The following is a 268,828-nucleotide window of genomic DNA, read 5'->3' as shown; positions in this document are numbered from 1 at the left end:
CAACAACGCCACAGATGGGTGTCATGTCAATGTGACGTTTTCAACGATGACCATGTGAGATACCCCGAAGGAAATAATAAAATAAATATATATAAAATAATAGAAGCAAACAGAAAAGAATATATTATGCATTTGGGAGCTACATTTAAAATATGAAGTTAATCCGTTAGCTAGCTTAGCACACAATAACAACTGTGTGCTAAGAAGTTAGACTTAACTTTGACGCTATTAAATTAATTGAAAGCGATTCACGGTCATTTATATTAGCACTTAAAAGAACATTTTAACAGGATATTAGCAAAACAGGTAACGTTAGTGTGACTTTGGTATGTTTCAGCTTTAAGGTCGGTTATCTAAGTTGTTAGCTAACGTCAGTGTCTCAAAGGTGTTACCCTCTCTAATCTAAACACTGAGGACATCTGCTTCCTATAAATTCCTACTACGCTTCCAGTGCTAAAACAAACTGTGGCCTCAGAAAGAGCATCTTATTGTAAATCCAAATCATCCGTGTGATGTGATTTTATGACACTGTACATGTAAAAGCCCAACTAGGGACAAAAGTTGGAAATTAGCTATAAACTGTGCATCACATTAGTTTCATGTATTAAAACTTTGGTCCAACAAATAAAATAAATAGTAGAAGTGCTGAAAAGAGAAAACTAAAAGTTTGCTTACTGCTAATCAGCACATTTTAATAAACTAAGATGGTGAACAGGGTAAACATTGTCATTGTGGCTGACCAGTGCAGAGCTAGCTAACCTGCTAGCATGGCTAAAGATCAAAAGACAGGGACGCAGGAGTCTGATTTCCAGAACTTTCTACCCTTTGAACTTCTTCCTTTTATCACATTAAGTTTGAACCCACCTGAAGTCACCTGCACCTTTGCGAAGAAGCTTTCTTCAGCTTCAGTCTGACGCCCAGCTGCTGCCTTGCTCAGTGGTTCAGGGCAGAGTTACTCACCCTGAAGTAAACATGAGAGTCAGTGCAGCAACATGATTTATTCAGATGAATTATTTACATCTCATTAGAATGATTAATTAGAAAAACACAAACTAAAAGAACCATTTAACAGGAGCTGGTGAGTCGACTGACAATTTTTTTTTGGGGGGGGCGGTGTGTTCAGGCACCAACAGATAAAACCGTCCATCAGGTTTCAGGTGTTTTTTTATGAGCAGAGACTGAATGGTTTTTTTAACTGGAGGATTGTCGAGGGGAACCCACAGCAGCAGCTCCTGACTCGTCACTCACATCACAAATGTCTCCACCACAAAAATGCACAAACGAGATTAAACACTCCAGGGCCTGACAACGATCAGTTTACCACTACACACACCAGTTGTCACAGATACAAGCTGTTCACCAAACACAACATTCATGAGAGGAATACGGAGGATCATTTTAGCCAGGAAAAAAAAAATCTAATGTTAAAATAATAAAATAAAATAAAAAATAAGGCATTTTAAAATAATAATTTGACCATAATTAGATATGGAAAAGGAAAAGAAAACAAAAAAAATAAATTAAATATTTAAATAAATGGTTGCTGTAAAAAAAAAAAGGAAGTGAAATTTAAGAAAAAAAATTTAGATTTTTTAATTTGAGCATTTTCAAGCGTTTGTGTTTTACTTTCTTTCCTTTTAAAATTTTAACATTGTGCCAGATGGTAAATTTATATTTTATTGTATACAATTATCATTCACAAACTAGAAAAAATAATTCACTGTTTTTTTTTTTTTTTTAAATTCTCCAGTAACCATTTAACCATTTCATCATGTAATCATGCTCTGATTTAACTCAGCAGTGCAAAAAAAAAAAAAATTGTTTTGGATTATTTACTTCTGGTTAAAATTGTCCTCCAAACAAAAACAGACACGTGATGAAAAATCAGATTTGAACACGTGAACCTGTCACCCGTCAGTCACATGACCACCATCACATTCAGGCGTGTTTGAGAAGTTTACTAAAAGTCAAATAACATTTTCAGTTTTTCGTCCCGTTTGATCGAGGCTATTTTAACGAACTGTGCTTGTTGTTGTTTTGAGTGTGACGTCACGGTGACATCACATCGTCAGCTGGTACATGATGACATCACTGAGTCGCTCCACCGTGTTCATCATGATGATTCATGTTTTTAAAAAATATCCCTTCAATACTTACTTCAATACTAAGCAACCACACAAACGTCAACTGAGTCTGAAAGTCCTGGAAAAAAAAACCTTGAAAGGTTTGAAACAATGTTGTTTAATGTTTCAATTCAAGGCCTGAAATGGTTTGGAATCAGCTTACGGTTTAGTTTGGAGCTCATATTAAAATCCACAGTTGGAGATGCTGAATAAATGAAGACAGAGCATCATGTTATCGCAACAAACAAGCGTCCTACAGTCGCATCACACCGCCTAACATCAGACGCCCTCTGTCAAATATGCACTTCTGTTTATGTCACCATGTAAACAAAGCACACAGCATCCGGCGGTGCACTCGAGATCACTCCAGTAAAAAAACGGGTGAGTACTTCCTCTCTTCCCACATTTGTACTTTTTAAAACACACTTTTTATATTGTCACATTTAGACCTTTCTTTACCAACAGCAGTAGGCTGTTATGATGGATGTCGGCTCTCTGTCACCTCCCTCCAGCCAGCTGCCTCCTAATGCAGGCTTTAGTGGTGAAAGGAGGAGCCATCGTTCAGATAACTCCTCATTTCAACGTCACGCGTCAGCTCCTCCTCGTCCATAACGGCACTTTTCAAAGCAACAGAAGTAAAAATTCAGCTCAAAACTGCGCACTGCGTGACAGTCGAGTAGAAAACAAGGCAGACAAGCTGATGTTGTCGCTGTTAGGACACGGTGTGATGCTTAAATTCAAGGCCTGAAATGGTTTTGAATCAGTGTGTCTAACTTTGGAGCTCACATTAAAATCCACAGTTGATGAATAAGTAGATACATAAGGAATAATCAGTCATACTGACTCGCCCATCAAACCCTACTTTCATTATAGGAATTGAAGATATTTAAGTATTTTTCCTCCCTTCACTTAACTTTAGTAACATTTAGTTGTATTTGTGTTCCTAGTCTCCACTGACACTCATTTAAAGGACCAGTGTTTTAGGATTTAGAGGCACCTTTCCCAACTGTGTAGGACAATGAGTCACACTTTCTTGCGCTACATAATAATTTGTCACAACACAAAATGGTTTCCCTCCCCTCTCTCTCTTTCATTGTCTTCCAACTTTGTGCCATTTGTGTCACCAAATTCAAGCTGCCAGCACAGAAAGCCCTTGTTTGTCTGTTCTGTGCTCCTGTAGAAACATGGCAGACTCCATGAAAGAGGACCTGCTCCCCATGAGGGTTTAAAGGGCTCGTAAAAACAAAGTCTTGGTTTCAGGTGATTATAAACTACTTAAAATATAATTAGTTGTATTCCATTTCTCCTAATAATAGATCCCCTTAAATCCGACACACTGCACCTTTAATGTCCAGTGGAGTTTACTCATTTAAACATACAATTAATGGCTTTGACAACTTTATTTTTACACTGTAAAATGTTCCACTCTGTACATCCCGCTCACATATTTGATCAACAACCAAATTTAAGGGCTTGTTATCGAACAAGTTAATTTGTTCATGTTAAAAGACAAATATCCAGAATTGGATTTAGTTTCTGATGCTCATTTTAGAAAATGACAGAGCTCACACAGATGTATTACACTTTCAAACCAAATGTTTTTTCAGTGTTCTGGTAAGTTTCTCGTATCGAATTCTCCAAATCATGAACATATGTGTACAAATCTAAAGTTTTATATGTTCTAGCAGCTTTTCTACTCATCAGACTCAGTTACAGCTTGTGTCTGCAGTCACCCCAGGGGGGCGCCAAACCCACCAAAAACACAAACCTTTCCAACCATTTAAAACAAACCTGGACGGGTCCATGTTTCACAATCAAGAGAAATGCACACACACACGCACACACACACACACACACACAGTGTTTGTGTAGACGGAGGCGGGGCCTGAGAGGACAGGTGTGCCGTCTGTCGTCAGGTGATACATTTGGCACAAAGTGAACCCAGCAGAAGCAGCCCGGTCCAGTTCAGTCCCAGTGTCTCTCATCGTGTCCACGTCCCTCCTGTGGAGTTCTGGGAGGTTTAAATCCAGGCCGGCAGGTTCGGTCCAGTCTGAATTTTAAAGGAAGAAATAAATAAAACCAGACCTGAGAGTCTGGCACAGGTTTGGAACGGGTTCTTTGAATAAAAGAAATCCAGACCAGGTTCCACATCTAAACCACTAAAATTCAAAATGCGGCTCGTCAAACTCTGGATGGTACACAAAATAAAGGTTCTGGTCCTGTGCAAACTGGTCTGGTCTGGTCCTGGTCAGACGTGGAGGCGAGAGTATCGGAGTTTCCACCTCCTGGATCGGACTTTGAAGAAGAAGAAGAGGAGCATGAGGAAGAGGCAGGAGCAGACGTACAGGACCACACACAGACTCATGTCCACGCTGTTAAAGCCCAGACCCAGAATCCAGACACCTCCTCCTGCTGTTCCTCCTTCTTGTCCTCCTCTTCTTCCACCACCTTCTGCCCCCAGGCCTCGAGTCTCCACCCTGTCCTCCCCCCTCAGAGTCTGATGTCCGGGTCGAGACTTCGGCTGCTCCTCAGCCTTCTTCTCCGGCTCCTTCCTCTCTCCTCCTCCTCCTCCTCCTCCTCCTCTGTGCTCCTCTTGAGGGCGGCTGGTCTGTACAGGTTCAGGGTCAGAAGGGGGAGCAGGGAGTCGTGGGGGAGTCAGGGAGTATTTGGGGGACAGGTTGGAGGCTCCGTAGTGTTGTCGGAGGAAGAGGAGGACATTTTGGTGATTCCAGACGTGGACGCCATTTTTCTCCTCGTGGCAGGAGGAGCAGAGGGAGGGGCTCGGCCATGGAGCTTTAGGGAAGAGGGGGTCATCACTCAGAGAGCCTGGAGGAGGAGGAGGAGGAGGAGGAGGAGAGGGATAAATATAAGAATCAAGCTGATGATACATTCTATTATTCAGTCTTACTTCTGTTTGGGGATAATCATGCTTGTAACTACAGTTCCCATAACGCTTTGGGGCATGTAAACAGGAAGTATAATGTCACTGTGCAGTCAGTGTGTTGCTCCCAATTTGCTCCCTGTTATTTTTTAGCCTATATTTGTTTGCATGTTGTTAAATTGGCTCCATTAAAAGTATTATTATAAGTTAGCTATTAGTAGTTCCTGTTTATGTGGACAGACAAAATCAAATCAGACCCTTACGATAAAACACAATTAGAGAATAAAATATACTATAATAGAGATAAGAACAGTATCAGTAGCAATAAAACCCGAAACACATGTTTGGGGGGCAGCATTAATAAAAGGCTTTTTAAAAAGATGAGTTTGAGAAGAGATTTAAAAGATGTCACAGATTCTGCAAGCCTCAGATCCTCGGGCAGGTGAGGAGAGCAGCCTGAGGATCTTAGTAATTCAACAATGTAGCTGGGGGCTGAGCCATGCAGTGCCTTAAAATGATCAGTAAAATCTGACAATCAATTCTAACACTGAACACCAGTGAAGAGAGGAAAACAGGATTAATGTGATCTTGTCTATACAGATATGGAGAGATCTCTCATTTATGATGCCTGATTCCTCTCAGAGATTTATTTTGGTGAAATTGTGTGATACCATTAAAAGATGCTTCCTGTTTTTGCATTCATGTTTTGTGATAATTATGTTCTACTCTGTTGTTCTGTAACTTAGTGTTAATATGTCCCCCATATGTATCCCCCAAGAGGTGGAGCCTCTGTCATCAGGGTGCACACAGGGGTTCTTCATGCTGCCAATGATGTGTGTGATGGCATTGGTTATTTCTACCTGCCTGTCTGTTGCTGTTTGGTTTGCTGAGTCTGGCTAATCCCCACAGGAAGCGTTTATGTCACTCGTCAGTCACGTGTCTCATAGAAACACTTCTATTTTATGAAATGAATCAATCCACACGGATTTTTTTTATTACAATCAAACAAATTTCACGCTGTTTATGTGCTTTGAACGTATTAACTGTGTCTGTGAGCTCGTATGTTTCGTCAACTATACCAGCAGATCCTTCCTAAAAGACCGCAACGCACTTTGAAGTATTTCTATCATAATAGACAAATGTTTATGTGTGTGTGTGTGTGTGTGTTTGTACCAGCCAGTCTGTAGTTGACCCTGTTGTGTTGGTTCCACAGCCAGAGGATCTGTTCCTCTCTGTTCTGGACTTTCTCCATGCTGGCGGCTGCTGCCTGTTCAAAGTGTCGACCACACTGCTCGCAGCCGAAGAACGTCCTGATGTACCGACGCATCACCTGCAGCACCGGAGCCGCCTCGCCCTCCAGACCTGCATGAGACACACAACACAGGATAGATGGTTTCAGTGGGCGTTCAGACAGAAAACAGCCGTGCTCGTAGGCGTTTCGTTTCAGGTGCAGTTTGAGAAAATGAAGTCTTATCTGTGAAGTCCAGTGAGAGTTACAGCAACATTTTCACATCCAGACTGAGGAGCTCGACGTTCGTGCTCATTTAAACAACGTTTTGCATGCTGAGATGTTGTTGATGTTGTGTGGGTGTACCTGTGTTCTCTAGTGCGTTGGGCATGGCGTCGTGTTGGACGGTCAGGACGTGGAACAGAGTCCAGAGGGCACATGGGTAACCTCGAAGCCCCGCTCTGCTGCCCTGGCAACCAACCCAGCGAAGCTCCGCCCCCAGGAACACACCTGAGATCTGAACAGGAAACAGGAAGTCAGCTGCTGCTCTGTGTATGTGTGTGTTCAGTGTGTGTGTGTGTATGTGTGTGCGTGTCTCACCCTCATCTTGTTGTCCACCAGGTCCAGGACAGCCTGGTAGGGAATTCGCTGCAGCGGCAAACTGAGCAGCCAATCAGAGAGAGTCTCCATCAGCTTCACCACCGAACCTCCATCTGGATACAACTGCACAGGTAGACGGACAGACAGAAACAAGGAGGGACAGAAGGGGTAACTTGTAGTGAGCTGCCTCCTCGCTTCTCTCTTATCTTAGCTCGGCACTCTCTGATGTTTCCACGGTTACAGCATCATGTGTTTCAGATTTGTTTTAAGCGAAATTTTTCTTCTGATGAGTTTGATGATTGAACAACAGCTCCTGCTTTGATTTTTTTGACAAAATAAGTGTTGTCATTCATGTCAATCATACATTTTGGATATTTAACATATTTAACTTTTTAGGGATATTTTACAAACATGTTTATGTAGATTTTTTAGACCTCTTTGGGTCGTTTGGACTGAACTTGTCTGCAGTTTGACTGAAAACGCTTCATAAGAACAGAGAAAGATCCCATTATGTGTAAAACTGGTGGAGCTGCCCTTTAAATCTCCCTTCTAACCTTAGCGACCAAAGTGACAAAGTCCTTAAAGATCTTCAGCTCCTCCCCCTCCAGGGTATTATGGGTAGCCAGCTCGACTCTCAGCAGGTAGTGGAGGGCTGACTCCAGATCAGCTGTGTACACCTTCGACCTGCAGACACACAGAAACAGATTAACTGACGATCCACTGACGCCACACACTGAGCCGAGCCGAGCCGAGCCGAGCCAAGCCAAGCCAAGCCGGTCTGACCGAGTGTCTGACCTGTCAAAGTCTCTCCAGGGCTCGGTGCTCTGCTTGTCTGGCAGCGCCACCATCTGACCTCCACTGGAAGTGCTGCTGCTGATCGGCTTGAACCTGCGCTGAACTCCTGGTAACGTCCTCAACAAGGAGGAGAAGAAGAAACGCAGCCGCTTCTGACTGAAGAAGAAGAAGAAGAAGAAGAAGAAGAAGAGGGGGAGGAGAAGAGGGGGAGGAGAAGAGGGGGAGGAGAGATGAACCTAGTTGGTGCAGACTGTTCAAAACTTAATTCTTTATTTACACAATTAAAATGCTTCTTTATGTGACTCATGTTAACTGACCTATGCTGCTGTTGGTCTATTGATCTATTTTGGTGAAATCTGTTTGAAATTTGTGAGATTTGCTGGTTAAATAAAGGCTGAATATAAAAAACTCACCCTAATAAAATTAAACCATGTTTGCGTGTGTGTGTGTGTGTGTGTGTGTGTGTGTGTGTGTGCTCTTCTTGTACATCTATCTTTGTGAGGACCAAGAGTTTTAAACCTGGAAACTGAGGACATTTTGTCTGGTTTTTGGATCAAAACATTAAGGTTTCAGATTTGGTTTAATGTTTCAGGTGGACATCACATTTGAGGGTTTAATTCTATATTATATATAGTGATTTAATTTAAAATTTAAGATATAGCTTGCAAACTACACTGATCTAACTTAAAACTTAGTTGGGGTTCTCAAAATTGAGCTAAAATTTCTTGAAGTTGTAAACAAATATTCTACTTTTTCTTAACTACAGCTACAAACAGTAAAAACTGCTTTGAACTAGAACCTAGTTATGATTCTGGGTTAGGGGGTAAATTGTTATATTGGGACGCCCTCATACAGAATCTATCTTTGTATGTCTTTATTCTTTATCTTACTTTTCTTTGGGGGATAATCTATGCTCTAAGGTTTGGAACAGCAGCTCCCATGATGCTTTGGAGGATGCAAACTCTATGTATATTATAACGTAGCCATGGAATCAGTTAGTAAATAAATACAGTTGGTCTGTATTTGGTTACATAATCCAATAAAGTGTGCCGAATTAGCTATTAGCAGTTGCTATTAGCAGTGTACCCACAGATGTACAGACAGCTATCACTGGATTACTTTGACACTGAAGAGAACTTCAAAACATGATAATTCTCAGGCAGGTTCAGCAGATATAAACTTGTTCTTTTTTCTATTAATTTCTAAATGTTTGTTCTTGACAGACAGTGAATGGATAATAGGTAATGATATCCTCGGATAGTGTGAGTCACACTGAATCCAAAACTGTGTGTATCGTGTCTATGTGTTAAGATCTGAGGTGTTTTTTCAACTGGACTCATGTACAATATCATATCCTCATTCAAGTCTGTGCAACACTGTTTTTCTGACTGGTGCAATAATTCATCACTTCATCCATTCTACTACAGTGCAATCTCTTTGTTATATTTGTATATACTGCACAGCTTTTTTATTCTAATTATATTATATTCTACTTATATAGGCACCTGTTGTTTAACTTATCTTTGCACTGTTGTTCTTTCCCCAATGTGGGATGAATAAAAGTTTATCTAATCTTATCTTAATGTACCTCAATCGGCTCCACCTGCTGACAAACTGCACTACAAGCTGCCTGCACCTGTTCCTTTCACCTCATACAGTATCTTCTCTCTAAAACACCTGGGTTACATCAAAAAAAGGTCCTCACAAGTATAGAACTACTTTAACACCTGTGTGTGTGTGTGTGTGTGTGTGTGTGTGTGTGTGTGTGTGTGTGTGTGTGTGTGTGTGTGTGTGTGTGTGTTCACTCACACATGCAGGTGTGCATGTGTTGCATTTGGGTGCAGCAGGTAGATGGAGGGGAAGGTAGAGATCTTCAGAGCGTCCAGCAGGGGGAGATCAGAGCTCAGAGCTCTCTTTACCTCCACACCTGAGTACTGCAGCAGGTCCAGGATCACCTGACAGACAGACAGACAGACAGACAGACAGACAGACAGACAGACAGACGGTCAGTTAGAGAGTCTGCTCTCAGGTTCATGTTGGACTGAATCATCCTTTATTATCGTCCTACCTCTCGTCCCACGTAGGAGTCTGGTTCCTCTACGATGATGGCAGTGTAGTGGTCTGACCTTTGACCTAACAGAGGGAGCAGCTCCACTGAGCTACAGACAGACAGACAGACAGACAGACAGACAGTTACTCAGAGCTGATGATTCTCTGTCAGTACATGTTATATATAACTGATCTGACAATATACTAATATTTTCTCAGTTACTGTTTGCTCTAAAAATGAGTCATTACCAATTATCAAAATAGTTGTTAATGTTTTAATAATTTTGTGTTTCTGTTAAAAAATCATCTGTCAGGACGTTTGAAGTGTCTTTTTCTGACGCTGGAGTGTGTGTGATGATTCTCCCCGTTCATACTGGAGCTCTTCCTGAAAAGACGACACTCTCAAGTTTATGTCAGTCTGGTTTAGTCTGGTTTAGTCTGGTTTAGTCTGGTTTAGTCTGTTTAGTCGGTTTAGTCTGGTTTAGTCTGGTTTAGTCTGGTTTAGTCGGTTTAGTCTGGTTTAGTCGGTTTAGTCGGTTTAGTCGGTTTAGTCTGGTTTAGTCGGTTTAGTCTGGTTTAGTCTGGTTTAGTCTGTTTAGTCTGGTTTAGTCTGGTTTAGTCTGGTTTAGTCTGGTTTAGTCGGTTTAGTCTGGTTTAGTCTGGTTTAGTCTGTTTAGTCGGTTTAGTCTGGTTTAGTCTGGTTTAGTCGGTTTAGTCTGGTTTAGTCTGGTTTAGTCGGTTTAGTCTGGTTTAGTCGGTTTAGTCTGGTTTAGTCTGGTTTAGTCGGTTTAGTCGGTTTAGTCTGGTTTAGTCTGGTTTAGTCGGTTTAGTCTGGTTTAGTCGGTTTAGTCGGTTTAGTCTGGTTTAGTCTGGTTTAGTCGGTTTAGTCTGGTTTAGTCGGTTTAGTCTGGTTTAGTCGGTTTAGTCGGTTTAGTCTGGTTTAGTCGGTTTAGTCTGGTTTAGTCGGTTTAGTCTGGTTTAGTCTGGTTTAGTCGGTTTAGTCTGGTTTAGTCTGGTTTAGTCTGGTTTAGTCGGTTTAGTCTGGTTTAGTCTGGTTTAGTCTGGTTTAGTCTGGTTTAGTCTGGTTCTGTACCTGTATGGTTCCAGTGGAGGACAGTGATCAGGCCAGTCCAGCTTAGTGTGGTTCTGCAGGATGTTCACCATCAACTGTCTCACTGACTGGATTTCTCTGTCTGCACCTGGAGACAGACAGACAGACAGTTACAGAGAGACAGTTACAGACAGACGGACAATTACAGACAAACAGTTGCAGACAGTTACAGACAGAAGGAAGACAGACAGGAACTGTGAAACAGGACGTGTGAGACAGGAAGACAGGTAGTGTGAGACAGGAGGTGGGTCTCACCTCTGTAGGTCGTCCCTCTCTCTGTCGCTGGACTGTGGGCCCGAAAATACTGCAGACAAAGAGATGATTGATGGTATTACACATGTTATGGAGTATTAGTACACACAGTCAGACTCAGTAAACAGTACTAGTACTGCTGTGGTCCTAGTACTTGGTGCTGTCACATACTTTGAATGTTGGGTAGAACTTGATGCTGTACTCCTTACAGACGTCAAAGTTCTCCTCCTGAGCGCAGTCCAACACCGCCACACTGATGGCCTGCTGCCAGTCTGAGAGACAGACAGGCAGGGAGAGAGAGACAGGCAGGGAGAGAGAGAGAAAGTTTATTTAATATTTATTTAAATTCGTTCTTCTTTATTAGTGTGAAAGAATTCGAGGAAAAACTTTTCCGGGTTCTTAAAAATAAAAATGTTAAAACGTTCTTTATTTTACTGAATGTTTTTCACTGCAACAGGAAGTAAATCTGTCTCCGTCTACTCAGTGGTCACTTTATTAGGGACACCTGTGCACCTGCTCATTAACACAAAAGATTAATCAGCCAATCATGTGACGGCAGCTCACTTCATTAACCCTGGAGAACCCACGGGGTCAAATTTGGCTGCTGTTAATTGCTGCTACCCAAAATGAACAAACATAAAAAAAATTGTCAAATTTAACTTCAAAAACCCAGAGTGCCACTTCTGACCCCTGCATAGAGACACTTAGTGGATGAATATTGAACTGACATGAGCCAGAGTGGTAGTGACAAGATGACTGACCACATGCTGTTTCGTTGAGCTGGAAACCTACCCAAACAAAATCGTCTTCTCAGCAAACCAGTGGTTGGTAAAATTGTGTATTTTTTGTTAATCTATTTAGTATTAGCTTGCAGAATGCCTAGAAGTATGTTTTATATTCTTTTTGGATAAATTAGCAACTCTGAGCTAGTTCAAAAAACGATGGGCCAAAAATGACCCTCTGGTTCTTTGAGTGACTTTGTAGATGGAGAATGGTGACAGTCCTGTATTTGGCTAAAGCCTTGAAATAAATTCATTTGCATAATATATTTTACTAAGTTACCTCGGTAGTACAGGGCCAGAGACTAATACTTATAATAACTATAATAATATAATAACTTATTACTGATTTTATATATAAATATATATAATAAGTAAATTGCCGTCGATGTGCTGTGTGCAAGGACCTCAAAACTGAAATACACTGTGAAAAATGTGCAGTTCCTCTCTGCATCAACAAAAAAAGAAATTGTTTCAAAGACTACCACAATGTCTAGTGTGAGTTCCTCTCTCTAGCAGAACAGATTTTTTGATAAGCAAAGACCCATGCTGTTAGTTTTTTGGCCTTGTGTTCTTGTTTCCATTGGCCAAAGTGTGTTTGTACATTTGAAATCCAGTTCTAACATGCAACAAATAAAGCAAAAAAACATTGTTAAATGTAGCTGTGTGGTTAACTGATTATTTTCCTAAGTTTAAAATAGTTTGCATTGACAGTGTTTGTTATTGTGATTCTTTGAAATGATACGCCTAAAGCCCAATGGGTCAAATTTGGCCCTAATCCTAAATTAGGGAATAAAGGGTTAAAATTGAAAAAGTGGATATGTTGGTGTTCAGTGAACTTATTAATGCATAGTTCATAATTTTCCAAAGAAGAAAAGGGTTCTTGGGTTCTCCAGGGTTAAGTCACGACGAGGAGGTTCAGCTGCGGCTCAGATCGAACTACTGAGTGTGAAATGAGCTGAAATAAACAGGTGTTACGACAGAGGAGCGTCTCTGTTGTATTACAGCAGAAGAAGAAGAGGAACGCTAACAGGAAACTAATCACCTGGTCTGAATCTGTTCCTGTTATTTAGTCCACCCTCTCTGGTCTAAATCTGTATAACACGACCTGCATCCAAACAGTCTCAGCACAAACCAACAGTGATGGAAGACAAACTCAGATGTGTAAAACTACTCTGTTACTAGTAAACGTTCAAAAAACATTTTTACATCAAAATATACTTAAACACCAAAAGTACTCTTTAAGCAGTAAGGACCGTTACAGATGAACGTATATTAAAGTATTAGATTCTGATTATTTGAGCATTAATAACTGTGGAGCTCATTTTAATGACACACTGCTGCCTAGTTTAAGTAATACGGGATAATTTACAGCGAGCTGGTCGCTACTGCAAAATAAACCCCCAGAAGATGATGACGGACCCGTCATGAAGCAGGATAATGTACTGATAAAGAAATTAACACGTCATAATTAGCCAATCAGAGCCTAGTCATGTGTGTGTGTGTGTGTGTGTGTGTGTGTGTGTGTGTGTTTTGTCTCCCAGCTTGCCGTCTCTCAGGGTTCGGGGGTGCAACAGTCTTTGCCTCTCAGTTGACCTTTCACCCCGACAGCAGGTCCACATAAAGAGAGAGTGTGTGTGAGTGTGTGTGTGTGTGTGAGTGTGAGTGTGTGTGTGTGTGTGAGTGTTAAAGTGGCAGCTGGTCCCCAGTTGAATTATTCCCCAGAGAGATGTAGGCAGATGGAGTCTGAGGACATCAGACTGATTCCCACAGGTTGTTCTATGAGTGAGTGTGTGTGTGTGTGTGTGTTGGAAATACAAACAAATGGTGTAAAGTTTTCAAGGAACAAAACTCAAGGTTTTTAAAAACTACGTCAGCTGTATTCAGCGTAGTCCCAACTTTATCTTGTTTCAGATTAAATTTTGATGACTTTGTCAGAGAAAAGTTACCTTGAAGTGAATCATTCAGTTAAACAGAGAAAAACAGAAAACCCTCATGTCTGACAAACTAAAACCATCTAATGATTCACATTGTTGCTTTAAAAAATGATATTAGCTATTAACTGATGATCAAAACACTTGTTGATCAGCTAATAGTAGAGAAAATCTTAGTCATTAACGTGTTTCTCTTTTGTATGAGCGCTGACATGAATAAAGTTTTTATTATTTCTTCAGAGCTTCTTGGTTGTTTCTGACAGTTTTCTCACATTTTATGCAGATGAATGAAGATGAATGAAGAAAACAAACACGATTCATAATAATTGTATTTTTCTTGAAGTGCAGAATCATTATGGGCTCATATGAATGTGTACATGTATAAATATATATAAGTAAACTTTGTTGTTTATTTAAGACATGGGTCACAACCTTATTATTTATTAGTGTGCATTTTGTGTTCAGTTAGTGCGGATGTATCACTTTTGCTTATGTGTGTATTAATCAATCAATCAATCATCAGTTGCATTAATCTAAGTGTCTTTTTCACATTTTGCTGTGCTGAAAGATCTGATAACTGTGTGACCTCTTGCACAAAGTGGTTAAACTTCCTGTTATAGTCATTTCCTTTCTTCTAAAACTTCTTCTAAATCATCTCAATAACTGACATCTCACCTGGCAACAGGACTTCAAAGTGAAGTTAATACTACACAAGCTTCCAGTGATCACACGTCTGACCTTTTCACTTCAAATCTTTCAAAATCAGCTGACACTTAAACTGCTTTTATGTCTTTAACCTGCCAAATAAACCCCAACAAACCTTAACCAGCATTAGTTTTTGTTGATATCGTTCCCAAATTGTTTCAAATAAGTTGAGGCTCATCATTATTGGAGCAGCACAGCAGATCTGGTTCAAACTGTGACTGAAATCAATACAAACTGAGATGAAAAATCGATTTTGATTCAAGCTCTTTGCCTGATTCTCCTGTTAGCTAACTAACCTAACAGCTGATACACGTCCACAGTGTCCCCATCAAACCTTTTATCTGACGATGAGCTATTGTGGCCACTCGTGGTTCAGGTTTTACTTCCTGGAACAGCTCTTTGTTGCTCGGAGACCCGAAGTGTCATCTGTCTGTTGCCTGGAAACATGAGCTCATCTCTGAGCTAGCACAACTACCTGTTAGCTTAACAAAGCTAATTAGCGCTAATCTGAGCTGCTCGGAGTGATGATGTTGGATCATATCAACCTAAAATGTTTCTTTAGTTCCAACAGTTTGAGTCGTGAGTTGTGAGTTGTTTGTTAATAACTTTGAGCATATAGCTATTTTTAGCCAAAAAGGTGATTAATTAGTAATACTGCAATATCAAGTGTTTATTCAAATGGATTTTAGGTGAGCCATCTCTACAATAAGGCACTGTTACGTAGTTTAAATCACAGTGCCCACGGAATGGCTCCATCGTTCAGAACCTCATTCAAAAATCTGCTACTTTTCAGATGCTTTACACAACTCATTAATGGCAGCAACCGTGTGAGCCACGCGACGTGCGGTTGAGACTTCTCTGTAATAAATTGTTGTTTTTTTGTTATATTAATGCCGAGTTAAAGAGGAGATGTGATATAATCAGAAAACAAATCGAGTGATATGTTAAGACGGTCGTCTTTTTACCGATAAGGCTGGAATAAACTAGATGGCTGTATTTTGAATGGAGTCTGGTGCTGCTTTCTACAAAGGAGAGTGACACGGACTGTGGTGGACGGATGTGTTTACTGTGGTACCTTTGACGTCCTGGGCCAGGGCCTTCCATGTGCTGGAGTACTGGATGCAGTGTCCACACCAGGAGGAGAAGAACTGGACCAGCCAGGCCGAGGACGAGTTACTCACGGTGGGCTTAAGGCTGCTGCTGCTCAGGATCACCAGCGGATCCTCCTCGGTGTACAAGCGGGCTGCGGTTCCCACGCACCCGGGGACCAGCCACAGGGCGACCGCCGCTGTGAACCAGAACTGGAGCATCCCTGCCGTCCGGGGAGAGACGCGCCGAGAGCAGCTGGTCATAGAGCTGGAGAGTTTGTGCCGAAAACAAGAAGAGGGACCCGGGGAGACATGAGAGCAGCTGCTCCGCTAAGAGCTACGTGTGTTTACAGCAGAGAGCAAGAGGCAGACAGACATCTCACTCTGAGCGAGAACCAGAAGAGGCTGAACACATCAGTTTAAAAAGAGAGTAAATACATTTTTAAAATCAAAAACTTTATCCTTAACACTTTGTAAGACATAAACAGCCAATTGAAACATTATTGATTAGGATCATAGCTGTATCTGATTGGGAGGAGTTGCTAAGGTGTGTGTCACTGCTAAGGGAAGGTTTGTGTTTTTTCTGTGCAGTGTGTGAATCATAATAAATAGACGATCTCATCTCAACCCGAGACTGACGCATGGACATGACGAAATAACGCGCTGCATTCAAAGTAACTCGAATGTTTTATTTCCTGGTAAAACTGGCTTTACTGTTAACTTAGTGAAGGAAGTTGATGTGTCATTTGAAGTTTAAGAGCTGAGAGCAGGTGAAATGTTTATATCCTGGGGACATGGAAAGTAGCTGCTGAAATGAAAGAGGCTACAAGAAAGAGGTCAAAGCAACTGAACAACTCAGTTGAAGTTGTAGTTTGATATGAAAGCAGGTAAAGCAGTTAAAATGTCAGGTCATGTTGATTAAAGAGTAAAATGATAAAAGAGTCAGCTCTTGTGTTCTTGTAAAATTGATTAATTAGAAACAAACAATTTCACATATATAAAGGACAAAGTTTCCAATACTATGTATTATATATGCATATACGTTAATGTTTTGTTTATTGTGTTTTTTTTATTACAACATATTGAACCTTTTTGTCCCACAAGTACTGGAGAGTGTTTTTGGGTTTTTTCTAACAACTTCTTCTTTTCACTCAGTCATCATTTCTATTTTTTTCCAAGCGTCCCTGAATGCCGCATCACTCTCTGCTGCCTCCTGCAGGTCGATGGTTCAGGTGACCACGAGGCTTTTCCTGTAAAAACTGATAACTTTATTATAACAATAAGAACAAGATCTTCGATCACACGGAGGAAAATGGAGGTTTCACCCTGTTGGACTTTAAATCTGAAACTTCCTGCCGTTTGTTTTTTTTCTGCTGCATTTTAAGTTTTAGGTTTAGCGTCCTGTTTCCATAGCAACGGAGCAGCCCGACACCTGAGGACACAGAAAACGCAGGTGATTATCTTTAAATAATAAAAAAAAAGACTAGATAACGTGTTTATGAGCAGTAATCTAACTAAACACTGGAAGTATCAGATGTAGTTTATATAGAGTTTTTGTTTATATAGATAGAAACAGTGTAGAAATGTCGTGTTAATGTGTTGCTAGAAACCAGAGGAACATTTCAATGGTTCAAGTCAATTTTTAACTGCATTTGATACAAACATGCACTTAGTTTGAAGCCGTTTTTACAGCCAGAAATACCAGAAATTGCTCAAAATCAGCCTTAAAACATGAACATAACTAAACAATTTGTATAATATGTATTTAATTCCACAACTTTACAGATTCATGACAACAAAACTCACCACACAACTAAACACATCTTTGACAAAACAATCCCAACTCAAGCTCCATTTACCAGCGTTATTCCCTGAGTATTCAACTGTATTGCCTGGTCTTCATCAGAGGATGAGCTGGATCTGATAACGGACTTTCACTCACGGTGGCTTAAATCTCCATGACTTAGACTTAGACTTTTCTTTATTTGATCCCCCATAGGGGGAAATTCTCATGTTACAGCAGCAACAATTTAACAGGGAGAGTGAAAAGAAGCAATAGTAAAAGAAAAACTAGCAATAGCAAAATAAATATAAATATAAATATATGGCTGTGATGAAATAAATATTTACACTATGGGATATTTGAAATAAATATTTACACTATGGGATATTTGAAATAAATATTTACACTATGGGATATTTACAGAGCAAATTAAGACGATACGACTGAAAGCCCCAGAAATTTTTAATGAACTTCTCTGGTCAGAAAATTATTTTATTTCCCATGATCCTCCATGTTTAACCACCATTTTCACCATAGCGCACAGTGATGGAGTTGAAATGTGAATACTTGTTCCACCTCAGTAATAATCTTTGCTGTCACTGTCTGATACAGAAAACCTTGTCAGGAGTCTTCGGTCTGTTCTTCATCGTCCGTCCGTCTTCATCATCAGTCACAGAGGAAACATGTCTTCACCTAGGGTGGGCGTGGTCAGAGACTCCATGCTGACCAATCCGCTGCTCATCAAGGTAAACTAGATCACTGCATGAAGATTCAGTATCACTTTATAGTCGCTGTCATATATAAAAAAAAACATGTTAAATGGTGAAACAAGTGAATTAATGTAAAAATATAGTGTAGACATGGAACAATTACTGTTGAGGGTTTGCTGGAGGGCTTTTATTGTGAAGGATCTGGAGGGCTTTTACTGTGAAGGAGGAGGAGAAGTATATTTAATTAAAAGAAAAGCATTATTCCATTATAATGATGTTAAACTACAAATAGCTTTCATTTTGTCATTTCACTTCCTGTGTCGGCTGTGAATGATGACATCATAAAGTTTTTGTGACATCACAATGAGCCTCTTGATCGGTTTGAGTGTTGATGAATTAACTGTTGGTGTCCTGCTGGGTGTAAAACCTCCTGATGAACACCGGATGGCAGCACAGACTCTGATTAAGTCATCAGAGGAGGCTTACATTCACTTGCTAGAAGGCCCCGGGGCAAGTAATGAGCTGCTGGGGCCCCTGGGACCCCTGGGACCCCCCATCACACCCCCCACCCTCAGTCTCTATGGTACAAGTAAATACAAGTGAATAGACATGTGAGCTCGTTATGATGGAAAGCTGAAAGGGTCACAATTTGTCACAGTTTCCATGAATTCATAGTACATCAACTGAAATAATAAGATTTTATTTATACGTTTTTATATAAAGGCACCGCGTAAAACTGTGAAAACAGTCTCATGTGATTCTGAAAGTGTCTGAAAGTTTACTGTTATAGAAATGAAGTGAAACCAGGACAGTGAGACGCTGTCTACATGTGATGATGATGATGATGATGATGATGATGTCCTCCTTCCTCTGTGACCAGGCACCGCTGGGTCAAACCAGGTCTAGAGGGCTGCTGGGTCCTGGTCCAGATTTCACTTTTGGAACCAGCAGCTCGGTCAGAGACGGAGGCGTGGCCGAAGGTAAGCAAAGCCTGCCACCATACTGTATTAGCATGTAGCATTAGCATGTAGCATTAGCATGTAACATCAGTATGTAACATCAGTATGTAACATCAGTATGTTCCACTAGCTTGTGACATTAGGATTTAAATGCTATCATATAATATTACCATGTAAAGCTAGCATTTAACATTAGCATGTAGCCTTACATAACACTAGCATCTATCACTATTAATGTACCATTAGCATGTGATGCCATCAGCAGCTTGGCATGGCCGAGGGTAAGCACTGTAACATTAGCATGTTACATTAGCTTGTTACACTAGCATGTAACATTAGCATGTTACATTAGCATGTTACATTAGCATGTTACACTAGCATGTTACACTAGCATGTTACATTAGCATGTTACATTAGCGTGGTGATGTTTGTTTGTTTGATGCTTTTATTACCTCACTGTGCTAGTGTTTGTTAGCATTAGCTGCAGACTGACAACATTAGCATATTGTTTAATTGCATTGTGTTTAAGTGAAGTTTCCAAAACGTCACCCTCAGGATGATGTTTGAATCCAACAAGCTGATTATTGATACCGATTAATAGGTTCAGTTCAATCTGTGTGTGTGTGTGTGTGTGTGAATTTTTCTCTTTATTGGGGACCAGTAGTTCTCATGGGGACCAAAGTCTGGTCTGAGGTCCTGGTTTGGGTCAAAGTGAAGGTGTGCGTGTCCACAATGGATGGCAATCAGTGTGTGTGTGTGTGTGTGTGTGTGTGTGTGAGTGAGTATGAGTGAGTATGAGTGAGGTTTAACAGCGGTCAGCTGTCACAGTGTGTTTGCATGTAGGAAACATGCCTTCAGGCAACAATCACTGCTGTCACTCAGTCACACACTCACTCACACACACACACTCTCACACACACACACACACACACACACACACACACACACACACACACACACACACACACAGTTTATTTATATCTCTCCCTGCATTATAAAATGTATTTAAATTCTCTGATATTTGCTAAACAGTTTTAAGACAGAAATACTCATTTATTAATGTATTTATTAGCAATTTCACATTTAGTTTTAAAGTGAACAACCTTTATGTTTTCAGTTTCTCTTCTCTTAACTGTGTTTATTCACATTATCTATATTCATTTATCTAAAATGGCTCTTACAGAGATACAGTCAGTTGATTTTGAGCTTAAGTAAAAATAGAAAATCCATATAATGTGTTTGTTATCTCAGTTTATTTCTTAGTTTAACTGATCGTAACCCCACTGGCCAGGAAAAACATTTACAGAAAATCCCTCATCCTCTCTGCAATAGCTGCCCTCAATAGCACAGGATAGACTGCACTGTGTTTTTAGTCTATTTTACGTGTTTTACTTGTTTTACCTGTTGTGCTGTTTTTTTTTTGTTTTGTTTTTTATGTGTGGGGGTTTTTAAACCTCGTTTTTATAGCCCTGACAGAAGAAAAATGTCTGTTTTTACCTGAATAGACAATAAAGTTGAATTGAATTGAATTGAATTGCACCATAAATGCAAAAAATGTTTATAGAGTAGTGCAGTGAGGCCTGCTGGGATTTGTAGTTTTTGAACGCTGTGCCGTGTCGTGTCAGCCGTGTCCAGCTGGAGGGTTCAGCCCAGACGTGGAGACTCTGCTCCTCATTGGCCGCTCGCTCCGGACTTCGTGTCTCTGAACCGGGACGCGGTGAAGTCCGGCCTGGTGACCTCCAAAGAGCTGAGCCAGTACCGGGCTCAGGTGGCCGGGGCCCGGAGCCGGAACCCCGGCCCCAAACAGCAGGAGGGCAGGGCCTCACGGCGCCCGGTGGTGCCTGACATCACATTTGGAGTCACAACAAGGTGAGAGCCCCTCCCACGGAGCTGATTATTGATCACTGACTGATCCACTACTGATCGGCTTCTCCATCAGGGCGCCGTCTCCTCTGTCAGACCTCCTCTCTCATCAGTACGCTCGTGACTGGCTGACCGAACAGCTGAGCAGGAATCAAACCAGCAACCTGAAACAGCTGCACAGGGTGAGTGTGTGTGTGTGTGTTAATACACTGAATCTTAAAGGTCCCGTATTCTGCTCTTTCAGGTTTACATGGTTTAATGTTCCTCGTAGCTGCTGCCATGATCTTCCTGAACGCTCTGTTGTGACATCACAAAGGGAGCCAAATCTAAACGCAGTGTTTTTGACACAAAATTTACTGAAAGATGGAGCGGCAGGAAAAGAGAGAGGACGGTCTGTTCTCATGGTTTGAGGGTTTGTAGACAAACCAGGACACGTATTTATGTTGGAAAGACATTTAAAAGTTTACGTAATATGGGATCTTTAAGACTTCGATTAATCAGTTAGTCAATTAGTTGATTTACAGAAAATGTATTGGTTTTGATCATATATGAGTGTCTGCTTTTCCTTTTAATTATTTTAACAATTTTAATGTATTTCTAATAATGTTGAGGTTTGGTTGGATCGATCAAGCTTTGTGAAGGAAACAATCAACCAACCAAACAATCAATAAATAGAGAAAATAATCAGCAGATTGATCCAGAATGAAAATAACCATCAGCTGCAGTCTGATAATAAATAGTTTGAAATGAGCTCCACCTCAACCAGCTCCAACAGTAAAATCCTGCTTTTACATGAATGATGAGGATCAATAATCTAATGATAGAATATATATAATAGTACAACAGTCACAGTTTACTGTTAATGCTTTAAGTACTCACACTTTTACTAGTATTTTTACACCGTGGTATTAGCACTTCTACCTCAATAGAGGATCTGAATACTTTCCTCCACCATTAAACTAATGTAAGTGAATGAAATGTCCTTATGTAAGTGGCATAAACACATTTCTGTGTGTGTGTGTGTGTAGATAAAACCAGGCTGTATTCCCGACACCAGGACCAGCCTGTTGAGGAGGAGCAGACCTCTGCCCGTCACACAGACCCCATTCAAACTGCCCCGCTTCACGCAGGTACCGACAACGTCTTGACTTTGTGTGACGCCTCCAGCTCGCTGAGAAACGTCTCCGTCGCTGCAGCTCTGCTGAGCTTTTTAGCTTCTTTTAGTTGTTTAGTTCTGCTTTGCGACACATCTCCTGTTTCAGAGAAGAAGCTTCAAAAGCCGCAGTGGAAAAGCAGGTTAGAAAGCAGCTGGTGAACAGAGCGGAGCGTTTAGCAGCTAAAGAGCAGCTAAAGATTTCCCTCAGGAGGTGGTGGAGACCAAAACCAGAGCTAAAAGAGAGAGAAAACCGAGCTTAGATTAATCAGTTGGACACAAACATGACTCCAAATAAATGATGAATGAAGTATAAACTGACAGCAGAACAAATGTTGCGTTTACAGACTGAAAACAAGTGCAGCTTGAGTGACGCTCAGAGCCGACAGCTGCTCCCTTCTTCCCCCTGCTGGTGATAATGATGCAGATCAGCTCTCTCCTCTTCATCACCTCCTCTCGCTCCCATGTGACAGCTGATACTGACGCTGAGCGTTACCTCATGAAACATTTAACGGCTCGTTATCATCTGTCAGGGAGACGTTCACCACCTCCTCCAGATCCTCCTCCTTTATCTCCATCCTCCACATTATCTCCCCTTCTTCTTCTTCCTCCTCCTCCTCCTCAGGTTCCTGCTGCTCTGGACACCTTCAGGGACCAGGAGGCTCGTCTCCGGGCGTTCAGGGCTCGTCAGTCAGACTCTGTGTCCAGGAGAGGAGTTCAGGGTCTGGGAACGTACGGCCTGGACTGAGGAAACGGACTCTCAGAACATCTCAACGTTAATACAAATAAATATGAAAAATTATCTCTTCTCCAAATGCTTTTCTTCCATCAACATCTGAAAACTGTGCTTGGATGGATTCTTCGGAGGGAGGAGTCCCCCAGGGCTCTGTACTAGGACCTCTACTCTTACTAAAATATGTAAATAACAACCTTTGTGACAACTTATCAAATATATTGTACCATTTCATACTGTTATTGGTTGTTCTTCCTCATCTACAGCACAATTTTGATGTTTTTTTTTCTCAAATTCTTCTTATTATTCATTAGAATTTATTGTTTAATTCACACATCGTGTCAAAGCTCGCGTTAAAACTATCTAAACACATCCTGCTCCTGAGAAACTGTGAACTAATCTGCCTAATGAACTAATCTACTGGACAGAACGGTTGTGATGCCTTTAATGCCTCTCTCTATACCTGCCATTCACCATGTAGGGTATAATTACTAAACAATGTAAATGCTGCACTCAAATATTGAACAAACGTCACAAAATACAAAGAGAAAATGCAACATCTACAATCATAATGTGTCCTTTCATTAATTTTGCTGTCTGTCTGTCATGTATTGGTATTTTAAAATGAACAAATTGATAAATCATTGTATATATTCAAATGTGTTTTGATTTAAAAGGCAAATGTAAACCAGTGGTTTAAAGTGGCTGTTAGTTATTCTGCAGAGTCAGAGAAAGATTTTAATCTGAGCATAACTTTTATAACATTTACCTGGAAAATATAAAGAAAAGAGAGGAGGAGGAGACCGAGGAGTGATTCACTCACACACACACACACACACACACACACACACACACACACACACACACACACACACACAGAGTTGGAGGAGGAGCTGTTTAATACATCTTTACATCCTTTTTTCTTCATGTCAACAGACAACACCTCTCTCTCTCTCTCTCTCTCTCTCTCTCAGTGGTGCTGAAATCAGCCGCTGATCGATTGATTCAGTTATTGATCCACATACACCTGGATAACAATACTCACTCAGCAGTTTCCGCATTTATTTTGCACTTAAAACTAAACTGATCTTAAAACGAGGGAAATGACTTAAAATCAAACCACCACCTTTAGTTTTTTTTGTCATATTTTCTTCTACTGGATCTCTAATGTTTCTACTGTGATGTTTCTACTCATCACCTGGCCGAAGAAACTCACCTGAGTCCGGACGGAGATGGAGGTTTCCGCCTCCGGCTGCTCCAGGTTCCGCATCGACTCCCTGCTCTCCCTCAGGCCGCCCGGCGCGCATCTCTCTCGGGCAGACCCTCCGGAGCTCAGCCCGGGCAGCAGCAGCGGCTATTCGGAACCTCCTTCACCGCGGAGGGAGCCTGTTCCCCGGCTGGAGTCAGCTCTGCTGCCCGGTCACCTGCAGCAGCTCCAGCCCCGCACCGTCAGCTCCTCGTTTCTGATCCGGGATATCTTAGCGGACTGTCGGCCCTACTCTGACCCGGGACAGGTTTACTCTGACCCGGGACAGGTCTACTCTGATCCGGCCGAGGCCGAACCGTCCCAGTCTGGACCGGAAGAAGAATATCAGGATAAAAACCACAGCAGCTCCTCATCGGACAGCGAGTTCAGAGGTAAGAGCAGAAAACAGAGATAATAATAATAATAATAATAATAATAATAATAATAATAATAACAATTTAGAAAACTGCAATTACAACAAACTACAATCTCATTTTCTCAGAAGCGATTTCATCATTTTTATGAGTAAAGTAACTTTTTAAAAAAAGTTTCTGATTAAAAAAAGAAACTGAAGCCTCATTTAATCGTTTTCTGTGGTTTAATTCGAAATTAACTCAGTTTTTACAGCATTTACTTTTTAAGCAGAACAAAATAAAGATAAAGAGTTTTAATCAGTATCTGTGCAGAATTAAACAAAAACAATTTAAATTCATATGATAACAGCACATTTATATAAAAACATATTTATATATTAACAGGCTTAAACAGCACACACTTAATACGAGGCTGTTATAATTAATATTAATGTTGTTTGGCAGGTTGAAAGAATAAAACAGACACGTGACGAATATTTCCAGGTTTTTATTTGAAAATAAAAATACAAGATTTATGAAAAAACTCTGAAGATTCAATTAATTCTATTTTATTTCATTAGTTTATTTCGTCTTCATGTAGGCTGTTAACAATAATAATAATCAGTAATATATTTAGTTATTTACAGTCATGTCTATATCCTTTAGGCCAGAATTATACATTTCTTATTATTCACACATTCAGAGTTAAGATGGAAAAAAGTTTTATTTTTAATTTCACGTTCGCCTTTTTTGTTTTTTCTACATAAATCTCTGCTCTGCATCGGATTAACTGGATTCATTTTATACATAAATAAAAATAAATCTTGCCTATTTTTATCTATTCCGCCGCTGCCTTTGATGGTCTTAATAAGGAGGCCAGCGAGGACAAAAATGTCGGAGCTGCTCATTAATTATTAATCAGAAAACGTCATTATGGAAAGAAGCTGTTTTCTCTGCATTAGATTTAAATTCACTTTATTGTCAGATTCCTCTAAAATCACTCACACCAGGCAAAACACAAAAACATTGAGCCTGAAAGTAAATAAAGATTTAGAATCATTAAAACACTCAGCACACCAGTATCCTCAATTGTTTTTTAACATATAAATAAATAGATAAATAAAAACAGTAACACAAATGTAATTATTTGGTTTATCGTGTGATAACTGAAGCATTAACTGATCTGATGATGATGATGAATCTGAATCCGTCAGTGTGACCTCTGACCTCAGGGTCAAATTTTCCTGTTTTTAACATCGAACTGAAACGACCTCTTATGTCTTTAAGGTCTTCAGAGCCAAAACTGCATTCAGTACAATACAAACAATAATACATATTAAACTAGTGGACAGTGATCTATGTAATATGTGGTTTAGACCTGAGACCAGGACTTGGTTGAGGTCTGACATTTACGTCTTTTGACTGTGAGTCTCATTTATTTGACATTTTCACGTTTAAGGATCCTGCAGACGCTCAGAGATCAGTAATATTAAACCCTCTGAAGACTCACTTGATTGATCACCTGACGGGTCTGATGTCATGTCGTTTCTACCTGTCGTACCTCTCAGTGCAGGACGGGGCCTCTGACCCTGCCGCGGGCCGCCTGAAGAAGCCTCGGAAAGCCCGGACGGCGTTCAGCGACCAGCAGCTGTCCAGGCTGGAGAGGAGCTTCCAGAAGCAGAAGTACCTGAGTGTCCAGGACCGCATGGAGCTGGCCGCCTCTCTGCAGCTCAGCGACACCCAGGTGAAGACGTGGTACCAGAACAGGAGGTAGGACGTCACACAGGGATGGACGGTCAGCATGTCTGTTTGAGTCTGACTGTGGTAGCTGTGGGCCTCTTTGCTGCTCTGTGTCTCTTTGTGGTGGTTTTTTATCTCTTTGTGTTTGTTTTGTGTCTCTTTGTGGTCACTGTGTGTCTCTGTGGTTGTTTTCTTGTTTCCTTACAGTTTTTTGTGTCTCTTTGTGGTGGTGTTGAGTCTCTTGCATTTCCTTATAGTTTTTAGTGTCTTGCGATTGTTTTTTTTTCTTTGGGGTCATCGTGTGTCTCTTTGTAGTTGTTTTTTTTGTCTCTTTGTAGTTGTATTGTGACTCTTTGTAGTTGTATTGTGACTCTTTGTAGTTGTTTTTTGTGTCTTTGCAGCTGTATTGCATCTTCTCATTGTTGTTTTCTATCTCTGGTCACTGTGCGGCTCTGTGGGTTTTGTTGGGGTAGTGGTGAGTTTGTCGTCATATTGAGTCTCTTTGTGGTTGTTTTTTGTGTCTTTGCAGTTGTATTGTGTCTCTTAATAGTTGCTAAGTGTCTCTGTGGTTGTTTTGTGTTTCCTCATAGTGTTTTGTGTCTTTTTGTGGTAATTGTGCATCTCTTGTTGTTGTTTTGTTTCTTTGTGGTTGTTTTTTTTATCTCTTTGTGGTCATACAAATATCACAGAAACACAATTAATAAAACAATCTCACTTCAAAGTCCATTGAATAGCTGTTTTGAAGCAGGCAAAATAACTGTATAGCATCTGTTATAATATGTTTTTAAAGCATCAATTTAGCAACAGAACAAAATAAAACAAACATGCTGTTTTCCTGCTTTAACAACTATTTTAGTTGTCTGTCTGTCTCTGTTCAGTATCACTGTGGACAGACATGTGAGACATTTCCCGATTAATAATGAACACTGCGATCAATAATTCAGCAGAGTGTACTGTAATTAATGATTAATAATTAATGCAGAAACAAATCTGGAGCTTTTAGTGCTGAATCACAGAGAGCACAGATAGCAGGAGTGGCGTACGGCGCTGATTTTTTATTTATTGATATTATTTTTATTGTTCCACGCCCATCAGAGAACGCCGTGCTGTGATTGGCTAAACTAAAACTAAACTAAACTAGTCACCAATAAACTTTATTTTATTTGGACCTTTTTGGTTCTTTAAAGAAAGAAAAGTTTTTATTTGGTATTTTTGATTACAAGAAAGATGAAAGCAAACATTATTTTCTTATTTATATTATTTATAAAATTTCTTTATTTATTTGGATCCTCATTAGCTGCCACTAAGGTAGCCGCTACACTGCTAAAAGAAGACATATAATGTATTAACACAAATAATGTAAATGTAAATAAACTGTTAATAATCTTATATTAGTCTGCACATGTTATTACTATTTAAGTGTGAACTAAATCTAAAGACTGGTCTGTGTTTCCTCCGTCAGAACGAAGTGGAAGCGTCAGTCGGCTGTCGGTTTGGAGCTGCTGGCTGAAGCCGGCAGGATGTTCCTGCCCACGCACTACCTGTACCCTCCGGCCCCGCCCACTCTGGACCTCTACCTGTACCGAAGCCACGCCCCCCCCCACCACCCAGCCCCGCCCCTGCTGCCCCGCATCCTGACCCATGTTGAACCGCACCCCCGCTGACGCTCAGCACGCTGGGAGGACTGGTTCCTGCAGGACTCATTAATGTTTGGAGATAAAAAAACTAATTCTTTACTTTTGTTTAAGTTATGAAGACTTTTATTGGCTAATTTCCACTGCAGGAACTTCATGAAACATGTTTCCTTTGTTTGTTCTACGCCCACTTTGGGAACAAGTTCCTGGAACCACATCTGGGCTTTCGGGGGTCGGAGGCAATGATGTCGGTCGTGACGTTGCATCACAACAAAGCCGACAATAGCAAACGCAACGACAATACGGAGCAGGACGTCCGCTCCTTTAAAAAAAGACGACATGTTCGGGGCTTCATTTGCGGTGGAGCTGCAGTCTGAGTTTAGCAGTGACGACTCAGATTAAACAAACTGACCACTGAGAATTTTCCTCATACTGAAACGGACTCCGTAAACCACGTACATGAGTGGGATCAGCGCCCCCTGTTGGACAGGTGGGGACCACACTGAAGCAAGCAGATAACTTCAGTTACCTTATGTACGTGAGCAAGTGAATGTTGTGAAATGGTTGCAGTTTGGTTACGTTTAGGTTTAGCAAAACTACTTAGTTAGGCTAAGGAAAAGATTGTTTGGGTTAAAATAAGCACGTAAATAAGTTACATTATGTTATTTACATGCCGTAAGTTACGTTAAAAGTTCTGTTACGTACGTGATGTAAGTTACCAAAGTTTAAATGACTCAACATTGACTTTTGCTTTGTGGAACTCATCCTGAGTTTGGTTCAGTTTAGGCACCAAAACTTCGTGGTTGAGTTCAAGAAAAGACGGTTCAGGTTGAAATAAGTACGTCAGCTATGGAAATGAAGTGACAAACAGAGTTAACGGAAGTTAAAAACTGGTTTCACACAGGACACCATGATCTTCTCCCTACGTGGACTTTGTTGCTCTTAATTCTCCGTCACCAGACTTCCTCCTTTGCTCATAATTATTACGTTCTAGAGGTCGCCGACGTAAACACTGATTGTTTTAACCCCCTTGATAAAAACAACCTGAAGATGGGCTGGAATTTTGGGTGTTTTATGTCTGTAGGTGTTTAATTTCAGTTTTTAAAAATTTCCAATAAATATGCAAATAATTCTTAATGTTTTGGCTCCTTCGTTATTTGTTGTGTATTTTAAAAGGTAAACGATCACTTAAAGTAAGTTTATGATAAAACAAAGCGTGAAAATACTGGTGGGTGTCTAGAGATGGTTTTATGGACTCATGTTGACCATGTGGGAGTTTGAATTAACTTATCCTGTACCTGTTTCTGTTTGACGAGGGTTTTGACTCTGACGTGGACTCATTGATGTTTTGACCTGGACTTATATCAAGTTTTGAGTTTTGAGTATTGAGCCAAACTGCATCATGTTTTTTTTTTTTTTACTTATTCTTTATGTGGCGTTTGACTCATTTTGTCCACTTATGTGCAGATACTTTTCATTACAGATGTTTTTTTTGTGTTTGTTTGTTCTAAAAATATGTCGACAAAACCTTCCAAAATACCACCATTCAAATGAAACATAAATAACTCAACGACACATCAAATACAAGAAAAGAACATCCTCAGTGTCGTGAGCTTGACGTAAACAAACCGATAGTTTGCCGTCATGGACAAAAAAAACAAGGGGAATGAATCGAATTGAAAACTCTCCGTTTTACATGTTCACAAGGATCCACAGAACCAGAGTTTTAAAAAATCTTCATTTTAGTGGCTGTTTTTAAAAGATCTCTTACAGTAAAATGCTGTTTGTGAATTGACAAGAAAAAAGCAGAGGAAAATGCTTGTAATGCAAAATATCTGTACACGTGTGGACAAGCCTCGATCTTATGGGGGTTCAGACTTCTCTCATACAGTTTCTTTTCTACTTCGACGTCGTCTCTTTGACTCGTATTTGTCTCAAACTAGTCTCTTTCTCTTTCAGAGATTTTTTGTGTGTATTTTATGCTTTGATAGTCGACAGTAGAGAGAGACAGGACAGAGGAAGACATGAAGAAAAGTGCCTGGATGGATTCAAACCCCCACAGTCCTGTTTTGTCTCTATTGACTTGTTTGGACTTGTGGGATTTTAACACAGACTCGTCACCGTCTCTGGTCTTGACTCACATTAAAAAGTATTTTTGTTTTATACGTCTGAGGGAACAGAAACTGAACCGAACAGTCGATATCAGTTCAGTGATACAGATATTCAGGTTACAATAATTAAAACTGACAAACAATTCATTGATTATCAGAATTGCTGGCGCTTAATTTTCTGTAGAAGCGACTGATTGTTTCAGCCGTCTGACTGTCCATCCGTCCAATCAGACGGCTGAACATTTAATTTCAGAATCAGACATTTAAAGAGCGATTAGCCGATGAAATATTAAGCAGAGGGTTAAATATTAATGCTGTTAAAAGGCAGCGATTACACATCAGAGTGACCACAACACTCTGAATATTTCCGTAAGTGCTGCAGAGTGTTTGCAGACAGCAGCTGGTTTAATAGAGACACAGAAAACAGGCTTTTATTTCTCAACTAACTGAACGAAACCTCAACTTTTAAAAGTTCCCCATCAGTTTTATATTTTTATACTCACGTTTATTTATTTATTTGTCTGACCAGCGTTTATTTTTATATTTTAGACTTTTTTTGGCTGCATCAGTCTTTGAAAGGGAAACGTGAGAGTAAAGTCCAGTAAAACCAAAAAAGGTTATTTTGAAGTCACATTAAAGTGGAAGGAGGCAACTTTTCAACTTTTCAACTCGACACACGTCGATGCTGCAGAAGTACCCTGATAAGTCGAGTGAAGACGGCGTCAGTTTGTGAGAATAAAAATAACATTTTATTTTCCCACAAAGAAAAATAAATCTTTTCACTGCTTCAAAAACATCCAGCTGTAGAAATACACGTTACTCATATTCAAATATCATTCAAACAAACATCCTGAACACATTATTCTGAATTTGTGAGAAATTAAACAATAAAAATGTTTTTTACAAACATCAGAGAAACACATTCGCTCCTCTGTTTGAACCGCAGACCGTTTAAACGAAGTAACCGTAGCTGTTTGTGGACCGCCATCATGAAGCCTCGAGTTTGGCATTTTGGCCGTCGCCATCTTAGTTTTGGAGCCAGAAGTGGCATGAAAACTCTGCCTCTGATTGGTTAGTCTCAACATAGCCCTGCTCTAAAGCCTCCCCTGATTTATTTTCCTCTAAATGGGACCAAAATTTACTAAATGAACGTCCTGCTGTGTTGAAGAAGACTGTAAACTAATAACTGAGACCATAAACTCACCAGGAAAATGTTCACTGAGCTGATAAATCAAGTGAGAATTTGACTCATTCTTTCATAGACTTCCATCCAATCAGACCTCTGTTTGCAGCCAGTAGAGTCGCCCCCTGTAGGACATTAAAAAGAATGTTTGTTGACTTTCTGTCTTAATGTAAATGTAAATTTCATGTGTTTGTCGTCTGAACACCTGAACGCCTCACTGCTGCCACCTGCAAACACCTGAGAACGATGATGTCATCATGTACGAGTGATGTGATTGGCTGATCTCTGGTTCAGATTTACTGTCTAATGGTCTCCGAATGGGAACAAAAATATCTGTCGTGTCTCTCTTACAGTGAGGCGGCATCAGTCGGCTGTTTGCTCATGGGCACGACAGGTGCTGCACCTCCTCATCACTCCTCCTCCTCCTCTCCTGACTGATCAAACTTCTTCTTCTTCTTCTTCTTCTTCTTGGCGTCTCCTCCCTCCAACCCGCTGGCGAACTCCGAGCGAAACAGGCTGAGCTCCCTCTGACCAGCACCAAACCTGAGGGGAGAAAACAATCAGAAAATAGAAGAGTAGAAAATATCTGGTTCTTTGATAAAAACTCAGAGCGACAAGAAGCTTGTGGACAGAAAAACTGAAAGAGAGAAGTTAACTACGACTCCCAGGGTGCATTTCACCAACAAACGGCCAATCATAGAGCGTGTGTGTGTGTGTGTGTGTGAGACCGCAGCAGGAGGCCTTGTACTACCAGCCAGACTGATCAATAACACACACACACACACAGTTTTGTCTCTTTCTCCCTTGTGAATGCTCTCTCTGCCTCACAGTTCCTCCTGCTGGACACTGGACACCTGCACACTGACACAATCTGAAAATAAGACTTAAAAAGTTTCCTGGAAATATTTAATGTTAGTGTTAGTGTTCAACTGGTAAAACTTCTAATTCATCAGTCACAGCGGGTCGGTACCACACGTCCTGCCCAAATACTCACTAGAGCATCACATGTGGATCAGTCCGCCGCTGAAAATAGTCCCTAACAAATTCAGTTTTCTCCTGTTTGTTGGATAAACACTGAAACTGCAGCGGTTTTAGAATTACTGATACCGCACATGACATTTGTTAAAAAGAAAACACCAGATTTAAACTTTAAAATACACTCTCCAAAAACCCTTTACATATAGAAATATAGATATGTACCTGCTTGCTAGTACTTACAGATTTATTTATATATAGTAGGAATTAAACTGTATATTTGTGAGGTGTTTTTAAAGATTTAAGTCTTCAGTAGGAACCAATCAGAGCTACAGACAGGAAGTCGGACAGTATTGAGAGACGGACCAACAAGAATGAGAATAAAGAATTACAGCAGACTGACGTCCTAAAGGAAGAATTATCTCTGAATAAATGGTCAAGTCGTCTGACAGTGTATACCATCAGATTAACGGAGTGTGTGAGGATCACCTGAATGCACCTGACCAGCACCCAAAGGATTGTGGGATACTGAGGAGGGACACAGACACACACCTATAATTATGTCTCTACTGACCTCTGACAGTGTACGTGTGTTTGTTTATGTGTGTGTCGTCAGACCGTGTTCAGACAAGCCTGCTGTGAAGAGCAGCTGCTAACAACAAGTCACACACACACACACACACACACACACACACACACACACACACACACACACACACACACACACACACACACACACACACACACACACACACACACACACACACACACACACACGATCTGTGACTGAGGGGAGCAGCAGCTTTAATTATGTATAGGAGTGTGTGTTTAATGTGTGTGTGTGGGTGTGTTACTGTCAGTCATCTCAGCAGGGGTGTGTGTTAATGAGCGGAGACAGCCAGACGTATTGCACGCACACACACACACGCACACACACACACACACACACACACACACACACACACACACACACACACACACACACACACACACACACACACACACACACACACTTTGTGTGTGTGCTGAACGTAAAACAAATGAACACAAATGTTTTATTTAACACATTTTCCCATTTTCAGGAAATGTCTGTAGGAAGTAAACTGTAGGTTATTTTTTTGTGTTGTTCCCCTTTAAGGAGCTGAACTCTTCTTAGTTCTTACTGCAGCAGGAAAACACTGTTTTTAAACCGCGGATCAGTTTTAAATATCAACGGCACAAACAGAAGCAGCCACAGTGAGCTGGTTAACAGAAAAAACGTCTTACCTTTTTTCTCCACGTTTGCCCTGTGCTGCAGTCTGGCTGCTGGGCGCCTTGTTCTGGTTCTTGACTGGACTCCTGACCTGGTTCTGGTTCTTCTTCTGGTTCTTCTTCTGTGTCTTGGCCCCGGCGGTGTTCAGGCCCTGCGGAGCGTCTCTGAGGCCGAAGCTCTTGGCGGTGTGTCCCAGGTGGAGGGAGCGGATGTGGAAGATGTGTTTGAGGTGAGCGGGGTAGGTGGTGTACGCCCGCAGGAAGGACTGCAGCGCTGATGACATCACAGTGACATCACAAGGAACCCAAGTCAGCCAACAAAAGAAATAATAAACAAACAAACGAATACACATTAAATGTAACGTACCTTTCTTGGCGGTCTGCACCGACTGAGCGTCCACGTGAACAAAGTTCTCGAACTCTGTCTGCAGGACCGTCGCTCTCTCTCTGGTCTCCTGCTCCAGAGCTTTGGACGAACTCTGACAGACAGACAGACAGACAGACAGACAGACAGACAGACAGACAGACAGATAGACGACTCATTTAGATCAATGGTTAAATCCTAAAACAGTAAATAGAGAACACTCATCATTCAGTAACCTAGAATCAGTAACACCTGCAGAGCTGAATCTGACCAAACCTCCATTATCAAAAGCACAATTTCTCCTAAAAACCAGCGACAGCCTCAAAGTCCCGCCCATCAGGAGCCCGACGGCTTGGTGATTATTGTGAGCCAGTAAATAAACGTAGAATTAATAAAATATAATTTATCACAAACACACCTCGACCTTCTCTGCATGATTTTAGGGTAAACTAATAAATCTATATTTAAATAAAGTTTGGTTTACAGTACAACATTAGCCATCACTAACCATCATGTCTCTGTCAAAAACACTGAATTATATATTTTGAAAAGAAAAGGGTGCATGTCGTGTTTATCCTTCCTGACTGAATTTCTCCCTAAATCACAACAGAAAATGTGCAAATATCATTCCATGTTTTTGAGAGGTTGTAAAACCTCCCAGTTTCACTGTGGCACCCGCCCTACTTCTGAAATCGACTTAACTAATTTACTGGAGTTCAGTATAAAGAAAAGGAAATGTATAAAGCTTGTTCACTCAAATCCATTTTCAGTATTTAACTATATTCAAAATGTATTGATGTATTGTATTTGGCGCATTTGATTTTGTGTTATTTCGAGGACTCATAGAATCGTAGAATAAAATGCAGCTTTCAGATCTAAATGTGAGATTAAATCTGCTTTTCATGAAAGTATCTGATCAGTGTGTGAAGAAGTTGGATACTGTCACCGCTGCAATCTGTGTGCTGTCGCTGAGAGGCCGTCTGCAGACTTTAGCACTGGTTGGCTTTCATATAAAAACCTCTCGTTGGGCTTGTTCCTCCTTATCTGTCACATACATGTGGAAAATGTTGGTCCCCAGAGTGACATGCTGCCTCTTTTCCCAGATTTAAAGCACAGAAAGGACTGAAACTGTCAGAGCTGATCGCTGTGGGGGAATTCAAGTCACTTTTAAAAGATCAGGTAAATAATTCTCATGATAAAATACTCCTGTTCTATGTGACTGTGACCAAACATCATTGGTTTCGTACCTGATGTTTTGCATATTAACAGAATATCGTGTTCACTCATTTGTAGTGTTTGACAGTTGTATTTGTCCGTTTATATTGTTTGTGTTGTAATGTTTAATGCTGCCTTCTTAGCCGGCTCTACATTATGTCGCAAAATTGATCCACAGTCCTACGATAAGAAGAGATGATTGGAGAAAATACTCAAACATCCACAGTGTCTGGTGGATCAGACGGAGGTTGCTGAGTTTGAAACTGTGAGTATGTTAATGGAGACAGCCTTGATATGTTCAACAGATGGACTGTAAATTTTAAACAAAGGTTAATATAAATCAGTGTGACGGTGTCAGAGTGTCGGCAGCTTAAATCTCTTCTGACAGTCTGAGAGTCTGAGTGCGAAGAGGCACAAGCGTCAGATCGTCACTGAGGTCGAATGCGTTTGAAGCAGAAACATCAGAAACTAAGACGTGAACCTGGAGATGTTTCCGGTTTCAACCTGCTGCAGGACTCACATCAGGTTTCTGTAAGAGCTGCTTCAATGAAACTGTCTGAACTGATCCCTCACAGACGCGTCCCCCTGCTGGTTTCACTGTCACTACAAGTCTTTTTATTCAGAATCTTTGTTGGAGCGCCTCCGTCTGACACCGTCATGTTTGGGTCTTTAAAAAGAAAAAAGGAAACAAGTGTTTAAAAAATTATTCTTATCACCGTCAGAGAAACAGCAGGTGGTTTCACCGTCTGAGGCTCCTCTCAGCTGCCTGTTGGTTCACACTAGATTGGTGATGACTCTCCAGACTGAGCAGAACTCACTGGAGTCCTCTAAAAACCATGGACCCCTAAGAGCCCCCAAGAACCCCAACTCCACTCCACAACCACTGGGAACCCCTAACAGAGCCCTGACATCTCCTACCAACCAGTAACACCCTGAAAACAGCAGCACAGCTCTCTTAAAAGACCCCTGGAAGCCTTTCAAAGAGCTCTGATACTAGAGGTGCGTATAGAACTACGATACATCCACTCAATAACCCCTCACTTCAGTATCAGCCAGCCAACAAGCATGCAGCATGCTTGTACTGAGACCTGATAATGCCGGTGACTCGCTGCCACCACGTTACACCTCGAAGAAACATTTAGGAGAAACACACGTTTTTCATTTTGTCGCTGCTCCCCCCACCCCCCAGGTTAGCTCTTTTAGCACCGTTAGCATGGGTGAACAGTTATAGTTGAAAGTGGGGTTGCATGATTAGTGATGGGCAAGGGGAGGTATGGCAGGAAATTTTTCCATTTAATCAACACCTAAAAATGCCATTTGCTACAATAGAGTCTTTAATAATGACTAATAAAGCTGCTCTTTCAGTATAAAGCTCAATTTATACTGTACACTTAAATATTAGTTTTTCCATTGTCTTCTGTTCTAGTTTCAGCTGTGAGTGTCTCTGACTGACGTAATGCCGATATGTCAAATTGCAAAGCTACTGTTGTGCTTTAACAAGTGGTAATGTTCAATTTGGCTATCAGAAATAATTAATAATTATCAAAGATAATTAATAATTATTAAAATAAATGAACTTTGATTAAAGTCCACCTCGATTGGGGCACCACCTCGAAAAACGAGGAAAAGACAGCCGTTTTAATTGATTTAGTCTCATAAAAATACTAAACTATCAATTTGGAATTATGTTTTATAATTAATTTAATAATTTCTACCAAAATTACCACATTGATAGCTAGCTGAAGGATTTTGGAGTTCTTGACAGTGTAGAGGTTGGCAGTGTCCACAGTTGTACAACATTAACGGAGACAGCAGGTATTAAAACATTTATTAAAACAGAGCAAAATTCAGGGACATCATTTGTTATGCATTAAGGACTTGTACTTTGGTTGTAAGTACAGCTGAAGCAGAGTAGGTATTAAAGACATCTGCTGTTGCAGAAACAAAATCAATCAAACAATCTAACTAAATCTCTATGACTAAACTAACAATAATATGAGTGTAAGAGTGTGTGTGTGTGTGTGTGTGTGTGTGTGTGTATGTGTGTGTGTGATAAGGCTGAGGAATGTGAGATGGGTCCCACAAAGGTGGGGGAGAGAGACCAAATGGTGATGGCCAGACCCCCTGGGGTGTGGGTCAGAGGCAGACAAAGGAAAGCTAAGTGCTGTTAGCTTAGCTTTGTCCCTCAGTGGCCTGTTGCAGAACTGTGTGTGTGAGAGAGATAAAGGTGCAGGTTAAGACAGGATGGTTAGTTTGTAGGCTAACATCAACTAAACTTAATGGATGCACAGTAATCTACAACACATCACAATAATCAAACTCAATGAACATTAAAGCAAGTCAATACATTAACAAGGGTAAACCATGTATGCAGTACTGCTATGCTAATTATGCCCAGTTAGAGTTTGTTACCAGTCCTTAAAAGGGGAGACGAAGTGTCCTTGAGGGTGCTGCTTTCTCAGCTTGTTGCTGGAGGAAAGGTGTGGTTCGTGTCCGTGCTGTGGTTGCAGGCTGGAGGAATCCGGTCGCTCCTTTGTTCCTGTTAGTTAGCAGCTCTGTGCTAACTTGCTGGTGTGCTCCTGTTGTTGGTTCTGGTTATCAGCTGGCAGACTCTGGGTCGTGCCTGCTGGCGCTGATCTGCTTACTTCAGGCAGGACCTTGTGTCGCTACCATGAAGGAGGTGGTTGCTCTGGACAGACCACACTGAGGCAGAGCTTAGCTGAGTTGAGCTGGTCTCTCCTCTTCAGGAAAGATCAGGAGAGCTGGTCTCTCCTCTGCAGGAGGAGAGGGAGCAGGAAAGACCTGGTCTCTCCACTTCAGGAGAGACGATGAGAAAAAAAGAGCTGGTCTCTCCACTTCAGGAGAGACGATGAGAAAGAGCTGGTCTCTCCACTTCAGGAGAGACGATGAGAAAGAGAGAGTTCAGTGGGGGTGAACTGGTTTTGTGGGCCTGCGGTCGTAAAATCATGTGTCCCCTCCGGCCAATGGTGACAGTGGAGCTGGGCGCGGGGGTGATTTCACACCTATCTGTGAAACTGGGGGCATTGGGGAAAGGAGCCCAATAGTTTTACAGACAAAGAAACATGCGGTTTCACTATGTGTCATTCACTGTATAGTGAAGCCCAACATCCCCCCTGCCATCAGGATGTCACCTGATGTGGGATGCTGATGGGATAATTGTGCATGTTTCGGCCATTGTTCATTTTTGTCAGTCCAGGTGAAACAAGTTGGTAACTACTGGGCAGTTTGTTATCCAACTGGGCATATGCTGAATCTATCTTGGCTAAGCTAGAACAGACATACATTACAAAACAGTTCTTCATACACAACAATGACATACTGCATCCTAATAACCTGTGTTTCTCAGTTGTTAGTGAGGGTTAGTGGGAACAGGAAATGTCAGTGTTATGTAGCAGAGATAGAGGCACCTAAAATGACAAAGTCATAACAGTGTGTCCTACGTGTGTTTTGTATGATTTTACTGACAAAATATGAAGTTGGTCCAAGTGTACTTGGAAGTTGAGCAGTGGTGTTGAATCCAATCAGAATTTAGGCTTTCAGTAATGTTTGTTTATTACTGAGTGCTCAAATGAGTTTGCTGCTGTTGCTAACAAATTCAAATTTGCCTAAATAACTGTAGTGAAGGTGAGGTAGATTGGGTGTCTGTCATCTGGTCAGTGCTGCCATGACCAAAAGGAGTGAGCTCTAGAGCTCTTATTCTTTCTTGGCCCAGGGCTGTAACGCTCCTGGTAGCCAGAGGGAGAGAGACATTCAGAGTCACTGTCAGTGTCTGGAAGATTATTACCATGTTCTGAGCTGCGGTCAGAGATGCTGTAGTCATCATCTGACCCGTACACTACCTGGTCACTGTTCCTTGCCTGGATTTCTGCGTATGGCAGTCTCCTGCTCCTGTGCTCGGAGTGTCTATCCCTGGGCAGTGGATGGACCTGGCGGTTACGCTCAGTGTCCCTATGTGGTCTTTTGTCACCCCCCTTTCGTTGGTTGTGAGGGTGAACTTTTGGGGCAGCTGACCTATGTGACACCTTGGTGTGTGAGCTGGGTGGCTCACTTGTCCCCCCCCTTGCTTTGGAAGAGACAATAGTTTCCCAGACTACCTGTGTCATCTTCCGGATCTCCTGCAATGAGGGGTCACCTTCCTGTGTCCTGAGTACAACGTGAGTACGCACACATGGGTGGAGGTTTCTCAAGAATAAAGCCTTGAAGGTGGAGCTTTCTTCTAAGCCTGGTGCATTCTTTCCCTGGAAATATGCGTGTCTCAAACGTTTGTAGTACTCCTTTGGATGCTCACGACGGGCATGCTTAATTTGTAGGGCTGCAACTATTGCTGTGGTGTCGTCAGTAGCACAGGAAAATTCCTCTGTCAGTGCTTGACGTAGCAATTTATACTCATTTCTGACACTGGGAGGTCGTGACTGTATAAACTTGTGGACCGCTTTAGAGCTGGTTTTCCACACAAGTCTAACTTTCTCCCTTTCAGTTGCATGGGGTAAGTCAATTAAGTTGTAGTCTAGCTCCCTGAAATAGTCCTCAACTTGGTGATCACAGTTATCTGGATCAAACCTGTCAATGCTTCTAGCTAGAAGCTCAAGCTCTTCAAGGCGGGGACTCTGTGAAGGCGAGACTAAGCTAGTGTCATTGATATGTAAATCATGCCCTACACTTCTCTGTGGTGGAAGAACAGGGGCTGAACAGCGGCCACTCTGACGGTGATGCAGAGAGGAGGCTGAGCAGTCCTGGACTGTTCTAGTCCCATCTTTGGAGGGACAAGCATGGAGAAATGTGTCGTGCAATGATGTGAATGAGGGACTTGGGACGGAATATCTTCTAGAAGATATGCTAGACAACTCCTCTATGTCTGCTTCAGAGGAATGGGAAGTCAGGTGGCTTTGAGCTCGGTCTCTCAGCGGAGGCTGAGGAGCTGACTTCATTCCCAAGAACTTGTGTTCAGGTGGGAATAGTTCATGTCCTCTGTTTGGAGAAAAACTGAACCTGTCACTGGTAGAAGAGTGTGAATCGGAGTAACCGGAATCACACTGGCTGATCGACTCTGGTCGGGCCAAATGTTCTGACTTCAGTCTATACATTTCTTCTTTTTGCGAACAGAGATCTAACTCTGCTGTGTGCAGGTCTTCTAAGTAGCGCAGGGCTTTCTTATTAGCCATCTGAACCTCATGGAAGAGGCTAGCATTTTGCGCTCTCAGGACTTCTACCTCCTTCTCCATGGCTGCTCTACTCTGAAGGGCGAGGCTGGTTTGCCTGTGAAAAGTCAAGAGCAAGCATTTTAACAAGGAGCCCTTGGATGCAGTCTGTGCATCACACCTGTCGTTGAGTAGGGAGTCTATCTCTTCTGTACACTCACTGAAATTCAATTTGTTAATGAATTCGGGGTAGCCAGGCTTTAGGCTCTGTGCTAGGGAAGAAATAAACTGCTCTACACAGGGGTTCTCCATTGTTGCCTAAAAGGGGTGAGGTAAAACAAGTTAAAATATAAATTTTTAAGTGGTTGGCTGTGGTGTTGCGGTGGCAGACACCTTGAAGTGTAGCTTGGGGAATACACTAGCCTAACACTGTGGTGGCCTACACTAGAAGGTAGCTGTACACTATCTAGTGGAACTGGTGGGGATAGCAAACTACGGCCAATTAAGGTAAATGCAGATTTACACAAAATAAGTTTACTCACCAAAATTTTGACTCTCTAACTGAAATGCACGGCAGTAACAGTCAGGAATGTCTCTTTAAGTTACTCAAGCTGGAACACGTGGCAGTTGCAGCTAGGTATTAACTTCACAGGGCTGATAGCACACTGTGGCTCTCTCTCAGGCTCTATTTCTTAATCAGGCTGAAATGCATGGCAGTAACAGCCAGGTTCAAGCTCTAAGTTCACAGGGCCGGTGGCACGCTGTGTCTTAACAAACAGGAAGCACTTTAGTTAACAGCGAATGGACAGATTGCATTGAATGTGTGACATTCAGATGCCGAACCAAATTCTTCCTACAGGGTTGGTTTACCTGAAAGGTTAGCAGCAGTAGCAAGCTCTAAATGTAACACTATGGGGCTTTCAATGTTTGCTTTCAAACATAGGCACCAGTATTAGCATTAGCTTTAGCCTTAATTCACAGTAACACTAACTCTTCAAATTGTTTTTAGCTTAATTTAGTTAGATTGATTTTCACCACAATGCACTTGAAAGTACAGCTGGAAGTACTTCTGTGACTGACTGGTGGTTAAAAATGATAATTTTGCTCGTTTTAAAGTTTTTTCAAAAATTTTGGTTTTGACCAAAATTATTCTGAAAATTAATATTGTACAAATATGAACAATTGCCAACAGTACTCTGCCTCACACGGGGCACCATTTGTTGTGCTTTAACAAGTGGTAATGTTCAATTTGGCTATCAGAAATAATTAATAATTATCAAAGATAATTAATAATTATTAAAATAAATGAACTTTGATTAAAGTCCACCTCGATTGGGGCACCACCTCGAAAAACGAGGAAAAGACAGCCGTTTTAATTGATTTAGTCTCATAAAAATACTAAACTATCAATTTGGAATTATGTTTTATAATTAATTTAATAATTTCTACCAAAATTACCACATTGATAGCTAGCTGAAGGATTTTGGAGTTCTTGACAGTGTAGAGGTTGGCAGTGTCCACAGTTGTACAACATTAACGGAGACAGCAGGTATTAAAACATTTATTAAAACAGAGCAAAATTCAGGGACATCATTTGTTATGCATTAAGGACTTGTACTTTGGTTGTAAGTACAGCTGAAGCAGAGTAGGTATTAAAGACATCTGCTGTTGCAGAAACAAAATCAATCAAACAATCTAACTAAATCTCTATGACTAAACTAACAATAATATGAGTGTAAGAGTGTGTGTGTGTGTGTGTGTGTGTGTGTGTGTATGTGTGTGTGTGATAAGGCTGAGGAATGTGAGATGGGTCCCACAAAGGTGGGGGAGAGAGACCAAATGGTGATGGCCAGACCCCCTGGGGTGTGGGTCAGAGGCAGACAAAGGAAAGCTAAGTGCTGTTAGCTTAGCTTTGTCCCTCAGTGGCCTGTTGCAGAACTGTGTGTGTGAGAGAGATAAAGGTGCAGGTTAAGACAGGATGGTTAGTTTGTAGGCTAACATCAACTAAACTTAATGGATGCACAGTAATCTACAACACATCACAATAATCAAACTCAATGAACATTAAAGCAAGTCAATACATTAACAAGGGTAAACCATGTATGCAGTACTGCTATGCTAATTATGCCCAGTTAGAGTTTGTTACCAGTCCTTAAAAGGGGAGACGAAGTGTCCTTGAGGGTGCTGCTTTCTCAGCTTGTTGCTGGAGGAAAGGTGTGGTTCGTGTCCGTGCTGTGGTTGCAGGCTGGAGGAATCCGGTCGCTCCTTTGTTCCTGTTAGTTAGCAGCTCTGTGCTAACTTGCTGGTGTGCTCCTGTTGTTGGTTCTGGTTATCAGCTGGCAGACTCTGGGTCGTGCCTGCTGGCGCTGATCTGCTTACTTCAGGCAGGACCTTGTGTCGCTACCATGAAGGAGGTGGTTGCTCTGGACAGACCACACTGAGGCAGAGCTTAGCTGAGTTGAGCTGGTCTCTCCTCTTCAGGAAAGATCAGGAGAGCTGGTCTCTCCTCTGCAGGAGGAGAGGGAGCAGGAAAGACCTGGTCTCTCCACTTCAGGAGAGACGATGAGAAAAAAAGAGCTGGTCTCTCCACTTCAGGAGAGACGATGAGAAAGAGCTGGTCTCTCCACTTCAGGAGAGACGATGAGAAAGAGAGAGTTCAGTGGGGGTGAACTGGTTTTGTGGGCCTGCGGTCGTAAAATCATGTGTCCCCTCCGGCCAATGGTGACAGTGGAGCTGGGCGCGGGGGTGATTTCACACCTATCTGTGAAACTGGGGGCATTGGGGAAAGGAGCCCAATAGTTTTACAGACAAAGAAACATGCGGTTTCACTATGTGTCATTCACTGTATAGTGAAGCCCAACACTACTTAACTCATCTGGACGTATTTTGATTGAAAAAAACCTCATACACATGGTGTGTGTGTGTGTGTGTGTGTGTGTGTGTGTGTGTGTGTGTGTGCGTGCAAAACTAAAAACTAATCTGCTTTTGACCCGTTTACACACTTTGCTTGGACCGTGCAGGAAATCGTTCAGGAACCAGTATCAAAGTCACGGTATCGTTAACAGTAAAAGTGTCTAATATTTTTGAATGATTCCCAGTTCTACCTGATACCCTCTAAAAAAAGATCCCTGTGATTCAAACAGAAATCCTAGAAAAGCCTTAAAGTTTCCTCTGCATCCTTGAGGAGCTCAGTCTGAGAGGCCCAGGTGTGAGGATGGAGGTGTCTTACCTTGCTGTGGTATTTGCCCCGCCCCTTGTAGGTGTCATCCATCATCAGACTGGACAGGATGTCCAGCAGCTTCATCTCTGATAGGCTGAAACACAACAGGACACGCCTCCACAGTCACAACCAGGAAGTGGCCCAACAGAAAAACTGTACTACGTTCTATATGTATTGTCATGTTGCCAGTGACGTGATTGGCTGAGATGGCTGTCAGTCAAGAGACCTGATGTTGTGATTGGCCAGCTCGGTGATGAAGGCAGTCTCAGCGGGAGTGAGGAAGAGGAGACTGCTTCCTTTACCTCCAATACGGGCCGTGCGTCCGACGCGGTGAACATACTCTGCTGCTGCTGTCGGAGGAGTGTACTGCAGACAGACACACTGATGTTATTAAGCAGTAACTGTGGTGGTGTTGTGTGGTGCTTTCAAACCCGGAGGGTGTTCATTCAGGCATAGACGGATGACTCAATGGTCCTATTGGGCCACTTTTTGTTTGAACAGCACGTCTACTCTGCTGTGAATTTAGACATTGATCCATATTAAGGGCTCACAGGCCAAGAAATTTGGGATCACAGCTCTAGTTAATAATTACCTGAATGATCCAGGTGACCTGAGGAAGGTCCAGACCTCTGGCTGCTACATCCTGAAACATTAATATAACACAAATACTGTAACATACGTTGCACTTTCCACAGAGGTCAGTACATCCCTAGTTGGGAGAAGTTGGATAGTTTCCAGGTACAGATGTTAAGGAATGTACTGATGGGGATGGGGGCAGAGGAAAAACCTATTTTAGCCATCTAAAAGCCATCAGACAGCCTTTTCGGTCGGGGAACTGAAGCCTCTTTCTGTTCACTCACTTCAAAGCCACCAGAACTGATTGACAAAAACAGTAATTTTACCTTGAACACAGGAACACAGGAGTTGCTAGCATAGTTGCTGAGATCTTCATACTTCAACAAGTAAGTATGGATCCCAACTAACTCTTGACACAATAACACAAACTAGCTGATTGAGACAGCTGTAGAGCAACAACTCCCGTGTTCTGTGAGGTAAAATTACTGTTTTTGTCAATGGAGTCTGGCAAAGATGCAGAGAGATCAAAGATGGATGTAATGGCTTCAGTTCCCCGTCCAAAAGGGCTGTTTTTCTGCTTCTCCCGTCCACAGCGGTTCATTGCTTACTGTAGGTACTACACAGTCTATGGATAAGTACTTTAAAAGAAAACATAGACAGCAGTGTGAAATACTGACCGTACAGAGCAGGACTCCAGACTGAGACACTGAAAACTGCTGGAAGACCTCCGAGCGCTCCTGGTGGAGAAAACAAACACACCCACACTGACTGCCAGCTCAGCACACAAACACTCAAGACGCTGAGCGCTGAAGAGCTGAGAAACATCCGGCCTTTCTCAGACAGCAGATGACGGTGGTCTTACCTCCTGCTTCATGTTGCCATGGAGACGCAGGAAGCTGATCCGTGGCTTGTGATTGGTCGAGGGCCCAGAGAGGACGGAGGCGAAGAGAGAGTGGAGGAACTCGACGGCCTCGCAGCTCGAGACGAAGACGATGAGTTTGTTGTTCTGAGAGAACTGAATAACAACTGATAATTGATCATCAATTATCAATTAAGTCATTTTCAAACAAGAACATCCAAACATTTCCTTGTTCCGGCTTTTTAACTGTAAGAATTTGAAGCTTTTCTGAGTTTCAGGCGATAATAAAATGAATCTGAATCAAATGAACCATGTTTGACCTTTGAGGATGGCGCTAGAAGAAAGACAGAGTCATTTAAGTCTAATGGGTTCATCCTCTGGAGAGCAGGAAGGAGATTTACTGGAAATGTGGTCAGTATTTGTCCAGTTAAATACTGTATGCTCATGACACGAATATAACTTTATGGTTTACCTTGCATTTGTCCAGTATGAAAGCAGCTAGGCAGACCAGTCTGATCTTACTGGGAACCACCACCACAAACTGCTTCAGAGCCTCTGGTACAGCAAAGCTCTCTGATTGGCTGGCTGCGCCGGGGTCAGAGGTCACGGTAGAGCTGGTGGCGGTGAGGTCAGAGGAGGCGTGGCCAGACACGTGGATGCTGACTGGGTCGTTGAGACAAACATCTGCTAACCGAGTCACACCTGAAACATGGGAGGAGTGAATACTGTGTGAGGTGAAAGGGACAGGTGCACTTTCATCAAAATCACACTCATAACATCATATGTTTTTAGATTCAGAGTGACTTCCAGGGGATACATTATACCTGAGGGTGGGTGTAGTTGTCTTAACTTTGTCTGGGGAGGTGCCAACAGTGTCAGTCATAAAGTATACATGTATATTAAATATTATTTATATTCATATAGTTTTTGTAATTACAGTTGCATAGCATATTTATATCATAGTTTAATTTTATCCAAACCTCTAAAATCCCCTGATGATCTAAATACTTATCAACTGTCTTCATATCTATTTAAATGCTTCATTGTCTATTTTATTCTGTTAATTCTACTCTGTTCACCATGATTACATATGATTGTGCACGTTTAATGCCGGCAGTCACACCATGCCATAATGCAGCCTTTTTTTTTCTGTTCTTTTGTTTTGCATTTGTACTTTTTTTCCTGTTTGCTTTTATGTTTGTTACTGTGTTGTATTTTTTTCGTGTTAGCACCTGGGTCTGTGAGGAAGGACAGTTCCTTGACGTTAAAATAAAGTGACCCCCAAGGAGAGTCTTAATAAAGTAAAATGAAATAAAACCCTAGATTAAAGATGCACCACTCTGTGTACGGCAGGAAGGAGAGGAGAAATAAAAACACATTTAAACACAGAGTGTTGTTACCATTTGTCAGTGTAGCAGACAGCAGAACGTTCTGTCTGCTCGGTCCTGTCGAGTTCAGAGAGTTTAATATGACGGTCAGATCCTTCTCAAAGCCCAGGTCCAACGTCCTGAACACACACACACACACACACACACACACACACACACACACACACACACACACACACACACACACACACACACACACACACACACACACTAATGTATCATATCATGTCATATTGAGTCGACATAATGGCCACAATGAAGGTCTAAAGATTGCAAACAAAACATTGTAAATAAAATGAGTATAAATCCTCAACAATGTTTCAGAAATCTTTGTCAAAATTGTGACCAGAAGTTCAAAACTAAAGCTTTGAATGTTCTGTTTCATCATATCATGTCAAGCACTGGATCGGATACCAACTGCTCCTAAAACCACAATGTCCCCTTTAACATTTCTATTTTCACATCTGTTTAATAAACAAATAAATAAATGTATTTTGAGTTGCTGGACAGTGGATTCTTTCTCCCTTTTTCTGACAGAGAAGCAAAGGATCTGACAGAGATGAACTGACATGGAGTTTCTCAAGGCTCGATGTTTGGTCTTCTTCTGTTTAGTCAAAACATGCTTCCACCACATCAAATCATGAAAAACAACAAAATCTCTCTCCACTATGACACAGAACACTTACACTGACATATCTGTATGACTGAAGCTGTAATTGGGCATATTAAAGTCCTGTGTCGTCCTTTTTAAAACTGTTTGTATAGTGACACTGAAATATTGAAAACATTCTTAACAGGGCCATGAAGATAGTTTGAAATATGTGAAGTACCGGTCAGCCTCGTCCAGGATCAGCCAGCGAACTGCACTGAAGGCGATGCTCAGCGTGTTTTTGATATGATCCACCAGGCGTCCAGGGGTTGAAACCAGGATGTTGATACCTTTACGTAGCCTGAAGAGAGAGGTCAGTCAGTTAGTCCATCAGTTACAGCACCAACTCATCTTAAAACGTTCAGGATCTACTTCCTGCTCTCCAGAGGAACAACCCTTTAGCTTTTAATGACTCTAATAATCTTCCCTCTAGAACCACCAAACAGAGACGGAGAAGGAGCAGGACTGGAGGAAAAGGAGGAGGTGACGATGATGGGCAGACAAACACAGGGCTTAGATGTACCTGGCCTTCTCTGCTTTCCTCTTCTCTCCTCCCATTAGCACACCTGGGACGATCCAGGTAAACGGCTACAGAGAAACAAAACACCAGAGTCAGCTGTTGTTAGTGACACTTCCTGCAGCTGCGTCACAGTAAACTCACTTCCTGAGTTGTTACAGGTTTTTCCTTATCTTTAAGTAAAATATCGTGTAAATATCAGATAAATACGACAGATTGAGCTCTAATATTATATTTGTGTTACCTTCACAAGCTTCTGGAAGGTCTGAAACGTCTGCTGGGCGAGCTGATGGACGGACAGACAGACAGGAGGAAGAGGCGGAGGAGGAGGAGAGTTAATGAATCATGTTTAAACAGGTGAACAGTAAAGTGCTTTACACCTTCAGTCTTATTCCACTTTAAAGGAAGAATTCAAAGAAATTCTGAAGATGTCCAGGTGGATCTCCATCGGTGGTCTCACGGCTGTGTGATCAGTTCAGAGGTGGGGTCAGGACGTGCTTAGCTTAGCTTAGCATAAAGACTGGAAACGGAGGGAAACAGCTAGCGTGGTTCTACAGATCACTGACAAACATGTTAGATCTAGTTTGTTTAACCTGAACACAACCTACAATGTTAATTTAAATGGTTTTAAGGGGAGTTATGTGATATCAGGTTAATTTAGTAAACACTAGAGCTGATCAACAATCAGTAGATCAACAATAAATTGAAAATAAATCACCAACAAAGTGGTAGAGATATTGGTATAGAAAAGGTGCTCGCTCTTCAAGAATGACATGAAAATACCAAAAATATGAAACTACGATTGTCCAACACATCAGCATCAGGGTATGAGAGTCATCAACATTTAAATAATAAAGGATTTTTAATATTCTTTGATTACCGTTCTACATCACAGACTTTCTCCTTTACAATGTTGGACAGTCGTAGTTTGTTTTGTTTTTTTAATCTTTTGGGTTTTTGGACTGTTGGTTGGACGCAGCAAATCATTGACAAGACATTTTATAAAGGAAAAAATTAATTCAAAATCAAATCAAACCAGAAAGGATGCTTTGCAGTAGCTCTCTTCTTTAACATGAAGGCGACAGAAAACACAGTGCAGTGATCCTTTAACAGAAGATATAACAGGTATTAAAGTCAGACTGAACCTCTCTGGTGGGGACGATGACGACAGCCAGCGGACCGTCGGACCTGCTGATCTTCGGCTGAACCGCCTGAAGACTCTGAACCACGGGGACGGCGTAGGACAGAGTCTTACCTGCAGAGACACAGTAGACCTTCACTGACTGGTTTTCTTTCCGACATATTAATCATTGTACACACAAATTAAACCATTTATTTAGAGCGTCATGTTTTGGTCTCAACGCTGCAGCTCAAGACCATGTTACCATCCGATGTCATTAAGTTGATGTTTATTATTACAACCTCTGTACATCTGTGAATCCTATGTAGTTTAATAAAGTATCTAAAATGTGTGCGCATGTCTCACCTGAGCCCGTCTGAGATCGAACAACAGCGTCTCGTCCTGACAGAAGAGCTGGAATCGTCTGTTTCTGAACACTGAACACACACACACACACACACACACACACACACACACACACACACACACGAGAAGGCTGTTGGTTTGCATCCCAAACAAGTGTGTGTGAACGCATCTTACTCATGCTGTGGGGGCTGATCTACACTTTTGGCATCTCCACTATGTAAAGTAAACATCAAAAACACTGGAGCCCACAGTCCCACTGCATAACTACTTGAAACGGATTTCAAATCAGATCCAATTGTGACTGCTTTCCTCTAGTTTACTAATGTGTGTGTGTGTGTGTGTGTGTGTGTGTGTGTGAACTAACCTGGTCACGGTGGAAACATTCAGGACTTTGTTCAGTGTCGCGACCTGTGGTGGACAGAAACCAGCCAATCAGAGGACAGAACACGAAGCCTGCACTGAAGATTTACTATAATTTTATTTTCCAGTTCAGGAGGAAAATATAAATAATAATAACAAATGAATCCAATGATCAAACAAATAAACAAAAACAACAAACAAACAAAACAAACTCAAGTTGAATACATAAATCTAACCTGTCTGGTGATGAAGGTGAGTCTATAATGTGTTTTATGGGTCTGACATGACTAAATATGAGTGTGTGTGCTCGTATACTTCCATAATGTGAGGACCAATTTGAGTTTTAGACACTAAGTGAGGACGAATATAAGTGAGTGTGTGTGTGTGTGTGTGTGTGTGTGTGTGTGTGTGTGTGTGTGTGTGTGTGTGTGTGTGTGTGTGTGTGTTACCAAGTGTGGGTGCAGGTCCAGGTCTGAAAATGAGTCACTGGTGAAAATCTCCTCCTTTAACTGAGAGATGACGGGTCTGAAAGACGAAAGGAAGGAAGAAAAGAAAGAAGGGGTGAAGGAAAAGCAAGGAGGAGACAAGGGAAGGGAAGGAGGGAATATGGATCAAGTAAAAGAAAAGCAAAAATAGTGGAAGGGTGAGAAAGAAAAGAATAGATCAAGTGAGGAGAGATGGAAATGAAGAAAAAGAATTAAGGAAATAAAGGAAGGAAAGAAGGGAGGGTGGGCAAAGGGGGATAAAAGAATTAAGGAAGGAAAGGAGGGGAAGAGGTAAGAAAAGGGGATGGAAGGGGTGACGGAAGGATGGAGGAGAGAAAGGGAGGAAGAAAAGAAAAAGGGGAAGAAGTTTGTTATCAACTAATCAAATGTCCGATTGATAAACGTCAAACTAAAATCAGATCTGCTCAGCCAATCAGAGGCGGAGGAGCGTACCTGTGGATCTCTGGGATCTCTGGGTTGTGTTTGAACAAAGAAGAAGTCTTGATGCTGCTCTTTCCTGTTTCCTTCACTCCTTCCTTCTCTTTCTTCTTCTTCTTCTGTGGTGTGTTCCTGTCTGTTTGCTCAGTGGGAAAACTCTGAGGACGATACAGAGGTAAATATTATTGTTATAGATCACTTGAATACTCGAATACTTGAGTCTGATTGGTCAATTGGGGCATCAATCTATGATCAGTTATTTCTGTATAGCTGAATGTTAGTATGGACGCCGTTCTGATAGTCGAAGCCATAAAATCATTTTTTAAATAAATAAAATTGTTTTTAAGTCATTATTTTATGTCAAATTGTTGAAGCTGTGTAATAAGTGTAATAATGTCATTAATGTCTGGTCATAATTACAAAACGAACCTTTTCAGGTCGATTCAAGTCCTGCATCACAAAAACAACAGCAAAATAAACAATACTAATAATAATAATGATAATAATAACACACCATCATTTATCTTCATCAGGGACATTCTACCCTCCATCCTCACCTGAGGAATTGAGAAGAAACCTGACTGGTGCAACAGGTGTGAGTTTACCTGAGTGTCTGCAGGAGGAGGAGGAGCTTCAGCCTGCAACTCCTCTTCCTCCTCCTCCTTCTCCTCCTCCTCCCTCCCTGCTGTGTCACTGAGCTGAAGTCTCCTCTGTTTGTAGGAGCCTCTCTTCTTCTTCTCCTCCTCCGAAGAGCTGAACCTCCTCTTCTCTGCTTTCTGCTTCTTCTGGATGTCGAACAGAGAAACAAAATGAATTCTTGGAAACGGCTGAAAATAACTTCTGAAAAGTTCTGTTGCCAGTAAACAGGAGGAAATCAAACTTAAACAATGTGGTTAGCAGGATACAAAAGTCAAATCCTGTACTGGACAAACATGATTCATATTTATGGTTTGATCTGCAAGATGTTCATTACATGTCAAGTTCATCTTAGACTCGAGGACCTGCACGATTAGTACGAAGCAAAGGGACGACAGTCTACAGGAAGGAAAGGAGGGAAGAAAGGGAAGGAGAGAGGAATGAAGGAAGGAAGAATGGGTGAATGTGGGAGGAGAAGGATGTAGGGAATGAGGAAAGCAGGTAGGAAGTAAGGAAACAAATTAAGGGAGGAAGAAAGGAAAGTGGGGAAAAGAAAAAGAGTGAATAAAGGAACAAAAAACAAAAATAAAGAAACAGAGGACTGATTAAAACTGACTGATTAAATATTTGATTTCCATGTGGATTTAAAGAGGACGAAAGAGTTAAAGAGTCTTAGAAAACAATGAGTTTGTGTGTTTAGACGGGCGTCATGTGGTCTGCAATCTGCAAAAAGTTGCAGTCTAGTAAAGCTCTTTCTGTTTATTTATAATATGATGAGAAAATCATCATAATGAGATAAAATCAAACTATTGCAACCACAGCTGTTGTTGTCAGATCTGTAGTGTTGTATTAGTCTTTTTTTTTGTTTTTTGTAACTGCATCCCTAAACATTCTTCAGGGATCAGAGTGAACAAAGTCAGAGCGATAAATTACACAGCTCTGATTACAGTAATACTGTAACTAACTTCCCTGCAGTTGTGTCCAGAACGCCTTTTATAATAGAATAATAATAACACATCTCTCTGACAGATGATACTCACTAAGGCCCATCTCTGCTGAGCAGTCAGATGTTTCCTCCTGGACGATGAAGACGAGGAGGACGTGGTGATGTTCAGACACAGCTGGTCGTCTGCTGATGACATCATCAACACACCTGATCCGCAGACAAACAGGTTAGAGTTTGTGTCTGTACACAAACACAGTCAGAGCGGCCCTTTAAATCTGATTAAGAGGATTTAATGATTGACTGAATGATGAATGAATTCAGACTCATGCCAAACTTCATTTACAAACCATGCAAAGTCTGCTATGACCATTAATTTGACAGAATTAACAGAACAAATGTATATTTAACACATATGACATACATATGATCCACCAAACAGCTCTTCATTTTCAATACTTTTACTGTCACAGTACAGATTATTTAGATATTTCAATGCAAAGGAAAGTAGCAAAGTAATGTATCTGTAACTTTACTTTAACAACATGAGATAAGTAATTAAAGTAAGTAGATACCATTACAGTGTGCAGCAGTCTGAATCAGCACTACCTGGACCATGTGGATTAACTGTATTAAGCATCAAGATGCATTTTAAGGGGCTATCATTTCAATATCTTAGTGGACCATAACGATAATTGGAAACCTACAACTTTATAAAAACCACAGGCCTTTAATTAATTTGACTTGAGCCGAACTAAAAAGGAACTCTTGCAGATGTGTAATAGGTTTAATAACATGTTTCATTACCTGTCAGTCAGTGTCTGACAGCTAATGAAACGTTAAAACGACACATTTCTTAATGGAGCCCGGTGTGACGTACAGAAGGATCACTATCTGCAACATCTAGCCAGTTTAGCAGCTTTAGCTCTGAATTTAAACACAGTGCCAACCACAGACGAGTAAACTGTGCCGTCGGAAAATGGATGAATTTGAAGACAAACATTATAGCAACATCAACTACACATACACAGACAGAAACACGTGTGTGTGTGTGTGTGTGTGTGTAGCTCAGGCTCAGTTGTAGCGCAGCAGCTAAACCAGCTAGCCTCATGCTAACAGCGCAGCTTCAGTTTGAACACGTGAAGAAAAACAGAAAAAACACAGAAAATTAGAAAAACAAAAACTGCACAATCTCACCATGAAACTCACAGAGACCTCCAACACGCGTGGAAACTCTTCCTGTTGCGTCACCGAAGCCCCGCCTCCTCCACAGCTGATTTTGTGGACATGCGCAGTAGCTTCACTTCTTTGAATTATTTTGTTCACAAAGTGACAGGAGATACTTTTGTCTTTACTATGCAAATATAAATTCAATATTAATACAAACATTTTAGTTATTACTTAAATAATAATTTATTTTCAATCATTATTCTTGAACAGAAAAAAAGCCAATGGAGTAGAAGTAAACAAATAAAAAGGAAACTATGATTCAGTCTGTATGATTTTAACAGATTCAGTTCATTCCTCCATTTGTTCAGCTGGAGTTTTTAATCAGTCCGTGTTTGCATGAACCAGTGAAATTAAATTATCATTAATTAAATGAAAAGATGTGACATTATGAGTGCTGTTCAGTATACTGACTGAGGTGGATTTATTTATTGATCTGTGTTATTAATCCTGAAGGTTTAATAGACTTCAGTCCAGCATCAGGACCTCTACTAACAGAATAAGACCCAGCAGCCTTTCATCAAAGGCCAAATCAGGTTAATGCACAGAGAGGACCCATGAAGCCTCGACCTGACCCGAGGACAGTCAGACCTGGTCCAAAGTTAGACTGAGGATAATTAGGCTTTATCCACTGGGGTATTAGACATACTGACACACATGGCTGAGACCTGCAGCAATATAACAGGACTCTACCAGACCTGATTAGACTGGATAGACAGACTTCTTGGAACCACAGGCTGTATAAAAGAAGTGGACGTGGCTTCTAGGTCTGAAAAGTGAAGCAGAGCCATTAACCTGCATTCTCTCTAATGTCCAGCAGGGGGGAACTCCACTGACTCCAAACAGAAGTCAGATTGGATGGAAGTCAATGAGAAAATGAGCCGATTTCTCACTTGATTTATTAGCTCAGTGAACATTTTCCGGATGAGTTTATGGTCTCAGCCGCTAGTTTACAGTCTTCTTCAACACAGCAGAACGTTCATTTAGTAAACTATGGTCCCATTTAAAGGAAAATAGACCAAGAAGCAGGGGAGGCTTTAGGGAGGTACTATGTTGAGCCTGACCAATCAGAGGTGGTGTTAATGTTAATGGAAAGAACGTCACATCTGGCTCCAAAAAAAGCAAGATGGCGACGCTCATAAAGCCAAACTCGAGGCTTCAAAACAAGTGGGTGATGTAATGGTGGATACATCCACTTCTTACATACAGTCTACGATTGGAACCACGTGGACCTGTGAAGACAAAAACCTAAGACAAGTCAAATCAGTGGCAATGAGACCCGGACCAGAACAGAACCAATGATAACAATATAACTCCATCTACAACCACGCAGTCTGAAACCAAAACTGAGGATAACTATACCTGATCCAACAATGGACCCAGAAATCAAACTTGATCTGAACAGACCCAAGAATAATTAGACCCAGGCTGAATAGTCCTGGAGATAATTAGACCTGATCCAGAAGGGACCCGAGTGTAGTCAGAGTCAGAGCTGGTCCAAAAATAGACCTGAGAATCAAAAGGCCCATCTCAAAAGGAACCCGCACCAGATCCTAATGGACCTGAGGGCAGCCAGGGAGAGACAGTCACCTCGGACATGCAGTCCTGCTCAGCAAGGGTTTGGGGTTTGGTGCCTTGCTCAGAGGCTTCCTGGCAGCATGGATAGTCTTTTCCTCTGATACAAGAGAAGAGGACAAAACGTCCATCATCACATCAGCAGCCGTCACGTCCCATTTCCCTCCTGCTCCACTTCCTGTTGTCGACAGGAAGACTTAAAAATAGAGCTGTCAATCAAACACTGAGCCCGGCGCCGCTGGGACTCAGGAGGACGCTCAGGAGGATTAATTATAGTCATTTACCAAAATCATCACTTTGAAACGTCGGCCGAGCGTCTGTGTGATTGAGCGAGTTGTGAAAATGAGTTTTCAATCATCTGCGGCTCGTCTGCGCCGCAGGACGAAGAGTTTTGAAGTAAACGGAGATATTTTAACATGAAGGTCTGAAGTAAACGTCCTAAACTGTGATAACTGCTTTTAGATCAGAGGAGCCACTGAGCTGAAACATCAGCTGCTGTCACTCACACACCACTCATTAATAATAATATCTATAAAATACTAGAAAGACTGTCTGACTGTCTGACTGTCTGACTGTCTGTCTGACTGACTGACTGACTGACTTTCTGTCTGACTGCCAGATCCTCAGCTTCGGCCTCTCAGTTAAAGGATAAATCCAGTTTTTAACAGCTTGAATTTAATTTTGCTAATTTGTCAATCAATTCTATCAGTGCCAATAACCTGTGGAGGAAGTATTTAGACAGTTACCTTAGATACAAGTACTAATACCACTATAAAAATACTCAAATGAAAGTCCTATATTTCACTGTTACTGTGGTAAAACTATGTCGGTATGATCAGCAAAATGTACCAAACGTATTAAAAGTAAAAGTACATGGAGCAGTAAAATGTCCCCTTTGACTGTTGTACTATTATATATTCTATCAATTCAATTCAATTAGTATTCGTCATCATTCATATAAAACAGGATTTTTCTGCTGGAGTTGATTGAGGTGGAGCTCATTTTGAACTATTTAGTATCATACTGCAACTGATGATTATATTCATTATTGATTAATCTGAAAACAAGTTATATTAGTTATAATAGTTTATTTTTCATGCCTGTATGTCAAACAGGACAGGACATACCACAGTATCTTATCTTTGTCTGAAAATACTGCACATTTAAAAATAATAAATGTGACATCGTGTTTATATCACTTATGAAACTGACGTCTGTCAGAAATGTTTCTGAATTCATTTTAAAAATGATTTTCTGTGTTTCTTTCCACACGTGTGAAAAGGCTGAAAACAGCTGAACTCTGAGACGTGAACAGTTTCTAAAGATGCTGTTTGCCTGAGGCGATGTTCCTCCTGTCTTATTATACACACTCCTCACAGTCACTACACACACACAGACACAGTCATCCCCTAGGTGTGTGTGTGTGTGTGTTAGTGTGTGAGGGTCAGCAGTTCACTACCAGACTGTTGCTGCAGGTTTCTATCTTCCTTGGATCTGAAACACTGGATATAAGAGAGTTGAGATCTTTTGTAAAAAAAAAAAAAAAAACAGGTGAACTTATCTGAAAAGTTAAAGTATTCAGAAAACATTTTATTTGTTAAAAACAAACCAAGAACATTTTGGAAAAAATTGGAGAAAAGATTTCGAGGTTACTCCACTTCCTGTCTCCCCAACCTGTGTCCAGGTGTGTCCTCCTGTCAGTCAGCTGTCAGTCTGCTCTCCAGAGCCTCAAACACAGTGTGAGGATCCTGATCAGCATCGAGGTGAACTGCATCTGGATACAGAGTCTGTAAACACACACACAGATGTAGAATAGTACAAATACATAAATATAGAATAGATTTACACTTTAAAACTTCACTCGTCTCCTGAGCCACAGTCTGTACAGGAGTACAAATGTGTGTGTGTGTTTGTGTGTGTGTACCTGCAGGACTGCACTGTGTGTCCTGTACTGACTCAGACTGTGTGTCACAGTGTGTGTGCTGTCCTCAGGTCGGGTCTTCAGTCTGTTCTGGACCTCAGAGCTCGGAGCCGGTCGAGTCACAGCGTGGTAGCTGCAGGAGGAAGTGACGTCACCAGAGGACATATATGTTGTACATTTTTTCACATTAATTCCTTCACAGCATATTTAGAGGAGTGTGTGTTCATGTAAACTACCATACATCCTAGTTTGTTAGTTGTACCAGTTTTGAGGGACGTGCGGAGTAGAAGTAGAAAGCAAAATTAAAACATTTAATTAGATTTTTTTTAAAAGTGCAAGTACATCACAGAGGGAAATATTGTACTACTGTTTGTATTGCTGAAATCTGTTTTTTTTTTAATTTATTTATTTAAACACATGTGACAAAATGATGACATGAGAAGAAAATAGATATGTACATTAAAAAAAACTGAATAAATTAGTGTAAATGAGTATTGATAGGATCCCTTCAGTTATTAGAGTGACAGAACCAATATAATTAGACAGTGAAATATGCATATGACAGGTAGAGCGTATTTATCTAAAGCTCTATCAAATCCAACTCTTCACAAGAACAATGTCTTTATATTGTGTTGTGCTACTTTGAGATGGTGTTGTTTAAATGATTTAAGTTATAAAGCAAACAACTGTCAAAAAAAATTTCCAACGTTATACAATAATGTCAGAGACCGTATCGTGTAAATTGTGTATCATTGTGTAGTCGCAGCTTTTCACTGATGCTTTGTGATATTTGTATTCAAACCACAGTCTGTGTTTTTATGTCTACTGCATCATTTTGGACACAGACTTCAGACTTCAGATCCTCATTTAAAAACCATGCGTGTGTAAAGATGTGGTCAGTTTACTGGTTAAACTGGTTGTACTGACCTCTCTCCACTGACTGGGTCTGTAGCTCTGAGAGTGATTCTCTCCAGAGAAACATCATCGGTCAACTCCAGGAAGAAAACTCTGAGAGGAGACAGCACAGGTCGTTCAGAGGTCATCAGTCAGTCAGTAAATAACGTCATAATTAACACGTTCGTGGTCTTGGTTTTTGTGTTCGGACACCCGAATGCTCTTGGCTTGCTGCAGCAGATGTTGTGGTAGTAGTAGAAGTAGTAGAGGCAGTAGTGGTAGTAGCAGTAGTAGTAGTAGTAGTGTGTAGAGTGTGTAGTACCTGTTGGGCTGGTGTAGGGACTCCTGCAGGCTCTTGGCTTGCTGCAGGTCACGGGGGAATCCGTGAAGGATCCATCCTCTGCAGCTGCAGTCCACTCGGCTCAGACGTTCCTCCAGAACCTGCATCACCAGGGAGTCTGGAACTACACCAACAGGTTCATCAATAGTCGGTCATAAGCTGCTCCTGTCAGATCAGTTAATATCTGCAAGTGCAAACAAGCAGGAACTATTCCTCTGTGAACACACATGTAAACATCTGTTTGAACCATGGATTGGATAGTAGTTGATATGCACACCTCCCAAATGTACTGAACATGTCATGTCAACCTGCACATCGAGCAGTCTGACTGGTTGATCCAATCAGTTTGATAGACTGAACCCACTTCTCAAATTCCTGTTGGGAGGTGGGTTTGAAAAAAAACATGTAAATGATATTATCTGTATGATATAATATGTCTGACACAAGACTCAGTGACACGGCCGGCCATCCAACCATCTCTCCACATAAAGGACACACTAGTTCTTGCATTGGCATAGATTTTCTGGCGCTGGTCATTAAATTGTGACCTGACAAACTGTCCAGAAGGAACATTGGAAGTGCAGCTTTGAACGTGTCTGCGGTGTGAACACAGACGCCGTCTGCTCTGTTCTGTCAGCTGCTGATTATTAAACACAGCTGCTGTGATCCAGCTGTGATCAAACCTGAAAGCTCTCATCTTCGAACACACACTCTCACACACAGAAAGAGATGGGGGAGGAGCGTGTGTGTTTGTGTGAGCGTGTAATGTACGAGGAGTTAAAAACCCCAGGGGCTGCTGGGATACAGATAGTAATCAAACACTTTTATTTCCACTTAAGATAACCAATCAATCTGTCTGCTGCTGCTGTGGATCTATACATAATAGTAGTGTGTGTGTGTGTGTGTGTGTGTGTGTGTGTGTGTGTGTGTGTGTGTGTGGTTACCTGGCCTCCCATTATCCAGATATGGTTGGATCTCTTCTCCCACAGCTGAACCATCAGCTGCAACAGACCTTAACATCTGACCACAACACACTGCAAGACAGACAGACAGACAGACAGACAGACATATGAGGAAAAAAATCATTTAACCCTTTGAGGTTTACAAGTCAGGTGCCACTGTAATGATGGCGACTTGTTTACTTTCACTTTCAACTTGTATTTTTCTATAAAAATGGGCAGAAGAGAGTAAGCCAGAGTTTGTGTGTGTGTGTGTGTAAATACCATCCACCATCTTGTATTTCTGTGACAGCATTCTGGCCTGATAACTCTTCCCTGATCCCGGTGGACCAATCAGGAGGATTCTGGGAGTTCTGGAGCGATGACGAGTCCGAACAAAAGCCAGCACTGAGAGACACACACAGCACATAGTATAGTGCACCTATCCGACTAGATGACTATCAGCATAATACAAAAAACAAAAATCTTGTTTGAAACAATTCGACAGACTTTGAAACCTTTGTTTGACTAAGCGAGAGACTCTTCAACAGAATGAATCCTTCTGATTTTACATTATTATTAGAGGGAAGTAAAGATGTGAATATAAATTAGTGAATCGTCTGCATATTGGAAGACATCTCCAAAAATCTGACTACAATCAGGAAGCCTAAATAAATAACCACACAAGACCTGAAGCTGAACCCAGAAGGACACCAAAATATCAAAGCAGTAGTAATGCAGAATCGCATGACTAAAATAATTTTATAATAGTGTCATAGTATTGGATATGGCTAGGCATACTAAATAATTATATAACAACCAGTGCTCTAACAATGGCCAGGTCTGTTTAAACAAATAAAAGCTTGTTCTTCAGTGTGTCTATACCTTGTTGGTAGACATCAGTGTGTGGTTGGTCACCATTGACGATCTTCAGGACATGTTGATAGGCTGAGCTCAGACCTGTGACCTCACAGCGGTAACGTTGCAGCTTAGCCAGTCGCTGCTTCTCTGACTGACTTTTTCCCTCCTCTAGACGCTGAGCGACAGTGTCGTCAGCTGGCCAGATGAAGGTCTGATGGTACACATCTACAGACAGAAAGTGATGTCATGAATAATAATAGTAGAGTCAAAGCTTCTCACAAACTTGTCGGGGCTGGCCCGTAAAGTCCACGGAGACATAATGTGTGAAATCAGGTGGCACAAACAAACATAACATGGTTCTGTTTAAGGTGTAACAGTCATCTGAAGAACGCAGAACACAAAACTCAGCTTCCCATGTTGCACCTGTAAGTCCATTAGAAGACAGTATAAGTGTTAAGTGCTTTTATGTTTGCTGCTCTGGGCTGGACTCACCTCCTGTCAGCGGGTCAATCAGTTTCCCCTGGCTCCTCTCCAACAGCACATCATCAGGAGCCTCCAACATCACTACACACACACACACACCACAGCACAGTTTTTTTGGGTGATAGGATGCATGTGTGCATTATTCATATACACATATGTATATATATATATATATTTAGATGACCTCTGAGATTATATTTTGTTCTCACCGACATGTTCAGGGATGATTCCGGCCTGCTGGAGACTCAGAGCCTGCAGACGAGTCTGAGGGATTCCCTCCAACACCCAGCCCTGCAACACACACACACACATGCACACACAGACACGCACACGCACACACTCATATTTACTTAAGTAACTTTTATATATTTATGTAGACTTACATTCATTTCCTAGAGGCTGACCTTTACCATAATCACAACTACAAGCCTAATCCTGATTATTAGAATGATGATTAAATTATTACTCTTATTTTAACCTTAACATAGCCCTAATATTATAATAATAATAAATAACCCTAAATGTGGCAATCTGAAAAGATTTTCAGTTAAATAAATGTCTGTTAAGTCACTATCTTGGAACTTGCACTTGTATGTTTGCATTTTATCCTATATGTGAAGCTATTAATAATGCTATACAAATACAGTATTATTACTAAATGACCATCTGAACTTCATAATGGACACCCACAACACCCTAAAGGCCCGGTGTAACTTCTCGAGGCCCAAAGTGAGTCTAATTTAAGAATGGGAGAGTAGATGTACTGTGACTGCTCTGGTCAGATAAAATATTTGTGTCCTGGTAGTAAACGTTACATGGACTAGTACCAGGTCACCACCTCCACCTAAAACCTCTTCAAGGCCTCATTAAAGCCCCTCAGGACCCAGGACCCCCTCCTCGAAGACTGCCAGTGGATCAAACTGCAAGTGTTTAAAAACTGCTATGGTGTGAGACATCAGATTAGTGTGACCTGAACTTAAAGCAGCTAATTAAAATCCATCATCTGTGTAAACTCATTATAACGTCTGTCTCTGTGTTGAAGTGATGTGGGTGACACAGTGAGGCTGACAGCAGCTGAATCCTCTGCTCACCGCTGTCTGACAGTCACATGATATCTAAATTAAACCAGTCTTTTTAATGCAGAGAGTGGCGTCAGTCTCACTCAGAATATTCTTGAGTGTTAATCCCTCAGTGCTGCCTGCCAGGCTGAATAAAGACGACTGACAGCAGCACTGACACACACACACACACACTCATACACACATATATGTATGACAGGCTGTGTGTGTGCTGGTTGAACTGCTGTCTGACTTAGTTTTCACTGGCTGATAACAGCCTATCAGTCTGGATGATCGACTATTGTTTTACAGATATTGATAATCCTGTCAGCAGTTTAACAGACATCCCTTTTATGATTGAGGTCTATCAGGAAAATGATTTTTGGGGCTACCGCAAGTGATCACTGGGACAAACTAATAGCAAGTATCAGTATCAGAGACTGAATGAGACTCAGCTGTAAGTCAAATACAAGTACAAGACAGACAAACAAAGGGGGCTGATCACTCAGTGGTCAGCTGCGTGGAGGTGAGATCTGAACTTCCAGTGTGGACATTAGGACCGCTTTTGATTTAAGACTTGGTTGGACAACATGTCGCACTAGTTCACACGACCCGATCCTCAGCTCATGTGATTACAACTCAGTCATCTGAAGAAAACCCTGGGATGTGGCTGAAAGCTTCACAGACACAAGGTAAGTGGACCTTGTGTTGAGAAATGTTTTGTGTGGTGCCTATAAACACAATGACAGACAGACAGACAGACAGACAGACAGACAGACAGACAGACAGACAGACAGACAGACAGGTAGACAGGCAGGCAGGCAGACAGGCAGGCAGGTAAGGTGTTTAATGTGACAGAAGGAGGCGGAGTCCTGATGGGAGCTATCAATCATCCTCTACTCTTCCATTCACACTGACAGACAGAAGATAAAGACATTACTTACACACACACACACACACACACACGCACACATACACAGAGTCCCTAGTGTGTGTGTGATGAGCTTAGCCTGCGGCCAAAAACAACCATTAGCAGATGAAAGTAGCTGCTGATCACACACACACACACATATATACTAAACACTGATGCTAAATGCTAAACGCTGCAGGCTGGAGGCTGAAAGAAGCAGCTGTTTGTAGAGTTTAGAGGAAAAGACGAAAGCTGAACGCTGGTTTACTGCAGATCACTGAGAGCCTGCTTCACACACACTGAACACAATGAACACACAATAATACACTGAACACATACTGTAACACACCTCACACACAATAACACACTGCACACACACTATAACACAATGAACACACACTAAAAAAACTCTGACTGAAGATAAGGAAACGTAGCAGACAAAGAGACAACATCTTCTTGTTGTAACCGACTAAACTTTCAGTACAAACCTCACAGGAGTATAATACCTAATAGAATACCTAAACTGGTCAATCACAGTGCAGAGGAGGCAACACACTGAACCGAACAGAGACTCTGGCTCGATGTGAGCATGGTGGTCTGATGATAACACGTTGAACTGATGTGCAGTCTCCTTCATAAGTAGCTCTTCACCACCACATGCTCCTGGAGGGCCACTAGAACCACCCTAATTACAACTAGAACGTCAACACAAGAAGCACCCATAAGGACCACTTAGACTTCCTACAGGACCACTAGAACCATCTGAAAACTCCAGAAACTCCTCAGTGAGCATTAAAACATCCCACAGGACCTCCAGACCCTCTTTAATGACCGCTAAAGGAACATTAAATCCACCTAAATTAACTCTAGACAAGGACTACTAAATGAATTAGATGGATGTTATTAGACTCCCCATTACAAAGGAAACGTGCATATTAAAGGCTTAACAGAATAAATTTGAGAATATATTCGGAAATTGCAGTTTCTGAGCTTGCAGAATTTTTATTTTTCCTCTAAATCAGAATCAGGTGTTTTCACATTACAAGGAATTTGCCTTGGTGTAATGGTGCGTAATCAAGGACATAAATATAAAGATATAAAATAGAATAGAGATATTTACAATACAGACTTGTTATATTTTACATTTATTGCTTGTTTTTTTTAGGTTGTGTTATATATTATATGAATGCAAAAGGCTGTATTTCATGGTAGATCCTCCCCACTGACCACTAAGTTGTCCTAAAGGACCACTAAAGGACGTTCTTTAGATTTTCATGTTGCAACACTCATTTTTTATGGTTTTCCCTTTAATTGTCACCCGTCTGTATGCGTTTTTACTGTCTAACAGCAGAGCAGTTAGTGTGAAGATATTTGAACAGAGGGCAGACGTTCAATCAGACAGATAAGTGCAGTTGTGAGCTTCGGTTTGTGTTGTTGTTGTTGTTGTTGTGTGAGTGTTGGTGACAGCAGCTTCACTTTCTTTAATTCTCTTAAACTGATCAGAAAGCAGCTCTCAGTGTCCTGATGAACGCTGACAGGAAACAGGACGTGATGCTAATGAGGAGCAGCAGAGAGGACGAGCCCGAGTGAAAATAACACGCGTGATGTGACAGCGCCACGTCTGTTTGATCAGCCGATCCCTGGGGAGACACGCCAACACGCTGCTCGGCCTGCTGGGAATTGTAGTACGACACAGCAGCAACCAGAGCGCTAATTATTATCATCACAGCATCACATCAGAGAGGGAGACAGTCAGGGAGGGAGACAAAGAGAGGCAGAGAGACAGACAGTCAGCTGATCAGCTAATTTTACTGGGTGTTTAAACTGTGAGCAGCCCAGTCGGAGACTCATGAGTTTCACATAGGTTTATAATTCTGTGGGACAGGATTGAAAAGTTATCACAGAGACGTCATCACATCCTAGTTAACAACAGGAATGTGCGCTTTCACATATTTGATTGGCTATTGCTTTTGCTTACCACCTTGGATGACGTTAGAATCGTGTTGCAGAAAAAATTTGGTTAAAAAAATCAGTTTTTACTTGTTTTGGGTGGTCGGAGAGATTTTGAGGCTTTATTAGATTGTGATAGTAAGGAGGTGGAGGGGTCGCCATCCGAGTCAGACTGACAGAGCCAACACAGCGGTCTGATAGAAGGATGGGGTGTGTGATACGGGGCTGAAGGTGGTCTGAACACAGCCTTACCCTGTTGAAGCAGTCGACCTCGTTCAGTCTCTTTTTCATCAGTCTGACCAGCAGCTCAACGGGAAGCTCCTGAACATACACACAAACACACGCACACACAAGATCAGAGGTCACCTGATGTCCCTGGGCCAAAATAGCTGTAGAGCAGGAATGTGTTCCTGAGCATCATTTCATGAAGACCAACATCAGTTCAGTTTGGTTTATTGTTGTGAGGCTCTGTAGGCCCACCCACAGTTTCATTGGAAGGAATTAGGCTCCTTCTTGGCTAGCCTCCAAAACAAATCCCTCTTGAGTTGCTTTATTAGCTGCATCACCAGAAACTAACTGGCTGCATTAATGATGAGCTAGTTATCAAATCGACTAAAAACAAAGCATATTATAAAAACATAATGTGCATAATGGGGGAGTGTGTGTGTGTGTGTGTGTGTGTACCTGTTCTGTGGTTATATACTGTTGTGCCTGTATGCTGAGCTCTGATTGGTCCTGCAGTAAAATGTCTGTAGTCACATGAACAGCTCTCAGATCAGCACTCAGCTTTTGGGCCTGAAGGATGACAACAACACAACAGTGCAGTGCAGATATGAGGTATTTGTGAGGTACTTTTTAAAACTACTTTACTCTCTACACTAGCAGGAAAAATTACATTGTCACAAAACTGGACAGTGACGCTCCAAACATATGATGATATTAAAGACCTTGATGCATTGCTGTAGACTGAACCACCCAACATTGAATAAAGTAGTTAAAATAAGTATATGATAGCAAAAGGCTGACAGGGACCATTTTACACCAGAATTAATACTTTTACTTTTGATACTTCAAGTAAGTTTAGCCTTTGATACTTTTATACTTTGAATGCAAGATTTAAATGCAGGTCTGTTACTTGTATGGAGTTATGTTCCTCCTCCACCAGTGAGCAGCAAACTTTAACCAAACTATTACTCATGCAAAGATTTGGGTGGACAATGAGGAGAGGTGATGAAGCTCTGTTAAACTCTCTCATGCCTGATTCTCACTGGGTGATTTTGTTGTCCCAAACCAAACAAACAAGCAAACATCATTTGCTCTCAACTTGGTTTGGATTTTTCCTTATTGGTGCCATTCACACTCAGGAAATCAATGTTAAATACACACATCGTCCCAGCATCCCAGCAGAGAAAACTGACAAGAGCTAAGCTGTAAGTGAAGCGGAATACTCCTTTAACTGATAACACTCACCACTGTGTGTTTCCCAACAGAAGGAGGACCGAGCAGCATGACCCTGGGAACTGACAGACAGCATGGTTCAAATTTAAGACAAATTTAAAATCAAATATTATTTAACTTAAATCTCATAAGTGGGAATAATCCTACATATATAAATATATAAAAAGTATATGTACTTTTGTACTTTAATGGGCCCATAGAGAAGAAGAATATGTTGGGTTTTGTTTTTTTAGACTTTTGAAACTGTAATTTTGGTGCTGAAGAGAATCAGAAATTCCTGATAGAAAAAATAATAACACAACATCTAAAATATAAGTGTGTAAGAGTGTTGATTTTAAGCCCTCTTATCTTTATTAAGTTGACTTCAGGAGCAGACAGGCTGCAGAGTCACAGCTCCATCTAGTGGCTGCACACGTGTCACTGCTCCGTGCTGCGTTCAGGTGTGGTGACTTACTGTTCACGCTGCTCCTCTGCAGTAGACTGATCAGGTAACAGATTGGATCTTCAGGCTGATCAATCACCAGACTGGACAACATGCTCTGAAACACACACACACAGCCTCAGTGTAGTCCACCTGATCTGCAGCTGTGGGTTTAAACAGCCAAAACCTGCAGAGTGGTCCTTTATTACCTGCACCAGGTGGAAGATGTTGTGTTTGTCAGCGTAGACGGACATGTGAGGAGGAATCCTCAGAGGTTTCATTGTCTCATCCATCGGCAAGAGTAGGAGGACCAGGAGAGAGAAGGCGGTCTGAGGGGTCTGACGGCAGAGAGAACATGAACATATCACATTTAGAAACAACGGCACTTTAACAAAAGAACACCAGACTGAAGCTGTTTGAGGGTTGAACTTTGCCCACATTAAGATCCTGATCTGGGTTTTCGATGTTGGCTGAGCCCAGCAGGTTTTAATGTAGACCTGGATTTATATGGTCTGCGAAGAACCACATTTATCCATATTTTGTGCTAGCAGCCTGAGATCATGCAAAATTTACAGTGAGATGCTGGACTTTTACTTGTAACAGAATATTTCTTCACTGTTGCATCATTACTTTTACTTAAGGAACGTCACAGGATCTGAGCACAGTACTTCTGTTACTGCTGAGAAACATGCTGAAACTCAAAAACAGGGAAATACAACTTAAACTTTAGCTCTTTCTATACAAACTGAAACCACCAGTTGTTCAACAAGTGTAAGACAGACAGAATGATACATAGAGCTAGAGATAAATAGACAGACAGGACTGGCTAGCGTCATTAACGTTAGCTTCTTACCTAACAACTCTTATAACTAATGTAACCTGTGATCATGGAAACGAGGAAACGGAAACAAACAAATATCTAAACAAATATGTAAATATTAAAAATATGACTTAATAAAAACGACCTGTGGGTAAAGATTAAGCTGGTGTAAAACAAAAAACCTCCTTATCTGCTGTTTAACGAGCCGGTTGCCAAGAAGCGTTTGCTCGTTGTTAGGCAAAAACGTCATCAGCACGCATGCGCAGTGGGACAGCGTGCGTCTCCTAGCAACGCGGCGGAGAGGGTCAGTGATAAAGTGTTAAAATGATAACGGTGGGAAGCAGAAACATCTGTTGTTGTATCGGCAGCACCACGATTCACATCCAGAAATATTATCTCTGAAAATATGAAAAAGTTTGCTTTGTGATAGCAGTTAAAATGTATGCGAATACATGTTAAAATGCCATGAAAGTAAGACTTCCGGTCCTTCGCAATCTTCAAAATAAAAGTCATCTGACTGCAGATGCGGATTTGCAGACTTACTATTATCAATACATGATGCTGATAATACTTTTTTTTTTTTTTAAATACTTATAATAGAGTATTTATACATGGTTGTGTCCGTACTTCCACCAACACAGCAACGTTTAAGATCTGAGAACTTCCTCCACAAATGTCAGACGGACATCCACAGATTTTAGAAGTCTTTATTTCTAGTGTTCACAGTTTAACATTCGTCTCTTCAGGCTTGTGATACATGAGGCAACACAACTGCTGGCTGCCACAGCTTGACATGTTTCCTGACAGCAGATCCCTGAAGCAAACAGAGCAACATTGCTGAAGGGAAGTTGCCATGTTGAGTTGCTGCCCAAATATGAGAAAGAAAAATAAAACACCCAGATGAGAACTCATTAGAAAATAAGTCACTGAGGTTTAATCAGCTGGGTTCAGTCCTACAGAGCACAAGAGGAAGTCTTTGGTGTATCGGTTATCACTGTAAACTGTAGTTTACACCCTGAACTGAAATTGATCCTCCTCAGTTTTTGGCTTAAAAGGTACAGTTTGATGTTTTTGGAAAGAGTCTTATTCTCTTTACCTCCGAGAGTGAGGTGTTCAGATAAATATCACTTTCATATCTCTGCAGGTACAGAGTTTGAGTCAGAAAGTAGTTAGCCTAGCTTAGCATAATGACTAGAAGCAGCAGTTTAACAGTATTTCCCAAAGTGTTGAACTATTCTGCTAAGCTAGGCTAAACTTGTCCTGTAGGTGACAGAAATAAAACTGGTTTCTATTTTTCTGATCTAACTCTGGGATCCTGAGTTGTGAACCTGAGGAGAAATTTTCCCCAAAATCAAGGAACATTTAGGTCAGTTTACATCATTCAATCATACCAAAATTAAGGCTAATTACTGCAGCTGTCACCCTGATGTGCCACCACAGACTGATTCTGGTTCACAGGCTGGTAGTTTAGCCACTGAATGAGTCTGTTAGCTTCCTGATCTGTTTGAAAATACACCAAAACTGTTGTAGCATGTTTTACTGACTGATTTTCCCACCATTAAGGCTTTTATATGATAACAACAAGCTTGACCAATCAAAGTGTATAAGGAAAGAGGAAGGAGCTGCACGTAGGATTTAAGCTCCAAGAATTTCTGAGCAGAGGAGGCCTGGTGGTTGATGAAGAAATTAGTTAGCATATTAGCAAGTAAACTGCAAATACAAAGGACCGAGACCAGACCCCTGAGGAACCCCACAACCACTCAGTGACAGTTATTGGGATGATCATCTTGCTCTTTGTTGACTGGACACATTTACTTTATCAGATAGTGTTGTTTTACAGCCTGTTCTGCTGCTCCTAGTGGACAAAAAGCTTAACTGGGAATAATCAAAACAGTGGGGTTCACTCTCACGAGTTGCTTAAGTTCCCTAAAGAAGGTGTATTACATAAGTCAGATATCATTTAGTGTTTGATGGTCCTGTGGCACCGTGTGATGTGTGTGACAGATGAGTGACAGACTAACTGCAGAGGAAAAAAACACACTTTAGGCAGCAATAAGGCAGTTTCATGTTGCAATTAACATTGAATGATTAGCATAGATGCTATTTGCTTCTTTGTCAATTAATCCACGCTAAAAAAAACTGAATTCCCTCTATTTTTCTTCCCTTATTTTTGGCTTTAAGAAATTGCTTCCTTTCGGCAACTTAGGTCCCTTCAGACATACACAATCAAGCTCATTGTGCAATTTCAGGACCTTCAGTCGCAGTTCATAATTCATTTTCTTTACAGCACGGCAGAGCTAATACATCATGAGAAAGAATAAAAAGTTATTATGTTAATTCATAAGACATTTATTCATCTGCAAACTGTGGTAATCTGTTGAAGTCCCTCAAATGCCTCTTGCTAAGATAATGTTAGCAATGCTAATGTTATAGCTTTAATGTAGCCATTAAATATCAACAGAGACATTTAAGGGCAAATTGCGGCTTATTTATGAAGTAAATTTAATGTATCAATGAAGTTTTATATGAATGGATTTGTCATATTTAAAAGCGCCGATGTGGATTTTTTTTCTGGTTTAGTGAGGTCATTTAGTTTTCGAAGGACTTATTGTTTAATATGCTGTAAATTTGAATTTCTTTCTTGAATTTGATTGAATGTATTTTGCATTTTCATTATCATATCATATCAAACCAGATAAAATCAAATGTTAGCTAACACAGAGCAATAAAGTTAATTCTTGACCTTTTAACTCAAAGCCACTAAGTAGCTTTTTTCTGTCACTAGTAATATTATCCAAGAAATGTCTGGTATTCGTTTTGTTAACATTAATTGATTTCTTTTTTTTTTTTTTTGGTAAGGTGCAGCTGTATATTAATATAGTTTATTATTTTTCTCATTAAGGGCGACTGAAGGTCCTGATGTGATCAGATTGTGATTGTGGACTGTCAGTGCAGCTAGCAAATTAGCGGTAGCTTGCTAACACCTGGGCTGCAGCAGCTCTTATCTCCACCTCCATCTCTCTCTGTCCCTCCCTCCATCTCTCCAGCCCTCCCTCAGTACTCTGGCAGTGTCTCGTCGTAGTCCATGATGCTCAGTTCGTGCCTCCTCTGTCGGACAGCGAGGGTCAGGTCCGCAGTGGAGCCTGGAGGTCCATAGGCAGGAGGGCTGTGAGCTGAAAACTGGCTCGGGGGCTCCATCTGAGGACTCCCTGCGAGGAGGGTGGCCTCCTCTGCCTCCTGACCCAGAGGAGGGCTTTCCGGCTGGGCCTCCTCATCTTCCTCCTCCTCCTCCTCTTCGTCCTCCTCCTCCTTCGCCTCGCCCTCCTGCTGCTCCTCCTCCTGGCTTTGATTGGTCGGTCTGAAGAGCTGCCGTGCATGCTGCTCCAGGAAGGAGCCGACGGCCAAGGGGGATTCGATGGGGGAGAGGGAGAGGGGGGAGGAGGAGCAGGAGGGGAGGTGCAGAGGGGAGGTAGAGAAGGACTCCACACCTCCATTTATTATACCAACAGAGGAAGAAGAGGAAGGGTAGAGCTTGTGGCTGCCCTGAGGGGCTGGTAAGGCGACGCTGCTGCCATTTGACCTGAGGGTGAAAGAGATGACATTACAAGATCACCATCAACTGTGTCTTCTGTTCTGATTGGTTAAGACACCTGTGACGTCACTGAAAGTGCTTTACCTGCTGCAGACGTCCTGAGGCTGGCTGTATGTGTGTGTGTCGGCGTGTGTGTCCAGGTGGATCTGGCTGTACAGGTGAAGCATCTCAGTCTGTAGATTCTGGGTGACTCTCCTCAGGGCGACACAGCGACTCTCACAGGCCGACAGCTCCGCTCTGACGCACAAACAACACGACCAGCAGTCAGTGACTGTGTTTACACACACATCCTGGTTTCAATCCTATTTGGGATCTGATGTTTACATGGAACATTAGAAACCAGATTATCTCCCTGTTTACATGATCATAACAGCATCATCTGATCGGCTGCAGATCTTTATTCTGAACATTTCAGTCACTTGTTTCTCTACGAACAGTGTTCAGAAATATAGATCAGATGTTTACATGTAAAAGTTTCACCTCTAAGGCTCAAAGAAACAGCCAAAGATTTGTGGTGATGACGCCTCACAAAGCACATCAGAGAGAATAAACTGACTCTGACCTGCTTTGGGCCTTTGTGTCCTCCAGAAGTTTCTTCTGATCCAGGATCAGCTGATCTTTCTTGGCCAGCTGGTTCTCCAGCTCTGCTATCCTGTGATTGGCTGCTTCCAGCTTCTGTCTCTGCTGGACATCACTGTCCTTCAGCCGCTGGTACTCCTTACCCACACTGCACTGCAGCATGGACGCCTCCTGACAAACACACATGGAGACAAAGAGCATGAAGCATGTCCTAAAATTCACTCAAATAAGGTCAACCATCAAACTGCCCTTTATAACACTGCACAACAAACGGCTTCAAATTCTCTACCTGCACGATTTTCTTTTAGTTTAGCTGTTTCATCAAGCAACTATAGCAAATATCTCACCATCACCATCATCATTCATATTCTAAGAAGCTAGTAATTATGTCCAGCTACAAAAAAAGGCTGAAAACCCTTCAGTTATAGCAAATAGACAACATAGAGTTGTTTCTATGGAGACAACACAGCGTTTCGTCTCATGTTATTGGTGTAAACTGACAAAAAGTTTGTAGCATTGTGAGTAAATCCAAGTTTTTAACTAATCTCGCCAAGAATCTTTCAACTTGAATGATCCATGTGACCCCAAAGGTTGCTTAAATGACACCTGTCCTCAAACTGTATAAGTTTCAGTTAATGGACGTTCTTTCTATTCTGTTGATGGTGGCATTTTCCTTCTAAACCATTTAGAAACACTGGTGTCCTCACAAAAGGGTAGTTTTTACTGAACATCCCCAAAGTATGCCTCAGCGAGTGTGTGTGTGTGTGTGTGTGTGTGTGTGTGTGTGTGTGTGTGTCCTCACAGTGCAGCCTTGTGTCTCTCCTCCCTCCAGCTGTTCTGTCAGACCTCTGTTAGTTTCTCTCAGCAGGACGAGTTGCTGGTTCAACAGGAAGATCTGCTGCTGCAGCTGCTCACTGCTGCACAGCTGGAGACACACACAGTAAAGTCCTAAACACCGATTTAATACATTAAAACACTAAAATATTACAACACAGATGTTTCTGTAATTACGGGGTTAGATTGTGGACCAAAACCATTTTTAATATCAATCTGATCTCATTGAAATAATCACATTAAATACATAACAATAATAAATAACTTTTTAATAAAACATGTTTTATAATCACAACAACTTTCTTTTCAAAGACAAATTTCCACCCTGGTAGACAATAAAGATATTCTATTCTAAGTCATATGCATTAGAAACGAATTGAATAATGTCATCAGCCAATAGGAGTTCTCCTCACCTTGAGTGACAGCTGGGTCAGCTGGTGCTCTGCATTGTAAGCCTTGTTATTGGCTTTCTGAAGCTCCGCCTCCAGATCCCTCAACCTGCTCTGGCACTCCTGAAGCTCGCTCTGAAACAGCCAATCACGACACAGGTTGTTTTTTTTTTTTACACGACTCTTTATACTGATGATGTGCTGTTGTGTGCTGTGTTGAAGCAGCTCATTAGAAGTCCATTGTCCAATCCATTAGCTAACTTGTGTGTATGTTTATCATCTTGGTTACACAAATACACATTGTTGGATACGTGTGTGTGCATACTGTGTGTCTTAGTGTGTACATCTATCTGCATTATCTCTGCTGTGTGCGAATGAATGTGTGCTTCAGTGTGTACTATCTATTCCTTCAGTCTCTGGTTGTCTCTCTGCTGTGTGTGTGTGTGTGTGTGTGTGTGTGTGTGTGTGTGTGTGTGTAACTGTACCTTTAGTCTCTGGTTGTCTCTCTGCTCTTCTTGTTGTTGCAGCAGCAGTTGTTGGATGTGTGTGTGCAGCTGCTTGGTTTGTGTGTGTGTGTCCTGTTGCAGTTGTGTGTACCGTCGCTGCTCTTCCTCTAAACTCATCTTCAGAGATCGAATCTCTTCGTCCTGAACGCTCAGCTGGCCCTTCTGCAGAAGATTTGAAGGAAACAAAAAAATTAAATCAACACTTGGGTTGTGGGACGTTAACATGCATGTGTTTACTTGTGTGTGTTACCATGGCGACGCTGTGCTCCTCCAGCGCCGTGGCACTGATGACTCTCCGCAGCAGACGGCGGTTTCTGATGGCGTGTTGCTGACGTTTGAAACGCTCGTACTGCAGCTGACTGTGGACCAGCAACAACTGACTCCTCAGAGACTGAAGCTCCTCCCCCTGGGCGGGACCTGACACACACATCAACACGCACACACAGAGCGGGTATAAGTTCATTTACGCTGTGCGTTCAAATCCCCGCAGGAAGTCTGGAGTGTTGCAGATTTATTATTGCTGCTGAGATCAGATATAAAACTGATTTTAAACCGTTTTTACCCCATTTCTGCTTATTTCCTTTAATCTGTATAAGAGGAAACCATAGACTGTATAAAAGAGATGAACGTAGCTTCCATGTCTTATAGACAGTCTATGGAGGAAACTAGGAGGTGAAAGCTCCTGTTCTGTCCTCTAAGAAAGACCTCTGGGTGGCGCTAAAATAAATGACAGTGTATCCACGGGGCACCAAATTTCATAACAGCCTATTTACTAGTTGTCGAGGTGTTTTAGTCTGGCAGAGCTACTTTTTAGCGGCTAGCTGAGACACCAACAACAACAACAACACAGTGGAAGAATGAGCAAGTCAGATTAGTCTAGTTAGTCTGGTTAGTAGTGGTCTACCAGTTAGGTCAGTCTCACTACCGTTCATGTACATACTGATTCAACAGCTTTACAGCTCAATCAAATCAATCAATATTTTAGAAAATCTAATTAGAGTGTGTGTCAGTGTCCAAACTCTAAAAAGGGTTCATCTGTGTGGTGGCCATTTTAGGACCTCCTAACATCTTCTGTTACATTTTAACAACGATCCACAAACTCTGAGCAGTTTGACTCCACTGAAACTGTAAAATGTGTTTGACAGTTTTGATACAACAAACCATAACCTTCCAATTCATGCTCATGCTGATTTAATGCATAAATCAGGCAGTTCAGTCAAATCAAGCCATGGTTCAAAAACACAAGAGATAATTCAGTCACAGATTAAAGTCGTGTAGCTGCAAAGAGTGGAATAATAAAAAAGGGAAACTAAATTTTAACAATCAATTTAAAACCAATTGAAGAAAAACACAAACAGAATCCACAAAATTGATCCAACAAATCCAATTTTTTTTATGTTTTTCTTATTTTCTCTATGTTTATTATTATGCATCGAAATACCAAGACTACTTCCTTCCATGTGTAAAATCTTACGTGGTAATTATTCAAAATCCATAAATATAAATTAATTATGTTAATCAGGTGAGTCTATGTGTTTTATCAGTGTTAGTTTCTGGTACCTTTGGTTTTCATGCTCTGCTGTTTACCTCCAAAATGACTCCGATCCACCGACTTACTCACTGCTGACAACCTGCCACACACACACATACACACACACACACACACACACACACACACACACACACACACACACAATTAAGTGGATGAGAGGAAAGGAAACATCAGAGACAAATGACCGAGTCGGGGCACCACAGGGATCCATTTTGGGTCCACGGTCGTTTAGTGTCTGTGTTAATGATCTCCATGGTAACAGTCTCACCTCCTGCTGAGGTATTCGTGGGCGTCGTGTCCGTGGACGATCAGCTGATCCAAAACCTCCAGAGGAGAAAAGGAGGTTTGATCCTCCTCCCTCTCCTCCCCCTCTCCTTTTCCTCCTCCCTCCTCCTGCTCCACCACTGCTCTCTCCTGCACCTCCTACAGGACACAACATCTTAAAGCTTAAACTAACAGTTATTTTTACTTTACAGTAATCTATCAACTATTTTATTGATTACATGGTCAGTTAAAAGGATAGTTTTTGTAGTGGGGTGGTATGAGGTGCTTATCCATAGTCAGTGTATGACATACAGGAGGTGGTGGTTGGCAGCAGAAATAAAAACAGTTTAGCCACCAAAAAAATTCAACATCAATTTAAGTGCACACTATATTTAAAATATATTCACTGCTTTACATTAATTGTGAAAATGTTCTAAATATAACGTATACACTTAAGCTGATGTTAACATTCTTAGGTGAGCCTTTTTTTAGGTAACTGAAATACATTTTTCTGCTGCCCCCGTCCACAGTAGTACATTGCATAGGGTCTCCTGCCTGCTCCTCCAAACTGTGGGCATGCTGACCACCATCTACTGTAGGTAATACACTGACTATGTATACGTACATCATACAACCCCACTTCTAAATATCCAAACTATCACTTTAAGTCCCTATGAGACTCTATAAGTTGTCAAAAATACTGACAAAGATCCCTCACAAGTTAGAGAAAAGTAATTGCTTCAGTTCAGTTTAGTCTGCTTTAGTTTACCTGCGTCTTCTTCCTGATGAAGAGCGTGGCGACTCGGGGGAGAGCGAGCTCAAACAGGGGCTCATACGGAGGGGTGGGGCTGTGCTCGCCGTGGGCGTGGCCAAAGAGGGTGGACACTCCCACCTCTGCTGAGGGGTGAGGAGGGGTGAAGCAGAGTGAGATTGAGCAGGGAGAGGGTGGGAGCGTTGAGCCTGATGAGAGCTCGTTACAGCCTGGGGTGGAGGTGAGGAGGACGGGCTGAGAGGGGGAGGAGGAGGAGGAGGAGGACGAAGAGGAGGAAGAGGGAGGCTGCTGCGATCTGACGTCTGGAGAGAGACAGACAGACAGACAGACAGACAGACAGGAACATGAAGAACTCATCATCAGTCTGGACCTTCAACAACAGTCAGACAGTCGAGGATCGAAGGATAAAAAATTTACATTCACACACACCTGTACAGGTGATAAATCAGATCAACTAACCTTCACTGTTGTTGTTGATGACGTCACTCTGGCCTCTTCCTTCCTTCTCTGTGATTGGCTGAATGGACGAGCCCTCCCGCTCTGTGACCAGTTTCACCTGTGAGGGAGAGAGAGAGAGCGAGACTCTTTCACAATAAAAGCTCTCCAGTGACGAGAACAGAGCTAAACGTCTACCTGCAGTGATCTCACCTGGTTGTTGTTGTCTGGAGTCAGACCGCCGTATTGGTTCTCCTCAGTCAGCGGTGTCATGGGGATGGTGGCTGATGAGGGACATTTCACACCTGCTAACACAAGAGAGAGGTGATTTATCGATTAATCAATCCGGATGATCATGTGTCACCTGAGTCTCACCTGAGAGGGAGGTGGTCCTGCTGAGTGGGTGGGCGGAGCCTGTAGCAGCAGTTTCAGGAGGGGGCGTCGACAAACCACACTGTGAGGAGGGGCTCCATGTGACATCATCAGCCTGAAAACACATATATGTGAGGAGGTAAGGAAGTGAGGAAGGGAGGAAGGGAGGGAGGGAAGACAGCATTGAGTATCACCTGTACTGAGTGTTACCTGCACTGAGTGTTACCTGTATGTAGGAGTTGTTGAGTGTCAGCTGAGGCAGAGTCCGACATCCAGGCAGCGAAGGACAAACTGAATTTCCTGTCAGCCGAACAGAATGAGAGTCAAACATTAAGACCTTAAACAGGAACTACAGCTGGTAGGACAGATTTTTACCACTGACAGGCTCAAATTGTGATTCTAAGTGTGTGACAGTATTATGTAAAGGATCCCTACAGAGACAGACCTGGAAGATCCTTTTGGTTTAATCAGAAAAGGCTGTTAAAACGCTCTCTTCAAAGCCACAAGACTCCATTGACAAAAACAGTAATTTTACCTTGCAGAACACAGGGGTTGCTGGTGCACTGCTGCCTCGATTGGTTAGTTTGTTTATGTTATTGTGTGGGTTTGGGTCCAACACAATATTTGTGTGACACACAGTAACACTTAGAAACTAATCAGTCAATGCAGCGGCACACTAGCCATCCTCAAGCTCTGCAAATAAAAAGACTGCTTTTTTCAATGGAGTCTGGTGCCATCGGAAGAGAGCGATATAAAGGCAGTTTTTGGTGAAACAAAACACGACAACTTTTAGAGGACGCATTTTGATGATTTTAATTGCCCCACAGGATCACATTACAGCCACTGTAGCCAGTTTGCAGCCTGTTCAAGCTGCCAACTAAGGGACCCGTCCATCTACTGGACCAATTCCAAAACCTTTAGTACCTGACCCACTATTTTAAACCCATTATATGTAAAAAAATATATATATATATATGTGTATATATATATGTGTGTGTGTGTGTGTGTGTGTGTGTGTGACACTGACCTGAGCTGCTCACAGTCTCTGGGGTGAGGTTCAGGGCAGGGAGGGGGGAGGAGAGTGACTGGGGTCTGGGTGAGGAGGGGGGAGGGTCTCTCATGGAGGAGTAAATTTCCTCCTCACAGGAAGACTCCAGAGGATCCAGGGACACTCTGGAGCACTCGATCACAATGTCATGGACTTCATAACACCTCCACCTGAGACGGACAGGAAGTCACAGAAGACTCACATCGTTTTTGTTTTGTTTTCAGGGCAGAAAATGTGATGTCACGTATTTCTGCACCAATCAGGATTCAACTGTATATGAATCACAGTCTGGTGTCAGTTATTAGTTATTGTTAGTGTGTATGTGTATATGTATTTTATTTTGAAAATTCAGGCTGCAGATTTCAGTAGGATCAAGATCAGGATCAGGATCAGGATCAGGTTCTGGGTCAGTGTTCAAACTGGACTGTGTGTGTTAACTGTTCACTCACCTGGACGGGTCCAGTTCATAGTCCTGAGTCCCTGTGACCAACTCTGGGTGAACCCGGACATGTTCCAACATCGGCTGAGAGAGGGAGGGAGGGAGGGAGAGAGAGGGAGAGGGAGATAGAGAGAGAGAGGGAGAGGGAGAGAGAGAGGGAGTGAGAGATAGAGAGAGGGAAGGAGAAAGAGAGAGAGGGAGTGAGAGATTGAAAGAGAGAGAGAAAGAGAAAGAGAGAGAGAGGGAGATAGAGAGAGAGAGGGAGTGAGAGATAGAGAGAGGGAGTGGGAGGGAGAGAAATTGGACCATTTTCATCACGTTTATTTATTTGGATCCCATTCGCTGTCTCTGTGGTCGCAGCTTCTCTTCCGTCTCAAATTCTTTAGTTTAAAACAAACTGAAGAACTGGAAGGAACGAGGTCAACTACATCTCCCAGGGTGCATTTCACTAAAAGGCAGCCAATAACGGAGCTTCACATTATCAGTGAGTTGAAGTTAAACATTAAACTGCTGAGAAGACTGAAATAAAACAGCAGTTAAAACAGCAGTTTACTGTCACACTTTTCCATCGCAGCAGCAGCTGAGGATCATGGGTGTTGTAGTATTTAGAGACAGAACATAAACCTGTATAATGGTTATATCATCTAGGAGACATACATTTCTACGTTTGGTGACATTCAAAGATCCGTTAAAGTCTGATCGTCTCTCCAGCAGCTCCTGAATCTCTCTGCTGGTGTTTATTTCAGCTTCAGCTCATGTTATCTGAGAAATGGAGCAGCTGGTATTTACAGCAGCTATTTCTGTGTAACTGTGTGTCACACTGACTGTCTGGCAGCAGCACTGGAAACCAGTAGGGCAGCTGTTATCGGACTGACACGTGAACTGGTCTGATATGGCTGACTGCTCATTTAATTTGTGATCAATTAGTCTTCATTTACATTAATGAAATTAAATCTAGATATTAAAAACAAGACATCTTATAGAAAAATACCCCAAACCCTCTGATTATTATCACTTTGGAAATACAGTTCCCATAATGCTTTGGGGGATGTAAACAGGAAGTCTAATGCTATGATGGATTCAGTGAATTTTCAGCCAATATATGTTTACATTTGCAAATATGATGATTCTCGGACTGGTCCCTGCTGGTCTGTACTGGTCTCTCCTAGTCTGTACTGGTCCCTGCTGGTCTGTACTGGTCTCTCCTAGTCTGTACTGGTCTCTCCTAGTCTGTACTGGTCTCTCCTGGTCTGTACTGGTCTCTCCTGGTCTCTGTTGGCCTCTCATGGTCTCTGTTGGCCTCTCCTGGTCTGTACTGGTCTCCCCTGGTCTGTACTGGTCTATTCTGTTCTGTACTGGTCTGTACTGGTCACTTCTGGTCTGTTCTGTTCTGTACTGGTCTGTACAGGTCTCTCCTGGTCTGTTCTGTTCTGTACTGGTCTGTTCTGTTCTGTACTGTTCTGTACTGGTCTCTTCTGGTCTCCTCTGGTCTCTCCTGGTATGTTCTGTTCTGTACTGGTCTGTTCTGTTCTATACTGGTCTGTACTGGTCTCTTCTGGTCTCCTCTGGTCTGTACTGGTCTCTTCTGGTCTCCTCTGGTCTGTACTAGTCTGTACAGGTCTGTACAGGTCTCTCCTGTTCTGTACTGGTCTGTACAGGTCTCTCCTGTTCTGTTCTGGTCTGTACTGGTCTGTACAGGTCTCTCCTGTTCTGTTCTGGTCTGTACTGGTCTGTTCTGGTCTGTACTGGTCTGTACTGGTCTCTTCTGGTCTCCTCTGGTCTGTACTGGTCTCCTCTGGTCTGTACTGGTCTGTTCTGTTCTATACTGGTCTGTACTGGTCTCTTCTGGTCTCCTCTGGTCTGTACTGGTCTCTTCTGGTCTCCTCTGGTCTGTACTAGTCTGTACAGGTCTGTACAGGTCTCTCCTGTTCTGTACTGGTCTGTACAGGTCTCTCCTGTTCTGTTCTGGTCTGTACTGTTCTGTACAGGTCTCTCCTGTTCTGTACTGGTCTGTACTGGTCTGTACTGTTCTGTACTGGTCTGTACTGACCTTGACGACCTCCTGGAAGGTGTCCAGGTTCTCCTTCATGCTGTAGTGCAGTCTCAGGTAGGAGATGAAGTTACAGGGGAACATCCCATACAGCCGGTGGAACAGAGAGTACACACCTGCATGGAGGTGGACCAGGTGGACCCCGGGCACATGACCTGCAGGAGGCAACAAACAGCCAATCAGAACAGCCCAATGATTTAATTACTGTGTTCTAGTTATTAAAGGCAACCTAACGTAATGACTGGTAGGCACCAAAGGTTCAGGGGCTGCAACATAATCCTCCGAGGCAACAATGGCAGTCAAAGTACATCCTCTAAAAGTTCTTGTTTTTACCACCAACAGGCTCAGATTATTATTCTGACAATATTCAGAATGATAAGTGTCTGACAACGTTACGGAAACAGAGATAGACCATCTTTCTCTTTAAAACCACCAGACTCCATTGACGAAAACAGTGATTTTACCTTGCAGAACACAGAAGTTGTTGGTCTTCAGCTGCCTCAATTGATTAGTTTGCTTGTGTTGTTCTGTGACTTTGGTGCTTTAATTCCGGTGCTGTTAATTCGGATCCCATATAATATTTATTATATATATTAATAACCCAAACAAAATAACTGATTCAGGCAGCGGTAGACCAGCAACTCCAGTGTTTTGCAAGATAAAATGTCAGTTTGTCAATGGAGTCTGGTATCTTTCTAAAGCATGAACATGAACTACTGGATCAAATCAAACCTGCTTATACCTACCAGTCATTTCAACAACAAAATATGTAAAAATGGGGCCTAGAAATACTAAAAGTTATCTTTTGAAGGTTTTACCTATTGTTGCATGTAGTATCCTAAGTCGTTTTAGTATACATTATACTGCATATATGTATATATCTGACATTCTTTAAGTATTTATTCAGGTATTTATGCTTTTATTTGATAGAGACAGTGTCCGGGTCAGAAGTTGTTGATGCTCTTACAACTTTTAAAGAAATAAGAAAGTACACAACGTTGAATTTTAATTACTTTTAAGTAATATAGAAGAAAACGTGAAGATTTATAAAGAAATCTGTCAATTATTAGTGAAATTTATTCATTCATTATTTGGTCTACAGAAGGTCAGAAAATGTATCTCACGTCTCAGGTGGACAACATGTTTGTTTACTGTCATAAAAGCAGCTGTTCATACTTGTGACAACATGTTGTGTGTGTGTGTTACCAGGGTTTTTGTAACTCCAGGAGGCGAGGCGTCCAAACACGTCGAAGAAGTCGTAGATGTGTTGTTTCCCCGCCTGAGGGATCATGGGTAACAGAGTGATGAGGACCAGGACTCCGGTGATCAGGACCACCACGTCAGTGTCCGTCTGAGGAAACATAAAACAACTGTGACTGTGAGCGACAACAAACAGCTTGTTTACTGCAAGAAAATGAAGAGGGGTCACATTACACACACAAAAGTCAAAGAAATAAATCATTGTATATTGCATTGCACATAAATGCACAATTTCGATATTATCTTCATGATTGAAACCCTGATTTTTTTTTCGTTTGTAGCTAATGGACCCAGGTAAGACGGCTGCCATATGGTTGCATCAGAGGTGGCAAGTCATTATGACATCACAGCTTACGTTTTATATCTATGATTTAAATTATAACCACATTCAGTCGCAGCTGTTCAAACAGATATTAAAGGTCCCATATTAAGCAAAATTCACTTTTTAATGTATCTTCACCATAAATATGTGTCCTTGATGTGTCAAGAGACCACCAAACTATGAGAGCAGCAAACTATGATCCATCTGTCAGTAAATGTGTAAATATGTGAAAATGTTTAGATTTGGCTCTCCTTATGACATCATAAGGGGGATGTGTTGGTCATGTGACCTCCTCCAGCCCTTCGGCAACCCACTGAAAACCTCCTGACACATTAGCTCCCGCTAATCTCCTCGTGTCTGCTGTGACATTGTAAAGGAATATTTTATCTTATTCTAAACCAAATACAAGTAGGAACTTAAAAAGAGCAGAATATGGGACCTTTAACTTGGGTCAGTGTTATTGCACCTGATAGAAATGATGGACACAGCGACCACATAAATGAGTATGTGAAGGATGACGAACACCTGATGTGAGGAGGCTGAATCATCCTGAAGGGGTTAGTTTTGTAATTACACAGCATCATATTGAAGAAATTTGACACAAAATACTAACTTTAAAAGAATTGTATTGATTTAAATAAGTTAAACTGATTTATTTGCCTCTGCTATCAGATCTGTGTCCATAGCAACGGTCTGTTACACAGAAATAACAGACTGCAGATAATTGATTAGAATCTAGTATTCAACAAAGAGAGAGCAGTGACTCCCTGCTGAGTATTGATATCAGTATTAGTATGAGTACTGGGTACCTTGAGGCAGCGCAGCAGGGAGGGCAGCAGAGGCGAGCGGCTGATGTGATGAACCCAGGGAGGCTGTTTCCTGATCAGGTGACCCAGCAAGGTGAGACCAGCCAGTCTGGTTCCAGGTCGGCTCAGAGACTCATTCAGCCTCTCCAGCAGCAGCTGACGGGTGGGGTACAACAGGTTTATAATGATAAACACACTGTCTCATGTATTGGTGTGATCCAACAGGGTCCGAGGGTCAGCTGACCTTGTGATGAGGCTCTCTGATGGAGGACAGGAGAAGCACCACCTGAGAGGAGGACGAGTCCAGGTAATACTCCACCAGAGAGGAGAGAACAGCACCTCCTCTGTCTGACAGGAGAAACCACATGGTCACACTGAGCGTCTGGACTGAGGTCTGTCTCTGCAGACTACCCACAATTCAGTGCAGCACAGACAGTTGAAGACAGATGTAGAGATATGTGGAGACAGGTGGAGAGACAGGTGGACTCACCTGTGCTCAGTTGCTGGTTCACTGCTGCTCTCACTTGCTCCGCCTCCTGCAGCTCTGAACTGTCCAATGAGAGCAGGAGCTCAGCGATACTCACCTGCTCCTTGGACATCATGAACACCTGAGGTGAAGTATTAAAGTAGAATATTAGAGTAAACGTACTTTATTAGATTAGTTTCTGTCCACCACTGCTGACAGGTCACAACATTCAAACGCTGTTGACATGTTAACACACTAACATTGATCTGATGGCGAATCAGCTATGATGTCACCGATCCACCTTAAAGGACCAGTATGTAGAGTTCACACCAACTTTTCCCAGTGTGTAAGAGAGCCTACGGTGGCCCACAAGGATTCACCCTCCCTTTGCTTTTTCTTGGGCTAAATAAAAAGTCTGATCCTCGTTTGTCACAACACTAAATGGCATCCCTCCTCTTTTTTGTTCTTTTTCTTCCAACCAGTGCATTTATGCCCCCAAATTCAAGCTGCCACCATGTAAAAATCCCTAGTTTGTCCGTTCTGGGCTACTGTAGACACATCTGACATAAAGGTCTCATTCTAAGGTAACGATAACGTAATTCTGAATATTATATTGCATTTCTGCCAATAGATTTGTCAGTGTTTTTTTTAAATTTAGTACTTGTGCTAGCCTGACATCGCCAGACTGGAACCTTAAAGGGCGTTATCAACGGGCGGAGGCTAAAATACCTCTGGACACAACTGGATGGACCAACAAACACATCTTTCTTATCAACAAAAGCTTTTAGTGCAGCCGTTTGTTCGTCCTTCAGAGGAAATACACCACCCATATGTGGCAGCACATTTAACATGTGGTCACATTTCAAAGTGGCAGCCATCTTGGTCGTTATGAAAACCCCTTACCGGCGCTCTTCTGTCAGCCATCAATCAAACCTGCACCATATTATCAGATAATCGGTTGTGATTGGCTCGGCCAAACAGGGGGATCGGACCTGCCAGAGCAAATAAACTGTGAGCTAGCAGGTTTGTCTGGTTTGTCCGCACTTTGGTCTCCTCATCATCCCTGACCTGAGAGGTTCACAGTGAGCAGCACCTGTACTGTGCAGGTGAGGCATCGGAGTCACCTGGAGAGGAAGAGTTGGCACCTCTTTTTATAATCCAAACACAGTATGATACACACACTGATATAACAAACAGGGTCAGTACTTCAGGACACTTCAGGTTACGTATAATACTTCAGTACTTTCACTCAGGTTTGACTGCAGTACTTGTACTTGTACTGGAGTATTTTTATGCAGTGGTATCACTTAATGTACTCCAGTAGTGACAAGTACTGCTGACTGCTGCAGTACTTTGTGTGTGTTTTGTGTTTGTACTGTCTGTTGCATAACCCCCCCACCTCTGATGTCACTGCGTTATGTAATAGGATTATGTGACGTCACAAATACAGATAATTTATCAGCCATGAAGTGATATCGCCGTTTGAAGATAACAGTCAGCATAATCGCCCCAGACTTGCTTAACAGCAGCTCACAACTAGCTGCAGGATGCTAGGCTAGCATGCTAAGTGCAGGATGCTAGGCTAATGCTAACAGCTGAGCTGTCAGTCGGCTGTGTGTTTTGGAGTTTAGCAGGTTAGCTAACAGAGCAGCTGACAGCGTCATCTCCCCGCCTGCAGCTGCTCAGTAACTTCCGGTGCTCGGAAACAAACAGACTCGGTTTAAAGCACGTAACAACAAAGTTTTTAAATAAAGTTTAACTTCAGAGAAACTCGGTTACCTTCAGACCTGTTGGACCGAGCAGGGCGCAGCCATATTGAGCAACACGAAGCCCCGCCCACCGCTGTAACCGGACACCCTGCAGCTGTCAATCAGCGTCAGGAGGCGTTCAGGGCCAGAGGAAAGGATGGGGAAAATGACAACTTCAACTGAGAAAGTGTTTTTTATTTTATTTTATTAGTTTACTGGTAAAGTGAACGTGAGGTGTTATCATTTGTGTGTGTGTATTTTTACGCTGTACTTTTTACACTGTATATATTACATATCTTTGTATACTGTGTCACACTATTCTACTAATGTATTCTGTCATCTTTGTTATCTATAGAAACACCTGTTATCAAACACCTACAAGCAATTTAGAGTCACCAATTAATCTCACCTGCATGTCTTTGGACTGTGGGGGCAGGCTGGACTACCCTGCCAAAACACTATGACTGCAAAGTGCTTTTTGCCAGCCAGTGGATTCAAACCTGGGACCTTCTTGCTGTGAGGCAACAGTGCACCACCATGTTGCCCCCTGCTAATCTTGTTTTACCAACAACAGTGTCCAGTCGAGTCAACAAATTACCAACAAACTCCAAAAAAATAAAGATAATTAAAATGTCCACTTAAACCAGTTGTTCTACATTAATAACAGATGTTCCTGAATGCAACAGTACTGCCACAGGCCCCGCCCCTCTAGAAAACACTACAGTTTATTTACTTGTAAACCTTATTTCCTTATTTTCTCTGATTATAATCTTGGCCTGTGGTGTTTTATGTGTTAAGTCTTGTTGTTCTGACGCAATGTGTTATGTTTAGTGTGTGTGTGTGTGTGTGTGTGAGAGAGAGCAGCAGCTGTGCCCGTTCTCACTCTGATGACTAAAACTCTACTTCTAACACTACTTCACTGATCTGGATTTATGTTGTGCTAATATTTGCACAATTTACTTACATACAGTGGGGCAAAAAAGTATTTAGTCAGCCACCAATTGTGCAAGTTCTCCCACTTAAAAAGATGAGAGAGGCCTGTAATTTTCATCATAGGTACACTTCAACTATGAGAGACAGAATGGGGGGAAAGAATCCAGGAAATCACATTGTAGGATTTTTAAAATTAATTGGTAAATTCCTCAGTAAAATAAGTATTTGGTCACCTACAAACAAGCAAGATTTCTGGCTCTCACAGATCTGTAACTTCTTCTTTAAGAGGCTCCTCTGTCCTCCAGTCGTTACCTGTATTAATGGCACTTGTTTGAACTGGTTATCAGTATAAAAGACACCTGTCCACAACCTCAAACAGTTACACTCCAAACTCCACTATGGCCAAGACCAAAGAGCTGTCAAAGGACACCAGAAACAAAATTGTAGACCTGCACCAGGCTGGAAGACTGAATCTGCAATAGGTAAGCAGCTTGGTGTGAAGAAATCAACTGTGGGAGCAATTATTAGAAAATGGAAGACATACAAGATCACTGATAATCTCCCTCGATCTGGGGCTCCACGCAAGATCTCACCCCGTGGGGTCAAAATGATCACAAGAACGGTGAGCAAAAATCCCAGAACCACACGGGGGGACCTAGTGAATGACCTGCAGAGAGCTGGGACCAAAGTAACAAAGGCTACCATCAGTAACACACTACGCCGCCAGGGACTCAAATCCTGCAGTGCCAGACGTGTCCCCCTGCTTAAGCCAGTACATGTCCAGGCCCGTCTGAAGTTTGCTAGAGAGCATTTGGATGATCCAGAAAAGGATTGGGAGAATGTCATATGGTCAGATGAAACCAAAATAGAACTTTTTGGTAAAAACTCAACTTGTCGTGTTTGGAGGAGAAAGAATGCTGAGTTGCATCCAAAGAACACCATACCTACTGTGAAGCATGGGGGTGGAAACATCATGCTTTGGGGCTGTTTTTCTGCAAAGGGACCAGGACGACTGATCCGTGTAAAGGAAAGAATGAATGGGGCCATGTATCGTGAGATTTTGAGTGAAAACCTCCTTCCATCAGCAAGGGCATTGAAGATGAAACGTGGCTGGGTCTTTCAGCATGACAATGATCCCAAACACACCGCCCGGGCAACGAAGGAGTGGCTTCGTAAGAAGCATTTCAAGGTCCTGGAGTGGCCGAGCCAGTCTCCAGATCTCAACCCCGTAGAAAATCTTTGGAGGGAGTAGAAAGTCTGTGTTGCCCAGCGACAGCCCCAAAACAACTGCTCTAGAGGAGATCTGCATGGAGGAATGGGCCAAAATACCAGCAACAGTGTGTGAAAACCTTGTGAAGACTTACAGAAAACGTTTGACCTCTGTCATTGCCAACAAAGGGTATATAACAAAGTATTGAGATGAACTTTTGTTATTGACCAAATACTTATTTTCCACCATAATTTGCAAATAAATTCTTTAAAAATTAGACAAAGTGATTTCCTGGATTCTTTCCCCCCATTCTGTCTCTCATAGTTGAAGTGTACCTATGATGAAAATTACAGGCCTCTCATCTTTTTAAGTGGGAGAACTTGCACAATTGGTGGCTGACTAAATACTTTTTTGCCCCACTGTACTTTAAGGTATTTTAATCTATATAATTCATTCTAATTCAGACTGAAAATGTTGGACTGTTCCTTTCAAGCTGCAGACCTGCTGGAGATAAGAGGTTCGCGTCAGTCAACAGAGTATAAGTAGCCGCAGGAATCAGTGAGGTGGAGTGACTGCAGCCGGACAGGTGAACAGACAAGTGAACAGACAGACAGGTAGACAGACAGGTGAACAGACAGACAGGTGAGGATGATGCTGTTGGTGGTTCTGTTCGGCGTCTGGCTGAACTCAGCCTCAGCGGCAAAGGTAAGTGTGACTTCATTACAGCTTTATCCTTAAATTATCCAACTATAAACGTGTGTTATGCTACATTTTTCTTACAGTCCATGAATCTCAAATCAACAATGTGTTTGTCCGTCTTTAAAAAATTCCTGACTGTAGCCTGTTGGTTCCTACAGAAGAAAAAGAAAAGTTTATAAACACCTCACAAATAAAACAGCTGCTCACAGAAGATTTTATCTAGACAGGAAGATATAGTGTATTTGTTGGGGACTATTTTCAGCTGCGGATTAATCCACGTTGGGTGCTGTACATAATAGTTGGGGCAGCGGTACAGTGTGTAACACATAAAACAACATAAAACATCTAGAAAGAGACAAAATAACTACAAACCGACATAAAACTAATACAAAAAGGCATAAAACAACTACGAAGAGACTGAAAATATATAGAAAGAGTCATAAAAGAACTACAAAGTGACAAAAAACAACTAAAGAGAGACACAAAACATCTACAAAAAGACATTAAAGAACTACACAGACTCCAAAAAACCATCTACAGAGCAACATAAAACTACAAAACACCATAAGCATCTACAAAGAGACGTACGACAACTACAAAGAGACAAAACATCTGCATAAAGACATAAAACAAAATACAAATGGACACAAAAGAACCTAAAACAAAATACAAATGGACACAAAAGAACCTAAAACAAAATACAAATGGATTGCGAGTTGTTTTTGTGTCTCTGAGTCTGCGAGCTCTGGTTAACGTGGTCTTTTTACACGTCTGTGTGGAGGATCATTGTCTCATTATCTCTATATTAGAGGAAGTATGCCGATCTTTTACTTCAGTCAAAATAGTAAAACCACACTAAATAAAACCAGCAGAGGAGGAAGTGATGTTCTTCTGGAGCCAGTAAAAACCCCTTCAGTCACACAAAGTGATCATCACACAAGGATCAATAATCAGAGGCCTGTGTGTTTCTGTGTGTGTGTGTGTGTGTGTAGCTTGGTGTGGTGCAGACGGAGGGGGGGCAGGTGGAGGGGAAGAGTCACAAGATGGGGCTGTTCAGGTCCGTAGATGTCTTTAAAGGAATCCCCTTCGCTGACGTCCCCGGAATGTGGGAGAAACCAAAACCTCACCCTGGATGGAGCGGTAACTCATGTCACACTTTTCCTGCACTGAAGTCAGTCAGTCCCACTAATAGAAATCAATAATAAAGATCAATGTGCCCTTCTGTGAGTCTTATCTTTGCTGTGGAAAATAAGGGTGAAGTTAGTAAAACTAGCTGGATAAATTCAGATTTGAATTTTGAATCTGTAGATTAAGAAAGCTTGTGGTTTGTGATTTCAGAGTGACCCAAAAAGACATGGTTAGCCTAGCTTAGCATAAAGACTGGAAGCGGGGGAAACTGTTAGCCTGGCTCATAAATCCACCTACAAACGTCTCTGAGGCTCGATATGATGCTCAGACACAATCTGAAGGCCTCACTCAGATCGAAAACAGTCTTTGTTTGCAGGACAACATGAGAAGAGATGAAAAACTTTAAGTTTAGGAAAATATCATAGTTTGGGCTGAAATAATGAGTCAAAAACAAACTTAAAAGGCAGGATAGGCTAAACACAAAATATAACCTTTCCAACACACACCTGTGTGTCAAAAGCCACATGGTCTATTTACACCTTGGGTATAAATAGCATCTTTTTGTCTCCAGGAATCCTGAAGGCGACTAAATATCGGGAACGCTGCCTGCAGGTGACGCTGCTGCAGACGACAACCCAGGGCAGCGAAGACTGTCTCTACCTGAACATCTTCGTTCCACAGGGACGAAAATGTAGGCACCACACACACACACACACACACACACACACACATGCACTACACATTAATTGTAATAGAAGTTTAAGCAACAGACAAAAAGTAAAATTTAACACTTTCTCTTTCACCTTCAGTTTATTTTAATGTTTTACACCTTCTTCTACTTCCTGTGTGCATTGCATTGTGGGAGAATAGTGTCCATCAACAGCACACTCAAATATTCACCATATTTATTCTGAATGGAAAAACATATATAAGATATAGTGGGGATATTACATTAGTGATAAACTAGACAATATTTAAAACACATTTGAATAAAATCATGACTCGACAGCAGAAGTTTTAAGTATTTATTTTACATTGTTAGCTGACAACTGGCATAAAAGGTACATGTTCACTCACAGCTATTGTGAAATGAAATTTTAACACTTTGCTCACTGTGAAATTATCATAGAATAAATAAATGTGTGTATATATATATATGTACTGAAAGGTCATTATGTTGCAGCTCATCTTCAGATAATTCTTTTGCTTGATATCACACGTTAATCTATATGACGTAATGACTCTTAACTGTGGTTTAAATACTGATGCTCTCCACCTCCGTCTTTCTTTGTATTTATGGAGAGAAGTTGGAGTTTTTCTCATTCACTTCAATGCAGTTTGATCACAGCAGCACCTGGAGGACTTCAGAGGACTTTAGAGAGCAGCTCTGCTTCAGTCAGCTGATCAAACTAACAACTAAAACCCTGTCAGTGATGTTGAGCTCCTCGTCTCTCTGTCAGTGTCGACCAGCCTCCCGGTGATGGTGTATCTGTTCGGAGGAGCCTTCCTGTTGGGGGCCTCCAACGATGTGGCGATCCTCGGAGACTCTCTGTACGACGGGAAGGAGATGGCCGACAGGGGTGGCGTCATCGTCGTCACAGTGAACTACAGAGTCGGTACGATGGGTTTCCTCAGCAGTGGAGACGCCCGCCTGCCAGGTGTGACCAAAGCACCAACACTGTTACTACAATTATTCATCCTCCATTGATTATCTATCAGTTAACTGATTAGAGTAGGACTGACAAATACCACAACAAGAAGACTCACTGATCACTGAAACAGTTAGTTTACTCAAGAACTGTGTTCAAGTACAAATTTGAGGTGGTTGTACTCTGAGTATTTTCTTTCTACATCTACATCTTTTCCTGATTATACTTTTACATGAATTACATTTTCAATGCAGGACCTTTACTAGTAAATACTATTAGTATATTTTCAGTGTGATATTCTTTACTTACTTTTACTTAAGTAACACATCTGAATAATTCCTCCACCTCTGCTTAATTATCTAAATTAGTGACACATTTCCCCACCGATTCTCTGAGTTTGAGTCTAAAAGTTTTACCGGTCTCAGTATTTTGGGTTCAAACTGGGACTGACCGTGTCAGGGCGCCTGCTGCTGATTTCCCAGCATGCCTGTGATCAGAGCCGCGGTGTGTTTGTTGTCCTCTCTGCGTGTCAGCAGATAAACTGTGGCTGTTAGCTCAGCTGCTCCTCGCGTGACACAAGCTGAATTATTTCACAGTTTGAACTTGAGGATTTCACACGTTTGTTTTTGCACTGTAGTGTACTTTATACGCTTTGTAATCTTAGTGGTATCTTGCTACCACATTTGCTGTTTACTTTTATCCTCCAGTGAGGATCACATTGAGTCTGGAGGTTTATTAAACATCACTGTGCTGAAGACCTTTCAGATCAGCAGAGTCTCTGATGTGTTTAATGAAAAGAGGACTGATTTATTCACTAAGATGTCTTCAATCCACCAAACAAACTACCTGAAAAGACTCAATAAAAGATTTGGATACGTTAAACAGATTTGGATCTGAATTCAGATTTGATGAAAAATGTATTCCTGCCCCTAAATGATTCCCTAAACGTGTACATATAGAAAAAATAACAATAATAAAAGGAGAGGGGAGTAAGACTCAGAGAAATTCAGAGATTAAAGTGGTAAATTCATGTGAAAAAACATAAATATTCTCTGAGAATATAAAGTCATATATTTGTGAGAAAAAAACTCAGAAAGTCTTTGATATTAAAATCATAAATTTGCAATCTGGAAAATTAGTGTGTCTGGGCTAAAATCTAAATTTCTGCATTATTGCTGAACCTGATTATAAAGTATAATTTGATTATGTCATCCACAGTTTAACGATGCTGTGGCTGATTAACTCTGATCGAACATCAACACTTTTATGTAAAACTCCTCTCCAGCTGTCCAGCTGAGTCACAGACAGGAAACAGTCAACAGATGATTTACCTCTTTTCCTCCTACCTGTCAGGAAACTACGGTCTGTGGGATCAGCACGCCGCCATCTCCTGGGTCCGCAGGAACATCGAGGCGTTCGGAGGACACCCCGACAACATCACCATCTTTGGCCAATCAGCCGGAGCCGCCAGCGTCAGCTTCCAGGTCAGAGGTTAAACAGAGAGCTGGAAGACTTTAGATCCTGTTTCTGTCTCAACCTGATCCGGAGCTTTAGATGTGATGACATGTAACCTCGTAATACTGCGTAATGATTTTGATTTAATATCTGCATTTCTTATTAATCTTAACTTTTCATCAGTTGTTTTCTTTTCTTCTAGTGGAGCCGGACTTCAGGTATTAAATGAGGAACAATAGGGTAATGATAAATGCCATCATGTTGATGTTTGTCCACCTGTCTGTCTGTTTGTCTGTCTGTCCGTCCCCTCAGATGCTGTCTCCCTACAGTAAAGGGTTATTCCGCAGAGCGATCACACAGTGTGGCGTGGCCCTCAGTCCCTGGGCTCTGCAGACGAACCCCATGGCTCTCACCAAAAAGGTCTGTAAAACACTCTGGTCTCCCCTCTAATATAGACGATAAACACTTTTAATTTTTTTCAGCTACTTTTTACTATTAAAGGTAAAGATTGTTTTTTATTACCACAGATCGCTAGGAAAGTTGGCTGTTGGAGAAGCAATGAAGATGAGATGTTATTGTGTCTGAAGATGAGCGATCCAGTCGGTCTCACCATGGCCGGAAAAATTGACGTGATGCTTATTTTGGGAAAAGGTCAGAACATCTGGGATGGACAAAAACACATCAATACCAGCTGAGACGTGACTCTTAGCTGCTTTTTGCTCTTATTGTGACAGAGGCTGCAGTAAACAGTTTTTGACCAGTCTAAGGGCCATGGCTCAAATGCTGTATGAGGAATGAGCATCAGAACATCAATGAAATCACATATTACCTGGACATATTTACCTTGTTTGATCATTAACAATAAAAATAACATGATCATGCATTTATTCAATAACTAGACTAGAATATGTACATGCTGCCTTGTAGATAGCAGCTCTTTTTTGTATGTTTGTATGTTTATAACAGGATAAACCCTTTGAATATAATGAACTGTGGCTTTATCCTCAAGAAAGTTTGCAAAATTGAAAAGATAAGGAAAAGTGTAAGGACCCTAAAAAGAGCTAGAGACCTGAACCCTTGTGAACTTATAAGAAATAAGCTGGTGGACAACTCTATCTCTGTCTTCCTCTCCCCCCTGCAGGTGTGGTCATGGATCTCCTTGAACTCGCTCCAGTGATTGATGGTGATTTTATCCCAGATGAGCCAAGTCAGCTGTTTCACAATGCAGCTCAGTTTGATTACCTGGCCGGGATCAACAGCATGGACGGTCACTTTTTTGCTGGAGTCGATGTTCCTTCTATCAACATAAAAAATGCCACCAGTGTGTGAGTACTGAAATGCCACATACCTTTGAGTAATTTATTCATTAATCATTAACACATATTTAACATCAAGCAATGCAGAAAAATAGAGAAGGTGACATTTTTAGTCTGTAATTCTACTACCAGCCTATACATCTTATTTGGAGTTCCACAAGGCTCAATTCTGGGCCCACTGCTTGTCATTCTTCACGTTATCACATAACAAAGTTATCATACAAAAACACAATATAACGTTTCATCATTATGCAGACAACATCAAACTCTATATAATGCTGTCGATCCTGATGTTTTCAGACCCTTTACTGCTAAAAAACGACAGAGAGATGCTCTGGTTGTGTAAACTTGTCTTGTCTTGTCATGTTTCTCCCTGTGTGTGATCCTCAGGGAGCAGGTTAGGGGTTTGCTTGCTGGTCTGACTAAAGAGAAGGGGGCCGCCGCCATTAGCTCAGCCTACAGCATTTACTCTTCTAATTGGGGTTCAGCTCCGGACCCGGCAGTGGTGAAGAAGACGGTCGCGGACATCGAGACTGACTTCCTGTTCTTGGTTCCCACTCAGATTGCCCTCCAGCTCCACGCCAACAACACCAGGTCAGCTCTGATTGGTCCAAACAACCATATTTATAGTTTCTGTTGCAGTTGGTGGAAGTTTGGTGAAAATATCACCTTTATCACCAAAAGACATTTTTTGTCTGTATGTACTGTACGTAAAACTTGTAAATCATTTTTTGACATGTTTTCAATGGATACTGAGAGATAACAACACTTGGACATGGGATTTAAACTTGAAAATGAAAAAGTTTTTCTCTGTGTCTTAAAATCATGTAGCTGAATATGGCATCAGGATTATTACACTAATTTATGGCTGTTGAACTGAACTACACATGACACCAGTAAGGAGGCTAAAGATGGACTGGTGGCTGTTTTTACCTTATTACAGACTCTGAGGCTGCAGTAGTTGAGTTTATCTTATGTCCTGTTGTTTGTCCCTCAGTGGAGCCCGTACTTATTCCTACCTGTTCAACATGAAGACTCGTATCCCAGGATTCCCTCGCTGGGTGGAGGCTGAGCACGCTGAGGACCTGCAGTACCTGTTTGGTAAACCCTTCTCCACTCCACTGGTCTACTTCCCCCGACATCGAACCCTGTCCGAGTACATGATTGCATACTGGACCAACTTCGCCAGGACCGGGTAAACTCCCAGCATGCACTGCAAATGCACAGGTTAACATTCACAGGTCAACACAAATGAGCACAACAGGTCTGCCTCTGACTGGTTTCTCACAGACCAGACCAGTAAATACTGGTATTTACTAGTTTCTACTGATCAGTTGATCTAAACTGGTCTACTGGTCGGTTTGGTCATAAAAGTATGGTTTGAAGTAGTCTGAACTGGTTTGAAGTAGTCTGAACTGGTTTGAAGTAGTCTGAAGTAATCTGGCCTGAACTCCTCAAACTGGTGTAAACTCTTCTTCGTCTCCTGTCCAGTGATCCCAGTAAAGGCAACAGTAAAGTCCCAGTTCCCTGGCCCGCCTTCACCAAAAACCACCAACCCTACCTGAACATCAACAACAAGATCACCAAGTCCTCCATCAGGTACTACACTCTACCCTACAGTATTACACTATCTACTGTCTTCTACTGAGTTTTTACTGTGATGCATTCACTCTCTTCTGCATCACACTCTACTTGACTATTCTACTGTCCTCGTCTGTACTCTATTGTGCTCTGCCCTGTCATTGAATTACATTGTAATTTACTGTACGCTGTAATGCTGATCTCTGATCTGTTCCCCCACCATCACCTGACAAAGATCCTGACAGTAGAGTTTTATGGCTCCAAGCTAGTGTGGTATCAAATATTGAGATATCACATAATGTAAATATAATGCATTGCTGATCAAGATGTAGTATGAATTGATCAAGATATGTAACACAAGATATGTAACAATGGTTTAGTATAACAGGAGGGTTGATCAAACAACAAATCAAATCATCAAAAAAATATAAAATGTTTTAAAAAATGTAGCAAGAGGAAACCAGAATGGTGTCAACAGGAAGTGCTGTAGGATACATAAGAATAAGAACTGCTCAGTGGAAATTCCCCGGGTATGTCAAAGTGATCAGGTCAAATTAAGGCCAGAGGGTGTGATTTAATCTAATTGGCTGGGTGCCGACGCTGGGGGGCAGGCAGATGAGATCATTCTGCTGATTTTGGGCTATAAAAGAAGGGACCCTTGCATCGTGTGTTCAGGATTTGCTCTCGTTCAGGTCTCGGTCTTTGTTGTCTGTTGTCGACTCTGAACTCCCCCTGCTGCCTATTTGGAAGATAGACTCTTTGGTTTTTGACACTTAGTTGGGAGTTTCCCTCCCACAACACTACATGCTAACGCTATATGCTATATTGCCTCTGTGTGAAACTCGTCACCCTTGTTTCTTGACCCTTCTTTGCTTCTCATAGGGACACACCCCATAGCATCTGTAATAGTAACACCTGTAGCCTGATGTTAACAGGGTATATTGTGAGGGCAGGACGGTAGCAGCGAGCCTGTGTGCTCCCATTGACTGTGTAGCATGAAGGTAGCTAATAATTGTATAGAAATCCATAACCTCCTACATTAAAGGATTGGCTGTAGTGGGTTCTTTGTAGGCTAATAACAGTTAGCGGTTAGATTTCAGGCTACACTGTAATGTTGCATTAGCTGGATTGGTTGTCAGAGCACAGTGCTGTTGCTAACCAGCAAATGATATGTGCAAAATATTTCACTGGTAATTTGCTAACCTGGCTCAATAAAGTAAAAAGAGATCTCCAGAGTCTGTTGTCACAGATCGGGGTTTTATTTACACACTTTTTAACACCAGCTTGACTCTGGAGAACGAAGGGACGTGACTGAAGGTGGATCAAATTCATACATCATTTTGATGTTCCCTGCATGTTGTAGTTCAGGCAGAGTGGATGTATTTTTACACACAAAGACTTTGGATGAAAATCTAGAATGAATAAAGAAACAAGAGACGAGAGAAAATTAGTCTCTGAGTGTTTTAATGCAGCTCAGGCTTCGTACAAAGGGTCGAAACCATATAGTCAACCGCTGCAGAGGGAATCGGCGAAGAGTTCATGTCCACCAGAACTTTATACACTTGAGGAGGAAATCTTAAAAATCAGTTGGATACACAGCATTGGATTATTACAATGAAGCTAAACAATATGTGTATAAAGTTAATCACGAGGTCGTAGAACACGAGGTGCTTTATGGAGTTTTATGGTTCAGTTATTAATACATGTCCACTTAAACAATACCTGTAGTTGACAAATCAGACGAGGCTCTGCATGGTAAAATCAAGTCAAATATGATAGTGTAGGAGAGTCTTTATATTTAATATAGATTTTTCCCCTACACTTCCTCTCTTTTGATCATACATGATCACTTTAGATGATAGAAATAGGTGTCACAACGTCGGATTACGTTAATTAGTAACTTATTATATGTTGTAACTAGTATTAGTAAGTTAGTGAGTCAGCTGTAATGACAATCAGAGTAACATACACTACTCACTAAAAGTTAGGGATATTCAGCTTTCAGGTGAAATTTCAGGATGAACCTAAAATGCATTCTAACCTTTCCAGGTGAACTTAATGTGACCTTCTCTAAACCTTTGAATGCACATGTCCAACTGTTCAGTGTTTCAGTACTTTCTGCACCAGCTGCTGTTCTCTAACAAGAAGCTTAACAGCAACATTCACAACAGGTTTGATCCATGAATCCACCAATACATTTCCTGCTTCAGTTAGAATTGGTATTTAAACAGTCCTCCTCATCCTGCTGTTCACATTCTGACATCATGAGACCAAGACGACACCTAACAGTTGATCAGCAGCACCTCAACACTGGAGGCTTCAAACAGGAAGTCCTCAGACGGAGGTGTTCACTGAGCTTAGAGGGTCACAGAGTGTCATCAGGAGGTTGGAACAGTGATACAGAGACTGGAAGAGTCACAGAAAGGAGAGGAGTGGACGTCCTTTGGCCACATCCCAATTTATTGAGGCACTGAAAATGTTTTGTTGTGGTATACCTACCACTGTTGTTAGATTTTCTTCAAATACATTATTTAAAATGAAGAAACTACCATTTCATGCTGATACTTAAATGCCCTACTTTCATGATATAATATCACTGTCACATTCACTTTTTACATTTTCCATATATTTCACCTGAAAGTCAAATATCCCTAACTTTTTGTGAGTAGTGTGTGTTGTAAAAGGGAATACTTATATGTTTCACAGGCAATCTATCATCAGTGATATCAAGTCGTTCAGATTAGATAGATAGACAAAACAGACGAGGCTTTGCTGACAGCACTTCTTGTTCTCCTGAGTTCAAGCAGAGTTTCACATATATCAGTGATGCATACTTCAGTACACATTATTTAATTAGATAATTAGGTCGAGCAGATGTTGGAGGTCATGTACAGTTTAACTTGTGTCTTACATGTGTTCAACATAAGTGGCTCATTCATTCATTCATGGAACAGGTTATTGACAGTAGCGTGGTAAAATCCAGTCAAATATGATAGTGTAGGAGAGTCATTATGTTTAAACAAGACATAATGTGTCTTTGGGTAATTTCCAAACTAATTTAATTGGTGATTCTCTACTGGCTTTGTTTTGTACAGTTATTTTAAAGTCTCCTGCTTTACTTCACTGTTACATCCTGTCTTTGACTTTGCTATACTCTCTTTTACTCTGTTCTATATTTTATTCTCTTCTTAGTTTTGCTCTATTCTTTGCTCTAATTTTATATTATTATCGTACTACACTTTATTCTACCCCACGAGCTGACTAGATTCCCCTGTGGTCCGTTTTCTATTCTATTCTACTGTATTTTAACAAAACCTTTGAGAGGTGAAGACAGATGATGCTTCACTGGACAAAAAGATTAGATTTATATTGTAATTCGTCCGTGTCGTCTCTTCAGCTACAACCTGAGATCTTACTACGTCAACTACTGGACCACAACCTACAGCAGCCTGCCGTCGGTCAGGAGGGAAGAAGACGAAGATGATGGCGGGATGAAGGGAGAAGAGAAGGAAAACTGAATGCTGGAGTGTTTTTTATTATTACTTTTCCCCTCTCAGTGGTAATTTTGAACACTGATACTGATTACTAACATCTTATAAATGTTTGATGGATTATTGACAATAGAAAGAGAATGATGAGTGCAGTAAAGAAAGATTATCATGGACAGAATAATTAACACACTACGATTCATCTGAGGAAAAACAAACCCTACAGTTTGACCTACATGAGGCAAACTCTTCTTCTCTTCTCTAATAAATGAGCTGAATTCTGCTCTCTGGACCTTTTTTATGAGCCATGTCATCATCTTCAGGCCAGAATCAATCACTAAGTAACTCAGTATATTCACCCCCAGTGCTGTACTTCAGCATAATCTTTAGTTACTTATACTTCCATTTTCTTTCACTTCTATTCCACAACAGTTAAGAGGGAAATATTGTACATTTCACCCCACTACATTAAAATAAAATGCCATAATTGGCCAGTCAGAATCAAGTATTTAACAAAGCCGTGTAATAAATCGTGTAACAATCAACCTGTCAGTGCTCTCTGGTCGATTCTATGTTTAAATGACCTTGAACACATCTTTGAGATCTACCTAGAGATGTCAGTGAGGGCAAATATGTGGGTATGAATGTACAGTATATGTACATGCCAAAGAAATACATTGATAGTATATGATGAGATGGTATTTTTTGTCTTACTTTTATTTAGGAATAATCACGCGATACATATTGGGCCTACAGTTCCCATGATACTTTGGGGGTTATAAACCGGAAATTCACATATTAAGTCATATATTTAATTACACATATTTGAATGGAGGACTTTTATGTGCAATTAAGTATTTTCACAAAGTGGTGTTACTACTTTTACTGAAGTAAAGCAATAAATGGTGGTTCTTTGGGGTAGCTGAGGTGCTATATAACACATGTTAAACCCCTACATAGTTCTTTAAAGGTTCTCTACTGGTTCTTCAGCTTAGATCAGTTTAGTTGGGGAAAGATTTTCATTTGACAAAGGTGCTATGAAGCACATTTAAAGTGATTCTCTCTAACTACAAGCCAAAGAACCACTTTTTGTTCAGTGTGCACCCACAATACAGCTTAATGTGGTATATACTTAAGAGTCAGATTTTCATCAGAAACCGATTGATGAACACAAAATCAGCCAAGAACCTCCAACATCACCACCGGAGGGGGCATGACACCAAAATAAAAACACAAGGAAAAGTAACTACGGAGCAGAAAAGGCAAATTAATTTGCATAAGACTCATAGGACGTAAGATGTGGAGGAAGGAAGGAACTATACTGAAACCTCTTTCAGGTTCACATTCACACGGCCGGTTAGTTCTGCATTACACATTGCAACAGAGTGGCGAAGGCAGGAAACTGAGATGACACTATGTTTCTCTGCATCACACTCACACCACAGAAAGAGAAGGAGGGAGAGGAGGTGAACTACTGCAGAGAAGAAAGCGTGAAACGGTCCGAGCTGAAGAGAGTCCGTTGAGTAAACGAGGATAAAATAAGGGAAAGAAGTAGATAAAAACGAAAGGAAGTGAAAGGAGAACAGAGGAGGAGCAAACAGAGAAGCTCTTTAGGGAAAGAAGAGCAAAAGAAAGAGCCAAAAACTACGTAAAGGAAAAAGAAAGGAGGTAAAGAGGAGTGAAAGCCAAAGCCAGCAGCGAGGAGAGGAGTGAGAACAAAGAAGAGGAGCTAAAAGAGGAGGCGAGAGGAGCCAGAAGAAGCAGAAAGCCAGAAAAGGAGGGCGAGTGGGGAGAAGTGAGGGAGGCAAGGAGGAGTAAACCTACAAGGAGACAAGACAAGGGAGGAAAGGAGGAGACACCAAAGGAGCAGGAAGAGGAAGAAGAGGAGCAAGATATCAAGAAAATTGGAGCACAAGGAGCAGAGGAGAGGAGAGAGCAGAGGTGAGATCGGAGGAGGGGTGAGGAGAACCCGCGGTGTCGTCATGGAGGAGGACATCAGGAAACAGGGGATGCTCTACCTGCAGCAGCAGAGGTTTGGAAAGGTACAAACACCGACGGCAACACTAACATTCACCATAACAGCAGTAATGGTGGCGCCAACAGCGGCCTCACCAGGGGTTAGTGAGCGGGGGGCTACAGCCAGTGTGACCCCCGAGCCGTAACAGCAGTAACATGAACAATAACATCAGCAGTAACAGTTCAGTTTCTCTGTATCTGTGTGTGTGTGTGTGTGTATCTGTGTGTGTGTGTGTGTGTGTGTGTGTGTGTGTGTGTGTGTGTGTGTAGAAGTGGAAGCGTGTGTGGTGCGTCCTGTACAGAGAAAGTCCCTGTTCGATTTCCAGACTGGAGTTTTTTGAGTGTAAAGATGGAGGGAGTGTGGAGAAGAACGACAAACATCTACGCAAACATCAAGAACAGAAGAAGGTAGAATTCACTCTGCTGGACTCTACTGTGTTCTACTTTGTCCAGTCCAACTTTACTGGACTCTATTTGCTGTACTGTATTCTACTGTATGCTGGCCTGTCCACTGAACTGAACTTTACTGTGTTCTGTATTCCAGTATTCTAGTTTGCCTTGCTCTACTGTACTCAATCTATTGTATTCTACTATCCATTCTACTACTTGACTTTACTGTGATCCACTCTCCTGTATTCTACTCTACTATATTACACTCTATTCTGTTCTACTCTGTTGTAATTCACTGTAGTATCGTACACTATTGTACTCTCATCTGCTCTACTATACTCTACGTAACCCTTTCTGGTTCTAGTCTACTCAACCCTGTTCTCTTGTACTTGACTGTGCTCTACTCTACTCTATTCTATTCTACTCTACTCTGCTGTACTTTAGTCTCATACAATATTCTAAGTTTGGTTTTCTGTGACGATGCAGTGATTCCTTGTGTTCAGCTCTGCTCTGTTGTCGCCGCGGTAACACACCCTGCTGCCCAGGTGATGAGAGCCTGTGTGTGTCTCCTAGGTGATCCGTCTGGCGGACTGTATCCGGGTGTCGGAGGTGGAGATGGACGGCTGTCCCAGAGACACGGGACCCTTCCTGATCGAGACCACAGAGAAGATCTACGTGTTCGCTGCAGACAGACAACAGCTGGACGACTGGACACACAGACTGTGTGAGATCGCCTTCCCTGTAGGTACACACACACACACACACACACACACACACACACACACACACACACACACACACACACACACACACACACACACACACACACACACACACACATTATTTTCAGAGGGCACCGTGAACACAGCACAGATGGACAATACTGAAGGACTCAGACAGTAACCAATGAGAGAGCAGGGACATAATTAGTATCAGACTGATGTCACGTTTTTTACTTTTATTCTAAGAATGATTATGATGATGATGTTTATTTTTTATTAGCTGAGTTATTTTAGTGGACTCTTTCTCTCTAGATAAAAACTGTGGTGTTCTCACTTAACATCTGATTTTAATGATATTAGTATATTGCTGAACAACTTATAAAAAACAAAACAACGATGTTGTTGTAAGCGTTGTAAGAGTAAATGTTGTGTTATAATATATATATATTGATGCTTCATCATTTCAAATTAACTTTTCTTTTTGTTGCCAACAAAAACAAAAGCACAACCTTTTAGAGGAACCATATACTTCTGGCATCACGTCCCACAATGCACCATTTTACTGACCAGACGGTGACATCACAGGTTATTCACTGTCCGCTGACTGAAGAGGAAACTGAGCGGGCTGTGTTGTAATTTTTACTTCTTTTTGTGTCGTCTCCCCTGTGCTGTGGTTAAATAAAGTTGGTTGTTGTGGAAACACTGATCCTGCTGTTGGTGTCCACGGTTACAGATAAGAGTCAGGTAACTTTGGTTAATTATCACGTTGGAGCTTTAAAAAGTGCTTTAGACAGAATCTGCACAAAATATTTGCACATTTAAGTTGTTGCATGTAAACTGAAACTGATAAACTACGATAAAAACATAAAGCAAATATAAAAAAGGAAAAATTCTGAGACAAACAGATTCTGTTTCTGGCTGCTTTTTATGTTAAATGTTGCTTGTATGGTTAAAAACAGCAGGATGATGACAGACAACTGACAGTCATGAATCATAACTTCCTCCTTCTCTGTGTGTCTGACAGGAAATACATTCTTTACACTCAAAATGCCAATCAGATGGCAGCTTCTGTCTGCCACATCAGATAGATAAAGTCTGACTGATCCACAATGTCTGCAAACATCAAATACAAAAGTTTACATAAAGGAAACAGATTGGAGATGGACCTTTATTTTGAAAACCAGAGAACCATGTAAACTCTCTAACTGTACGAGCTCCTGTTAATGTTCTCTATCAGACTAGGTTTAAAGGTTTAGTTTGGATCGTCACAATATTTGTGTAGCACGCAATAATACAAACAAATTAACCGATTGAGGTAGCAGGAGATGAGCAACTTCTATGAGGTAAAATTACTGTTTTTGTCAATGGAGTCTGGTGGGTTTGAAACGGGCGATATAACAGCTGTTTCTGGGTAAACAAAAATGATCTTCCAGGTCTCTCTCTGCAGGGATCCTTTCCATAATGTTGTCAGACACTTAGAATAACAATCTGAGGCCGTCAGTGGCAAAAACAAGAACTTTTAGTGGGCCTGCTGTGACGGTCATAGTTGTATCAAAGGATTATGCTACAGCCACTGTAGCCTGTTTGTGGCTACCAGCACAACAACTCCAAAATGCTTTGCACCTACCAGTCATTTTAAAACCAAAATATGTAAAGTTATGGCCCAGATTTAAAAACAGTTATTGTCGTTTAAGGAGGAATTTAAGGTGGAACCAGAGAGATTATGAAGTTAAAATGAACGTGAACGACATCAGACCTTTTTCTTCAGTGTCAAACTGTAGAAGAATGTGATTAAACTGATGTTATTGTTAAATAATCTGTGTTTGAATACAGATGAGTTGGATGGAGCCCAGTGTGAAGAGAGGGAGCCTGCAGAGGGGAAACAGGGTGGATGAAGATGAAGGAATGGAGGACAACTCACTGTACAGCGGCAGAGAGACAGGTACACCTGTGTGTTCACCTGTCTGCCTTCCTTCCTTCTTTCTTTCTTTCTTTACAAAGCAGTTTGATACTTTTCCAAACAGAAATGTCACACTGACAGAATAAAGAGACATGAAAGAAGCTGTGAGGGCATCTCCCTCTTACCTTAACCAAGTCAATGATGTGCCTGAATCAAACAGCAGACAGTCACACAGTATTTATTATATTTTTTTTATGCTTATGATCAGAGATGATGATGATTTTCTAGATCAGAGTTCTAATTAATTACAAATAGAAAATGAAAAATACGTGTTTGCATCCAACTTTAACAGGTTACACAGAAACCATAACTGCTGCAACAAGTGGTTAGTTAGCACAGTTAGTCAGAGGGCTTTTAGTTGACTGTAGAACTAATACTCCTGTATCTGTAGTATAAGTACAGTTGTACCTGTTGTTGTGATTAGTAAAGTCTTATTCAAACCTTTAATAATACTTATTATTGTTGATTATACTTTCTATTATTAGTGTCAATCTGTAAAGTAACTAAAGTTATAAAACAAATGCAGTGAGACTAAAGTAGCAGGAAAATACTCGTGTGAAGTACCTCGGCAAGCACGGCACTGCCACTGCTGCTGTTTTAGAGGGAAATACAGACATACAGAGAGTTCGATCATGTGGTCTGAAGGATTTGTTGACTATTTTACTCCAGTTCTTAGAAATGTGTCATCTTTAACTGATCAGCTGCAGAACATCTGGAAACAGTCCTTGAAGAAACAGTTCAGTGACATTAAAAACTCTCTCGACAAGCAGCCAGAGATGCTTCGGTAATATTGTTCACCTGACATTGGTGCCAATAAAGCAAATTAAACTGAACTGAGCGCTTGTGACAGAAACTGTTGTTGTGAAAATGTCTTAAGTTCTCTTCAACCATGACTTCCTGACACACCTTCAGTCAAACCTCACTTCCTCTCTCTGTTGCTCTTTTCCAATCGCTGCTAAATTTAGCAGCCTGCGGCTAAAATGATGCATCTGTCTGCTGCAGCACACACACACACACACACACACACACACACACTCAGAGTTTAGATCTTTCTGACTAAAAGCTACAGCACTTGGCCAAAAGTCAGTGGTCAGCTGAACATATGTGACAGTGTAACCTGTGACTGCGACCACGAGACACAGCTGAGGTCGTTGTGATGGAGTTTTTTCACTGTTTTCTAGACCAAACGTTTAATGGATTAATCGATAAAAATGACTGATCATTAACAAAAGTAATGGTTAGATGCAGCCTCAGATATAAGTGGCTGCACATTGAGACACAAGAGAGAAGTTAATCTGCCTCAGATGAACTAGTTCATACATCATGTGACTGAGCCTCTGGCTGAAAACCCTGCTTTTCACCACCAACTTTTTGGCTTCAGTTTCACATCAGACACATGATTTTATTTCCCCGTGTTCACGATCATTTCATCTGATCTTTTATGGTGAAACAGAGTCACTGATTTTAATAACGATGACTGTGGTGAAATAAAGATACGGCCAGCTGATGCTACAGATTCCTTCGTCTTGGTCCTTTACTTTAAAACAGAACCAGGAGAACTCGCAGCTTTATAAATGATAAACCCACACTACCCACTTTATTCATCTGACTCTAACATCACTGCCTTAGTCCACGGTTTAAATGAATGTTAGGTTTTTCCTCTGACGTTTGTCTGAATACCAGCTGAGCTTTCAGGAGCAGGAACACGTGGTGTCGCTTACAGAGAGGGAGGAAACCCGTTTGATGTCGCTGCCGTGGGTTTCATTAGGTTTCAGGTGTTTGATGGTCGGTAGAATCATGAAGCTGCAAAAATCAAAATGTCCCACTGCGTCAAATATGTCAGTCCTGGATCCTGGATTTTCCAAGAGACTTTGAGTGCTTTTACGGTCTGTTGTGCGTCTCTGAAGAGTTTTAAAGTCAGAGTGAAAGCCTTTTTTAACACACACACACACACACAACGCAACAGAAAGTTCCACTACATACAGACTGACAACTGGACCAGGAAGTGTGTGTGTGTGTGTGTGTGTGTGTGTGTGTGTGGTGCAGGGTGCTGCAGCACTGCAGTGACCGTCTCAGCTTTTATCTTCACAGGACAAACTTCCTGTTTCTCAACAGGAAGCTGCTCTAAATAGCAGCATACGACGACGTTCTCAGATCTTCAACTTCAGTAAAAATTGTCGTACGTTTGAGGCATTTGATGCTTTCAGACGTCAGTTGAGTCTCTCGCTCTGTGTTTCTGTTCGTCCTCTACTGGTTTCTACCTGAGCTGCAGCTCTGATTGGGAGTTTATATTTAGTCGGTGGTTTGGTGACTGTGAGGTAATCATGTCAACCATTATATGTTCTTTAAAAAACTCAACACGAACTGACAGAAATATGGATCAGTGGTTAGCCAAAATACCATCAGCACCTGCAGAATGACCTATATAACACAGACTGACTGTTTATTACAGTGTGATGATACAGTGTCCCAAACACAACAAATATTAGTTACTATTGTTTGAATTTGAGGATATTTGTCAAAATGTTTGTTTCTGCTCTGTGTTTATGTGACACCAGTAACATAATATCTTTGTCTGACTCAACAACACAAACACAGAGACGGAACAAACACAATAATTCCTGTCTGGTGCAATAGATTGTTCTACATAATTATATCGCCTGTGAAGTAATCAATAAAGAACCACACATTCTGTGATTACAACACTCTGCAACAAGATCACTCAGATTGTCTGAACAATTGCTTTTATCAGCCCCTCGGTCTGATTAACCATCTTCCGTGTTAAATTGCTGTTTTTCTCAATGGAGTCTGGTGAGTTTGAAGAGAGCAACATTAACAGCTGTTAACAAAAAGGATCTTACAGGTCTGTTTCTGCAGGGATCCTTCCCATAAAGGGGATTTGACACTTAGAATAACAATCTGAGGCCGTCATTGGCAAAATCAAACACTTTTAGTGGACGTGGTTTTGATAATTTAAAAACCTTTTAACCTAAATTCACAGTCTGATTTTAAAATCTTTCATTTTATTTCATCCAGGTAAAAACAGATGAAGGGAAAACAATTAATTTGGAAAACGTCATTATTTGTGGTGTTATTTTTCCTTTATTATTATTATTTTCCTCTAAAACACTGATGACATTCAAATTGCTTTACATTAGTAAAGACATGTAGAAAAGGTTAAGAAGAATTAAGAGATAAAAACCAGGCAAAAGGACAAAAATAAAATGAAGTAACCAAGTGGTAGCACACTGTCATGAATAAATAAAGACAGATATAAGTAGTACTACAGTGTTGTAACATTTTATGTATAATTCAGGTTATTATGTGCAGCTCCTGAAGCTGCTACTGTTTCCCCACATCCTCAAACACCTGCAGCACTCACACCTGTCTGTGTGTGTGTGTGTGTGTGTGTGTGTGTGGTTTCCTCTATGCAGCTCAGTGTCACACATTTGAAAGCATGTTAAGTGTCATAGATAAAGAAGACGGAGTGCGGGAGGCGTCATGGCGGAAAAAGGCCCTGATTTGTGCTCTCCGAACAGTCTGACATTCACATAAGATCTGATCTCAGACAATCTGTTATCTCAACGACAAAACAGCAATGTGTAAAACGGCAACCAAAAAAAACGGAAGTACATTCATTTATCTCGGCGTGAGCAGAATGTGAACGGTGCAAGAAAGGACAAATGGCCATGAAGTCAAATTAAGAGCACAAATCGAGGAAGTGCTTTTTCATTACGGATGTATAAAGAGACGTGGATGCAGCGTTGGAGGCTGTCTGTTCCTACCAAAGTTGCTCAGTGGTGCATGTAGTAGTTAGAAAAGTAGTTTGACTTTTTCACCAGATGTAAAAGTACCCATGTCTTCCATATTGTTGAGCCCATGAAACACGGTGCACTAGCGTCTCGGGCCTGTCGAGCTTCCTCTTAGCCTTGTGCTGACCTGAATGGGGATAAGATTATTTAATTGTATTGTAATTATCTATAGACTTTCCAAATGTTGTAGGACTGAATGGATCAAATTCTGATGGAGAAATGAGTCATGCTTGCAGGTTGTGACTAAAAAAAATCTTTCTCTTTCTTTCTCTCAATGTGAGTCAATGGAAAGAAGTATTTTTGGGCCCACACATGACAGTCGCCATTGTTGTAACCATTGGTGTGACCACTTCCTGGGGGTTTGTTTTTTATTTTGTTGCACTGAGACTCTTTCGCTGACTGTGTGTAAAGACAGATGTGTTTCTGCTTCCTCCAACTCTACAAAAATGAAGTATCGCACAAAACGCTGCCGCAGTCTTGAGTTAAATTCAGTTTATTACTTAGCAGAGAAAAGCAGTAAATTCTTATATTGAAGAAGTTGAAAAAAATAAATGTTTGCTGTTTTAATTGTTAATTGTTTTAATATCTAATCAATTAATTATCATTTTTCAGCTCTAGATGACATCATTTTAACATGGTGATCGATGTGTTATAGACAAACAGACTCTGATGTGTGTTTTCTGTGTCAGTGCGTGACTTTAGGGTGTGTGTTCGGAGGACGGAGGCATCTGATCGCTGCAGACTGAAAGGAGATGGCATCCTGCGATCGGACTCAGACGCTCTTCACCTGCTGGATAAAGGCGGGGATGTGGTGTACACGTGGCCGTACAGATACCTGCGGCGCTTCGGACGGGACAAGGTGACACACACACACAGTTTAATCTTAGTGTCAGCATTGTTTTGAAAATGTTTATAAGCAAGTGAAGTTTTTACTGTTTTTGTCGTACATTTTTATGTTTTTTAATCATTCAGAACCTGAACAGAAAGTATCAATAAACTTTAGCCTCCATCACCAACAGCTACATTTAAATAAAATACAATAATAAAACTGATATGTACGTACATGCACTATTTTATTGTACATTATTTCAATTGTTAACCAACAGCTACAAACACATTACACAACAAAAGTGGCTAATTTAGGCTGTTTAAATGATGATCAATGCATCTCTAAATCAAAACATGCTGCACCTCAAAAACTACGTCTTACGTAGAGATTTGAAGTTGTTAGAGTTTAAATAATAATACCTACCAACTACCTGCCAGGTGTAAAGTTAGCTAGGTTAACTGACAGAGCTAACGTTAGCATGTTACTGTCTGATCCACACTGACAGGAGGTGATTTCAAATATTGTTCTTGATCGAAATGCTAACAGTGTAACGGGAAGATTTAAATATATTTAACAAGAATACCACAATATACCTCAATTTACATTAAATGCTATTAACGTTAGCTAGACTAAATGGCTAAATAGCATCAATTAAGTTAGCTTCATATATTTCCTGCTCATTTTAAAGCATTATCTTCTGAAACGCAGATTTCTACCTGTATGCATATATGATGAAAACATATACAAAACACATATGTATACATATGACGTGTGTATAAAACAGACATGTTCTGGAGGTTCTCCTGTTCTTCTCACGCTAACTATTCATGAATGCAGCGTTAGCTTCAGAGCAGCAGCTAAAATGATGAATAACATTAACGCGCTGATGTTCCCTTACATCTAATCTGTGGTTTAATAAACTAAAATATAAATATGAGGCCGTATATTAGTTTGTTTCTGTTGTTGTGAATCTGTTTTTTCCTTTCAAGAACCACTGCTGTTAGCTAATGGTAGCTAACGTTTGCTAACATTACTGATATACCAGATGCAGCTTGAGAGCGCAACAACTTCAACAACTAGATTAACTTCTGAAGAACAGATAGTTTTAGATGTTGATGCTGTAATTAGGAGCTACGTTGTGTGATTTCACATCATTGAATAAAACAGTATTTAGTTCATTTGTTCATTTGTCTGTCTTTCACATTTTATTTAGTTTTGATCTTGTTTTTGTTGTGAAAAAAGTCTTTACTGAATATTTTCATCTTAATTTTCATTGACAAAACTCAAAAACCCTTTGAGGACGTGCAGAAGCTCCGTAGACAGAATAAAATCAGGACTTTAAAAATAGAGTCTGGTTTAATCCTCATGCTAATGTTTGTCTTCTCCGTCAGTCCACCTTCTCCTTCGAGGCCGGGCGGAGGTGTGAGTCCGGCGAGGGAGGTTTTGAGTTCGACACCAAACAGGGGAACGTCCTGTTTCAGACCGTGGAAGCCGCCATCAACCTGCAACGGATCTCCCGCCCCCTCAGACAGGTATCCGGGGGGGGCCACGTGACCCTAGAGACCCCCCAGGACCTGAGCCTGCCACCCCTACCTCAGCCCCGCCATATTACACAACCGCCCGCCGCTCAGGTCAGCTCACAATACAGGTCATCTCTACGTGGTTTCAAAATAAAGTCAGGAAGACTAGAATAGAGACACCATTAAAGTCAGAATTTTCAAAATAAATTTAGGATTTAAAACAGCATGTTAGTAGTAAATCATGATCAGAATAAAGTCAGGATCTTTGGGATAAAGCTGAGATTTTTCAGAACAAAGTTGGGATTTCCAGATTAAAGGCAAGAATTGCGAATTTAAGTCAGATTGTCAGAATAAAGTCAGAAATTTGAAAATAAAGTCGGGACTTTAAGAAGAAAGTTGGATTTCGAAGTCAGGATTTTCTAAATAAAATTCAGGTTTTCAGAGTAAAATCAGGATCAGAAGCCAAAATCATGCATCCTTAAATTAAATAAAAAGTCTAAGTCTTAAGTCTCTTAAACAAAGAGTCTGAATCTGAAACTAATTTCACATATTTTCTGAGTTTGTTTCTCTGTTAATTATTCCCCCTTTCAGCTGTACAACAGAGTGCACAAACCAAAAATGTGCTCTTCTGTGTTGTAATATATTATTAAAAAAAAAAAAAACAGATGAAAATGAGATAATAAGTTATAAATTTAGACTTTTACAGGAGCTGATTGAGATTTCCGTCCAGATTAAAAACTGTCTGGATGTTTTCTGTCTGCAGGCAGTTGACGGCGTGTACAGCATGGTGAACGAAACACCGAATCTTCAGTCGATTCATCACAAAGACAAAGAGAGCTGCACTCCTTCACAACAGCAACAGCATCGCCTCCTGCTGGTAGGAAGTATAAACTGAGCAACACTGAGCTGCCAGTCACACAAAATACTCATCATTTATTGATATTGATCTTAAAGAACGACCATCTGTGTGATGTTTAAAGTATATTATGTCATTTATTCTGCCCTTATTGATATAAATGAGGTGGATAAAAAAAATGTTTCCTACTGAGGATGTAAATCTTTAAAAACACCCCACTAATACACAGTTTCAGCTGCTCACTGTAGCTTTTAAACAAAGAATCAGGAGGAAATAATGCATTTGTTGGGGACTATTTTCAGTGGCGGATTAATCCACATTTGAGTATTTGAGGCAGCAGGACGGTGTGTCAGAATAAACTACAAGTGTGTGTGTTAATGGTGAAGAAGGAACCCAATGCAACAGTGAGTTTCTAAGAGTTTTTGGGCAACAGTGGAGCTCTACGGCTCAGAGGAAGAATATAACATCAGGCTGTGACACACACACAGTACTAGTTAGTAGATACACTCAGTGTTGGCTTGAGGCTGCTTAAGATTTGACGATGAGAGGAGAAATAAAGGACATGGAGTGTGTTAGAGTTAAACAGCTTCATCTACTGGACAGCTTCAGCCATTACAGTTACATTACATTACAGTGATAAATGAGCACCGATTGATTACGACTCTGCCTGCTCTGTTCTCAGTCTCGTCTGGAGCCTCCGGTCGACAAAACCCTCACCGGGGTGAAAAGTTTGACTCTGGACACTCGCGGCCTCCCTGTCCCCCGTAAGAACCAGGTCAAGATGATCCCCAGTTGCCCTCTGCTTTACGCCGGCCCCGAGCACACCCCTAACCCGGCCCCAGGCTCCAGCTCCAGCCCCCACCTCAGCCCCACACTGAGCTCCAGCCTGGACAAGATGTACTCGCAGATCACCCTGCCAGCCGCCACAGAGCGCAGCACCAAGAGGGAGAAGAGAGGCGGTGGCGGCGTGGCCACCCCTTGCCCCTCGTCTCTCGTCCCCCAGGAGCCGGAGTACTCCCTCCCCTTCGACACCATCGCCATGAATGTCATGGAGGACATCCTGATCTCCCATCAGGCTCATGGAGGTTCTGGCGCCGACCCGCTGTACGACAGCATCGACGAGATGAAGATCAGAAACATCTTCCCTGCCAACACCACCAACACAAAGGTAGAACACATCTACGACGAGCCTGAAGGCTGCGCCGCTGCCGCCGCCGCACAGAAACCTCCCAACACCGTTTACGACGAACCCGAGGAGATGAAACGAGACGCCTGGAGGATCATGGGCACAGCTGCTGACCCTAAAGGTTACGAGTACCCGTACAACGCACGGGTGGACGACTACGCCGTGCCCAAGCGACCACACAGGGCGTTGCATGTTACTCAGAGCACCAACGAAGAAGAGGAGGAAGGGGAGGAGCCGCAGGAGGAGGAGGAGGAGGAGGAAGAGGAGGTGGAGGAGCTGAGGAAGGAGCAGCAGGATTCACCGTACAACAACGTGATGGTGAAGATGGCGTAGAGGAGACAGGAAGCACACACACACACACACACACACACACACGGCTGTGAGCATTAATGTGATTCAGATCAATGATTCAGGTTTTATATTTAAACAATAATCAATGATGGCAGCTTGCAGACGTCCTCCTGACACTCTGAATCGTTTATTGATCCGCCATCTTTAGTGTCTTTGCCTGTCCGCTTCTCTGGAGGGCGATAAATGTCTGTGCCTCTGCTGTGCACAGATAAAGTTCATAATTCACAGTTTAATGATCAGCTCAGCTCGCTCTTTAGTTTATCGGTTTTCCTGCTAACGAATAAAACCAGAGGTGCCACTATCAATTATTCTTATTATCAATTAATCATTTAGTCAATGAGATGTAAGAAAAATGTTCTTTCTCACAGCGTCCATGTTTGTTTATGGTGTGATTTTCTGACAACAGCTCATCAGTGATATACTCAATAACTGTCATCTAAATGTCCTCAGATGTCCGAGTATCTTTAAACGCACCACCGTGGACAGTGTTGAAAAGGATCTCTGCTCATAAAAAGCATCATTATGTATTCACATGTTTATAAGGTACAATAAAGTTTGATAGAAATAATAATAGAAATACTTTTTTCATTATTTCATGACTGTGTTTCAAGCGTCAGTCAGATGTTTTTCCTCCAGCAGAGGGCAGCAGAGCTCTCAACATCTGTTTATCAATAACTGTTTATTCAAATCAGGCATTCAGGACAGCCTAAATGTATCATCTGAATATTATTGTATGTGCCAGAAACGTGACTAATCTGTGAACATCATCATCACGCTCCTTTCTTCTTTTCTTTTCTTTTGTTTATTTGCAATTTTGAGGGTCAAACTCTCAAATATCTAAACTAAACTAAAGGTTCGGTAAATCAAACTTTAAACACGTCTCTTCAGTGACTGTGTGACGTATTCAGGATGAGTGTTGAGTTCGTGTACAGATGTTTTCTGAAGAAACAGCTGTGTTGAGCCTGTATGAATGAAATAAACCCAGATTTATGATTAATTATCGACCTGCTTGTTGTTTCATTCAAACTTTAATTCATCTAATTTTCATTTCAATCCAAACTGACCAATCATTTGCACAGACTTACATAACTTCCAGAAAGACACAGCTGCAGCCTGAAAATAGTAAAGAATAAGAAAAGTAATACAGTTAAATCTGTAGTACTGTGTGTGCTAACTTTTCCCTTTGGGTGTTCAATGTTGCTATTATATGATTTTAGCACCACAAACATTAACTCTTAGAAGATGCATCCTTTTTAAAAAACCTAGCAACCTCGCAGATGGTTCAGTGTAACAAACAATCTGGCAGATCAGGTTTGGGCTTCATCCCTCATCTGCATGAATCTGAATCCAGCACAGGAATGGCGGACTTCGCCACCAACAATGAAAACTACTGTACGCTGAGAACATTACAGAATTGAGAGGCTATTGCAGGAGAAAAACGTTGACCGTGAACAGAATCCAAAACAGTTTTATAGGATAATAACTTTAAATGAAATATGTATGAGGCAGGAACATGTGGATTTTACAGTATGACGTTCAGTGCGAACAGTATGTTGCCATAAATAAGATCACAACTACAGATCTGACAGTAAGAGGTCGACAATATGTTTATTTTATGACCATCTGACTCAACTGTAAGTACTCTGACTGTATGTGTGTGTGTGTGTGTGTGTGTGTGTGTGTGTGTGTTAATGGCTTACCCGAGGCCTCCTGTTTAACACAGACACTTAACATAATTAAACAGACGCGCACACACACACACACACACACACTGGGTCATAATTAACCAGACGTGTGGGTCATAGTTTAGCGATAGTACTTTGTTCATTATAGATACAGAGAACATCAAGAACCAACCAATCAGGGTCCACCACTACAGCACATTCAGCCAATCAGACATGGTCTGACCTCAGTCATCTAGAAACATAAAAACATATCAGAATAAATGTATAGTATAGATAAATAATAAATAATAATAATATAGACACCTGACTGTTATTTTTGACGTGAGCTAATGTGAACCTGCCCTTTAAGCTGCTAACGTTAGCATGTCTGGCTAACTATCTTATGACCATAGATGTATAAAGAGAACTAGGGTCCCAGTCAGTCCTGCGAAAGTTGTTCAGTGTCGCAAGAAGCCAAAGAAGTTCGACTTCCCGGCCATAAAAGTACCCAGATCTTCTGCATTGTTGAATGTACTAGCGTCTCACCAACTTCCTGTTAGCCGTTTGCTAACTTGAATGGGGATAAAATGATTTAATTCTGCAGCTCTTCTAGACTTTCCAAATGTTATTGGACTGAATGGATCCACTTCTGATGATGAAACGAGTCATTTCGCAGTCTGAGACTCTCAAAAAATTGATTTACAGTCGTCTCTTTCACAATGTGAGGCTATAGAAAAAAGTATTTTTGGGCCCAGTGGCATCATGAGACATCATGTGCAAACGTTAGTGGCTCAGTCCTGATCTTGGTTGGTATGTTTGCCTAACACATCTGTTAGTCCTCAATCTAAAGGATTATCTGGGGTTATTGTGGAAAAACTTTGAATTTCCAGAACTGTACGATAACAAACTGACCTGAGGCCAGATAGAAAGGTATTGATCACTTGATCAAATATCAGCAAACAGATGAAGCTTCCAGGTTTGTTGTAAAAACACAGATTCGGTCCCTGTAATGTGTTGATCCTACGTTAGCAACATTAGCATTGCAGCTGATAAATACTGCGTGTGTACATTTTAAAGTTGTGAACAGACGAACTCAAGCTCTGCTCGTTGCTGATTTGGACGGGACGACTGACGGGACCAAGTTGGACCAGGTCTGGTAAAAATGGTATTTTGTTGGTGTCACAATTACTAAATAAAAATGGACTTTTTTGGGATATTTTTTATATTTCTCAAGAAATGTAGAATTTAATTTACTATTAAAGAATTTGCAGTTGTCTTAGAAGCAATTCCTTCAGGTTTTATAAACTTAATGCAAAGAAATAATGTAAAGAATTTAAATGTAGCCTTTTATGAGAAACAATAATTAAGTAACACATAGTGAGAATTATATTTTTTCACTGTGAACTAGTAAACTGTACTCTCCACTTTAAAACTCTTCACAGCAACATTTGACTGTGTGGTTGCTCTGGTAGCTCCAGGCTCCTTTATGACTGTGATACTGTCCGACACTTCTGACTGTGCAACCAGCACACACACACACACACACACACACACACACACACACACACACACACACACTCATATACACACACACACACACTCAGACATACACACGCAACTCCCCCTGGGACACAGCACGCTACAAAGCATGCAACTCTCTGCTGCCTTGCAACACACTCAGTTGGACACAAAAAGAGCATCATTAAGTGTGTGTGTGTGTGTGTGTGTGTGTGTGTGTGTGTGTTGACTCACTGGCCTGGAAGCTGAAGGAAACCCTCTCCTCATGATACTGAACACCAGAGAAATAATAACTCTGAGGTCATACGTGTCCTACTTTATGTTCACAGCTGAGATCAGACAGCAGGGACGAGACAGTGATTTTAGCAAGTGGCTTCCACTGGGAAATAAGCTAACAGACAGAAGCTAACAGACAAAAGCTAACGGTCAGCAGCTAACAGAGAGAAGCTAACTGACAAAAGCTAATGATCAGAAGCTAATGATAGAAGCTAATGGACAGAAGCTAACAGACAAAAGCTAACGGTCAGCAGCTAACAGACAGAAGCTAATGGTCAGCAGCTAACAGATAGAAGCTAATGGTCAGAAGCTAATGGATAGAAGCTAACAGATAGAGAAATAATAACTCTGAGGTCATTTGTCACTTTAATTTGCACCAAAACGGGTGAAATTGATTCACCATCGCTCATGCTTCCTAACTGAACAGATTGATATCTCTGAAGCTTAACTTTCTTGGTGTTATGCTGTGATGATTAAGAGTTTGACCAGTGTAGTACAACAGTCACAGAGGACCTTTTTCTGCACGGAGTACTTCTACTGTTAATACTTTAAGTAGCCTAAATTTTCTATACTTATGTACATTAGTAACACTGAGCATTTTTACATTGTGGTATTAAGTTTAGTCTTATTTGTCTTTTATTTGACTACATTTACAGTCAAGCAGTCAACAAAAATGTAAATATCATATCTCAGCTGCCCTCCAACAATCCTGACGCAATGTTTGTATGGAGGAGAAACACTCAAGTGAAACTAAAAATGTTCTGAATACTTCCTCCACTGCTGCTTTCATTTGTCACTGAACCAGACTTGAGTTCTGGTTTAATCTTTTCCTCCTTAGTTTGGTTTGTGGAAAAACTACAGTTACGAACCTCAGAGGCTGTTGCTATGGAGACGGCATCAGAGCTGTATCATCGATTCAAAATCCAAACTTGAATTGATTCAAATTTGATCGACGAGCACCACAAAGATTAACCTTTAACTTCACCTGCCATCGGCTGCACGGCAACAGAGTCTGAAGCTCTCTGATTGGAGGATTTTTTGGAGACCAGATTCAAGCAGGTTACCTGAGTGTGTCTGGAGAAGTGTGGCGAGTAAAACCTGATGATACACGTGTTCAGTCTGTAAACACACTTCAGGTATGACATCACTCTGTGTGTGTGTAGATGTGTATTACTCACATAAATGTGTTTACAGACGCATTGTGGTGACTCACTTTCCTTTTGGAGACATGACGCAGGCCCCCGTAATGCAAATCATTACATTTTAGGTTGAAGACTTGATTTAAGGTTTGAGTTAGAGTTAAGGGTTAGTCTCCAGGACATGAATGCAAGTCAATGTTATGTCCTCTATAGTGACAGAAACACAACTGTGTATGTGTATGTTAAACATTAGTTACATCTGGTGAGTAGAGGTGGTGGTGAGAAGGAGGGTCGGAGATGCTTGTTTCCGTGGCAACCGCAATGAGGTTCCAGAGCTGCATCCCTGTCCCCGTGGCAACCGTGCATGCTGGCTGTGGACGGGGTGATGAATGTGACTCAAACAACCAAATCAGAAGAAGAAGAAGAGACAATAATTACTTTAGTTTTGAATGCAGTACTTGTGGTAATTGTTTTTAACTAAAAATAGAAAAAAAACAGTAGCTCTGAGTTCAGAAGTCACTTTTATGTGACTGACAATAAATAAAATTACATAACAAACAGACATACAAATACAGTACAGTAATTTTGGACATTTGGATTCTTATTTATGACATCAAAACTATGAAGAAGCACTACATATGGAATCATGTAGTAACCAAAAAAGTGTTAAACAAACCAGAATATGTTTTATAATTAAGATTATTTAAAGTAGCTTTGATTACAGTTTTGTACACTTTCCGTATTCTCTCAATCAGCTTCATGAGGTCGTCAACCTGAATGGTTTCCTATTAACACATGAGCCTTGTCAAGAGTTAATTTGTGGAATTTCTTGCCCTCTAAATGTGTTTGAGACCATCAGTTGAGTTATGCAGATGTAGGGTTGGTAGACAGATCTATACAATGATCAGCCTTGTTTGACTGCTGATCTAATCCATATTATGGCAAGAACCACTCAAAGAAGTAAAGAGAAACAACAGTCCATCGTTACTTTAAGACATGAGGGTCAGTCAATCTGGAAAATTTCAAGAACTTGAATGTGTTGCGAAAAAACCATCAAACGCTCTGATGAAACTGGCAAAGAGTTATAATAGGATGGGGTGTGATGACACCCACCTCTCCCCCAGGGGACATGTACTAAAGGGGGAGACAAGAAGGGAGCAAAGGGGATTCATAACAGGAACCACAGAAGAAGAAATAAAATGGTAAATGGTCTGTATTTGTATAGTGCCTTTCTACTTCTTCGACTTCTCAAAGCACTTTTACATTACATTATTCATACAGGAGGAATCGATTCTTTCACACACTGAAGCTGTGGATCTCTAAGATCGAACCACCATCACCTTCTGATTGAGGGACGACCCACTCTGCCTCTGAGCCACAGCCGCCCCCCATTAGAGAAGGAGGGGCTCTGAAAATCAACATGTACTGCAGAGTATGTATAGAGATGTATATATATATATATATATATATATATATATATATATGTGTGTGTGTGTGTGTGTGTGTGTGTGTGTGTGTGTGTGTGTATATATATATATACACACAATGTAATATGTAGCATGTAATATATTGTGTGCACGGTGTACTTAATAAATAAAATAGAAAAATATAATAATAAAATAAAAGAATAATAGCATGCATGTAGACTGGTATAATTCCTGTCATTGTAAATACATATGAATAAAGTTATTATTGGTACATTCAACGTCTGAAGGTGTTTTCGTGAACGCGCGGGGACGAGCACGTGAGGGTCCATTAATTCACAAAACTTCAGAGGGAAGCTCGTGTCCGCGCCCCCTCAGCGGCCGCGCGCATCCTCTCCTCTCCTCTCCTCCGTCTGTGAGCGAGCGTCAGGATCCAAGGACGGAGCGCGCGGGCTCGCGAGCCTCAGGTCATCTGGAGACAGGGAGCATCAAACCCAGCGGGTACCGGGTACCGGGATTAGAACAGAATAAGGAATAATGAATTAAACAAAGGAGGGAAAATAACAATCAGGGGGTTCAGATGGTTCTTTATTTGACGAGGCGACGTGATGAAGACGCGGTGAATCAACAGGACGAGGCGGCATCAACAATGTCAGCGGGGTTTGTCGTTTAAACTGTGAATGAAAACCAACATTTAATCGATCAGAAAAGCGGCAGGAATCAGGATCTGATCCCCCGGTGAGACACGCTGAGGGCAGCCAACAAAAACAAAACGTCACCGCAGCTTTTCACCGGTTCAACATCTGATTTATTAAAAAAAAAATTTGATTCTTCAAAATTTGAAGAATTAAAATAAAAAAGAATTAAACACCTTTAACCTGATGAGAGGCAGAGGAGGCTGACGGTACCGGGGGCTCTGGGAAGGATCACCGTGATTTAAATAAATCACAGACGGTGAAATCAACAGGAGACCGACTGGACGACGCAGTTTTCTGACCCGAGAGGCGGAAAAAAATATCGGTTTTATTTTGAAAATCTGCTGGAGAATCAGAACCAGAACCGGCTGCAGACAGTAAGTCACACTTTAATACATTTATGTGATTTGTTCCTCTGTTTACTAAGTCTACTTCTTAATTCAGGATGATCAACTCGGGAAATTGATTAAATATTCAGTCCCACGTCTTCACCAGCCCTCCCTGACAAATGACGTCCTCCTTCACCGTTTTGTTTGAAATAAATAATTAGTAAAAAATGCAAAAATAAATCAGCACAGATTCTAAAACACCATTTTCTGCATCAGTTTCTTCAGAATTTGGATATTTTCTGTCATTTCACCCTCTTCCTCTTTTTAACCTCAACCTTCTAATGCCCTTTCTACTCTTTGTGGATTCATTTTTATAATAATAATAATAATATAACATTAAAATCTTGGTCATTTTATATTCATCTCTCACATTAACCCATTAAAGAATCATAGAAACAGAACTGTCTGGGTTCTGACATCAATTTTAACAGGTGAGACATGAAAAATTGAAAAAATCAAATCTATGAGAGTAACATAATGTCTAAATTAATTAAAAATGAATTAGAATAAAAGAAGGTATCATATAATAATGAGATAAAGCAGGATTATTTACAGATTAAGGGAATAAAGTTCTTGAACCAATCAGTGATCCACATGTAATTGTGAAGCCACGCCCACCAGACACCCAAGTCTCTGATTGGTCGCTGCTGCTGTCAGTCCCAAAATGATTGACAGGTGTGTTAATAACCTGTGAAATTTCACTTCATGCTCATTTCGATGTTTAATATCAATAATTATCTGTACGGTGAATAATCAACAGCCAGGAGCCGGTTAGCGTAGCTTAGCATAGTGACTGGAAACAGGGGGAAACTGCTAGCATCCTAAAGTAACAAACCCCACCTCCCAGCACCTCTAAAGTGGTTTGTTTAATCTGAGCAAAGTTTAAAAACAACAGTTGGCCGTTAAATGTGGGGTTATGTATCAGACTATTTTGAGGCAAATAAATCAGCATCACCCCGCAAAGACTCCAGGAAGTTACGGCTGCTGGCTAGCTTTTTCCAGTCCCTATGCTAAGCGAGGCTAAACTGCTAGCTGTAGCTTCATATTCCCTGTGCACACATGACAGTGGCTGTCGCTGTGACTTCTGTCTATCTAGCGCCATCATCAGGTCACATTTCAGACAGGAAATGGGAAGGTCAGGTGACGGTTGCGACTATGCAGCCCATTTAGCTTCCAAGGCTAACGAGTAAGATATTTTAAAGTGCCAAAACTTTGGTTTATGATCAAACACCTGTAAAAGTGAGGACATTCCCATCAGCCTTTGCTGCACTTTGTGTTTAGTAAATATTATACATGCTAAACGTCTGTTAGCCTGTTAGCATTGTTATTGTGAGCTTGTTAGCATTTATCTCAACCTGAGCCTCACAGAGCTGCTACCGCACTTTGTTTTAACCTTCCTCTCCTCCTCCTCTTCCTCAGTGGAGCTCCGGGGCATGCTGCTCCTCACCGTGCTGCAGTTCTGCTCGGTCGCTCGCGGCGGCTGCGAGCCTCGGCTGGTGAACATCGGCGCCGTGCTGAGCCAGAAACGCTACGAGCAGGTGTTCAAGGAGGCGGTGAGCCAGGCCAACACTCTGTACGGCAAAGACAAGTTCAAGATGAACGCCATCTCTGTCACACACAAACCCAACGCCATCCAGATGGCTCTGTCCGTCTGCGAGGACCTCATCTCCAACCAGGTGAGGGCGCTCCGCCATCCTGTCACATGACTCACATGATTTACATCAGAGTTGGACGGAATTTGATGGAAAAATATCTTGTTTTTCAGTCAGTTCGGGAAACATTTCACTCAACAGCTGAAATTGTTGATGTCACTTAAAGGAACAGTTCTACATTTAAAGAAGTTTTTTTTACCACTCTCATTTCTGTATGCAGAATAATAAGCTGCAGTTGGTTAGCTTAGCTTAGCATAAAGACCGAAAACAGAGGGACTATTTTTCTATTAAAGCAAACAAACATTGGACTGTTCCTCTAAATACACACAGGTTGTGGACAAACATAATATTTAAGAGAGAAACAGGTCAAAGGTTAAATCTGTTGCTGTCTGTCTTTTGACGTGACATTGAACATTGAACATTCAAATTAAAGCTACAAATAAAGACACTCAAGTTGAGAGACTGAAATAAGTATTTTGATCACCATCATCATCATCGCCCACTGCAGAAGAAGCTGAATGAATGAGGGTTGTTTTAAGAACAGAAAGTAGATTATGTGATGCGGGAGAAGGAAGAAATAAATGAACGAAGGATGAAGAAAGTGAGACGTGAGAAGTAATAAAGTATTTTAAGGAAGGAGAGGTTGAGGGACAGACTGGAAGAAGGAGGGATGGATGACAGAGAGATGAGATGTGTTGGAGGACAAAAGAGACACCACAGGAGGATTGTGGGTATTGTAGTTCAACCTGCTCTGTTGCTAAATGTCCTCTGTGAAGCTGAAGGTGAAACCTCTGTTCTCTCTCTCTCCCTCCCTCCTTCTCCCTGTCGCTCTCTCTGTCCCTTAAACTCAAATCTCTTTATTGACACGATCATAATTATGTAAAGTATTAAATATTGTTCATGATGAAGATTCAGGATGTGAGATTAAAAAGAGCAGCTTTTGTTCTCCATGTTTTAGTTTTGTTACCACAGAGATTCGCCATGTTGTTTATAGATATTTGTTCCTCTATTTAGTAAACAATTAGCAGGTTAATCAATTAGTCAATTAAAATGAATCAATAACACATTTGATAATCAATCACTAGTTCCATTTAAGAGCCTCTACATGTCATGATTTTCTTTTTCAGTATAACCAGGACTGTTTGAAAATGAGACTAAATATAGGACTGAAGTCAGAGTAGAAACATTTTTACAAAATTAATTTCATCGGAACCAGTTTAAATTGATAAAGTAAAACATCAAAGATTTACTTCCAACCAAACCAGGTCGCTAATCCATCCGACTAATCAATCACAGGCAGCTGCTCATTAAACTCCTTACAATCCTTCCCACCTTCAAGTAGAACCAGACAAACCAAACTTTGATGCCTGAATGTCGACTGGATCAATAACACACAGAGAAAACACGCACTCATTAGGACCTGAGCGATTGATATGATGATCATTTATAGTGAGAAAGACCACGATGGTGTTTCGCTCGGACTGATGGAGTTAAAGTAACTCCTTTTAAGCAGAAAGACGCCACAAAAGTATTGATTTCAGCTTCTCAAATTGATTATCTGAGAGATTTTCTTTGTGTTTCTTTTGACAGTAATCTGAATATCTTTGGTGGTACGACGTTACCGTTATCGTTCACTGCTTTCTGATGTTAATAGGCCCTAAAAGATTTATAGATTAATTCAGAAAATAATCAGCAGCATATAAAAATGGTCATTAGTTGCAGCCCTAATCAATTATAATCAGTTCTACTTTGCAGCTGTTTTCGCTGTCCTGCTGCGGTTAATATATCTCAACACTGCAGATGTTTCAGATTAAAAGCATGCCCACAATAACAGGCATTATGCCCTTTGAGCCACTGGAGGGCTTTTAATGTGAAAACCGCACTTGATTTTCTGAAGTAGACAAAATGCAATTAAGTGCAATACATTAGTAAACTAATCTTCCTCATTTCAATCAATCACCAGTTTAATACGTTTTGATTTTTAATGTAATACAGATGTTCACATTGTTGTGCCAGCGACTGAAGATTGTTTTCATTATCAGTTCATGTTTTTATTAGTTTTACATGAAGTCAATCACAAAGCAGAAAATGATGAGTCAGACTGATTCGATGAAGCTTCAGAACAACAACAAAGTTTCATCCAGAAGTTTCCAGGATTAAACCTCAGAGCTTCTTATCTTGAACATTAAAGTGTTGGCAGCAGCCTGTTTGTGACCTTCGGCTCTGAAACTGTGATTAAAGGCAAATAAAAATAAATGGACTGATGGAGCTGCTGCTGCTGCTGCTGCAGGAAAATCAGACTGAGATGAAACACATCACTTGTCTCATTTAGTTTGTCGCAGTTCAGCTCAGTTAGTGTGAGACATGTCATCTGTCTTCATCGGCACCGAGCCGCGACTGGGTGCAATTAAGTCAAAAACTGCACAGCTCAGTCATTTGGGAAAACACACAGACATGTGACTTACATTTCATGAGGAAATCATTATCTCTCATGTCCATCGCAAATGAACGACCATGAATCCACTCAGAAATCATAGGAAAAAAAGATGCTCCCTACAACTGCAGAACTTGCCTGAGAATCTTCATGTTTTTAAGTTTTCTTCAGTGTCAGAGTAACATAGTGACAGTTGTCTGTACATTAATGGGCACACTGCAAACAGGAACTACTAATAAGTCATTCAGGACACTTTTTATTGAGCCACTTTGACTGAATGTAAACAAATGTAGGCTAAGAAACTGGTCTCAATCTGTATCCCTCCAAAAAGAAGTGATGAAATCCACTGAGCTTTTTTTTGCACTGGCAGTGGATTTCTTTGACGACTAAAGGCTAAAACCTACTGGAAGAGTATGTGTTACTTTACAGCTGTGACGCGGCCGCTGGAGCCGATCGCACCCTATTAAGTTTCAAATCCCACTAGAAGCACTGTGGCGCATTTCAAAGCGTCACAGAAGCGGCTCGGAGCCCCTGGTGTGTTTTTGACGGAAGCTGCGGTCACGTGAAGCAACACAGAGCAGATGAGGCGAACAGGAAGTCAGACAAACAAATGGCAAAGAGAATTCGAGAGTTTCGATCGTATATTCCACCACCACATCAATATTATTCTATAATCGGTGGCACCAGGCCAGACGTTAACCGATCAGAGTGTTTTCAACACCATGACAAGAGGTTCCTCTTGGATGTGGAGGAACACTTTCACTGCAAATAAACACAAACAACAAAAACATTTAAACCAGAATAAGAAACTCAGCCTCAGGAAATCGACTAAATCAACAAAATCTGAGCAATTCAACTAATCAGCCAGGCAGAAGCAGCCCTAAAGTATGGGAACAGCAAGGTCAAGTTTTTTATTTCCGCCATGCACTGATGAATATAAAACAAGAGGTCAGAATGTCAGCTTTTATTTCCTGGTATTTACATGCATGTATGTATTATAAATTTAGGCCAAGGCACCATTGTATCACCCCCATTTTCAGGTGAGAAAACAGGTGGAACATGTGAACATGTGTTACTCAGGTGATTCCTGGTGTGTTAATTGTTAACAGCAGAATGACATTTTTAGTAGCAATTTTAAAGACTGACTTTGTCGGATCTACTCATGGACAGTGTAAAATTTCCAGCAAAATTAGATTAGCATATATATATGTATATTTTTAAAAAATAATCATGTCCAATCGGATCTTTTGGACCAGTGAAGACCTGTTAGTGGAAGTACCTGTAGTATGACACATTTAGACTTTTCACATTAAAAGACTACCAGAAATGAAATGATTTATGCCTCTTGAGCCACTGGAAGGCTTTTATTTTGTAAGCATTTGTAGTTTTTGTAGGTTAGATTTGTTAAATTTCTTTTCAATTCAATTAAATTAAATTCAATTTATTTTGTATAGCCCAATATCACAACAGAGTTGTCTCACAGTGCTTTACAAAGTTCACTGAGTTCACCGTTCTTTGACGGTATCTTAAAAAAACAACAAAGTATAACCTGTTGGAATTAATTATCGAGGTAAACAAGTCACTTTACATGCAAAATATGAAAAACTCTCAAGTTATCAGATCAATAAATGTCCTCATGTGAATGTAGCAACAGTTTGTTTCCTAGTAGGTTTTAATCAGTGAGAGGAATTTAAAGACAAACTGAAGCAGCAGAAATATTCACAGTTTCTGTGCAAACCAACACAGAAACAGAAAGACGAGCAGAGAAAAGTCATTTTCACTTTCAACATCCTTCAGTAACGTGTTTCCATTGTAGAAGAAATGAGGCCAACATGGCGTCGACGTGTTGGACGAAGGCTTTGTTGTTGAGAGAGAGAGACAATCAGAGACACTCGTACGGAGAGAGAGAGAGAGAGAGAGAGAGAGAGAGAGAGAGAGAGAGAGATGGACGTCAGATTAACATCCTCTCTCTCTCTCTGCAGAAACAGAGATGTAATCCGTCCATCCTCCCAAAGGAGAGATGGAGGGATTATAGAGACAGCAGCGTAGACACACACACACACACACACACACACACACACTCACACACACTCACACACACACACACACACACACACACACTCTCTCACACACACACACACACACACTCACACACACATGTACAGTCACATAAAGGCTGTATAACAGTGTGGTTGCTGCAGGCTGGTTCTCTCTGTACTACATGCGTGATGTAGAATTTATCTCAGTGTTTCCACCATCTCAAACAGCCAGAGGTGGAGGAAGTATTCAGATGCTTCACTGAAGTGAAAGTACAAATACCACATGTGAAAAATACTGTGTGTGAGTATAATCTAAATCTAAATAATAGTAAAAGTACTAAAACTGTCCCCTGTGACTGTTGTACTGTTATATGTTCTGTCATTAGATGATTATTCCTCATCATTCGTGTAAAAGCAGGACGTACTGCCGGAGCTCATTGTGAACTATTTAGTATCAGACTGCAGCTGATGGGAGAAATGTCGTCACGATGACCCAGAGCCCAAAGTGACTCCTTCACACTGTTCGTTCTGTCCAACCAACAGTCCAAACCTCAACCCTCATTAAAAAATACATTAAATTATTAAAATAAAAGCAGCAAATATTCACATATGAGAGACTGGAACCATGAAATGTTTTTTACATGAAAATTTACTTAAATTATCAGCAAAATAATTTTAAAAGCTTTCCATTAGCTTCTTTTTGTTTATCTAGTCTGCTGAAAATATTCATATTGGATCCATGAAATGTACATGAAAGAAGATTCTCTTGATCAACCAATTGATTAATTGACCAATCAATTAATCAGCTGTACTTGTATGAACTGTTGGGTAGTTTAAGCCTAACTTATGATAAAACATTTTATAGACTCTTGATGTATTTTCTGTGCAAACATGTTAATATGTTAGTAACTAAAGCGTCACATAAATGGAGTAAGTGGAGTTTCACTAAGTTGTGCTTCAGTACAGTACTTGAGTAAATGTACTTAGTTACTTTCCACCTCAGGTCTACATACAGCACTACCTTACTTTCAGTAGGCCAAGTTAATACAGTGTTAGATCTAGAATTCATATTTGAATTAAATTTGATGCAGTTCCACCTTATTTAAATTGATTAAATCTAGTTTCACATGACCAGACAGGTTAGAAACAAACCCTCAGTTTAGCTTGGATTAAAATAATGTCTTCTTCTTCTTCAGGTCTATGCGATCCTGGTCAGTCACCCTCCTCAGTCCAACGACCACCTGACTCCAACACCTGTCTCCTACACGGCCGGTTTCTACCGAATCCCTGTGGTCGGCCTGACGACACGCATGTCGATCTACTCCGACAAGGTAACCTGAAGCACCGCCAACACTGTTATTACACCTGCAGCAGCTCCCTGAGCCCCACGGGACGATGCTGATGTTTTAAAAAGTGTTTCTGTTAGCTCCATTAGCTGTTAGCTCCTTTTGCTCCGTTAGGTGTTAGCGCTGTTAGCTTTATTAGCTCCATTGGCTGTAAGCTTTATTGGCTCCATTAGCTGTTAGCTCAGTTAGCTCCGTTTGCTCCGTTAGGTGTTAGCACTGTTAGCTTTATTAACTCCATTGGCTGTTAGTTCTGTTAGCTCCGTTTGCTCCGTTAGGTGTTAGCACTGTTAGCTTTATTAACTCTGCTAGGTGTTAGCATTGCTAGCTTTATTTGCTCCATTAGCTGTTAGCTCTGTTAGCTCCGTTAGCTTTATTAGCTCTACTATGTGTTAGCGCTGCTAGCTTTATTAGCTCCATGGCTCTAGGCTCTGTTAGCTCCATTAGTTGTTAGCTTTGTGAGGCCACCAACCCTTCCCCACTCATTCCCTGTCAGATAGTTGAAGTTTCAGTGTTGCTTGTGTCTTTACTTTTGAGCCACCTGTACCTGCACACCTGTCAGCCCACCTGTACCTGCCTGTAAGCTCATATGTGTCCTCACTGGGTCATTAAATCATTGAACTGTCCCTGACGCAGGGCAACAATAAGCTGCCTGGTGTCCAGTTTGCTCTTTGAAGGAAGGAAAATAATTGGAAGTAGTAAAAAATAGTCTCCGGTGTTTGAGAAATGTAATAATACTACTGATGCTGATATATTAAAATATTAAACTATATATTTGAGACATTCACGTCCTCAGCAGGATTGAATGGGCTTCATAGGAAGAAAGTCTGAAAGTACTGAGTATTTTATTGTTGTGCTTTATTGTTATCGGTATTCTGTTCTTGGTTCTGCTTCTCACTCTTCAATAGCATTTTCCTGATCGTGTTTATTTTATTGTTGGACATATTTATTAAATCCGTTAAGAGGAGTCTGACCTGGGTGGTTTTCCAGGTGTTCGTGCAGTCTGACGGAGAATTCAGAGGTCATACATGTTGAGACTGTCCTGTGTCGTCTTTAGGCTCCATTAAGTGCAGGTTAGAGAATATTTAGTCCAGTTTGTCCCAGTTTAGAGACACTTTTAGAACTGGAAACCACTCAGAGCCTCTCTCAGGTTTACAATATTGATGAAATAATTCAAAGTGTTATCAGTCCCAGAATACCCCAGCACTCCCAGTGAGCAACGCTCCAGTTACTCTCCAGTTTATTGGACAGGATTTAAGATAGTGATGAAATATTCACGTGTTTATCAGTCGGTGTTTCAGGTGGAGTAGGTGTATGTTTGATTTTCACACCAGCAGCAGCCCTTCGCTCAGATTCTGTCACTTTCACTGAGATTTCATGAAGATATAAAACAGTTAAAGGGTCAGTTCACCCAAATTGCAAACAGAATAAAATAAATCAAGTTGCATTTGTCAAGTCAGTTCTATTTATGCAGCCCAAAATAAAAAAATGACACGTTTCCCTTAAAGGGTTTTCAGTCTTTTGTCAAAAGAATTCATGCTCTTCTTCCTCAGAGCATCCATCTGTCGTTCCTGAGGACGGTGCCTCCGTACTCACACCAGGCTCACGTCTGGTTCGACCTGATGAGAGAGTTCAGATGGAACCACATCATTTTGATCGTCAGCGATGACCACGAAGGCCGAGCTGCTCAGAAGAGACTGGAGACGCTGCTGGAGGAGAGAGAGACCAAGGTCAGATATATACACACACACACACACACACACACACACACACACACACACACACCACACACGCACGCACGCACGCACACACACACACACACACACACACACACACACACACACACAGTCAGTGTGAGGACACGCGTGAGCTGCACATCATGTGTGTATATGTAACAATGTGTGTGATTCTCTAATCAAGGTGTGTGTGTGTTTGTCACTGCATGAAAAATAATGAGCTACAGTGTGTGTGTGTGTGTGTGTGTGTGTGTTTGTATTATCTCATCAGTCCACCTCTTCATCCGTCAGACTGCAGTTTTACTTCTATAAACTGTTAAATCGTTAAAACCAGGCTTCATAACACAGAGCTGCACACAGCAACCCTGCAGCGGTGAAAGCTAGCAGAGCAGAAACTAATGATGAATAAAAGAAGGCGACTTTTTGAGGCTGATATTGAAATGTTGGAGTTTTAAAAACCTGATATACCTGAAAAACCTGAAATCTTGACTAATACTAATATTAATTATTATTAATATTTCTAGACACAACCCGAAACATTAAATAAACAAAATAAATGTGGACTTTTAACAATTGTGGCCCCAGGAAAAAGGTGGAAGATGTTTACAATGTACAGATAAACTTGTCTCTACCAGTCGGTGAATTTAAATTTAACATCGTATATACATATAAATGTGCTATGAGCTGCTACTGGCCAATTTTGTGGGTCAGACTCTGTTAGCTATCGCTTACTTAGCCTATTTAGCATATACTTACATTAAGCTAGTCGGCCTGCCTGCTTATGTAAAGCTTTAATTTTCTGCTACCTCACTTGAATCTGACGGGATGTGATTTCAAGCGTGACTAAAATATGGAGCCTGTATTGTAGTTCTGCCGTCTGCAAATGTGTTTGTGAAACTGCACCATAATACTCTGTGTGTGTACTCATTTTGTGAATGTGGGTAAGAATCTCGAAATGCGCATTCAAAGGATTTGAAAACGTGTCCTCAAAACACTGATGATTTAAATTTTGACAGAAAAGACTTCCTCCTCCGTCTCCGTCTGCTGTTCTTTGGCTTTGAGGTTTGTTAGATTGTCTGTGCAGCTGAACAACTGTTAGTAGAAATGAAACTGCTCTCTGTACATCCTCCATCATCCCTCCATCAAGCCTCCATCATCCCTCCATCATGGGTCCATCATCCTCCTGGCTTTTATATTCTTTCTGCCAGAGGCTTCAAAGCAGCTTCTCTTTCGTCTCTTTCTTTTCTTCTTTTCTGTTTTTCTTCAATCTCCACCAAGAGTGTTTTGTTTGTTGTTCGTCCTGTTGGCCTGCGTGCCTCCTCTGTCATCGTCAACAGGGTTAAACAGCGCACGCTCGTCATAGCGGCCGTCAGTCACTGTTTACCATTAGTTTCCGATGTAGAGGAAAACACTGAAGGTGTTGGCATCACGCAGGGAGAATCACACCACCAGTAGCTTTAGGAGCATTGTTATTCACGTCAGAGATCAGAAAAGAAAGCCAGAAGATGAGTCGGCATCGTTTAATTGTCCCTTACCTGTGAGGCAATGATAAGATGTACGGTAGATGTACAGTGTTCAGGTTTTTGGGGAGTCCAGGTTGAAGTTACCTGGTTATGGTGGCTGGATCCAGAACCTGGATCGGTCTGCTGTGTGCTTCCTTAGACCAAGTTACATCAGTAGTCAGTAAAATAAGCAATATTCTGAAAAAACAATATATTTATGTTGAAATAAATTGCTCCTGTCTTCTGTTACTGCTAATCAGATGGTGAAGAAATGAATCGTCACCTTATCAGGCAGTGGTGGAAGAAGTATTCAGATCCTTTACTTAAGTAAAAATATTAGTGCCTCACTGTGTAAATACTCCACTACTACTAAAAATCCTGCATTCAAAACATTACGGGTAAAAGTATTTATTTTCAAAATGTTCCCTGTCAGTGTTTTCCTGTTATATTTGATGTTTCTGGATTAATATCACTGCTGCATTAATCTGTATGATGCAGTTTACTGCTGTAGATGTTAAAGGTTGAACTAATTTTAACTACGTCATATCCTGTCAGGTAGTTTTATCACCACGGTCTATAAGATCGTCACATGTCTGTAGCACAGCTGTCCCGTGAGAACCACGGATCTCTAAAAAGTCAACTTTTCATCAGAAAAGCAGCTTGTTTTCAGCTTTGTGGGAAAGCATCTTCCAGCTGATCCAAGAGGGTTTTCAATGATTTATTTAGAATAAGAAGTAGGAGAGTTTTCACGGTTTTCATTGGACAGGGGCCGGATGAAAATTTGTATTCTAAGTAGTAAAAAGAGGAGTTAAAAAGTACAATATTTGCTCTTGTGTAGTTCAAGTACCTCGAATTTGAAACTTTCCTAAAGTACTTCAGTAAACAAATCCAGAAATCACAGACACACCTGGATCTGTCTGAAATATCTGAACACCAACGCTGCTCTGATTACAGTCAACACGTGACAACTTACCTGAACCTCCTCTAATGTCTCTTCTGTTCATGGAAACATCCTGAAAATGATCCAAACCAGAAGAAAAGGGACACTAGTGTCCAAATGTAGTTAAATATGATGGGAAGTTCACCAGTGGTGACTTCTCTCTGTCTGAGAGCACTTTTTTTTTTTTCTTTTTGTGGACTTCAGCTCTTACTTCTGTCATGTGTCCCTCAATTGTTTTTTCTATCATTGTATTTTGCAAATTGTTAAATTTCAAAACATTTTCTGTTATTAAAGTCATTTGTGTGCAGTCTTGGTGGAGGTTAGTTTATTTTCTTCTCTTTTTTATTATGTTTTTCACACTTTAGTCTTTTTCTTTCCTCTACTTAAAAAAACATTAATTTTACTTGGTTTGGCGTTTTCTCTCTCTCTCTCTCCGTCTGTCTCTCTATGCGCCTCTCTGTCCGTCTCTCTGTCCATCCCTCTGTCCGTCCCTCTGTCTGTCTCTCTGTCCGACCATGTCATCTTTCAGTTCTTCACATCCGTCTGTTGTCTGGTTTCTCATCACTTCGACACTGAAGGAGCTCGGAGTCGGAGGCATGCAAATACATCTCAGCTGCTTCTGTCACGGACAAATGGACGGACAGACAGACGGAGAGTCCGATCTGTTGTTATTCCCTCTGTCAGAGTGTAGAGGTGCTTCAGCAGCAGGACCTGAGAAATACATTAGGCTGCTGACTGCAGATTTAAGAGAAGACAACCAGAAGTGATCAATGACACGTCAGTTAATCAATAAATTCATCAACAGACAATGTGTGTATACCAGTGAAAAAGCATTAGCCTGAAAATATATTTAATATGTGCAAAGTAAAAGTCCTCATTATGCAGAATAGCTCATTTCAGAATAAGACGTATGATATCATTGGATTATAACTATTGATTACTTAATGTATCGTTTTTATGAGTCCCTCCCCCAGGGATCAATAAAACCTCACTGATATATGATTCATTTGTTGATTATGTTTTGTATAACTAATCTTAATCTGAAAAAATAGCTAACTTTATCATATATATTCAGTGATGTATAATATTTCAGTGTGAAACGTAGAGGAGTTCTTTTCCACCACTGATTACAGTAATTTAACTAAGTAACGCGAGTAAGTGGAACGATAATCCATTATCACAAATTACTCAATTTGAGTGCAAATGACTAATACAGATTAACAGAGATTAACCCTGTCAGTCCCAACAGATCGCCTGTGTCCCAAATCTCTGTTTACGTGAGGTTTGCACACAAACTGATCAATAGCCCTCATTGTTATGATGCTTTAGTGAATTATTCACATTCTACGAGTCGATCGCAGTGCAGTCAGAAAGATTTGTTTTCTAAAACCTTCTCGGAATAAATGACAGCTTAACATAAAAAAATGATCAAAATAAGCATAACTCAGTGAGAGAAGCTCAAAATGAGCATGTAAGATTTACAAATAGGCATTTGATGTGTGAGCGTCTCGGAAGAAATGAAAGTTTATTTTCTGCAGCAGCGTTAAACAGCATGATACAAAGTGCTTTACATAAAGACATTAAGACATTAAGAGACACTAGGCAAAGATAAAGATAAAAGATTTTAAAAAAGCTACAATAGAATAAAACAGGAGAATAAAAACGACAAGTGCAAAATTGGAATTTGTCCCAAAGCAGAAATATATTTGTTGATATTGAACAGAGATACATGTGTGGATATGTTGCACAACATTTTTATATCTTTTAACCTCTCAAACTTGTTAAAATGTAAACAGACCATTTAACTATATATTCTGTTCATTTATAAGCACGATTTATTAACCAGATTTATTAATCCCTGTGCACTAATTACTTCTAATTCTCAGTGACACCTATTGGGCTGTTCCATGCCCTGAGGGCAATCTTATAATAGAAGCTGAATTAAAGACTTCAGAGGTGTTTAAAATCTGTAGAGAGGAAGAGTCCAAATGCCTGTTTCCACTGCGACTTTTATAAGAAACTCAGTGAAGCACAATGGAAGTAAAAATAAAATCTCCTCTGTGAGTCCAGCTGAGACGAGTTAAAGTTTATGAAAGTTAAAATGTGACTTCCTGCCTCTCAGAGGAGCCTCAGTGAAAGTCATGAATGTTAGAGGAGAGGCATGAATATTACAGCACATTAGTTAAAGTAGGTGAACAGAACTGCAGTGCGCGTGTTGTTTCTGAATTAAACATCGATCTGCTGTGGTTCTTAATGAAATAAGGATGAATATCACAGCGGGATGCTGTACAGTTACACTGAAACATGCTGTGGGATAAAATTACACAGCTGCACTGTGTTTCTGCAAAGATCACAAATACCACAAAATAAAAGCCTGTAGTAAAGTTAATGTCAACATAAATAAATAAAGGTAACAAAGGTATTTCCACACCCCTAATTACTAATAACTTCTCCAGTAATATAATAAGCTCACATATATATTTTTTCACTTCCTGCACAGATGTTTCACATTAAAAGCATAATTTGAAACAGGATGTACTGTCATTAATTGTGACTGAAAATTCACATCACTGCTCATTTTTTTTCTGATTTACTCTTGTTTTAATGTGTTAAATAAATGATAAATTCAGTATGATGTCCAAAACACTATTTGTAACAGCTATAGTGTTTTCACTCACTGATTAATTCTAAATCACTTCCACTTTGTCGTTTTCTCCAATCACCTCATGTGGCTTAAAGAAAACAATGCTCCTTTTCTAGTTGGCTTTTATTTTGAAACACATACAGAAAGTGTTGAGTGTCATCGACATAATAATGTAGAAGTGACTCGAGTTAATAAATGAACAGATAAACAATTAAACTAAATAAACAGTTGTTAAGCAGAGAAAGTGAGTATGACATGACTGTTAATTATTGCTGTGGAAACGGACTCAGTACTGAATACTGTAGCTGGTTAGCTAACAGCTATCATGCTAGCCAGCCAAGCTACTGCTAGTCAGTCAAAACGGCTCTCTGAACTTCCCTCTATTCTCCGTGTATACAGCTGTTTACTGACATTTTTTCTCACTATTGTAAATCATTTTGTTAAAAAAAAGGTTAAATAAAGTTTTACATTAGCATATGTTAGCTTAGCTTGGTCTCTAACAGGACGATAAAGCTTCAGAGTTTAATAAAAGCTATATTAGTATGTTTCTGTATGCAAACCATGTTTCTGTTGTGGAGCAGTTTGTACTCTGACAGAGGATTAGCTGGACTGTATCATACTACGATAAAAAGCTACGATAGCTTCCTCAATTTTAGATTATCTGGATCTCAATCAGCTCTGTCAGGACATTTTGTTATTAGTAAATGGCTTAAATTCCTGGTTCAGTATGCTAACGTTGACCTTTGATTACAAAAAATAAAGGAAAAGAAAAATGTGTGTGGATCCACTCGTCGCATTGATTCCAGCTGGAGTTTCACCGTTTTAGATCCTGGTGTCACTGACGACTGTTTACTTCAGGCTTTTTCACAGTAGAGATGTGGTAAAACAAAAGTGTTATTCTATTCTGTCCTATCCTGTCTGTGCTACACAGACTTTACAACCTTTACATATTAACAGGTTCATCCTGAAACACACAGACAGGAAATGTAGTGTGTGTCTTTTAAAAACCAGTGTGTGTGTGTGTGTGTGTGTGTGTGTGTGTTGTTCAGGGACTTGGCGTCAGGATGTAAATTTAATGAGATTAACATTTGGAGCGGATTGAGTGGAGGACTAATGGGACGCTCCGCCGCCACACCGGCTTAACATCAGAGAAGTTTCCTGAGAGGAAAGTTCACAGCTCAGTTCAGGTCGCGCCGATTGAATCCAACTTTACTGAAAGTGAGGCAGGTTTATCTCACCGCTCTGATAATTAACTGAGGCTTATTTTATATTGAATGACACTCTACTGACTCACATCTAAGCACGTTAGCTTCTACCGTAGCTTGTCTTTTTGTTCAGTAGGGATGTTTCAGGACATCAGGTTCATTAGACAACTTTCTTTGTTTCCATTCACTCTGTAACCTAAATATTATTATTAATATATATTGGCCTGATACACTCTACAGTTAATGTTCAATGTGTGCTACGACGTAGACCCAAAGTGTTTATAGTCTTTGAAGATGTTGGATAGATGTATAGCAAACCAGAGAGACCAGAAAGATTTAAAGATTGAATATTGTTATTTAAATCTATTGTATCAAGCATTACGGTTTTCAAAGTAACGGCGCCACTGAGCAAAGATTGATGAGACAAAAACTGGACCAAAAACCAAATGGTGGATTTCATGTGCACTTACATCCTTATCTGAATCAATTTACCGTCATTTTTGATTTACACATTTTCTGCAGTAATTCAATACTCTGATTTTATAATTGGATTAAGACATCTGACCCTTTGATAATCCCTGCCCCCATTAGTTTCTACCTAGGTATACATTCTGAAACACATTTTGAAACAATGGTACTTTCAGAAAAAAAGTAGAAGCAACCTTTTCATTTTAAGTCAGCCACCATTGATTTAGCTGAAAAAACAGACATCGCTAACAGATTTTATGCTGTAGCTGTAGCTAGCATTAGCTAGCATTAGCGAGCTAACATTAAGTCTGTGAGTTGGTTAAAAAACGTTTAACTAAAAGAAACTGAAACTTTTGTAATTTTTAACAAAGCTGAACAACAACTGTTTTGTGAGTTGAGAAAAAACTGAAGAGCAGTAGCGTAGCATTGTAGCATTGTATCCTGCTGTCATTACAGGCGTGAGCTAACCACACACACTGGAGTCGCTCATGGATTCACCTCATCTGTCGACTCAATCTGATGTTTAGACCTCAAATGTTGTTAAAGGTCACTGGAAAAAATACATTTTGGATGAACAATGGCATCAGGTTGTTCTTCATAAAACTACCATCCAGCCATCTAAACGTGCAGTGAGCCACACGACCTACTGTCTCTGTTCCCAGGCTGGATCTTTAGTCATCAGCGTAGTTACAGATGTGTACAGTGTGATTTTAAATCAAGTCTTCTTACTTCTGAAACACTACCTGGAAGTTCAGCTTTCACTTCGGCTCTCTGTGGTGCCCTTTTGACTGTAGAGCTGTCAGTGATGATGCAAAGTCACAATGATTAGTAAGTTTTCTGAGATCTGAATTCACAGCTCACTGGTGAGCGTCTGTCATAGACGGAGTCTCTCTGATTTACAAGCTGTAGATCTAAAATAGATCTTGTTCTTCAGATGTTTGTAAGAATAAGGCTCAGAATTCGACAGGTTCCTTTTTCAAACAGATCATTTGTATTTTTAGAGCAGACGGTGGCTCTAAAAATAAAACACAGCTCTGTTCACAGCAGGTTTGAGGAACTAAATATAGCTGGAAATAACCTGTAAGTTCACGGTGTTACTCTGTGTTATTCTGTAAGCTGCCGTTGACATTGGATTGTTTGAAATCCCTAAACAAGCGCATTTGGTTTTTGTAAACTTTGGTTAGTGAGTTGCAGGTGAATATGCGTTTAGTTTCACAACTTAACACAGTTCTTAATGTGTATTTATTATATTTTTGTCTTTTGTCTTATCACAAAATCTGGAACGATAAGATGCTTAAAAATCCCCAAAATGTCGCCGACACCGAGGGCAGAGGAAATTGTGAGAATTGGTGTCACTATTACAGGATCTGTGAATATTTATCATGTTTGTTTTGAAGAATAACGAGTGAGCTAAAACAACAGTTTAAAAAAATAACAATCTTGTCTCCTGTTTTCAGGAAAAATATCAAAAGTTATCTAAACTCCTGACTTTAGCGTCAAAACCTAACTTTCTGTGATGACGTCACAAAGTGCAGACAGACAGGTGTACAGTCTGTGATGTGTTTGCGCGCTCCGGCCTCCCGTCAGCCTCCCGACTTGCAGAAAACAAAACAATCATTTGTTGGATGCTTTACTGCCCCCCATTTTTTCTGACTGTCTATAATCTTCTTCTGTGTCTGCATATTTTCTCTGTGCACATTACCCATCAGACTAAAAACAGGAACTATGAAAACCTCGACCAACAGAACTTTGACTTCAGGAGAACACCCAAGGTATAAACTTGCATGGTCAAATGATGCACGCCGCCCAACCAATCTCTGAGCTCGCCCAGTAGTAGCCAAACACCAGTCAGCCCCGCCCACCCAAAATCCAACCCGGCTCCAGAGATAGACTCTTATCCTGGTGGCACGTCTTTTCTCCACCATCTCTTTTCTTTCTTTTGATTTTTCATGATTCCTGCACACCGGGAATGGTTTACACTCGCAGGAGAGACGCCCTTCCTCTTCCTCCCGCTCCCTCTCCTCCTCCTTCTCCTCCTCTTCCTCCCCCACCCCCACCCCCCACCTGAGTTTCCTCCATGTGAAGGGTTGCATGCGGCCAGGCTGAGGCTTGGCTCTGTCTGCAGGTCTGAGGAACGCCACCCACCAGGATCCTCTCACTCCTCTGCAACATCAAACCTCCGTTTCTTTTTGCTTTTGGGAAATGAACCACTTTCTCCTCCCTCTCCTGCTCCTGTACTCCCCACCTACCTCTCTTCCCCTCTTCCTTCTCTCCACTCGAATCTTTTTTTGATTTGCGGTTGCATCAGCGCTCTCTAACATGCACGTCCCCGATTGGTTGGTTGGTTGGTTGGAGTCTTGAAAGCGCCTCAGTTTGCATGTGACACCACACCACGCACAACTTTTTGCCCCTCCTCTTTTGTATTCCAGCTTCGACTTTGAGTTTTCTTTCAGTTCAGCAGATCTTGAACACTTTTTGTCTCCATTTTTCGGCCCCGCCCCCCTCCTCCCGTGGTAGCGTGGGTGAGAGGGAGCATGGTCGAGGCTGGGGTCATGAGGGCAGGGTGGGAGCGGGAGGGGATTGTGATGGTCCAGAGCTAATAATGCGTGTCCTATGATGTGTTCTGTGGTGTTTTGTTCTGCCGTGTTTCTCAATGTCCTACGATGCGACCCTGTCGATCTGCGCTGTCACCTGTCGCCCTGCGCGGTGGTCGTCCAGGCGGAGAAGGTGCTGCTGTTCAGCCCGGATACCAACCTGACAGCTCTGCTACTGGAGGCCAAAGACCTGGAGGCCCGAGTCATCATCCTCTCTGCCAGGTTTGTAAAGCAATAACGGTATTTTAGGTGTTTGCCAGAACATAACTAGGTTGTTACCAGGTATCTGGGTGGTAGCTGTCATGCTGTCAGGAGTCTATCTAGTGGCAAGATGGTTGCATGAATATATGGGTGTCTGCAGCGTTACAGCAGTGTGATTTGGTGTTTTTGTGCAGCTGCTAGAAGAGAGGAATACGCCGGTCTGCTGTATTGGTCTATACTGACCCAATTAAGATAACAGCCAGGTGAAAGTTGATCTAAACCAGTTCCTCACAGAGAGGTTTACAGATTTTAAATTTGGGAAAAGGGTACTAGTATTGGATTGGCACTCTTTATCAGTGATGTTAGGTTTGTTAGTGGAGTTTAGGTATTGGTAGGATGTACTGCGTTCACACATACAAGGTTTGACCTCACTTATCGGTAGCTCTTACGGTGCGTTTCCACCAAACACGAAGCAAATATTCACCTTGTATTACTTGCCCGAGTTTGATCGCCAAAATAATTTTTGTTTATAGCCGTTACTCAAATAAACACAATGATGCTGCTGCTTGCGCTAATTGCGACCTGTGCTTATGCTAACTTGCTTCACAGAAAAGTAAAACTGAAAGCTTGAATTAAGTAACAGACACATTTTCAGGATTTGACAGGAGCTCTGTCCGGCCTCTGTAGTGTGTCGAGTCGTATCGCAGAGCTCCGGCTCAGCTGCTCCATGTTTTATTCACAGTCAAACGGACGTCAGGACAGCTTCTCAGCTCTGAAATTACCCTCGAGGATACATTAATTGAAGCCGTCTCATTCGCGCCGCGTCCTTGCCGTTCCCTGCCGTCTATTCGTGTCTTTGAATTGACTTTGTCTGTAATTTGCCTGCAGGAACAGCTTGCTTTGCGTTCGCTGGAAACACACCTTTAGAGCAGCAGGTGGTAGGACTGAAAAGAAGGCAGTAGGCAATAGAAGTCTGCAGAGCTGTTTGATTTTATTTGTTCTGGTCGGGAATGTTTCTAAATTTTTATTTTGTGTTTTCAAGGACACGTTTTGGTGATTGCAAGGGTTCTTGAATGGTTTGTAAAGGCATTGCTAAGTGAATTCTACGGCCTCTTGAGTTGTTATTAAGCGGTTTCTTTGGGGCGGTTGTTGAGGATGATCTGGGTGGTAAACTAGCATGTTGTGAAATTTTTGGAATAATGTTGTTATGCAGCTACTACGGTGTGTTTGGGGGTCGTTAGGGTGTTTGCTAACTCTGTGAGATTATTCTGGTGTGCGTAAACTAGGGGGCACTGATTCCCAAAACAGTGCACTGTTGTACTTTGAATGGAAAACCACAGACGTGCACAGAAGCCACGTAGCTCTTTACCCTTTGTGTGTTTGCAGTGAGGATGAAGCTGCAGCAGTGTATAAAGCAGCCCGTCAGCTCAACATGACCGGCTCTGGTTACGTCTGGCTGGTCGGAGAGAGAGAGATGACCGGCAAAGCCCTGAGTGAAGCTCCAGATGGTACGTCAGCCTCTGCCGCCTCTTCCTCACTCCTCTTCTTCACTCTTCTTCCTTTCTCCTCCTCTGGAAAGTTCTCTCTCTCTCTGTCTTTCAGCTCTGCTTCCGTCCAATTGTCAAGATCATTGTCCGCTAAATAATAGCAGGCGTTTTCTATAAACGATGATGGAGTGAATAAAACATGTAGCTTCATTTTATTTTGGACATCGCACATCAAATCACAAGAAGCAGATCAAAGTCATCAGGAGCTGTCAAGACTTTTATTGGCGATATTTCTATTTTTAGTTTTAAGGTTTTGAAACCTGAGTTCAGACAAATCGGGATGTCACGTCGCTGTGAATTAAAAAATTGGGAAGTAAAGTGAAAAATGGAATATTGATGAGACATTAGAGTTTTATTCAAATTGTATTGTATTCTTGGGTATGTTCATGATAAACAGAAATAATTGGCTGTAATATCTATATGGTACAATATAGAATACAAATTCAGATTTAACAGTTTGGAAATAAGTTAAATGTTCATCATCAGAATTTATTCAACAGATTTGTTTGCAGTGGTTTTATTGTGTGGTTACTTGGACATTACCAGGTATTTGTTTTTAGTGTTTGGGTGAGTGCTGCTGCCCCACCAGGTTGTTTTCTACGGTGTTACTTTCTAGGGTTGATACGATGTTGTAGGGGGTTGCTGGGTTGTTCATACATAGGTGGTCATTAGGTGGGTATTTGAAATGGTTCACTGAATGCTTGCTAGAATATATTTGTCATAATACTATGAGCATGTGTGGTATTGTTTCTGAGAGAAAGTAAGAAGAGTTATTATTTTTGACTTTATTTGTAAGGGTCACAGATTAATGGTTGATTAATCAATCTAAATGATCTAAAGATAAACAGAAATCAATCTAAAGACTAAGTAGCACAGTAATATTTTGTTAGATAGACATTATGAGACATTTTGAAAACACAAATAGAGTTTTTGAATGAACATAAGTTATATTTTTATGATGTACTGTATATATAATAATGTCCAATCTCAAATGGTTTTAGAGAGCGATGGAGTACTAAAGCTTTAGGATAGTTTTTAAAGCATTTTTATGTGGTCGCTATGGCATCAGCAGCTGGTTGCTACACTGCTCTGGTGGTTTCCAGGGTGATTTTGGGTAGTTACTGAGCTGTTGCTAGGTGGTTTATTGTTTCGTTACACATTTAAGAGCATCAGCTACCCACCCAAACAACAACCTCATACGATTTAGCCATTCTTGATATTCGTCAGGACTAAGTCATTGGATGGAAACATGGCTGCTCTCTCGCTCTCTCTCCTCTCTCTCCGGTAGTGCTGTAGGTCTCTGATGTAGGAAGCTAATCCTCATCACAGTCAGTTAGCTTCTCAGCGTCCTGGTGTGTTTCTCTCTCTGGTTTCTTCTGATTGCTGGTTGAACGTTTAAACATCAAGAAAAAAAAAAAAAAAAAGAGACTCAACATGTTTAAAGGTTCCTAACCGCTTTTTCTTTTCTGGCTCATTGTAACTGTGTGGCTTTAAATGTGTCTAACATCTTTTTGTTTGTTTCATCTTCTATAGTGTGTGTCGTCCGCCCGCCCGTCTGCCCGTTCTCACAGTAGACAAGCCAATAACATGTGCTGCTATAACTGAGGGGAGGGGGTTGAGCGTTATTGAGGTTCAGTGGGCTGGGGATGGGAGTGGATGTGGGCGGGGTTAATAAACGGCTAGTGTCGCTGCGGTTACCGTGACGTGTGTCTGAACAAACACTGGTAAGATGCCGCCGCTGCTTCCTGTTTCCTGCTTGATGCTTTGCCCTTTTGCTATTGGTCCATGGAGGCCCCGCCCACTGCAACATGGAGCCCGCCCTGCCAGGGAGGGGGCGGGGTTTATTGAGTCAGCAGATTACTCAGCCAGCCAGATGACCACGTGATGTAAACACAGCTACACTGTGTGGACACCCTCTAGTTTTGGTCAGGGTCTGTTTCTCCTGGTTTGGTCGAGCTTGTCAGCTCCAAAGAAGGATCATTTGTGATGATAATGCCCCCCTGCATGTTTTTGCAAGCACATAAATTACATTTTGTGGTGAAATTACTGTTAGGCAAAGAACAATGAAATGTAAGCAAAGAAAAATTGATTCTGTGGTCACTGAATCTAGGTTACATTTCTGTTTCTTATATTTATAGTAATTGCTCTTAGGTGGATAGTTGCAAACACATAAATGCATTTATTGAGCACAGAGATTTTTTGTTTGCTTAAATTACATGATTCCTTGTGTAATAATAATTTCCCTACAAAATATTATTTATGAGCATTGAAAAAACGTTTATCTGTGATCAAAACGCCCCGTAGCGAACTCAGAATCGACACAAATTCAATGACATGGAGGATTGTCTAAACTATAAAAGTAACAGTAAGGTCCCTGCAGACTTCCTGTTAACTGATACCAGATTTTACTTTTCTAACGTGAAACTAACCCTCATCCTGTACATGTCGAACATTTTGTCTGTCTCACTGGCTGCTGGGTAATCGGCTCCCCGCTCTGTTGCTGTGGCTTTTTTATTTTCAGAAAACATCCTCACCAACCAGCCGCTGCACTTCTAAAATGATGTGTCATTTTTCTACACATCCCTGTCTCTCCCGATCTCCAGATGTGTCAAAAAATAATCCATCATGTTCTTAAAAGTGTAGCAAGAACGCACTCTGAAAATAATCCTCAGCTGTTTTGTCTCTGCTGGAGAAATTTGAGGTTTCTTTTTAGGGAAACCGTTTCAGATTAAAATCTTTTTTATTTTCTCGTTAACCCACCTGGTTTGAGTCTGAACATTCACATTTCTATTTCATCTCTTCGTTAGCGAGAGGAGATCATGTTTCACGGCTGCAGCGCCCTAAAAATAGTTATAAAATGGGAATTTATCTTTGATTTTTGCTTGATCTCCTTCCTGCTCTCTGTCAGAAAAACTTTTTAGACGCTAAAGACCCCATGATCTTCCCTCTGATTTATTGTTTCTGTGCCGCATTGGGGATAATAGTGACATCTTTTATCTTCTGTTATATTTCCACCAGATGAGATGCTTCAGTGGGCGTAACTACTTTGTGAAGCTCAAAAAAATTACTTTCTGATTAACTGCACGTTTTTCTCGGATCACTTTATTTAGCGACAATGTAAAGATTTAAAATGGGTTCTCCAATCACAGTGATTTTAGTCGGGCTGAAGAAATACTGTCCATGTAACAGCAGCCACTCTTACCTTATTTCCACACCAAACTTGAGTTTACATGGAAGATATTAATAAGAAGAAAACAGTTAAGTCCTTGTTTCTGTTGCTTCTCACACCAAGAATTTTGTCTGATGGAACAAATATCTTCTAGGAATGAGCATTTGGCATTTGGCCATCAAACCTCTGCAACGCTATTCTCATTTCAGGGCAGCGATTCAAAGATTGCAATGTATTATAATTTCATTATTATCAGGCTAACTGAGGCCACTGTTAAAACACAAAGTAGCTGTCAGATGAAGGTCAGGAACAGGAACAAGGCATCTTTTCACACATAAGCAACAATGCAAACTCAAATTATTGTCATTTTCTTGGTCTGCGTAGAGTCCATGACAGAGTATATGTACAGACACACGTATGCATGTACGTATATGTGAGGAAATATCCAGTAATGCAGACGAAGAATGCTGCATAAATAGAACAGAGTGCACATCCAGCCAGTTTAGGAGTACGACTGGGCCTTAATAAACAAAAGAAAACATCATGAGCCTTCCTCACACACACCGACAGTCGCTCAAACTCCATCCTCTCATTAATAGCAAACTACCAACACTGCTACAGTTTGGAGACTCTGTTCCCCAACACTTGAGATTTGATTTCTCACCGACAACAATATAAAGTAAAGTATTATTATCTTCATGGTTAGTTGCTGCTCTTAAAAACAAAATGTATTTATTAATTTTATTGGGATGTGGCTCCAGAAGACTTAAGGTATTAAGGCGAGAATGGTTGGACTACAACAGACTTTTATATTTTAGATATACATACAGGGGATTAAGGGAATAGCGTGAACACCTGTAGCTGAAGTATACTACAACCCAGTACAACAACATCTCTGCAGCCTCGCAAATTCAGCGCCAACCGCGTCAACAAAACCTGAAATCTTCTTTTTGGTAGTTTGCGCTGCAGGGCTGTTGTGTTGGATTGTGTTAAACCGTACAGGTGTTCCTGTTATTGTGTCCACCCCCTGTATCTGTACAGCTGGACGGGACTGTGAAGAGGTTGTTTCCGAAACGATTCCCTAAAAAGAAAACTATGAAGCAGGACTGTGACATTATGGATTTTGATGTTGTTTTTTCATCCCCAGACACTTGTCACATTATGAGGAAAAGGTTTCTGCATTTGGTGCTTCAGCCGAACAACAGTCTGCAAACACTGTTAGCATTCCTCTTCGGAAATAATAAGCTCAATTTATAATAACCTGCTTTGCCCAGTAGTTTCAATTAAATTAGCTGATTTTGCCCCTGTGTTTTTGTGATTAAAGGAGTGGGACATGTCAGTTAATTTCAGTCAGGATGCTATATTAGTAGTTAAGGTCTGTCACAGTAGTTTTAAGGAGGAAAGTGTGACTCGTTAGCTTGTTGTGATTAGTTCATGTAAAAACCCTGTAATCATATGACTTTAGATTATTAAGTTTTGGTTTAATGATGAAAATGTTTAGGTTTGATTTTGGCGCTTAGCATAGAGAATCACCTATTCCCACCAGAACTTCATAAAAACCCTTCAGTTAGAAACGTTAGCTAGCTGTCGTCTATTTTATGGATAAATATTGTCTAAGTCTGCTCAGTATGAGTCCAGAAAAGAAAGTTAGCTAGATGAACCTGCTAGTTTTCAGGGCTAACTATGGTGCTAACAGCGCTAGCAACTAGTTTTCCAGGAGCAATGTTTATTAGCTGTTCAGGCAACACTGTTCCTTTCAAAATATTAATTATCTTTACCCAGAGGTTTTACTGGAAATATTTAGCAATCCTAAGGAGCTGTTTCCAAAGGTTTGGAAAGGAAATGTTGCAGCATTAGCTAGTTGTTCTGTAGCTCTAACTTAGGCTACGCTAAATGTTTTAAGCACAAAATTTGTCGGGAAATGTTAACTTTGTTAGCTTCTCCCAGTGATTTCATCGCAGTCTTTATAGTTTACATTCTTTACAAAAGTCTCAAAAGAACATGTTTGCTAGCTGTTCCTTTCCCGGTAGTTTGAGGGAGGGAAGTTATAGGTGGCTAATACTTCAGGAGGAAATGTTTGCTTGCTGCACCCATTGGTACTGATAAGAAACTTTAGCTAGTTGTTCTGTTCGCTGTGGTTTTCACAGCTTTAGCTAAATGTTCATAGCAGTTTCATTGAGTGTCTCGGTGGGGAATGCTAACAGCGCTAGCTAGCTGTTCTCTGTGTTTACAGTGGTAGATGTTAGCCCGTAGTTTCTTAGGAGAATGCTAACAGTGTTAGCCAGCTGTTGTCAGTCAGCTGGAGGACAGATGTAGACACTTTTCGTCGCAGTGTGACAAGTTTTTGCTGAAGGAAAACACCAGACAGAGTTCATAACGTCTCAGTGAGGCTTTTTTCTGCCCTGAGAGACAAACGGCTGTGATTCTCAGAGTGAAATCCCAGCATGCAGTTTGGTGCTACTAAACACTGACCTGAAGCCTGAAGCCCTGAGTGTGTGTGTGTGTGTGTGTAGGTGTGTGTGTTTGAATTACACTGAAGCACTCTTTTAGTTACATCTGTGAAATTAATTAAAAATGTATGTGTGTGTGAGAGTTTTTAATTAACATGTCTGTATGAATGAGGGCAGTTTTCAGTCTGTAGCCTATTTAGTTTCCTGCTATGTGTGTAACTTCTCTCTGCTGTGTGTGTATGTGCATGTGAATGTGTGTGTGTGTGTGTGCTGTGTGTGTGTGTGTGTGTGTACTACGTGTGGTGCAGGCCTGCTGGGCCTCCAGCTGATTAACGGTAAAAACGAGTCGGCTCACATCGCGGACGCCGTGGCGGTGGTGGCTCAGTCTCTGCAGGAGCTGTTTGAAAAGGAGAACATCACTGAGCCTCCGCGGGGCTGCGTGGGAAACACCAACATCTGGAGGACCGGACCGCTCTTCAAACGGTCAGTGCCTTCACCGACTGAGCCCACAGGTCAAAGGTTTTTTTTGAATATTCTTTTTATTTAGAAATGTTGCCAGACATAAGAGTACAATGAGTATGTACCATCACTGACATTTCTATTTTTTTTATACATATACACACACACACAAAATGAGCTTAACATAACACCCACTAGAGTACGAGACACCTGACACTTACAGATCCAACAAACATAGAATTCATGAAGGTGACAATATAAGTACAGAATAATAAGGGAAAAATTAATAAATAATGTTATACCCAGTGTTATTATTGAGTGGACATACTGTAGCTTGCTCGAAGAAGTAAGAGAAGGAAAAAAATAAAAATAACAATAACAATACTGGGGATTTTATTACAGAACAGATTTAAACTCGGTCAGTATCCTCATCTGTTGTTTTCCGTCTGAATTGTATCTGAATGGCATCATCAGAGTGAATGTGCTCCTGAAAACAGGAGTAAAAGCATCTTGAGCTTCTGTTGCGTGACATATTTCTGTGTTGACTGGAAAATATGTGCAGTGTGTATTCTCTGAAGGGATTTGTTTTGTTTGTTTGAAGGTGTTTGTGGCTCAGACAGGCATTTGTTCTGTTCAGGCTTTGTTTTTTAAGTATTTTTAGAGCAGCTTTTGCCTTGATTCAGTAGAGACAGTAGAGAGGTGACTCTTTTAAAGCCCCAAGTTCACTTTATGGCAGTTAGTTTGTGGCTTAAATATGTGGAGATTTTCACTGTTTGTTTTGTGTGGTGAAAATTTAACAGTAAAAAAAAAAAGAACAAACTTTGCAGCCCCCACTTTGTCGAACCACTGATGTGATATTTCAGCAGAGGAATCCCAAATAAAAGTGTGGGTTGGGGGTTAATGAGGGCCAGCAGCTCAGGTTAATCTGGCCATATCTCATGAAGTCGCTCCGCCAGCCACTATGACCCACAAGCTAATGAGGTTAAGTGCAGTTTTATACGATGGGTGGGGGGTGGGAGGGTTAAATGGTTGGGCCAAATCCCATTGAACACATTCGCATGTAACCCAAGAGAGCAGAATGATTGAGCGACGAGAAGGATTCTGATATTTAAGGTTTAAGGTTCATCTATATTGTCAGTGCACCACACAGGAATGCTCTATTAGCTGTAATGAGATGCATCCCCCCTACTTCCCCACAGAAAATGTATAAACACACATTAAAACATTTAAGTTAGAATAGAATAAAACAACAAAACAGAACAATAAGTATGTACAAATAGCACTAAGTTAAGAGATAAAAAGGACAACTATATTACTACATTTACAAGGAAGATGATATGTACAATACGTGCAATATCAGGGTAATATGCAAGTTATAGTAACAAAACCTTATGTGGTATTTGGAGTGAGGTTATATAAATAGTCACATAATTTATTTGACATATTCGACAGATACTAGATAAGATATGGACACATAATTAAAACACTGAACATATATTTTACTGGATCTTTAAAACCAGTTCCTCTGACAGCCACAATGTATTTCTCAGCCATAATTAGCTTAGCGTGCTAGCATTTGATGTGGGTTTATTTATTTTAAATAGGTGAATTCAGAGTAGAGAAGCCCTGCTCTGAAGTCAGTGTTAGTGTTGGACTAACATCAGTTAACACCCTCAGGCTCTGTTTTAACAGGACTGAGTTTGTAGGACTGAAAAGACTCTCAGCGCTGTCCTTTGAAATCAGGATGGAGTCGTTTCCTCCACCTTCAGCTGCAGTCAGAGACGCTTCACTGATCTCATCTGGATTCATCTTCGAGTTAGTGTGACACAACTGGGATAATAAACCTCCCTGTCACTCGCCCTCCCTGTGTGACCTATATAGACCATCAAGTCCAGTTAAATCAGATTTATTCATGTGTCCCAGTATCACATTCAGTCTCACAGCAGCAGCACCATGTGACCTGCTCTAACTTTAAAGCAACATTATGCAACTATTTTACCTTAAAATCACAGCTTCAAAGTCACTGACTTTACACTGACTTCTAATAGGGAGAACGCAGCCTCTTTCATTCCCACTCCGCGCCCTCAATGCCTGTTTTTACACTACCTAACTCGTGTTGGCAGGGTGGCTGCAGGTCCTTAAATTGTCTTAAAATGTGTTAAATCCACATTAACTGATTAAAAAGGCCTTAAGAAGTATTAGATGGTCTTAAATTCTGTTCGGGACAGTCTTAATTATTTATTTATCGAATGTTATATTCCTGCTTTAAAATTCAGTTCAAGAACAAAATGCCTGAAGTTTTAATCTTTAATGAAATCAGTTCAGCCTCTTTTAACCTGTTATGGTTTGACCGTATTGAACGTGTAACGTTTGCGGTCCAGCAGAGCGTCTGTCTGGATGTTGTGGAGGAGCTCCAGCTGGTTAGCTAACCTGCAGACTCTTTACTTTCTCTTGGTTTTTCTTCCTCCATAACTTCAACCCTTTTCTCTCCAGTCCTTCATTCAGCTGCAGTATTTTAAAGCAAGTCGTGTTCATGTCACTGTACCCGTCAGCTTGAACTGATGGTTTGCATCCCACAATCCCCTGCACATTCAAATTATGAATACGAGCAAAACTAAATAATGTGTAGGAAGCATCTGCAGTAAATAATCATCAAACTCCACCGATATTTGGACAAAAGACGAGCTACATGAGGAAGATGACTGAATTCCTTCTTTCTTTCCTCTTTTTTTATTGCAAAATTGGCCTTAAATCTAATTAAAAAGTGGTATTAAAAACTCTTACAAAGCCTTAAATTTAACTTGCTGATACATGTAGACAACCTGGGTTGAGCTCCCGCTAGAAGTGTGTAACGCTTTGCTTCATCACACACCAACTCCTATGGGTTTATGGGTCAAACTGCTGTGGATGCAGATGTTTTTGGTTTTCCTTTTCTCTCCTGTCGGTCTTGTTTCGAAGCCTGTCGCTCAGATATCAACAGAATTAAATCTGCCAGTGTCCTGCTTTAAGCCACTTAACCTCGTCTTTAAATCCGAAATAAAAACCAACTAAAACTCAGCTGACTGGCTCTCTGATTGGCTCCCCAGGGTGCTGATGTCATCCAAGTACCCTGACGGTCTGACGGGACGGATTGAGTTTAACGACGACGGCGACCGACGCTTCGCCACCTACAGCATCCTGAACTACCAACAGAAGCCAGGTCGCCTCGTCCAGGTCGGAGTATTCAACGGATCACAGGTACATCTGGATCACTGAACATCTGGATCACTGAACACCTGATCATACACCTGTTTATGCATCTGCTCACATCTGGTCACACCTGGCTATGAATCTGGTCACAGCTGTTCACACCTGGTTTGAAGGGTCCTGGTCCTGGTTAGTCCTAATTAGTTGGTGAAAACAGTAGTAAAACAATAAAATGTGGCTTTTCACCAGGCAGGGAGGTGCTAATGAAATACACTATCCAGCTGCATCATGGGAAATGTAGGATCCAGTGTTTTTGGACAAAATGTCAGGATATTTCCACCTCTGCTGTCCAGATTTGGTCCATTCTGTTTTTAATTCGCCTCTTGCAAGAGCAACTGTTGTATGAAGAGACTGACTGAAGCACTGGAGGACTGCATGTGTGTTTGTGAGTGTGTTAGTCTTCCGTCTCTTTAACTATTGATGCACAGATGCAGTATTGATGCTGTCATTTAGTCATCTTGTCACAGTGAGACCTGCCCGGAACAACATTACAACCTGTGTGTGTTTCAGGTTGTGATGAACCCTCAGAGGAAGATCATCTGGCCTGGAGGAGAGACGGAGAAACCAGTTGGATACCAGATGTCGACTAAACTCAAGGTACTGCTGCTGTTACGGTTCTGTAAATACTGAAACAGCTACTGTCACCACTGCTGCTCCTGTAAAATTAGGCAGCACAACTGCACTCAGTTTCAATGGTTAGATGTGAGTGGAAGCAAATATATGGAAATCTGCTGAAACATTTTAACGTTTATCTGGGTTTTATGACTGCAGTTCACTCAGTGGAAGTAGTAATGGTATTTACATATCGGCTACACAAGAAGAGCGTCAGAATAAACAAATACAGACTGAGGATGAATAAAACACCATAAAATAGAAAAACAGAGTAGGTAGAAAATGACACAAAGGCAAGTCCAAACACATGAGGAGCTTTTTTAAAGGTGTCTACAGATCTGAAGTCCAAAGTTCAGTTTCACAACCTTTAAATTCTGCTTTAGTTTTAAGTCTGAATCAATTAACAACCAACAAACCTGATCAGAGTCCTGTCAGTAGATCTATAATGTCGCCAGCTGTCTGATCAATCACAAGAATCCTGAAATGGGATCAGATTCAGCAAACAGCAAACAGTCCAGACTTCAGATAATCCATGTATGACCCATGTAAATATGATGTAGACATAATGACCCATGCATAATTGATCACGCATTCATGAGAATTGTAATATAACATAATTAACGCCACTGAAGTTGTCGGATGAATCTACCTGTTTGGCTCTGTGTGGACAAGTTTAATTCACAAAAATGTTAGGAGTAAGAAGAAGAATTTTACACTGCAGAGCTTCACGTTCTGCTGAATCAGCAGACGCAAAGATAACAGATGTAGCAGTGTCAGCAGTCATATTACAGGACTGGAAACAACTAAAATATTGATGACACCTCTGTCAGTGACGTGCCATCAGAGCAGCACTCGCTGTACTGTGACACAAATAGCGAGTGAGTTGACATGACGATAGATGGTAAAAATGTCTTTCTAAAGCAAAGTGGTCCACAAGAGATCATTAAAGCAGGTGATGTTACACTGTCAGGAAGAAAACAGGATGATCATGGACAGAAGGTTAAGTAAAGACCCTGAGGCAGCTGTCCACATTTCTAACATCCACTCAAACTGAAAGCTGCCGAGCTGAAATATTCCACTTTAATCATAATATCTAAACAAAACCTAATAATAACTAATGCAGTTTAGTTATACATTTTATCGTACTTAATGACATGTTTAGATGAAGGGTATTGTGATTTCAGGTGAAGCAGTGTTTTACCCTGCGGAGAGAGGCAGACTATCTGTACAGGGCTCATACGACATGTGTGGACCACACGTTATATATTCGCTGATAAAATGATAATGATTTTTATCATGAAAATGATAAGAATTGGTAAATGCCACAAGTTCTGTTAAATCACTAATGGTGGTGCTTGGTGGGGCCCAATATTCTTGAGTTTAGTTTCTCAAGTGGAAGAGACAGGATCTAATCAAACAGTTGGCATGTTGGTCCAGAATCTGGTCTACGGTGCCGCCTGGACTTCATAAGGAGGATTTAACAGGAAAGAAAAAGGAACCAGGACCTTCCATTACTTTAGAAACAAGACTGGGTTGAGCAGAAATAAGAGCGCTGAGCTGTAGGACATTATCTGTCATTCATTTTTTATGGCTATTGAAAACCACAATTTTAGGCTTAAATGTATTGTTGAATGTCATCTGCATAGAAGTGATAGAAGACTTAAATAAAAAGTCCTGTCCAAGGGGAAGCATACACCAAACCAGTCAGACTCTTAGCACACCTTTATAGTTACTGCTGCTGTCACAGGTGCATGTGTAATGTGTGTCTGTGTGGGTGCACACGTGTGTAATGTGTGTGTGTTTGTGTGTTTTCAGATCGTGACGATTCATCAGGAGCCGTTTGTTTACGTGAAGCCAACAAAGACTGACGGGACGTGTAAAGAGGAGTATACCGTCAATGGAGTCTTAATCAAGAAAGTCATCTGTACGGGACCTAACGGGACCATCCCAGGTACACACACACACACACACACACACATACACACACACACACACACACACACACACCCATAGTACACGGCCTAGACCTTATCTCAGTTTGAACCCTGACCCTAAACTGAACCTAAACCTGATTATAGCCTCTGAAAACTTAAATCTGAAGTATTTCTTTATGACGTTATATATTAATGAAATTTAACATGTAGAAACTCATCAGGCTTGTGTGTATGTGGCCAAACCATCTGACTTCAGCAGAAACATCGTGTTTGTGTCTTTAACTAACAAGATGAAGCTGAGCGGCAAAATAAGTTTTCAAGACCTTTAATGTGTGGAAGGTCCTCACAAAAATAGAAGTACAAGAGCACACTGATATATGCACACGAACGTACACACCACCTATTTACAATTACACTCTTTTTGTGTGTGTGTGTGTGTGTGTGTGTGTGTGTGTGTGTGTCCAGGTCAGCCCATCGTCCCTCAATGTTGCTATGGTTTCTGCATTGACCTGCTCATCAAGCTGGCAATGAGCATGAACTTCACGTACGAAGTTCACCTGGTGGCTGATGGGAAATTTGGCACGCAAGAGCGAGTAAGTATTTCTGTGTGTGTGTGTGTGTGTGTGTGTGTGTGTGTGTGTGTGTGTGTGTGTGTGGAGTTCAGGCTAATTAAAAAAATCGCAAAAAGACCTAATTTTTCACGCTGGGTTTCACCTTTCTGGCTCACACAGGTCGTTGATGAGAGGAAGGCCTGCTGCTCCTCTTCATATTGAGCAGGACATTAACCATAAAGTTTCTATGGTTCTAGTTACACTTAATATTCTCTTAAAAACACAGAAACAGAGAATTGAACATCAGTTGGAAATGAGGCCGTAAAGCACAGAGCTCAGAGCCAAATGAACTCAGCTTCTCATATCAGGAAAATCTGGTTAATATTTGCATTAAATTTGAATGGAAGCTCGGTGAGCGATGACGTCCCCGTGACTCTCTCTCTTCTCTCTGACCTGTTTACGGATTCACCACCAGCACATCACTGGGGCTTGTTGCCATGGCGACCGCCTCTCCGTCCCTGACTCTGACCTTGTAGTGGCTGAGAGACATTTAGTCATTATTCTCTCTCTCTTTGCTGCTCTCTTAGTGACGCTCCCAGTGACATGATCTCTCCTCTCACCTCCTTCATCACCTCCTCTCCTCTGTTTTCACTCCCTCCAGTCTAATAATCCCACCTCCTCCTCCTCCTCCTCCTCACATCTTTGCTTTCTTCTTCTCTCTTTAGAGATTTATTTAGCGTTGAAATCTGCTGCACTTTCCCATAAAGATAAAAGATCAGTTTAACAGATTCAACCCACAACAGAACTTTCTTCTTTCTTCTCTGTGGTTTATTACAGTAAGAAGATATAAATTCATCAACTGTCAGAGATTTTCTTCTACAGTTTATTCCAAGGAATTTAATGTTCATCAGCTGCCAGCAGTTTCCAATAAAGACACTAATTTTTAAACAGTTTCTGTTGTGAAAAGGTTCAATTTCAACTTTGCTCAAAGTTACTCAACTCGACAAGAAAGGCCTTTTTGTATTTTATATTTTTACTACGATGATCAGTACCTGCTTTTCTTTTCACTGTCAGAAGTCTTAAGAAGTCTTCCTCACCTGAATCCTGATCATCCTCACCGGCATCAGCACTTTGCTTTAGTTGTTGTCTCTTTCATAAATGCGAGTTTATGAGCCAATGTTGCAAAACTAATGATGATGACTGAGTTACAGTGGTGAAATGTGTGAAGTAAGTAAGTAAATTCATAGACCATGATGTGTTGCTGTAGAATAATTTACCCAACAGTATATAAAGTAGTTAAAATGAGCTCAAGCTTAAACATCAACAGCAGAAAAATGGAACATAAACATTAATGCAGCGGTAACATTAATCCATAAACACCAGATATAACATATATACATTGACACATAAAGTATAATAATATATAATACATGCACCAAGATAAAAGATTATGTCCTCTATTCATTGTCTTCCAATCATCACATTCTTTACACTGAAGTCAGGATTTTAGGATTAGTGAGCTCACATTAAAGTGATTCCAGACGTCTCTGATCCCTCCTCCCTCCTCCTGCAGGTGAACAACAGTAATAAGAAGGAGTGGAACGGGATGATGGGGGAGCTGCTGGGAGGTCTGGCCGACATGATCGTCGCTCCCCTCACCATCAACAACGAGCGTGCCCAGTACATCGAGTTCTCCAAACCCTTCAAATACCAGGGGCTCACCATCCTCGTCAAGAAGGTGAGCCGACACTCATCTGCTGTCTCTGCTTTAGTTTCCACTGCTCTCGTCTCCTCTGGGGACGACGTCCTGCAGCTACATTTGCCTTTGCAGACACGAAGGGAATTTAAGTTTGCCCTGGTGTCAATCACTGGAAGAGCTGGTAGATTTGTTGCATTTTCCCTTTAGCTTTGTTTCTTTTCATAAAGGAAAATAAACAATCCTTTCACCAAGAATAAGAGGTGATATATTTTGGACAAACCAACATGTTAAGAGAGGAGGACACCACACAACCAAATAGCAGGAAACACAGTAATAGAAAACTAGAGAAGATAAATCAGATGGTTGAACTGAATTGTGTTTGTAAAAATGGCCGCAGATGGTTTTCCTTGTTGCTCCCACAGGAGGAGGCTGTTAGCTTAGTCCTGTTAGAACTGATCTAGAATAAAAACTAGAGGAGCCGGAGGGTTCGTTCTTTTTGCAGCTGACAGCTTCGTGTCATGACGTTATACGCTTGTGTCGCAAGTTGATGACATCATCATGTAACGGTACGTCACGTGTGATGGACAAATTTGATGAAAAAACATTTTTATTTATTTTATTTTATTTAAGACACAATTTCAATACTTTTATTAATTATTGTGGTTTATTAAGATGCTGTTTTAGCTCATGTAAAGATTTTAGGGATATGAAGCATTTTAAGATGCTCCAATGAATGACGTCACACTAAGTAAGAATACCAAACTGTAATGCAGAGTTAAAAGGGTTAATAAGACGGAGAACAGACGGCTCATTTCAGTGTAATATTGGTGTGACTGCTGTTATCACACAGACAGAGGAGACAGACTGTGGATGTGTTAACAGAATGTGTCCACACTCTGCCTGCTGTCATGGTCATACAATGGGACGAGGAATGATCAGAGAAGAAGAAGAGAAGACTTTAGTGACTGGAGTGATTGACTCAGAGGAACCAGGTTACAGGTTGTTAACGTCCTGCAGTGGAAAATGGAGAAAGTGTCCAAACAGACGTGATGTGACCGTCTGAACCTCCTCACAGCTTCACAGTGTGTGTTCAGCCGTCACGCTGCTCTGAAGGATATTTTGGGATATTTTAGGTCTGACTGACCCAGTTCACAGCCAGCGATCGGCTCCACTGCAGCAGGAAGCAGGTCGATAGTTTCCATCGACCCTCCGGCGGCGCCACACCGCCTCATGTTTAGTGATGGGTATCAGTAGGACTTTATTGATGCTGACATCGATACTGGTACTGCTTATCGACACTGATTCAACAGTCATTTTATTGTTTATTACTTTGTTTCCTGAGTTTTCTGTACATGAGGAAGGAGTAATTGCTTCAAATGTCTGATCAACAAATGTCTGGTGGTGATTTGTTGTTGTTCCTGCATCATTTCCGTCGTCTAGCGATGTAGGATCAGTCGGACCCGGTGTCTGACTCCTCGTAACCACTGACGAAGCGTGACGAGTGTCGTTGTCTATGGGTTTACTAAGGAACATAAATCAGAAGTGCTTAAAGGTCCCATATTGTGCTCATTTTGGAGTTCATACTGGTACTTTGAGGTCCTACCAGAGCAGGTTTACATGGTTTAGCTTCGCTCTTACCTTCAACATCTTCGTGTTACTGTGAGCTGTTGCTAGTGGGGAAATAACAGTGACGGACAGCGAGGTGACACTGGGCCTGCTAGAGGGTTGGAGGAGGTCACATGATCAACAGACCCTCTTGTGACATCATAAGCGGAGCCGAATCTAAACAGAGTTTTTTCACACACGTTAACTGTGGTCTTTTCTCATAGTTAGAGGGTCTCTAGACACAAATTTATGTTTAGGCTTATACTTAGACTTATTTTAATGACGATACCCCGACTTGGCCAAAACAGCCGCTCTGCTAAAGCAGTCAAAACGAGCTGCTTTGCTTTAATATTGAATTTGTTCGTGTTTCACCAACTTAGTTTTAAGGTTCAGTCACAGCTGATGAATCTTGATCCACGCAGCATGTTTTTAACTGGACTTGATGATGATTGTGTTAAAACTGTGTGTGTTTGTCTGTGTGTTTAGGAAATCCCTCGCAGCACTCTGGATTCATTCATGCAGCCGTTCCAGAGCACACTGTGGCTGTTAGTCGGTCTGTCGGTCCACGTGGTGGCAGTGATGCTTTACCTATTAGACCGGTTCAGGTAATCAGTGATGTAGTTTAATTCAGAACGGTACGATACGACATACGATACGGTACTGTACGATACAATATGATACAGCACAGGGATGTTTTACCAACACCAGACAAGTTCATACAGTATAATGATAATTAGATATGAAAATAAAAATATCATAATGTAATCATTCCTCCTGTTCATATGGGCCAATAAGAGATTAATTACTGAAGCACTTTCAATGTTAACGATCAAATCGAGAAGGAATTCTCCAAAGTGAAAGTGTTTAAAGTGTTTATTTAGTTATTTATTTTCCAATAGTTTTGTTTAGAAAGAGTTTTTTAAGCTGATGGACAATAACACAAAGAAAGAATCTGGTAACGTTTGAACATAACTGATTCATTTCTATAAATTGTTTTCACCTCAGCGTAACTTTAAGATGCATTTTTACTCAGAACGAGGACTTTTTGAGCACCGTCACTTACATTGAAATAGCTTTAAAGGTACAATACGTAACATTTATACATTACAATGTCTAAAAGCGACTGGACATTTTTTATATATACGGTTTAGTTCTGTATTTACATCATCCCTCACTAAATGTAAGGTGAATAAAGCTTTAATACATTACCTTGTCTGTGAACGTATATCTGCATAAGTCAGGAAGGTTTTCACTAGCAATGATGGAGAAAACAACAACTCCCATGATCCAACACTACTTCAACATGTCATCAAAACACATCTTCTCTTTTTGTTTTGATTGAGGGACCCCTATAACGGCAGAAATTACATACTGTGGGTAAAAGTAGGCGTCCCTGTGAGGCCTGTATATGCAGGGGGGACAATTACTGTTTTAAAGATTTAAAATGTGAACCTTTCCTCAGTTCAGTTTAGTTCAACACAGTAAATAACAATGAAAAACAACAATACAATACCACATAATGCTTCAGCGTCCTGTGTGCCTCTGCAGCCCGTTCGGAAGGTTTAAAGTGAACAGTGAAGAAGAAGAAGAAGACGCCCTCACCCTGTCCTCTGCCATGTGGTTCTCATGGGGAGTACTGCTGAACTCTGGGATAGGAGAAGGTTGGTGTTCCTCTAAGCTGGTACGTCCTTTCCTATTATAGTCCAACCTACTGCATCGTAAAAACATCCGTCTGCGTGTGTTTGTAGGAGCTCCCAGAAGTTTCTCAGCAAGGATTCTGGGTATGGTGTGGGCAGGTTTTGCTATGATCATTGTAGCTTCATATACTGCCAACCTGGCAGCCTTCCTTGTGTTGGACCGGCCTGAGGAGCGCATCACTGGCATCAATGACCCCAGGGTGAGACATTATACTGGTACTGTTGACAAAGTGTTGACTGATTATATCTCTCTTTCATCTTCTCCAACTTTCAGGCCTCCACTGTTACCAAATTAGTCCAGTAAAATCTATTTAGAGCAATTTTTAACCTGCAATGAAATGATTAAAACACAGATAAATAGATATATAGCTGTAGCTAATGAAATTCAAACAGATATATATAGATTTGTTGATAGTTGAAGGGACTCAAAGGCAGTTGTATGAAGGTGGATCTTTAGCTGAGATTTAAACGGAAGATAAACTGTTCCACAAATCCTGTCACCTTTGGGTTTTGACCAGGAATGTCAATTGAGGAGGAGGAGGAGGGGTTCCTGCTTTAAAAGCTTAAAAAACAAATAAGAAACCCTTAAAATCAATTCAAATCGTAGGCTCTGCAGGTGGGCTGAGGTGCAAGTGGGCAGAGGAGTGAATAATATGTTTGTCATAATCCTAAGTGAGGCATATTGAAGAAAAACATTAGTGATAATGTTGAGAAATTGTAAAAACAACAAATATCTACAGATAAAAAAAGCACCAAAATCGGGTGGAGCTGGGTGAAATGCTTCCTGAACTCTCTTTGTTTGTTTGATCAAAGTTTACTTCTGATCCTGTGCTCTGTGCTCTACTGTTGTTTTTAGCTGCGTAACCCATCAGATAAGTTCATCTACGCCACAGTGAAGCAGAGTTCGGTGGATATCTACTTCAGACGGCAGGTGGAGCTAAGCACCATGTACCGGCACATGGAGAAACACAACTACGAGAGCGCTGCAGAGGCCATTCAGGCCGTCAGAGACAAGTAGGCTCTTTATACAGTTAGCAACCCAAAAATATATTCCTGAAATAAGAAACTGTACCTCAGAGAAGAAATGTGATGATATCAGTGGACGGTCACGGTCCAGCGGCCTGTATTGATCCCCATCTCTCACATACCGAATGTTTCCTCCCCCTGTAGTAAGCTTCATGCCTTCATCTGGGACAGTGCTGTGTTGGAGTTCGAGGCGTCACAGAAGTGCGATTTGGTGACGACAGGAGAGCTTTTCTTCCGTTCTGGATTCGGGATTGGAATGAGGAAAGACAGTCCGTGGAAACAAAACGTTTCTCTGGCTATTCTCAGGTAAAGAAACATCCTAATGTTGATGTGCAGATACCCCACTGGAACCGTACTGGTACCCTGCTGATACTCTGTGATACCCCTCTGAGGCAATTCTGGTACCTTTCTGATACCCTGCTGCTATTCTGATGTCTTTCTAATGCCATACTATTACCCCAACTGATACCCATCTGACACACTTAAATACCCACTGATACCCTTTTAATACCCTACTTGTACCTCCCCAAATTTTTTTTATACCCTACTTATACCCCACTCGGCTGATACCTAACCAATAGCTTTGTATACACTGATACCCTAATTATACCTGTCTGATTCCCTTCTGACACATTTTAATTACCCCACTGATACCCTTGCGATACCCTACTCATACCACCCTGATAACCCTCTTATACCCTACTCATACCTGACTTGTCTGATACTGGACTGATACCTTTGTATACACTGATACCCTAATAATACTCTAATGACATCCATTTGATACCCCTCTAACACATTTTACTACCCCACTGATACCCTCTTATACCCTACTCATACCTGACTCATCTGATACTGGACTGATACCTTTTGATATACCAATGCCACAAGGATACCCATCTAATTCCTATCTGACACATTTTTAATACCCCACTGATACCCTCGAATACTCATCTGATACCCCACAGAGCCTCTTTGATACCCCATTAGGGGGTATCTGATACCTTGCTCTTAGATGACTCGTACTATAATCTGACTGCTGCATACTGCTGGTGTAGATTTGGTCGTGGTCTCAGTGTGTCTCGTCGTCTCTGCTCAGTTCTCATGAGAACGGCTTTATGGAAGACCTGGACAAGACGTGGGTTCGATACCAGGAGTGCGACTCCAGGAGCAATGCGCCTGCTACCCTCACCTTCGAGAACATGGCAGGTAGGAAACAGACCTCCAGGCTGGCGGGAGACTAAAACCTGCTCTTCTCTGTGAATGTTTAAGCATGAATTACTTATTATCTATTATTGAAATGTCTTCAAACTTGAAATGATTAGTTTATTTTATGAGTTGTATTTTTTGTGATTTAGCTGATAGCAGCGTGGTCGTGGTTCCTTTGGGTGGTTTCTAATCCTGAATGTTTTAAACCACAGTCCTGGCTTAAGTGATTCTTGAGGTTGAGGAGATAAACTTTCCTTGCTGAGGCCTTAAAAGGCATCAAGGTTTGATGATGTCAAAAGGTGTGCAGATCCCCTGTCACACCACCTGACATCACCCAGTGACATCACCTGACGACGCCACCTGTCCTCCTCAGGTGTGTTCATGTTGGTGGCTGGTGGCATCGTCGCCGGGATCTTCCTAATCTTCATCGAGATCGCTTACAAACGACACAAAGACGCTCGACGGAAACAGATGCAGCTCGCCTTCGCTGCCGTGAACGTCTGGAGGAAGAACCTTCAGGTACCACACTCTACTCTACTGTGCTCTACTCTACTCTACTCTACTCTACTCTACTCTACTGTACTCTACTCTACTGTACTCTACTCTACTCTACTCTACTCTACTCTACTCTACTCTACTCTATTCAACTCTACTCTATTCTACTGTACTCTACTCTATTCTACTGTACTCTACTCTATTCTACTGTACCTTACTGTACTGTATTCTACTCTATTCTACAGTACTCTACTCTATTCTACTGTACTGTACTGTACTCTACTCTACTCTACTGTACTCTACTCTATTCTACTGTACTCTACTCTGCTCTGCTCTACTCTAACTATGCTTTACTGTACTGTACTGTACTCTGCTCTACTCCAACTGTGGTCTACTCTACTCTACTGTACTATAATTGTACTCTACTTCACGCTACACAACTGTAGTCTACTGTACTGTACTTTACTGTAACCGTACTTTATTGTACTCTAATTATTCTCTACTGCACTCCACTCTACTATGGGCTAACTGTGCTCTATTCTACTGCACAGCTGTACTCCACTTCACGCTACACGACTGTACTCTACTGTACTGCACTCTCCCCTGCTCTACTCTAACTGTGCTCTACTCTATTCTGCTGTACTACAGCTGTACTCTACTTTATGCTACATGACTGTATTCCACTCTACTCTACTCTACTACACAACTGTATTCTACTCTAACATACTCCACCGTAACATAACTCTAACTGTACTCTATTGTACTATGCTGTTCTCTAATTTTACTCTACTGTACTCTGACTGTACTGTGTTGTACTCCACACTACTCTACTGTGCTCTACTCTACTGAAACTGTCCTCCACACTACTTTACACTACACTACATGACTCTAACACTAATCTGCTGTACTCTACTGTGTTCTAGCTGTGCTCCTACTCTGCTATACTCCAACTGCGCTCTACTTTACTGTGCTCTACTGTACTCTACTGTGCTGTAACCGTGTGTGTGCAGGGATTCTTACCTGCTATTTTCTGCTCTTATTCTCTCCTCTGCTGCTGTTCACGGTATTTTATTGTTCTGATAAGATTTTTGAATTTGATAATATTCTCTAGATTGTATTTATCGATGGAGGAAGGTCCTTCTGTATCTGAATGTTATAACGATCTGTGTGTCATCAATAGTTTACATTTCAGGGTGTTTATTACCATTAACGTGTCGTTTCTACTCATATTTAACATGCAGGCAGCTGAAAGGGCCGAGCTAAAGGTCAAAGGTTAAAGGCAAAGTAAGGCGACACTGAGACAGTTCAAGTTTATATTGTTTAGATTTAGCTTGATCAGTGAAGGGATGAGATCTTTAGTCTCGTAAAGGTCGTTGTTGTTGACTGACCGACTAGAGAAAGACTACAAGTCTTTGAATGTGCAGCACACAGAAGAAAACAACTGAAAATAAGATAAAGGAGCAATAAAACACACCAACTCGTGGTCTGTTGATCTGTCTGGAGTCTGTTGGGACGGACATGAGCAGCTCTCATGGCTGCATGACTACAAATTATAAACACTAAATAATGATAAATACATAAAACTGTCTCCTGTCTTAACAATCAAATGAACTCTTTCTCAGCAAAGAAAACAAATGAATAAGTATCCTTTTGAATCCTTAAAGGCGTTTTGTTGTTAAAGCTGAGTTATCGTGGCTTTAGACCTCACAGTATTTTATCTCTCCTAGTCGGTAGTGAGGCAGTGTCAGAGGTCAAAGGAGTGAGAGAGAGCTGGAGGTTCAGGTCATCTTATGCTGTTTGAGTCAGTGGAGAAGAAAAAAGAAAAGCGAACACGGCTTGTGCATGAAATCACTGTTCGTTCATTAAGTTCACATCGTAATGATGGCAGACGTTCGGCCGTGTGGATCTTTAGTTCATTAGTTCATCCGGTTGCCTTTTCACGATCTGTTAATTAGTCCATTTGTTCACTTTTGTACAGCATTGATTATGGTTACAGACTCTCCTCCTCCCTGCACTCATAATTAATTTGCCAAAAAAGAGACAAAATGCACAGTAAACAAAGCAAAGATCAATTTGACTTGTAACATTATTCAGATACGATAATCATGTGATGAAAACATGACGACAGCTCCAGCTGAACTGTTGGAAACAGTTAAAACGTTTGCACCCTAAACTGTGTCCTGTCTTATAAAACCAGCTTTACTCTCCATTCAGAGCCTCTGGCAGAAATAATCCCTCCAGAAACCGGCAGACAAACAACATCCGTGCTTTTATTCAGATTCAGGGCAGTTAGAGCGATCCAGTCAGGCCGCAGCACGGAGCGGTTCACTGAAGCATGATGGGAAAAACCAACATGAGGCCTTTTTCCAGACCACTTGTCGTGTCCACGGGGAGTTATCTGCCTGCCGTGTCCTCCACAAACCTCCTGTTCGCTTAGTTCAGTCGGCTGCTTCAGTTTCGTCACAACGCCGTCTCAAATAAAGATGCTTCTGTCCTGCAGACTGTTCTGATAAGAGGCTGCAAACACAACAAAGCTATTTTCATTATTAATGTGTGTAACTATTAACTTATGTATCCAGGAAAGATAAAAATTAGGATTTTAATTAATTAATTTTTTATTAATTTGAGCTGGCAGGAGAAGTTGTTTCTTCAGGACACAAAAACTGAAAGAAAATCGGGCAAATAAAACATAAAACAAAAACATACGCTCACTATTTTGTGCTTTTAGAAGCAGTTTTATTAATGTTTGCTATATTAGTGATAATATTACATGTTGTTGTAGTATTTCCTGACACAGGCTCCAGGTGTCTGTCAGATGGTCTGAATGGGATATTATTACCACATCAGCAGAGCGCCGAGCAGTAAAATATCATTTACATAAAGCCCACTGAGCTTTCATCACAATGTGACTGAACTCTGGTCTCAGGTGTCTGGAGAAAACCGGGTCTCTGCTGAACTCCAGCTGCTGCTTCAGAGCACATCTGGTTATCGGCTCATACGTCATTTAACTGGTTTCATGCTCGTGGGCGAAACCTGTAACATTAACTCATTGGACACATAAAGACAGACTGCGCTTATCTGTTTACAACCACAGACGACTAAAATCCTGACTTTTTATGAAACAATATGACTTTATTCTCATTAAATTATGACTTTATTCTCATATTATGAATTCATGTTTGACTCTACATTTAAAAAAAATCACTTTTCATGTTCTTTCATGACGTTCAACCAGAGGTTTAAGGTTGAATTAAAATCAGAGCCCACAAGATTAAATGAAATAAAAAAAAAATAGCATGTAAGCACTGAAAAACTAAGCTAGTTTTGATTTGATGTAAGGTTTTTACATTTATAATTGGAGGTTTGAACAGTTTCCAGCTGTATGTGTGTTCTGTTCAGTTCAGTGAATCATAAATAGTCATTAGTGTAATGTTAGTATAAATAAGCATTACATATGTGTCTCATCTATATGTATGTGAGTCACAGCAGTGAACTGAACAACACGACGGACAGGAATCAACTCAGAAATTCATTTCTGTGTTTCACATCAAAGTTTAATGTTTTTCCTGTTGTTGGCTGGTCTGAGATCAGCTCAGAGGAAAATACCCAAAGGACAAACACAGATACACACAGAGGATACAGCACAGTACTACACTGTACTACGCAGTACTACACAGTACTACACTGTACTACATTGTACTACACTGTACTACACAGTACTGTACAGTAAAACAAAGTACTACACAGTACCACATTGTACTACACAGTATTACACAGTGCTTTATAGTAGAACACAGTATTACATTGTACTACACTGTACTACACAGTACTGTACAGTAAAACAAAGTACTGCACAGTACTGTACAGTAGAACACAACTACACTGTACTGCATAGTACTGCACAGTACAACACAGGGCTGCACAAACCATACAAAACTATAGCTATATATATATATATATATATATATATATAGCTATATATAGCTATATGAGCTATATCATACTATGTACTACTATTATGTAGTACTGCACAGTATAACACAGTACTACACAATACTGTACAGCACAACACTGTACTACAACTGTACTGTATAGTACTACACATTACTACACTGTACAACACAGTACTACACATTACTACGCAGTACTACACAGTACTACACTGTACTACATCGTACTACACTGTACTACACTGTACTGTACAGCACAACACTGTACTACGCAGTACTACACATTACTAGGCAGTACTACACTGTACTACACAGTGCACCACAACAGAGAACAACACTCCTCTGCTCTGTGTCTGTTTTCTTCACAGCAGACTGAGGCCACAGGAACGTTTCAGTAGTAAAGACACTGAAGAAGATTTAACCTGAATCTGAATTTAACCTGAATCTAAATATCTAGACATAGTCTGAAAGCGTAGTATTCACCACAGTGTGTGATTCAGTATGATATCTGTGTAAAAGCTTCAGATAACCAGACAGTCGCTCTGCGTCTCCAGATTGAAACTAAATACTGAAGTTTCACCTGCACGGCGTCGCTGAAAGAGACTCAGAGTGTCGTCTGTGCGCAGGGAGACATCGTCTGATCGCACACAGACACAGACGACTCTGCCAGCAGATACTGTAACCTCGAGTCTCCTTGAAAAATAACTGCATGTCATTAAAGAGACTGCTGCAGCTTTAGAGCTCGTAAAGGATCAAATCAATCTTTATTGTTCTCTGCAGGGGGACAAACGGCGTCACAGCAGCAGATACTGAACAACTGAGCAGAGAAAACATAAAAACACTATCAATGTGTAAACAACGTGAAATGAATGCAGTGTTGACTCCATGTAGAAGATTAATGCTGCAGTCATCAAATAATATTATAAGACACATAAAGCTGTTAATAAGAGACTGAACTATGAGATAATGTGACCATCATAATGTTGTAGCACTATAACAATAAAAACTATCCACAAAGATGGTAGAAAAGATCAAACTGATGCAGTTGACTGCAGTAGTTTCCTGTTTAATATTAATGAGCAGACTCGTCTTCACTGTCTGATCTGATGACCTCACACAGCAGACGGACCAATAAAAACACAGACGGCTCCGCATGAAGGAGACGAATCATTAAGAGGCTCTAAAGCTCAACGAACAACGAACGAAAACATGAGAACCTGATCTGAGTTAGTTCAAATAAAGTTAATGTGTCGAAGTAAAAAGGTGAAAAAGATGTATTTGTACACTTTAAGTAACTGAGATACAGATCTCATCATTATCCTGCTTCAGATGAAACGATCAGCATAAAAATATCTTCTCTATTGATCTAAATAGGGAGAATTAGATGCATCAAAAGAGAAGAAAACATGGAAACGGTGAACAGAGCAGCTCTCACAGGAAACTGTTTATTAATGATTCACAGATTCTGTGTTATCTGAAAACTGATTTCCCAAAAGCTTCTTGAGAGAAACAACAGAAACCAGCGTTGAGACATGCAGAAGAAGAAACCTGCTCTGGTATTTTCTGGTTTTGAAGTCTTTGTTCCAGATGTTGTGCGGCCTCGTCAGCAGCTGGACTGAAACACATTAATAATCATCACTTCTCTGCCCGGATTAGCACTTCAAACGCTAGCCGCTAAAGGCTAACAGCTAGCAGAGGATGATTAGCACTTCAAACAGCTGTGTCTTAAAGCGCGGAGTTAGCAGAGCGGGATTAGCACATAAAACACAGCAGCTCTCAGGGAACTGAGAGAGGAAATGCTGATGAGCTGAAGATTTAAGCCTTTTTTTTTTTTTTTTAAGACCCAGTCTCACGTCCAGACAGATCAACAGATTCATGATGAAGTGAGACCTTCACCTTCCTCTGGCCTCAGTCCTCCGTGTGCAAAGACAGAAGGACAAGAGCTTTGTTATTATGTTATTAAACGACTAGCAACAGGACGCAGTAAAAGTAATATTATAAACATGTTATTATGCCGTTATATTTTCATAATGTGCAGATTGTATTCTGGTTTTAAGCCATTCAGGGTGAACCAAACCTCCACTCTGCTCTTTGGTTGTTAGATAACTAAATAATTAAGTAGTTCAGGTTGGCATTTTACCCCGGTGAAATGATAAGATCTGGTCTATTAAAAAGATGTGACAGTTGAAGGGGAAGCAAAGATGCAGCTTGAGGTGAATTTGAGTCAGAATCATTCAGAGTGAAAAACACTTCCAGAGGATATAATGGTCTCTGGTGTCCATCCAGAATGCATTTCCATAAATCACATTAGAAATCATAGGAAACCACAGAATCCTTGAAAAATCTTCAGAACTTGCCTGATAATCTTCATGTTTTTAAACTTCCTTCAGTGTCACATTAATCCTGTGATAGTTGTCTGCACATTCATGTGAACACTGCAAACAGGAAGCGCTAATAGCTAATTCGGCATACTGTTAATGGGGCCAAATGTAAATGCTAACAAATACAGGCTAAAAAACTGAAAAACTACAACTACAAATGTAACCGAACTCATAGCTTTGGAAGTAACACTAGGCTACTACTGTGGGCAGTAAGCTAGTTAGCAGGACATGCTAACGTTAGCAGCTTTGAGCAGATAAACACACAATTGATTCCTTAAACCTTTTCTGTTGTGTTCGTGAACAGAATTTCTCTCTGACTGCTGCTTAGTACAAAAAAGCTAAGATATGGCTGGACAGTCATTGTTGTTATGAGTTCAGGAAAGGTCAGTTTAACAGCTTTGAAGCAACAGAATATAAAATCTGTTAGCTACTGTTAGCATAACTCACCACTTGTGTGGATGATTGGGATTTTCAATTATTTTATTTCAATGTCCATTTATTTCCATTGGATTATTCTGGATTGAAATGAACTCTGTGTTAAACAAAAGTTTATGGTTCTTACACATTTTGTTCAGCAAGATAATCTTCATAAATGAACACCACCTTTTTTTTTTTTTTTTAGCTCAAATGCAACAAAAAATCTAACAGACTATAAATGAACTTCACCATGGTCACATGACTTTAATGCCACCACCACCAAGCTGCACTACAGTCTGAAAAAATACTATAAACTGATAAATCCACAAGTTGGAAAAGTTAGATTTTCAACAGATTGTAAGAGAGAGAGTATAAACACAGCTGGAGACATCATGAAGTTTTTCATGTTACAGAACAAAACTTAGAAATCTTTAAACCTGTGTTAACCACAGACTGTATTTCAGGCATCGAACCAAAAACCCATTTTAAAAAAACCCTGCTGACAACCAGAGGAGGAGACGGAAACTCATTTGCTGGTTTTAGGACTCATTCCTGCAGCACTCGACAGCTATCACACTCGTTGACTCGTGATCTAGTTTTCACTGAAATCAGTGTGAGTTTCAGTGCAGTAGACTGCAGTAGACTTCACGGGTCATTAGGTGTAGCTGAGGGAGTTTGAGGGGTTAAACTGAAGGGTAGCAGGTGGTGTTTACTGTAGCCTGCAGCTCCACGGTCTCACACAGACCTCCAGCTCCACATCTGAATAACTGGGGACACGTTTAATGATTTTTGGCGCCAGTTGACAGTTCAAAGTGAGGAACGGGATCAGTGTTTCTCTACTGCAGGGCAGCGTTCATGGTGTTATTTTGACTTCTCCTCTGTTACTGACTGATGCTCTGATCAAAGTCTTCCACTGCTCTGTCGCTGCTCACAGACTTTAATGTTTAATCAATATAGAAATGCATCCAGAAATATGTTTGTGGGCACTTTTATCTCTCTGCGAACACAGTCTGTCAGCCTGTACCAGCCTGATGCCCAGTTGGGATCTCGGCATGAAACTATGCTTTTAATTCATGATCGATATGTTTTATTGATTTTGTTTTCCATTTCAAACTGAATGTATTGACAGTTTTCCAGAATCCAAACCAGGGCTGGGTATTATTAGAAGTTTAAATTACTGTTTTAGTTCCTTACTTTGCTGTGTATAAATGTGTTTTTCTACTTTTTCTCTGGTGATATTCTGTGTTTTTTCTTCTCGTCATCAGATCTCATGTGCAGAATCAAACCAACAATGAATATAAATAGTGCTGGGAGAAGTACTCAGTACTACAGTTGTAAATTTTCAGATCAGCAGTTTAGACAATGGATGGATGGAAGTAAAGGTACTGCATTCAAAATTGTACTTAAGCACAGAACTTGAGTAAATGTACTTTTAGAGTTAAGAGTCCACAACTGAACAGATTCCAATATTAACAAGTATCGTGTGTGTGTTTGTTGTGTCTGTGCAATAAACACTCCATTTTTAGTCTAATGTGAAGGAAAGAGACGAATTCACTGACAGATATTTGAAAAAAAAAAAAACAGGCTGCTTGAGGAGTTACTCCATGTGAAATGATTCCAAGTGCACATCATAACTGCAGGGGAGACATGACAGCTTTAATCTCAATCAGCACATGTGTCTCCACCAGCCGCTCAACACCTCATGATTCACTCTTTACACGCAGAGCTGCAACCTGCAGTGTATTTTTACACGTTTTTTTTTACAAATCTGTTTACTTCTAACGTGTATGTGTACTTGCAGTGACCGTGCGTGTGAATTGACGGTGGATTATTGTTAGCCTAAATTAGCATTTTCTCATCTCTGCAGAAACAAATGTGCTAGTATATGTCAATTTTTACACCCAGGAAGTCCAGCTTTTTTGGCCTCATAGGAATGAACGGAGCCTCCAAGGCTTCATCCAGGTATCTTTATACGTCCATGAGCGATCATATCAACGAGCAAATGCGAACAAGAAAAAAAGTCCTTAAAGGTGTGTAGTTCTCAAGGAGTCTCCTCCAAGACTGGGGGTCCAAAAACACCAATCGTGACTGATTCTTGTTAGCATGTTAGCATGTTAGCTCTCCAGCCAACCAACTAGCCCTCTGACTCTAAAACCAAACATTTTGAAAACTTAAACATTGTTGGTTTTGGTCTTTTGTGGGATTTGCAGACGATAAGGAAAGTGTTGACTACCACCAGACTTATTTTACTGTAGTAAAAGTACTGCGTGTGGCCAGAGCCTCAGGTTTGATACCCAGCCCTAATCTGAACTGCTCACTGTGATGGGTCAAAGGTCAAACTGATGATGTCTTTACATGTATGATGTTAGAGGTGAAACATGCTGACCATCCTCCATGTTTTATGTGCAGCACACACACACACACACACACACACACACGATGGCATGATGGCATTATAGCAGCAGAGTGTTGGTATAATGATCTGATGTGTTCAGGATCATCACTGCTTCATTCAGGCCTCATCCACCATATTTGTTCCCTTCCTTCGCCCCTCCCCCTCCCTTTCACTCCCCCCCCCCCACACACACACACACCTCCCACCACCCCCCCACCCCACAGGATATATTTCCTTTGCTTTACGTGATTTTGTTCCTGTTGTGTTCCCGTGTTTGAGCCTCATGTTGTTCGCTGCTGTGTGTTTGTGGCTGTGGGCAGTAAAACGGAGTGAAGCTCTTGTGTTTTACTGAAACATCACTTCATCTGAAAAAGGAACAAATCTGCAGGACAGGACACACACACACACACACACACACACACACACACACACACACACACACACACACACACACACACACACACACACACACACACACACACACACACACACACACACACACACACACACACACACACGCACACGCACGCACGCACACACACAGATCAGCTCACACATGAACACACACAGGGCATACTGTAGGCAGGTAGTCATGTATGTGTTCACTGGAGCAGACAGACTGTGTGCAGGCACAGTGTTATATAATCTGCTGTTGCACTCAGCAGATGGTCAACAGAGTGTCAACAGTCTGATGAAATCATTTCACCAACACACACACACACACACACACACACAGTACGCACAGTACAAAGTCAATATTAATACATTAAATAAATCTACTTTATTCAGATTAATATTACTGTTCTAACCACTATTACACTGTGCACTGGTGTTTTACTGTAATATTTCATACTACAGTTTCTAAATACTATTCTAAATTAAAATGTTGATACCACACTTACTTTATACCATGATATACTACTCTATATACTGTTACACACTGTGCTGCACTGAGCTATGCAATATTAAATATTAATATTAAAATTAGAATACTATAGTGTACTACTCCTCACTATATACTATAATCTACTGTATTATAACATGCTGTCATTACTCTACTTATACTGTGGGAAACCATACAGACTATATATTGTTGCTACTCTATACATGTTATTAAACTACACTGTATACTGTTACTGTTCATACCATATTCCACTACACTGTATACATTATACTATGTTACTCTATGACATTATACTTTACTATACAATACTAATGTATATTACACTATATGCTTTTAATACACAATACTGTGATACTCTGTATTGTATTATGATATATATGATTACACATTATTATACAATACTATATCATACCATGTTATATACTATATAACATACCTATATTACACATTATGTTATGTTTTGTTGTGCTATACTATATTATACTGTTACTATTTTATAATGCACTATACTACACTACACTATACACTATTACTAAAATACTCTGTATTATATTATATTAGATTATGCTGCACTAAATACTACTAAACTATCCTGTACTATTTTATTACTCTGTTTCTATATGTGGTAACTATGCTAACATACATATACTTACATACATATACTGTGTTACACTGCTACACATTATTACATTATACGACACTGTACTGTATATACTATAGTGCACTATACTATACACTTACTAAACCTTACTATGCTACATCTTATCATACTACACTATACACTGTATACTGTTACTAATCTATACTATATGCTGTTACAATATAAAACTATGTTACATACTATTTAAATGTAACATAAATGTGCTGTTATACTATTTTATGCTAACTACTACATTTATATACTAATACTATAGGATACAATGCTATGATATAATATATACCGTTATATATTAGCTATACTAGTGTTATACTGCACAATGTTATGATAAATTAAACTACAGTATATTGTATGTGTGTAATAGCTGAGTTCTACTGTATGATACTCACAGAACACACACACACACACACACACACACACACTACATTACACACACACACACACACTGTGGTGTGCAGTCGTATAGCAGCGATCAGTGAGTGTAGCTGACGTGTCTCTGCTGCGTGTGTTAATGTGTGTGTGCACCTATCGTATCATTTATTTTAGGATAGGAAAAGTGGTAGAGCAGAGCCAGAGCCCAAAACCTCTTTTAGGTCCATCACTTCGACCTCCGACCTCAAACGCCGTAGGGCCTCCGGGGACGCCACGGTAAGGAGATGAAGACCACCACCTCCTCCTCCTGTCCTCCTCTTCCATCTGCTGTCCTCCTCTCCATCCTCCACCTCTCTTTAGTTTCTTATTTGTGTCTTTGCACCTCATCTGTTTGTCTCCTCTCCTCCTCTCAATCAGCCTCTTCTATCTTTGTCACATATTTCATCTTTCATCAATACCCATTATTTATTTATTTTTTTTGGTCATTTGTCTTTTCTTCCTGTCATCTCCACCCCTCTCCTCTCCTGTCATCTCATCTCCAGCTCCATCATCATCTCCTTGCTGACTCATCATGGCCGCCCGTCTGTCAGTCAGCCATCTTCGCCTTCCCGCCTCCATCAGCTCCTCTGTCGCGCAGACAGACAGACAGAGACGAGAGGAAACAGATTGAAGACAGAAAGCGTCCGGTTCGATGCGTCCAGTCAGGTCAGGGCTCGTGTTGTTGCCCGGTTTTATCTCTCACACCGAGTCGTCCTCTTGCAAAGGAGAAGTGAAGAGGGTCAGACTGTGTGGTCTCTTTTCTCCTGTGGACCCTTTGTCCTGTCACCCCCCCTCCCTCCTGTCGTTTGTCGTCGTCCTGTCTGTCTCCTCGTCCTCCCGGTTCTGTTTGTTTTTTGTCCTCTCCTTCCTCTCCTGTCATCTCTCTGTCCCTTCATCGCGCCACCACTGTTGATGCTCTCGAAACATCTCTCAAACCTTTTCAGTGGCGCTTTATTGCTCCTCCACTAACAGCCAGCTCTCGTCCTCACAGGTCGGCCAGAGGAGACTCATTTTTCCTCCTCTGTCTCGTCTCATTTTCAGCGGCGCCATCAAGGCGACACTTTTAGGAGCTGGTGAAATAAAGCTGTCAGAGATGATGATCTTTCTGGGCGTAAAAGTTCTCCCTCAGCTAATAAATGACTCTTGTTACAGCGCTGCTCGTCCCACAGGAGTCTCCGCCGGAGTTGAACTGACTTCATTATAACTCTGTAACACCTGATCGTTTCTGTCATCAGCGTTGATGGTTTTTCACCTGTCTGTGGATGCCGCCTGCAGCACTCTTTCACTTTCAGGCTCACTTCAGGGGGAATACTTCCTTTTTAGGCCAAAATTTGCAGGAGTTTAGTGTCTTTTCACCTCATTTAGTAAAAAAAAGTCTTTCATGCACTCTTAAAAAAAGGTTTTTCCACCTCTGTGGAGTATTATATTGTATTAAGCTTGTGAAATCTTTTTTAAGAGTGCAGACTTCTCAGACATCTGAAATGTGCCAAATCTCCTGTGATGGACCTTTTGTGTTTCTTTAAATCCACAGCAGTCGGCCATTTTGCATCCCTTCTCCCACCAGATATCCAGATTATTTTACACGAAGGGAGTCAAAATGGAGCAGGAAGCACAGAGTGAACTTTTCTCAGGGATCAAACTCTCTCACACTGTCTGTTATTGATCATGTTGCAGCTCATTGGTGTGTTTTGTGATCAGTAACAGACAGTCTGTAGTGATCACACAGCAGTGACTGACAGGGTGAAGGGGGAGGTGGGGGGAGAAGCTGATGGGAGTCGGACTCTTAACTCATTTCTCTTTGTGATCATCTCTCTTTATTTTCTATATGAGTGTTTTTTCTCTCTCAGTGGATTTGAATGGTGTCCAGACTACATGCTGTACTACACACACACTGCCTCTGTCCTCCTCTGCAAGCACGACTGACCTGTAGACTGAAAACACAACAACACTCAGGACTCACCGCCTCCAGTCATCAGTCCTCCAGAACAGATCAGGAGCTTGATGTCACTGTCCATGACACATAATATCTACCAGGGCTAATGACTGTTTATCAGTTCATCAATTTATGTCAGAAATTAGAGAAAAAAGTTCAAGGTGACGGATAGAGGATGAGGATGAGTAGTTTTCCTCAGACAATTAATCGATTATCAGAATAATTGTTGACTGGTTTTAAAATCGCCTTGATTCCAACGGGCACGGCTGCGTCACGGGTTTGTTCCGTCCTCTGCATGGCTTCATGCCCCACCGGGAGCGTCTCAGGAACAACGTTTTGCATTTCCAATTTTGCCAACTTGCTTAGATTTTATTGATTTGGTCATTTTTCCTCGATTTTGGTGCTTCCTCCACAGGTAAGTAGGCTGTGGTGGTTTCTTTTTTGCCACCGTTTAGGACATAATGTTGATGTAGCCATGTGATGAGTTCAGATGTTTTATTTTGAAAAACTGCTCAGCTCGAGCTGCTCCGTATTTCCTCAAATAAATCTCGATCAATGGCCTGGGGTGTGGTCAACACATACACGGGATATAATGTGCATGTCAGTTAAGTAAAATGTACATTTATATCACTTTAATTTACAAAGGTCAACAATATAAACATGCTATTTTCAATGCTTCGTTCTTGATTACTCACTTCAGTCACCGTCGATGTCTGTGTGTTCATATTCGTGCCAAGTTGTGTTTTGTAGTAACAACAACGTGATGCAGTAACAAAACTCTGACAGGGAAAATGGGACCAGATCAGGAAACAAAGAGCCTTCAAACTGAAATATGACCAAATAGATAAATAATAAAGCCCTGTCTCTGATACAGGCCTGCTTTAATTAAAGGCTGCAGGTCTGCATTTGGGTTAAAAAAAAGAAGAACTTGGTCACTATTTGAGGAAATACGGTAGACACGTATTTTTAGCAGAGCAGACATGAGAGCCACTTGTGTCTCACTTCTGAAACTCATTCTGGTGGAATCACGGTTATTATATAGAGTGGCCAGGATTAGCTCCGTCGGCCCGGTCATGACGCAGCCGTGGACGGAGGAATGAAGGCGTTTCCAAGTCTTAAAATAAAAGAATGAAAACAGAACTGAGACTAAAACTGAGCAGCCAACAAGCAAAACTGAATCTGCCAAATAACAACATGGTCACCAGCCACATGTCTCCAAATCTGGCAGCCTACAAGGCGACACATCCTGGTGACATCCTGGTGTTATCACTGCACTGCTGAATATTTCATATTAGTTTCACATTGTTTTATTACTGTTTGAACCACTAAAAGGCAAATATCTCACCTAATTGCTAAAAACTGACAGCTACGATGCTGCTGTTGCTGCTTGGCAGTAAGGATGGATAAAAAGATGTAAAGGCAACAGAAAAAAGCACATGAAACAGTCTGAGCAAACAAAAGTAATAAAGTGGTAAATATTAGCAGCGCTGACCACCGTCACATATAAAACTGCAGCACAGGTTTTTTTAACATGCGTGGTTTCCGCAGGCTGCTCTTTAAAAACAATGCACAGCCACATCACTACCACATCTGTTTCCATGGTAACCACCAGGCAGGCAGATGGTGGAGAGGGAGGACTCGCAAAACGTTCCAAAGCCAAAAGAACCTCAATAAAAATTCAACAAAAAGCGTCTGGAAACAAATCGCAGACAGTCGTATTCGGATGAAGTGCTCGGTTTAACATCGCTGAGGACGATCACTCAGGCAGAGCGCTGCCGGGAGTTGAACCGACGACCCCGTCAGATCTGCCGCTGTTCAGAGAAATGAAAGTTTAATGCTCCCTGTGGCAGAGCTGTGGTTAGATTACATGATAGAAGATGATATTTAATTCAGCAGCAGCCGACTGAAACCTGCACAGACAGAAGAAGAAACATCACCCATTCTACTTTACTCTAATTTCACTTCTGATCAAGTTTAACATGATATTCACGTGTTTTTGTATTTATGATTCTGTTCATATACACATTTAAAGGCTAACTCCAGTATTTTTAGAACTGGGTCAGTTCAAAATGACTGTTAGGAACAAAACTTTTTGGAAGTAGTGCAGGACCTCCTGTGTTCTGTGTGGTAAAATGACTGTTTTCGTCAATGGAGTCTGGTGGCTTTGAAGAGATATAACGGCTGTTTGTGGGTAAACCAAAAGGATCTTCCAGGTCTCTCTCTGTCGGGATCACTTCAATAATGTTGTCAGACACTTAGAATAACAATCTGAGCCTGTCAGTGGCAAAGACAAGAACTTTTAGAGGACCTACTTTGATGATTTGAGTTGCCCCAAAGGATTACATTACTCTATAGGTCTTTCAGAGATGCTGGTATGTAGCGATCTACAGTTTCCAAACTTTTTGTACATATCAGTCATTTCGAACCCAAAATATGTCAAAATAAGGTTGAAAAAATACTGAAGTTTCCCTTTAAGTGACATTTAAATCAAATTAGAACGAGTTATTTCTAAAAAAAAATTCGTGCGTTCTCTGTGGTATTTGCCTTGACTTGTGCACTTAAGAGGAAGCGTTACTTTTTATTATTGTCTTTATTTTCCTGCAGTGACAGCGACATGACACATGACTGACTAGAGCTAGCATGTTTCCAGCTGGCTCTTATGTTAGCCGTTAGCTCTTTAGTTTCAGTTCCTCACCGACTCGCTTCGTCACAGACTTCAGAACCAATGATGCCCGGACGATCTTTTGCTGCGTCACTTTCTGGTCTGACCAGAGCTCAACAAATAGATTTGAGCGTAACGCTGAAACAGTTGTCGGCTTTGCGTAGCACCGTTGTGACCTCATCCATTCAGTCCGATAATTTACGTATTATGTTATTTTATATTTATACAGTTCAACTTTGTGTTTTGGTAGTTTTATTTTAACATCTAAGGATGCTGATGATATAATCATGTTTCATGTGTTCACAAGAGGCAAAAAAGAGTAAATTAATAATTCAGAGCAGCAACAACATGTAAATATAAAATCAGGCAGAACAGACGTCCACCATCTTGGCTTTGAAGTCGCCTGTGTGTGTGTGTGTGTGTGTGTGTGAATACATGACGTGTGTGTTGAATTAATGTGTGTGTTTCCTTGGTCTCTCTCTCTTTCTCTCTCTCTCTTTTTTTGTCCGTCTCTCTGTAGCCGTACCCGACTGACATCACTGGCCAGCTCAACCTATCAGATCCCTCCGTCAGCACCGTGGTCTGAGAGAGAGAGTGATGGAGCTTCACTGCTGCTGCTGAGCCACACACACACACACACACACACACACACACACACACACACATAGACCCTCTGGACACACACGTGTAACACACACACACATCATATGAACACACAGATGGACAGACTGAGCGTCCACTGAGACAGGAAGGAGAATACGATGGCATCAGGACTTTTGGACGGCATCACACTGTGCCAACACACGCGCACACACACACACACACACGTACACACATTATACACAAACACACACACTGTATTATACACAAGTACACACAAACACACACAAACTGTATTATTCACAAGTACACACACATTATGCATTACACACATTATACATGCACATATATTATACAAACATACACACATATAGAAACACAAATATACAAAGGCACTCTCACACACACACACACACACACACACACACCATCTGTACCTTCAAATCCCAAACACACACACACACACACACACACACACACACTCTCGCCTTGCTCCGCTTGTAGCCGTCAGCCTCCTCCAACCAGAGGGTCTTTTATTTTGAAAGAACTGTTTCAAAGTGGTTTTATTTTGGTTGATGTCTTCGATGTTGTACAGCTGATTCTGTTTCCTGTTTGTCGCACTGATTGATCGCACTGACTCATCGATCCTCCCGATCAGTTTTTGAACTGCTTCGTCTTCGCCGGAAACTCAAGCTCCCAGAATCCAACACACACCAACGCTTTCCCGAACAGAAACACAGACACCTGTCGATTGATCAGGGACCTGACGATCGATCAGGCACCTGATCCCTGATCAGCATGTGGTTGGTGGGCCGAGCTTCTGGGGCAGGAAGTTTGTTTAACACAGAACCACAGAGGAATCCTGGACTACTGAACTGGACCGTAGGAGTCTGTCATGGCTCTTCACCCCCAGAGGCTCATGGGAACTGTAGTCTCAGAGCCATTCCACCAAACTGAGGGGAAAAATGTGATTTGTCACGATGGAGCCCGACAGTTTGGTTCAGTGATTCAGGAAACTCTTGTTGTTCCGTGTTCAGGTGAAAACCTGGAAAAACTTTATTTTAAAAAACAAAGTCCCTTATTTAGCACTTATTAGGTGTAAATCAAAATAATTAATTGGTGGTTTATAACACGATCATTTAGATTTAAGAGGATATGAGGGCATTTTTATTGGTAATTATATGTATTTATTAATAAAATGTTTATTAATGAATTTATTTATGAAGGCCATGACGTGCAGCTGAAAGCTCCGTCAGAACTCTCAAAGAGAAGTTGTCAAATACATAATTGAGCAAAGTCCTTTTATCTATTGCGTTTTAATATTAAGACTCTTACTGCTTATAAAAATGCTGAATAGAGGAGTTAAAGTGTAATAAACATCAAATAATTCCAGCATTACATCAACCATCTGTTTACATAGTCGTTTTATATTTTTGCTTTCTTCGGTATTTAAAGGTAAGTTTTAAGATGTTTGCAAAGTTGATGTAATCTGCGAAAAATCTACATTTATTTTTAAATAATTTTACGGAGACCTGCAAGTCTTTAAAGATGTTTCTAGACCGTGTGCTCAAAATAATAACTTATGTTTGTAATTTATGTCTTTATGTGCGATAAAACTTAATAACTATCAAAATGATTGATATTATATATTACTAATAGTTCAGGACTTCACAGTGTTTATATGTTATCACTGATAAGAGTTAAATAGAAGCTTTAAAATTATCTGTTTTACATGAAACCACCACATTTTATATTAAACTGCTCTGAAAATCAGAACCAGACTTTGCAGACAAACCCAGACAGATTTAATGTCGTCACAGATGTAGAAAATCTGTTGTTGACATTCAATATTATTTAAAAATGTGATTTTATTTACACCTTAAGTTGAATTTAAGTCTTAAAAACTCATCACAGTAATTTATATATCAACTAACTTATCTTATTTTGACAGGAACAGGTAATGTTTAGCAATACTGATGTGATGAGTCCAAATTTTCCAGCACAAACAAAAATCTCCACCAAATTTTAGATTTTTCATAATATACTTATTTATTAACTCCTTACATGAGGGTTTAAATGCTGCTTAATTAGTCTTCACAGTGCCTGAAATATTAAATTTTAACTGAATTGTTTTGTATAATAGATTAATATTGAAGAGTGATCTTAAAAAATGAATAATATCGTGATAAATAAAGAGTATTTAGTGTTAGGAAATACTTCCTGGACCAGAGGCTCTGCCCACTGTCCTCCGACAGTCCCAGGGCATGATGGGACATGTAGTCACCGCTCCACCTCCACTGTGTCTCTGCTGATGATGTCAGTCTCTGTCTACCTCCACAACGCTGTAACTCCGACCTGCCAATAACAGAAACTGATGTCCTGTGAAAACCTCCCAACTCCTCACAGGCCTGCACACACAGGCCCGCTGGAGTTAGGAGGTTTTCATGCTGCAGAAGCAATGTAGCTGCCGTCTCTGAAGTTTGACCTGTCGACACAAATGAGGTCGTCGTGTAGAAAAAAACAACACGTGCATGAAAAAGACAGCAAAGCTGAGCCGAGAGCCTCACTGAGAACAAGGAGTCGTTCTTAGGGATTTGTCATTTTAAAGAAGTGTTACAATATTAATTTTACATCACATTTTCTGCTCGGTTTTCCATCTTTTATATGAAAGTCAGCCTGCAGAGACTTGAAACCTCACACAGTCTGTGTTTATTAACGATTAGATTTTAGTAAAAATCATGCGATGATACAGTTAAGAGGGAAATATTTTAACTCTGACTGACAGTTTTATTTATAAGGGAAAGAAAAACACTAAATAACTTCAATAAACATCCCAAATAAATGTTTTTTATTTGAAGAAAGACCAGCTGACCAGCCAGAGTGGCTAATGCTCAGCTAAAACTAACAAGCTAGCTATTGACTAATGCTAACATGATAGCTGGATCTCTAAATGAAAACAGTAATTTGATTGCTGAATAGGACAACGCAGCTAATGCTAGTACTATTGTCCTTTTCCTTTAGCTAAACCACAGAGATACCAGGATGTCAGCTAATGCTAATGCTTTGGTAAAGGCTAACCGTGGTTGTCCTTTTCCTAATGCTATTGCTAATGCTAAAGAACTACATAAGTCCAACAGGCTAGTGTCTGTCAAAACTAGAGTAGTAACAACATTTCTCAACATAAAACTAGTAAATCTAATGCTAACCTGCCACTGAAGGCTAACTGTTGTTCTCATTTTCCTAAATTTATGCTAATGCTAAAGTGCTAGATATGTCGAACAGGCTAATAACTGACAAAGCAACAGCGAGTATATCTAATTCTAATGCTTGGTGAGGGCTAACTGTAGTTGTCCTTTTGCTAATGCTATTGCTAGTACTAAAATACTAGATAAGTCTAACAGGCTAGTGTCTGCGAAAACTACAGCAATACCAGCATTTCTAAACATTAGACTAAAACATTTAATGCTAAAGTACCAATGTAGGCTAACCGTAGTTGTTTTTTTCCTAACTAAACTACAGTGATTACAGGCTAATGCTAATCCTGTGCACCAGATAAGTCTTAACAAGCGTGTGTGTAAAATTGCAATGATAATAGTGTTTTTGGACATTTATAAGATAAGTTAATGCTATTGCTAATGCTAAAGTACTAGTCTAAGTACTAGTCCTGTCTAAGAAGCTAGTGTTTGTAAAAACTATAGTGATTTAGCATTTTTAACCACAAGATCAACATATATAAAGCTGTTGCTAATTCTAAAGTACCACATAAGGTTTGTTTTCATCACTAAAACATAGTAATAGGAGAACATTTGTTAAAAAAATCTGTTTCCTGTACCTGCAAACTGCATTTATAAAAGGGTTTCTGACCAACAGGGCTAATGCTAATGCTAATGCTCCAGACACGGCTAACCACAGTAACCATAGTCCTGTCCAGATCACTTTATCATTCTTGAATCTGCAGACCATTTTCTTAATGAATTAATCCAGAGACCCAGAGGTTATGGTCTTGACGTATCATGATTGTCCGATTAACAATCCAAAAACCCACAGTTATTGATTTAAATTAAAAAAAAAAGAAAAAGTCCATAAATATTCACACTGAGAAGCTGGAAATGTTTCTGGTATTTGTGCTCAAATAAGAATTTAAAAGATTAATCAATTAATAGAAAAGTTTCCCAGTTAGATTTCTGTCATTTGACAAATCATTTATTGTTTCTGCCTTAATCTGGATGAGATACACTTAATAAGGATCAATAAACATGTCTCTTGATATTTTAATCTCACTTTTAAAGATGTGAATCAAGTCAATTTGTTGAATTTAATCAACTTAATATATATTTTGTTTTTTCAATGTCTACTAATCAAGTCTTATAATGATGAAGAAATTTATGATGACGACCCTTTTGATATTTACAGTTTATATTCTTTTACTTCCTGTGAACTTCACATTAAGAGCATAGAGAACGTTTTCTTTGGTGGGTCTTTTGTTCCATTGATAAATTATATTATAAATACAACATGCCGTAATAATTAGACACCAATGTGACCGAATGAACCAAACTCCTGAGGACTTTTATGGGACTTTTAACTGTTTTTCAGTTTGAGGTGACAGTTTCTCTGAATTGACCCGAGCTGGATTAGGTTTGGGACACTTTGGATCTTCTTCCAGCTACAGTGAAACTCTCCAGAGATCAGCTGAATTTAGTGTCTGCGGGGATGAAACGTTTATTTGTTCCTTTAGTTTATTGGAGTGTTTTCATCATCGCGGTCGCCGTCACGCCTCTGCAGGCTGATTCTCCAGAGACTCATTTTCATTTCCAGCTTGTCTCCTCAGAGGAAACAACTTTAGACTTTGCTGAGTGTCTCTGACCGGACGTTAACTCTGCAGGTTAAGGTCTGACAGAGCCGATCGATGTTTACTGAAAAACAAATATTGATTTTGGTTTGAGAGCAACTGACTGTGGTCTGTGGTTATTACGGTGGCACCAGTTTAAAGACCTGCAGTCAGAATTAGTTCCCTTTTGTGCTGAATTCAGCTTTTCTGCTGCTGGAGAGAAAAGTTCGGTTGTTCTCAGTGACGTTCGGCTCGTTTCACCACACACGTGTTAGCACTGATGCTGTATGTATTAAAGGTGAGCTGCACCAGCCAGGATTCACTTTAAACCTGAATTACACGAGTTAAAAACACAAATCAAGCTCCTTACATTACGTGTGCTGATATGAGTGCAGCACAGGATGGGATCCAGTCACTGTTTTAGTTCAATAGAAAACAGCTCACTTCTACCCAGGAACACGAGCTATAAAGCTGCAGGCTGTTTACATTAAGCTTCATTGTCATACTGAACTGTTCCTGATTTAAAACGCCTCTGTGTGTATTTTACAACATTTAGTCATTTTTAAATATACAGTACAGCTTACAGACAGTATAACATTATTCACCCTGTCACTCTGAAGTGCAGCTGTAGGAGATGTGCACATACATTTAAGAGAAACACTTGTTTTAAAGTTCATCTTCAGTGTCATGATACAACACACACAGAACCTCTATGAGCAGATCTTCACATATTTCACACTAGAATACAACAAAACATGGAAACAGACTGTAACATAGAACAAAAAGTATAAAAGCAGCACTAAAGGAGGTGCTAGATTATGTTTACACACACATGTACACAGTAACGTATGTGCAGTATGAGTGTAATATGCAGGTTGTACTGCATAAACGTGACGTATGTAAGAAGACCAGCGAGACCGAGTGGTTTAATAGTTTAATGTAAATTTCCCAGATGTGTGTTGATGTAAAGTTTGTTAGAAGAGTCGTTTATGTACAGAGGATGAGGTGGATATAAATAGGATTTAAAAATATATATAATATCTATATAGATAATTAACTTTTACTCTTTAGTTGCTCTGTGATCCTGCTGGAAGTCGACCATCTGTTATGATGTCACGCTGAGTTAACGTTGAGTTTTAAAGCCTCTTAATTATCTGTGCTGACACGCTGCATAATGATAAATATTAATGAAGCTATCGCAGAGTAATCGTTAACTAATAACTGACACACACACACACACACACACACACTGAAGCTTTATAGTCTTTGACACTTAAACTTGTACACGTAGCAGACGTAGACACACATTAATATATATATTTGTACACAGTACTGATGCTTCATGTCGAAATGTTTTTCACACATTTAGAACAATGTTGAACTTTAAATGAAAAGTGAATCCGTGTTCGTGCAGCTCGCCCCGATGGTTACACTATGATGTCATAATGTGATGTCATGCTATGATGTCATGACGTTTTATTTCTTATTTTTGGTTTTGTTTGATTTCTATGGTTTGTTTTTGATGTAAAGCACTGATTCAACTTCCTGTTTGGAGTGTTTTTTCTGTGTTTTTTTTTTTTTTTTTTTTTTTTTCTTCGTGCTGTTGTTCTGATGATGATGATGATGTTTGTATTATCTCTATACTCGCGAACAAACTGATCCGAGGTCAGTTTTTATTGAAGCGCTATGGTTGCATTAAACTAGAGGAAGTTATGTTTCTGTACAGACGTGATATTTTTATTTTTTGACCTTTCTGTCTCGTAAACACTGAAACTGTAGAAGAAGAAGAAGAAGAAGTTTCCCTCCTTCGTCCCTCCTCTGTGCAGCACTTTGTCCAGGAATGTGAAAAGTCGACCTTTGACCTCTTCAGGGGTCGACCTGAACTGTTTTAGTGCAATATTGTCCTTCAGTTTGGTTTCTGTTTGGTCGTCTGAAGGTTTATTTTTCGACACATCATGTAGCCGGTCGACTGTTTCTCAGAAAGAGTTTAACTCTGATTTTGTTTTTTTGTTTTTTTTAGTTTTTACCAGAAAAACCAGTAACATCAAATCTTACTGGTCCTGTCGTGTCCGAAAAACATCCTGGACAGGAAAATGAAAATTAAAGTGTAATTTGGTACAAATCATTCTGGAAATAGAATTAGAAACATTAAATAAATGTTTAATGTGACTTGACTGAATCTTCAGAAATGTAAGATTTGTGTACAGCGTATAATGAAAATCAACATATATTGAGACGTAAGTTTCCAGTAATAAATGATCGTTTACTTGAGTTTAAATGGATTTCTGTGTTTCCTTTTTTTATTTTACTTGTAGTTTTCCACAACGTTTAATATTAATGTTAAAATTAATGAGTCAGTGTCCAGTGATAACAATGAATCTCCAAGAAAAATGAATCGTTCCTTTATAGATTCAGAAAATTATCTAAAAACACGTCTGCTGATCGTAGGAGGCAAATTATCACAAATTCTGTGAAAAACACTAAAAACATTTTTGTTCAAATAAACAACAAATAAAACACACACACACATCATATACCGACGCTCCAATCAATCAAACTTAAACACTTTTCATGCAAATGGAAAGGAAAGTAGCTAATAAGAGCAAAAACAACAGAATGGTCCTTTAAGTTTAACTGTATCATTCTGAAGGTTTTTTATTATTTTTCCCCCAAAGTTTTATTTTTGTCACAACTTATTTTAACAGAAACAGAAGCTGCAACATTCAGAATAAATATGTTAATTTAATCCTCCTCATCAAACACACAAGTCACAACTTATTGTTATCGTTATGTTGGAAAAAGTGAATTCTAATGAATCTGGTTGTTTTTAACTGTAACATTCAGTTAAATATTTCTATTATTGTTCAATATTTGACTCCTTTTACACTGATAAAAGTAAAAATACTAAAAGTTATTGTTCTGCATTCAGAGCGTCATGGTGGAAAACAACAATAAAAGCTTTAGTTGGCAAAATAATCTCAGTTAAACGTCCTTTTAGTAGCTGTTCTGGAGCTTTCAATCACATTTCATGATCCTGATAATAATAATAATAATAATAATAGAAACAGTGGTGGAAATACTCAGTACTTATATTTAAGTAAAAGCAAATCACCATCATGAGGTTTAAATTATAATAAAAAAACAACATGTTACTGCAGGTTTGAGTAAAACTGGTAGAAAATATAAATAAAGATTTTCAGACTTTATTTGTCAGTTTCTGTTTGTGTTCAGCAGGAGGAGTTTTTACCGTCTGTTGTTGACTCTCAGTCTGAAGGTCGCAGCAGCTGCAGCTCCGCCCCCCCAACACCTGACTGAGGACCTGATAGAGGACAGGACGCCTCCTGTCATCCCTCTCTGCTGCTGCTGCTCACCAGTTCACCACTTCACCACTTCACCACTTCACCTTCAGCTGTCAGTGACCGCCTGCATCTGACCAACAGGACTGATGGTAATCAATCAGCACTGAGGAGCTCCTGATGATTGATTGATTAGTGATCAGTCATTTTGTCTCCTTTGAATGGATTACACTACCTCTGATCAGCTGATTGATTGATTGATTGATTGATTGATTGACTGAAGAAGAGGAAAGACAGAAGAAACCAACGAGGAAGAGCGCTGAGAAGTGAGTCAAATCACCCAAATCACTATGTTTGTAGTACACACAGTGTGTAGTACACAGAGTACACACTTTATGTACAAACTATGCACATAGTATTTAGTGTACATTGTATTGTAATGGTATATAGTACACACAGTATGTTATACACACTGTATATAGTACACACTGTGTGTAGTACACACAGTATATAGTACACACTATGTAGTACTGCACTACACACAGTACTTAGTACACACTGTGTAGTATCAGTCTGTAGTACTACATGTGTATCACACACACTGTACAGTGACACACACTGACTGTAGCTACAGACTGTTTCCTGCTGTCTCTCCTGTCGGTGGTCGTCACAGTAACACTGAAGCCCCTCAGTCTGTTTCCGTGGTAACCACCGGTATTTTTAGAGCTGATAATGAAGATGTCTGAGGAGGAGAGCATCCAGTCTGTGTCTTAAGACAACCTCCTCCTCCTCCTCCTCCTCCTCCTCCTCCTCCTCCTCCTCCTCCTCCTCCTCCTCCTCCACCTCCACCTCCTCCTCCTCCTCCTCCTCCACCTCCTCCTCCACCTCCTCCTCCTCCTCCTCCTCCTCCTCCTCCTCCACCTCCTCCTCCTCCTCCTCCTCATGTGTGTATTTACGTGTTTCCGTGTCTCTGCTGACCTTCATCCTGCTGTAGCTCAGAGTTCAGACTGTTTGAGGTTCAGCTGTCTGATGGTTTGTTTGAAGCTTCAGTCGTTTAATCAGAAACACGACGCAGAGACTTCATCTGTCTGTCTGTCTGACTGTCTGTCTCTGTCTGTCTCTGTCTCTGTCTGTCTGTCTGTCTCTGTCTCTGTCTCTCACTCTGTCTCTGTCTGTCTGTCTCTCTCTCTGTCTGTCTCTCTGTCTGTCTGTCTGTCTCTCTCTGTCTCTCTCTGTCTCTCACTCTGTCTGTCTGTCTCTCTCTCTGTCTCTCTGTCTGTCTGTCTCTCTCTCTGTCTGTCTGTCTGTTTGGCCTCTGACTGGATGCATTATTTTCTATTTCTTTATCTAATTTTGTATTTTAGTTTTTATTTGTTCTGTGGAATAAGGTATAGGCAGTGTGAGGAGAGGAACCGAGGAGAAGAAACAAGGAAAGGAAACGAAGAGAGGAACCAAGGAAAGGAAACGAAGAGAGGAAACGAGGAGAGGAAACTAGGGGAGGAGGAGAAACTGAACTCAGGTTGCAGTTTGTCGTTTTTTTCCGTCTCGTGTGAAAATTTGTTAATTTTGAACTTTTTCTTTTTTCACACAAACTGTTTCCTGTTGTCTCTCCTGTCGGTGGTCGTCACGGTAACACTGAAGCCCCCCTGTCTGTTTCCGTGGTAACCAGCCGGTATTTTTAGAGCTGATAATGAAGCGGAGCAGAGAGGAGGAGAGCATCCAGTCTGTTACAGCTTCCTCTTCCTCCTCCTTCCTTCCTTCCTCCTACTCTTCCTCAACCTTCTCCACCACATCCCCCTCGTCCTCCTCCTTTTCTTCAGCCTCTTCCTTCTCCTCTTTTGCATTCTCCTCTTTTCTTTTGTCCTCCTCTTCCTGATTCTCTTGCTCCTTTTCCTCCTTCTCATTCTCTTCTTCCTCCACTTCCTCTACGTCCTCTCCTCCTCTTCCTACAACTCATCCTCGTCTTCATTCACTCTTCTCTTCCTCATCCTTCTCTCATCCCCTTCCTCAACATTCTTCTCCTCTTCCTCCTCCTCATCTGTATACATGTTCTTGTGTATTTATTTATATGTTTACATGTCTTCATCCTGTCCATCTCTTCCTCCCCTCACACCCTCAGGACCCCCAGGACCTCCAGGACCCCCAGGACCTCCAGGACCACCAGGACCACCAGGACCACCAGGACCACCAGGACCCCCAGGACCACCAGGACCACCAGGACCACCAGGACCTCCAGGACCTCCAGGACTTCTCTACATCCTCGTTGTTTCTCCAGTCATGTCTTCATCTCAGAACAGATCTGATCTCAAACATTCTGGACTCAAACGTCTCTGTTTGTGGCTCCACCGTCGCTGCTCCTCCCCTCCTCTTCCTCCCCTTCCTCCTCCCCCTCCTCTCCCTCTCCCCGTCAGCTGTGGCGTCCCCCCCTCTCGCCCTGCATCCCGTCGCCTCCCCCTGCTGGTCGTCGTGCTGCTCTGCTGCAGTCTGCTGCTGATGCTGCTGCTGCTGCTGTGGAACTACCACTGTCTGTTCATCTCCCACATCTGCTCCCCGCCGGGTGAGGAGGGGGAGGCGGGGGAGGAGATGGTCATGACCCCGGGGAGCCGGCGGTGACAGAAACCCCACTCACACCTCCTGAAACCAGTCTGACCTGGTTCAGTCCTGCAAAAACCACAGAGAGATCAGATTTAGAATATTTTGCTTCATAACCTACAAACATTTTATTCCAGCTGCACTGAGCACAAAAAGAAGTTTTTTATATTCGTCAGTTTTTCCACTCCACAACATGTTTCTTCTCAAGGCCGCTCCGCAGATTTCAGTATTTCACGTCCATAAAGTAGATGGATTCATGAGAGACGGATTAAAACCAGACTGAGCAGCAGAGGTGTAGTTATCCTGGCTTCAGTCAGGATCCTACATTACCCATGATGCAGCTGTCCCTCATCACAGAAAACTCAACACCTCCAGTTTGTGGCACAGACTGAGGGACATGTGGGGTTTAAAAGAAAATGGTGGAATGCTCCTTTAAAAGTGTGAGAATTTACCAAAATAAAAGCTCCCTGATTACGTCACCTGTCTGCTGGACTTTTGTCTTATATTTATTTTCAGAATAAAAGTTAAATTCAGGCTTGAGTCTGACACTCGAGTAAATACTCATTTATTGTTGTAAACTTTAATATTTATTATTATCTTACTGTATTATTGAGAGGTTAGTTTCATACAATAAGAATTAACAAATTAACTCCGGTTACTTTAGTCATTAAATAGAATCAATTAATCTGAAGTGTCTCTATTCACCATATAATTAGTTCCTGATTACACAGTTTATACTGGAAAGTTTTAGGAAGTTACAAACTGAAGTTTACTGAACATGTTAAAGTAAACTACACAGATTAAATACAAAAACAATATTCACAAGCTTTCTGAAAACAAATCCATGATGAAGTAATAATACACAGAATAAGAATAAAAGATGCATTATCATCAATGATTTATCAGCTCTACCCTTGTTATTGATACAAACACACAGGCTCAAAGTGAAAACAGTTCAGTCCGTAAACGTCCTGAAGCTCAGTGCAGCTTAAGTTAACTACATGTTTGGTGTCCTCTGCAGGCTGTAATATACAGTATGTTCAGATGGAGGTAAATAACAGGTTCACCCCTCAGCCGGTTCAGACTCGTTTTAATACACAAGAGCAGAGAAATAACTCAACAACAATAACCGTGTTGAAGCACGTCTGACGGCAGGCGTGTTGTTACACCCGTCAGCAACGAGCACTAAATAACTCAGGGAGCAGACTGAAGTATAACACCAGCAGCCACAAACCCTCCATTACGGCTCTATTTCTGTCTCTGTGTATTTTCAGCGTTTCACTCTGAAGTGGTGAAGCCATAAAAGTGACGAACAGGCAGATTTACAGAAAAACAAACTTGTATCAGTTTGTGTTTATAGTTCAGAGTCTGAGGTGACGAACTCACTTTAAGGAGTTTACGAGGAAACGAGAGGAGAGAGAGATTTTCACTGCTTTAAAACATGTAGACTACAGAACTACAACATTACCCAGGAAGAACCACAGGCTGTGTAAAGAAGTTACACTTACAGGTCTGCATTCTTTCTAATGTCCAACAGGGGTTCAAACAGAAGTCTAATGGATAAAGCAGGGCAGGATCTAGGACAGGACTTTGTTGTGACTAACCAATCAGAGGCAGGTCTTGCCTAAACCTAACCAATCAGACTCATATATCTTGACAATATCATTGTGGCTCCAAACGTCAACGCCAAAACCCACTGATTTGTCGGCCGCTGTCTTGAAACCTTGAGTTGATCAACATCTTGGTTTATCAGCTGGCGCCATCTTGATTTTGGAGCCAGAAATGACACATTTGATTTTTTTTATCGCTGCCTCTGATTGGTTAGCCACAATGTAGCCCCACCCCAAATCCTCCCCTGCATTATCGTCTATTTTTCCTCTAAATGGGATCATAATGTACTAAATGAACACCATGCTGTGTTGAAGAAGACTGTAAACTAGCGACTGAGACCATAAACTCATCAGGAAAATAAATCAGGAGAGAAGTCGGCTCATTTTCTTATAGTCTTCCATCTAATCAGACTTCTGTTTAGAGCCAGTGGAGTCGCCCCCTGCTGGACATTAGAAAGAATGCAGGTTTAAAGAACTTCCACATTGGCTTCACTTTTCAGACCCCAAGGCCAGTGACAAGCCCTCTGAAGGAATCCTTGAACCCCTTGAAGGATCTCTGGGATCTCTTCAGTAAACACAAGAAATGTCAAAAACCTTAGAGACCCTTCAGAAATGCCTTTTGAAGGTCCTCACAGAACCCCTGAACTCTAAAAAGCCTTTAAAGGAACTTGTTGGCCTCCTCGCCCTCCCACAGACATGCCCTTAGATACCTGGAAGCTCCTCAAAACACTCCCAGCCAAGAATTCCTTGAGGATTCCTTGGACCCATTAAAAATCCTGAACCCTTTCCAATCCTCTGAGTAGTTTTATCATCCATCCCTCAGAACACCGCCTCAAACATCTCAGGGCTCTTATAACCTTCATGGGGAACTCAGGGGACTCCCTGTGGGATGGCCGGGACCTCCTGGAGGACCTTGGGAGCCTCTCCAGACCCTCACACCCTCTCCCGGCCTGATAATGACTTTAACAGCTGCCAGGTCTGGTGGGGGGGCGCGAGCCCCACAGCTGCTGCTGCTGCTCGTGCTGAAAGAAGCACATCAAACGTGCAGCCGTCTGACTGTCAGGTAACACGGAACAAGACCGGAAACATAACACCACGCTTTCAAAATAAAAGATGTAATATAAAGGTAGGTTAAACACAAAATATACTCTTTATGCATACACCTGGGTGCAAATAGCAATTGCTAATGACTGATTTAATTTTACCAAAAAGACTGTAACTTTGGCAGAAACCCACTTGACGTGTTGTATGTATGTATGTAATGTATCTGCTTATTTCCAGGCGTTTTTCTTCACAATGTAAGTCAATGGGAAAAAAAGTCTTTCTGGGCCAAATGGCATCACATGACCAATGCCACTGTTGTAATTACACGGTTTTGCCACTCTGCAAAATTGGCTTCAAAACCTGGCACCTTCCCTGAGGGCTTTTTCCTACCCATGGACTGTATTTAAGAAGTGGACGTAGCCACCGTGACGTTTGAGGACCGCTTTACGGGTGTCGCCATCTTGGGTTTTTGAAACCAGAAGTGATGCTCCTTCCACAAAGACCGCCTCTGATCGGTTAGTCAGATTGTAGTCCTAAATTCTCCCCTGATTTATCGTCTATTTTTCCTCTATATGGGACCATAATTTACTAAATGAACATCCTGCTGTGTTGAAGAAGACTGAGACCATGAACTCATCAGGAAAGTGTTCACTGAGCTAATAAATCAACTGAGAAATTTTCTCATAGACTTCTTCCGGCTGGTCATTAGAAAGAATGGAGATTTATGGCTCCTAATCGTAATCTAGGACAGTATAAAAATTGTAAAATAGTTTGAAACTAACCTTTTAATAACAAAAAACAAGCTATTTAAAATTAACTAGTTGTGTCAGAGGTGTTAATCAGGCTGGCCACCCAAACACACTTTTGTCAGGTGTTTTATTTTGAAGGAGATGACCGGATGTGTGGAGTTTTATTGTGGCAGACTTGACTGCGGGGGTCTCGTGCCTGTCTCTGTGCGGTGGAGCAGCGCGAGCGGCTCAGCTGTTTAAACCTCAGAATAAAAAGTTTTAACTTCAGAATAAAAAAACTGTTTTCTCAGTTTTTTCACAAATGTCGCAGCGCAGAAACGGAAGTTGTGTTTTTCTGTAACTTTTCCGGAGTTTTTTTCCCCTCAATGTTTGTCCGGAGAGGCTCGTGAGTGTCGGCTGTTATCCGGCTCCTCTTCTGGGTCGTTCTGTGGCGTCGAGGCGGAGAAAGAACCGGGCCGAGCCGGCATCACCCGTCCGGTCCCGGCGACGGTGCTCAGAGCCAAACGGAGCCCACAGACCGGGTTAAGATGTCGGGTCCGGGAGGAGTGGTCCTCCTGAGCGTCTGTCTGAGCCTCCACACTTGCCGGGCCTTCCCCAACCAGCTGCCCGTCCTCAGCACCGAGCCGCCCGGACAGCTCTCCCTCCCCGACCCGCTGCTGGATTACGACCGGCTGGATGAGGAGCTGGGGGGCGGCGGAGGGCGGAGCGGGAACCAGACCGGCGTGGCGGGGGGCTGCGGGCCGTGTGAGCCGGAGCTGTGTCCGGAGATCAGGGGCTGCCGGGCCGGCGTGGCGCTGGACCCCTGCGGCTGCTGCATGGAGTGCGCCAACCTGGAGGGTCAAGCCTGCGACCCCGGTGACCGCAGCGTCTTCTACGGGCTCTGCGGGACAGGGATGCGGTGTCAGGCGGACCCCCGGCCCGCTGGAGGAGGAGGAGGAGGAGGAGGAGAGGATGAAGAGGAGGAGGAGGTGTGTGTGTGTGAAGAGCAGGAGGTGGTGTGTGGCAGTGATGGAGTGACCTACATGAGCACGTGTCAGTTCAGAGAGGCCGCTTTCTCCAAACCACAGCTCAAGACCAAAGGAAAGGGGCCCTGCAAGACCGGTAGGTCACCTGTCTGTCTGTGCCTGTACCTGTCTGTCCACCTGTATACCTGTACCTGTCTGCCTACCTGTACCTGTCTATCTGCCTGTCTACCAGTACCAGTCTGTCTATGTGTCTACCTGTACCTGTCTGTCCACCTGTATACCTGTACCTGTCTGCATGTGCCTGTACCTGTCTATCTGCCTGTCTACATCTGCCTGTCTACCTGTACCTGTCTGTCTATGTGTCTACCTGTACCTGTCTATCTGCCTGTCTACGTCTGCCTGTCTACCTGTACCTGTCTGTCTACTTGAAACCTTGTCTTGGTGCTTTTCTTCACAAAGGTCTTTTATATTTTAATGTTTCTATGATACACGTGTGGAATCAGAGATACAAGGGGATTTTTATTCAATATTGATCAATAAATAGGTTTACCTGGGGTTGTCATGGGTGGGCCGTGACCTTTCACCTTGACTGAGAGCCTTTTTTTTTCTACTATAATAGAGGTTTATTTACTGATATCACCTTTAGTGGGAAAACTGATCAGACGAGTGACAGAAAATTGATCACAACAGCTGTTTTGTGTGAGTGAATTGCTGTGTTCTTCAGTTATTGATCAAAAGCCTCCCCCATCCTCAGAGCCACTTCTTACACTCTGACCTTTATGAAGAAAAGAGAGCAGAAACAAAAGACAGATGGCAGATTTACAGCGAAGAACCAGTTTCATGTGTTTCTGCGCTGCTTTTCCCTCCAGCTGCGACAAACATGTACATTCTCCACCGCTGCCAAGGAAATGCCTCTTTTCTCTGAGCACACATTCGCTTCACTGTCTCTTCTCGGCTCCGAGCTCCGTCCACAGGATGTGAAACAGCTTCTTCTGTGATCATCACGTGTTTGTCCAGTAACCACGTTAAAATCAGCTTTCTCCAGTATTCTGGTTTCTTAAACGAAGCCCCAACACTTTAGTTTTGAGGTGTGTAGTTCAGGGAGCCTGGGAGAGTTGAGCTTTCCCAGTAAAATACACAGAGACTCAGGTAACAGAGCAGTGACAGACCCTGGATCAGTCATGGTCATTAACTCCAGCTGTGACCCTCCTGTTCAGCCTGAGAGCTCCACCCGTCTCTGTGCTCTGTTCTAACAAACAGCCACTGTCTGAGGAGAAACACTCCAACACTGTTCACCTCCTCCTCCACTTCTCCTCCTCCACTCCGTCTCCTCCTTCACCTACTGAGATTGTAAATGCATTGTAAATGTGGATTGTAAATTGAGAGACACATTTTCGATACCAGTAAGTACGTTTCCAAACAACTGCGACCTAAGAACACCACCGCATTATGTTTTTCGATCTGTTCAACCACCTCATATTTTACATCTGACTGATTTTTGCTGGTTTTCTCCTCAACACAAGAGAGGAAACTAAAGTCTTGTGGAGAATGCGGGCGTCGATCCCGCTGCCTCTCGCATGCTAAGCGAGCGCTCTACCATTTGAGCTAATTCCCCCTTGCAGGCTTCTTACACATTTCAATAGAACTCAAGTTCCCAAAAACCTGAGGTCATTCAAACACATAGCTGAATCCACATCTAGGTGGACAGCATGAAGAGAAGTGCCCTTGCCTGCACACTGCCTCTTCCTCGGTAGCCAGACTGCTGTCTTGTTGGTGAGGCAAACTTTTTCAGACTTGGGGATGAAGGCGGGGAGACTAAATTGTTGCGGAGAAAGAGGGCAGCAAACCTGCCACCTCTCGCAGCCCACGCTGGGGGGTCACTATCACTGGCACTCACCAACGATGAGGTGGCCGAGTGGTTAAGGCGATGGACTGCTAATCCATTGTGCTCTGCACGCGTGGGTTCGAATCCCATCCTCGTCGTACGCAGGTTGGCTTTAACCTGCCGGCTAGGAAAGGTGGCCACGCTCACAAGATGGTTCCTCATCCTGCAGCACACTGAAGCTGATTTTGAACAATAGAACAACAATGAGGGACGCTTCCCTGCAATTGGTGGACGTGAATCAGACCACTCTGGAGCAGTGGCGCAACCACTGGATGAAGAGGCCAGATGACAGGGAAACAACTTACGGAGGAAGTTTTATGGTCAGCGCTGACACTGTTGATTGGAAATGGAAAGACACATTTTCAAAGCCGTAAAACAGAGAGCATTGTAAGCACCTTTCCCAATCACTGGCTTGCATTGAAGCCACAGTACCACCTCAGAAGGACACAGCAATGTGTGTTCGTCTGTTCAACCACCTCATGTTTTACATCTCACTGATTTTTGCTGGTTTTCTCCTCAACACAAGAGAGGAAAGTAAAGTCTTGTGGAGAATGCGGGCGTCGATCCCGCTGCCTCTCGCATGCTAAGCGAGCGCTCTACCATTTGAGCTAATTCCCCCTCGCAGGCTTCTTACACATTTCAATAGAACGGAAGTTTCCAAAAACCTGAGGTCACTCAAAAGCATAGCTGAATCCACATCTAGGTGGACAGCATGAAGAGAAGTGCCCTTGCCTGCACACTGCCGCTTCCTCGGTAGCCAGACTGCTGTCTTGTGGCTGAGGCAAACTTTTTCAGACTTGGGGATGAAGGCGGGGAGACTAAATTGTTGCGGAGAAAGAGGGCAGCAAACCTGCCACCTCTCGCAGCCCACGCTGGGGGGTCACTATCACTGGCACTCACCAACGACGAGGTGGCCGAGTGGTTAAGGCGATGGACTGCTAATCCATTGTGCTCTGCACGCGTGGGTTCGAATCCCATCCTCGTCGTACGCAGGTTGGCTTTAACCTGCTGGTTAGGAACGGTGGCCATGCTCACAAGATGGTTCCTCATCCTGCAGGATACTGAAGCTGCTTTTGAACAATGAGGGACGCTTCCCTGCAATTGGTGGAGGTGAATCAGACCACTCTGGAGCAGTGGCGCAACCACTGGATGAAGAGGCCAGATGACAGGGAAACAACTTACGGAGGAAGTTTTATGGTCAGCGCTGACACTGTTGATTGGAAAGGAAGAGACACATTTTCAAAGCCGTAAAACAGAGAATATTGTAAGCACCTTTCCCAATCACTGGCTTGCATTGAAGCCACAGTACCACCTCAGAAGGACACCACAATGTGTGTTCAACCACCTCATGTTTTACACCTCACTGATTTTTGCTGGTTTTCTCCTTCACACCAGAGAGGAAACTAAAGTCTTGTGGAGAATGCGGGCGTCGATCCCGCTGCCTCTCGCATGCAAAGCGAGCGCTCTACCATTTGAGCTAATTCCCCCTTCCAAGCTTCTTACACATTTCAATAGAACTCAAGTTCCCAAATCCCCAAGGTCATTCAAACACATAGCTGAATCCACACCTGAGGTGGAAAGCATGAAGAGAAGTGCCCTTGCCTGCACTCTGCCTCTTCCTCGTCCACCAAGCTGATTTTGAACAATAGAACAACAATGAGGGACGCTTCCCTGCAATTGGTGGACGTCACTCAAAAACACAGCTGAATCCACACAGTACCACCTCAGAAGGACACCACAATGTGTGTTTAACCACCTCATGTTTTACATCTCACTGATTTTCTCCTCAACACAAGTAAAGTCTTGTGGAGAATGCGGGCGTCGATCCCGCTGCCTCTCGCATGCTAAGCGAGCGCTCTACCATTTGAGCTAATTCCCCCTCGCAGGCTTCTTACACATTTCAATAGAACGGAAGTCTCCAAAAACCTGAAGTCACTCAAAAGCATAGCTGAATCCACATCTAGGTGGACAGCATGAAGAGAAGTGCCCTTGCCTGCACACTGCCTCTTCCTCGGTAGCCAGACTGCTGTCTTGTGGCTGAGGCAAACTTTTTCAGACTTGGGGATGAAGGCGGGGAGACTAAATTGTTGCGGAGAAAGAGGGCAGCAAACCTGCCACCTATCGCAGCCCACGCTGGGGGGTCACTATCACTGGCACTCACCAACGACGAGGTGGCCGAGTGGTTAAGGCGATGGACTGCTAATCCATTGTGCTCTGCACGCGTGGGTTCGAATCCCATCCTCGTCGTACGCAGGTTGGCTTTAACCTGCCGGCTAGGAAAGGTGGCCACGCTCACAAGATGGTTCCTCATCCTGCAGCACACTGAAGCTGATTTTGAACAATAGAACAACAATGAGGGACGCTTCCCTGCAATTGGTGGACGTGAATCAGACCACTCTGGAGCAGTGGCGCAACCACTGGATGAAGAGGCCAGATGACAGGGAAACAACTTACGGAGGTTTTATGGTCAGCGCTGACACTGTTTATTGGAAATGGAAAGACACATTTTCAAAGCCGTAAAACAGAGAGCATTGTAAGCACCTTTCCCAATCACTGACTTGCATTGAAGCCACAGTACCTCCTCAGAAGGACACAGCAATGTGTGTTCGTCTGTTCAACCACCTCATGTTTTACATCTCACTGATTTTTGCTGGTTTTCTCCTCAACACAAGAGAGGAAAGTAAAGTCTTGTGGAGAATGCGGGCGTCGATCCCGCTGCCTCTCGCATGCTAAGCGAGCGCTCTACCATTTGAGCTAATTCCCCCTTGCAGGGTATTTATACATTTCAATAGAACGGAAGTTCCCAAAAACCTGAAGTCACTCAAAAACACAGCTGAATCCACACAGTACCACCTCAGAAGGACACCACAATGTGTGTTTAACCACCTCATGTTTTACATCTCACTGATTTTCTCCTCAACACAAGAGAGGAAAGTAAAGTCTTGTGGAGAATGCGGGCGTCGATCCCGCTGCCTCTCGCATGCTAAGCGAGCGCTCTACCATTTGAGCTAATTCCCCCTTGCAGGCTTTTTACACATTTCAATAGAACTCAAGTTCCCAAAAACCTGAGGTCACTCAAAAGCATAGCTGAATCCACATCTAGGTGGACAGCATGAAGAGAAGTGCCCTTGCCTGCACACTGCCTCTTCCTCGGTAGCCAGACTGCTGTCTTGTGGCTGAGGCAAACTTTGTCAGACTTGGGGGTCGAGGCAGGGAGACTTGCTGAGAAAGAGGGCAGCAAACCTGCCACCTCTCGCAGCCCATGCTGGGGGGTCACTGTCACTGGCACACACCAAAGACGAGGTGGCCGAGTGGTTAAGGCGATGGACTGCTAATCCATTGTGCTCTGCACGCGTGGGTTCGAATCCCATCCTCGTCGTATGCAGGTTGGCTTTAACCTGCTGGTTAGGAAAGGTGGCCACGCTCACAAGATGGTTCCTCATCCTGCAGGATACTGAAGCTGCTTTTGAACAATGAGGGACGCTTCCCTGCAATTGGTGGACGTGAATCAGACCACTCTGGAGCAGTGGCGCAACCACTGGATGAAGAGGCCAGATGACAGGGAAACAACTTACGGAGGAAGTTTTATGGTCAGCGCTGACACTGTTGATTGGAAAGGAAGAGACACATTTTCAAAGCCGTAAAACAGAGAATATTGTAAGCACCTTTCCCAATCACTGGCTTGCATTGAAGCCACAGTACCACCTCAGAAGGACACCACAATGTGTGTTCAACCACCTCATGTTTTACACCTCACTGATTTTTGCTGGTTTTCTCCTCAACACAAGAGAGGAAACTAAAGTCTTGTGGAGAATGCGGGCGTCGATCCCGCTGCCTCTCGCATGCAAAGCGAGCGCTCTACCATTTGAGCTAATTCCCCCTTCCAAGCTTCTTACACATTTCAATAGAACTCAAGTTCCCAAATCCCCAAGGTCATTCAAACACATAGCTGAATCCACACCTGAGGTGGACAGCATGAAGAGAAGTGCCCTTGCCTGCACTCTGCCTCTTCCTCGGTAGCCAGACTGCTGTCTTGTTGGTGAGGCAAACTTTTTCAGACTTGGGGGTTGAGGCGGGGAGACTAAATTGTGGGGAGAAAGAGGGCAGCAAACCTGCCACCTCTCGCAGCCCACGCTGGGGGGGTCACTGTCACTGGCGCACACCAACGACGAGGTGGCCGAGTGGTTAAGGCGATGGACTGCTAATCCATTGTGCTCTGCACGTGTGGGTTCGAATCCCATCCTCGTCGTACGCAGGTTGGCTTTAACCTGCCGGCTAGGAAAGTGGTTCCTGATCCTGCAGGATACCGAAGCTGATTTTGAACAATGAGGGACGCTTCCCTGCAATTGGTGGAGGTGAATCAGACCACTCTGGAGCAGTGGCGCAACCACTGGATGAAGAGGCCAGATGACTGGGAAACAACTTACGGAGGAAGATTTATGGTCACCGGTGACACTGTTGATTGGAAATGGAGAGACACATTTTCAAAGCCGTAAAACAGAAAGCATTGTAAGCACCTTTCCCAATCACTGGCTTGCATTGAAGCCACAGTACCATGTCAGAAGGACACAGCAATGTGTGTTCGTCTGTTCAACCACCTCATGTTTTACATCTGACTGATTTTTGCTCGATTTCTCCTCAACACAAGAGAGGAAACTAAAGTCTTGTGGAGAATGCAGGTGTCGATCCCGCTGCCTCTCGCATGCTAAGCGAGCGCCCTACCATTTGAGCTAATTCCCCCTTGCAGGCTTCTGACACATTTCAATAGAACGGAAGTTTCCAAATCCCTGAGGTCATTCAAAAGCATAGCTGAATCCACACCTGAGGTGGACAGCATGAAGAGAAGTGCCCTTGCCTGCACACTGCCTCTTCCTCGGTAGCCAGACTGCTGTCTTGTTGGTGAGGCAAACTTTGTCAGACTTGGGGGTCGAGGCAGGGAGACTTGCTGAGAAAGAGGGCAGCAAACCTGCCACCTCTCGCAGCCCATGCTGGGGGGTCACTGTCACTGGCACACACCAAAGACGAGGTGGCCGAGTGGTTAAGGCGATGGACTGCTAATCCATTGTGCTCTGCACGCGTGGGTTCGAATCCCATCCTCGTCGTATGCAGGTTGGCTTTAACCTGCTGGTTAGGAAAGGTGGCCATGCTCACAAGATGGTTCCTCATCCTGCAGGATACTGAAGCTGCTTTTGAACAATGAGGGACGCTTCCCTGCAATTGGTGGACGTGAATAAGACCACTCTGGAGCAGTGGCGCAACCACTGGATGAAGAGGCCAGATGACAGGGAAACAACTTACGGAGCAAGTTTTATGGTCAGCGCTGACACTGTTGATTGGAAAGGAAGAGACACATTTTCAAAGCCGTAAAACAGAGAATATTGTAAGCACCTTTCCCAATCACTGGCTTGCATTGAAGCCACAGTACCACCTCAGAAGGACACCACAATGTGTGTTCAACCACCTCATGTTTTACACCTCACTGATTTTTGCTGGTTTTCTCCTCAACACAAGAGAGGAAACTAAAGTCTTGTGGAGAATGCGGGCGTCGAGCCCGCTGCCTCTCGCATGCTAAGCGAGCGCTCTACCATTTGAGCTAATTCCCCCTCACAGGCTTCTTATACATTTCAATAGAACGGAAGTTTCCAAAAACCTGAGGTCACTCAAAAGCATAGCTGAATCCACATCTAGGTGGACAGCATGAAGAGAAGTGCCCTTGCCTGCACACTGCCTCTTCCTCGGTAGCCAGACTGCTGTCTTGTGGCTGAGGCAAACTTTTTCAGACTTGGGGATGAAGGCGGGGAGACTAAATTGTTGCGGAGAAAGAGGGCAGCAAACCTGCCACCTCTCGCAGCCCACGCTGGGGGGTCACTATCACTGGCACTCACCAACGACGAGGTGGCCGAGTGGTTAAGGCGATGGACTGCTAATCCATTGTGCTCTGCACGCGTGGGTTCGAATCCCATCCTCGTCGTACGCAGGTTGGCTTTAACCTGCTGGCTAGGAAAGGTGGCCACGCTCACAAGATGGTTCCTCATCCTGCAGCATACCGAAGCTGATTTTGAACAATAGAACAACAATGAGGGACGCTTCCCTGCAATTGGTGGACGCGAATCAGACCACTCTGGAGCAGTGGCGCAACCACTGGATGAAGAGGCCAGATGACAGGGAAACAACTTATGGAGGAAGTTTTATGGTCAGCGCTGACACTGTTTATTGGAAATGGAAAGACACATTTTCAAAGCCGTAAAACAGAGAGCATTGTAAGCACCTTTCCCAATCACTGGTTTGCATTGAAGCCACAGTACCTCCTCAGAAGGACACAGCAATGTGTGTTCGTCTGTTCAACCACCTCATGTTTTACATCTCACTGATTTTTGCTGGTTTTCTCCTCAACACAAGAGAGGAAAGTAAAGTCTTGTGGAGAATGCGGGCGTCGATCCCGCTGCCTCTCGCATGCTAAGCGAGCGCTCTACCATTTGAGCTAATTCCCCCTTGCAGGGTATTTATACATTTCAATAGAACGGAAGTTCCCAAAAACCTGAAGTCACTCAAAAACACAGCTGAATCCACACAGTACCACCTCAGAAGGACACCACAATGTGTGTTTAACCACCTCATGTTTTACGTCTCACTGATTTTCTCCTCAACACAAGAGAGGAAACTTAAGTCTTGTGGAGAATGCGGGCGTCGATCCCGCTGCCTCTCGCATGCTAAGCGAGCGCTCTACCATTTGAGCTAATTCCCCCTTGCAGGCTTTTTACACATTTCAATAGAACTCAAGTTCCCAAAAACCTGAGGTCACTCAAAAGCATAGCTGAATCCACATCTAGGTGGACAGCATGAAGAGAAGTGCCCTTGCCTGCACACTGCCTCTTCCTCGGTAGCCAGACTGCTGTCTTGTGGCTGAGGCAAACTTTGTCAGACTTGGGGGTCGAGGCAGGGAGACTTGCTGAGAAAGAGGGCAGCAAACCTGCCACCTCTCGCAGCCCATGCTGGGGGGTCACTGTCACTGGCACACACCAAAGACGAGGTGGCCGAGTGGTTAAGGCGATGGACTGCTAATCCATTGTGCTCTGCACGCGTGGGTTCGAATCCCATCCTCGTCGTATGCAGGTTGGCTTTAACCTGCTGGTTAGGAAAGGTGGCCATGCTCACAAGATGGTTCCTCATCCTGCAGGATACTGAAGCTGCTTTTGAACAATGAGGGACGCTTCCCTGCAATTGGTGGACGTGAATCAGACCACTCTGGAGCAGTGGCGCAACCACTGGATGAAGAGGCCAGATGACAGGGAAACAACTTACGGAGGAAGTTTTATGGTCAGCGCTGACACTGTTGATTGGAAAGGAAGAGACACATTTTCAAAGCCGTAAAACAGAGAATATTGTAAGCACCTTTCCCAATCACTGGCTTGCATTGAAGCCACAGTACCACCTCAGAAGGACACCACAATGTGTGTTCAACCACCTCATGTTTTACACCTCACTGATTTTTGCTGGTTTTCTCCTCAACACAAGAGAGGAAACTAAAGTCTTGTGGAGAATGCGGGCGTCGATCCCGCTGCCTCTCGCATGCAAAGCGAGCGCTCTACCATTTGAGCTAATTCCCCCTTCCAAGCTTCTTACACATTTCAATAGAACTCAAGTTCCCAAATCCCCAAGGTCATTCAAACACATAGCTGAATCCACACCTGAGGTGGACAGCATGAAGAGAAGTGCCCTTGCCTGCACTCTGCCTCTTCCTCGGTAGCCAGACTGCTGTCTTGTTGGTGAGGCAAACTTTGTCAGACTTGGGGGTTGAGGCGGGGAGACTAAATTGTGGGGAGAAAGAGGGCAGCAAACCTGCCACCTCTCGCAGCCCACGCTGGGGGGGTCACTGTCACTGGCGCACACCAACGACGAGGTGGCCGAGTGGTTAAGGCGATGGACTGCTAATCCATTGTGCTCTGCACGCGTGGGTTCGAATCCCATCCTCGTCGTACGCAGGTTGGCTTTAACCTGCCGGCTAGGAAAGTGGTTCCTGATCCTGCAGGATACCGAAGCTGATTTTGAACAATGAGGGACGCTTCCCTGCAATTGGTGGAGGTGAATCAGACCACTCTGGAGCAGTGGCGCAACCACTGGATGAAGAGGCCAGATGACTGGGAAACAACTTACGGAGGAAGATTTATGGTCAGCGGTGACACTGTTGATTGGAAATGGAGAGACACATTTTCAAAGCCGTAAAACAGAAAGCATTGTAAGCACCTTTCCCAATCACTGGCTTGCATTGAAGCCACAGTACCATGTCAGAAGGACACCACAATGTGTGTTCAACCACCTCATGTTTTACATCTGACTGATTTTTGCTCGATTTCTCCTCAACACAAGAGAGGAAACTAAAGTCTTGTGGAGAATGCAGGTGTCGATCCCGCTGCCTCTCGCATGCTAAGCGAGCGCCCTACCATTTGAGCTAATTCCCCCTTGCAGGCTTCTGACACATTTCAATAGAACGGAAGTTTCCAAATCCCTGAGGTCATTCAAAAGCATAGCTGAATCCACACCTGAGGTGGACAGCATGAAGAGAAGTGCCCTTGCCTGCACACTGCCTCTTCCTCGGTAGCCAGACTGCTGTCTTGTTGGTGAGGCAAACTTTGTCAGACTTGGGGGTCGAGGCGGGGAGACTAAATTGTGGGGAGAAAGAGGGCAGCAAACCTGCCACCTCTCGCAGCCCACGCTGGGGGGTCACTGTCACTGGCACACACCAAAGACGAGGTGGCCGAGTGGTTAAGGCGATGGACTGCTAATCCATTGTGCTCTGCACGCGTGGGTTCGAATCCCATCCTCGTCGTATGCAGGTTGGCTTTAACCTGCTGGTTAGGAAAGATGGCCACGCTCACAAGATGGTTCCTCATCCTGCAGGATACTGGGGCAGATTTTGAACAATGTAACAACAATGAGGGACGCTTCCCTGCAATTGGTGGAGGTGAATCAGACCACTCTGGAGCAGTGGCGCAACCACTGGATGAAGAGGCCAGATGACAGGGAAACAACTTACGGAGGAAGTTTTATGGTCAGCGGTGACACTGTTGATTGGAAATGGAGAGACACATTTTCAAAGCCGTAAAACAGAGAGCATTGTAAGCACCTTTCCCAATCACTGGCTTGCATTGAAGCCACAATACCTCCTCAGAAGTACACAGCAATGTGTGTTCGTCTGTTCAACCACCTCATGTTTTACATCTCACTGATTTTTGCTGGTTTTCTCCTCAACACAAGAGAGGAAAGTAAAGTCTTGTGGAGAATGCGGGCGTCGATCCCGCTGCCTCTCGCATGCTAAGCGAGCGCTCTACCATTTGAGCTAATCCCCCCTTGCAGGCTTTTTGCACATTTCATAGAACTCAAGTTCCCAAAAACCTGAGGTCATTCAAAAACATAGCTGAATCCACACCTGAGGTGGACAGCATGAAGAGAAGTGCCCTTGCCTGCACACTGCCTCTTCCTCTGTAGTCAGACTGCTGTCTTGTTGGTGAGGCAAACTTTGTCAGACTTGGGGATGAAGGCGGGGAGACTAAATTGTGGGGAGAAAGAGGGCAGCAAACCTGCCACCTCTCGCAGCCCACGCTGCGGGGTCACTATCACTGGCGCACACCAAAGACGAGGTGGCCGAGAGGTTAAGGCGATGGACTGCTAATCCATTGTGCTCTGCACGCGTGGGTTCGAATCCCATCCTCGTCGTACGCAGGTTAGCTTTAACCTGCCGGCTAGGAAAGTGGTTCCTGATCCTGCAGGATACCGAAGCTGATTTTGAATAATGAGGGACGCTTCCCTGCAATTGGTGGAGGTGAATCAGACCACTCTGGAGCAGTGGCGCAACCACTGGATGAAGAGGCCAGATGACAGGGAAACAACTTACGGAGGAAGTTTTATGGTCAGCGCTGACACTGTTGATTGGAAATGGAGAGACACATTTTCAAAGCCGTAAAACAGAGAGCATTGTAAGCACCTTTCCCAATCACTGGTTTGCATTGAAGCCACAGTACCACGTCAGAAGGACACCACAATGTGTGTTCAACCACCTCATGTTTTACATCTGACTGATTTTTGCTCGATTTCTCCTCAACACAAGAGAGGAAAGTAAAGTCTTGTGGAGAATGCGGGCGTCGATCCCGCTGCCTCTCGCATGCTAAGCGAGCGCTCTACCATTTGAGCTAATTCCCCCTTGCAGGCTTCTGACACATTTCAATAGAACAGAAGTTTCCAAAAACCTGAGGTCACTCAAAAGCATAGCTGAATCCACATCTAGGTGGACAGCATGAAGAGAAGTGCCCTTGCCTGCACACTGCCTCTTCCTCGGTAGCCAGACTGCTGTCTTGTGGCTGAGGCAAACTTTTTCAGACTTGGGGATGAAGGCGGGGAGACTAAATTGTTGCGGAGAAAGAGGGCAGCAAACCTGCCACCTCTCGCAGCCCACGCTGGGGGGTCACTATCACTGGCTCTCACCAATGACGAGGTGGCCGAGTGGTTAAGGCGATGGACTGCTAATCCATTGTGCTCTGCACGCGTGGGTTCGAATCCCATCCTCGTCGTACGCAGGTTGGCTTTAACCTGCCGGCTAGGAAAGGTGGCCACGCTCACAAGATGGTTCCTCATCCTGCAGCATACCGAAGCTGATTTTGAACAATAGAACAACAATGAGGGACGCTTCCCTGCAATTGGTGGAGGTGAATCAGACCACTCTGGAGCAGTGGCGCAACCACTGGATGAAGAGGCCAGATGACAGGGAAACAACTTACGGAGGTTTTATGGTCAGCGCTGACACTGTTGATTGGAAATGGAAAGACACATTTTCAAAGCCGTAAAACAGAGAGCATTGTAAGCACCTTTCCCAATCACTGGTTTGCATTGAAGCCACAGTACCACGTCAGAAGGACACCACAATGTGTGTTTAACCACCTCATGTTTTACATCTCACTGATTTTCTCCTCAACACAAGAGAGGAAACTAAAGTCTTGTGGAGAATGCGGGCGTCGATCCCGCTGCCTCTCGCATGCTAAGCGAGCGCTCTACCATTTGAGCTAATTCCCCCTTGCAGGCTTCTGACACATTTCAATAGAACAGAAGTTTCCAAAAACCTGAGGTCACTCAAAAGCATAGCTGAATCCACATCTAGGTGGACAGCATGAAGAGAAGTGCCCTTGCCTGCACACTGCCTCTTCCTCGGTAGCCAGACTGCTGTCTTGTGGCTGAGGCAAACTTTTTCAGACTTGGGGATGAAGGCGGGGAGACTAAATTGTTGCGGAGAAAGAGGGCAGCAAACCTGCCACCTCTCGCAGCCCACGCTGGGGGGTCACTATCACTGGCTCTCACCAATGACGAGGTGGCCGAGTGGTTGAGGCGATGGACTGCTAATCCATTGTGCTCTGCACGCGTGGGTTTGAATCCCATCCTCGTCGTACGCAGGTTGGCTTTAACCTGCTGGCTAGGAAAAGTGATGGTTCCTGCAGGATACTGGAGCTGATTTTGAACAATAGAACAACAATGAGGGACGCTTCCCTGCAATTGGTGGAGGTGAATCAGACCACTCTGGAGCAGTGGCGCAACCACTGGATGAAGAGGCCAGATGACAGGGAAACAATTACGGAGGAAGTTTTATGGTCAGCGCTGACACTGTTGATTGGAAATGGAGAGACACATTTTTCAAAGCCGTAAAACAGAGAGCATTGTAAGCACCTTTCCCAATCACTGGGTTGCATTGAAGCCACAGTACCTCCTCAGAAGGACACAGCAATTTTACATCTGACTGATTTTTGTTCGATTTCTCCTCAACACAAGAGAGGAAACTAAAGTCTTGTGGAGAATGCGGGCGTCGATCCCGCTGCCTCTCGCATGCTAATACCATTTGAGCTAATTCCCCATTCTCGTCTCTGAGCTAACAAGAACCAAGCCAGCTAATTAGATTACTAGAAAGTTAAAGTTGGCATAAAATTACAGTTTAGACATTTTTTTTTTTTTAACTTTCTTACTGAGTTTCTTCAAAATTATGGCCTTTTTCTCCCGATATTACAACTTCAGAGAGTCTGTTTTTCCCCCACAGCCTTGGATCTGAATCCACGTCTGTCTGTGTGAGTTTTTGCGTCTTATTTCACAAAGAATTCAGATAACATCACATACACACATCATGGAGGCCCACATAATCCTTCAATATAAAAAGGTCTTTTCAGCAAATACCTCATTTTTAGTGGAGAGACGAGAGATAAACCGAGAGCTGTGTGACCTTCAACACACACACACACACACACACACACTCTGTTTCATATGATTGGTTTATTTTCTCGTCACTGTTTATTTCACAGGAAGTATTCAGATCTTTCACTAATACAGTCAGAGAGTCAAGTCCAGTGGTTCCCAACCTAGGGGTCGGGGCCCTCCAAAGGGTCACCAGATCAGTCAGAGGGGTCTTGAGATTATTAATGGGAGAAGAAAGCAGAAAAAGACTGAAGTGTTTGGTGCACTGGATCATAATAGTCTTTATTACACGGCTTTGTTGAACACTCGATCCTGATTGGTTCAGGTACGGCATTCTACGGTGTGTTAATTTTGCCCAGCAGATATTGTTATGGACACAGTTCTTATAGTGGAAGCAATAGAGACATGTATAAATCAATAAAATTATTTTTCAATCAATATTTTACGGCAAGTTATGGGCAGCACGGTGGTGCAGTGGTGTCCACTGTAGCCACACAGCAGTTTACAGGTTTGCATGGGTTTTCTCGCTCCTACAGTCTACAGACATGCAGGTTGTGAAGTTATTGATTTCTTTTGTGTGACGCTGTGTAGTAAGATGAGATGAGATGAGATTGACATTTTTATCTTCAAGGAGTTGTTTTAGTGAAACCAGTCAAGAGGAGAAATGTCTCTGGTGGAACTGGTCAACAAAACAAAAAGGTCAAAACAACTATTTCAGTGTTTTTATGTAAAATTTTAATCTAAGAGTCTGAAAAGATATCTTAATGTAACCTGAAGTATAAACTATGATATTTCTCTCTGAGATATAGTGGAGCAGAAGTAGAAGTACCTTAAATGTGTCCTTAAGGACAGTACTGTACTTGAGTAAATGTACTTAGTTACTTTCCACCTCTGGTCTCGTTCACACTGACCAGGAATAAACCCGTTTCCTGTCTGTCTGACTCTGACTCTGATCCCCACATGTTTTCTGTCAGGCTCCATTTTGTGGATAAAAATATTTCTGATCCTCCTTCGTTCCGAAATACACACAAGCACACTCCCCCCGTCTTACTGTAGAGAATATTGTCTTTAATGGACACAAAGCTAAAACTTTTCTTTGTCAGATTTTATTGATTAGATTTTATTTACAAAGACATACAGATAAAACCAGAACCATGTTTGCGTCTGTGTCACTGGATGTTTCCCACAGAAGAGTTCAGAGAAGCTCTGCAGCTGCTGAAGCAAACCACATGGACTCTCTAGAGCTGGACTGACATCAGGGCTGCCGCGGGCTTAAAATGTCTTAAATTCACCTTAAAAAGTCCTTAAGAATGTATTTATTGAACGCTGTCACTCATTTAATGTTTGACAAAATCAGTTCAGAGTCGACTTCAGAGGTTTCTGTCCTCCTGCTGCAGTTCAGCTACACCGAACATTTAGCGTCCGGCTGTGTAGTGATTAATATTATTAAGGACAAAAAGATTTTTACATGTGTGTTTGTACGAAAGTATTAATAAACCCTAAAAATGAACTTTTACAACTTCTTGCTGTATAAATAGATAATAGATAATAAATAAATCTAATAAATCTAACTTTTTTCTTACTTTCTTACTGAATTCCTTAAAAATTATGGTGTAATCCTTCAATACAAAAAGGTCTTTTCAGCAAATTCCTCGTTTTTAGTGAGGAACTATTGTCACGTTGCCGAACCGACAGCCTGTGTGTGTTCGTCAGTATGAATGAACCCTATAAATGGACTTTTACAACTTTTGGCTGTATGATACAATCTAAATACAGTTTTACCTGTCTGTCTGTCTGTCTGTCAGTCCCCATCATCAAGGTCCCCCCCCACAGCCAGGTGAACGGCACCGGCAGCAGCCTGGTTTTCCTCTGCGAAGTCTTTGCGTTCCCGATGGCTCTGGTCGAGTGGAAGAAGGAGGGACGGGACGTCATCCTGCCCGGAGACGACCCCCACATCTCCGTCCAGGTGCTGCTGCTCGCTCACGTACAGCCGTTAGTTCGGCCACACGGTATAAGGAACGATAAAGGTTAAGATTAATGAGGTGTGGCGGATGAGCGGTTTAGTTACAGGACTTTGACATGAAGTTCAAATAGTTAGTGACACACAACACATTTAGCTGCACTGAGACGTTAAACTAGAAGTTATTTGATTTAAGTGGACGGCTGCTGACTTTTAAATTGTCGAAATTATGTTTTTTTGTAAACTTTATTAACTTTTATGTTTCAGTTTTCTCTTGTTGTCAGTTTTCAGTGACAGGTAGGTTAGGTCTACGCACTAAAACTACCTGGTCAGGTTTAGGAAAAGATGGTGGTTTTAGTTAAAATAACAAGTTAAATACAAATTTAAACACAAAATATCTTCTATGAGTGTAAACAGTGATGTTGACCTCTGACCCCCAGGTGTAAACAAAGCCCCCCCATCATCTGATCCGCCATCTTTCTCTCTCTCTCTCTCTCTCACTGCACAGTCCCGCGGCGGTCCTCTGAAATTCGAGCTCTCCAGTTGGCTGCAGATCGAGGGGGCGGGGCCAGAGGACTCGGGAACCTATCGCTGCATTGCCCGCAACAACCTGGGGTCTGTGTCGGCGTCGGCCGTGCTGGGGGTGCTGGGAGCAGGTGAGACAGAGAGACGACCGCACCCTCTTATGGGTTAAACATTTAGCTTCCTTAGTTTTTACAGGAGCAGAGCTGCAGCACATTCAGCGTTAGCTTGGAGTGTGTGTTGATGTATTTATAAATGATGTATTTGTTTGATCAGTTAGCCGACATGTTATTGAAGAGCAATGTCTGAATTGCAGGAGCAACATTTTTTTAGGTGAAAGTAAAAAGTGTCACAGCATTATAACAAAGCTGCAGAGCGTCGCTGCTCCACAGATCATGAGATCATCAATCAATCAATCAATCAATCAATCAATCTTTATTTAAAGAGTCTTTACTCACAATCACAGCATGAAGCCTCAGACCTCAGTGACAGAAACTAGAAGAAGTACTGCACTCAAAACCTCACTGACTGTCTCTCTCCCTCTCTCTCTCCCCCTATCTCTCTCTCCCTGTCTCTCTCTCCCTGTCTCTCTCTCCCTCTCTCTCCCTGCCTGTCTCTCTGTCAGAGGAGCTGTCTTCCTACCTTGCCAACAGTGTGTCAGACATGAAGCAGCTGATGGACGCCACAGACTACGACCAGGACTTCTACTGACCCTGCTGTGATGTCATTTCCTGTCGTCCCTTCAGTGGGAGCGGAGACAGGAAGCACATCGCCGTCTCACCCTCAGGTGACGGACTCCACAGACTTTTGTCGGCCATTTTGTGGCCTCGGTTGACAGAGACTCGACGCATTAGAACGTATTAAACTATTATTTTATTTTATTGTTATATATTATTCGGACTGTATCCTCACATTACTCTGACATCACACGGCTGTGACACGGAGGCTCAGCATGTTGAGCGTGTTGTAGATGTCGCGGGTTCGAGCCCGAGTCTCCTGTCGGCTCAATTGGTGTGAAACAAACTTTATCTTATAAATAAATGTGAAAATAATAAACGAGCGTCTCCGTCTCCTCTCTGCTCTTTTGTTCTGGCCGTGCCCCAAACTGCTTCTTCTTCTTCTGTCGCTTTTTTAATATGTCAGTGGACTAATTCTTCTAATCCGCGGGTGAAGGATTTTAGATCCTTGAAAACAAATTAATGGGACTAAAAGTCTTTGAGTCTGCAGTCAGGCTCGTAATGTTTACCATGTCTTGGATTAGCATGTTAGCATGCTAATGTTTGTTAATTAGCAACATGACATAAAGAACAGCTGAGGCTGATGGGAGTGTTTTTAGTTCTGCAGGAATTTGGTCACAAACCAAAGTGTTGGACAGATTAAAATGTTGATCTGATGATGGAGCTAAATGGATCAATAAACTTTAGTCGGAGAGGAGCATGAACGCAGATTTACATCACAATTCATCGAATAGTTGTTGAGATATTTCAGCCAAAATGGCAAATGTGTGGTGGAGTCAGGGGACAGATTCATCCTCTGAGGACCATGAATGTCTGAACCACATTTCACCAAAAACAGCGGTGGACTGACGGACAGAAAAGCTGCTAGCACGGCTAACGGGAGTGATCCAAATCTGAGATATCCTGACTTTCATGGATCAAACTCCAAAGATTGTGGCCCCCAGCAGACCTCCGTGGCAGGACACCCCCCCCCCCACACACACCAGGGCCTGATAGAGACCCCGACCTCACGCTGACCCTCGGTGTGCTGGACTGAACACTGACGCACAGTTTAAATCACATTATGTGGAATATAAACATGATCTGTGTGAGACTGAGCCGCTCAGACAGCAGGACTTCCTGAAACGGTGCCGTCTGAACCAGATTTAGAGCACAGGAAGTTAAATCTCCACCGAGATCAGCAGCAGTAATGAAATCCTCTCTGTCCGTCTGTGTTTCCATTCAGAGGAAACCGAACAAACATGTGTTGAATCTATTAACCAGCAGAGCTCCTGCTGCCGCTCGGCCCACGATAATTCTTCTGCTATCATCCTGAGTTTAAACTCTGACTGGAAAATCTCCTCTCATCTCTTATATCGTCAATTGTGTCACTAAAGCTGTCAGATAAATGTGAAAAGTACATTAACCTCTGATTAAATAGCATTAGACAGCAGCTTAAAATGGAAATACTTCATTTACAGGTACCTCAAAGTTGTACTTAGCTTCAGTCCTGTAGTAAAAGTACTTAGTTACTTTCCATCAAGCATTCATTTACATTTAATTTGAATGTTTTTCAGGAAATTCAGTTTGTCCAAAAGTCCATTTAAAAATCACAGAAAAAAAACGCTTCTTATACCTGCAGAACTTGCCTGAAAATCCTCATGTTTTTAAGTTTTCTTCAGTGCCAAAGTAATCCAGTGATACCTGTCTGCACATCCATGGGTACACTGCAGACAGGAGCTGCTAACAGCTAATTCAGCATACGTTTAAGGCACAAATACAGGCTATAGAAGCTCAAGTTGTTGCCCACGCGTAACATGCAACCGCACAGGGCTGCTTCCTCCTCAAGCGTTCATTGACATTAATCCATTTTCAAGCTGACCAAGAACTTCTGTGTATGTTACACAAATTATTTTTGTTCCTTGCAGGAAAGACTGAGACCAGCAGAGTGGAGGCTGTTAGAGCAGCACATATAGTGTTCAGCCACAAAGTGTGTTTCATCATTATTATTATTTATTGTTTTATTCGTTGTTTAGTATTATTCATCATTTTCTAACAGCAGAACGTTTCTTCTTTCTTCTTTACAGAGGAAAGTTTTTCCAGCCAGAATGAAAAACACATTTTACTGAAAAAAGATGACAGAGACTCAAATCAATAACAGACACATAGTTTGTACAGTGTGTGTGTGTGTGTGTGTCTCTGTGTGTGTGTGTGTCTCTGTGTGTGTGTGTGTGTGTGTGTGTCTGTGTGTGTGTGTGTGTGTGTGTGTGTCTCTGTGTGTGTCTCTGTGTGTGTGTGTGTGTGTGTGTGTGTGTGTGTGTCTGTGTGTGTGTGTCTGTGTGTGTGTGTGTGTGTGTGTGTCTGTGTGTGTGTGTCTGTCTGTGTGTGTGTGTGTCTGTCTGTGTGTATGTGTGTGTGTGTGTGTGTGTCTGTGTGTGTGTGTGTGTGTGTGTGTGTGTGTGTGTGTGTCTGTCTGTGTGTCTGTGTATGTGTGTGTGTGTGTGTGTGTGTGTGTCTCTCTCTGTCTGTGTGTGTCTGTGTGTGTGTGTGTGTGTGTGTGTGTCTGTGTCTGTCTGTGTGTGTGTGTGTGTATGTGTGTGTGTGTGTCTGTCTGTGTGTGTGTGTGTCTGTGTGTGTGTGTCTGTGTCTGTGTGTGTGTGTGTGTGTGTGTGTCTGTGTCTGTCTGTGTGTGTCTCTGTGTGTGTGTGTGTGTGTGTGTGTGTGTGTGTGTGTGTGTCTGTGTCTGTCTGTGTGTGTGTGTGTATGTGTGTGTGTGTGTGTGTGTGTCTGTGTGTGTGTGTGTGTCTGTGTGTGTGTGTGTGTGTGTGTGTGTGTGTGTGTGTCTGTGTGTGTGTGTGTGTGTGTCTCTGTGTGTGTGTGTCTGTGTCTGTGTGTGTGTGTGTGTGTGTGTGTGTGTGTGTGTGTCTGTGTGTCTGTGTGTGTGTGTGTGTGTGTGTGTGTGTTAGCGAACAGCAGTGGTGGAGAAAAGTACTCAGATCCTTTACTTCAGTAAAAGTATTAATACCAGACTGTAAAAATACTGTTACAGGTGAAAGTCCGGCCCTGAAAATGTCACTTTAGTAAAAGTGTGTGAGTTTAATGAGGAAAATGTACTTAAAGTACTTAAAGTACTAAAAGTACTAAACGTAAAAGTACTCAGTAAACTGTGGTACTATTTTATGTTCTATCTTTAGATGATTATTGATCCTCATTATTGATGTAAAAGGAGGGTTTTACTGTGTGAGTTGGTTGAGGTGGAGCTCATTTTTAACTATTTAATATCAGACTGCAGCTGATGATTATTTTCATTCTGGATCAATCAGCTGATTATTTTCTCCATTTATCGATTGATTGATTGGTTTGTAAAAGATCAGAAAATAGTGAGAAACTTGGTCGTAACGACCTCAAAGTGACGCCTTCACAAAGCTTGTTTTATCCAACCAACAGTCCAAACCTCAACATTATTAAATCACAACAACATTTTTCTCACAGAATTGAGAATCGCAGACATTTTAAAGGAACATTTCAACATTTTTAGCATGTTGTAAAATCCTCTTGTCCTTATTCTTCACAGTCAGATGTTTCACATCACTCACTTAATTGAAGTCGCAGCCTGTTTGTTTTTGTACTTTTTATGGCTCCTTTATGGACACTTTCCCACCTGAAGGTCCTCCGGTGGACTTAATCCCCCAGGAAGTGCAGTGGCCAATAACAACAATGGCGTCAGTCATGTGACGCCATTGGGCCCAAAAACACTTTTTCCACAAACTCACATTGTGAAAGAGATGTTTTTGAATCAGTGGATAATTTTTTTTGAGCACCACGACCTCCTCAAAATGACCTTGTTTCTCCAACATTTGGAACATTTGGAAAATCTACAAGAGCTGATTAAATCATTTGATCGCCACTCATTATATTCATTATAGCTAAATGACTAATAGCCCTGAGACCATAGAGCTCAGTGGCCCCAACAATGAGGAAGATCTACATACTTTTACACCCTTTACATCCCACTGAGCAACTTTCATAGGAATGAATGGAGCCTCAGGAACTCCCTCAGTGCACCGAGCTGCAGGAGTGGACGTGCACCTTCACAATGATTCTTTTAGACACAACAAATAGTCAAACTATTTATTACTAATGCTCATAGCACTGTTGGTTTACTGACTCTGTTAGAGACCCTGTGAGCGTCTGACCGACCAACAACAACAACAACAACCCTGCAGCTCCTCGGCCTGCTGAGTGAATCCAGGAAATACCAGCAGATCCTCGGCAACCTGGAAATAGCTTCCAGACCTCATCAGCCAATCAGAGCTCTCCCCCGGAGCCTGGAAACACGCCACAGAGTAGAATTTAATTTTTCTATTTATTCTACAGGGACCACACAGGTAAACAGTTACATTAGAGAAACGCAGTGTAACAGATGTGATGCAGATGTGTTGCAGAGAGACGATTTTAATAATGCTGTCACTGTTAACACACACACACTCACACTCACACACACACACACACACACACACACACACACACAGATGTTAGCCACCAAAAACTTCATGCTGAATTTTGGTGACATGATATTTGGTGTTTTCATGCAAAACAAAGAATCTAAACAGTTAAATATTATATTAAAGTAAATATTTAAAGGTCAATCCAACATTTTCAACTTTCAAACATCCTATGAATACGTATATGAACAGATTGCAGTATTTTGTGTGAAAACTCCTCTTTGCTTTTTTGATTAATTTTGTTTTTATACTTTATTATTTGTAATTATGTTTTCCTCATGAATTTACATTGTAGTTTAACTTCTGCTTTGATTATTTTCTCTCTTTTTTTAATGCAAATGCAACACTTGAGTGTTATTTTTTAAATGCTTGTTGGTTATCGATAGACATTATAATAAATAGAATAAATAATCTTCAAAAAAACGTCCCACAAAACATCAGTCTCAAAACCCTGTCGTACAGAACACAGCGTATATATGTGTATGTGTTTGTATTTACAATATGTATATGATTTTATTTTATATATAAATTCTCATGTATACACACACACACACTTATATATACTTTATTTTCCACCAGCAGACTAAAAAGTAAAATAAAGAACTTGAAATGAGAAGCTGCAGTTCCTCAGATGGCCGCAGTTCTTCCTCCAGACCAGCAGGGGGCGACACACTGACAGTGAGTCAGTCTGTTTACATGTAGCCGAGCTGAGATAGCTTTAGCTTCTACTGAGCGCTGAGGTGAGTTAAATTAAACTGTAATCTCATAAAATCAGGTTTCTTTTCTACAACAAACAGCAACAAGATATAAAACACTAAAGTCTCTCTCTGTTTGTGTGGAGAAGCCGCCTTATCATGTCAACACTAGCCAAACCACGAATAATGCCAGATGTCAATTGAAAAATTGCGAATTTAAAGTTTGTTTGGTTAGCAACCGAGTATATTCGTTTATATTAAATTAATTTGGGAATGGTAGGAATCGCTGGGCACTAGTTTTATATTCGGGTTATGCACTTAACACCAAAGTCTTCGTATATGTCATATATTTGCTATATAGTTTGTTTCAGTTCACATGAGCATTCAGTGATCAGTGAGGACTGGCGCTTATAAAATGGAATGATATGTCAACAGAGTTCTTTATAAACACACCTGGTGAGCAGGTGTTCGTTGAGTGTTATTTAAGTCTGGATTTATTAAACTCTGAAGCCCAAGACTGAACTGTGGAGGATGAATTTACAGGAGTTTATTTCTTATTAAAGTTCACTACATATCAGAGGGAAACAGTGTATTTGTTTTACCCCAGTTGATTGTGTGAGTTCCTTTTACAGATTCAGGTAGCTGGGCCGTCTGTCATTTTAACCTAAAACAACTATTATTTGAAATATTTTGCACCATTGCAGATCAGTGTTGTGCAGAGAGGTCAAAGGTGAACTGGTCCAGCCTTCAACATGGCCAAACAGCAGCGGAGAGCAGACAGGTGAGAACTGGTAATAATAACTGGTTATTATGGTATATTATGGTATCGGGGTGTTAGCAGCTGCAGACACACAATATAGACGTAGCAACTCATGTACTTAACACCTGTGAACCATCTGTAGCCTTGTTTCCATCTAACTGTAGTAAAAACTGTTAGATTTGGCACCAGATGTGTTCGATGGAGAAATGACTTGTTTAGATCTGAAACTATTTAGTGGGTTAATCGATTAGAACAGACAGATTACAGATAATCAATCAGCAACTATTTAGATAATCGTTTAATAATTTTTTAAAAGCAAAAATGCCAAATGTTCGGTTTGTTTCCAGCCTCTTAAATGTCTCAGATTTTCTCCCTCATACATAAAAGTAAACTGGACAACTTTGGGTTTTGGACAAAACATTTAAGGACGCCATCTTGGGAAGATAACTAACAAACTGAAATAACATTTGAAATTGATGAATTGATAAAAATAAGTGTCTCTTTTCTCTCTCTGTTCTCCCTGCAGGTGTTTCGGACCTGCTGCCGTGAACAGTATGGCGAGGATTCGATTCCCCGTCGGCCCCGTTCAGAGGAGGCAGCCTCCGACCCACCAGGTAGACCAAGGCAACCCCCCTGTTGTTCTGCTGTGATGGATCCATTTCATCCTCTGTGTTTTTTTTTTTTTGTTGTTGTCTTTGTCAGGTTTCAGGCAGGAGGTGGGCGATTTCAGGAACAGGAAGCTCTGACAGACGCTCCACCACCACAGAAGAAGACAGAAGAGACACGGGACCTGACAGAAGTTTAGGAGAGACGGAGACAAAGAGGGCGAGACTGGACGGGTCAGTCTGAGAGTTTTTACCCTCACAGCTGATTTTATTTATGTCTTAGTTCACTACTGAGCTGCCAGCGCCCTCCTGAGGCTGCAGCGGCTTCACACAGCATGAACAAACAGCATCCTGATGACTGCGTCCCTCAGTAATAACAATTGTTGTGTTACATCACAAGTGCAAATGTGTGAATTTTGATCAAATGATGGTTTCATGTGTTTCCTACAGAACTGAGGAGGCTGCAGCTCTGACCAATAGAGAGAAAGTCCCAGGGTCATGTGGTCAACCAGGAAGTGAGAGCTGCTCCACAGGAGGTGTGTGTGTGTAATTTATCTCTGAAGCTCTAACACTACTTCTCATATAATCTCAGCACTTGATGTGTGAACTATTGACATTATAGGTGTTGACCTTTGACCTCATGAAGTCAGAGAATCAGTCATATTATGAATCTGTCTCACCTCAGATGCCACCGATCAGTCGTGTTACTCGTCTGTAATGAGACATCATATCTGACAACTTTGAAATGCCTATAAAATGTGTTTCGTTAATCTAACATGTTCATATAATTCCGTGTGTGTGTGTGTTGTCAGTTGCGTCCAGACTTCCTCCCTCTGACCAGCAGGGGTCAGCAGAGCACAGTGAGGACAGCAGAGCAGCTGAGGTGATGAAACACTCAATGTTAAATGTTACGACCTCACGCGTGTGTAATAAAAATGCTGTAATATTTCCTGTGTGTGTGTGTGTGTGTGTGCGACAGCTGCAGAGCGTGGCGTCACTGAAGGTCACCATCCAGCAGAGCAGCGAGAGCAGGGAGTTTGGACAGGCAGCTGACAGACAGACAGGCGGCCTCCACTGTCACGTCTGTAACCTCACCTGTCGCTCTCTGCAGGTGAGAGACAGCCAGGACGTCCAGACTGTGACGCTGCAGCACTTCTGTCTCACCTCCGCTCTGCTGAGCTGGGATCAGAGTCTAAAACATACAAATACTGTAATAAGAAGCTAATTAGAGGCTGCACGTTAGCATTAGCGCTCCCATCGGTCATGTGACCCTGGTCTTACTTGTCGTCATGGTTTCTGGAGGCGATGTTGACACACACACTCTGCAGAGAAAAGACTCACCATTATCTCTGACAGGAAGTGGTCGAGTCAGGTGACCTTTCAGCTTGTTTACACCTGAGTGACGTGTGTGTGTGTGTGTGTGTGTCTGTGTGTGTGTGTGTGTGTGTGTGTGTGTGTTCAGGTGTTTCAGGAGCACATGGCAGGATCAGAACACCTGAGGAAACTGAAGCAGATCACACACTCCATCTGCATCAATGCAGACACAATGCAGCACAGGTAATAAACACACACACACACTCACACTCACACTCACACTCATTGAACTCACTCCATCCTGATTGATCCACGTTTTTGTCCTCCAGGGGGCGTCGGCCTGAGACGCGACACTGGTGTGACACGTGTCAGACGCACTTTGGCGGTGATGTCATCATCCATCGACGGACAAAACAACACAAGGTGGGAAACGGGAGCCTGGTCCGGGACGGCAAGCACCACGCAATGCATGCTGGTTAGATTTGCATCCGGCTCGATCCCGACTTGCTCTGACGTCATGCACGTGGAGGCAGCTTTAACCTCACATGACGAAGTTTCCCTCTTTTATTATAATTCTCCTTTAATTTAGAGGCTTTGTACAAATATCCAAATAAGCATGTAACAGAAAAAATACAACATCAGTGTATAAATATGTGTATTTATGTCCGAGCTCCTGTTGGGACTTTGTCATGCCGCCATATTTGTTTGTGCTTTGCCTTCATGCAAACTTCCAGCATTATTACACACAACTGTTCATTTGTTTGTGGAAATGTTGATGTTGATTCGGGGGCTGGTTGTTAAACATGCTGTCAGATGCAGCGATATATTGGTTGTGTCCAAAATCATTCAACCTTTATTTAAATCTCGAGGAACCACTGAGGTTTGTGTTGTTTGTGTAGTGCCAGTTTAATATCCAGACACTTTCCATAAAAGAGCAAGAAACTTTGAATCAAGAGAGACTCAACGATTTAAGAATTCACTCCCTCCTCCCACCTCACAGTTCAGGATTATACAGTGACAAAGTGAATGAATGTATAAATAACAGCAGAGCAGTCAGATTTGTTTTATTGGCTCATCCTCTCACCGCTGTGTGTCTCCAGATGTGTAAGCAGCTGTGTCGTCCCTTCTGTCCGGTGTGCAAACGCCACTTCAGGACGCCCAGGAAGTTTGTGGAGCACATGAAGTCTGCAGAGCACAAGCAGCAGGTCAGCAGGGGGCGCCGCCGAGTCCGAACACACCCCCACCCCCACCCCCACCCCCACCACGAACACTGAGGGTCGGAGTGTGAGGGTGAGTTTGATTCTCTGTCTGTCGCCTCCCAGGTGCACCAGGAGGAGGTTCAGGAGGAGGAGCTGATCACAGTGGATGCTGTTGGCTGCTTCGAGGGAGAGGAGGAGGAGGAGGAAGAAGAGGAGGAGGAGGAGGAGGAAGAGGAAGAACAACAGGTAGAAGAAGTAGAAGTAGCTGATGAAGAGGAAGAGGATGGTGGAGGAAAAGAAGAAGAAGAGGGGGAAGTATCAGAGGTAAAAACAAACACGCTCACACATTGGTGCTGAGTGATTTGATTTAACCTTTGAACTCTGTGTCTCTAGTTTTGCTTACTGTGATGTCAGATATCGATATATCACATACTTCATACCCCAGAAATCTTAAATATAAGTAAATGAACCAAGATGGTGCTGCGGATGGTTAAATCAACACAGAAAACATATTGAGTTAACTTTAATGTTTGTATTTGCTCAGCATGTAAGACTTCTTACTCTTCAGTTCTGATAGCAGAAACAAGGAAATAACTTTGATCGATATCGTGTGGTAATTTGTCGATTTATTTAGTACAAAGTTGTGTAACAAGTAGGATAATGAACCCCGAGCAGCATCAGTGTTAAAAATGTGAATCACCACGATCATAAAACATAATAGGCATCCAGGTTTTAGTTTTTTTTAAACCTTTTAAAACCCTATTTGGTTCTCCATGACTGGTCCAGTTTTGGAACTGGTCCAGTGGATCTCTTCAGCTGTGAAACGTGCTGTGAAACGTGCTGTGAACAGGCTGCAGTGTGATCACCAAAGTAATTTTACCTCTCACAACACAGGAGTTAACAGTCTACTACTGCCATGACTATTTATTATTATTATGTTATTGTGTGACTTGTGTTATAGAGTCAGTTTGGATCAGAACTTGACCAGCAGCTGCTCTGTGGAGTAAAATCACTGTTTTTGTCAATGGAGTCTGGTGTGTGTGAAGAGAGGTGATGTAAAGGCTGTTTGTGGTCAAACTAAAAGGACTAAAAGGACACAAACAAGCACTTTTAGTGGACCAACTTTGATCTGGCGAAATTACTCCAAGGATTAAATTAGTTACAGCCTGTTTGGAGACGATCTGCTGGACCAATTCCAACACTTTTTTGTACCTACCAGTCATTTCGAACCAAAATAGGGCCCAGGTATAAAAACACCTGAGTTATCCTGTAATGTATTAAAATTGTGTCACCTAAGTGTGTGTGTGTGTGTGTGTGTGTGTGTGTGTGTGTGTGTGTGTGTGTGTGTGTGTGTGTGTGTGTGTGTGTGTGTGTGTGTGTGTGTGTGTGTATGTGTGTGTGTTGCAGGCAGCTGACACACAGGAGGCACACAGGGACGAATATGACCCCCACACCACATATGGTAGGTTCCTGTGGTTGCTATAGTAACGGTCATCGCTGTATGATGTAGAAAACCGCTCCGATTGGTCCACTTCATCCACCTGTCAGCAAAAACATTAACGTCATACAAGCAGCAGGGACGTGCTGAAGCAGAAAACCAATCAATCAATCAACTAGTGCGTGTGTGTGTGTGTGTGTGCGTGTGTGACTCAACAGGAAGTAGTTTTGTGGTTCCTGTCTCGGGCTTCGTGTGTCGACTCTGCAACAAGTTCTTCTACAGAGAGACGACAGCACGACACACACACTGCAGGACACACACACACTACCTCAACCTGCAGGTAACACACACACATACACACACACACACACGTACACACATACACACACACACAGATAAAAACCTGCTGCTGTTTTGTGTTTTAGAGCCACAGACCTCAGAGGAGACCTGAAGACCTGAAGACCAGGACAGACCTGACCTGACCTGACCTGACCTGCTCAGACTGTATCCCACAATGCATCTGTGTACGCAGGTGACGGACTGACGATGACATCATCCTGCTGTCTGATGGACTCCCTCGTGTATTTTGTCGACTAACCCGCTCTGCAAAAATAATTCAAACATTAAATCAAACCTCAAGAGCCACAAACAGGTCGACTTAGAGTGTGTGTGTGTGTGTGTGTGTGTGTGTGTGTGTGTGTGTGAGGAACTGTAGCTCAAAGAGATTTTTAGATTTCTACTAAAGGACGAGTCCGCTGTTTTTCTATCTCATCATCAGTTCCCCTGAAGAGACTAAAACAAATTAAATGAAGCTCTGGTGCACTTTTACTTACTTTAACTTCATAATTTCCAGACCAGAGGTCTGATTCTTTTATTTAACGTTTGTCGGCACAACCTGACCGTCTTTAGGCTACGACTGTTTTCTAGTGGTGGAAAAAGTAAAAGTCCTGTTTTCAAAACCTCACTTCAAAGAACTGAAAGTAAAAGTACTAATTATGTAGAATGACTCATTTCAGAATAGTTTGTATTATATATTGTTGATGTGTTCATCGCTTTAATGCTGCAGCTGGTAAATGTGGAGCTCATTTTAGTGACTTTCTATCCTGCTGGGAAGTGAAATCAATAATAATACATCATCGATTAGTTTTTGATCGACTGAAGAGACTAAAACCAGCAATAAATTTACCCAAAGGTGTCGTGAGCATCCAGAAGTTTAGAAATCCAGAGGTCGTGAATGTCTCTTCATCATTTGTTTGTTTTTTATTTTGTCTCGTTAGAAAAATCTAATTAACATCTGACACAGTTTTATGTTCAAAAACACATAAAAACTCACTTCAGCTGCTTTAACATGTAATTTAATGTTATTTTTGTTGTCTGTTTGTTTTTAACCTTTTGTAAAATGTCTTTTAGTTTTAGAAAAGCGTTATATAAATAAATTATATTATTATTATTATTGTTGTTATTATTATTATAGAGACCAGACCAGAAGTCCTATACTTTTATTTGTTAGTTCAATAAATGGGAGTAAAAAAATCAACCTCATCTGAAAGTCAATGTCAGTGTGAATTATTTCAGGGCTGCAACTAAATAATCGGCTGATTATTTTCTTGGTTAATTGATGAAATCATCTGAAAACGGTGACAAACGTCTGTCACGGTTTCCTGCTGTCCATCTTAACGTCTTCATATGTTTTATTCAATTATCACAATATTCTCTGATTAATCTTCTGCCAATCAATAGTTTCAGCTGTTCATTTTGTTTTAGGGCTTTTTTTTTGACAGTTTCTTTTGAGCCGCACACTTAAAAAAAGAAAGTCTACATACTTTTTACCATCTGTTTCTAAACAAAACATCTAAATGAGCCTCATCTGGGACCATTTCTGGTTCTCCTGTGGTGTAAAACCAGAAGCAGCCTCACGTGATTATAAATTATAAAGTTATTTGTAAATATTTCTAATCTCGATGCTGTTTGTTTAAATCAGATTTATTAAAATGTGTCAGTGCTTCAGTCCACGTGGCATGCTTCACCCTGTGCCGTCTGCAGGGGGCGCTCTGCCCGCTCAGCGCAGAGGATTGTGGGTCGGAGGAGGCAGCGCTGGAGGCATCATCATCATCATCATCATCATCATCAGCGGTAGTGCAGACTACCGGACCGGGACTCTTCTCACCGGACTGTAAGCTGAGCTGGGAGCCGTTTCCCCGCACTGACGGAGGGACAGATGGGACACGGAGACCTGATGAACCAGGCGGAGGATGTAGCGGACCAGGTGAGCTCAGCACCGCGGGAAACGCACACCCTCAGCCGGCCACAGACAGGGCAGGGACTCGGGCAGACGGCGTCCGGATAAACTTCCGCTGATCCCGAAATCCATTCAAAAAAACTGTCAGTTTTATGGAGCTCTACTGTCGGTACATACTTCTCCTAGATCAGTATTGTCTGCTGGTAAATTCGGCATTCAAATTATTTACCAAAAGGGCACTTTGTTGTCGTAACTTTGAGGTAAAGTTTTGTGAACTTTTAGGCAGAGCCGTAGACTTTGTTGTGCAGTTCGGTGGAGGCAGACTGTGGGTGTAACATGATAGTGTGTTGTGACAGTAAAGTAGCACTTAAACACAAAAAAACAACTTTTTAGTCAAGTTACTTGTATGCCGAAGTGAGGAGTGTCTCTTCGTGATGTGCTCTTGGCCTCCATTTTCTTCCTACCAGTTGAAAATGTGGAAGGTTAAGGACGGAAGTCTTTAAACTGACAAAATTTTAATCGAAGTCTGGTGTTAATTTGACTGCATGTTAGAGAACGGGTATTACCAAGTTTTACGTTTTTCAGAGATGAAGATACACGTGACGCCTTATAACGTGGCCGAGTTTTAAGCCTATTTAAAGCAACTTTATTCTTTTTTACCACGATCCTCGCTTCTACAATATGCCACATCTGTATTACAGAGGAAGAGCTCAGGAACAGTTACAAAGTTTTAAATTTATATATACTGAAAGAAGCTGTGGTCTGCTACATGTATGCCGAAAATAGAGGAGGGGTCCTAATTATGTACTTAAGGACTACACTGATTTGCTTCCCGCTGTGAGTCTCTGCTGACTTGAAGGAAATGTGAAATTGCAAGATTTCTCAACGGAGTCTGGTGTGACGATTCTTGGGCCGCAAGGAACGTAAGTTTGACCGTTACTTTCTATCACAGAAAGACGCAAAAATGAAACCAATAGAGATTTTCTGACAATTTAACAATGTTTGGCTGATTTAAGGCAGGTTTTAAAACACTTTCGTGCCCCTGCAACAGGTAGTAACGGTGTCAGGGTGTCACCACAGCGGAACTTAAACTCATCGAGCTGCAGTTTTTTTTTTTTTTTGGTTGTTAAATCTCAGTGAATCCAGATGTTGAAGCTGCACCATCGACTTTCTGCACATCTGCATGTTTAGTTTCAGTCCGTTTTAATGCAGCGGAGCCACAATGAAGCTGGAGTCTTCCTGGTTCATCCAAGCAGCTTCATACAGGAAGCAGTTAGATGAGGATGTTGAAGCTGACTGGCTGCCACATACACAGTCTGACTGCTGATGATGATGATGATGATGATGATGATGATGATGATGATGATGATGGTATTAGCCTCCAGCTAGTCTCTTTCCCTCATTAAGAGCCATTTACATCCACACAACCTGAGTGGCTAAGAAACCTCCTGAATGACTTCACTGCTGTTTTCTGGTGGAAAAAGTGCCCAAAGTAGTAAAAATACTGCATTCAAAACCTCACTTAAAAGTAAAAGTACAAAAGTATTAGCATCAAAATATATTTAAAGTACTACAAGTTAAAGTACTCGTTGTAATAACATTAATAATTAATGTCACACTCTTGGTTATTGATCATTAATGTGTTTATTTTAATGCTGCAGCTGGTAAATGTGGAGCTCATTTTAATGACTTTATATCCTGCTGGGAAGTTAAATCAATAATAATCCATCATCATTAAGTATCTGATTATATTTTCTATTAATAATCTGAATGTGTAAAGCTGTCAGGTAAATGTAGTGCAGTAAAAAGTCCAATATTTTCCTCTGAAGAAGTAGAAAGTAGCTTACTCAAAACTGAGTAAATGTAAAGGCAGAAATAAGCAATCGGCCGCATGCCAAACACCTGTGTAGAGGCTCCATCTGTTGGGAGTTGTAGTTTTTAAGTACTAAATGTGTAACTGTGGCATACACATGGGAGCAGGAAAAAAACGTATAAATGCAGAAACAGGAAGCTTCTTTTATCAGACACGAGACGCCGTTAATCAGTATTTTGTGTCAGATTGTTATGTATGATTATGTTATGTAATGGCCGCAGCTCTGACACGTTTAAAGTCGCTTAAAAAAAGTCTTTCAGAAGCGTCTGTTTCACGCTGGCGTTGAGCTCTTAACGCATCATTTGTTCACAAAGTGTTTTCAGTGCCGTCCTGTGGGGGAAACATTGAATGAAACACCGGTTATCACCTGTTGTCCAGCAGCAGGTTGAATCGTCACAGGACGTTTGAACAGATATCTGTGATGTCTAACCAGCGGTGATATTAGAGCAGAAAAGCAGCCACAGTAGAAGAAGTATTCAGATACTCTGATTAAGTAAAAGTACTAATACCACACTGTGAAAATACTTTACTGCAAGTGAAAGTCAGAGAGTCAAAACCTCACTTCAGTATTATACTCACGTTGCATTAAAATGTTTCTGGATTGATTTTGCTGCTGTAGATGTTAAACGTTGAGCACATTTGAACTATTTTTCTGTAGTTTAATATGTTTTCCTCTCACATGTTCAGTCCCAGTGTGTCTCAGTGGAGATGAATTGTGTTTGAACAAAGAGAAAATGCAAATAATTAGTTAATATTCAACTTTGTGGTGCAGATTCTTCACCAGTTCAGCAGTGAATTTATAACTGCTGGCAGGGTCAGTTTCTTCACACAAAGACACGTGAGGAGCATCTGACACGATACTAGACGGCTGTTTGATATAAAAATACATTATTTTTATTAATCCTTCATTTGAACAGGTGGCCTCATTAACACTTGTGCATAATTTAAAAAAAAAGACAAATACAGTTTAAACACAGAAGAAGCACATTAGACATTTTCACAATCACGAAAAAAACAATTGCAAGTGTGACTGTGAGTGTTTAAGTTTAAACTTTTGAAATGTAAAAAGAGAGAATGCAATTTAATTTGAATTTGTCGCTCAGTGCATCTGCAGCTGGTGTTAAACTGATGTTAAGATGTAATGATTTCAGTCATACAGCCCCACTTCCAATAATCTGAACTATTCCTTTAATGAGGAGCTGCATGAAACACAACAGATGCTCTCAGTCCGGGAGGAGAAATGTTTGTATTGTTTCTAAATGTTAAAGCTCCAGATCAATAACCCCCCCCCCTCTCTCTGCTGTAGTTCCTGCGGGTCACCAAACACTACCTGCCCCACATGGCCCGGCTCTGCCTGGTCAGCACCTTCCTGGAGGACGGCATCAGGATGTGGTTCCAGTGGGGGGAGCAGAGCGAGTACATCGAGTCCACCTGGAGCTGCGGCCGCTTCCTCGCCAACGTCTTCGTCCTGCTCAACCTGCTGGGGCAGCTGGGTAATATCTCCACACACACACACACACACACACCAGAATCTGAAATCAGTCCTGACAAAACTTTCAATAATAATAAGAGCAATAAGAAAACAATAGAATCATAAAAAGATAAAAACCAAAATCTTTCTTTTTTGTGTGTCTTTTTGCCTGCTTCAAAACCACCAAACTCCATTGACAAAAATAGTAATTTTACTTGGCAGAACACAGGAGTTCGCTGATCTGCTGCTGCCTCAATCACAGAGCCAACACGTTAGTTTGGATCTAGACTGCTGCTGTAAAACACCAAAGTCACACAAAAACACAAACAAACTAACTGATTAAAGCAGCGATAGATCAACGACTTCAGTGTTCTGTGAAGTAAAATCACTGTTTTTGTCAATGGAGTCTGGTGGCTTTGAAGAGAGGCTCTTTCTGGTTTAACAAAAAGGATCTTATTTCTGTAGAGATCCTTTCTGTAACATTGTCAGACACTTAGAATAACAACCTGAGCCTGCCAGTGGTAAAAACAAGCACTTTTAGTGGAGGTATGTGATTAAACACACCTGCCCCAAGTGTTTATGTTGCACTAATTCCAAGTAATTTCAAACCTAAAATATGTAAAAATTTGGCCCAGGTTTAAAAAATACTGGAGTTCTCCTTTAATTGTCAACTTACAAAACGAACAATCTTCCAATAAATTAAGATATATTATTGAAGATTATAAAGAAGTTAAAATTAGCTCCATCTTTACCAGCAGCAACAGTAATGATACTTAATGCATCAGTAACTATAATCCAATAATATCATTCAGAAACAGGCCGTTCTGCATGAGTGCTTCTACTTCTAGTACTTTAAATATATTTTGATGCTAATACTTAAATGCAGGAGTATTTCTACACTGTTTTCTACCTCTGCTTATGAGGCTGTGATGGTCCTCACACACCAGAAAACTGCAGCTTTACTGTAGCTCTTTACCATGAGAGTTGGTTAAACATGCAACGACAACATGAAGGTAAAGCTGCTAAATCAAAGGGTTTGTGACACATAATGATAATTGAGGCCATCTAGATATAAAATACGTGACAAACTGGATGTTTTTCATCTGTTAACACACAGGAAACATTAAACCACAACAGAAATCATTTTTAAAAACGTGTGTGTGTGTGTGTGTGTGTGTCTGTCTGCAGGCGGCTGTGTGTTGATCCTCAGTAGGAACTTTGTTCAGTACGCCTGCTTCTCTCTGTTTGGGATCATCGCTCTGCAGGTACAAAAAACACACACACCTGCATCTCAGTCATTACAGTGCAGACGCTGCAGAACTCCATTTAAAAATGTCACAATTTAACAGCTTCTTTTTGGTTCTTTCATGTTTCTGACGTTGAGCAGTTTAGAGTTTGAACACGTGTGTGTGTGTGGTGATGATCATGGAGATCTTTCTGCTGCATAATTATTTATTTACTGTTATGCAACGTCATGAAGTCGCTTCGGTCTTACATTTGAGATAATTTTACTGACTTCAAGTTTCTGCCTTTTTGTTTCTTGGTCATTTTCTTTGTGTTCTTCCAGTCTCCAAAACTTTTTTTTTTCAATATTGCTCAAAACTGGGAAAAAATAAATATTTATGAAACATGGCTGCAGGAACACAAAGAAAAGAAAGCAGTTAACTACAAGATGTGACATAAATGTTTTAAAACTACAAAGATGACAAACATTTCAAGTACAACAACCACATTTCTCTGATGTTTTGTTGGCCTCTGTTAGTGGGGGTGTGGTTACATCACTTCCTGTTAGTACTGTGTGTTTATATCTTAAACTAACTGTAGTAGTGCTTGTACAGTGTGAAGCGCTGCACTGGGACACAGTCTTAATGTTTCCTCTCTGCAGACTCTGGCCTACAGCATCCTGTGGGACCTGAAGTTCCTGATGAGGTGAGTCTACGAGCTTTGACCTGCGATCTGGTTCAGTTCTAGTCTGCAGTGATCATTTCAACAACCTACACAAACACATTCAGGAGCTTTAATTTGGAATTCATTAGAGATGAAGAGCCACTAAAGTTCCCCTCCTCGCCTCCTCTCCCATCTTTGTCTCCCCCTCTGCAGGAACCTGGCGTTGGGGGGAGGGCTGCTCCTCCTCCTGGCAGAGTGCAGGGGGGAGGCTCGCAGCGTGTTTGCAGGAGTTCCTTCTCTCGGCCATCAGAGTTCCCCGAAACACCTCCTGCAGCTCGGAGGCAGAGTCTTCCTCGTCCTCATGTTCATGACGCTGCTGCACTTTGACCTCAGCCTGTTCAGTGTGAGTCTCACACACACACACACACTCAGAATGTAATGTTAGGCTTTATGCTAACGTGTTGAGTTTACATGTTTATGTAGGTTAGCCTGTTAGCATGCTACGCTACAGCAAGTATTCAAGTACAACTGAATACTTACAACATGTTTTAGAGCCCCAAACGTCCTGAAAGAGGTTTTTATATCTAGTAAGCAACACTTTTCAAGGTGCTCCGCCAGATTTGGATGTAGATGTTGTGGCCTCAAGAACAACAAATGGCCTAAATATTTTTTCTCTTGTTGGACAGACAGACTCTGGCAGAGCCACAGAGCTCGTAGCTAAACGTCAGCGAGGTGCTGAGCTGATAAAACACTTGCCCTCAAATGATGTCCTTTTTAAGGAAAGGAGCATTGTAATTTTTGTCACCTGTTCAAATGCCATCAGGCTGAGCTAGTGGTCACACAGACTCTGATAATAAGACCGCTGTGTTGACAAAGAAAACTGATCACCAAGAAAATCAATGAATAATCTGACCAATAAGCAGAACAAATATAAAAGATGAGTTTGGAAATCTCAGAGGCTCCTTGAACGCACCAGAATGAAGATTTTCTTTCACGTTTTTTTAGAGCAAGTTAACGACTCAGACATGGTCCTGAGGTGAAGTGGACTGGTTCTGTGAGAGTCCACTTTGTGACGTGCTGATGTTGTGTTCAGATCCTGCAGAACCTGGTGGGCACGGCCCTCATCGTGCTGGTGGCGGTGGGCTTTAAGACGAAGCTGGCGGCTCTGACGCTGGTGGCCTGGCTGCTCTGCATCAACTTCACCTTCAACGCCTTCTGGAACATCCCGTCATACAAACCCATGCATGACTTCCTCAAGTACGACTTCTTCCAGACCACGTCGGTGATCGGCGGCCTGCTGCTGGTGGTGGCGCTGGGGCCCGGTGGGGTCTCCATGGACGAGAAGAAGAAGGAGTGGTGAGGAAGAGGAGGGAGGATGATGCCGAGTCTCCACGGACGAAGAAGAACTGATGCTAAAAAGAGGAGAGGAAGAAAAATGGATAAAAAGAGCTCCTGGAGTGTAACGGTACAAACGTCTGTTCGGAGGTCACATATGTTTTCAGTACACTCCATACTTTTATTTTGAAAAACGGCCTAAATTCTTCCTGTAAAAACTATAGTATTTAAATGCTGCCACACACCCAATAAGACAGAAACCTGCATATGATCAAATATAAGTTCTTTAAACAAATTCTGTCCCGGCAGCTGCATTTACAGTTAAAGGTCCCATGTTGTGCTCTGTCAAATATACATATAATACATCATTAAATGGTCAAGACACATTTCTTGTCATATCATACTTGGCTGCTGCTGCAGAAGTTGTCAGCCTCTTTCCGGACGCTCCGTTACAGGAGAACAGAAACGATCTGCGAGCTTTGCTGTTGCCTTCACTACCTTCGTGTTGCCGGTGATTAGTGGGGAAGGAGGACGGGGGACTCAGGAGGTCTTCAGCAGGGTCGGACAGCCGGCTTCCCGAAGGGGTGGAGGAGGTCACGTGTTCAACAGAGGCCCTTATGACGTCATAGGGGGAGCAAAATCTAGATGGTGCATTTTCACACACATTTACTGAAAAGTGGAGGAGAAGAAGAGAGAGGACGGTTAGGTGATTCATCTTTATGCTGAAAAGATATTAAAAAGTGCATTTTGCCTAATATGGGACCTTTTAAGTCCGCTATGTTTTTACACACAGACTTATGTCACTTATCATTTGAATTTAACATTAAAACTTCAGCTTGGCTCCGCTGGTCTGATTGACTTCATACTCGACACTTCGCTCCCTCAGAACCTCGGGGATCTGAGCGCCGAGTGTGGCGTCGATCAGACGAACAATTCCAGAGATTCGCGAAGCAGATTCCTTCCTCTACATATAGACGATACTGTGACAGCAGTCATGGTCGACGTGTTCAGCAGAGATGAGCTCCGCCAGCAACATGTGAGGAGAGTTTGAGGAGATGTTTTGTTTACTATCATGGAGAAGTAAAGTCACCACAAAATATTCATATTTAAGAAGCTGGAACCGGAGAATTTAGACTTTTTCTTTCAGACATTTCTCAAAAAATGTCGGCGATTAGCTAAATTGATGAATTAATTAATCGTTGCATACTTTTATTGCCACTATGGACGTCAAACAGGTATAAAATTGCATTCACTATTGTCTTAAAAGGGTCTTTAAAAAGTCTTAAATTTGAAACCCTGTGACTGTAAGTTAGAGAACCAAAGCTCAACTTCACAGGTCTAATATGACAATTATTTGCTTTTACAGTCCAAACCAAACTGAACGTCGAGGACAAACACGAGTATCGTTACACTCCACGGGTCAGATGTGTAAAACTGTGTGTTCACACAAAGACAGAAATATGCAGACGCCATCTTTTCATCAGATTTATGAAGCTGTGCGTTTACCTGGTTCTTTTATAAATTAGCCACAGTGGGGGACACGTTCACGAGCCTCGTCTTTCCTCCCCCAGTCACTTGTTTAGGCAGCGATACTTCAGCTCCACCTCTCATCAGACCTGAGGAGGAGGAAGAAGAGGAGGAGGAGGAGGAGTTTTACTATTTCATTAGTGAGGTTCTCATCAATCATCTCATCTCAACCATCATCACAGCTGATCTCTCAGCCAACATTATCAAACAGCAGAAAGACGATCAATGATTCATTTATAGATCATATTCTAACAGACAACATGTTAGTTAAGGATCTAGTGAAAGGATCATTAAAGGACCAGTTCAGATTTTTAAATTATCTCTATCAGGGTTCAGGATACAGAATGAAAACTCCTGCTGCTGTTGCTGATGTTCTTTGTGTCTCTGGGACTCGGCTCAAAATCAACATACAGCGAAGTTGGTACGCTGGAAGAACTTCAGGCTGCTTCAGCTTGGATTTCTGGTCTCGAGCTACGAGTCCAGCAGCCAACATGGCCTCCAAAGTACGAGTGCAGGGGATGTTAAGAACGAGGACGCGTTTTAGTGCGTTGTCACTTAGTTTTCACATCTGACCCCAGATCTGCTTAGAACTACACCTCCCTCTCTATTTATTTCCATCTTTACACCTTTTTCTCCCCCCTAATTTTCCAGAGTGACCAATCAGAGATTGTCTTCATGTCACATGACGTGTGTGTCGTATGAATGCTGCTGTCTTCATGTTTTTAATCCTGATGTGATTAAACACGTCAGTTTATCGTTCAGACTTCTTTTGTTCTCTTTCCCTGTTTTTAAATCAGCTGCTTCCACCAGTTTGGAGTCGGCGTCCATCTCAGTCTTAATATTATTTTTGGGAGATGTTGTAATGAGTGAAACTGTCCAGCAGGTGGAGCTGTTCACCTGCAGCAGCTAAATCATTATAAATCTGTACGACGCACAAACCACCACATTTATACTGTTTTTATTCGTGATTTCTGATTTTATTTTCACTTGTTTTGTCAGTTTTTTTCTCTGTTACTCAAAAAAGCAGAGCAGCATCTGTTTGTTTTGTAACTGAGTATCAATACATTTGTGACAAAGTGAAAAAATTTTCTATTGTGTTTTTGTAGATGTTTATTAAATCAGTCCAGCATTGTGAAGCATTTCGTGTTGCTGCATTTATTTAATGTGAATATGGAAGTGAAAATATTAGACTTCAGTTAAGTTTACATGTTCTGTTACTTTATATTTATTGGTAAATTAAGGCTCATCTGGGTGACAGTACTTAAGTATGTTTCCTGAGATCTGAAATCTTTAATGCAGGACTTTTATTTGTGGGAGTTTGAAGCTGAAAAATTTGTCCATTAATCATTTAGTCAAACAATAATCAGCCACTATTTTGATAATTAGTAATTACATTAATTACAAAGCAAAAGGTGCTGTTTTCCGGTGTCAGTTCCTTCACTGTGTCAGATTTACTGTTTCGTCTCCAAGTAAACTGAATCTCTGGTTTTGGACTTTTGGTCGCACAAAACAAAACACTGAAGACGTCACACTGAACTCTGAGGTGAGTGATTAATCAATCACTGGATAAAAACACCCGGCAGGCCAACAGACAATTGAAATAATCATTAGTAGTTTCAGCCTGTATTCGTACACTTTAGTAATTTAGATCCTTTACTGAAGTAAAAGTAGAAATGCCAAAGTGTAAACAATATAATCACGACAGTCCGAATATATTTTACTCACACAGCATTATAATGATCAAATATCATCATATCATTACATGTCTTTGCTGAATACTCTTCATATGCTGTACTTCACACCTTTCACTCTTCAAATCATTTTAACATTTGGATTTCTATCCGCTGCATCAACTCCTTTCACTCGCCGGACTTCAAACTGCCACCTCCACTCCTCTCACAGCTGCCACTGAAACCGTCACTTCTTTGCTGCTCAGAATCTCTGAAGAATCGATGTTTACACCCTGAAGTTTGATTTGAATGTTTCAACAGCAGTTTTGCAGAACAGACCAAACGTTACCACTTCAGCTCCTTTTCACTTCACACTTCCTCTGCATCCTCCTCCCACTCACTTCAACTGAGGTGGTCAAAATCAAATATTATGTCAGTGTTCAGGTACAGAGTAACACACTAACAGTAGTGGAGGTGATATTTACACACCAGCCAACTTCCAACATGTCTTAATTTCACATCACAACAGCGGGTCAAAGACGACATCAGAACCACCAGCAGAGAGAGAGCGTCCACCCGTCTGGGCTGCCAGCAGACCAAAACCAAGCGCCAGCACCTCAAGTACACTCAAGAGGGAGAGAAAACATGTGGCACCTGACAGCGTTAGCCTCTGCCCTCCGATAAATGAAAGCTACTGCTGTTCATGGTGCAGCAGCTGGACACACACACACACACACACACACACACACAGCTTTTTGGAGAAATCAATAGCTCATAATTGCACTTTGTATGTTTTCATAGAGTGTGTGTGTGTTCGTGGGGTGTTCAGGTGCTGCCCTTGGCTGCAGTCGGCAGGTTATTAGAGGATGTGGACAAAGCACACGGGTCACTGTGTGTTGTTAAAGAGTGTGTGTGTGTGTGTGTGTGTGTGTGTGTGTTAAGGGAGCAATGTGCAAGATAAAGCCAGAGTTAGTTTAAAATTAAAATTCAAAAATTAAGTATCAACGTTACGTCAAAGACATCTATGTTCTGTGTTACATAGATATCTACTGAAGTTAGCACGCTAACTAGCTACATGAGATGAGACAAAGACTGAGAGTGTTTGAGGACATTTCAGGTTATTACGTGAAGAGGAGGAGAAATGCTGCCCCCTATTTGTCTGTGGCAGGTGGCCAATTTCTACATGTTGCACCTTTAAAGTGTGTGTGTGTGTGTGTGTGTGTGTGTGTGTGTGTGTGTGTGTGTGTGTGAAGGCCTTGCTGCAGTGTGACCTCTGCTGCTCTAAGTGAATATTGAGCTCTTCCAGCTGGATGTTGTTTTGGTTTTCATTCTGTCGTCTGACCTTTTTAAAAAAAAGGAGCCAGTCTGGATTTTCTTTCTCTAAACAATGTGATCGTTTGGTCAGCGTGTGTTTTTACGGCACGTTAGAGTCCCTGCTGAGAGTCCCACTCTGGCTCTGATCATAACCAAGATGCGACATTTAAATATAAAAACTAGACAAACCTGGTTATTCGTCTCCCTCTTTCCATGTTTATAAAACAGTATTCAGGTTTCTGACATCATTTATTCCACGTTTTAGTTTCTGGCTGGATTTTACTTCTAAATCTAATCGTTGAAAACACAACTATGATCTGTTTTACTGACTTTCCCTTTACTGTAACTGTAACGGTATTAAGTCTAAATCATTTAGCATCACGTTTTTATTTTTACTGACTAAGACTTCACTTATGTTGCTTCGATACAATTAGTCAGTTAAAGGCAGGGTCCGCTTATTTCTGCTACTAGTTTACAATAATAATAATAATAGAATCACAATTAAACATTTCAGGAGGGAATGAGGCAAATAAAATTACACCATTAAAAATACAAAAATAAAAGTCTGCTAGAATTAACATAAACTACTAAAAAGCCTGAAGGTGAGCAGATCAGAGCTGCAGGTCGGTCACTAGATGGAGCTCATGTTGTTTTAGTTTCTGTCTCTTTATTTTATGCGTTTCAGTTTCTCAGTAATTTCTATTTTCACGTCTGTCTTTGTGTTTCTGTTCGTTCTATCGAGAGAAAAAGTTGACACAACCTTTAGAGTCTTTAGCTCTCTGCACTCACAATAAAACCTGAACTGAGGAAACACTGAGCAGAAAAACCAAAAACTGTGATGCCACTAAAAATATTGTTACTAAAAGAAAATGAATAAAAAAATGCATCATATGAAATTTTTCAAATTTATTTCAATTTGTGTTTTTCATTGACAACTTTTTGATTTATTTTCTACATTCCTGTCAGGCTTGGTTCTCCGTCAGTGTCTGAATGAGACATGATTTTAATAAAATACTGAACCAAATACTCAGTAAATACTATTCAAGTATTAAGTTCTTTAATTCAGAGTTAATTAGCTTGACTGTTATGTCTGAATACAGACAAAATAAATAGATACAGATCTAATAATTCAAATAGATTTATTAGTATAACTATTAAATCATAAAACTGTTAAACTACATCTCTGTATCTCTAATGGGTTATTAATTTATGTTTTAAGGATTCAAAGCACTTACTGTTTAAAATCTGGAGTATAAATAAAGGTTTAATATTGTTATGATTATCTATTATTAGTTTTTACAGCTTCCTGAATGAATTTATCCACATTTTCTCCTCACAGTTTAATTTAGTGATTAAAGATTTAATGTCACAGAATCATCTGTGATCTTATTGCAGTGTCAGACAGGAAAGTCTGCTCTGATTGCTTTGTTGATTCTGCATTAAATTATTCGTTTGGTCTATAAAATGTGAGTAAAGAGTTTAAAAATGTTGTTTTGTCAGACCAACCAAACATCAAGAGATTCAGTTTGAGGTGTAAAACAGAGACAAAACTGAAAATATGAGACTATAAGACTGAGAGGAGCCGAGTCCAGATAATTGAAGAATTGTAGATCATCTAATCAATGGTCTAATGCACCTACAGTCATTGAAGAGGTTGATGTATTTTTTCATCATACCGCCTAAAACATGCTCAGATTTGATTTTCATTAACCTCTGATTCGTACGATGGTGCTGCTGCTTTCTGTTTGGATTTAATGGATTAAAAACAATATCTTTAAATTAAAGCAAAAGCAACTTAAAAGAGATTTAATGTTAAAGAGAAAGAAACTGTGTTTTCAGGCCTGCAGGTTCAGGGACAAATCCGTTTTAATTTATGTTAATTACATTGTGTGTGTGTGTGCGTGTGTGTGTGTGTGTGTGTGTGTGTGTGTGCTGTCAGAGGATAAATAGAATCAGAGGTGAAAAGTTAAAAGCTTCGGTGAGTTTTCAGCATTTAACCCGAACCACTCAGTCTGTCTGTGTCTCTGTGTGTGTGTGTTTCAATACCCTGATTTCCCAGCAGTCTTTGTGCTTTAAAATTTCTCTTCAGTTGAACATCATTTGTTCACAGTTCACGTTGACCTTCGTCTTTCTCTGACACAAACAAAGTTTACAGTTTGGACGATCCGCTAACACCAATAGGAACTGTGCACGTACTCGTCTTTGCAACACATCAAACTAAACTCCCCTGTAGATCAGAGAACAGTGACAACGTTCGATTCTTCTTCTGTTGAAAGAATTTCAACTTCCTCATCTACGTGCTGCAGGGCGTCGTTAAGCTCGGCTCTAAAGATTATTGGCAGAACACAAGGATCCCTCGTTCAGCTGCCATCAGGAGTGCCTTTCAGATCGCTTGTATGTAAAAACAAATAGAAGGAAGTTCTACGAGTCCATCTTACTTTTAATATTTACTTCTTTGTAACATATTATGTGCATTGTGGTGTTGATGCTACAGATTGACTGCTGGTATTAATTCTTGTGTATGTCGTTCTAACATATTTGTCGTATTTTCGGGTTGTACAAATATTTGTTTTGTGCAAATCAATTGTTTATGTGAGCTTATGTTTGCACGCCTGCTGCCTCAAGTGCCTCGAGGGACAAAGTATTTTGAACTTGAACATTATTTTAGCATTTGGTTTAGAGGAAATCATCCTAAATACTGTATTACTGTGTGTATGAGTCTATATCTGTCACACTGTGTGCACTTTAATACTTTATGAGGGATAATTGGTGTTTATAATAAAGGGACAGATTGTGCCTCGCTCTCTGTTTTTTCAGACTGACACTATCAGACCTCTCTGTGTGTTTGTATTGAGAGATAATCACGATGTTACTGGCTGTGAGTGGCTCTATTAGACGCTGAACACACACTCTGACGGCTGTATTGATCTGCGAAGGTGCCTGATTGATTGCTCACTCCGCTGCTCTCTAACGGGAGGCGCGATGATGAAATCAGACAATCGATGCTCCCGCTGCAACACATAAATGATATTGAAGGTGAAGCAGGGCATGCTGGGTAGTGAGCGGGGACCCATTGAGGTGCAAGTGGAGCATTCAGTGCTCATATAAGAGCCCCCTCCTCCCACCTCCCCATACAGAGACTGAACATTAGCTGAATTTGACATCAAATACATGTACTAATATACTAATATTGATATTTCAGCCTTTTGTAAACGACTCTTGTACAACTATATACTCAGAAGCATTGGTGGGAAGTATTGGACTTAAATACAATTTTTAGGTATGTGTTCTGTTCTTGGACATTTCCATTTTATCCTACTTTAATCTTCTTCTACATGTTTGTAGTAAATATTGTACATTTTACTCTCGACTTTCCAGATTATCACCGTTATAAAAAAACAGCACTCAACCAACAAATGATGATGTATTGTTAGAATAGATTAAAACTACCCTGCAGTATACAATTAAAATTAGCTCCACCTTTACCAGCTGCAACAGTACAGAGATGACCACAATGGATCAATAATAATTAACTTTTAGTAAAAGTAATTCTTCCACCACTGTTCTGTCAGGTCGTCACGCTCTGATGTGTATAAACGTAATTCATTTACCAACAAAATAAAAGGCAGCCTGGTTCTGTTCCAGGTCCAAGATTGATTGATTGAAGCCTGATTTAGGTTATGTTCAGGTTTAGTTCCCAAACTTTTTGGCTTAAAAAGGTCCCATATTATAAAAAAAAAAATAATTACTTTTCAATGTCTTGGTTTAATGTTTTGACATTTCAACGTAACTCTGTGTCCTTGGTGTGTCCTCTCTCTTTTTCTCCTGCTCCATCTTTAGGTTAATGTGTATAAAAACAGTATTGATCATGAGTCCACCTCGCTGTCCACCATTGTTTTTTCTTCACCAACGTCCGCTCCTGGTAACACAAAGATGTCGAAGGCGAGACCAAAACACATGAACTGTTCTGATCTTCTAAAAAAAAAAAAAAAAAAAAAGAGCGTTCAGACAGAGGCTGAGAACAGCAGCAGCTGCAGAGTCTGCTATGAGAACAATAATGAGTTTTTTGAACATTATACCATGTAAAACTGCTCTAGTAGCAACTGAAAACACTAGTGTTAGCTTGAAAATGAGCAAAATATGGGACCTTTAAAATCCCTTCAGTATATGGCGGCTCTCTCACTCACTGTAGGTGCAGTGTGAGCGTGACTTGAGCCGTATTCACACAGGACTGGTATAGAAATTGTTATAATTGGAGCCGTCGTCTGAGATCTTACTCCATGTGCATCTGCCATGTCCGTGATTTGTAAATTAAAAATTCCACCGCTAATAACTTGGCATATTTTACCAAACACAGAGGTCATTTGATAGTAAAAGGCCTGTGTTAATCTGCATTCTGGGATTTGGGGTCGTAATTTATTTTTTTCATTTTTCTTGCAAGGTTTTTTTGTTTTCTCCGCATATTTTTTCACCTCTGCCCCCATTCAAGAATTACTGCGATTATAAATCTAAGATTTGACAACATTTTGGGTGCAAATTGAGGAGGCAGTGAAGGTTACACAGAGTCTTGACATCATATCAGGGGGACAATAATATCCACTGAATCCACTTAATCGGACAAAGTGCAGCATTGCGTCACAAGGTCATAAATCATATTCCTCTGTTCTATAGACGTCCACTGATCTTCTCTTAAAAACACATAAATGAGCCATACTGTTGTACTGACATGCAGTTCTTTCTTTTCAGATTACTTTTTACAGATTTCCCTGCTCATTACTGTGCACACATGTCCTGTATGTACTGAAGGCTAAAACCCACCGGGAGCATCTTCATCACGGCTGCCGGAGCTGATTGTGCCCACGCTAGTTAACGCTTTAAAGCCCGACAGAAGCTTGGCTCCACAATCTGCTCCATTAAAGATCTGGCCCTGATCTAAAGAGAATCCGGTCGGTTTTCAATATAAAAGCCCCTGTACAGCCGTTAAATCGTATACTCTGGTAGCAGAATAAATAAAAACCAATATCATATTCTAAATCGGTGGCACCAGGACACATGACAACCAGTCAGAGGGTTTTTAAAACACCATGTTTGATGTGGAAAAACACTTTCACCTGCTGTCTGCAGCTACAGCACAACAAAATTGTAAATACATGGAAGAAACACATTTAAACCAAACAAAATCAGAAACGTAGCCTGTTGGATCTTGTTAGAGGAATGAAAATCACAGCAAAATGACCAACTCAGCAAAATCTGAGTCAATTAACCAGCCAGAAAAAATGCATAACGTCTGAAACACTGCTGAAATGCTTTCGGTGTATGTGACGGAGCAAAACCGAACCACAGCCGGATGCCCGGTGGGTTTTCGGGCCCCAGGAGCCCTTCTGGTGACACAGAAACCTCCCAGCAGGGAACGCTCTGCAAGTGCACAAAAAGTTTTCTGCATGCACGCTTTACCTCTGCCACTGAAACACACACATGCATACGTCACATACACTATTATAATTATTATTATCAGAACTCCTTCCCAGGGGAGACGCTGTGTTGTTAGCGGTTGGGAACCTGACAACTAGGGTTTGGACGACGGCTGCAGGTGAGCTGGGTGTTTCCATCTGGATTATAAATAAAGTGAATGTTATTGTAAGTGTATGGACTGACTGCAGTGGCAGCAGAGTGACGTGTGTCTCTATGATTCATGTGCTGAGAGTCTGTTGACCTGCATCATACCTGCATCTGCCCTCGAAAAGGCTCGAGAGCAACAGTTTCCTCCGACACCATAATCGACCTTCAATCCCTTTCTTTCATTCCTGGACTTCCCTCCTCCTCCTCCTCCTCCTCCTCCTCGTTGACTCCTCTTGACCTCCTCCTCTCCTCGCTTTAAGACAGAGAAAAGGGAGGAATGTGAAGAGGATGAAAGAGGAAGTGAGACAAATGTGTCATCAACCCAGAATGTGCTGCAGGTGTGTGCAGGTGTGTTGAACGTCACAAAGAAGGATGATATGAAGAATTATCCCTGAGAAATACAAAAAAGTGTAGATAATAAGAACTGTTGAGCTACAACACATCACCATCACATGACTGACAAGACCATGCTGTTGTGATTAGTTTTGTTTTTCCCCTTTTTGTCCTTTGTCTTACATACTGTTAAGTTTTTTTTTTTAGATTTAAATGGCCAAATCTATTATCAATACTATTTCTTGTCATTGTCTGTTAATTTATTTTTGAGATGTATAGTGAGTGTTCTTGTACGAGCAAAAACAAAATATTAAAACAATTAAAAACAGACTTTTCAGACTTTTCAAAAATAAGGAATAAATGGTAACCTGTACTATGAAGTGTTACCATAAAACTTTAACATCTTTCCAAGTGTAAAAATGTACTTTTAGTGGTTAAAGAGAACATCACACTGTTCCAGGGTGTCTATGTGTATCAGCAAGTTACATTTAAGGCTTTTTAAGACTTTTTAAAACCACTGTTGTGCGAATGATGCAAACCATCAGTTCAAGCCAGACAGGTGCAGCGACATGAACAAGATTTGTTTTAAAATGCTGCAGATTAGCAGCTTAATGAAGGCCTGGAGAGAAAAGGGTTAAAGTTATGGAGGAAGTAAATCTAAATCATTTAAGACTGTGTAATACTTTAAGGCGTTTTAGTTTGTAAATGTAAGCCATTTTAAGCCTTTTTGCAGGTGGCGCTGTTCTCATATTCAGACTCACACAGGGAACAAACAGACAGACTAATGCAGCACAGAGGGGTCAAGGGTCATGGGAAAGTCGTGGGTTGACCTGTGACTCCTGCTGGTGTTCAGGTGAGTTACCTGATGATGGCACAGGTGGGGGGGTCAGGACTGAGGTCACAAACAGGAACCGAGATAACATCTCACACACACACACACACACACACACACACACACACACACACACACACACACACACACACACACCTGGTGAGTTACCCGAGTGTGTATCAGATAAGGCAGAGCTCTTTATCCATCACCATGTAGCGCAGCCGCTAATGCTAGCTAATGATGACATCACTGGGGATCACTTTCTAACAGCTACAGCAGGTCATAGTGAAACAGGTAGTCAGATACTCAAGTATCAAAACAGCAACAAACACACAGAGTACAGAACTGCTAGTGTTGTATTTAATAAGCTTATTGTTGTTAATTATGTTAAATCTTAATCTGAAAAGTAACAAAGCTGTCAGATAAATATAGTAAAGTAAAAAGTACAGTATATCCCTCTGAGATAGTTTAGTAGTAGCACTAAATGGAAATACTCAAATAAAGTACCTCAAAATTGTACTTAAGTACAGTACAGGACTAAACATACTTAATAAAAGAGACCACAGTGGTGCGTTTAAGGACATTTCTGCTACTGATTAAGCAGAAACAAATGTACTTGTTCCTCTTTACTGAACATTTTTCAGCCGTCAAGTCTAAAAACTAACTTTTTTAAAAAGTTTTCATTATTTTGGAGGCATTTCCTGCCTAATGAGGAGGTGGGAGAAGCAACAGAGCTCCCTGACTGTTGCTCAGCATGTTGTTGATGCAGTTCGCTGATCTGACGGGACGGTGAGAAACACATGCTGGTGGATCAGCTGGTTGGAGCAAGTTCTCGGTGTCGAAGTGGATTCAGGTCAGAAATCTGTCAGTCACTGACAACATTAAATATCCGTGATGCTCGCCTACCCGACCAGAAGGCAATTAAACACAACACTTTGTTGTATTTTCTAAATTTCAGAATGATAATTTATCTGTCCGTCACCCCCCCCTCTCTGTCTCACCCAGTCTCTCACCCCCGTCACCCCACCCTCTCTGTCTGTCTTAGTCTCTCACCCCTCATCTCTCTTTCGTCCTCCCTCTCTCCCTCCCTCTCTCCCTCCCTCTATGTTTTTTGGCCCTGATGTTCTTCCAGATGAACAGATCTGTTTCGTCTCTCTGATGGTCTCATTGTTTCCGGCGCACTGAGGAGATTAAATATCGATCGCTGCTGACCCCGGACCAGCAGCTCCACCCTCCTATAGAGGTGACGGCGGCCATGCTGGAGGTCCTACACTGGGTGAGTCTGTCCCCTGCCTGTCACTCCAGCACTGATCATCATCTGACTACAACATAAATAAAGATTTTAGCCAATTTGTGGAGTTACAACGTAGTTTGTGACCAGATCAGGAGCTTCAGCAATATTACCACAGCAAACACTTTCATTCTACTTTATTTTGGCAAGTATGGTAAGTAAAAGGTAGAAATACCACAGTGTAGAAATACTATTTTACTTATGTAAACAGCTTGTTACACTGGTCTACTTGTGCAGAATGATTATTATATTCATCGATGCATTAACGTGCTCATCACTTTAATGTTGAAGCTAGTTTTAATTACTGTATTAACTGCTGGGTAACATTAGTTTGGACATCCACCCTTTGGAACCATTAAGTCTTAACTCTTTTTCCTACAATTATGCACATTGGTGTGTTTTTTGATTATTTTTTGAAATATCATAATCTAGTAACTTAAGTTTAAATACAAAATGCAGTAAAATGTACAGTATTTCCCTCTGAAATGTAGTGAAGTAGAGTAAAAACTGTATTCCTCAGTGTTGTTAAGTCACTTTCTGGGTTTTTTCAAACATATTTTCACTCAAATGTAGATAAATTAGAAACTAGAGCACAAACACAGACAGAAGGACAGAAAGTGAATCTGACTCACATTATCTAAAGTTCATTCTTCTTTCTTTCATGAAGATAAACTCCATATTTTGCTCCTGATCAATGTTTTCAAACTAATATCCAGCTGCAGTCGTTGCTTCGACGCCATCTTGTTTATTTTGCTGATAGAACGCTCTTCCCGCCACTTTGCTTCTTCTTCGCTGAAACTGGGTAGCTAGCTATCAAACTCTACGGTTGTGTCTTTTAAAACTTGTTAATTCACTGCGTTAACTTGATGTGAGCTCACAGTACGATTGGCTTCACTTTTCTTTTGCCGTCTTCACCGTTTCAAGGTGACAATCACTGAATCAGATCGATTGATTGGAACTCTAATCAGTTTTTAATCACCTCCACCTGTCACTTCCGCTTTTTCTTCTTCTTCTTCTTCTCCGCTGACTCGACTGGAGCTGCATTACCACGTTTGACCACACTCACCGGCTAACATAGAGTTACCGTTACAGTGCAGAGAGGCGCTGTTTCACTCCTTTAAAGAGACTCAGTAGAGAGACTAAGTAAAATTCTTCATGAAATAAATAAAATAAAATGAAAACTTAGAGTTGAATGTAAATTCGTGCAATTATTAGTATTTATTGTTATGAGTATATTAGGACTATTTTCATTATTGATTCCGTGATGACATGTTCAAGTTACTTTGGTTTTGTCTCACCAACAATCAAAAACTCAAAAATCAAATCAAGATCAAAAAGATGTTCATTTTACTTAAACAGAAGTCCATCCATTGTCTATACAGCTTATGGTCGCAGGTTAATCACAGGGCCGACACACAGAGACAGACAACCACTCACACTCACACCTACGAGCAGTTTAGAGTCACCAGTTAACCTGCGTGTCTGTGGACTGTGGGAGGAAGCCGGAGTAACCAAGACCCACACAAGCACATGGAGCACATGCAGAAACTCCACACAGAAACGTTCAAGGCTCGAACCACAAACCTGCTGGGCCAGGGGATTCAAACGCGGAACCTCTTGCAGAGCCAACGGTGCAAACCACTCAGCTTCTCCACTGCAAACACGTGATGATCTTATCGACAGTGATGCACTGCTGTAGATTAAGTAGTTAAAATGAGCTCAACCAAGAACATCTACAGCAGTAAAATGACACATACACATTAATGCAGCAGTGATATTAATCCAGATATAACAGGAAAACACTGACAGGGAACATTTTAACATTTTACTGCAACATGAGCACTTTTACGTTGGATATTCGATGTAAATGTCACTGATAATACTCACAGGAACAACACAGACAGCTCAACAAAGCCAGTAGGAGACATTTCATGTAGCAGAGCTGATATCTTCCCTCCCTTAAAATAAAGAGATTGAGCTTCTTCGTGCAAAACATTCTCATATTTCTTTCTTTTTTTTTGTATTTGCAATAAAATCTGTTGCTGTTTTCTTCCACAGTATGTTTTAATCTATCGATATTGCCAGTTTTAGTTTATTTTGTTGTTATTTGTTTGTCTTCACAGGTTTTAATGAGGGTTTTGCTACAGGCTGAATATCTAATGTGGGACACGTGAGGCTGAGCTGGACTGTTACTGCAAACAGTCTTCACCTACTTTCTACTGAAGAAATGACACATTCCACCGTAAACCTCTTTAAATGTTGTTTGCAAAACTTCAATGAGCATAAAATTAAATTACAGAAAGAACAGAGATTTCAACAGCTCAGCAAATCAAATCAAACTTATGTCTTCATGTTTCTCTGCTGTGAGGGAGAAAAACATTTTGTTGTTGTTGAAATGAGCTGTCAGTAAGTGTCTTCAGTAAATCTCCGCAGATCTTCATTAAGCTCTATTTTCCTGCTGCCTGCGTCTCGTCTGGTCTCCTGCAGCTCGCGGCGGCGATGAAGATAAAAGCTTGGCTGCATTTATCCACCTGCTGAGGCTCCACCACAAGGCCAGAGAGAGCCGAGAGCTCTCAGTGATGCTTTTAATTTGCTTTATCTGCATTTGAATGTATCCATCAGATACAAGAGTGCAAGTGTTTGTGTTTGTTTGTTCCTAAATGAAGAGCTCAATCTGAAGGAAGTCATTATTAGTGGTGAACAATTACGTACAAGGCTGCAGGGGTCGGCCTTGTGTCCTTTGAGTTCACACACACACACACACACACACGCTGAGGTCGTCCTGTCCTTCAGAGTCACTTTGCTTCATAATGGAGAGCAAACTGTCAGCAGCTCCTAATGCTAATAGCGAACCTTTATACGTCTGTATAACTCTCTACCATAGCTCTACCATACTCTCTCTCTCTCCCGCTCTCTTTCTCTCCCTAATGGCACTTGCTAAACTTCTTTCATCTCTTTTTTGTTTCCGAGGTTTAACAGCTTCCAGCATCATCTGAGTCTAAACGCCACATATTCATTTAGAGTTATTTAACTTTTAACAGCATTTACTTTGAGGTTCATTCACCGTCAGCTGTTATTGTACCTTTGAGAACAAAACTAACAGGCTGAAAGTGATTCAGTTCAATGAAACGGTCACCAGTGTCAGAATCAAGTTAATTGCTAAGTAGGTTTTCACATACGAGCCGTTTGGAAGGTATTTTGGTTTATAACAGTTACAATAAACACAGCAACAGAAAATAGAAATATTAAAGTACTGCAAGTTACAAATTTGGATATAAAACAGATATTTACGCTAAAAAATGTAGAGCAGATTGTTTCAAAATAAAAACAGCTGCTAAGAGTTTAAAAGAAAAAGGGTGTAATAAAGATTTTAGTCACGTGTGGAGACTTTATGTTAATGTAACGTGTTGTTCTCATGATGGGAGAAACTGTCCCTGCAGCGTGAGGTTTTGGTTTGATGAGCTGCTGTCCTGGAGGTGTGCATGTCCTAAAGTAGGACTGTGTATTGTTGAGTGACACCAATACTGACAGACTGCTTCATTTGATACCTTTGGCTGTTGGCCTTGTAAACACGGTGCAGTTGTCCACCCTGAAGTTTTCTCCATGCCTGACTGGGAGCTTTATTGTCATATTTATATATTTTATATCCTCGTTTTTGAAATATTGGCTGCAGGTGTTGGCCGATCACACGTCTTGAACGCTTGAACCATGCAAATAGTCATTTTTTGTAACTGTGGGTGCAAAAAGCATTAAGTGCAGGTATCGTTTGACTGGAGAAGTTTCAATAATACTTGGTATCCTTTTATTTTGGTCGATACCTTAAAGATATTGAGTACTGATACCCAACCACCAACCAACCAACCACCGTCTCCACAGAGCCAATGATACGCTGCAGTCTGCTCTGTCCCTCGGCAGCACACCAGAGACTGATGGAGGAGGTGAGGGTGGAGGTGTAGAAGTGCACCATCATTGTCTTTGGCAGAAGAGGTAGCTCCTCTGCTGTGCCTTTTCGGTGATGGAGCTGCTGTTCAGCTCCCACTTAAGGTTGTGGGTGATGACCAGGAAGCGGAGGGACACACGGTGATGGGGGAGGGTGAACTTCTACCTGAAGTCCACAACGCCTGGTTGTTTTGACTGCACCAGCTCTAAGACAAGCCCGATGAGGGTGGTGTGGTCAGACTGGTCAGAGCGGGGTGGAGACTCCTCGTAACCTCAACATGACGCCACAGGGAGGCTCTCATTGGTGGTCATGAACCGGCTGCTGCTGTAAGAACACCGTTACTCATCAGACGTATGATAAACTGAACTTTAATCCTAAAGCACTCTTATACAGAAGTGATCGTTTATACTATACGGTCTGGTTGGCTGCAGGGTGTCCATGCTCTTAAGTCTTGATTTTGATTTGGAGTCTCACTTCTTTTCCTCCATCTTTTCTTCCATCTTAACCACTTTCCTTTCCTTCTACTTTCCCCTTCTTTGCCGTTCATTTCTTAAAATACATCAGCACTCTGCTCTCTCTCTCTCCCCTCAATCTGTGTTTTATTCTTGGTTGAAAACCCTGAAGCATTTATTCTGATACCTGTCTACTAATAGGTGTGTGTGTGTGTGTGTGTGTGTGTCTGTGTGTGTGTGTGTGTGTGTGTGTGTGTGTGTGTGTAATTAGCCAGTAGTTTCTACCCACTGAGTGCCTAACTGCTTTATAATGTCAGTCTGTCAGTCAGAGAGAGTCAGTGAGGCGGAAAGGGGGAGAGGAGAGGAGAGGAGAGGAGAGGAGAGGAGAGGAGGAAGAGAAGGAGGGAAAGGAAAGGAGGAGAGGAGGAAGAGAAGGAGGGGAAGGAAAGGAGGAGAGGAGAGGTGATACCTATGGTTGACAGACACATAATAGAGACGACAAACTCTGATCTGCTGATGACTAAATGACATAAACACACACACACACACACACACACACACACACAAGCACAACACACACACACACACGCACAAGCACTCTCTGTTTAATGACGGCAGGTCGACAGCTCGGTGTCACCGATGATTTCCTCATCCATTATCCTGTCTGAGGTTCTTTACATAGGTCCAACACACACACACACACACACACACAGGCTTTGTTGTTTGCAGCAGTTATTTATGTGATTTATTTCCCAGGATTCCTTTCAGTCCATCCATCAACACGCGGCTGTAATTTTAAAATCTGTGGAATGCAGCAGAGCGACGCTTCGACTCTTCAGCTTCTGTTCAAACGTGTTTTTATGACACGCGAACGCGCTTCCTGTCTGAAACCTGGTCGAGGAGTCCTCAGACTCTTGTGTCATGTTGTGTTAGAATTGTTTGGTAATTTGGTTTTTAAAGGACCAGTGTGGAGGATTTAGTGGCATCTTACGGAGAGGTTGCAGATCTACAGTGGCCCACGAGGATTCGCAAGTCTGATCCTCCATTTGTCACAACACAATATGTTTACTTGTTACTGTAGAAACATGGTGGACCCTAACCCTCACCCATGGATGCATAAAGAGACCTGGATACAATAAAACTGGATAGAAATTATCCTCATTTCCTCTCCAGACTGCAGCAGTGCTGGAATATCAACACCTTCATCTATTTAAATACAAATTTGAAGTGAGCATTTTGAGTATTTTCTTCTCATGCTACTTTATTCTTTATACTTTTACTTCACTACATTTATCTAACAGATTTTTGCATGTAAAACATATGAAAATATAAAACTACAGCTGAAATAATTAGTCGATTTTGTCAATTGAAAATTAATTGGCAACTATTTTGATAATTCTTTAAGCCATTTTTCATGTTAAAACATTTCATGGTTTCAGCGTCTTAAAAATATAAGGATTCGCTGCTTTTCCTTTTAAATATCTTAATTTTTATCTTCATGTTTTTACAAACCAAACAATCAGTCGATTAATAGAGAAAATAACGAGCAGATTAATCCACGATGAAAATAATCATCAGCTGCTGTCTGATGTAAAATAATTCAAAACGAGCTCAGAATAATAATCTAATAATAGAATATATGACAGTACAACAGTCACAGGGGACATTTTTCTGCATTGAATACTTCATACAACAGATTTTGTACGTGTGAATGCATGAAGACATGTGAGTCTAAGCATGAGGGCTTCATGAAATATCAGACTGTTCTTCTAATAAACGTCCATATTAGATTGCGGCGGTGTTTCAGTCATGCTCAGCTTTAAGTGCCGGCAGCAGGTTGTTTTTTTGCTCCACTGTATGAAAAAGGTGTAATTCACTTGTTCTGAGTGTTTCCTCTGTAAAACGGAGAGCTGTCAGGTTACAAACTGCTGCTCAAATGAAGCACAAAGAATTCATTCACATTCAGAAAGAAAGCAGCTACAAAATGATCCCCCTTCAGGCTGACAAGTACCCCTGTGGTTCACACACACACACACACACGCACACACACACACACACACACACACACACACACACACACACACACACACACACCTCCCCTCTCAGTGCAGCATTAAAAGGCAGCTGTCATTAAGGCCCACTGTGGTGTGTAACTGTATGTGTGTGTGTGCATGTGTGTGTGTGTGTGAGCTGCCATTAGGCACCCGCCGTGGAGCGACTCGGTCCACTCTGGCCCACTGCATGCTGGGAAAATCTTCAGCTTCCCTGCCGGTCTGAGCCCAGAGCCAGAGAGCTAAATGACAGGGTTGACTCCTCCTGGACGCCCCGCACCGCGAATCCAACGCTCCCTCTACCTACACTGGTACCCTGCAATTAACACACTGCTGGGAGGAGAGGAGAGGAGAGGAGAGGAGAGGAGAGGAGAGGAGAGGAGAGGAAGAGGAAGAGGAAGAGGAAGAGGAGAGGAGAGGAGAGGAGAGGAGAGGAGAGGAGAGGAGAGGAGAGGAGAGGAGAGGAGAGGAGAGGAGAGGAGAGGAAGATGAGAGGAGAGGAGAGGAGAGGAGAGGAGAGGAGAGGAGAGGAAGAGGAGAGGAGAGGAGAGGAAGAGGAGAGGAGAGGAGAGGAGAGGAGAGGAAGAGGAGAGGAGAGGAGAGGAGAGGAGAGGAGAGGAGAGGAGAGGAGAGGAGAGGAGAGGAGAGGAGAGGAGTCTGAGGTCTTAAAGATGATGATGATGGTCTGAGAGTTCCTTCATCAGTTAAAGTTTGTATCAAACATAAAACTATCATCAGACCAAAGGGCCAATCCGCTTATTTGATCTCATCAACTACAAATCAGTAGATTTCCATTCCTGCGGATCATTTCCATATCGTCCAGAATTAACTTTCGGAGACTTAAAACTTGCTCCAGATAATCTGCTGTGTATCCAGTGTGTGTTGGTACCCACAGTGTACCTGGTGTGTACCTAGCATGTGTGTACCTCCCTTGCTTACCTGTCTTCTACCTCCAGGGTCAGTGCTCCTGCTGACTGACTGTCAGCACTTCCTGTCCTCTCACCTTTAGGTGATAATTGGTAAATCATCCAATCAAACATGAGCGCTTGTCCACCAATTAGCTGGTAATTGACCTGTGAGCCCGAGAGAGGCAAAAACACCCCCCAACCACACACACACACACACACACACACACACACACACTACCACTCTGTGTGTGTGTGTGTGTGTGTGTGTGTGTGTGTGTGTGTGTGTGTCTCAGTAGGGGTTGCTAATGGAGCAGGTAGGCTGTGAATACATTACTGTGTCATTTATAAAGAGGCCGTTTAAATGACCGAACCCCACCGAGCAAAATTACTGCTCTCTGTCTGTCTGTCTGTTTGTCTGTTTGTCTGTCTGCCTGTCTGTCTGCCTGTCTGCCTGCCTGTCTGTTGCCATATTTAGCTCATCCCTGTGTATTTACATCCAAAAAACCAGGACACATAAATGATGATATGATAATAGTAAATAAACTTCAGACAAGCTCACAGACACGAAGAATAAGAGCTCATTAAGGAGTTCAGGGTATAAACGTCCGTAGAAAAAATGAGTTCATAGAAAACACAAATGGAACATTCACGCTGAGCAAATGACCAAAAAAGCCCAGCAGAGAAAAAAAGAATCAGAGTGAATTGAATCCACCTCCTTTAATTCCAGCATACTCATCCATAGGTTTGGTACAGCAGCTCGGACAGTCACACACCAAAACTCTGCAGTCATTAAATCACCCAACATTATCGGCTCCCCCTCCCATCATGATTAAAAAAACAAAAACATCCCTGACCCCCTCACCCTGCTTGCCACCCAGTTTTTTCACACATCACTCTGACAGAAGGAAAGGCCACTTATACATCAATGCATCAGTCATAAGAATCCAATAATATACTGTAACACAATAAACAATAAACACACCAGGAACATTTGATTCTGCATTAGAAGCACTTTTACTTGATTCTACAAGTATTTTTTTTGCCACCAATACTTTTAATTAAGTGACATTTTCAGTGTTTTTCATGTTACAGTATTACAACATGTACTTTTACTGGAAAAACCTGAATATTGCAGTTTTTTTCCATGTTGTAACTCACCTGGCAGCCTGTGTGTGTGTGTGTGTGTGTGTGTGTGTGTGTGTGTGTGTGTGTGTGTGTGTGTTTCTGCTGTTGGCCTCTGAGCTATAAATGACCACCTCCCCCCAGTCTTGCTTTGATTGACAGCTGACAGCTCTCAGCCAATCACAGCCCTCTGTGAGCTCGCTGTCAGAGCAGAACACTGAGGTAAAAAACACTACCTGTCACACTGCAGTGGGGGGACGAGTGTGTGTGTGTGTGTGTGTGTGTGTGTGTGTGTGAGACGTCTGTAATCTTCTTGTTTCTGCAGGCTTTCAGTTCAGTGAGGCTCAATGAGCTGACTTTCATTTCAGAGTTTAAACCTGCAGGTGGATCAGTGAGTCAGAGCTCTAAATTAGGTTCATTTACAAATAATAACATCGTTTATCAGTTTGTTCGTGACCTGCAGAGGACGGCCGACCCCATCGATACAGGAGGTGCTCAGTCATGTGCTCGTGAGGTGCAGCAGGTGAAAACAAACTTGCAGCAAACTTCCTGTGGCCTCCTCTGTCTGTCTGTAACTCAAGCGCTGTACTTGTACCACTTTCTGCTTCTACTTTACCACATCTCAGAGGGAAACTTTTTACTCCACTGCCTCTGACAGCTTTAGCTACTTTACAGATTCTCCTGCTTCTCAGCTACATATTGATTGGCTATAAAGGTGTGTGCACTGTAAAATGTAATTGATCATCTTACTTAAAAAAAAAAAAAGAAATAGTGGCGTTAACTAATTCCTGCTTACTACTTAATTAAACTAAGTTAAGACAACTTTCTTGTGAGGAAAGTGCTTAAAATCATCAGCTTAAGTAACCTAGGAGCTTCCCAGCATGCTCTGAGGCGATGCGTTTATGGACTTTTAAGGTTTCAAAGCATCACAGATGTGACTTACAGTCATTAGTGTTACTGTTCTTCACTGTTTGCTGTTGAAGGGACTATATTAAAGAAGACGACGTAACTTCCAGGTCTGAAGCTGATACTGAAGAGCCATAAACCTGCATCCTCTCTAATGTCCAGCAGGGTGCGACTCCACTGGCTCCAAACAAAAGTCTGATTGGATGGAAGTCTATGAGAAAATGAGCCGACTACTCAGTTTCCCCCCAGGAAGTGCACCAGGCTTAGTGTAGTTACAAAAATGGCGTCCGTCACGTGATGTGAAAAATACTTTTTCCCATAGACTTGCATCATGACAGAGACGTAAATAATTTTTTTGAGAGTAACGACCCCACAAAATGACTCGTTTCACCATCAGAATTTTATCCACTGAGTCCGATAACATTTGGAAAGTCTAGAAGAGCCTCATGATTAAATCCCCATTAAAAGTAGTGAAGGGCTGACCGGCGATAGTACGCCACGCTCTAGGAGCCCAACAATGCAGAAGATCCAGGTACTTTTAAGTCAAGTTAAGCTTTATTGGCTTCATTATTTTCATGTTGTTCCAGTTCTGTTTATGGATCCATGTTGATTTATCAGCTCAGTGAACATTTTCCCAACAAGTTTCTGCTCTCAGTTGCTAGTTTACAGTCTTCTTCAACACAGCAGGATGTTACTTTAGTAAATTATGGTCCCATTTAGAGGATAAAACCAAGTTATGTTAGGGCGGGACTACGTTGTGACTAACCAATCAGAGGAGGTCTTCGTGCACTGAACGTCACTGGCTCCAAAAAAAACTCGCAGATTCAAAATGGCCTCCACAAACCAATGGTTTGACGTCACGGTGGCTACGTCCACTTCTAACATACAGTCCATGGGTAGGATGCCTTTTGTGCTATAAGTGAAGTTATGTGCACCATTAGTACTTTTCCTCCAGTTTGAATTATATTAAATGTTGAGGCGTTTGCGATTGACACGTTTCCTCACCTTTTATTCAGTAAAGCTGTAGCGAGGAGAAAGAGCTGCCAGTGTTCACTCTTCCTGTCTTCGCTTATTTTCTGGCACAGTGTGAGTATATCTGCACCTGCTGATGTGTATCATTACACTCTGCTGGAGGGAAAATCTTTATAAGAACAGATTCAGACTGTCAGAGCTGTAAAAAATATCACATGATGCAGAACTACGGCAACACACTTGGTCAAACAGGACATGGGGCTCAACTGACAGTGTTCGTAATTCAACGTATTAACAGGATTTTGACAGGAAATGTACATTTAGTCAAGTAATGTACTCAAATATAACGTTTAGGTACTTAAGTCTTTTCTTTTTGTGCCACTTTTTACTTCTATTTCACTACATAACAGAGGGAAATATAGTTTTATTGTACAGATTAAGATGGTTGAACAATTAGTCAGTTTTCATGCAAAAGCATTTCCTGGTTCCAGCTTCTCAAATATAAGGATTTACTGTTTTTACTCTCAAATATTTAAATAATTGTGATGAGTTTTCATTGTGATGAGCCACCGTAGAAACATGGGGGATTCCATGAAAGAGGACCTGCTCCCTATGGAGATATAAAGGGCTTTCATGTACTATGTACTATGAAATACTATGAAATAATATGAAATACTATAATACTATAATACTAGAGACCATTTTTGCAAACAGATCCCCGTAAATCCTGCACTCTGAACCTTTCAGTAACATTTTCAGTGCTTGACTTTTTCTTTAGTTAAGGATGTTAATACTCCCTCCACTGCTGGTTAATACGCTAAATTCTAGCATGCAAAGATGAAAAGATCTTGTGTGATAACATTCGCTTGAATTCACACCTTTCTGACCATTTTTGTGATAAAAAAATCACCTGGAAACATCAAACCTGACTGCAGGAGCGGATAATGAAAGATATGATAAACGGTGAGTTGCTCTAAAATAAATACTCCTCTCGTTGCCTCCTCATCAGAACGACACAAAAAAAGAGACACATGAACACAAACACACTCATTATGTTTGAAAAGACGTATTTTCATGTTTTGTCGCCGCAGAGACAAAAACAGCAGAGCATCAGTCATAAACAGATTTATCCATTAAAAGACACAAAACATGTTGATAGCGAAGAAGAAACAGACAATAACAGACAGAGAGAGGGTCTGTTAATGTTGATGAGTTGAATGTTGACGGCAGCAGCTCTGATTGTTTGATTCAGGTGGAAACGGGGGAAAGAAAGGAGGACAGATGTTGGAAGAGGCTGTTTGTGTTCAGGGTCTTTTCATCAACAAACTGCAACAAAATGGAAGAAAAAAAAACAAAAGAAATTACATTTTCATCAGCAGCAGCTCAGACAAAAGACACAAAACAAACAGTTGGAGCTGAGGTGTGTGTGTGTGTGTGTGAAGAGTGAGGAGGAGGAGGAGGAGGAACAAGTGGAGTCCATTGAACTTCTAAAAAGCGTCTGTAATTATTAATAATTAACTTCTCCGTGGCCCCAAAATCTCACCATTACGAGTGATAACATTACCTTAACCTGTGAATTTAAAGGCTCAGTTCAAAAAAAAACTTCCCCTTATTCTGACTTGGTTTGATTGTCAGGACAAACCTTGAAAATATTTTGTTCTGAAGAAATAGTCCCTGTATAATCTGTCTCCAGTCTGTTATGAACAGGGAACTATTTCTGTCACAAAAAAATTAAAGGTCGTCTATCATCCAAAATCCACTCTATAATAATAGAGAATATAATTTCTTTTCAACACAAATATGTTTCCCTGGTCTATCTAGAGTCCCTCAAACTATGAGAAAAGGCCGTCCTTTCTTTTTTTCTTCCACATGATATTTCAGTAAAACATATAGATTTGGTTCCCTTTCTGACGTCATAAGTGGATCTGTTGATCATGTGACCTCCTCCAGCCACTGTCCCCGCCCACTGAAACCCTCCTGCGTCCACATCGCTGTCCGCCATTGTGTTTTCCTCACTGACGTCAGTTCTTAGTAAAATTAATATGTTGAAGGCGAGAGCGAAGCATGCAAACTGTTCTGTTTTTTTTATACGAGCGTAACAGAGAAAAAGGCTGAAAACAGCTGCAGCAGCCACGACAAGTACGAACTTTAGCAGAATTAGCAGAATATCGAACCTTAACAGTTCAAAAACCAGCAAACAACCCGACAACTATAATCACAGTTTGATGCTACTGTTGCTAAACTCTAACGCTGTGTTCACATTACGAACCACAAAACTACAAAATATATATTTGGGCTATTATAGAAATCATGATCATGACTATTAACAAATTTGAACTGAAAAAACGCTAATAGACTTAATTGAAACACTCTCACTTCATTCAGTTTAAACTAAATCAGTCTGACAATGAGACACACACACACACACACACACACACACACACACACACACACACAGTAACTAGTATATAATTGACTCACAAGTTGTTTTCACGCTGGCGATCAGCTAACACACCGTGACTTCTAATGGACATCAACACAATACGCACTCATTAGTCAAGACTAACACACACTCCTCCCCTCTGAGGCCACAGCTGTGGGAGTTCTTGCAACAAACAGATGGACGCATTTTTACGGTCTGACCCTCAACGCAACACACACACACACGCACACAGTCTGTATTGTAGCAGGACAAAGAGCAGCTGGCATTTAGTACCTGCTGTAGTGATGTTAGACACCTCCTGATAGAGGAGTCAGACAGACAGAGAGACAGCAGGAAGAAGTGAAAGAGGACAAGTTAGAACAATGGGAGGAGGAGGAGGAATAATCTAATGCCTCTCAAACCCTAACTTGAACATTTAGTGAGTACACGCTCTTTTGTCACACACTGTCAGACACTGAGTGAGTTTCTCCACAAAAACAATTTGAGCCAAAATTTAAAGTCAAATTCGGTGTAGAAAGTTCCTCCTGTTTGTGTGGATAAAAAACAAATGGAAACAGACTTAGTCAGCAAATAAATGAATCATGTGACCTAACGTGAAGAGCTGAAAACATCAGATCCGTGTGGAGCGATGAGATGGATAATAATCATTATTACTCTTATTACTATTACTTTTGGAGAGTTTGGTGAATCGGACACACTCGTATGAACAGACCTCAGAGAAAAAAGAGATCTGAGATTAAAATACAAAAATGTTCTTGCATGAGCAGAAGAAACATTTAGGATGAAAGGTTTTAATGACCTTTAGCTCCTCTAGACTCTAAGAATATAAAAATCATCAGGATGTTTTTCCGTGCTAAACTCTGATTTCAGAGTTTGTGTTTTCATTTTGAATCACACTCCAACTTCGCAGCTTTTTCTGATCACCTTGTTTTCACTTTTAGTTTGACTTCATCTGAGTTATTTTGCAGCCTTGACAGAAAGAAGAGAAGAATATTTTTTCTGACACAGTACAGAAAGTGACGCTATTGAATGGCATGACTTTGTCCTCCACAGCCGGGTGGAGACAGGCGAGCGGCAACATTCAGCCTGAAAGGCCTCCGCTCTATTCAGGAAGTGGATTTTTTTTTTTTCACCCCTGAAACCATTATTATCATTATTATTACTTAAAAAAAAAAAAATAAGAAGGTCGACACGTCTCCAACCAGGTCAGAGGCAAAGAAAAGCTCGCCCATTAGCAGACAGATGACAGCTGATGTGAGGCGGTTAAAGAGAGAAGTGATCCAGACCTGCTGAGCGAACACACACACACACACACACACACACACACACACACATTACACACACTCAGATTCAAAACTGCTAATTGAATTTCATGGCCTGTCTTTGTCGTGGGCTTGCCACCTTCTGTTACTGTTGTAGTTCTCTGTAACTGTGTGTGCGTGTGTGTGTGTGTGTGTGAATGAAAGTGTGTGTTTATAGGGGGGGTTGTCTCTCGATGAAATGGCTCTTTTGCAACAAATGCCTCTTTTCAGCGGCAGTGTGTATGTGTGTGTGTGTGTATGTAGAGGTAATAGACAAGCCTATATACTCCTAAACAATAGTGCCCCTCCCCCAGCGGTGGTGGGGGGGCGGCGGCGGATCAAGGCCTTTACAGCCCATGAATTCATTATGGCTGCTTTCTGGCCGAGGAGGCGCGTTGCCTCGTCTTTATCGCGCTGAAATGAGCAATAAAAGAGGCTTAGGGAGGTGATGGGAGGGACGGGGGGGGCGATGGGAGGAGGAGGTGAGGGGGGCGACGGGGCGGGCGAGGGGTGACAGGAGTCGGGGGAGGTGGAGGGTGGATTTAGTGGAGACAAGAGAGAAACTTTTGTGGAGGAGGAGAAGGAGAAGAAAGGCAGGGAGTGTGGAGAATGGGGAGTGACGGGTGGGCTAATCTGGTATCCATCTGCTGCTGCTGCTCGTATTCATGACCGCCGCCCCCCCCCAGCACCTTTAAATGACACCAAAACATTGGACTAAATGTTTTTGGACAGGGGGCTTTGTCAGCGACACCCCATCAGCACCCAGCCTGCTGTGACACAAAGAGCCTGCACCCCCAAAATAGTTAATAATTAGATTAAAACTTCAAATAAATGAAGTGTGTGAGTGAATGGAGGCTGTAAGCTGCCTGTTGACCTGCCTGCTGCCTGCCTGTCTGTCTGTCTGTCTGTCTCAGGCCACACCCTCCACGCTGAAGGGGGCACATGAAAATGTTTGGGCACCTAAAAATGCCCAAATAAAATGGATGTAGTCATTTAAATCAAACCAAAAGCACAGTGTTTGTAATTACCCCACAGAATGACACATGAAGGTGTTTTCTGATCTGACTTGACATCCCATCAGCTGGACGATGCTGTGTGACGCCTGTCTGGGTGACGTTTGGTTAGGTTCAGTCCAAAAAAACAACTGAAAGACCATAGTTTGGGTTAAACTCACAACTTCATTCAGATTAGGAGACCCTCATTGTCATTGTTACAGTAATAAGCACCTGGTTAGGGGTGACACAGGCAGGGTTCGGACCGTGGATGCAAGTCGGGTCCTGGATGCTGCACGCTGTCATGTGCACGCCGACTGCACACAGACACCCCTTCTCCTGTCTGGAGCCGGTGCATAACCTTGAACTACTTCCTCTTGTTTCGACAGCAAAAGATGCGTCTCTCGGCCAGGAAAACGGGCTCCAGTGCAGCACCAACACTTTTCTAAGAACTGTTTATGTCAGGGTCTGGGGACGAGATTATTGTGACAAACCAAGACCACTTAAAACTATGTGACCTATGTGGCCTTTTTTTTTTTAAAACGGAGCTTCAGCATGGACATATAATGAAAACAGCAGTGGTCTGTGGAGGAGAGAAACTGTCTCCTTGCACCGAAGGCTCACAAAACCAGGTGCTACACTGGTAAAGACTCAATGTACAGTTGTTATAGTGGCTGCGTACCTGGGAAAGCAGAGACATATATAGACGTATACAGAGATGAAAATACCTGTGTGTGCGCAATTAGTCGACTAGTCCTTTAATAGTAGCTATCAGATACTATATACTCAGATTCAGATGGTAACCTGCTAGCACTGCTAGCCACACGCACCTAACCAGCATGACAATATCTAAACTAGTCGACTAGTCTATATTCAAATTTCCGTTTAATCAACAGGGAATTTATTTGGTAGGAACAGCCCCAGTAATAACGTGGACCTCTAGCCTTGGAAGAGCAAACCAGTTTGTAGAAGATCTGCAACTTGAAGCAGCTGTGAACTGGCACCTGCACCAGCAAAGAAACCGAAAGTAGGTTTGTGTTGGTGGAAAGAGGGTTAGAGAGACAGACATGTGACGGCCCACCAGTGAGGTGTATGTATCCCAGCATGCAAGAGGGCCAGTACGCTACCGTGGTATTTTTGCAGCATGGACTGAAATCAGGTTACATTAGCGTAAGAAATGCACAATTTAGTGGACTCGTCCTCCATAGAAAGAAGAGCTAGACTTCAAAAAGAATCAAAACTGCGTAGAATATAATATAATATGTAAGTAAATATGAGAAAAAGGAGACCAACAGAAGACGAAGACAGTAGAAAAAGGAGAAGAGATCCTGTGAGGAGGAGGGGGCGAGGAAGAGGAGGTGATGAAGAGGAGCCATGTTTATCTGATAGAAGTCACACTGAATACAAACAGCCTGATTTCACACAGAACAAACCATCAGCTCTGTCCGCCTGACGCTATCACTTTAAGTGATATTAAAGTGCAGTAAAGTCTTCGCCTCCCGCTGAGAAAACTCACATCAGCTCCAAACACAAAATGTCATCTGTGTCTGCTCTCTTTTTCAATCTCCTCCACTTTAAATCTCCTCTGTCGACAACAACAACATTATTACAGCTTCCACAAAGATCTCTCTACCTTTTTTGTCCTTTTATCTGTTTCTATCCTTCACCTCTTCCCGAGCATGCTTCAGACAGACAGACATAATGATTTATATCCATTAGACACTCTAATGAGGATAAATCTGAAGTGTGTCAAAACATTTTTTCCACATAGTTGTCTTAGCTTAAAGCTGCACTAAGTCATTTCTGACATTAGAGAGCAGAAAAGCTTCAAATTAAACCGCGACAACATCTGACATATCATCGTCTTATAAAGTAGTTTCATCCAGCAGTCACAGAGCAACATCGTCTTTTATCTGGTATCATGTTCGATAAAATTCACACTCTTTTAGCTCTGCTTTTGGTCTCCACCAACTCCTGAAGCTACAATAGGCTCCACCATTTTCACCAGCTCGTCTCTAACTGTCTGCCGTTTGCTGCCGAGCAGGTCGTGTACAGTTTCTTTGTTACAAGTCATTTGATTTGACAATAAATGTCTCAATAAAGATGTGGTTGTTATAAGATGAACTGATGAGGGGCTCTGTTGGGAAAGTGTCCCTGAGATATTATTGATCCAAAGTGAGGAGAGTGCTCTTTTAAGTGCTTTCTATGACATTAGAACCAGAATCAGACTTTATTTATGTAGAGTTTTTCAGTACAACAGTAACACAAAACAATACAATGTCAATATCAATGATATTTTGAGGTGCGTACAGACGGAGACACGCTCAGGTCCTCTGACAGGCTCTTCTGAAGGCCAGAACCAGTGAAAGTGAAACATGAATTAACACAATGAAAGCAGAAAATAACTTCTGGACTTTCTATGTTGTTCTGACGGTCTTTTTGTCTCTTGGAGCTCCTCATCGTGACCTTCAGTGACAGCAGTAACTCTTGGCTCTCTGGTTTGTTTCTCGTTGGACTCGTGCTTTTGCATTCGAGGTTGAGGTTTAAATGTGGAGCTAATTTTCCTCAGATGAAGTGAACAACAGACTCAGTAGAAACTGTGAACCTGTGTACTCTCCGTCTCTCTGCAGCGTGTCTGAGCATGCAGTCTGCTCTGAGCGCGCTCAGTGGACTGAATGAGGAAAGTTTGCGGCTCCATACATTTAGATGTGTTGGGACGAGTCTGGGCTGCTGTCTGTGTAATGTGTAATGGATTCAGTCTGCAGGAGGTCGCAGTAATGAGTCGTCTAAAAGCAGCAGCCTGCAGTAATACAGACGCCAACCTCTGATCATCACCTGTCTGTCTGCCTGCCTGTCTGCCTGTCTGTCTGTCTGTTGATCGCAGCCCTGTCCACACGCTTGGTCCCGCGTTTCCTCGTTTGTAGGTGATCCGTGACCCCACCACTGTTCGACACACACACACACACGAGTTTAACCGTCACAGTGTTTAATACAGTTTTACAGCCATTGTTACTCTTTAAAGTAGTTAATTCCCTAAGTGTCGATGCAGAGTTGCAGTGAAAAGATACAGATGTGTGTTTTGTTTTACGTTGAAGCACAATTGGTTGATTTGATTATTATCATTATTACCATTATTGTTAAAAAAAGGAATCCCAACACATCAATTTGGGGGTGAAAAAAAGAAAAGAAAAGCGAGCAGCGATGGTCATGGCTAGTGGAGGAATGGAAGAAAGAAGAAAGAAATTTAGTTAATAAGTGGAAAGCAAAGTTATATTTTTTAAATTATCCAATCAATGACTCAAAAACAGGTGATACATGCTGAACCATCCATGAATTTTGTGATACGTTGCACCCTCAGAAAGTACTCATTGTGCAGTAAAATGTCCCAGTTTTCTGGTGTAGAGATGTAACGTACAATGTGCTATTTCTAACTACTTTACATCCTGTTGGGTGGTTTAATCTAAAGCAATGCATCATGGTCAATGAACCATGCAACTCTAAAAAGTCAATTACTTAAGAGCAGAAATTATCCCATTAAAAAAACATTGGATTGGCTAAAAAAACATCTGTCTCAACTCCAAATAGTTCAGAATAAAGTGTTGAAGGAGGACAGGTTGGTTTACAATCATTTCACAGCAAACAACCAAATTATGTGAGAGAACATAATCCTGCTACCAGGCAGGTTACCAGGGATTATTTAGTCAAACAAAAACCCAGATGCAGACGTAACGTATAGAGCCGTTACAGCAAGCACCAAGTAAGGCAAGTTTTAAAAGACCACTAAAAAACACATTAACAATAATCCCAAGGATGATTAATCAACCTCAACAATCTTGTTTTACTTTGTATGTGTGTGTGTGTGTGTGTGTGTGGACCCCAAGAAGAGCAGCTGCTACCTTAGTGGGATCCAAATAAATGGAGAAACATAGAAATTATCTGCAAGATGCCGAGTCACAAAGCTGAAAACGGCTCTTTCTTCTTCAAAACTTGATTTTTGCTGGAAACACTGAGGCCAGCAGAGCGGAGGCTGTCAGAGCAGCACGTATATGAACCCTCTCGTGTCAGACTGCGTTCAGCTGTCCACATACTTTTGGCCGCGTATCCGTCTGGCTGCAGTTTTCCTGTTAAATAGCAGCAGCAGCTCAGACGGTGTGTCGATGCATCTTATTGCAGAGCTCAGCGGGCGGCAGGGGGTTCGCTCGGGGGGTTAAAGATAAAGAGGAGCGAGTATTAGAGTCAAATGGTCCGTGAACCGAAAGCCTTGTCAGTGTGTGTGTGTGTGTGTGTGTGTGTGTGTGTGTGTGTGTGTGTGTGTGTGTGTGTGTGTGCTGAAAGGCTTCTTGTCGTCTAATCATGTGGATCATTTCTGTGTTTTTCTGCCACTGTTGAACCAAGTTACAATGACTAGAAGTGATTTAAGAGATAATTCTGGTTTAATCTGACACTGGTCTTATTTAAGAAGTGATCTCAGTGACGTCAATGAGAAGAACAACCACAAGCAAATAAAATGGCTTAATGACGAGAAAAAGATGTGATAAGCCAGAATTTTCTGTTAAATTTAAGAACATGTGATACGGTGACGATCTGGTCTGATTTGAGCCTCACAGACCCTCAAATCTCAAACACACACACACCACCGAAAATGATCTCACACGATCATATCGGGAAGCTGGTGTAAACTGACGTGGTGCCGATATCTAATGTTTTGTAGACAGAAACAACGAAAGCAGAAATGTAAAAGAGTCTGAGCGACCAAACGGTCGAGGCGGCGTGGTCGTCACAGGTTTTCTGTTTTGCCTTAGGAAGAACTGGAGCTGAGATTTTATCAGTAGTATGATAGCAGGAGACTAAACACACTGCAGCAGCCTTTTCTTTCTTATTACCTGATCACAGCAAAGAAATCAATTATCTTATTTCTGAGATGTGACCAGAGGCTCTGACTGACCCGTCATATCATATCTAGTATATCATGTAAATCCTATAAATCCAGTACAGTAGACAATACCTATACTTTCCTATACTGTACCATGGTCCCTTTTCATTCATTCATTCATCCTCGTTTTTCCTTCCTTCATTGTTGTCAAACTTTTTGGTTGTTTTTGTCTATTTTGTTCTGATGCTTTGTTTCTGCTTTGTTTGTTCATTGTTTGTGTTCAACCTTGTGCCCGTCAATTCACACTTCATTACAATATGCACAATTGTATGATCCCAAGCGCTGAGCTTCGAACGTTTTACAGGAATGTATCTGGAATATATTTGCTCAGTAAAAGACAATTTACTGATTTGACAAGATTTGGCAAACAGTAGTATGCTAGCTAAAGTTAGCCTCAACAGCTAGCATGTTCACCGCTGCTTGCTAATAGCATCAGCTGCTTGAGGACTTCTGTCTCCTTGACTGTCGAGGTCAAGTGTTGTTATTGTCCAGACTTTGAATCCTAATTATCAAACAGGTTCAAACTGATCAGAGAGGCCCCAGTGAGTCTGTGAGGAGATCTGGAGGTTTAATATTGATCAGTAAATCCCTCACATGACCAGATAATCTGAACATCGGTTCCGACAGAAGTGCCAGATTTCTCCTTCGATTGTCAGGAGGGCTGAAAACTCCTGCAGTGTGAGCTGGGCTTTATCTGATTCAAACGTTTGTGTGAGGAGGTTCTAGAGGATCTGTTGGATGTTCTAGTGGAGCATCAGGAGGCCCAAGGTTCTTTAGGTGGTCCTAGTGGTTATTTGGGCTCGAGGGGTTCTGTGGGTGACTATAGATGCCTTTTACTGTGTTTCTAGTGGTCATTAGGGAGGCTGTGATGGTCAATAGGTGGTTCTAGGATATAGCATTTCTTTAGGAGGTTCTAGTTGTGGTTGAGGAGGTTCTAGTGGTCCTTTAGGAGGTTCTAGTTGTAATTGAGTGGAACAAGAAAGGTGTCTGGTTGTTTTAGTGTTTCTGTTGGAGGCACCAGTGGTCCTGTAGGTGGTTCTAGTGGTCATTTCAGAGGTTCTTGGTATCAGAAAGAAGGGTTTGGCACGTTGCTAGATGGTTCTAGTGTTCCTGTCGGAGGTTCAGGTCCTGCTTAAGGAGATTTTAGTGGTCTAACATGTTTTGAGAAATGCTGGTCATCCCAACAGTGCAGTCCCACACACACACGGAGAATCTATGATGAGGAGAACTGAAGCTGTTCTGGAGGGAAAAACACCTCATTAACACTGTATGTGGAGTTCATTTGTCATCCGTCTGAACTTCAGGGAACCAACTGAAAGATGATCTGGTTGATTTCTGCAAACCACTTTAGTTTGAAACTGGACCTGAACACACCTGAAATCTTGGTAATAATTTCTCATTGCACAAAAAAACACAATAGAACACAATCAAAACGGGATTAATAAACCAGAGTTATTCTCTGTGATCAGACTATCAATTTGAATTTCTATTCCAAACGCTCTGTCTCCCCATCCAACACACACACACACACACACACACACACACACACACACACACACACACACACACTCTTCATTGTATATTTCTTTGTCTTGTTGCTTTAATATGTGTGTAAGATTGAAAAGCCCCATATGGTCCAACAAACCAGACCCCCAGTATTAGCAGCACACACACACGAACACACACACACACAAACACACACACACACACACACACACACACACTGCAGTGGGTCTTAATGCCACTTAAGGCTGTTAGTGTTTCCTGTTGACGTCTAACAACAGGCTCTTCACAAGCCATCATTTTCCACTTTGCAGAGCTCTTTATACACACACAAGTAACACACACACACACACACACACACACACACACACACACAGAGGCAGGTAGCTGAGAGAAACTGAACAGAGGTCAGATGTTTTACTCCGACGGACTCAGCTGCCAGACATGAGGAGTCACAGGTGGATTTTCAAAAAGAAGGTTTGATTCACACACACACACACACACACATTAAAGAAGCAATTTACCAAATGTATTTTTACAATAAACAAAAACACCAAAAGATGAATTCATTAGAGGAAAATAATGACGTGGCGACAGTTGATATTCTCTAGTTGGTCACTTCCTGTATTCAACAGCACATCTTTTGCTCTGGTCTGACAAAAGGTTCCTCTAATTTCAACACAACAGACATTAGAACAAATCAAGATAAACTGAACTCTGTACAGAAGTTACTGTCAATAAATGCTAAATACACTATGAGTATGATGCATGAAACACAAACGGTGCGTGTAATCATTTATCTGTTTGCTGATGTATGAACAGTGTGAATGTGAGAGTGCAGCACGGTTACAGGCACTAGGTGATTTGAGGGGGAAATGAGATCCTGCTTGTTAGAAAAAAATCACCAAAATGCATCCCCCATGTTAGGGGGCTGCTAACAAATTCATTATTTTCAATGGACAGGCGTGACAAGCGCATTCAAACTGCCATCACTAGGCGCATTGGTATGCAAAGCCCCTTTTTCAGGCAAGTCTGTGCTGCACTGAGACAGAAAAATCTCAACTTTACCATTTACTATTCTGACATCAATAGAAGGATCAACACCTGGAGATGTAAAGTACTGTGCAAAGGTTTTAGGCACGTGTGAAGAAATGCTGTGAAGTGAACCTAGAAGAACTGAAGCTGCTTTGGTCACACCACATATTGATTTGATTTAGATATTTTATTCTATTCGCTCTCTTTGCATTTTGTAAATCGATAAAAATAAACAATTAAATCTTGTACTTTTGAAAGTATTCTTACTTTACAGCTTTACAGGTGATGCTGGCTAGCTAACACAGTTTGTTAGATAGATACGATATCAGCACAACCTCCCAAGCTCCTTGAATAAAAGGATGAAAGCGGCACGACTGGAGTTTGGAGGAAAAGTAGAGAGTAGAAGTTCGAGTTACAGGTAAAAGTCCTGCATTCATATTTGTACTTAACTAAAAACTACAAAAGTAGATTCTAGTTCTAATTAAACAGGACAAAGGGATTCCTTAGGTGGTTTAAGAGTTCCTTTAAAAGGGCTCAGTGGTCCCCCGGGAGGTTCTAGTGGTCCATTAGGTGGTTCTAGTGATCCTTTGGGTGGTTTAAGAGTTCCTTCATGAGGGTTTAGTGGTTCTAAAGGAGGTTCTAGTGGTCCATTTGGTGGTTCTAGTGATCCTTTGGGTGGTTTAAGAGTTCCTTCATGAGGGTTTAGTGGTTCTAAAGGAGGTTCTAGTGGTCCATTAGGTGGTTCTAGTTGGACATAAGGATATCTTAGGTGGTTTTTGAGTTCCTTAAGGAGGTTCTATTGGTCATTTAGGTGGTTCTCATGATCTTTTAAGTGGTTTTATGTTTCTTCCATGAGGGTTTATTGGTCTTTAAATAGGTTACGGTGGTAATTTAGATGGTTATGGGTCACTGAGAAGTCTCTGAGGAACCGTCTATTGGTTCTAATGTTCTTGTAGGAGGTTTGTTCAGGTTGTTTTTGTAGGAGTCCTGCATTCAAATTTGTACTTGGCCACAATATATTTAAAGTACCAAAGTAGAGATACTCATTATGCAGAGCGGCTCATTTCAGAATTATATCTGCTGGTGGCCTTAAATGAAAACTCAAAGGATCCTTAAAATGATCAGGATTCATCCTCTGGAGAGCAAAGTAAAGGTGTCCTCAGTGGGACAGACCGCCTAATGTTCTGGTGATTATATGAACTGTGATTCTCACCCTGATAAACCAACTGAAGTGTACAGCAGAGCTCAGAGGAACCGTTCTGAGGCTGCAGACAGTGAATGCAGCGTCAGATTGGATGTTTTTTGTTCGAGTGGGAAGCAGAATTATCGGGAGGCACTCGATGAGATGAGTTTGATCTGTGATAGACAACAGAGTGTTGTCAGAAGGCCGCTCCACTCTGCAGGAGAAGATACTGAAGAGTCTTTTTATTCACACACAAAAGGCTGCAAACATGATGAACTGAGATTCAGAGGCATTAATGGCCGACCCATGGCCCTCGCTCGCTAAGGGTCCCCTTAAAGGAGCCCATAAGATCACACGCTACTTTACCTTTTTTCACCATTGATTGAAAACCTGCTTTCCTGTACGTCTCTACGCTGGTGGCATTGTGGTGTTCCATTAAGGGGCCCCTGACCTTCACTTTGCTTTGAACGTCCATTACATTCAAGCCCTCACCACATGAGTTCACACACTGCTCACTGAGCCTATCACTGCCATGTAAATCTCTCTGTACTTCGCCGTATACCAGAGTTTTTAAATCTACTGCTTGTGGCAACATTCCTGTGCTGGCACAGTTTTCCAGAGCTGAAGGGCCGAGAGCAACCATAGTGGGCTACAGCTAATCATAGGCTAAGCATATCAAAGTTTCTGATGCTCCAGATGACAAAGAAACTTGGCATTCAGAGGAGGGATTAGAGTCGACGGCGTGTCGCGGCTTTCCCTCCTTGTTGGAGTTCACTGAAAGGAAAGATGGTGCTGAGGGCAGACATGGACGCCCCGTTACTGCTCTTGGAGTATGTATCTCTCACGCTTACTTTATCTAAATAGTAAATTATTCTCTTGAAATGTGGAAATTTCTCCATATTTTTGTAACTATTTCTAAACAGGAGCGTGAGGTTCTGAGTGTTAAACATGGCGAGGTGGCCTGCAGGCATAAGCACATATAGATATAGTACAATACATATTACAACAGCTCTCACTGCCAGAAGAGGGAGACAGAAGTTTAATGAGTTCACATTTTCATTCATATTCAATTCATATAAAACACTTTGTGAGACGTTTTTTCAAAAAGTTGCAGGATATATGGCAGGATTCATCATATCTTTCAGTGACGAGTGGTTCCACTGAGCTTCGATCTGTGGGGGTTAAACGACAGCAGTAATGAAAAGAAAACACAAATCTTAAGACAGGGAAGCTTTTCTTTAGTCAATATGTTTTTATCTGAATGTTATGTAATGGAAGGTAATGAGTTTATGGTCTCAGTCGCTAGTTTACAGTCTTCTTCAACACAGCAGGATGTTCATTCAGTAAATTATGGTCCCATCTAGAGGAAAATAGACCAGGAAGCAGGGGAAGATTTGGGGCGGCAGCACTTTGTGACTAACCAATCAGAGTCCTGCCTAAACCTAACCAGTGTAAACACACCAGTGAAACATTAAAACTCCCTGAAGTCAAGCAGAAGTTAAGTGACGATGTGTGAATACTAATACAATTAGTAGAATACTTATTTTGGGGTGAACTAAATATGCAGAGTAGTCCTACATGTCATTGTTTGTAGCACTGGGCAAAGCATAACCTGCTTCCTGGTGTATCTTCCTCTAAATGGACCATAATTTACTAAATAAACGTCCTGCTGTGCTGAAGAAGACTGTAAACTAGCGACTGAGACCATAAACTCATCAGGAAAATGTTCACTGAGTTGATAAATCAGGAGAGAAGTTGGTTAATTTCCTCATTGACTTCCATCCAATCAGACTTCCTGCTTGGAGCCAGTGGAGTCGCCCCCTGCTGGACATTAGAGAGAATGCAGGTCTGCACTGACTTCACTTTTCAGCCTCGTCCACTTCTTTTATGAAGTCAGTGTTTCCAGGGCAAACAGATTTAAATGTTCTTTGTAACGAGTTCGATGAAACATGTTGTTCTGACAGTAAAGCAGATTTGACCTCCTCTGACTTTTTCCTCCTCGCTGCACATTGGATGGAGGTGAAGTTATAATATATACAGAGTTTAACATGATTAACTGTAAACTAGTGACCTGAGTTTGTTGTTACTCACTTGGCTCATAGCATTTACATAAATAGGAGTGATTCTACCGTTGAGGGGACGTGTGAGAGGATGTGAAGAGCTCTGGATGTGAAACACTCTCTGAACTCAGCTGGTGTTCACATGCTGTTGTTTAGTTGGTGAAGAAACCACTTCCTCCTCAGCCTGCAGTTACATTCGCCTACTTCATAAAGATGCTCTTTCACAGGACTAATTTATACGTGACACATTACATTTCTATCGTCTGCTTTTAGATGGATAATCTCATGTGCAGATGTGACATCCTGTCTGTGGCTCTCAGCTCCAGACAAACATGGTTCCTATTGAACATGTAAATCTTTAAAAACACTCCTGAGTATGAGCATCACTGACTTCATGTATGGTCTCTTTAAACCATCAGAAAAACAGTCTGTTTCCGTCTTTGTAACGATGCATTTCCTAGCTGATCTAAGAGGGTTTGAAGTAGTTTATTGAGATTAAGAACGGGGACAATTTTCACGCACGTCAAACTACTGAATAACGTCACTGTCGGCAGCTCAGAGAGAGATTTTTAGTCCGAAATAACTAAGAAGGATATTTTTACAGATAAAGAGACAAACAGCTTTCAGTGTCTATCAGCTCCATCAGGTGGACGAACCATCTGACCATCTGACACCACCTGCCAGGTGTGTGTGTGTGTGTGTGTGTGTGTGTGCTGTCTGACAGGTCATCTGATGTCATCAGAGGTCACAGTGAGGTCACGGGGTCGCTGCAGGTTATCAGCGCTCCTCCATGTTAAAGTGAGAGCTCAGTTTAACTTGTGTTTTATTTATTGTTCATTCAGCTGTTTTTTGTCATCTGTCGGTTATGTTTGGGTCTCAGTTTATCAATTACAAAGATTCATTTCATTGTTTTTTTAACTTTAAGTTGAAACTTGATCCATGAACTCCTAAAGCACAAAAAATGTATTTAATTACAGCTATTTTGTTTGTGTATTTATTTCTTCTTCTAATTTTGTTGATGGTTGTTGCCTTGTTGTTCGTTTAATTTGCGTTATTTTTCTCCAGGAATGCGCTCTAATTGTTTCAAAGAAGATTTTGTATTATAATACGTTTAAATAAAGTTTTTTAAAAGCAGCTTTTAGGAGTTGTGTCTCTAACAAAGCAAAGAAAAAGCTCGTATCCAGTTCCTGAGGTTAGTAATGCTCCATCCACAGCTCCTATATTTACTGAAATTAGACTTTTCTGCATCTTTTTGCTTTTTAGCATCGTGTTCAGGTCAAACACCAAACTGCTGACTAACTGCAAAATCAACAATAGAATCAAGAATAAACATGTGCTGCTTGTAAAAGTGTGAATAAAAACTATATACTGTCTATATAAATACAGTCTTCATTGAAAACCTCAGATAGCACAAGTGCCATTTAAATGACATTAAGGAAACAAAGATGCACCAAAACTCATTTAGGTAGTCGCCTAACAAAAAGCTCAAAAATGAATAAAAACAGGATTAAAAGCAGACTCGGAGCTCCTGACCTCAGAGGCTCGATCACAGCAGGTCAGCACTGATGTAAGAAGAAGACCATGAATGGCTTTTTATTGGTAATACAGCAATGAATAACACCTGACCTCTCAACTGGAGCTTGTACAATAAGATTTTCCTTTATTAGTCCGACCACGGGGAAATGTACGTTACAGCAGACAGGAGGAGATATAAAGAAATATGTACAGTTTAGACAGAGGAGGCATGAAAATAGAGACAATATACATAGAGGGAATATAAAAAAGAAGTATTGCACACTGTGGAGTGAAGAAGGCAATAATATATTTCCAGGAAGTATGATCACACTTTCCTTTTTTATTCTATTCTGATCTTTTTAAAGTTCATATCTGTGTTTGTAGCGGTTTTACTTGGTTTAATGTTCGAAGCCTCTGTTTTCAGCTCAGCTTCAGAAAAACAGAACAGACAGCACTTCGACATCTTCGTGTTACTGTGAGCTGGCGTTGGTGAGGAAAAAACAAGATGGCGGACGGCAAGACGAGGCGGGACAGTCGGCGTGCTGAAGGTCTGGAGGAGGTCACATGATCAGCAGATCCTCCTTGTGACATCACACTGGGAGCCAAATGTAAACGGCGTGTTTTCGCACACGATAACTGAGAGACGGAGCAGGAGAAAGGAGAGAGGACGTTCTTTCTTCTTCTGTAGACACACCAGGGTCACATCTTTATGCCCGGAAATAATTAAAAAGTCCATTTGGCAGAGTTTGACACCTTTAAACCACATGAGATGGCCCTTTTCTTGCATCTGCTATTCTTTCACTCATTGATCTGCAGCATCATCCTGATATTTCCACTCAATAGATGTTTAAATCTAAACAGTATCTCATTTTTCTCTGCAGCTTTTTTTGTAGTTACATTTGATTTTGTGGATTTGGTACTTTTATATGTTCGTCCTTAATATCTGGAGGAATTTAATTCGCCAATAAACCTTTCCTGGATCATTTTGTGTCACTTTATTCTAGAGCTGCAGTGATTCGTCCATCAATAGATTAGTCGATCGACAGAAAAATGATCATTAATTGTTAAAGTCACAAAGCTTCTCATGTGTGAGGATTTTCTCTATTAATGTCTCAGTGAACTTAATATCTTTGGACTGTTGGTCGGACAAACCAACATTCAAATATAACATTTTTTAAATTTATTTATTTAGTTCATACGTTACAATTTCACGTAGGAGTATTGAATTTAATAAACATATTCAAGGCAGCAAGGCTACATTGAGAAATAAAAGAAAGAAAGATGCATAGATTAAAATAAAAAAATGGTACTAAAATAAATATAATACAAGATAAGATAAACTTTATTAATTTAATTGAAGTAAGTACAAGAAGAGGGCAAGAAAATAGACTTAAAAATATAGACGACATTAATTACATAAATACACAATATACATATAATACTATAAAACCTCTATATGTGCAGAAATGCATGTATAAGATAAATAAATTGATGAATATGAATAATTGACATGAGTGTGGATTAGTTACGTTGAGAACTGGCATAAATATGTAAATAAATATGTAAATAAAATTGTCAGTAAATACAATTTCACATTGTAGATTGTAAGTGATTAAAGTGTAAAGGAAAGTGATTATTGTGACATTTACACATCATGGAGTCGCTGCAACAATCTTCACTTAGATTTCTGTAAATGGCCAAAAACAACATTTAAACATGTCACATAAAATAAAACTATTTTTCACTATTTCCTGATATTTTATCGGCCATGTGACAGATTAATATTTATGTTCCGGTAGCTTTGGTCACCATCGGTGCAGAATCAGCATGTAGCTTTAAAACCTTCTTCCACAACAACTTTACAGCCAAACACACAGAAGGTCAAAGGTCAGAGGTCACTGGCACAAACATCCCAGTGACCTCAGAGAGAGAGAGAGAGAGAGAGAGAGAGAGAGAGAGAGCAGCGGAGCCTCTGATCGACACCAGCTGATCTAAACTCTCACCAATCAGACTCTTCCTCTTCCTCCGCTTCTTCTTCTTCTTCTTCTTCTTCCTCTTCTAAAAGTTCACTCCACCTGTGGAGCTCGGCCACGCACGTGACTGAACGCGGAAGCGGAAATGGAGCCGCGGAGTTGCCAACAGCTGAGCAGCGGCAGAGCTGCTCCGTGAACAGGACGGACCACTCCGCAGTTAAAAAACACCTCCATCCGCTGCGGAAACCCCTCACTTCACATTGAAAGTAGAGGAAGTGAAAGCTCGTATTAGAAATGATAAAAGTGGTTCCTGTTTCACTCCCGCTGCTGCTGTTTCCACGGTGACTGAAAATTAAATGAGTTAGTGAAGTGCACAAAAACTAAAAAAAATATATATATATATATATATATATATATATATGTAGCAAAACTACGTGTT

The 268,828-nt window shown here is 41.6% G+C and overlaps 12 protein-coding genes and 26 non-coding genes across 39 annotated transcripts; 21 read left to right on the top strand and 17 right to left on the bottom strand.

The window, feature by feature from the left end:
* Nucleotides 1-3,374: 3,374 nt before the first annotated feature.
* On the bottom strand, nt 3,375-15,880 carry qsox2 (quiescin Q6 sulfhydryl oxidase 2). The gene is made up of 12 exons (XM_070833839.1): nt 15,533-15,880; nt 11,211-11,311; nt 11,043-11,091; nt 10,770-10,875; nt 9,696-9,786; nt 9,437-9,582; nt 7,628-7,783; nt 7,387-7,516; nt 6,833-6,955; nt 6,599-6,749; nt 6,178-6,366; nt 3,375-4,949 (listed from the first exon to the last, which is right to left on the bottom strand). The coding sequence occupies exons 1-12, from the start codon at nt 15,807-15,809 to the stop codon at nt 4,372-4,374; spliced, it is 2,097 nt and encodes a 698-aa protein (XP_070689940.1). The 5' UTR covers nt 15,810-15,880; the 3' UTR covers nt 3,375-4,371.
* A 2,116-nt stretch (nt 15,881-17,996) lies between these two features.
* Nucleotides 17,997-23,298, top strand: cfap77 (cilia and flagella associated protein 77). Its single transcript, XM_070834474.1, has 6 exons — nt 17,997-18,074; nt 18,919-19,018; nt 20,623-20,866; nt 20,937-21,042; nt 21,889-21,990; nt 22,639-23,298. The coding sequence occupies exons 1-6, from the start codon at nt 18,012-18,014 to the stop codon at nt 22,759-22,761; spliced, it is 738 nt and encodes a 245-aa protein (XP_070690575.1). The 5' UTR covers nt 17,997-18,011; the 3' UTR covers nt 22,762-23,298.
* A 680-nt stretch (nt 23,299-23,978) lies between these two features.
* On the top strand, nt 23,979-27,749 carry barhl1a (BarH-like homeobox 1a). The gene is made up of 3 exons (XM_070833372.1): nt 23,979-24,384; nt 25,914-26,115; nt 27,548-27,749. Exons 1-3 carry the CDS (start codon nt 23,979-23,981, stop codon nt 27,747-27,749), a joined length of 810 nt encoding a protein of 269 aa, XP_070689473.1.
* A 2,845-nt stretch (nt 27,750-30,594) lies between these two features.
* Nucleotides 30,595-52,791, bottom strand: ddx31 (DEAD (Asp-Glu-Ala-Asp) box polypeptide 31). Its single transcript, XM_070833615.1, has 21 exons — nt 52,732-52,791; nt 51,632-51,777; nt 50,561-50,740; nt 49,971-50,113; nt 49,482-49,557; nt 49,037-49,080; nt 48,673-48,743; nt 48,332-48,441; nt 47,431-47,472; nt 47,193-47,257; nt 46,851-46,970; nt 46,033-46,139; nt 45,105-45,334; nt 44,636-44,788; nt 44,451-44,510; nt 43,790-43,840; nt 43,424-43,563; nt 43,207-43,291; nt 33,607-33,718; nt 33,255-33,513; nt 30,595-31,556 (listed from the first exon to the last, which is right to left on the bottom strand). Exons 2-21 carry the CDS (start codon nt 51,734-51,736, stop codon nt 31,424-31,426), a joined length of 2,286 nt encoding a protein of 761 aa, XP_070689716.1. The 5' UTR covers nt 51,737-51,777; nt 52,732-52,791; the 3' UTR covers nt 30,595-31,423.
* A 3,216-nt stretch (nt 52,792-56,007) lies between these two features.
* Nucleotides 56,008-65,863, bottom strand: ak8 (adenylate kinase 8). Its single transcript, XM_070834441.1, has 14 exons — nt 65,780-65,863; nt 65,604-65,688; nt 65,162-65,211; nt 64,376-64,486; nt 63,944-64,012; nt 59,983-60,064; nt 59,783-59,854; nt 59,315-59,515; nt 58,715-58,837; nt 58,436-58,525; nt 57,474-57,615; nt 57,185-57,265; nt 56,261-56,390; nt 56,008-56,123 (listed from the first exon to the last, which is right to left on the bottom strand). The coding sequence occupies exons 1-14, from the start codon at nt 65,861-65,863 to the stop codon at nt 56,034-56,036; spliced, it is 1,410 nt and encodes a 469-aa protein (XP_070690542.1). The 3' UTR covers nt 56,008-56,033.
* A 1,220-nt stretch (nt 65,864-67,083) lies between these two features.
* tsc1a (TSC complex subunit 1a) lies at nt 67,084-83,922 on the bottom strand. The gene is made up of 22 exons (XM_070833693.1): nt 83,856-83,922; nt 82,101-82,218; nt 81,855-81,958; nt 81,614-81,766; nt 80,429-80,573; nt 79,223-79,377; nt 77,183-77,256; nt 76,713-76,903; nt 75,912-75,985; nt 75,689-75,800; nt 75,527-75,618; nt 75,338-75,434; nt 74,876-75,180; nt 74,111-74,265; nt 73,851-73,921; nt 72,541-72,707; nt 72,270-72,452; nt 71,809-71,919; nt 71,364-71,486; nt 70,545-70,732; nt 70,067-70,219; nt 67,084-69,970 (listed from the first exon to the last, which is right to left on the bottom strand). The coding sequence occupies exons 2-22, from the start codon at nt 82,210-82,212 to the stop codon at nt 69,445-69,447; spliced, it is 3,291 nt and encodes a 1,096-aa protein (XP_070689794.1). The 5' UTR covers nt 82,213-82,218; nt 83,856-83,922; the 3' UTR covers nt 67,084-69,444.
* A 2,665-nt stretch (nt 83,923-86,587) lies between these two features.
* Nucleotides 86,588-97,395, top strand: LOC139203662 (bile salt-activated lipase-like). The gene is made up of 12 exons (XM_070833489.1): nt 86,588-86,672; nt 87,659-87,806; nt 88,366-88,485; nt 89,255-89,452; nt 90,797-90,927; nt 91,211-91,318; nt 91,426-91,549; nt 92,040-92,223; nt 92,605-92,808; nt 93,212-93,409; nt 93,706-93,813; nt 97,193-97,395. The coding sequence occupies exons 1-12, from the start codon at nt 86,616-86,618 to the stop codon at nt 97,311-97,313; spliced, it is 1,701 nt and encodes a 566-aa protein (XP_070689590.1). The 5' UTR covers nt 86,588-86,615; the 3' UTR covers nt 97,314-97,395.
* A 1,349-nt stretch (nt 97,396-98,744) lies between these two features.
* On the top strand, nt 98,745-111,922 carry dok2 (docking protein 2). 2 transcript variants are annotated; one of them, XM_070834580.1, is made up of 8 exons: nt 98,745-99,325; nt 99,570-99,707; nt 100,263-100,430; nt 102,245-102,353; nt 106,873-107,042; nt 108,404-108,544; nt 109,296-109,409; nt 110,071-111,922. In XM_070834580.1, the coding sequence occupies exons 1-8, from the start codon at nt 99,266-99,268 to the stop codon at nt 110,905-110,907; spliced, it is 1,737 nt and encodes a 578-aa protein (XP_070690681.1). In that variant the 5' UTR covers nt 98,745-99,265; the 3' UTR covers nt 110,908-111,922. The 2 variants fall into 2 exon arrangements, with proteins under 2 accessions (XP_070690681.1, XP_070690679.1); XM_070834578.1 differs by having other exon boundaries at nt 108,404-108,643.
* A 7,541-nt stretch (nt 111,923-119,463) lies between these two features.
* On the top strand, nt 119,464-174,784 carry grin1b (glutamate receptor, ionotropic, N-methyl D-aspartate 1b). Its single transcript, XM_070833871.1, has 21 exons — nt 119,464-119,706; nt 125,352-125,486; nt 127,052-127,228; nt 135,703-135,765; nt 136,712-136,809; nt 138,175-138,296; nt 144,263-144,437; nt 147,500-147,650; nt 148,170-148,256; nt 150,087-150,222; nt 150,671-150,798; nt 152,330-152,494; nt 154,547-154,665; nt 155,609-155,721; nt 155,809-155,957; nt 156,614-156,771; nt 156,928-157,089; nt 157,883-157,992; nt 158,366-158,511; nt 169,739-169,840; nt 174,719-174,784. The coding sequence occupies exons 1-21, from the start codon at nt 119,464-119,466 to the stop codon at nt 174,782-174,784; spliced, it is 2,805 nt and encodes a 934-aa protein (XP_070689972.1).
* Nucleotides 174,785-189,447: 14,663 nt separating this feature from the next.
* kazald3 (Kazal-type serine peptidase inhibitor domain 3) lies at nt 189,448-207,528 on the top strand. The gene is made up of 4 exons (XM_070834153.1): nt 189,448-190,021; nt 205,801-205,961; nt 206,464-206,611; nt 207,103-207,528. Exons 1-4 carry the CDS (start codon nt 189,448-189,450, stop codon nt 207,186-207,188), a joined length of 969 nt encoding a protein of 322 aa, XP_070690254.1. The 3' UTR covers nt 207,189-207,528.
* Nucleotides 191,428-191,500, bottom strand: trnaa-agc (transfer RNA alanine (anticodon AGC)). Its single transcript has one exon. It is a non-coding gene; the product is annotated as a tRNA-Ala (tRNA).
* trnas-gcu (transfer RNA serine (anticodon GCU)) lies at nt 191,787-191,868 on the top strand. The gene has a single exon. It is a non-coding gene; the product is annotated as a tRNA-Ser (tRNA).
* Nucleotides 192,316-192,388, bottom strand: trnaa-agc (transfer RNA alanine (anticodon AGC)). The gene has a single exon. It is a non-coding gene; the product is annotated as a tRNA-Ala (tRNA).
* Nucleotides 192,675-192,756, top strand: trnas-gcu (transfer RNA serine (anticodon GCU)). The gene has a single exon. It is a non-coding gene; the product is annotated as a tRNA-Ser (tRNA).
* On the bottom strand, nt 193,185-193,257 carry trnaa-ugc (transfer RNA alanine (anticodon UGC)). Its single transcript has one exon. It is a non-coding gene; the product is annotated as a tRNA-Ala (tRNA).
* On the bottom strand, nt 193,577-193,649 carry trnaa-agc (transfer RNA alanine (anticodon AGC)). The gene has a single exon. It is a non-coding gene; the product is annotated as a tRNA-Ala (tRNA).
* On the top strand, nt 193,936-194,017 carry trnas-gcu (transfer RNA serine (anticodon GCU)). Its single transcript has one exon. It is a non-coding gene; the product is annotated as a tRNA-Ser (tRNA).
* On the bottom strand, nt 194,462-194,534 carry trnaa-agc (transfer RNA alanine (anticodon AGC)). Its single transcript has one exon. It is a non-coding gene; the product is annotated as a tRNA-Ala (tRNA).
* Nucleotides 194,716-194,788, bottom strand: trnaa-agc (transfer RNA alanine (anticodon AGC)). Its single transcript has one exon. It is a non-coding gene; the product is annotated as a tRNA-Ala (tRNA).
* On the top strand, nt 195,068-195,149 carry trnas-gcu (transfer RNA serine (anticodon GCU)). Its single transcript has one exon. It is a non-coding gene; the product is annotated as a tRNA-Ser (tRNA).
* On the bottom strand, nt 195,578-195,650 carry trnaa-ugc (transfer RNA alanine (anticodon UGC)). Its single transcript has one exon. It is a non-coding gene; the product is annotated as a tRNA-Ala (tRNA).
* Nucleotides 195,938-196,019, top strand: trnas-gcu (transfer RNA serine (anticodon GCU)). The gene has a single exon. It is a non-coding gene; the product is annotated as a tRNA-Ser (tRNA).
* On the top strand, nt 196,791-196,872 carry trnas-gcu (transfer RNA serine (anticodon GCU)). Its single transcript has one exon. It is a non-coding gene; the product is annotated as a tRNA-Ser (tRNA).
* On the top strand, nt 197,660-197,741 carry trnas-gcu (transfer RNA serine (anticodon GCU)). The gene has a single exon. It is a non-coding gene; the product is annotated as a tRNA-Ser (tRNA).
* trnaa-agc (transfer RNA alanine (anticodon AGC)) lies at nt 198,189-198,261 on the bottom strand. The gene has a single exon. It is a non-coding gene; the product is annotated as a tRNA-Ala (tRNA).
* On the bottom strand, nt 198,443-198,515 carry trnaa-agc (transfer RNA alanine (anticodon AGC)). The gene has a single exon. It is a non-coding gene; the product is annotated as a tRNA-Ala (tRNA).
* On the top strand, nt 198,795-198,876 carry trnas-gcu (transfer RNA serine (anticodon GCU)). The gene has a single exon. It is a non-coding gene; the product is annotated as a tRNA-Ser (tRNA).
* trnaa-ugc (transfer RNA alanine (anticodon UGC)) lies at nt 199,305-199,377 on the bottom strand. The gene has a single exon. It is a non-coding gene; the product is annotated as a tRNA-Ala (tRNA).
* On the top strand, nt 199,665-199,746 carry trnas-gcu (transfer RNA serine (anticodon GCU)). Its single transcript has one exon. It is a non-coding gene; the product is annotated as a tRNA-Ser (tRNA).
* On the top strand, nt 200,516-200,597 carry trnas-gcu (transfer RNA serine (anticodon GCU)). The gene has a single exon. It is a non-coding gene; the product is annotated as a tRNA-Ser (tRNA).
* On the bottom strand, nt 201,045-201,117 carry trnaa-agc (transfer RNA alanine (anticodon AGC)). Its single transcript has one exon. It is a non-coding gene; the product is annotated as a tRNA-Ala (tRNA).
* trnas-gcu (transfer RNA serine (anticodon GCU)) lies at nt 201,403-201,484 on the top strand. Its single transcript has one exon. It is a non-coding gene; the product is annotated as a tRNA-Ser (tRNA).
* trnaa-agc (transfer RNA alanine (anticodon AGC)) lies at nt 201,895-201,967 on the bottom strand. Its single transcript has one exon. It is a non-coding gene; the product is annotated as a tRNA-Ala (tRNA).
* trnas-gcu (transfer RNA serine (anticodon GCU)) lies at nt 202,254-202,335 on the top strand. The gene has a single exon. It is a non-coding gene; the product is annotated as a tRNA-Ser (tRNA).
* On the bottom strand, nt 202,762-202,834 carry trnaa-agc (transfer RNA alanine (anticodon AGC)). Its single transcript has one exon. It is a non-coding gene; the product is annotated as a tRNA-Ala (tRNA).
* On the top strand, nt 203,121-203,202 carry trnas-gcu (transfer RNA serine (anticodon GCU)). The gene has a single exon. It is a non-coding gene; the product is annotated as a tRNA-Ser (tRNA).
* Nucleotides 207,529-212,399: 4,871 nt separating the features above from the next.
* On the top strand, nt 212,400-218,719 carry ciz1b (cdkn1a interacting zinc finger protein 1b). The gene is made up of 14 exons (XM_070834396.1): nt 212,400-212,438; nt 213,098-213,174; nt 213,680-213,767; nt 213,856-213,992; nt 214,209-214,294; nt 214,571-214,641; nt 214,738-214,869; nt 215,221-215,315; nt 215,402-215,495; nt 216,173-216,277; nt 216,395-216,595; nt 217,679-217,733; nt 217,928-218,049; nt 218,135-218,719. Exons 2-14 carry the CDS (start codon nt 213,146-213,148, stop codon nt 218,189-218,191), a joined length of 1,272 nt encoding a protein of 423 aa, XP_070690497.1. The 5' UTR covers nt 212,400-212,438; nt 213,098-213,145; the 3' UTR covers nt 218,192-218,719.
* A 1,135-nt stretch (nt 218,720-219,854) lies between these two features.
* On the top strand, nt 219,855-226,870 carry surf4l (surfeit 4, like). Its single transcript, XM_070833858.1, has 6 exons — nt 219,855-219,975; nt 223,128-223,314; nt 224,481-224,557; nt 225,178-225,221; nt 225,393-225,582; nt 226,273-226,870. The coding sequence occupies exons 1-6, from the start codon at nt 219,928-219,930 to the stop codon at nt 226,537-226,539; spliced, it is 813 nt and encodes a 270-aa protein (XP_070689959.1). The 5' UTR covers nt 219,855-219,927; the 3' UTR covers nt 226,540-226,870.
* The last annotated feature ends 41,958 nt before the right edge of the window (nt 226,871-268,828 follow it).

This window comes from Pempheris klunzingeri, chromosome 7 (genome assembly GCF_042242105.1).
Source record: "Pempheris klunzingeri isolate RE-2024b chromosome 7, fPemKlu1.hap1, whole genome shotgun sequence".
NCBI lineage: Eukaryota > Metazoa > Chordata > Actinopteri > Acropomatiformes > Pempheridae > Pempheris > Pempheris klunzingeri.
The sequence above is the reverse complement of the archived record's forward strand: the minus strand, read 5'-3'. Positions and strand labels throughout refer to the sequence as shown.

Coding starts and splice junctions, on each gene's coding strand:
- qsox2 (XM_070833839.1), bottom strand. CDS start 15,809: ATGACCAGCTGCTCTCGGCGCGTCTCTCCCCGGACGGCAGGGATGCTC. Junction 7,517..7,627: donor CCCTGGAGAGACTTTGACAG/GTCAGACACTCG, acceptor GTGTGTCTGCAG/GTCGAAGGTGTACACAGCTG. Junction 6,750..6,832: donor TGGTGGACAACAAGATGAGG/GTGAGACACGCA, acceptor TTTCCTGTTCAG/ATCTCAGGTGTGTTCCTGGG.
- cfap77 (XM_070834474.1), top strand. CDS start 18,012: ATGTCTTCACCTAGGGTGGGCGTGGTCAGAGACTCCATGCTGACCAAT. Junction 18,075..18,918: donor CCAATCCGCTGCTCATCAAG/GTAAACTAGATC, acceptor CTCTGTGACCAG/GCACCGCTGGGTCAAACCAG. Junction 19,019..20,622: donor AGACGGAGGCGTGGCCGAAG/GTAAGCAAAGCC, acceptor GTGTCGTGTCAG/CCGTGTCCAGCTGGAGGGTT.
- barhl1a (XM_070833372.1), top strand. CDS start 23,979: ATGGAGGTTTCCGCCTCCGGCTGCTCCAGGTTCCGCATCGACTCCCTG. Junction 24,385..25,913: donor ATCGGACAGCGAGTTCAGAG/GTAAGAGCAGAA, acceptor CGTACCTCTCAG/TGCAGGACGGGGCCTCTGAC. Junction 26,116..27,547: donor ACGTGGTACCAGAACAGGAG/GTAGGACGTCAC, acceptor TTCCTCCGTCAG/AACGAAGTGGAAGCGTCAGT.
- ddx31 (XM_070833615.1), bottom strand. CDS start 51,736: ATGATGTCATCAGCAGACGACCAGCTGTGTCTGAACATCACCACGTCC. Junction 44,789..45,104: donor TCATACTGGACAAATGCAAG/GTAAACCATAAA, acceptor GTTGTTATTCAG/TTCTCTCAGAACAACAAACT. Junction 33,719..43,206: donor GGGGCAAATACCACAGCAAG/GTAAGACACCTC, acceptor TCTGTCTGTCAG/AGTTCGTCCAAAGCTCTGGA.
- ak8 (XM_070834441.1), bottom strand. CDS start 65,863: ATGGATGAGACAATGAAACCTCTGAGGATTCCTCCTCACATGTCCGTC. Junction 64,013..64,375: donor AGTATATAACCACAGAACAG/GTACACACACAC, acceptor GTGTATGTTCAG/GAGCTTCCCGTTGAGCTGCT. Junction 59,855..59,982: donor AATCATCCCTGAACATGTCG/GTGAGAACAAAA, acceptor GTGTGTGTGTAG/TGATGTTGGAGGCTCCTGAT.
- tsc1a (XM_070833693.1), bottom strand. CDS start 82,212: ATGATGTCCAAGGAGCAGGTGAGTATCGCTGAGCTCCTGCTCTCATTG. Junction 76,904..77,182: donor TATGAACTGGACCCGTCCAG/GTGAGTGAACAG, acceptor TGTCCGTCTCAG/GTGGAGGTGTTATGAAGTCC. Junction 70,733..71,363: donor GAGAGACACAAGGCTGCACT/GTGAGGACACAC, acceptor TGTGTTTGTCAG/GAGGCGTCCATGCTGCAGTG.
- LOC139203662 (XM_070833489.1), top strand. CDS start 86,616: ATGATGCTGTTGGTGGTTCTGTTCGGCGTCTGGCTGAACTCAGCCTCA. Junction 88,486..89,254: donor CGTTCCACAGGGACGAAAAT/GTAGGCACCACA, acceptor TCTCTCTGTCAG/TGTCGACCAGCCTCCCGGTG. Junction 93,814..97,192: donor ATCACCAAGTCCTCCATCAG/GTACTACACTCT, acceptor TCGTCTCTTCAG/CTACAACCTGAGATCTTACT.
- dok2 (XM_070834578.1), top strand. CDS start 99,266: ATGGAGGAGGACATCAGGAAACAGGGGATGCTCTACCTGCAGCAGCAG. Junction 100,431..102,244: donor TGTGTGAGATCGCCTTCCCT/GTAGGTACACAC, acceptor GTTTGAATACAG/ATGAGTTGGATGGAGCCCAG. Junction 102,354..106,872: donor GTACAGCGGCAGAGAGACAG/GTACACCTGTGT, acceptor TTTCTGTGTCAG/TGCGTGACTTTAGGGTGTGT.
- grin1b (XM_070833871.1), top strand. CDS start 119,464: ATGCTGCTCCTCACCGTGCTGCAGTTCTGCTCGGTCGCTCGCGGCGGC. Junction 157,993..158,365: donor CACCTTCGAGAACATGGCAG/GTAGGAAACAGA, acceptor TGTCCTCCTCAG/GTGTGTTCATGTTGGTGGCT. Junction 169,841..174,718: donor GGGCCTCCGGGGACGCCACG/GTAAGGAGATGA, acceptor GTCTCTCTGTAG/CCGTACCCGACTGACATCAC.
- kazald3 (XM_070834153.1), top strand. CDS start 189,448: ATGTCGGGTCCGGGAGGAGTGGTCCTCCTGAGCGTCTGTCTGAGCCTC. Junction 190,022..205,800: donor AAAGGGGCCCTGCAAGACCG/GTAGGTCACCTG, acceptor TCTGTCTGTCAG/TCCCCATCATCAAGGTCCCC. Junction 205,962..206,463: donor ACCCCCACATCTCCGTCCAG/GTGCTGCTGCTC, acceptor CTCACTGCACAG/TCCCGCGGCGGTCCTCTGAA.
- ciz1b (XM_070834396.1), top strand. CDS start 213,146: ATGGCCAAACAGCAGCGGAGAGCAGACAG. Junction 214,642..214,737: donor AGGACAGCAGAGCAGCTGAG/GTGATGAAACAC, acceptor TGTGTGCGACAG/CTGCAGAGCGTGGCGTCACT. Junction 215,496..216,172: donor GACGGACAAAACAACACAAG/GTGGGAAACGGG, acceptor GTGTGTCTCCAG/ATGTGTAAGCAGCTGTGTCG.
- surf4l (XM_070833858.1), top strand. CDS start 219,928: ATGGGACACGGAGACCTGATGAACCAGGCGGAGGATGTAGCGGACCAG. Junction 223,315..224,480: donor CAACCTGCTGGGGCAGCTGG/GTAATATCTCCA, acceptor GTCTGTCTGCAG/GCGGCTGTGTGTTGATCCTC. Junction 224,558..225,177: donor TTGGGATCATCGCTCTGCAG/GTACAAAAAACA, acceptor TCCTCTCTGCAG/ACTCTGGCCTACAGCATCCT.